Below are 239,821 nucleotides of genomic sequence, written 5' to 3'. Positions count from 1 at the left end.
GGATTTGATTATTTCTTTGGTAACAGAATCTCCTCCGTAACTACGGCGACCTTCCAGAAAGGCCTGCTGCTCAGAACTGTGTTTGCTGCTGCTGCTTGTGTTTGGTTTCCTTCACAGCCTTTATAGAGGAATCCTCTCCAGTTACTTTTCATCTTTGTTGCTTTCTACCTTTGTCTTTCTCACCGCGAGCCAGCTAGTAGTGTAAAAGGGTGCACTATGTTTAAGGACTAACATATATAGACTAATATATTTGAATCACCTAACATAGCTACTCGATCGCATGTTAATCACACTCGTAACACACGTTGATGGAACGGCACATGTACGCAGCTTCCCTTCTGCACGCTCAGTGTTTATTACACAACACAGGAATATTGTCATTATGGTCATTTTTCCGTTCCATTGTTAAATGCTGTACAATGTTGAGATTATGATGTAAGAAAACCTCCACTGAGGCATGGACGCACTTAGAATTGTGATGGAGTTGCCAAAGCAGATTGTTTTTTGGGGGGAGCCGGGGCAAATCCGTTCTGCAGTACGGCCTTCTGTCCCCTGCTGCATATCAGAACTCTGGAATCCACCAGCAAGTAATGATCCCAGCGTATCTATAACTGTCTTCATGTTCTTTGTGATATTTTACAGTTCTTTATACTCATTTTAAATAAATACAAACATTATATAGACCCTGACAATGCCTCTCTCATTTTGGTTCATTTAGAAGGTTCATGTTAAACTGCTGCCTTTTCAGTTTGTTCTTCGGCACCATGAGGAGCAGCTTACTCTGCTCAACTAACTGGATCGGGGATTGATGCGCCATCATATTTGATGTGACGGACAAAACTGATCAAAAAGCTCGAACTCTACTATAATATTGATCTTATTTCATATGCGAAATAAACTAGATTTAATTGATCCACTTCCTTGTCGGCTGAATCGACTGGTTAACGTCCATCAGTGTGTGTTTAGCTCTAGCTCCAAAGCATCTGTCAGAAATGGCATCTTCCCTGAGAGGAGACTTCACATTTATTGTTGTGCACTCGGGTAATGTTACGGGTCGTGCTGTTATTGGAGAATCCCAGCGCCGTCTCTTCAGACTTCGTAGACGAATCATTCCACACATTCCATGCATGGAGCTGGAAACGGGGCTCGACTGGTCTCTATCAAATGCAGATTCCATATCACTGAGGCTTGAAGTCCTGAACTGAACTTGCCAAGTTTAAACTCCCCAGTGCAACTTAAGAATACACTTTATATACGAGCATTATAGGAAATTGGAGAGCAAAGGGTTCCGCTGAAGAATTTCACAATATGCTTTTTATTGTTTGTTGAAATAGCAAAGATGAAAAAGTTTGAGAACAGACAGAATACCATGCAGATAGTACATGACCGATTCTTTAAGAAGAAGACATCTCCATCTTTGTATATTATTCATTTTATATTCACCTCCATTTCCACAACAAAATACCCTTGTCTTTTAACTAATTACGCGACATTGATGACAAGGATCCCGTCCGGTTTATGATCTGAGGCATCAGAAGATGAAGTTAAGTCCTCTGATCGTTACAGCTGAAGTGGATTAATCCAAAGAACTGCTTGTCTAAGCTACACATCACAGTACATTACCGTGCATACGAAAGCGCACGCAGATCAACACTGCTATGATGTCATCCATTTACGAATTACGTTGCTGCCTATACAATAAATTCTACAAGTGTTTCATTTAGTATTCACATATGAGCATGATTTGTTAACTGCAGTTCTTTGACGTCAATCTCCAACATTGCTAAATATGTGATATTAAAGTAACAAGTAGAGGGTGAAGAGAAGTTCAAATATACTCACCAGAAGTACAATATTAGTCGAAATGCCAGAAACGATATAGCGATGCATGACATTTAAAGATACAAAGCAGATGGAGACATATTGAAATAGTTACCACTTTAAAATAGATACACAATTTAATACTGTCAAATGATTGATGGCGTTTCACCGTGCAGAAAGTGAACCGACCTGTGGAATTATCTTATTATTTAAGAAACAACTTCAGATATATATGCAAACTATCAACACCACATTCAGCAGGTTATATCTCTAAAATGATAAGGCTATGTACAGAGTTTATTATCAATGTCAGTACTACTAAAATACCTCCTCATCGCTCTCCCTCTTTAGATTCAACTCATGCATGCTATGCCACATTCCTCAAACAAAAAAGACGAACTTTGCGCAACACTGGATTTTTTCTCATGAATCACTTTTGCACAGTTTAAACTGAAATCTGCTCGAACAGCAAAATATAAAGTTTTCGATGAGTCTAATTCATTTAAAACATGTTAGCAAGGAAGTTTGAACGTTGACAGTCATTTTTTAAGCAATTCCACATAACACAGCAGCCAATTTCAAATGTCAGCTCAGGACATGTATGCTTTAGGCCATAGAGTGAGAACATCAGTCGATGTTAATGGTAAAATCAATGAAAGCAAATCCTCAGGGTTTATGTGTGACTTTAGAAGCAGCCAGCTCTATCTAAGCTGTAGAAAGGATGTGGACTTCCTAAGAGACGCAACTTCCTGTTTGACAGGAAGACAACAGAAGACAACAGTTGTCTTTTGTCATTTGTCGGAACGCATAAAGAAATGTTGGCTAAACAGGCACAATGAAGCTTTTCTTTCATTTCCATATCTGGAAACAAACAGATTTTTAGTTTCAACAAGGAAATAATCTATATTGACATTTGTGATCTTAGTTTAAGATTAATGTCAAAAAAGTCAAATTTAAAACATGATTCAATATTTTTTTTTTAAATATTTTCTCTTGAGCCCCCCCACCCCTCCTTTTTTCCACTGTGGGATGGATTCAGCAAAAACTTGAAAAAGGTGTGAACCGTTGTCTTCAGGATCAGAGACAGTCTGCCAAACCCCAAACAGACACCAACCGACAGCAACGAGACAACATTTTCATTCATCCATCAGATTCTCAGGCATTTAAAGGAAAAGGTGTCTCATCATGATGAAATCATGAAGCAGTGAAAGGATCAATAAGGACTGATAACAGGCATAAACACATTTTTACTACGCTGTAAGGGAACAATTCAATGATGAGGTCACATCATTTCATTCCTTTTGTTTAAAATAATGTTGAGCACTTTCTAATGACACCACGACTTTTAAAATGAAAACTGTATTATGTGTCTGCTGTGTTTATAAAATCTCCCTTATTCCTTGACGCTTCTAAATCAAAAGCTCAGAATCATTTTACAGCTCCTTCGGTTCACCATAGTCATTATACATGACGGCGAGCATCTGCTCCTCACAGGCCTTGTGCACATCTGGACCCATGCCTGACCAGTTAAGGCCAAAGGCCTTGGTGTCGGTGTAGCGGCAGGAAAGGAACTTGAGGGACATCCTGCGGAGGCCGATCTTCGGCTCCTGAAGAAGACCCTTACACCACAGGGAGAGTTCATCCAGCTGGGAGAGGATGAGGCCGGCCTTTCTGTTGGAGCAAAAGGAAGATGTGCCATAGTGTGTTTATGTTCCCTTCAAGACCTTCATGTCATACATAAACCGTAAAAGCATCATTACTGCCTTTCGTTCTAACTTTGCAAGCCATCTGTAACACATTCTGATTGTAAAATAAAGTTTGGAAGCTGCAGCAAGAGACTGGCAAAGTTACGTGGAAGTCAACAATGGCAGACTGGATCATTCCACAGGTAAAGCGCTTCATTGCTAACAGGTGGGAGCACCATGACTGAAAGGGGCATCCTCAAAAGGTTCAGCCATTCACAAGCAAAGATGCCGCATGGAGAGAACCTCCACTCTGAGAGGACTCTGCAGGCAGACTGTTCGGTTATTAGCACAAGATCCAAAGCATATAGGTTGTACAAATCAGAACCGCTGGCTCCTGTTGGCCGAAAAGGGAAAAGCCCATTCAGATTTTCCACTGCAGAGTTCAAATCACAGCATTTGCGTGTGCGCGGCTGGAATAGGCATTCATAATGCTGAAAGTTACATGCAGATTTTGAGAAAATATATCCTGATTTCCAGACAACTTTCGAGGAATATTACCAACTAATTTCAGCAAGACAATTTCAAGCCACAAAATTATTCCACTTTCAAAACAGTTAGGGCCATATATATGTATAAAGTTGACAATACATTTGATCCTTCTGAAGATGAAATATCTTATCTTTGTACTTCCTAAATTACAGAGGTTATCAAATAATTGCATTGTGTTTTCATTTATATTTTAATCTTGCAACATTTTTGGGAATTAAGGGTATAGCTTCTATTAAAATAAATACTCCCTTCATTTGTTGTTTAGTCTATTTTAGAAAGTACTGAAACACAAAGTGTACGAAACCCGTTTGTCTTTTCAGAGGTGATATGTAAGTGGTTATGACACGGGCCTTCAGATACACTATGTACAGTCCGTGAATCACATTGTGGCTTTGCTGGACGGCATTGCTTTATGACAGAACATAACCCACCCATCAACCACTGCTTCCTGTCTGTGGGGGCTAAACGTACGCTGCACCGGTACCGGCACATTCCAGTACTGACCCAAAGCACACAGTAGCTGCTGAAGGTCTGGAAAGGAATGATGAAAGTAAAACAGTGGAAGCATTAGTGAATGAAGATGAGGATGGCCAGTAAGAGCTGGTCCTGTGGGGGGAATCAAGGTAATGGACTGCTGTAATATTAGGGAAACTATGAAATGCTTGACCTTGACCTTGTCCGTGGGCCAGCTGAGGAATCCTCTCCATTAGGAACACATAAATACCTCTCAGTGAGTGCAATAAATAACCATCAAGCCCAATAGAGCCTGTTTGACCCTTGTCGTGAAACTCTGTCAAGTATTTGTCTAAAGTAAATTAAAAAAAAGGGCAGCAGGGGAAGATTTTATTCATTCCACAAACACTTTCCCCTCAATCTTCAGCCAAACCAGCACTTCTGCAGCACAGTGTGCCCATTCTGCCAAACCGCAAGTCTGCTGGACGCACCAGAGCCACAGCACATTATACTGTTGAACTGATGACACACCAGCGCACCCCGGCTGCACGACCAGTTCAAGGAAATTCATCACCAGGTGAACAAAGAGCATTTGTCCCTTGCTGTTTCTACCCGTGCGTGGCTCGAATGCGTTCCCTTCTCACATTCAGACCAGTGTCAGCAGATGAATTACCATGCTGCCCAGCTACATGCTTAAATCAGTTTAGTAGAAAGATGCATTATATTTGCCTCCATCATGGAGCTTATGCTTTTGATGGGGTTCTTTGTTTAGCAGGATTATGGAAAAATCGCTGTACGGATCTTTTTGAGAGCGATCCAGATACCAGTCTTGATACAAAACAATCCGGATTTTCCCATTTACTTATAATGGAGTCTTTTTCAAAAAATCTTATCTTGTAAAAACTTAATCCCTAAATCAAAAACTTTTCAATCACATCATCTAATAATAATAATAATAAAATAATATTTATTGGAATGCATGTGTAAGTATACATGTAGATGATTTTTGTTGACTTTTCTGTCACATAAACCAAAACTTAACTGCCGGATGAGCAGTGGAAAATTACAATATGATATATTTAGATTATAACAGTTGCTGTGATAATTCCAATCCGACCGGTACGTTCTATTACAATTACACCTCTGATCAAAAGGAGTGTAAAAACAACAACCCCAGAACATTGTAGACAAAAAGTCCAAGCACAAACACAGCCGGGCCAGGAGGGAGGATTGTCTCGCATCCCGCCCAGAACATGGAGAATTTATAAGAGCCACTGCCTCAGATGTTGGGTCCTCTCCTTCCAACAGCAAGATCTTGTCATTAGGAGAATAAACGTCAAGCTTCAGAGAGACAAACCTTTCACGAGTTTATGGTTTGAGTTAAAATGTCATTCGGTGTTGCAAGAAAAGCCAACAAAAATGTCCTCCAGAGCATGCCAATACATTTCCTCAGCGAGACACGATATGTTTCTAGAAACGGTAGATGTAAAGATCTGCTGCCACAGGAGCGATAAGACCACATTTGCTCATTCGTTTGGTTCCCGGTGGCTCGTATGAGTTTACGCTGAGCAGAGGTTTCATTATCTGCAAAACTGGCTGCTGGAAATCTACTTCATTGTTTGTGACAGAGATTCTAGGAAACATAAAGCTGATTTAGGAACATGATCAAGGGGAGCCTTTAGAGAAGGACGCTCTGCAGAAGTCCTGTCTGGGTGGCATTTAATATCGATCATTACAGGCGGACAATTAAACGGAATCTAATCACCATCCAAACAACACTTTTTGTTTTTTTCACGATTATCCAGGCGACTAAAGGCTTTAAATCTGAATACATTTCTCCAAACGCATCATTAATAGTTCTTTTTCCGAAACAAGCACCTACTTCATCATTCAGACAGTTATAACTCCTACTCCATTGTTAATTATGCCACCCCAGGTAAAACCAGTCATGCCAGCCATGTAGCTGCCAACAACACTTTTGTTCATGCGGTTTTTGGGAATGCTAAGCTTTCAACGAATAATAAGCAGTAGAGAGAGGATGTGTAGTAAATGTCGAATTTGAGTGAAAGTGGATTCTTTACTGTCTGAAAAGATTTGGCTGTAAAATCTTTTGATTACGAGATCCAGACTATTTACTATTACGTATTAAGGATGAACAAGACCAAGAGGAATATTTCACAAAACAAATGGAAGAAAGAGGATTAAACCTTGATGAATTTGTTGGAATGTGGAATAAACATATTCCATGCTATAGCAGCCTGAGCATGCTGTGGTAACCGAGTTCATACAATTTAAAATATTACAGAACATAATCCTCTTCCATAATATTCATGCTCACCAAGACTCAATGAGAAAGCCCAGATTGGTTTTAAGATGTTCAGCTGAGTGGAAACGATGAACGCTGATCAGGAACAGAGTGTTTGATGCTGCAGGGAAGCGATCAGCAGGGAACCGGCAGGACCATTAACCGTTCTGCCCCTCTGACGATGGGAACAAGCAGCACAACGCTGCACTTCAGCTGTTTGTGTACTTCTTTCCTCACACCAAACGAGATACACAGGAAAATCTGATGTGCATGTGATGCCTTGATTAACACGAAGTGTTTATACTTCCTTCCCAGGATCACGCCTCACCTTAAAAGCACGCGTTTTCCACATTTCCATCTCTGAGGAGCTTTTGAATTTAATCACCCCTCCCTTTAACTAAATTGGGTGGTTGTTAATCTAAGTGTATTTTAATGGAACACTTCAGAAGCAACTCCCTCAATTACATCAACTCTTTCCAGCACTATTAAAAAGGGCATTTTGGGAGGAGAAACCCACAGGCAGAGAGAGAATTAGGATTAACCAGCTTTACCTGGCAAAGTGAAACCGTGCACCATAGATTGACATTTATATGTATATTTTATGTCGGTCAAGAGGCTCTGCTCAGCATGAAGCTCAAATCTGACAGCATGGATCCTTATCCGTAACTTGGAGGGGTTGAGGAGGGTATTTGGAGTAAGAGGCTTTTACCATGGAGACTTGGCTATGTGCTCAAAATAAGGTGATGAAGAACAAACTGCAGCTCGCTCTACGTGTTTTGTGTTATAAAGAAGAAGCCCCCCCCCCCCCCCCCCAATTTCAGGACAAATGAAATGCAATGAATTAGAAAGCAGCTTCACAGGGTGACATCGGAGAAGGTGTTTAGACTCAACGGCAGGAGAAGATACATGGACGTAGTGAGGGAGGACATGAGAGTGGCTGGTGTTGGGGAGGACGATGCAAAGGACAGGGTGAAGTGGAGAAGGTTGGGTTGCTGTGGCGACCCCTCACGGGACGAGCCGAAAGAAAAGGAAGAATCAAGCTAAAGTTGATGATCAATCGGCTGGGAGAACCACTTATTTCTATTCTGACGCTACTCAACCACATGTAGGGACAATAAAACAACAAATAGAACTAAATGTAAAATGTTTGACACTCTCATTTTATCTGTCAAATGCTGTAAACTGTCTCATTGAGAGACCTACATTCTATCTTTAGCCGTCAAAGAGCACTGTACCTGGGCCCGAGCTCATCCTCGCACCTCCAGGTGAACTCCCCAAAGCTCTCGTAGCGCTGGTTGTAGTGGTGGAGCACGCGGTGCAGCGTGGGCGCGCCCAGGTCCATCAGAGTGTTGTAGGCCGTCTGCTGCTCCTTCCCACTGGTGTAACCGTTGAACAGATTATAGATCTTATCGGATATTTCTGAAATGAGAAGCATAGTCAAAGAAAAATGTCACCGACAGCAAGTATGAAGCATGTGAGCCTTAATACGGAGTCAGATGAGAAGCTGTTATACACCTCATCCTACGTAACAAGAATATATATATCTGTGTTTCTGTATTAAATATGACATTTGTATGGTCATTAATACAAATGATCTTATTGATTGTATTATTCAACAACACGTTGGAGCTCCAGAGCTGCTGTTCATGCTTGATGCTCTGTGCTCTCTATTAGAGGGTGTGTGTTCCCGTTCTATTGCAGTTTAGATTACTATGACATTAACAGATTTCTCTATGGGGAAAATGGGAAGTCACTTTTGTCATGGCTTATCAGAAGAGTAACTTATCCACCTGAAAAAAAAAAAAATCGATTTCAGACCATTAATAGAATCCCAGAAATTAAAATCAACGGCTGAAGCCAGGAGCTTCACACTTCACCAGCTGAAGCAATGTCTCAATGGCTGGTTCAAACTGGTAGCAAGATCTGCAATAACCTCTGAGCTTCAAATCTCTCACTGGGGAAGATAAAAAGTTTCTTTCCTTGTGGGTCATGATGAATGATGAACATTTCTGCTTCATCAAACCCGATGTCAAACGTGTTTGGTATCAAACTCTGCATCCGAGCATTCGGTCTGTCTCTGTGAGACAACATGTGTCCTGAATGCTTCAGCAAAAGCACAATTCGGATGTCTGACTAGATTCTGTGTCTCTCTCTCCTCACCTTGTGCTTTGACGTCATCCACAGTCGGACATGGAGTTTTAATGGTAACCTCGCTTGGGCTGGAACGACGACCTGTGTTGTCTACTGCCCACAGCCGGAACCTAATCACACGCACACGCACGCACGCACGCACACACACCCACACACACAGCAGCATCAGCAGGAATATTTCATGCAGCTGTTAATCCAATTAGGACCCCTTGTTGCAAGACTGATAATGATTGCATCAACAATAATTTAACTGAATAAATACCGCCACCTAGTGAGAAAAGCACAAACTACATCCAACTTCAGTGTCAACAACTTTAATGCAGTATGAATATACAATTGTATTACAAATAATTGGACAGCACTGAACACACATGCAGAGTTCAGTGAAAGAGCAGAAGACATTAAACCCTTTGCATTTTCTTCAAAGACTGACTTGCGTGCAGCTGCAGACTGTTTTTTGTGTCAGTGCACGTTTGCCTGTAGAGTGCACCGATCTTCACAACAATGAAATGCATGGCGTGCCGTGCCCTGGAGGCAGAGATGACACCTCGGCTTGGAGAGATGAATGAGCTGCCAGACAGGATAGATGGGGAGGGGGGGGGCAGGTGTAGCTGCTCGTTCAGCTGACATCACAACCGTTTGAAGAGGCTCCGTCTCCTGGGCCTCATGAACCCTATTTTTTCTTCCCTATTGTTTTGATCATATTCTCTGTTCTGCTGTGACGCCTTCTTTCATCTCTCTCTCTCTCTCTCACTCTCTCTCTCTCTCTCTCTCCCATTGCTCTTCTTGGTTCTCCACTCCAGACTTTGTTTCTACATCTGTATTTCTTTTGTCACACCTTATTCATTTTTTTTCTCAACACAATGCACGTGGTTTTGATCCTGACATGCTATCTGCAAGGTAAAAGTCAGCATGTCATGGAAAACATCTGAGCATCTGGTGTCTGCGTCTCTCTCTCTCTCTCTCTCTACTTTCTGTATTATAGAAGTATCGGATCGGGACTCGGCATCAGTATCTGGACGATTTACTGGACCTGCAATGTTAACAAGCTCGACTGAGCTGATGGTTTTATTAACATAAATCTGTCTGAAATAGCAAGGCCAGTTTAGTTTACAAGCTCATGATTTTATAAAAGCAACTTACATGTATGTTGTATCAGGCTCCAGACAGCGAATGATCATGCTGACGGAGGAGGACAACAGGTCGGGGATGTCTCCTAACATCACACACGGAGATCTCGCCCCAGACAGGATGTCATCCACAAAGCTCAAAAGGGTCTCTGTGGCAAAGAGAGAGACATTTCATTGAGAGGGAACAATTCAACCAGAGTCAACCACGGCCAGGAACGCTTCTGTCACACATCAGGAGGCCACAGAGTGTCTGCTTAGGGTTGTAAATGTCTTTGTCCTTGAAACTATAGTCTTGATTTCTTGCCATTTTCTTTTATACATTCTCTAATAAGAATGACTTTGCATCCAAAATCCTCAATACAAAAAAAAAAGTATAGATATATTTATTTATGACGCCTTCTTGATCTTTTTAAAAACTGCTTTGAGGTACGGTAAATATCTCTGTGATAAACTACAGTGGCTGGCCTGATGCCAACATTTGAAAGGACAAATTAACAGCAATCTACGAAGCACCACAAACACACAACTTAACAAAATGTTAAAACAGAGGCGTGCGACCCACACATGCACTATGAGATCTTGAGGCCTGTCCAAGAAAGGGGCTCACAGCACGTTTGCTATCAAAATGAGAAGCATTCAGTTAACTCAGTAAACGTAGCAGATGCAGACGGATGCTGCAGGATGCTTTCTCTGCAGAGAAGGCCACAACCCAGAACCAAATACCGTAATAGAAAAGGATTCCAGTAATGAAACTCAAATGTGTAAATGTAATTCATTAGTAAGGCTGCAGGGGGCTGGAGTCTGTCCCATCTGACGTTGGATGTGAGGCACGGTTCACCTTGGATAAGTCACGAGGTCATCGCAGCGCAGCACAGAGAGACCAACAACCAACCACACTCACATCCATTTAGAGCACCATATTGTTGCTGCGTAGAGGAAGCCTGAGAACCTGAACCCACATTATACATGGCAGAACATGATAACTCAATCGTTTTATATATATATTTAGGAATTGTGTATCTGGACATAAAAACAACAATGTATGCACATTTTAATGCTTCTCCAGATCGCAATATAAACTGCAGAATGCAATTTTAGATTCAAATATTGGTGTTAGCTGTTAGTGGATGTCCGATCTTTTGTATACTCGCCTACCAAACACACGGCTGAGCCTCTGACTTTAGAGAAACCCCACTCTCCTCCATCCTGCTCCTCTCCCATCACCTCCGCCTCTTTCCTGCTCCCCGTGTTTTCCCAGCTGTCCCTGAGTATATCAGAGTGTGCCTTTCACTGCAAGGGGAAAATCCCTCTGCTTGGAATAGTCGTGTTTCTCTGTGTGTGTAAAGGCGTGTGAAGTGATGGGCTGCTCTGAGGTGGTCGGTTTTTTACCCTCCGCAACACAAGCAGTGCCTGTCTGTGTGTATTTCTATACTACGTGTGTGTGTGTGTGTGAAGTGTTGGTGGTCACCTGTCCGTTTCCTCTGCAGCCTCGTGTGTGCTTGCATGTCTGTGTGAACGCGTGTGCTGCGCGTGTGAGGTGGTCATCGATGTCTTCCCTGTTGACTCTGGCCTGCATCACCAGCTGGTAAACAGAACCCAAGTGCCATGGAGTCACAGGGAGAGAGCCTGAGGAGGTGTTGGCCTAGCGCAGAGGCTGACAGGCGAGCGAATGATAGGAGCAGCGCTGCAGATGTAAATGAAAAGTGACATTGGGATCCCTTGCACCATTTAGCATATTAATTGCTGTTTGGAATATCTGTGTAGCGTGTAAGTTGAGGCCTAAAAGGAAACAGTGTTCGAAACCTCACCTGGGATCACAGTTTGGAAATATGTTTCGGAATTCACTCAATTTCAGAGCAGGTTGGGTTCTAAATGGGATTTTGCCACCACACACACTTAAGGCCTGTCAAAGCATCTCAACATTAGCTACTCAGACTACTTTAGACATGTTAATGTGACTACTTCATTCATCAGGCTTACCAGAATGGTCTTAAACTGCAGGCCTGATCAAGGTTAAAACACACAGTGCTAATAAAACAGATTCTCCTTTCTACAAGCAAACAGGCACAGATATTTATTTTTGTGGTTGAAAACACAACTCTGATAAATTCAAATGAAAACAGTATGAGGTCGAGTTATTCAATGGTTTACCTCATTCAATTTATTACATATGCCAAGGAATATATTTAAACCCATCTTTCATTTCCTTGTTGATTTGTATGTAAGAGGGATTATGCAAAAACTACTTCAATACAAACCAGCCCTCCTTGTTAGGAGGGCTGGTTTTGGTCCAGAACAGATCCTAGCCTCTATTAAGGACATTAAAATGTGCTCGTTCAGAGGGTAAACTTGTTTAAGTCAGGGCAGCATGGTGGAACCGTGGTGAGCATCTCACAGGAAGACACTCTTGGCTTTGGACCCTGGCCTCAGCCTTTTAGTTTGGAGTTCTTTACTCATAGCTTTGTCTAACTGCTTCCTGTGATTTTGGAGTTTGTCTTTTTGTTATTTGCTGGAGTTGGTAGAAAATCTGTCAAGAAAATCTGTCATGTCTGATCTCCCGATGCTGAGTCAGCACTGCATTCTCACATCTCTGTCTTTTCTCTTGTAAAGTGGTGCAGAAGCAGGAGGAGCCTGATCACAAAAGACGCTCCAAGAAGCCCTTGCTTAAACAGAGCAGAGCATTGGTGCAAATGTGTTTTTCTGAAAGCAAGAAAAACAATTTTATGATGAGAGGAATGCTTTGTGTGGGTGGCCTGCTGGTGAGAAAAACACAATGTCGAGAATAAATAGCTTGGTCAGAGGAGATGCCGCACCGTGAACACTGTGTTCTGCCATGGTATTTATGGACATGGGTCAGCACCAAAGTGATAAAAAAAAAGAAAGATTTCATCTCATATCGATTAATGAAAAACAGCTGATAAGATGAACTTGTATACCCGTTTGGCTGCTTTGTATCTACGATTGACAAAAAGAGAACTGTTCAGTTGGAGCGTGACATCCAGCGCATGCAGCGAGTGAGAGAAGAGCATCCGCACGTCATCTTTTCAAGCAGCTTCCTGCATATCTTGGCTTATTGTTCAACAGAGACCGCTAGCGATCGTCGTTATTCAGATGTTGTAATATTTCATTTATTTATCTTCTTCTGAACCGAACCGAGTTGTTGTGCCGCCTGGGCCTAACCGTTACACACTGCAGCGTTGGATGCTGGCCTCGTCTGAAGAGCTTTTCAAAGTTCCCCACATTGCCTGCTTTACATTTGCTGAGCTGAAATGAGGCACAAAAATAAATTGATGTCATTTATGCAGAGCAGATTACAGATTGGATCAAACCTACAGCTGAATGACATTTTGAATCAAAAAAGGAAAACGAAATGTGTCATTGTCTCCTGTGCTATCTGCTTCTCCCACCCTGTTTTTCCATGTCCTGCAGAGTGGGCGTGGCCGCGGGAGCGTCGGCTGAACACCTGGAGAGACACCTGCCAGTCATTGGCCATTTAGAATTGTTTGCTTTGAAGACCCTGTGTGTTGACTCTGTGTTGCCAGATTATTGCCAACTCGTCTCTTTCTCTAATTCAAGTGCTTATGCCTTTTCTTCGACGACAACTTTGTTTTGGCAAAGTTTTTTATTCCCATTTTTCCAGTGCCTGCCTGCTGTGTATTTTGTAGTCTAACATTTTTGTGTGTGTTCATTGTGTGCAGGCAGGCTGGAACGGGTGGAGAAAAGTATCAGGTGTGCTCTGTGATAGGAGAGTGTCAGTGAGGATGAAGGGAAAGGTCTACAAGGCAGTGGTGAGGACAGCCATGATGGACGGCTTAGAGACAGTGGCTCTGAGGAAAAGACAGGAGGCGGAGCTAGAAGTGGAGGAGATGAAGATGCTGAGGTTCTCCTTGGGAGTGAGCAGGTTGGAGAGGATTAGAAATGAGACAATAAGAGGGACAGTGAAGGTTAGACGTTTTGGAGACAAGGTCAGAGAGACCAGACTTTGATGGTCTGGACATGTCCAGAGGAGAGACGGGGACTATATCGGTAGAAGGATGCTGAGGATGGAACTGCCAGGGAACAGGGCTAGAGGTCGACCCAGGAGAAGATACATGGACGTAGTGAGGGAGGACATGAGAGTGGCTGGTGTTGGGGAGGACGATGCAAAGGACAGGGTGAAGTGGAGGACGTTGGGTTGCTGTGGCGACCCCTCACGGGAAAAGAAAGTACAGTAGTCGTCGTACTATTTTTTTGTGTTTTCCCGGGACCTCCGCCAGTCCAAGAATTAGCAGTATAGTTTTTGTTTTGTGATTTCTGTTATTCTGTATTTGCCGTTGCGAATTTATGGGTCAGGTGTTTTGGCCGAACTTTTATTCGTGCCTCCGTCTCTGCATTCTGGGGTCCACCAGTTCGATCATTCAAGCCCCTGATATCCAAGCGGAACTCCTGGGAAGAGTCACATTCTGAACAGTTCAGAATGTGGGGGGGGGGGGGGGAACACACTGAAGTGTGTGTCCTCCCCCCGCCAGGCACGGAAGGTCAGAATCTGTGCAGCGAGACAGGATGACACACGACGGACACACAGTTTGCAGAGACCCAGTTCTCGAAGCGGAGAGCGACGACTCTGAGGAACTTGTCATTCAGCTGGAGTTGTTTACCCTCAACATTCTTCAAGTATGATTGGTTGGAAAATTCGGGATTGCCAGGAGAATGATATGAGTTATGGGGTGTTTCATCCTTTGAAGTTCTGCCTGCTGTCATCAGTTCAGCTACACAGACGCCTACCCTTAGTGTGCGTGTGTGTGAGTGTGTTTGTGTGTATTTTGAATATTCCAGCTCACCCATTGCTGTTTTTCTCTGCCTCTTAATGGAGACAGAAAGTTGCATATCTCAGTTAGATTTTGACTATTTATTCATCTGCAGAAACTCACATTGTGATTTATTACATTTTCTGATCAATGACTCTTAAAATAATACAAAATATGATGATTAAATTTGTTTCAATTTAAGTACAGTTTGTCTAAAATGCTAAATTGCTCATGTTTTTTTTTTAAAGTGGATCCCTTCATTCTTCAAGGTTGTTTGTGTGTCGGTGAGTGTTGGAAACATTAGCTGTCGAGATATGGAACTATTAGAACCACATAGTGCTTAACTTGTGCCACTGAAAATGAGAAACAAAACCCTGAACAAAATGCAACTTCCATAAATCATGATTCCTTATTTACTCCACAGGCCTTGATGTAAGCAGATTCATTTAGGAACAACGTTCCTTCTAATAAACTACAGCATCTCTCTCACAAGAAAAAGTGGTTCAGGAGATGGCTGGCCAGAGTGAAATTGATCATCTTCAAAGAGCGTCCTCCAACTCTTTCAATGTTTACACATCAGACTTTCTTTTGAACCGACTTCTCTGGCGTCAAACTGAAAATGATTCTCCTCAACTTCATGACAACATGAAATAAAACGAGCAAAAAAATTGTCAATTTCAGTCCTGTGTGTAGGGGCGACAGTGGCGCGGTGGTTGAGAGGGTCGTCCTACGACTGAGAGGTTGGCGGTTCGATCCCCGGCTCAGGCGCATGTGTACACTGTCGTTGTGTCCTTTGGCAAGATGCATTGCCTGGGTGCATGTGCACGCTGCGACCAGCGGCAGTTCAAACTGCTGTAAACCAAATTGCCCTCCAAGGGACAGATTAATAAGGTATTATTATTACTAACTGTTTATTACATGTGCAGATCCGTCTGATGCCAGCAGAGGGACTGGCAGATGAGTCGTTACCGTCCGGTTGAGGTGCTGGACAGTTTGAGAAGTCATGAACGTGCACGTCTGAACACTTAAAGTTAAACCCTCTTGACTCGCCTTCGGCAAACCTACTCATTTAGCTGTTTTTTATTTTTGTATTCTGAATATCTATACATCTATACACACACACAGACACACACACACACACACACACAGTAAAAACCACAAAAGCAACATCTGGACTTGGTTGTCTACCTATAGGAACGACACACCACTACCAGCCCACGCCGGCTGGCCGCAGAGGAGACAGCGCTTTCTGTTTACACGATACATCTCCCCAAAAGGAGAAAACCACGGCAATATAATTAATGCAACATTACATTTTTAGAGAGCAATACATTTGTAGAATTCAAAAGCAATGCATCTGACCAAATTGGTAACAGTTGCACTACGAGGGTTTCGTATGTCACCAGCACATTTAGAGGGTGCAACAGCCTGGACGAGGGAACAGCCAATAACGACGTCAGGGAGCGAGAAATCACCTTGAATGCAACGCGACAGCTTGAAACCGAACACAGGGATCAGTGGTTTAAAAGTGAAAGGTCAACATTTTGAATGTTGCTGCTTTCTTTCAGTTCTCCTGCGGATCCCTCTTTCCTTTCCTTCAAAACCTGTCTTGTGAAAGCTAATCTCTTTTGGCCACTTTTGAAGCGCTTTTTGAGGGCTGGTCTGGGCTGTCCATTGTTCGTCTCGCGCTACTAGCATGCCTCCGCTTCGCACTTCAAGTTGGTGTGGAGACACACCAACTTGTCTGATATCGCTGAAACAGTTTTTGCTTCTCTTGCATGTTAAAACAATTTTAACTATTGATCTGACCAGTTATATTTCTGGTCCAGATTCAGTGACAAAGACATCATAGTGCAGATTTCACTTCCAGAACCAACAGTGCCGCTGCTGCTGTGACAACTACTCACCAGTCCGCCGGCCCGTTTTGAAAGTCATGTCTTTTCCTCTTCACTAAAGTTAATTACTTTAACTCTAACTCATCAGCCACAATCAATTTGCTGTGAGTACACCTCTAATCGATGGATATGCTTCTGTTTGACTTGAAATTATGAATCCATGGAAATCATTGTGCAAACTACTTGGGAATTTCAAATAGTTAAGTAGCATAAAACTGTTTTAAAGAGGAGCTACTCCAACGGCAAAACACAGACATCTCAGATGGAATAAGAAACCGGACCTCTGGATGTAATACCACTATCGCATCTCAATGCGCTGTCATGTTTTCAATCTGCGCTTTAAGAGGAAAGTCAGGCTGTAAAATGTTGAAATGTGTTGATACAGTGAAGGAGGCTAATGTAAAAACTAACTGGGATATTCCAACTGCATTTTATTCCATAACCCTCCAGACATTTATACCAGCTGGAATGAGAGAAGTGTAGCCACACAATGGCACCATGTAGTGCAGTGCCCTTAAATTCTGCAAGCACAAAGTCCTGATATCATCTTAAAACTTTAACTTAGAACATATCTGCCGTACTGGTGAAAGACTGATGTTCTTTTTTTCCACCCACACAGTTTATGCACCACCTTTGCTATCCGCGCTTCCTCATAGGGATGAATGAGTATAAAGGGTTTCCCTCCCCAGATATAATGAAAATTACTCTTGAAACTATGGCTCGCATTCTGTATAACAGCAGTATTAAGATGATGCTCATTGCTGTGACTAATGCAGCTTACTCTCTCATTAAGCTACAATATACCTCGGTGCTCCCATGGAACTGCAACAGTCCTCATAATGGATTGGGTCATTATTCTGAAAATTAACTGCCCCTGTTGCAGCTCCTGCTGCTCCGGTGCCTGCTCACGGGACTTCCTTCTTTCAGAGAAAACATGAAGCTTAACAAATCATAACTCATGAGCAAATAATTGAGTATAATCTGCATTAAACTAAGAAAACAAAAAACTGTAAAAATATTTATTGAGGGTTCCAAAATAAGTGGAAAAAGGCTGTTAAGATGTTTCAATCAGTTGTGAATAGACATTTAAGAGACAAAAACAAGATTATTCATTCATGAATCAGTCCAACCAACACACGGAATACTGTAGAGAAACAACTGAGTACTTTATTATTATTATTACTATTATTACTATTATTATTAGTATTATTACTACTACTTTTTTCCACCATCTTGTGGAAGTCTTTAAAAAAGTGAAACTGATCTGAAAGACATTGAGCTAAGTGAGGATAAGATGCCACACAGTCTCTATAATAAAGGGATCAGGGCATCCAAAGTGGAATAAATACATATATTTGTTCTAGATTGATGACTGGCATTGTCATTTCATTTATCGGCTACATGTTTTTTTTATCAACCTGCTGATAAAATATAAGGGACATATTTGCACTGTTACTCTGAACAACCAGAGCAGGATCTTGCAAATACTGAGCAGCTATAGTGAAATGGGCGGGGCTGAGGGCATTGCTCAAGGGCACCTCGGTGGTGGTTGCCTGAAGGAGACCTGCAGTGTAATCAAATGCCTCCCATTTGGACCAGGATGTCTTCCAGCTGGTTCACTTGATAAAACAGATTCAGCTTATTTTAGCCAGATGGCGCTGACAAACTGGGGGATTCGTGGTTTGGGCCAGCATAAATAACGAACACTAGCCAGCAGCTGCCCATGCACACCAAGGCCAATCAACTTATCATTGATATGTAACCCGTCTATGCACACCATAAAACCATCAGTCCGTCTTGCTGGCATGGCGACGTGCCTCACGTTCCAACGGATTCATGGCGGAATTTCTTGCCGAACATGCAGTATGTACACCTGTTTAAATTTCCATGGTTTTCATGATTTTATTGATAAAATAATCATTTTCTAGCCTAAGAAAAATAAAACCGTAAAAAGATAGTAAAAAAGAAATTTCAAAAACACATATACAGTATCGCGCCGCCGTCAGAAGAGCTGCAACGCTCTCATCTGCTGTGCAGTAAACATCATCGCCTTCATCGTCATCATGACTGCACAGCAAATTCATCATCATCTTCTTGAGTACCCCGCTCTGCTCTCACATATTACTTGTACATAAGAGAATTAATTCTCAATTGACTAAATTGGTTAAATAAAGGTTAAATAAATAAACTAAAGCCAAAAAAAAAAACTCTTGACAAAGGCAGCTCAGGACTGACATACCTGTCTCCACTTTGGAGTGGTCAGTCCTCTCTGTCACCTTCTCCTGGCTGATGAGGTAATCAACAATCCTCACACCGATTGGAGGCTCAGTGTGGTTCCACTCCATGATGACCAATGAGCTGCTGGGCTCATAGGTGTAGGAAAGTTTCAACCTGGCAACAGAGGCAGAGATGCAAAATCAGGCCAGAGTGAAATATGTTGCCGCTAAACTGGTCTCATTTCTGCAATGTGGAGAAACCCGCTCACTAACAACAACATTTTGTACTTCTGTCATCAGGAAATGTCTGATTTGTTTCCAGCAGCTGTTTGCTGCATTGAGAGACACTTCTACAGATGTTTTAATGCTAACAAATCAATACACCAGCTTATTTCACCGATTAGCACACCAAACCTGTACAAACTAGAAAGACAATCAGCGATTGCAGACCCTCGCCTCCAATAGACTATTGGATCTTGTGAGACAGTAAACAGGGCTTCCGGATCAAAGGGGCCAAACCTGCACTAGCTTGTTGCTCCGGAACGGGAAAAGATACAACTACAACTGTAACATATATGAAACTAGAATGAACTACGAGTGTGCACACCAAATCTGAAGTCTCTAGCTCCAAAATTGAGGTCAGGATGGACTCCGTAAAAATGCCGATTTTAGAACGAATATTAGCTCTCAGATCCGGATTGTGATCCGGATCCGGCCGAAATTAGTCACGGTCATAGACCTTTAAGGAGTACTTATGTGTGATTTCTTTCAGATCCATACCGCCATGGATTTTGAAGAAATTAAGAAAAATGTCAAAAAGTGCCCTATCTCGCAATGTTAAAGAATCGTTTAAAAAATTCTAGAATCTGGATCCAGATCCGGATCAACACCATTCTCGGAGCGGACCGAGCCACGGACAGAACCTTGCTTGTGTAAAAATTTCAAGTCGATTGGGTTACTAGTTTTTGAGTTATGGACAGACAAACAGACAAACAAACAAACAAACAAACACAAACGGACCCAATTGCAATACCCTCGCCTCCCCTTCGACGAGGGTAATGACTTGTAATCGTGGACAGATGAAAAGACAACAAGACACATTGTGTGTGTCTCAGCCCAGCTTCAGGACGTCGAACGCTTTGAAGTTGTTCTGCATCTCTTTGTGGTTGTTTAGTCACAGAAAGGGTTAAATGATTGGTGTTGTTTGTTTGTGTGTGTGTCTGTCTGCTTCAGCCCAGCAGCTACATTTAGTACTTGGGTTGTAAAAAGCATTCACATGAAATCCAGGTTTCTTACTGGCATCTTGACAGGTGTGCAGCAGGACTTAGAGCTCTGCCAGCAAAATGATGGATCGCATTTACCAAAATCATTCTGGGTTACTAACATGGGTTGGGGAAGTGGGGCGCAGGTGGGAAGTCCGTCGGTGCCAAAAGCGCTGGAATCACACCGACACCAGTCATCAATAACGTCACCTTTCCCAGAACACCAAAGCATGCTCATCATCGTCTCCTGGAGAGCCTGGGAACAGACAGACAATGAAACACTCAAAAATGCCACCAAACCTGAATGAAATGCAAAAACAAATATCAAATCACACATAGGTGTATTCTACTTTATTTGATCTCCACAAAACATGAAACGAGACATAAAGCACATGTAAACAGTCTCACCCCCTAAAACAATATTTTATAGATGAGGTGGAGACAGACTGGGATACGAGGAGAGAGGGAATCAGGTGCAGGTTTTTATGGACATCAAGACTTTGAATACCCAGATGACATCTTCTGTCTGACTTGTAATATATCTTGTAAAGGTTTCACCCGGAAAGCTCTACAATCATAAAATGTAGATGAGCTCGTCCTTTAGAATCTGATGAAAACCTTTCCTGAAATCTCCCAGTGTTCAACGAATATCTTCATTCTGATCACATCTAAAATGATCAATTCAATGACATCTGATGAGTTCCTCCACACCAGCTGCTTCCTTTGTCATTTTGTCTGCCCCCTTTGATAATTTAATAATGGCGAGCATGTGTCTCATTTGCATGATAATATGTTCATTTTTATAGCTACCTTATTAGACAGGAAGCAATTCTCCAAGTGTAGCCTACTCTAAGAGCAGATGAGTCTGCATTTGCCTCATTGTTCCAAACTCACTCTGTGGAAGTTGAATATTTGATTGCACCTCACTTACAATCGTGTAAAAGACACTGCATTCATTGACTTGACTGGAACTTGACAAGATGACAGGTAAAGCCTACACATTCTGTGTAGAGAGCATTTCCTGATGAATATATAATATCTTGCCCTGCGATGAACTGGCGGCTTGTCCAGGGTGTCCCCTGCCTCTCGCCCATTGACTGCTGGGATTGGCTCCAGCTTGGCCCGCGACCCGATAACGGAATAAGCGGTTAGAAAATGGAATATAATATCTCAGCTGAATTGTTGCCTTCCGTGTTGGTATTCAACATAAAACACTTTTATTCTTTCATACAAGAAAAAACTAAAAAACAACGACAACTTCAAGCCAGTCCATTATGTAAACTAGAACATTCCTCAGAGAGCACAGACCTCCGCCAAGCAGCTCGTTCCCCTCCTAACTGGATCTACACCATCCACATGGTGATCTGGATCATCATCAAATAAATTGAATCAGAGTTAAGGTGTATTTTTAACTGATTTTTGAATCCATAAATGAATTTTAATGTTAAAATTTCATATTTTTTCCTGACCTCATTCTGGCTCCAATCCGGATAATATTTGGTGGTGAGGTAGAGTCCCCCACCCTACATGACTGTGTCAAATTCAATAAACATTGTTCAGTAATCATCCGAGATATTGAGGAACATATTTTGAAGCTCTATTGACTGCATTGTTAACGAAAATTATAAAGCGATCCATAATTCAGAATCTCTTCTAGATCATCGCCCAAATGTAATCATCTGTTCCTGGAAACATTCCTAATATGTCCTGAAAATGTCATCAAGATCTGCCTGTAACATTTGGAGTTATCTTACCTTCACCGCCTCGGCGAAGGTAAAAAACACACCAGCCTACAAATGATATGTGATCACTGTATTCTCCAAACAGCCTTTATCAATAAGAGTGGCCGTATCCATATGCCCGACCTTTGGAATGAAACTCGGACACCGCCGCAGCGTATCGACCGTTTCCTTCCTGCTGCAGAAGTTAAGTGGGAGCAGTATCGATGTACAATTCCAAGTGGGAGAATCGTCAGCTGGCAGCAGAGTGAAGCAAACGCAACAGACAAAGCTCGTGTAACCAGTTTTATAATGAGGCCACTGGGTCTTCAGCGCCGGCGGGTACAGTCACAAACGAATGGTTGGCTTGGCTGCCAGCTAATGGACTCCGGTTCAACGATCACACACCCGCACTAATTGTCTGTACTTTTTTTGTACTATTAGCGGCTGTCCTCTCATTTTAAAAAGGCTCGTATAAATTGGAGGAAGTGTTTATGCTCTGCATATCAGAGTAAAGCCACTTTGATTCCGGGATAGCAAGGCCAATAATAAAATCTCTCCCGGATCGTTCACATGGCAAAGAGGATGTCGCGTTCAGGAGAATGACAGCACAGGCAGACCATGATGGTGTTGCTAACAGCGATATGACTTACACTACACAAAGTACTTTAGATATTGGACACTCTACAAACCTGGTACGTCTCGTTGTTGGACACTAATTCATAGATGGGTGCTGCCTTGGTGATCTGCAGCAGGACGGGCTCGGACTGCTGCCGCCCTTGCGCCGCCCTTGGGCTCATGTGGCAGAGGTGACAGGAGCGAGGGCACTGCCCGTGGCTGGTGCAGTCCATACGGACGCCGGCTGCCATGCGCTTTGCACCCGTGTCCAGCAGACTGGCGACGTACGCAGGATAGGTCAGAGTCCTCTGCTCCTTGTCGCGCTCCTCTGACTCCTCCGAGGGGGAGTTCCCTGATAGGACAAACAGAATAACAGGATGAAGGCACATATAAATGCTAACAATGACCTTAAAGTTAGGTGGAGAGTTCTCAAGTATTCTTGAAAGGGTATACATCAAAATAAACATCCAGCAGTACTTATTCTTATTCACACAATCAGATGATGAAATAAAAAGAAATAACAAAACCCGATGGCGAAAACCCGGTCAAGTCCATTTATGGAGCATTTTAACTTTGCACCAGACGTTCTACTGTGGGAACTGAAAGTCTGCATAAAACAGGTGGCTAAAATTCCCCAGTGAAGAGAGAACCATAATGTACAACGCTCGCACTGTTTTGCCTCTTTAAACTGTTGGATTTTTCAGATGATGATAACGGGAGGCTGCTCGGCTGTGAAGAAACATAAGCGTTTAAAAAGCTTAAGCACCAGTTTGGGGATTGGCTTGTTGCATGAGCTGCGTTTGATTAAATAGAATTCAGCTTTATGCACCGCAGGACGACGGGAGAGCCGCGCACACAAACTCAGGGCCGGAATGTTCCACGGCCATTTTTCTCAATGATAAAAATATGACTAATCCCTGACTAATTATGACTAACCCTATTATTTATTTGCTACTCTTTTAAACTTTCGTCTCCTTTTAATGACGTAGAACCTTTCTTGCAGTTACAACTTAGGGAAAAAAGACCTGGAAAATAACAAGAAAGAACGATAGCAGCAGTCACGCCACGGAGGAGGAGGAGGAGCAGAAAGTCGCCACGGTTCGTTTCAGGCACATCGGTGTGTATTCTGTATATGCACGAAGCAAAAATACCATTAGAAAGAGTTTGAGAATGCAGTAATGGTATTCTGCTTCTTACTGGAGTGTTGATAATTAACACCATATTGATTATACCTCATCTCCCACACACCTCTAGATTCGTCTACACCTATTAGTCATTAAAGTTTACAGGTTTCACAAATTATCGAATGTCTTGACATGGAATCTTGCTGTAATTTGCTATAAAGTTCAGCTTAATTATGGGTGATAAAAAGAGAAAGAGTCAATATCAACAAATACACAGGAAGTGGTAACTTGATGTAGTGTGTATTGGTTAAACACAGCGATGTTTGTTTTGTAGGTATGCAGGTAGGGCTACAGTAAAGGCAGGATTAAACTTCATCCTGAGTCAGAGTTGAGTATTCAGGAACAAAAAGGAAGAGATACTCAAAATGGAGGATAGAATATTCCAAGAGACGCCCACGAGCCCATTCTAAAAATACTCTGCAGCTGCAGGCCAGGCTGCACCTGGGCCATTTAACGGCACTCGGGTGTTCTGAGTCACAGCCTCCTTCCCGTGATAACGCAGCAGCCTCCAGACCCAGTAATGGATTGTAAATAAAATAATGGCCACATTGCTATGCAAATGTGTGTCAGCCTGGGAAGCTATGTAGTGCTGGGGAGTGTTATTTTACCTTTATTTAACCAGACAAGTGAATTGAGATTTAATTCTCTTTTTCAATAACGACCTAGACCTACGACCATGCTAGCGTGCACCGCCAGGGCGATCGGGTCAGAGTTCACATCAACAGATGAGCCTGTACCAGTCAGAGGTCTGATGGTGGGCCTGGTCTCATCAGCCCGAGGACTGTGGACATCTTGACCCCTCAGCATCATTTTGCTTGCACACACTTAAACTGCAGAGGCGCTCAGCAGGCCACGACTCTGCCTGACCAATAAAAGGCGATTCACATGAGGATCAGGCTTTTGTCGTGTGTAAGAAGCTCTGCAGAACTGATCAATGTGCAAAAGATCTAGAACTATCCAGAACCCAGATGTGTGATTGTTTTTTTTTAGGTGTGCTTTTAATCACAGACTTCAGGATGCATCCATATGTTGCAGAGAGGCTTCGTGTACTTCTACTTCCAGCCAATCCAACTTTAATCCATCCTTATCAAACTGGTTCAGTCCCCACTAATCATCTCCTATCATTCCATCTTCCCTTTTTACCTCCTAACAGATGGAAATTACATGCGGCAGCTATATTAGCGAGGCCGGGTGCCTCTTACCGCAAAGAAGATTGGCAATCATTAGTTCACCTTAGTTGCGGTTTATATTACCGGGCCGGCAGCTGGGACCGCCAGGAGTCCAGACTCAGGACCGCCAGCAGCCCAGACTCAGGACCGCCAGCAGTCCAGACTCAGGACCGCCAGCAGTCCAGACTCAGGACCGCCAGCAGTCCAGACTCAGGAACGCCAGCAGTCCAGACTCAGGACCGCCAGCAGTCCAGACTCAGGACCATGTCCTTGGCGAATATTATTCGCCATACTAATAGCAGCATGCTATTTCATTTTGTTGCTAATTATGACTACACATTCTTACATCTATTAGCATACTCATTTGTTTACATGAAGGCGGAACAGGAATTGTTTGTGCATTAGTCCTGCAACAGAACACGTGCGCTGTAGGGATGTCTCCTGTACGTAGGGATGTCTCCTGTACGTCCTCCAGAGAACTATTGGTTTAGTCTCAGAGTCATCTATGAAATATTCAAGTTGCACAAAGTGAGCCACAAAGGAAAACACTTTCCGGATGCTTTTCTTCTCAGCCCTCCCTTCTCTACTTTTACAGCTCACATCTTTTCGTTCTGATTCTCTCTTCCCAGTAAAAAGGCACAATTGCTGCTTCACAGTGCAAATACGTTTGAGGAGGATGTGAGGGAGGAACGCTGTAATATAATCTGGAGCTCCTACCCAAAACAAGAAAACCAATCTCAGCTCCCATGTCCTGATATTGTTTCAGCAGTGTCTTTCTCGTTCGCTCTTCTCTCTCTCTCTCTCATCGCCGCCTTTTTTCCGCTCTCTTGTGATACATACAGTCACACTTCTCTAAGCGTGTAAACTGCTGTCGTATTGAACCAATGCACGCAATAGCAATCCTGCTTTGGGAAAGCCTAATGGTTCGCAGTTTTCTACTTTGAAGAGAACAAATTCTCATGGAACTCAGACACACACACACACACATGCAAAGCCTCGCTTGAGCTTTCTGTGTCTTGTTTTTCAGATGAGTTGGTTTTGAAAAAATTGTGAAAATGTGGACAAATTAAATTTTGTAGAAAGTAAGAAAATATCTTCTAAACTTTATCTGGATATGCAGCAACTTTTAATTGAGTTTTTCCGGGCTCATGCTCGTTGTTCTAAAACTAACAGGCAAACGCAATATAATTCAGTTTGTCATAATCTGAATATTATCCTCATCTGCATCAGAATGCATGGATTCCCCCCCCCCCCATGACTGTGACTTTTGCTGAGTGTATTGAATGAATATTTTATACAAGATATTATTTTTTTTGTATCAAGACAGGTATCCCGATCACTCTCAAAATTTAATGGGATCTAATTTAGACCAAAACCCATCTTCAGATTTTTTTTTCAATCAAGATCCATTCAGTAGTTCTTCAACAAACAAACAAACAGAGTTGAAAACATGACCTCCTTGGTGGAGGAAATCAAGAAACTGTGATGTGGCCAAGGCCAAATTGCAGAGAATTAAAGTTAACAAAGTAGTGGTGAGTAAAAATGAAGAGGCAGCAGCTCTGCATCCAGACTGGGTTCGGGCGACCAGCTGAGATCTAACAGACACTGATGAAGTGCTGACTCAGAAAAGATTGGAAACTCTCAGCAGGAACATTTATCCATATATGGGCCTTTCCATTGTTTTCTTCCATGTGAAGCGGAGTATTTGGGATTGTTTTCCCTGTGCTGTACGATCAAAGTAGACAACAGATCTTCACATAATGCCTTTCCATTCCCCCTTTCCCACCTCACTCCCCTCCTGTGTATTCAGAATGCCAGACCTTGATGGCTCTATAAATGCTTATGTGTGTAAGAGATATGATATATAACAGCGCTTTAGAGTGAAAGCATTCCTTTCCTGGGATCCAGTGTGTGCCATCACACCCTTTTGTGTGCAGACTCTTTAAATCACTGTTTTCTTTCCTCTGTGATCAAAGCACTTCGACTTTAACCTCTGACACCAGCTTCCTTTCTCAAAGACGCTTTCATATTGAATGCCTCTGAGCCTTTGCTTTTCAGACTTGGAAGGGAAAGGGGTACATCCTTTCCCTTCCAACACCATTTCGTGATTCCAGCCTTGGGTTGTTGAGAAGCTGCCTCTTTAAGCCACTAGATGCCGCTGGCGGATCGTTGACTGTGTTTGAACAAGGCGCCATCGGGGAGCCGTGCACGCTCCACTGTTCAGCAGACAGAAGCACGGAAAACCATCCTGAACCTGTTAAATGTGCCACGATGAACATGGGCCGGGGTGAACATTACATGGTTATGGAACACTATGATGAGCTCCTGCGGATTTGAGAATGTTGGAAATCGGAGCAGGCGGTAGCTTAGTAAATGGGAGAGCAATGAAATGGAAAACTGCATTAAATAGGTTGAATTATGAGGGATTGTGTCTGTTGTGTGTCGAGGAGAAAAATGATCAACAGAATTAGAAGCAGCAGAGAGGAAGCTGAATAAGAAAGACATAGACACACAATATTTCGGGTATGCTGTGTGTCTGTCTGTGATGCCTTCTGAACTAGAAAATGGAATACATTAGCGTGCTTGCAGTAATCTGTGTGACAGGCAAATCTTCTTAGGCGTGTGTGCGTGGGGAGCAACACCTTCCGAGGCAGCTTGCACCTGATATTTCACAGCAGCGGGATGATGCGCCGCCCACATCCAGCTAAATCAAGTTGTAGATAAAAAAGCATGCATCTCTTCCTAGGTTGCAACGACATGCCGGAATGGCTTCTGCGTGGAGGGTGTGATGTGATGGGGGCAGATGTCTTTGTGCACCTCTTCAAAAGAAGTTTGCCGTTTACACCTAAAAAGACACTTAAACCCTGCTGCACCAAAAACTACAACAAATGACAATTTACTGCTGCAGCCAATCATTAACCAGTAATCCATCCCCAATCTCACATGAAGGGATTAGTAAATAATTTAATTCAATAACTAATCCGATGACAGGGATAAGGCGCACCGTCCACCTGGACATTATCCAGACAATTAACACATTTGCAATAGGAAATACTTTCCCCAAGAAAATGCCATGATGATAAATTACTTTATCTCTAAAAAATAATCCAACAAGAAATGTAGAAAAAATGCTGACAAACTGAATTTGTTTCCTGATCATTTGCATGTTGTTGTTTTTGGTAGAGAATTAAACATTAATCAAACAAACATTAAGACAATATCACACAAAAAATGCTTTGATGTAAAGCTTGCATATTTAAAAAAAAGAAGATGATTTTAATTTCCAAAACGTACCCCTTACTCAGATCTCTGGACATGACGGAGGAGACGGTGTGATCTCACATCATAGCCAGGAAACTACAAAACCTCATTCTACTGAAGTTCCAATACACAGATAGATGAGTAATACTACCCTTTCCTCATACCCGTTACCTCTGCAGCCTCCCAGTGGAGCCAGTGAGGCCGTTGTACCTGCCTTCATACACTCCCCAACACACACTCTGAGCAGTACGTGGCTCAGGGCAGCAGACACTGGTCTCAGTACTGATGAGGTTGGCTGCCCACAGCCTGACTGGCCAGTTAGTGGGATCTCTTTAATGGACGTTAATGATGTCTATCAGTCTCTATGCTCTCTGTACATGCTCATCAGCTTCACTCACGCGGACTCACGTCAGCAGAAGCCTGCTGCCCTCAAAACCTCGCGTTTCCATTTGGACAGCATTGACAGGATAAGGCAAGAGCAAACAATAATATGTTCTTTAGTATACACTCAATCTTCTACCTCCAACATGCCTCCTGGTCAAAAACCCCAGTATTTGTTCTTTCGTCTCTCAGACGTGCGATGCTGGGTTGAGTGAGCGCTCCCGCTCCTACTCTTGGAGAACATGCGGAGTGACGTCCTGTAGCATATGTTTCTGAGCGGATGGTGGCCTTCAGTCTCTTTCTGATTAACAGGGGTGGAGTATTAGAAAGCTCTAATCAGCCAGGATCCAGGACAGAGACGCCTGAATAAGGTGTAATGAGGTTCGCTGCTGCTAATGCTTGATAGTTGGTTAATAACACGAGGCCTGACTGGAGGAAGCCTCCTTCGCATCAGTAAAGCAGAGCTGGTGGAGACCTTACAAGCACGAATGTACGTCATGCACTTAAAGTTCTATTTAGCTGTTGACCTTTTCTTTGTGCTTCCTTTAATTACACGGGACCTGAATGTCAGACTTCAGGTCAGGATGTTTAATCAGGGAATCCTTATTTCACATTCTATTTTAATTCATTCACATACACTGGGCACTTTATAAAGAAAGGACAAGACTGTGTGCTCACATCTTCATTTCATTATGGGCTTTTAATTAAAACATTTATGCTTCATGAAGAAGGTAAAATCAAAATCTTTACCTCCAGTTTATTAAAAATAATAATAATAATAATAATAATAATAATGCATTGGTTTTATATAGCACTTTTCAAGGCACCCAAAGACACTTTACATTGGGCATTATTCATTCACTCAGCTGCCCCGGGGCAGACTGACAGTCTGCGCCATCGGCCCTCCTGACCACCACCAACATTCACTCGCTCACTACATTCACACAGGCAATGTGGGTGAAGTGTCTTGCCCAAGGAAACAACAACGGTGGACACATGTGCCAGTGTTCAATAAAGAAATGCTTACGTATTTATTTATGGCTTAAGACTAGAAACACATCAGAAAAAAAAGATATACTTTTTTTATGCACTCAAGGGCAAATAAATTGCATTGCTAATTTTTTGGTAGACTTTCCAGAAACATGCCAGGACCATATTAAAGAAAGTACAGCTCAATTTGAATAATCTGAACAGCATCAAGCATCACAAACCCACGTTTGCTGCAAAACCTTTTTTGCATGCAATGATACCCCCCCCCACCTTTCATGTTACAGAACCACCTGCTTGTATTATATTCTGTTTGTCGACTGTTTCTGTGTGATGTCCTGCTTTTCTGTCTTGTTTACCTGCTCAGGGACTCAGATGTAAATTAGATATTTGCTAACTCTGGTGCAATCGTGTGTTGCACACTGTCCCTGTTAAATAAACAATAACATGAAATGAAGTAAGATGTGAAAGAAGAGTCTGCTGTCTACTACCCATCTTCATCTCTCCAGTGACACAGAGTCCAAGGCAGGAACAAATGATTCATGTGAAGGACAGTTCTTGGAGTTGGATTAGTGTGACGCCGCTCAGGAGAAGTTTGTGGTTCCATTCTTAATTTAAAAACATTCCATTCCCTTCCACCGTCAGCGTTATCACTTTGGACATGCTTGCCTCAGTGACTGTTACAGATATTAGTCTCCATCCGTTTTGTTAGTGTGCCTCTTGGAGTTTCCACTTGTGTGGGTCACACAAACACACCGGCAGCGGCACTTATAGGAAAAAAAAGAAAACCAATGAAGGGTGACGACCATAAAGGTCAAAAATGCCAAGGGGGGGGGGGATTTATTTTTTCCACACCGATAAAAATCAATTTGAGCATCTGAGGCTGTTGGTAATAAGATATAAGATGGTTGTAGGGAGACTTGTCTGCCAAAAATCTATAGCAGGGGCTATCCATTTTACCCTGCCACCTGGGAGTTACAGTGAGGAGTCGACGTCACATGCACACACAATCATGCATGCACACACACACACACACACAGACGGCTTTGGTTTCTCTGTGATTTGGCTGTGTTTGGCATTTTATTTCAATGCTTCCACCATGTTCTTATCATCTACATTTATGCTCTGCAGGTTGCCTGCAGGTGCATTTGGGGGGAGGGGGGGTACCTTATCTCCTCAACTGAGACCGGCAGCTGGCATTTTCTTCACTCAAAGATTACGGAGAGAGTGAGGGAGGGAAAGTTTCCATCGCACTTCTTTTATCGGACACGGTGCCGACCTTCACAGTCGGGTTTAACGCCGCTCCGGCCACGAGACTCTTGGTTCATGCAAACATAGAAAGGGAGGACAGAAGTTGCAGAAAGGTGCCTGAAGCTTCGCCGCCCATGGCAGCTCAACAAACATCTGCATATAACCTTTGACAGACAGAGCCAGCACAAATGTCAAACAAGTAGTGAGATCATGTTATAGCACAGAAACATCCGGTGGCGTCTATCAACAGAGCATCTCGTGGTTTTATATTCAAGCAATTGACTAAAGTTCCATCTTTAGATCTGACATGGTAACACTGATTATGAAAAGAATATCATTCAGAATCACAATCGTGGTTTTATTATTGAAATATTTGTGTAAATCAATACCAATCTCCTGGAAGATTGTAGATGCTTCTTAGGAATAAAGAAATAAAGGCTGTAGATATACATGGTGATTTAAGCTACATGCTAACATCAGTGTGCAAACATGCCTGGTCTCAAGCCTGTGGTGTCAGATAATGACCATCATGCTCTTTTTGCATCCGCTTTAGAACCTGGATGGGTCACACCATGCTTTTAAGCAGTTCTAAAGTCAGTCCCATCCTTTCAGCCATGTTCCCTACAGAGAATGAACAACAGGGCTGGGGGGAAATGGATGGGAATGTCATCATTGAGATGTACAGAAAGCCGCCCCACACCGACCAGTATCTCCTCTTTGATTCCCACCACCCACTGCAGCACAAGTTAGGGGTCATCAGAAAGGTTGTGGAAAGGATCCAAGAAAATTGATCAAGATCAAGGTAAATGTAAAATTGCTTCACAGTCAATTGAAATTAATTATACAAAACACTCCTGAAAGAATTTTCCAAAATTCTCACAATGGAAAAATATCTAACAAACAAACAAAAACAATTGAGATTATACAATTGAAAGTATAATCTCAGATGAAGATTCCCATCCAGCTCATGGTAGATGATTGTTTATTACAGTATCCCTAATGTACAATTACCAGAACTACAAGTGTGTAAATGATCCAACTGTTGATGTTAAACTAACACTGAGCTTACGAGCAGCAGAGGGCCAGATGCGCCACTCATTACTGATTGATTCAGACGACCGTTACGCCCCCCCTCAAAACTAAAGTGCTCACATGCAATTTTAAATAAATAATGGGAAACATGTTTGATCATCCAGCTAAAAGGGAAAGACGAAGACAGGAAAAGGGATGAAAGAAAGAAGGAAGGGAGAAAAGATTGTATAGCACTGAGGTGTTGCTGAAAAATTGATTGGAAGTTGGAGGACTGAGGTTTCTAGACCCCCCCCCCCCCCCCCCCCCACACACACACACACACTCAGACACAGAGTACTGTAGCTCTGTTCACGCTTTCTCTCCTTCAGTTTCCAGTGTCTCAGTGTTCAGCATATTCTCTTCATCTCCGTCCCACCCCGTCTCAGCCTCTCCCTGACACTTCCTAGAAACTATAAATAAGCCATAGAAGACATTTCAGCGTGGAAGCTTGCCTTAGGAACTGTCCCAGCAAATGGAATATAATAACTCCCCCCCTCCATTCCACTGCCTCTTTGCATGCTGCAGGTCCAATCAGTGAGCAGCAAATATCCCTAATTGGACAGAAAGGAGAGACTCCTTGCAATTAGAGTCTGATATCTGAGAGAGCCGCAATGCTTGTTAGGGAAGGGCATGTAGCTTCATTAGGACAGGACTGACTGCTAGCAGCAACATAAGGGTGATTTATATCTGCGATGCATGTCACCTTCGTCACACATTAACCCCAGATCCTCATCTTCGCTCTCATTCAATTACCTTTCCGACAGAAACAACATTTGTTTGGTGGCATTTTGTGCAATTAGTAAATGTTTCCACATGATGATGAATCTTTAAACGTGCATGGCGATGTGTCAAAAAAATAATAATAATTGTGAAATAAAAACAAAAATTCTTCGGATTTAGAAATAGAATAGAAAGCCGTTTATAGTGGATATACAACGAGATTAGGATTTCATCCTTTTGTTTATTTAATTTACTGATGATATATCAGATATCGCCATTCTGGGTGTATCAGGTTTTTAGATGAATTACTGTTCATTTGAGAACAACGTCACAGGAAGCCCATCAATATACTATACTTATTAAAATCATCGCCATGGTTTCAGTTCAAACCATGAAAGAAGTGAAAATCCGAAATTAACCTATGTTGGGCTCCAAAATAAGCCCCTCCCTATATCAGCATTAATTTTAAAAAGGTACGCTTTCCTTTTCGTAATCCTGTGTCAAACATCCTGATAAGTCTTGATGATATTTAGCGAACATTATTTTTTAAATTGGATTCAGATTTAGTTATATTTTACAGACATTTATATTCATTGATCAACATTTTGTGAAACAACTTGAGATTTAGATTAGTCCTAATCTAAAACAAAATTTAATCAGATACAAAGTAATGGTCAAGTCTAAACCAATGCTTTTTGACATTTTACTCTACATTAGATTAATCAGATCATCAATTGACGGAAAAATGTTGAACAATTATGTACCTCTGCAGAAAGCGTCTGATGACAACATCCATCCAGTTTGTCAGTGGGTTGAGTTTCCACCCGAGACCTGGAATCACACTTCCCTAAACAGCGATCTGAAGGAGGGAACCAGGCTGTAGATGGTTTCATGCGTCTTGATTTTAAATAGAATAGAAAGCCTTCATTGTCATTGCATAGTGGATATACAATGAGATTAAAACCTCTCGGTTCGCCCTGCTGAATCAGAGTTCACCGTTTTTTAGATCCTCGCTCTATATAGATCGAGCCGCAGGCTGGTGGGCTGCACAAGACGCCCGTATCCCACTTCACTGTTGTTACATCATTGCGTCAAAAGGAACAAAGACAGATTGGTAGATTTGTTGAATTAATTTCAGCCCTGCATCTCTGTATAGCTTCTCAAGGAGCAACAGTTGGATGAATCATATGGGAACTCAAAACTACCATATCTTTACTCAGGCTGGGAAATAGAACACAAGTCAAGGGTGACCATCAAATGATGACAATCACTGCCAAGCCTCCACTGCAGCTTCGTGGGTTCATGGAAACCAAATCAACATGGAAACAAAGGCAGTAATGAAAAGTGAACACACAATCCCCATCAATGGCCACCATTTGTTTAAAGCCTTTATAATGAAGTCTTTCAAAAACTTAGACACAAACAAAATTACAGAGTGCAGAAATCATCATCAGTTAGACATTGCTGCAATAATAGAGCTATAAAAAAAGTGTAAAAATGGAGGTGGTGGCATTTTATTTGGTATCTAGTTCTGTCAAACAGTAGTCAAGGGGCAACACACTGCTTTAACTTTCCCCCTCTGAAGTTTTAGTTGTGTAGTTCATGAAAGACAAAACGAACCTTAGGAAATAACAAAAGATCAGACATGGCTAAGAATAAAATGTAGATAAAGAGAAAAATGAGATGTTTCCTCTTTTTCTTGTGCTAATTCGCTGCAAAGTCTTGAAGTCAGCGGCGTCGATGGGGTTCATGCTCAATTAGGCTGCAAACCTTGCACCACTTTCCAAGAGATAGAACTTAACTTTTGATTCTCTGACAAGTTCTTCTACTTTCAGTAACAAATTACTGTATGCATTTTTGCAGATAAGGAAACTGTTAACTGTCAGAAATGGTGTGGAAGAAACGAGCGGCTTCTTCTTCTTCACACACTGCAGTGGAAAGCACACAATAGCTCACAGTACAAAGTAGTCGGCCACAGAATTACATATTAGAAGATAATCACTCTATGACAAATATTCCACCGTCGGTGAAATTCGAAGGCCTTCCCTGGGTTGAGCGAGACATTTCAAGCAGACTCCACTATCTACAATTACTTGCAATAAGGGCAGCAGCATAACAATCATCTGAATTTGTTCTTAAAAGGACAGTTGTACCCTTATAAATATATTCCTAGCTGAGACTGAAATAGATTTGTTTCACTCTGGGAAAGTTCTGCCTCGTTCTCATTTGGGATAGACTTTATCATACTTCTAATTTTCCCAAGACTCTGGGTTCCGACTGTCGCTGAATGTCCTGTGGACCTCAGCAGTTTGCTGAGCAGCAGGCACAGGCGCTGCGACAAGAAGCACACAGTCTCTAAAGCTCAGATCAAGTCAACACTGCGGCAGCACATCGCTCACAAAGGCGCAGACAGCGGTACACTGTTCCAATACGGCCGCCTGTTTGCTCGCTCATACAAATAGATTGTGACAGTGTACAGATATTTGATATGCAGAGAGCAGAGGCCACAAACACAATCCCATCTGTGCACAACATCCATGTGTGGCTGTGTAACAGTCAGTGACGCTGACAGGGAAAGGCTTCCCTGTAATACAGGAGTGATTTTGTAATGTCACTTTTCTGGAGTTTCGTCTATGAAATATATTTTCTTTTCATCATGCGTTTGTTCAGCAGGTTGTTGCCAGGGCCCCGTTGCTTAGCGATGCTGAATTTGAGAGCATTAACTAGAAGAAATATTAACCACGCGAAATGTGATTGTTTCTTGGTAGCTAAGTAATAATGGATATACATTTCAAATACGTACTTGCGATACTCTATGTAGGGAGAAGAAACAAAATCACCTGATTACAACATTCAACAGGTAAATAGATTGTGAACACGGATGGGGAATCTGTGAAATTGTGGAGGCTGTTCTATTTTAACCCTAATTCTTTGTTTGTGTTTGAGTATAACCATTAAAGTAAAGTATTATAACCTGGGAACTTTTAGAACTCTGTTTGATCATGAATTGTGCAGCTCTCAATGCCAACATCAATTCTTGCAGTTAAGTCTCATGGATTTTCTTTTCTTCATTTCTTGGGCTGAAATTACTGTGATGGTTTTGTAATATTGATGTCGGTTTTGTGCACTACTTTTCTACACCACCCACTGATGTCTAAAGATAATTAATAATCAAGTCATTTTCTGTAATTACTGTGATATTGGTTGTCCTTCGGCGTTGGGAAGAGGACAGTCACTTTTGACTTAGAAACAGTCTTTAGCTGTCGAAGTCAGACAAATTGATTATGCTCTTCTAAAGCTGCAGTCGTTCAAGTAGCAAAATGATTATGGCTCCCCAGAGACTGACGCAATGCATGAAAAATACCAAAGAGAAAAGTTTACACCAAAAGACATTAATGTTCCTCACTTCATTTGTCTCGGACTGCTGATGCCTGAAATGAGCTTGGCATAATTCAATTCAATTCAGTTTTATTTATATAGCGCCAGATCACAACATAAAGTCATCTCAAGGCACTTTACATGGTTAGCAGGGAAAGACCTTCGGGGAAAGACAGAACCCAACTTGACCCACAAGAGCAAGCACTTTGGAAACGGAGGCAAGGAAAAACTTCCCTTTAACAGGCAGAAACCTTGGACAGAACCTAGGCTCATGGTGGACGGCCATCTGTCTGACCGATTGGGTTGAGAGAGAGAGAGAGATAGAGAGAGAGAGAATGGCAGGTCGGAGGAGAGACAAAAACAAGGAGATGGATAGGGAAGCGATAGCAAGACAGAGCAGGAGCAGACAAAAACAAGATGTATAAGACTAGAAATGCTAATGCTGGCGATGTGGACATCAGCGGTGAGGGCCACAGCTCCAAGTTCTGCAGCACCACGGACAGAAAGATTTGCTGTGCATTTTTACTGAATGACTGTTGCAGAGTTTGTCCCTCTTCACCATGTCATTACTTGATGGCACTGAAATGAGACTCTACAAGCAATTATGCCAACTGAAACTTTAAAGGTTTGAATAACCAAAGGGAGTGAAGACAATGAAGACAACCTGTTGCAATACAAGGGCTTCAAAGTATAGTGTTTAAAGGGAGCCTTGGACATTAACCCAATACTCTGTGCAACTTGGACAGTCTGTCAACGCTAGAATATTACACAGCACAGATCTGTTGTCCTTCTCCATGGTCTCTCATTTTAACTGGTCCCACAGCTGACCAGTGGACTGTGGACATCAATGGAAAGCTGTGGTTGTAAAAAGAACTGATTTATCGATTTAAAGGTTTTTCAGTTTCAGTCAGTGTAAAGCCTTCCTCCCTAATGGTTGATGAATTTAAACCATTTCTAAAGCAGCTACAGCAATTTGGATATATACTGATGTGTATTGTAGAAAAAACTAAACACTTCAGCGGTGCAAATAACTTACTTGAAAAAGTGATCGCCTTGATGGATTTCAATAAGGGAATCGGATGAAATGAAGTAAATGTTGGCTCGTTTCTTGCTTTAGGGCCCAATTTTTGGCAAAAATCACTTAAAAACGCCAACATTCCTGTTGAAGGTGGCTGAAATCTAAAGTCCACTGTCCTCGCATTTCATCACGTGTCATCATCTTTTCATTTTCCATACTCCTCTGCACGAGCTGTCCAACCTTGATCAAATTCAATATGCTTCCCCGTCTACAACATATCTGTTTTCCAGGCATCAACTTTTATATCGTGCACATTTTCCGTGCTGTCGTTATCAGCTGCAAACCACTTTTGGTCGGGACAAGAGCAAGAGGCTCCGGGGTTATCTTCAGGCTGCACACACACACACACACACGTTAGCAGCCAGGCCAGGAGTGAGTGACTGTTATCTCAGACATATCTCCAGACAGCGCTTATCCAAATGCGTGCACTCGGCTTTACACAGCCCCCCCCCCCCCCCAAGCCTTTTAGATGCACTTCTCTGAGCAGAAGGATGGGGAAGAGGGAGGCAAAAGAGGGAGTGTCAGTTTAGATTCATTTCCAAAGAAAAATGCATGAAACGAAGGCAGAGGCCAAGGAATTGTAAAGAAGAGAGGTGAGAGGGAGCAAGGAAGGACGAGTCAAACTATTTAGATGATGGAGAGATAGAGCGCTCGAGGACAGATGAAAGGAAATACACTGATGTGGGAGATGGAGGGGCAGATAAAGAGCAAGCCGAGAGGACCAGAGAGGCGATGCCATGACTGCATTAAAACGTTCTGTGTCAGGAAATTGGCAAGTGACCCCGATGTTGTCCGTCTCAGAGTTATTCATTCAGTCAGTAGGAAGAAGAAAAGTCATGGGCTTACGTAAAGCACAATTTTAATTACAATCCTACAATCATTTATTTGTTTGACTCTTGTGGATGCTTCATGCAAGTATGTTTGAGATGGATTTGATAAAATGGCAAAATGTGGTGCAGCTTTACACTTAAAAGATCAAATGGAGAACGTGATGAGCATAGGGGATTGACAGGAAAAAATGACATTTCCAGAGAGCCACTGGCACAGACTCCAGAAGTGAACCATCAACATCTACTCTATAAATAAAATATTGGGGTTAAAGTTTGACTTTTGGTGGTCGGTGTAGTAGCAAGAGCTGGAACTAGCACTTAAGAACCTGATTTTACATACAAATATGCCCATTGTCTTTCCATCCTCTCCAGCACAATGCCACTATCATGGCAGACTGACACTAAGGTGGCTGAGTGGGATCGTCTTTACATTAATGTCAACATTTATATTTAAACTATAAGACTACTTTGCTTACTATAAATGACAGCTGCACGAACAGCTGCCACTTTTAATATGCTCGTCCTTGAAACTGCCAAGTAAGCTGATGAGATCAAACGCAGCAGGTAACTAAAGGGCCTGGCTTGGACACACAAATGCATTGTTCCTGGGTGGGGGGCACTCATGAGTTCCTGAGGTTTGTTCTGTTCAAATAAATTGACAATTTCTTTAAACCAGCAGATTGACTGAATCAATCTTGTCGAGGTGTGATATGGGAGAGGACAAAAAAGGAGATTGTGCTGCTGTTGTGTTGCTATGGCGATGTTAAAAAGCTCACCATGCTGGGTGATATTGTAGCATACAGTGTAAATTACTCCCACAAGAGGACGCTTCACAGAATGCTCATATGCTTGATATTAAACGTGCTGCTATGTTTTTGTTTTTGAACCGGTAAGGCGTTAGATCTGATTTATTTGTTATTTTTCCTTTTAGCAATTATGAATGTGTACATTCTAGATAATAGTATTTACAGTCCTTCCAAGTCCATCAACCTGTGGTTGGATTTGACCTTTTGTTGTTGACATTTGTGAAGGCCCCGCCCTCGAATGCAGAAATGGGTTAGGGAGTCATGATAACATTGCTGTATATATAATGTGCTCCTACGTTTAGTTCTGATTGGCTTGCAGTCCTATCATAATCACATTTTTTAAAAAAAGTAAATTGTTTGGAACGTTCAAGTTTGTACAAAAGTACTTGTTTCTCTTAAATTTAAGAATAAGAAAAGAAAACAATGTATATTACTCATATTGTGAATATCGTATTAGAAAGGACAGCAGGGAGATTTTGAGGGGAAATCGAAAGACAAAGAGAAAAGGCCATGAGTGGGAATGAAGCCCACGACCACTGCGGTGAAATGGATGTCTTTGCACGTGCGCCTGCACCACCGGGCTCTTCCTGTGGTGCCTTCCACCTTTCTCACATTTCCTTCAGCTTCTCTTTGTCAGCTCACCGTCATGGCGAGCCCTCTCTGTTCTCTTTTCTTCCTCTGTTACACTAGCTCCATAATCACCGTCTTTCTCTCGCTCTCTGATGCCGACATCTCAAAGAAAGAGATCTATAATTCATCTAGAGCACGTGGTCAGAAACTTTCCACTTTGTCAAGATGGAACAGATGGATGCTGGGATCGCAACGCCGACACACACCCACACACACCCACACACACCCACACACACATGCTGGCGATTCAGTGCATGGACCAAAATTGCATTTTAAGTCTAGCCACACAGACGCACACATTTTCAACAGCAGTAATGATGCAGCCGTCACTCTGGCTGCTTATGGAGGCAGAGGAACTGCGCTGTTCAGCACTCGGCACGGCCCTGCTGGAGAAGGATGCTGCAGAACGTTGGGAGAATGTGCCAGAGAGGAAGAAATAAGCGACAGAGGGCAGAACAATAGACAAAGCATTCAAATGTGTGTGTGTGTGTGTGTGCACAATTCTGAATTCATACATGTACATTTGTACACCTGTAGTTGATGCTATGCATGCATATATATGACTGCTGACTGACACTTAATAACTTAGTGTTGTGAAAGAAAGCATTTCATATTGTCATATCATGTCAGCACATCTTCCATCGTCTCTCACCCCCCCCCCCCCCCGCCCCCGCCCCCACACACACACACACACACAGACCAGAAGGCAGTGCACATGCTTTGAATACTGAAATCTACTTTTAGTTTTCATCTTCTTCTTCCACCGATCATCCATCCATCCTGTCTATCCTGTCACCATCACTCAACAAAACTCCACTCACTGATTTACTCCATAGTCCCTGTGGGACTGAGCATGTGTGCGTGTGTGTGTGTGTGTGTCTATGAGCATATTTGAGAATGTGAAATGGATTTCTTTGAGCTTGTTTGGATGAGTGAGAAAAAAAAGTCTGTCTTCTGAGAGGAAATACATTTTGTGTGTGTTTGCATATGTGGAGCCAATATTAATTTGTATGTATGTACATTTTCTGTCTGCATCATAATATCGGCAGATTTTTTGATTAAGTTTGTGTGTGTGTATGTGCATGTGTGTGTATGTTTTTCCAAAGACTTCAGAAGACAGCATGCAGACATGACCTCATTTCCCCTCCATCATGCAGGCGGAGCAGATTTTGTTTTGACATATTGGTATACAATAGGTACTGGTAATAAGTTTACTTTTATTGCACCAACTTTACAAAGTGTTTCACAACAAACCAGGAAGACAAATATAAAACATATGCTAAAGGCCCATTATGAGAGAAAACAATGACATGAATGACTTGAATAATGCAATTTATATTAAGCGATTTGTGTCAATAGTGCCGACCGGTGCTAGTTTGCATCCGTGGCTCTGCAAATGGCATACTGTGTGACAAATCTGTGTTGTGTTTGGTGTTGAGCGGAGTTTAATCGTTTGAATAATCACTTTAAAAAGGGAGCGAAAGAAGAGTCGCTATCGGAGAGGAGGCTGAACCAGAGCATCAGAGCCCACATGGCACTATTCCGGGAAGTAGTTGTCTGTGTCTCAATTGTTGACTGTTGAGTAAATTTAAATAAAATCTTTTAAAAGCCAAAAAAACTGGTTTAGTTGGTTAAGCAAAAATGATGGAAGACATTTTGGAAGTTTATTTAAATCTCTGTTGTTTTTTCCTTTGCGTTTTTACAGGAAGATGAGGATGCGTTTCTTTCTCAGGATGTTTGTGAAAGTTCTGAATAATACATAAAATAAACAAGTATTAAGCACTGATGACGTGTGACTGCTATTTTGTCTCCCTTAGTTCAGTTCCAGCAAAGGTCACTGCCATCTAAGCAAACAACACTTGTGTTCACTAAACGGTCAGCTATTCACTGTGTGCAGTCATGCACATTAGAATTTTCTTAAGGATTCAATAGGCTGTTAAAAGTTATCAGTAACACAACCCTGTTATTAACTTAGTTCACCATTAACCACGTACTTCATACATTTGATTCCAGACCTTCTGAAGTGTGAAAATAGATTGTTTAGAAAGTATCCAATATCCCCCAATAATCTACAAAATAAGGAATAATTTTGGGGGACAGGGTTCTTTGGAAAGGCTTCGGGGAAGGCTTCAGTTCTGGGTTTCTGCAGCCGTGGTAAAGACAGCCCCCATCTTTAGTCATGAGACAGAACAGTAGAGGGCAGTTGACACCATCAAAACAGGACCAACAGTTTTCCTAAAGGTGGGGTTGCTTTAGTATGTCTATGCTGTCCGGTTCATACAAAGACTATCATCTCTCCTCCAACATTCTGCCCTGTTAGCCCTTAAAACGGCATTCAGGTCATACATGCACAAGTAGCTTAGTTATGAGACATCCGGTCTTAAAACAAATTAATGGAAGTGATATATAACTTTGAGCTCAATGACACAATTTTTTCCTATTTTACCTCTTTAATAATAAAGCTTTACCCCTCAGTCAGAATCAAAGCCGCATTTTAATTTTAATGCTTTCCAACTGATCATAAGTCTTGGATAAAATACTTTTAAAGAAAAGTGTGGAGCCCCTTTGGGGGTGGGGTTGAAGAGAAATCATATCAAAGCTATATGTTTTACTTGACTGAGTGTGCAAAATGCACTAAAGAGCAGCCCTGGAGGAGTAACCCCAAAGGTGCAGCAGCAGGCCGAGCAGCAGGATCAGGGAAACTGGCTCACGTTCCGCTGCATCAGCACCGCCGCCGGATGCTTGCTTTACAAACCAACCACAAGAAAGGACACACAACCGCAGAATGCCACCCACAAGCTTGACTGGCAACTCGGTCCTTCAGAATTAGCATTTGTCATTACTTCAGACTCTGGGGTGGGATTTAAAAAGTCATTTCCTCTTTAAAAGTCACACATTTTGCGACTGGTGGGTCACCCTCATCGTCAAGACGTCATTTGCACTATTTACAATGTGTAAATAGGTTGGTTCAAAAACAACTAAAACATGTAATTCCTTGAAATGTTTGTAGATATGTATAATATGCTGAATCAGTATGAACGCATCCGTCTGCACAGTCCACTTAAATAATCCCTGAGTGATCAATCTATCATGACGACATACTGCAGTAGATGGACTGTGGAGATGCTGAATGGTGAAGGCGAGAAAACCTTCAGTCATGTTTTTAATATATTTTTATGTAACCGCTGAAGCCATAGTTGCTCTGGTGAGCGTGCATCCACAGGTGCGTTTGTAATTACAAATGAATGCATATCTTTGAGCGAAGGGCAACTGATTGATATACTTTTCTTCAGTTTGGGTAGAAATGTGGAAATATTCACCTCCGGACAAAGTCAGAGAGAAAAGCTTCACAGCTTTTTGCTTCTTTTATGACGCTGCCTGGAGATGTTACATCTGTTGCGGGGTATATATCAGGGACGCAAGGATGAAGTTCTTTGCTACATTCTGCTCTCAAGGTGGGATGAAACACTAAAGCTTCAAAGACTGCTGGAGCAGAGAGGGAGGAGGCTGAGAGAATGGGGGGGTGGGTAGGAGGGTGAACATTTCACCGTTAGTGTGAAACAGAAGTGGTGCATATAGCTGAGAAAAAGGGGGAGGAGTGGAAAATGTAAAAAGGGAATCGCAGGCCAGTTTTATAATGGAACAAAATTGAGCAGGAAGTCACAAGTTAAGAGGGAAAGGGAGGAAGAGGAGGAGGAAAGTAAATACATGGTTTGCATAGAGGGAGTGAAAATGTCTCCTAAAAGCAGGCTAGTGTGTGAATGTGGCAGACTAAGTTACCCCAGGGCTTTCTCTAATCTCATGCCTCCCCAGAGAGGCAATTAACAAAGAAATGATGGTGAAACAATTCACCCAAAGGCTCTGGGTGTCTCTCACGCCATTTAAGCGTGCTAAGTACTTTTTCCCATTACAGTGAAGAGAAGATGAAGACAGAAATGGACAAAAGAGATAAGGATCATTGTGATGGTGATCAGGAACGTGCAGCTTGTGTAAATGTACAAAGTAAAGTAGAATATGAACATACTGTCAGCTATCACGGTGCTGGAATCAGTTTGATATATATATATATAGATCAAATGGGCTGCAACCCAGCAGCACTGGGTTCTGGTGCCTCCTGCCGAGCCCAGGTAGCCACTTCTGAAAATGGGAGCCAGAGTGTAACTGTGTGAGGCAGCTCTATCTGCGGTGTCTGGCTACACACAGCCATGCCTTCGCCTTCTAACAACTGGCAAACTGCTAGTAATGATCAAGCTGGCAGTGATCAATACGAACAAGTGATTATTAGCCTCAGCAAAACATCCGCGAATGGCATCAGACAGCCTCAAATATACATTGCAGTACTCTCCAGCTAAAAATACAACCAAGAGAGTGTTTCGTATGCCAGCCTCTGTGTTACCTCACATCACGCAACCGCATCACCGAATCCAGTCAAGATAGCACCAAATCACCTGCAGCACTTACGGTTAGGGCTGCGAGGCAGCAGGAGACTTGAATTCTCATGTCAGAAACATTTTCTATGATGTAATCCTGAATTCTAAAATCACTTGTTTCACCATGTGACTTGGTCGGGCCACGCCTATAAGCCACCAGAATCCTGTGACGTCAAACACATTTGGATTGAAAACGTAACAAATAAATGAGTTGATTGCTTGATTTGAAATAACTAAAACACCTCAAGTAGCAGAAGTAAGGAAATCAGTGAATCCTGCCTGCAGCAGAATGCAGAGCCGATACAGATGCACCTTCACGGTGGGCCTGTGCCTGTTTAATGAGGCTGCCCTCCTCTGCATCGCCTCCCTATCGACCCTGATGCTTCCTGTGGCATTGACTACTATCAGGCACAATGATTTCTGGAAGCTTGCTTTTACCACACATTGAAACAGGATACAGTGAGAGAGCAGTCTTGCTATTAGAATTAAATATACCTCACAAATACCTCACATCTGCTGGCCCAGATTAGAACTCCCCAGTAAAACCTGAAGCAGCCGCTGGGAAGCCGTCGGCCCTGCTCCTATAAAACAAACATTTACGTTGAGCGATGCTCTATAAATAAAACAGAGCTCCTCAGACTCCCGCTGCCGCCTGAACCCTTCTCACCGTGCTGAAAGGAACAAACTAAATGAGCCAATTTATATTAAAGATACCTGCCCTACGAGACGGCCACGTATTCTCGGGTGGCGTCATCTGTTCTGAGCGTACTCGTGTCAGCTTTAGAAGTTTGTGACTGACTTACTTTTTAATCATGATTCTTCCTTAGCCAGCCGTAGCTCACACTAGTCAGAAGGAGTGGCCTTTCATCAGCACGCCATGCGAGGACAAGCAGTTTTTCTCAATCCATTTTTCTTCTTCTCTTTTTGATGAATACAAAACAAGACAAGTGAACAGCATATTATATTCTTATGGTGTGGCTGACACATTGTTCACGCAACACAATCCCACTTTGTCATGGCATTTATGATAAAATCTCAGGTTTTTGTTTGTGTGAGCGCTGAGCGTGTGTGGGAGTGTGAAATGGTGAATACATTTGTGCAGACACCATCACTGACACAAGTATAAATATGAGAAAGCGTTTAAGCTTGTTTAACACACCATGTGTTGAAAGAAAGTTATGATTTGCTCCACAGTTTCCGGCAAGCCTCTACCTTTATAAATAGCAATATACATTAAGGTGTCGGTAACATAGATCTAATTTTTATAACCAAAAGAAAACAGTAGAACCAACCAGTCTGCAAATGTTTGAACAAAATGAACATAAAATCTACATGAAAGGATGATTTATTGCAGGACTATGGAGCCGTTGAATTTTCCCCCCGTGGACAAACTGACTGTAGAGAAAAAAGATGAAGCTTCATCTTCTGCTAAATGAAGCCAGTGCTGACTGACTCTATGAATAGGAGCTTCTTTGTCAGCAAAAAGTTTCCTAATTACCTGCGAGTCTCAGTCATGAGTTCCAAGTCGTCTTCGGTAAAGCATGAGCCAAATAAGTGGTCAAGCAGGGAGTCAGTGACTTGACAATGTTCTGTTTATTGTGGGGAACCTTCTCTGGTGTTGACCACAAATCATAAGAGATGTACTTTTACTGTTGCGCCACTGTCTTGAAAGTAAAAGAAAAACCCTGCCTGGTCTTTACAAACCACTCGTGTGTGTTTAGGATGAATTAAAAGGCCATAAACCATCATTGCTGCTGATGGAATTCTGGTGAAGGGGAAGAAACCCAGGTCATGCACGCTGCAAGAGATCATAGCCATGACCTTCAGATAAGGTCAGCAAAGAGCCAGAAAAGATTCTTGTGACTGAGCCACGTCCCAAAATACTCATCATATATTCTGCAATTTCATATTTGTACAGTGTTTGTATATGAGCATGCTATTTTGCACTAAATATTTTGGACCACCACAGTAAGATTGTTTACTTCTAATTCCATTTCTTCCGTTGCTACAAAAACAAAAGAAGAAAAATACAAACAAATCCAATATATCAAATTGAATGGCAACAGACTGAAGCATGTCCTCATCTGTTTCCATTTCTAAGTAAGGATGCTGACGTTTGCTCAGTTGCTCAGAGGTCTTGAAGTGAATCTCAATTTGAATGATAAAAAAGGGTTATGTGATTTCAATTATATTTAACCCTAAAATTTAAATAGTCCTGAAGTCCCTCAAGGGCTCGAAATCTCACAACACATGTTCCACACTAAATGTGCAACAATTTCCAAACGTTAATTAACAACTCAGCTTGAGATTAAACTGTTACATCACCCGTCTCTAAAAATGACTTGATGTGATTGAGGCAGACCATGTTTCTCTCTATCCTCCATGTCCATCCATCCTCATTCTAAAAACCGTTCTCGCTTCAGCGCTTATCCTGAAACCAGTCAGTACAAAGACAGACTCTTCAATCCGAGGCAATCGATACCTTCACTTACCGGCCGAGCCACACCGCTGATTACGGCGTCCTTCAATTCACAGTGTTTCTGTTGAAAGTGCAAGAAGAGTGGAACGAGGGAAGGGGTGAAGGACAAGGAGAGTGAGGACAAGTGAGATGGTTTCCTTCTTGGCTCTGTGGTCATAATAAAGCGCTCAGACTCTGGGGGTAAATGTTTATTTTTGTATTTTTATTTAACCTTTATTTAACCAGGTAAGTCAATTGAGAATTAATTCTCTTTTTCGATAAAGACCTGGTGGTGGGAGGAAGCTGGAGAACCCGGAGAGAACCCACGCAGGCACGGGGAGAACATGCAAACTCCTAAAAAGAAAAGCCACAAGTTGGATTTCAACCTGTAACCTTCTTGCTGTGAGGCAACGGTGCTAACCACTGTGCCACCGTGGTCGCAAGGACATAAGTGATTTGCTTGGGGGAATTGTTTTTATTATAATTTCAATAATAATGTTCCAATGATATGAAAAATATCCAAGAAAGAATTGCTCCAGATTCTGCTCCTCGGAAAAGGAAGACACTTTGTGATGTGTTGGTGCTGCAATGTGTGGAAGCACGTCGGTAAGTCGCCTGCTGGCTGGTAATTGCAGGCACTGATGTAAACAGTACAATCCGACATAAGATGCTTGTGTCACCAACAGCTTGTGTTAAAGCCAGATAGAAAGCCAGCGTTTGTACTGTCTCAAGGAACCAGAGTTCTTGCAGATGCTCTAAGTCACATGTAGCCCATAAGCCAGCATTGAAAGAGGAACACACTCCAAACGCTGCTGTGGATCGCTGAACACGTTTACTCTGATTTCACATTAAAGGGGGAAAGGTGGGAAAGTTAAAAGACAAAAAACACACACTTTCTTTTTGACAGTTCTGGGTAACAAAGGAGGATGCCAGACCTTCAACGGAGCAAAACACAAAGCGATTCATCCTGCATGCCTCTGTGAAAACAACGAAAACCATGAATAGGAAGAAACGAGCGCGTTTCAGATCTGCCTCACTTTTACACAGTCCTGTGTGATGCTCGACACAAAAGGCAATAGACTAATGCAACAAAAGACAAACCTCAGCAGCCAAGAGCTTTATGTTACCCAATGCAAGCGAGACACCCGTCTGACTGCCTGTAAACCAACGACTGCTGCTTGTAGCTGGAAACATTCTGACGTCTTGTGCTTTTCCTACTTCCCTTTCCTTTTTGGGAACCATGATCCCTTTGTTTAATTCCGTTGTAAAAGCTCCTCTATTATAGTTGTATTTAGAGATAAATGGCAATGCAGGGGCAGACTCCGTCCATCCGTCCGTCCATCCTGAGCTGATCCTCCAGTCATCTTAATGAGTTCCATTGGAGCTCATTTGTGGCCATGATTGGATTCTCACTAATGGATCATGTGTTCTCAGCAGGTTTAGAGTCTTCTCTTGGCCACCACTCACAATGTTTATTTTGCCTGCATCTGTTTCCTCAGGATTACTATCTATATAAAGTACATTTTCATTTCATATCACTCCATATAAAATGTCATGTTTTTTTATGCGAGTAAGCTAGTGAACTAAAAATCACCGACAATCATTGAAAGGTGAAGAATGAATTATTTTTTCTTCTGGCAACAGACGTCTCGGTGCCATTATATTCCTCTTATAAACCTGGAAGCCAACGATTATTCAGTTGTAATGTTTAGTATCCCTAAACATTACATCTTTATTGGGACATTCTGAATTATGTGACTTACATTCAGTGTAAATGCAGATGAATGATGATCTGAATAAACTGTGAATGGTAATAAAATGAACAGTTTCTCAACATTTTGCTTCAAAGGATACTTTTGATTTTTAATAGACTGACGTTATTGTTAAAGTAAAACATTAATGCTCTTCCTGTTTGTCCATTATTGACGTGACCCCCAACCTGCAGGGTTTCCCCAGTGATTTGTGAATAACACAGTCAGAAATATCTTCGCTCACGTTTGCATAAACGTCATTGTCATTTTTTTCATTTGGTTGGTTCCCTAACACTTTACGATAAGGGTACATTACATAAAATTAACTATTAGAGAAGTAGCAGATAACTACTGAGTAATTATTTACAAAGGTATTCATTTCTACATTTATAAAGATTGTATTAACATTGGTTCATATAGTACTAGTAATAGCCATGCAATAAAACACATAAAGTATCAACAAATGTTCCTTGGCCCAGTTTTTAAGGGTTTGCATTTTTAGCTGCATGTGTCCAGATGAAACTTTAAAACAAGAACTGCCTTGGAGGACAGTCCACAAAGACAAAGTCACACATGCAGCTGTGGCATCTGCCAAATGGCCCATATGCTTCTTATCTTCAAACAAACAAATCAACACCAGTACAAACGAGACAAACTTGCTTCCCTCAAAACTTCTAGAAAAAAAAAAAACATTGAATAAATGTCAGCACACTGAGGAAGTCCACATGAATGCAGCTCTGGGACCTCACTGCTCAAGTCTGGGGCCCATTGTGATTCAAACATCAAAGAGAAATAAAAGAAACCGAGAATGACAAGTGCGCACACGTGCACTCACACACTTTCCGACTGAGATGTCGAATCCCATCATACCCAACTATTAATATTTAGCAGACAATACCCCCAAAATGAAAAGGCATTATAGTCTTGCTTGCTCTGCAGCCTGTTTAAAACCGTCACTGACTGTAAGGTGAAAATGAAGTGAAAGAACAGGTAGGATGCCTATAACTGCAGAACTTCTGTTCAAGCCTGGAGACAGTGACGAGCTGTCTTTAGGTGGACAAGAGCAGCGCAGAGAGAAAAACACTGGGACATGTGGGGAGGCCACTTCTTCTCCTTTATGATTTCATGTCCTGCCGTTGAGCAGATCTACATATCGAGCAAGTAAATCGACTTTAGCAGGCCAGGCCTGCAGCGATTGGCTGATTGTTCTGCAAGTTGAGATGTCGGATAACGTGCGTGTTTGTGGTAGATGTGCATAAATATATAATGGGCAGTCTGGCTCAGTGCAACCATCCACTCTGCAACAGAAACAGGACAGCAGCAGTGAAGTAGAGCTGGACATTTAAAAACGTTCTTTTCGAACCTTGAAAAACACAACCATGGTCACCAGTGTTTGTGTAAAATACATTTAAAAATCAATTTAGTTGCATTTTTACATAAAATTTCACCACGTTTTCTATTGGAAAAACAAAACATACCTCATGATAATCATGAATGTAAAAGGTTCTTGAAACCATTTTGAGTAATGCAACTTTGTATTGTACTCTACTGCCTTATACAGAGAGGCAGTTCTGTTAAGTCCCATGTATAAATGGGTGAACAAAATAACATTAGAGTTACACCGTCCACATGGTGATCTGGATCAGCACCAAAAGGTTCTAGATTTTTCTTGTTACCCTCGCCGAAGGGGAGGCGAGTGTAATGCAATTGGGTCCGTTTGTCTGTCCGTCTGTTTGTTTGTTTGTCTGTCCGCGCGCATAACTCAAAAACTAGTAACCCAATCGACTTGAAATTTTTACACAAACAAGGTTCTGTCTGTGGCTCGGTCCTCCCCGAGAATGGCATTGATCCAGATCTGTATCCAGATTCTAGAACTTTTTAAAGGATTCTTTAACATTGCGAGATAGGGCACTTTTTGACATTTTTCTTAATTTCTTCAAAACGCATGGCGTTATGGATCTGAAAAAAAATCACACATAAGTACTCCTTAAAGGTATATGACCATGACTAATTTCGGCCGGATCCGGATCACAATCCGGATCTGAGAGCTAATATTCGTTCTAAAATCAGCATTTTTCAGGAGTCCATCCTGACCTCAATTTTGGAGCTAGAGACTTCAAATTTGGTGTGCACACGCATAGTTCATTCTAGTTTCATATATGTTACAGTTGTAGTTGTATCTTGTCCCGTTCCGGAGAAGCAAGCTAGCGCAGGTTTGGCCCCTCTGATCCGGAAGCCCTGTTTACTGTCTCACAAGATCGAATAGTCTTTTGGAGGCGAGGGTCTGCAATCTCTGATTGTCTTTTTCTAGTTCTTGGTATCTTTATACCGCTTTTTCTCTCTATCACTTCCCTATCCATCTCCTTGTTTATGACTCTCCTCCAACCTGTCATTCTCTCTCTCTCTCTCTCTCAACCAGCCGGTCAGACAGATGGCCGTCCACTATGAGCCTTAGGTTCTGTCCGTGGTTTCTGCCTGTTAAAGGGAAGTTTTTCCTTGCCTCTGTTGCCAATGTGCTTGCTCTTGTGGGTCAAGTTGGGTTCTGTCTTTCCCTGCAGGTCTTTCCCTGCTAACCAACCAAAGTGCCTTGAGATAACTTTCTGTTGTGGTCTGACGCTATATAAATGAAATTGAATTGAATTGAATTCAATTTCCATAGAATAAATACATAAATCAATAAGCTTCATGTATCTCACTTCAAAAAATCTCCATGCTTCCCTCGTTGTGATATTGATACTGCATTCATGTACACTACGATCAATATTTAATACCTACAGAGACATTGTACAGCTGCAGAGGAAAACCATGCAGTGTCATTGCAGGGTTTGAGATTGTCCAAATCGATTTTTCTTCAGAGCAGTTTCTCATTTATTTATTTCAATGAGACTAGACACATATATTGTGTTATATCGGCTCATGTTGGTTTGTACACAACAGGAGATTGTTGACTGCACGCAGCCTTCCTTCTGAGCGAGGTTCATATCGATGGCATCACCGGTGTGACAGTCCTGACGTTACGGCTGCGGCCTGCTGGTAGCGAGCAGATTCAGCCATGCCGTCTCTGCTTATCTGTACCCGTGTGATGAAGAAAGGGTTATTGTGTTTTTCTGTTTCTATCAACACAATACAGACACATCAAAATGTGACAATGTTTGCAACTTTCATATTTAAATAGTATTTCATGTATACAGTGTATACTGTGTAGTCTTGCAAAAGTATTCAGACCCCTTAAAATGTTCCACATTTTGTCTCGTTACAATCACAAACTGAAAGACCAACACGAAGTAGAACATCATTGTGACGTGGAAGGAACTTGATGTGTGGTGTTACAGGAAGTCTTCGACTCACGACCACAGCTGGATCGGTCGTAGGCCGACTTGGTCGGATGTCGGCCCGTATTAAATTTCCGTAAGTATATTATGCTGCGTCATGATTCTGTAAATGAGTAGAAACAGACAACTTCCTCTCGGTAGACATCGTGGGTGAGACGCGCCTGTACGGTATGTCTTAAGAACACCGAATAAACAGACAAAAAAACAACAAACCAGTGCGATCGCAGAGTCGATCTGTCACAAGTCTCATAGACCATCTGTATAGATTCAGCTCCTGAGCGAAGACTTTGTTAAACCGCATTGTGCTGCAATTACAGATGTCTTTGGGTTATGCCTCTACCTGCTTTGCCAGTATAAGTTTTTTTCTCCTTTACAAAATAGCTCCAGTTCAGGTAGACTAGATGCAGAACATCTGTGAACAGCAATTTTGAAGTCTTGCCAAGCATTCCCTGCTGGATTTCGGTCTGGACTTTGAGTAGGTCATTCTAACACATGAATAGGCTTTGATCTAAAGCATTCCATTGTAGCTCTGTCTGTATGTTTAGGGATATTGTCCTGTTGGAGGGTGAACATCCATCCGAGTCTCATGACCTTTGCTGCCTCATCCATCTTCCTATCAACTCTGCACAGCTTCGCTGCCCCCGCTAAAGAGAAGCCAACCCACAGCAAGATGCCACCACCGTGTTTCAGAATGGCGATGCTGTCTTGGAGTTGATTGATTAATTTCTGCCACAAATCATTATGCATTTTGAATGCAAACCAAAGGGTTCCATTTTGTTCTCGTCTGACCAGAGAACCATCACATACATTTGCTGTGTCCCCTACATGGCTCGTGGCAAGCTGCAAACTGGACTTTTTTTTACTTTCTTTCAACAATGGCTTCCTTCTCGCCACTCTTTCATAAAAGCCAGCTTTGTGGCATTTGCAACTAATAGTTGCCCTGTGGACAGAGTCTCCAACCTGAACTGTGGATCTGTGCAGCTCCTCCACATTTACCAGGGGCTTGTTGGCTGATTAATGCTCTTCTAGCCCGTCCTGTCAGTTCAGGTAGACAACCATCTCTTGGTTGGTTCGCATTTGTGCCATAGGCTTTCCATCTTCAGACGAAGGATTGAAACGTGTCTTGTCAGATTTTATTTCCTAACCCTGCTTTAAACTTCTCCATAACTTCATCCTTTAGCTGTCTGGTGTGTTTCTTAGTCTTCATGATGCTGTCCTTTACAGAACAGTTGTATTTACACTGAGCCTGACATACACACAAGGGGACTCTATTTACTAACTAGGTGACTTAGTCTGAATGCAGTTGGTCGAACTAGATTTATCAACGAGTTGTAATGAGACAAAATGTGGAAGATGTCCAGGGGTGTGCATACTTTTATAAGGCAATGTACATGCATAAGATGATGCTGACCATTGTCCCTGCAGATGGAATGGAACCTGATGACCACTGTCTTTTCACAGATTAAAGTCACTGCTAGAGGACGACCTAGGAGAAGACATCTTCTGAGGGAGGACATGAGAGTGGCTGGTGTTGGGGAGAACGATGAAAAGGACAGGGTGAAGTGAAGAATGTTGGTTGGCTGTGACGACCCCTCACGGAACAAGCCGGAAGTTTAGTAGCAGTAGTAAAAACAATGCAATAAAAAGTGTTAAAATCTTTATGTGTAAAATCAAACTTAAGTAATAGCAGTAGTATATAATATATCCTCCTGAGACCCAGCCAGTTAGCATGTCCTCTGTAGTGGATATTTGTCCATTACAGATGGCATGCTAACCCAAATGCAACAAAGACAATCTAGTTGTAATTTTATCTCATCAACTTCCCTGTTTTTAGTAGAAATGTAATTTGTATTTTAAAACTGATGCCAGCGTTTCAAACAGGAGCAGTTTGGCATCGCCACGTACCTCCACTGAAAGGGAAAAGCAAATCACAAATGTCTTGGGCAGCAGAAAGTCCAGGATCCACAGAAGAAGCCCTTGAAATAAATGTCTGGGGAATTTGCTTTGCATGAGAATTTCATTTTGCATGAGAGTTTATAGCCCTTAAATTGGACTCTGTACTTCCAAAAGGGGGGCATCTCCCCAGAAACATTTTATCTCCTTAACAAGTGTGTTCATGGTTTAGAACCAAAACCACCACTCTGCTTTAATCAACATTTACAACAACATTGTATGATATGCTGCTGTTTAATATAAAAGGGTTGCTCATGGTGAAATTACAGAGTGTGAAAGCCGTATTTCTGCAGTTACCCTCAGCTTAATGGAGCTTCACAGAGAGATTTGGTCCATTATTTTGCTGTTAGGCAACAACTTCCCTGGTTCAATCGCCCCACTCCTGTTTCCAGCTGGAGCAGGCAGCTGTTGTAACAAAGATGTACGGGATACCAACCATAAACCCTCCACCACAATGCCCTGGATATTCTCCTGTTGGTGCCAATCAGACAACATCTTTCATCATGATTGCTTCTTTATTTGAGGAAACAGGTTGTTCATGTCACTCTGAAGCATTCTGAATCGCTGCCCGCTCTGATTCTTTTGTCTTCCCCACTGTAGCTTCATTTACTCAAAAAGTAATTTGAATTGTTTTTAAAAGCTTTTAAAAGTTCAGAACTATAAATAACAGTACTGGTTTTAATATCTCCAACGTTACTTATATTATCACATGACTTTGTAAACTCAAATTTAGGTAAAGATATTCCATCATTCCTAAATATCATGTCATCAAAATCATCTGTCACATCCATTAATCATGATGTGCTAATCAGGCCTGTTTTTGTTTGCTTGAGACTGATCCTCTCTAACAAATTATTCCCCTCCCCAATGCTTTGCATGTTTGTTAGTTTTGATCGTTCAAATGTGAAAATATGCCAGCATCTTCCTAATTATTATGAAGCATATCTATACGCAACACTTAATTCATTAGTGTCTTTTGATTTCAAACGTCGTCTCGCGTCACTTTCCGTGTCTCTGAGGTGCGAACAGAGAAGAAGTGATGGAAATGTGTCTTCAGTGAAAAACATCTGCCAACCCACCAAAACAACAAATAGATTCCCATAATCACTGTGGCTGCAAACAAGCTATGAATCTCCAGTGTAACTACCTAACTAACTAACTAAGTTAGAACTGCAGGCCAGACAGTTAGAAGCAGACCTCCATCTGCCCGCTGAAAGGCCTCAATCTGGATTGTTCATCCAAACTCCTGCATGTTCTAGTCACATAATATTACTGCACAGAAAAGCATCTGCATGAACTTAACATACGATTCTAACTTTGGCCACTAGGGGTTTTATCCTGGAGGCAACAGAAGTGTTCATCAAGGGTTCCTCTTATTATTCAGAAACAGCGGTTTCTTTATTCAGGTGCAGGTAAGATTCTGGAATATGTTTCAGTCATGTTTCAGCCAGTGTGCTTGTACGGCCTCTGGCTGTATCTATAACCTCTAGAATTGGCACAAGCAGCGCCGCATTCCGCTAGAACCCCATGCTGGATTTTATACTTCGATGTGATTCTTTTTACAGTAATAGTTGTAGAAAACGAGACGATTCATACCTAACAGATGAGGCGGACGACAACAACAACAACGGTTCGGAGTTCAAGTTCAAGGAGCAGCATGCATTAATTAAATACATTGTGCTAGTGTGGCCCTGCGATACACTGACAAAGCATTCGGGGTGCACCCCGACTCTCACCCGCAGCAAGCTGGGATAGGCTCCAGCAACTCCAGTGAGCCGCAAAGCAGAAGAGCGGAAGGAAAAGATGGATGGATGGGATTTTAACCATGCTTCCAATTCTGCTTTATTTGATCATTTATTGACAATCACAGCTACTACAAGTACTATAACTAATACATTTATTTAACAGCACATACAGCTCTAATTCCAGTGTTGCAGGCTTGGATTGCTAGGAGTTTTTAGACACTGCTTATTATAATATACATTAAAAGTGTCATTCTTGGTCACAGCAGAACGTTTAGAGGATAGTTTACCTCTGAGGATAACTGTAACTGTAACTAACAGCTGCTCTTATCACTTGGAGGCGTTCCGGAGGTCTCGGAATGAAAACTGGATTGTAACGGTTCACTTCAGAGCCTGCCCATCTGAGACGCAACACAAAGAACCGAGTCATAATTAGAGGAGATTGATGGCATCTTTGAGGTAATCAAGTAGAAATGACTGATGAAATTCCCTACGGTGGGAAGGGAAGGAGGAAAAGCAGACAGGAAGCGTTCTTGGGGTTCAGAATTTATGACGATTATTTGGCGCTGATGAGAAAGAAGAGAGCAGAGAGAAAGGGCAAACGATAGAGAGCAGCATCAGACCTGTAGGTTCCTTCCTCACTCACTATTTGCCCCATGTTAAAGCTCTTTATGCAACACCGGCGCAGTGCCACCCGAGGCAACGCTGCGACTTTATTATGCTATAATAGTTAGCCATGACAATACGCATCCAATTAACAGGCTTTTTATGCGATTTAGTCAGCATATCCATTAATCTAATGTCATTGGACTCATTACTGGATGACTTCATGTGTGAGATGACACGACTGCAGAAAGGAAAGAAAAAGACAAGGGGGACGGGAGGACGAGATGATGAAAGCTCATTTAATTAGAGAGGAGATTCTGTATGATGAGGGAACTAATGTTTCCTCTAAATGATAACGACTTGTAAGGACAAAACCATCCGGAATGATAATGCAGGAAAAACATGGTAATGGAAAAGATGCTTAAAATTGTCACTTCTTTTGAAGATGAACTATTATGACGCTTAAATTCAAAGTTGGACATACTTGTACATTTGAGCCTTCTGGTAGCTTTTAGGACTGAGAAGGAAGAGGACCACAAAGTAGAACAAATAAGATCCTAGTGATAAAGTCACCAGGGATCAGCGATCCCTCACAGATTGTGCATCATATTATTAAATTAGCCAGCATTTCCTAGACAAATTAAACAAAAAGCTATTCTATAATCAAACAGGAGCCGTAACATGACAACGTTTGGATTTAGGTACACCAGCAGTACTGATGTTGGTCGCTTTGTCCACCACTTCATTCCAGACGAGGAACATCTCACTCAGTATTGAATAGATTGAAACTTTCATTAACAATGGAAACAAAGTGATCCATGACTTCCTGCAAATTTCATCAAGATGCATCTGTAACAGAGAAACAAACAAACAAACACACAATCCAACGCCGGCGAATAGATAACCCCCGCCTCGGCGGAGGTAATTATTGCACCATGCTAACGCGCTAGAGTTGGTTTATAGCTCAGAGCGCTGCAATGACAACCTCATTTTGCTTTTCTGTTTCATAAAATATACAGGACCTTTGTTTGATCCTCCACACTGACCTCTCTAGCGATCCTTCAAGGCTCTGTCACTGAGGTGAAACGATATAATCAGCCTCACATACTGGGTTGTGTTCGATGAACATACACAGATACTGAGGGGGGACTCACAAATAAACATGAACCTTTGGCATGACGATACACAAGACTAAAACAAGGAGAAGCACAGTGCAAGGTGCAAATGTGCAGTCCTGTACATGGGCAGCATGCTCTTCCACTGCCAAACAAAGCCGAGAGGCTGACATGAGCTTCTAGCAGATGGGAACGCCGACTCCTGGACATTTGGCACTTAAACTAATAGAGATGCAGAAGGTCAGAGGGGTGTGTAAGGACAAAGACGGACAAGGAGTTACATGATCATCACTGGCTTCAAGGTTTAGAGGGACGCAGATCTCCCAGTCACACAATGTGGAGTGTCTTCCACTCCTCTTTTGGTGTGATTGACTTTTGATAATTTCACTCTGATTATTTTCTGTCACACGCTGGTGATCAAGATTCAAAGTCATTTGACTTAGACATGACCAGGAAGCCAGCACAGTGCCACTCAAGATTCCCCCAATGAAAGGGAAGGAATCGCATGTAAAATTATGTATGTTGCCTTTTACTGTTATAAATTCATACACTTCACATACATACTAAAATTACATCAATGCCCACTACCGTTATAAAGTGTTTTTTCCCTTTCTCTTTCATGTTATCACGAGGTAGTCATGACAACTCTGCAGCCTTGACCATTGCCATTACACACACTGAAATGTACACATTTAGCACGACAGAAAAACTGTACATCATACAGTCAAATTAATTTTAGCAGCTTCATCTGATAATTAAGTCTGAATTACCATGAAAAAAAGACAAGAGGATAGCTAAATTAGGTTTTTTTAAAAATACATGTTAAATTAGAATTGCAGCAGTTTGGTGATCCTGGAAAACCAAAAATCTGTCAGAGTTTGTAGACTTTAACTTTTTTCTTTGTCTCTTTTCTATTTATGGAGCTGAGAGGTGGGTTCCTCTGGATGCACAAGGGCACACACATACAGTTTGTGGGGTTCAGTGCCTTGCTAAAGAGCACCTCAGCAGTGCTCAGGAGGTGAACTGACAGCTCCAGACTTGGACTTGAGCTGGACTTGAACCCTCCAGCACCCAAGCCATGAACCACCCGTGTTTCGTCAGCCACCTCCTAGCCATTAATCAGTCGCCATCCTACATATTCTCTGCTCAGCCCTCACTGGCCTGCCAGGTTGCTAGCATTCATTCTGCTTTTCAACATACCTGTTCCCTTCCTGAATGCCTTGTACTGAGTCTGCCTGATCCTGGGACTCTCCCTGTTGCCTGCTCCTCCTCAGGTTTGTTTGGACTGATTACCTGGTTTTCTGAACTCTGCTTTGAATTTAAATAAAAAAATAAAAATAAATGTATTATTATTATTATTAATTCAAACTTCGATTTTGCATCTGTCTACTGTCCCGTCGTGCTTTTGGGTTCCAACTGCCAGTTTTATCAGAAGCGTGATGCGGGCACAAAGACAAACCAATTTCATTCAATGCCCCCCCCCCCAAAAAAAAGCAAACAAAACAAAATGTATTTCACTGTCAAGCAGAAAACACAAATACCACTGGCCACTGGTATGATAAATGAGACACTCTGAACTCTGGAAGCAGGAATTACACATTGTGACCACAATATAATGAGTCAAATATGTAAGAGATATAAAGGACATCAGTGTTGGTAATAATGGATTGATCCAGGGTGCAGCCTGTGGATGGGTTCAACAAGCTCCGCCCTCAGCGCCAGCATTCTCTCTGCATCACTCACTCTCCTGCCATCCTCTGTCTCTCTCCACCGCTCATCCTTTCCTCTCTCTAATCGTCCGGATGTCTGTCCCGCTGTTTCTGTCCTGCTGTTTCTGTCTCTTTTCTCCTTTTTTCACAGCCTTTGGGTGTGCCAGCCACCGGAATACTTTTTCTGATAAATATGAATCCCCCCCCCCCCTGCAGCCCACAGTATCTGTTGGAATTCTAATCAATTTCCCTGAAATTTCCACTGGCCTACTTCTGGTTTCAGAGTCACTGCTCCCTCCACTAATTTATTTTACTTGCCTCCACTTATAGTTTTCTGTTTTCCTCTCCTTGATTCTCACTTTCTCTCCCTTCCTTTCACCATCTTTTCTTTCCTTTAAGTTTCTCTCATTTCCTGCATTCTCCTGCAATACAGTGGAACGTCGGTTCTAGAACAAAATTTGTTCCTGAATACTGTTCAAAAACCAAAACTATATTTTCCATAATAAATAATGTAAACGCGATGACTCCGTTCCTACACACCAGATAAATGCCCATTTACATGCCTACAGTTATATTAATATGAGACTACGTGTATCTAAACAGAAAACATATGACAGTGTAAATACTGTAGTATGAAAACCAAAAGCATAATACAAGTTCACAATTCTGCATCATTTATATCCCGTTCTGGCTGCGGTGTTGGGAGGAAGGGGGAGGGACAGAAGGGAGGGGGAGGGTTATTCCTTTGAAAGGGAGTCCTCCTCCATAAAATGACCGGGTAACTTTCCTCCTGGCTTTTATTACTTTTCTTTCTCTTTAGCTCAGTTTTCTATAGTAAAGTCTAAATCGTTGATTTCTCCATCCCGTCCTGCAGCGAGATCCCAGGCACGGACGCCGTTTTCTCATTTGACTATTCTTTCCTTCTTTAGTCTAACAGTTGTTCTCACTGCTTTCCTCTTTTCCTTTTCAGTAGTATTACTGCTGCCTTTTTTTGGATCTAGGATGCAGAGCTCAAAAGAATAAATCCAAAATAACTCACACATGAAGCAAAACATTAGCACCGCCTCTCTCCTACTCAGGTAGACTCCGCCTTTGTTGCATACAGTATGTATCAGGGTAAAAGATACACCTGGGATATGCAAATGTGGACTGAAGAAATTGGGAGAGAGGCAGTATACAGACAAATGGGGTTGGGGTGGGGGGCAGGGTGCTGAGGAATTAAGGCTGGAAAACGAATCAATGGCAGCTGCTTGTGTTTAGGAAGAAAGCTCTGCAGGAGCTTCATAATACATTCTGACTATGCTCAACATAAAGTCAATGCAGTAAAGCATATGCAAATGTATTCAGATTGTGAAGACAATTAGAGGCAAGGATGGATAAAATGACGGGAAAAGGGAATTTGGGGAACTTCAAGAAAGGAATGGGATTCCTGAAGGAATTTGATGCTCTGACCTGTGAAAGGATTAATATCGCAAAAAGGCACAGCTAGTTGGCCAATAATAAAGGCCACCAGCTATTTTAAGGTTACTCTGGGATGATTAAAACATTAAATTCAAACTTCACGAAGTTCATTTATGTCTGAGTTTCTGGATGCAGTCAGATTTGGTCTGTTTGGCAGTGTAGAACATTGGACAAGATGCAGCTCTTCCTTGTTGTTTATTCTAAACTGCAATGTGACAGGCTTGAAATTTATATACGCACCTAGAACGGCACTCAGTAGTGTGCACACCTCCGCCACGCCCGAACAATCCTAATCATGCTTGTTTAGTTATCCTGGCCTACATTTGGTGAAAATTGCTGCAGTGGTTTCCAGTAATTGGGAAAATGTCAAATGCAAGAATGTGAAAAAAAAAATATCCAGCACATCAAATTCCCTGAGCACTTTCTTACATCCTACTATCATTTTTTTGTCAAAATATACTGTGTGAATCTTATTTTTAAATAAACCAATCTACAGATAGCAAACATACTCTAATAATAATGTACATAAGTAGTGACAATAGTAATACTCCTAACAATCCTAATAATGCCATTACTGTGACAGAATCAAAAACCAACATTGGTTTATAAAAACTAAACTACCTGTAAGTAAAAATGGATTGCATATGAGTCAACAAGGTTCCTTTCATAGTTGAATGCGTTTGCAAATTTGGAACTGGGAACGCTTGTGTGCGCGCCGGTGTCATTTTGGTTGACCTTTCCTGGTAAGGGACGAAAATGATTTTTTCCTAAGAGCTGAAATTATCTGGTGCTCGTTGGATGGCATGCAGATCCAGTGTTTTACAACATTGACTGCGCTGTGAAAAACCTCAGTCAGTGGCTCATGCAGATCATTCTTTAGTATTTCCTCCTCTCTCATTAAACATTTAAACATCTGCCATCTGGAAGGCTTAGATAATATCAGACGTCTCCGGTCAACCAGAGTTAGACACAGACGCTTCATGTGCTTTTAAAGAATGGACATGAGGTGAGCATCTTTACTCACCTAGATATGAAAATAAAAAGTGCTCAAGCATGTCTGCAAATAAGAGTTATATGTATGAAGCATGGCAAAAATGGCAAGCTTTGGTTATTTACTTTATAAAACTTTGCTCATTTGCGTTATCTATGTAGCTGTGTTGACTGCTCGTAGTTTTTATCTAGTCAAAAGTATTCTTGCTTATGTGCCGTTCTTAGTTATTTTGGTTTTCTTCTTATCGATATGACAAAACCAAGGTCTCATTTAAACATGGAACAAGATTTAAATCTGATATATTAGCCTGCTTTGTTGTTTTAAATGTGTTTCTTAGCATGTATAATAATATGGATCAGAATCGTACCGACCTTGCCTTACAAGCCCATTGTTTTACTCAGTCTTATTTCATGTATTGTATGGAGATACATCAAATATTAATCCCTGAATATTTACATGCCTGACGATGGAGCTTCATTACTCAACACTGAACGCCCTCTGGCTTCCTCCTCATATTGCATATTGTGTTGCCTCCAGCGTTTTCATAGGTCGTCACACAGCGGATCTGCACTCTGTTTATTCATGCAAATTGTATTACAGTGCACATAGTTTTAATATCACACAGTGGCAGGCAAGAACAGAGGAAGAGACAAAGGTTAACATGAGCGCCTGGGATAGAATCCTAAAATATGAACATTGCCTTGTGCTCTTTAACAAAAAAGGAATTAAGCATCTCGTCTCTGCTCACCTACAAATTCGCAGCTGAATTTTCACAGTTGCTGTTCAGGCAATGTTATTCTGATTTGTACTCTTCTGCATCTCATTTTCATTTCTCTCATCAGGATAACATGATGGTAGTGTGGCTGGCAGCTTGAAGCTCTGCTCATTGAAATTCCCATCTATCCTCTTCCAGCATTTATCCAATGTGCGGTCCTGTAGCTGTGATTCAGAGGCTGGCACGATGGGGCGAGAAGGCAATTAATCATACTAGTTAATAGGCAGGATGGGGTGAACGAGCACAAGGCATGTGTCTCCATGTTACTCTGACAGACTATTTGACAATTCAAATGTTTGATGTACTTGGAGGAAGTTTGAATCTGTGAAACCGGGTGCTTACTTTATTATCCACAGAATAGTCAGTCCTGAATGGGGATAGTTTTGAGCTAGTTTTACCAAAGTTTCTTGAAGATCATGTGCTTCCTCTTAAAAGAAGAAGCGTCGAAGACAGTTCAGAAGTCGACCCTTTTCATGACAAATTGTAAATATTTTAGATTATTTATACTTTAATTTAACAAAAGCACATCTCCAGTCTTTGGCGTCTTGACCCTGACCGCTGATTGACGTCATGCAGCGTAAAGGTTTAGACCTTTTGACATAATTTATCGACTCAGTAGTTATATTAACCATCAAAGGATGACTTGTGGGTTGGAAAGGTTGACAAAGAGGCCAGTCTACCTCCATGGCATTGCCAAGCTGCCCTTGAGCAAGGCACCGACCTTCCCTAACTGCTCTAGCACCTTCACCCTATGCCGTCCTACGTAATGTATATGTACGGTATGTGTGTGGGGATCGTTTAGAGGGGCCCATAGTAGGGTGTAAAGAAAATACATAGCGTGTATGAAACGTGCAATAACGAGTTGTTTCTTACTGTCATTATAAAATGAACCGTACAATGTTAGCGTGAAGGCTTAGGGCGACGTGTTAAATGGCCATCAACACTCACATCCGTGGACGTGTTTGAGTGGCTGAAAGACAGTCAAGGGCAAAGCAGGTCCCAAACCCAACGACATGATTGTCCCAACGTGGCAATGTCAGTACAGTCCTTTCATGATCACATTCCCAGTCTCATGGGAATGGGATTCATGTCAAAGTTTGGTGATCTGTTAGTGACAGTCTGTTGTCCCAGTGACTGGTGTGACAGTCAACTGGCATTCAAGGCTGGCATTTCAAGTCCTTCTGCTGCTTATAAGCACTCGGACTCTAGCTTGCACACCATCTGCTATCATGACAGGAAGTTGCATCTCGTGAAGCAAAATATTTGATGTAATCAGAAAGAGCAGTGAAATATAAAATGCTGTGCAAATCAAATGAAGAATTTCCTGGTATTACGAGACTTCTCGCACTGTACTGTGGTAGACAAAGGCAATAATGAACTGCACATACAGATTTACAAAGATTCACCCAAACTGACAGGGATGAAGGGTGAGGCGGACGACACAGGGTTCCACATGAGAAGGAATACAAAACAATCGTATGTTATTGCAGTTGATGACCAAATGACGTAAAATACACACAGTAATACAGAGTGGGGATGACTGAGGTTCTAAAAGAGTCGGGGTGTCTGATAACCCCGACATTTCACCGTTATCCAGCAGCAACTGTCGACACTGGCACATTAAAAACAGAGTTCAGTTTGGCAAAAAGAAGTAAAGACAGACAATAACAGGATGGAAGCTGTAGTCCACGGTGCACGTCACCATGCTGGCAGCTAACGTGAGTCAACATAGACGTGTGCTCAGCTCAGGTTGCCTCCATGAGCCCCCGAGTCCAGTGAGATCCACAGGCCCTTTTCTTGAATAGAGTTGATCTTCACAGTGTAGCTGAACCTGGGCATCAACTACTCATCACAATTCAGCTGGTGGCAAGGATGAGGATGAAATATGTATGCCGCAGTTGTTATTGTTGCACAGAAACCCTCAGAACTATCAAGTAGCCAGAAGTCTGTCAAACAAACCAGAGGAGTCATATAGACCTGCGCCTCTGGAGTATTCCACATACTCCTGAGAATTCGTTTTAATAACCAACAAGTTGTTTCATCAGTCAAAACTTATTAAAATCTAACTGTTTATTATAATAATAGAGTGTGTGTGAAAGTTCATGGACAAAAAGTGCACTAAATGCATGTTACAGACGCAAACATTAGCAGTGCACTGTAAAGTCAGGATGCACACACACATCTGGAATATGTTAAACAAATATGAGATTAGAAAGCAGAAAAAAAGACTAAAATAAATATAGAAGAGAAAAAAACTTTATTCCACGTCCATTTGTGTTAATGCAGCATATATGCCATTTTGGTGGTTCATTACATAACACCAAATTATTCTATTTTCTTCATAAAAAAAATAGTTTAACATCTGGATTTTGTAATTACCGGTGCAATATGTAGCACGCGGCAAGTTATTCCAAAATGCGGTGTTATTACATGATGTGAACATGTATTACATTTGGTGCTATTACATAACGTGGCGCTACAAGGAGCAAAATATCCAGAACGTGTCTTCATACCTTGGATAAAGGGAGCATGAGAACTCCTTAGCCACCAAACTGTGTCAAGTAGACACCTAAATGATTGTGCTTTTGTTCTTCATTGTTTAAGAAGTGCTGCTTGATGCTACATGAAATATGAGAACCGAGGCAATGCTGCTGTGTTCTACATCACACCTCGTTTCCTTGCAGAATGCCAACTCACCTTTTGCAAACGCAACGCAGCGTTGTGTAACTATTGCTTGTGTGAAAGGCTTTCGCTTCATTAAGAGAATGAGTTTGGATTTTAAAACGTTTCTTGGAAATACAAAAAAAAATCAAGCCTGTGATGAATGTGCATTTTGAAACAAGGACAGCGAAAACAAGCTGACGAGAGGAATTTCATTTTTGTGTGTGTCGGTTCTCCGTTCATGGCAGTAATACCACAGAGCTATTTGTCAGCGATGACAGCTGCTGTTTACACTGAAAGTTGATGTTGCACAAACAAAACAAAGGAATAAATTGTACCGCAGCGTGATTCAGAGCCAACTCTCCTGTCTTCTTCTCGGGAACTTTGCCACGCTCCCTCCAATTATCTTCCCAAGCTTCATCGGGGAAACAAGACTGCATTGTAGACGAGTTTGGTTCAGACCAAATTCTGATATGTGTTTAAACAGCTGCAAGCCCGAGCTTGTCTTTAGATTGGTAGTGATGGCAGCAAAGGCCGACAGCAACAAAACACAAGTTCAAACCCAATCAAAACCCACCCCACACTGACTCCCCTATACACACACACACACCCAGGCTGCCGTCTCTGTGAATAGTCTGTCCAAGGCCAGATCGCTGGTTGGGATTCAGCTTGTATCTAAAAGAGATTGAAAAGCTGCTGACACCTTGACTCGATTCTCATAAGTCATGGGGCCAGAAAAGCAGACGAGCGAAACCGAACAGAGAAACCAAAGACTTGTTTTTCTTACCGGACATAATGAAAGCATTGTGGGGTTTTTTGGACTAGAGGTTCTGCGCAACAATTCAACAAGCTGAAAAGGACTACACATAATGCGTGTAGATCTGTATATCATGTACATGCTTTTGTTCTTCTCCATTGAACTATGTGACTAAACAGCCTCAAGATGTGGCTGCATTTCCATCAAGCATCAATTACCACAATGTTGACTTAATTTAAATTTTAAAGTCATGATTCAGAAACTACATTTTTAGATAAAGTTAAAACTGATACAGATATGCATGCCGCAAGAGGAAATTGCCTTATTTCACAAATTAAATGTGTCAGTTTAGAATCCCCCCCCAGAACCAGCTTGTGCTCGAGACAGGAGGGTGCTGCATGAAAATAAAAAGCCCTTGCTCGTCAAATGGCCTCTTCATCAGACCAATGTGTGGCCCCCCGTCTCCCTCCTCTTCTTCAGACATAATTTAACAAAACAGTAGAATGGAGTGACTGCCAATCTCATTACATTCTGCAGCGGTAATTAGACATGAAAATAAACAGACTGAAACAGCAACCGGGAGGAGGCAGCAAGGTCGCAGCTTATACAGGATTTAATATTCACAACTCCACTGGAAAGGGATTTGCTTGAGGGCCCCCCAGGTACAGCGCTCTCATTCAAGCCGTTGGGGCTCAGTCTGCCTCTCAGTGAGGGTGATGTTGTGGTTCTGGCCGGTAGGGGGCGATTTAGTAGCGCCACTCCACTGGTATTTAACGAGTGTACTTTGTTGTGTGTGTGTGTGTGTGTGTGTGTGTGCGACGGTAACGGTCGCGTGGAATATCTGAAGTTCCTGCATTCGGTTCAAAATGAATCCGGCTACAGTTGATTTCCTGCAAAATCCAAATACTAAGCAGAATTCAGCTGGGGATGGCGAACGCATCTAAATTAAGAGGAAATAATTAAAGATAATTAAAGATGAGCCAGAACAACACTGAGCCAGAGATGACTGCCATGGTGTGTGTGTGTGTGTGTGCAAATGACACAGCGCAGGTATTTCATTCTTTTTAAGGGCTCCATGTGGTGAGGATTAGCAATATTGTTTTATACTACGTTTTTGTAAGACCCAGGTAAAACCACATATCCTGATGTCACAAGAGCGATACTCCATGAAACAGCGTTCAGGTACGAGTTTGTGACCTGTTTGCTCTAATGACAAAGCAGAATGGGTGGGGGTCGTATGAGGCTAAAATCTAACGGCTGTAAAGAAAAACAGATTTTATTATCACTGGATCCCACTGACGAGCTTTGGGCTTTTTCTCCCTGCGAGCTTAAGTGTGTTAAGGATGAGCTAACAGAATTCTGCATACGCTCTATAGAGAAAACACGGCCTCAGCACAGGCCCTGGAGCGTGCTGAGTTATGCTAATCAAGACGTTCGGCTTCCATATGCTGAACCAGCGACCCTCCGCAGAGTACTGATAAGTGAGAGGAATGATTTTGTGCTTGGTTGAATGCAGATTTATCCGCTTCTTATCATTTTACCTTCAACTTCGGGATAATGCAGTGCACAGAGTGGTCTCAGTTACATTCTGATTTTCTCAAAGAATCTTATAATCTCGTAACTCATTGTTTTAAAAATTAGGCAAAAAAATGCCATCCACAGAACGTTAACTAAACTAAATGATATGTCTAACATGCTAAAGTTACTACTGCAATTTAAAAACGGTCTCAATGTTGGGTCAGTGCAGAAATACTGACTGATATGCAGTAAGATACATGTACACTCTTGTTGACCACATAAATGAGTGGAGCTGACCCACTGTATATTAGGATAATTGTGGAAAATAAAAACAGTCAATCATGTATTACAAGCCAAAGATCAGAGAAGATGAGGTGTCACTGTGATTTTACAAGATGCAAAGACAGAATGATTGTAGAAGTTCTTCATCTGCAGCTGCAGATCTATTATTAGTACGTGATGAGAAACTGTCTTTCCTTCATCCATCACAGGGATGATGGTGGAAATGCCAAGGGAGACTCATGTCGACGATACAAAGAAGCCATGTGCTCTTCACATTTGTAGAATGTTTGTGTTAATCATGGACAGTTTCCTCGTCAATTCCATCTGGTGCAGAAGCACACACCTGCCTTTGCCTCAGCTCATCTTTGGCAGCTTGAGATGGGATAAAACAGTGTGTGTGTGTGCGTCTGTGTGTGGAATCTCATGCCCCTCATCCGTTCATCCACCTAAACACAATCACAAACTGTTCCGTTTTTGCCAATGCATAAAAATCTGCCCGTGTTATAGCTGAAACAGGAAAATGTTGTGGTGGTCAAGTTTAGATTTATTCTCATGTAGAAGAAAATAGAGAAACGAGAGCAAAGAGGGCGGAGGATGGAAACGCCTAAAGAAATCTCTCTCTCTCTCTCGCTCTCACTCACACACACACCATCATAGCCGACTATCTCATGTTTCCACGTGTCTCATCCATTATATTACATTCTATAACTTCAGCAATTTCCCATCCAAGACCTTCTCAGTCTTCAGCAAAAACACGTGAACGGTAATCAAAACCTTTAAAGAGCCACAGGAGTCTCGTTACAAACACAGGATCACAAAGTTAGAGTATCTGTCCTTTGTCCAGTGAACAGATAAAATTAAAAGGTCTCCTTTTGTTCATCTGCTGACTCAGCTAAAACCAGAAAAACAAAAAACAAAACAAAAAATGACCAGCACCAAATGTAGGATATACATTTTAGATTAATTGTTATTTCATAATCAAGAAGAATCATACCAACAAAGAATGTACACAAACATTACAGCGATCAAAAAATACTCACGTAATACAAACATGAGATGGAAAATACAAAGACTACCAAACTATCAGCACAGTGCAAAGTTTTCAATCAGGCAAAAACATATTCTATGTAAAATAAATAAAAATATATACATGTTTTTCCACTAAATGCAAATCTAAAATGTACAAATCAAACTGTTATAGTTGTCGTGAAATGTTTCACTTTCTGCGGTTACAAACTTCATGCCCAAAACAATCAAATTCTCCTATCCTTGAAATGAAGTGGAAAGTGTTGTTAAACTCTGATAAGCTTCCATCTGGTGAAATTTATGCTCATAATATAATTTAAAAACATTCCCAATCCTCTGTCTGCTGCCTTTAATGTGTGTAACTTAACATTCTGCATTTTGAAAGAAAGAGAGCATCACTGAAAACGCTGAATTCACGTTGTTACAAAGTAATTTACTCGTGAATTTCTATTTTAACGAATGGAAAGCAAATGCACTAAAGGCATCACTGTTTGTCATGCAAGCATGAATTCTACACGCATAAAAGGCACTTTATCCTTAGCTTGAAGCCAAACGTAAGGCCGACTGGTGTCAAGCGATGTTAAGCAGGTATCGGCACGCCTGCTGTTTAACGAGCCATTTATGACTCATTCGGCTTGTGGAAACAACTTTAAAATCAATCCATAGTCACCATTTTTTGTGTCGTCAACCACAACAAACTGATCTAGAAAGGAATTGTATAGCTTCTGAGTGGGTGAGCTGCCATTTGAGTTTGATAATCGAAGTAGCAGGACCACAGAGATACACAAAAACAGAAAAGAAAAGTGGAGCTGGAGACAACCCCGCAAACCGAGGCACACATTGTGACTCATCCGTACATTCTGGATTTATTTAATGCAACACTGCAAACAAAGGCACAGATGCACACAGTACATTCTAATCCAGAGAACAGGAATTAATTAAGTTCATTAAAATGAACAAAATCGTTCTATTTGGCTCCTCCTGTAGCTGCACGCCTTCATTCATTGATTTCCAATCTACGGCAACACTGACATCGTTTCATATATAAATAAAGTTTGAATTTCTGCCCTCTTGGTACAGTCCTTCGTTATACCGCGGATTCACTGCATCACGGATTTTCTTGCCCAACATATGGGCTCTGCACAGATGCTCATGGTGAAGAGGGAGCTGAGCCGAAAGGCAAAGCTCTCCATTTACCGGTCGACCTTCGTTCCTACCCTCACCTGCGGTCGTGAGCCTCGGGTAGTGACCGAAAGAACAAGATCACGGGTACAGGCGGCTGAAATGAGCTTCATCCGTAGAGTGGCTGGGCTCTCCCATAGAGATAAGGGGGAGAAGCTCAGTCATCCGGGAGGAGCTCAGAGTAGAGCCGCTCCTCCTCCGCGTTGAGAGGAACCAGATGAGGTGGCTTGGGCATCTAGGGCATGTCCCACCGGTAGGAGACCACGGGGAAGACCAAGGACACGCTGGACAGACTATGTCTCTCGGCTGGCCTGGGAACGCCTCGGGATCCCCCTGGAAGAGCTAGAGGAAGTGGCCGGGGAGAGGGAAGTCTGGGCTTCCCTGCTTGGGCTGCTGCCCCCGCGACCCGGGCCTGGATAAGTGTCATTGTTCAAGTTTCATTGCAGTATCTTCTTGAGGAACCCGCTCATATTATTCTGTTAAAGTTACTATCATTATTATTATTGTATGGAGAGAGATAATAGTGTACTCCATATAGAAATCCTCGACAGTATAAACTCATTTAGGATTTAGCGTACAGGTACCACTGACAATGTTTAAGAGGACAATAAATATAAAGTACTGTTACTGCATTAGAATACAACAGTGTTTGTAGGCATGTGGGAAATAGTAATGCAGTCGCAGGTGGGTTGATATCAGTGTAGGGGGGGTTCATAAAGGTAAAAATAAGAACTAAACTAAAAGTTCAGCAAAGCTCGCATGGTCAATAAGAGGACTCGACTCATCCAGGACGGGACTACACCTTGAAGATCAAGCCTGAAGTTCCAAATGACCAAAGAACAAAGAGACATTGAAGGCAACGCTGGCAGAGCAGAAGATTAATGCAGCCATGCTAACCTCAGCCGACTATGAAAAGTTGGGAAAGTTAAAATCACTGCTGGAAACATGACAACGATGAGACGACTAAAATGAATATGAATGGCACTTAGTCACAAGCACGCCGTGGGACTTTTTACTGGGATAAATTTGAGCATTTAATTAAGATATCTTCAAAATTAATCCACGATATTTGTCAGAATAAAAAAAAACCCCATATCATCAGATCAACAAATTGAGCATAAAAAAACTCCGGAAGGACAATTTGCTTCAGCAGAGCAAACATGAATCAGGAATGTCTCAAGGAGCAAGACAAAGTGCTGCAGGTGCAGCCCTTCCTCTGAAACTCCCAAAGCCATGGCTGTGCACAGCCTGAAGGAATATCCGGGAGCATACACCAAGATGGAAACTTTCCAAAGTATTTATATTACACCTGAAAAAAACTTCTGTTCTCGCCATTGGTCATGCAGGACCAAGTGATGCTGCAGCAGCAAAATCCATAGGCGGACGGAACTGAGCAGGGTTGGGTTTTATAATGGGTGTACTGCATATTTATTTTGCCGGTATCAGAGTCTAATTCCCTCTGCTGCGTATTACATAGCTTTCTGCTGCTAATCCTTCTGTCTAGAAAGGAGAAACTGGTTATTAGTTGCGGGTCTTTGCTTTAAAAATGTAATCATCAGAATTACGCTGGATATAATCTTATTACTATGTTTCACTTGGACAGACAGAAAATCCCAAGCACAAGTGTGCAACATCTAAAAGCTCAGTAACAGGTGCTTTATTAAAAGTAGAAATGGACGCAGCTGATTCCACGGTTGCTGTAGCTGCTGCTCTTAGACATCTGAGAAGACACAGAGCTGTCCCGACTGACTTTAAAGTTATTTCTCTAGCTGCCCTTGATATCTCGCTCTCTTTCACCCCAACACTTTCTCGTTTTCTGTCTCTCTATGGAAAAGATATTTCTGTCACTCGTCCTCATTAAATCAGCCACACTGCAGGTTTGGAAAATACCTTCAGAGTGCGCGCGCGCACACACACACACACACACACACACACACACACACACACAGGAAACCGTGAACATTACCCAGCACAGCAGACAGGGTCTAATGCCTGGCTAATGAAAGGCTGGGTCCGTCATACCCTTGAAGTTCACAAACCCACTGCTCCTTAAAATAAATAACACTTCATTGCTAACGTTGGCGTTCCTCATCAAGATCCTCCAAAAACATTAACCTGATGATGTGAAAAACAGCAAAAGGTCATTATGTTTGTCTGAAGAAGCAAACCTCGTCAAACGGCATTCACGTTGAAGTGACCTTTTTAGCTGTGGCCACAAGAAATGAAACAAAAGCAAACAAACAACTTTTATTTCCTGATCTGGTAATGCAAACCAGAGTTTTCTGTAAGCTGTTAGTGAAAGAGACAGGGAACGAGGAAGGAGAGATGAAGTTTGGGAAAAGTCGTCATGGATACCATAGTTTGGGCCAGCATGAACAGGATAAATGGCCCATGTGCTCATTAGGGCCCACTGTGGGACGGTGCCTTTGGAGGTGGGAGTTTAATTCACAGGTGACGGCAGATTTTAATATTAAACAGAATATTAACAGATTTCCCAACTACTGCGGATTTACCAATGTGTGATCAAAAATCGATTTATTTTGGTTGAGTGTTGTTCACTAGTCGTTATTCGATGATCCCCGTCCTGCTGTTCAGCCCGATCCTCCACTAGTTCTGTCTCTGCCTCCTTCCCAACAGGTGAATCTGATCAACAATCGGCACCTATAAAGACTCCTAGTTCTGGCCTGCCGTTGTGGAGACCTTGGTGGTGGGCGATCAGCGGGACCATCTGTTCCAGTTTTCATCCTGCTGTTTAGGTTCTAGTGGACTCCTCTCCTGTCAGGGTGGAGAGGGGGGGGCCCTGTTCCCCGGGTCCTGTACTGGACAGTGGTGACTCCTTTGCTTTTGTTCATTTTGGCTGGCCCTCCAGCACTTAGTTAGTCTGGGAGGGGCTTTTCTTAAGGCTGTTTAGGTTTTGAGTCTGTTGCATTTGATGATTTAGCTGCCACAATAAAGACTGTGTTAAGCGCGTCAGGGTAACGCAGTGACTTAAATACGGATTTAATGCCAACACTATTTTAGGACAATATCCACAGAGCATTACAGGGCCATTGTGAAACATTCATAATGCTTCATGACTGCTCTCATAAAAACACAGAGCGATTTAAGATTATACATGTCGTTTACAATGAATTAAAAGTTCAAGGGTTTTCTGAATGCTCTCGACAGGTTACAAACTCGAGCTTGACAGATGGAGCGTGTTTTACATTATGACTTATCGCACTCCAACGCAGGAGTCTTCAGTTCAACAAATTCTTACCATGCTAAGCTACAGCTGTTACAGTGTGTGTGTGTGTCATGGAAAATACAGCCTGGATAGAAGTCCCCCCCCACCGGTATTTCGTCCATGGTCCACTAATTTGTGACCCCGAGGTGTTCTAGAATAGATTCATGGGTTATCAATATACTGTGCCAATTAGAGCAGATCTAAATACATGCTAATGCATGCTTCATCATAGTATCCAATTATTGGTGGAAAGTATAATACAATGTTTTTTATGTGTAATAAAGACAACATATGGCCTCATAAGGGATTATTCTTCACGTGCACATCAGTGAAAACATTGAGCACAATATAATAGCCCCATGAGGTGTGCAGCAGCAGATACAGAGCAGATCCAATATAAATTAAAAAGTGTTCTTTGATCCAATTATTCTGTATTCAGTGGCCGAACAGCATATGAATAAAAGCCTGCTAAAGGTTCTGGCAGGCCCCTAGGGGCCTTCAATCGATGGCCAGGCGGGACCGGCTTCAACTCAGAGTGCAGCGAGCGTGAGGTTTCTGAAGTTACTTGTTTAGCCTTCTTGTGTAAAACACGTCAAACATATCGCAAAGTCGCATTTGGGACTTGCCAGTAACTTTCCTTGCACGGTCAGTAATATTGGAGAGCCAGTTGTACTGGTCCTTGTTTCCATTCAAGATGTGTAAAGGCGAGCAAATGCATCATTAAAGTTTCATTCTAATCCACATAAAGTGTAAGAATTAATTATGAATTAAAACAATTGCATTTATAATTCATTCATAGATCACACATTCCATGCCGTGATCAGAAAGCATCATGTATCTTTACAAATGTAGCCGTAAATGATTATTAATGCATTACAATTCCATATGAATTGACCGTTAACACACTTTATATCATGTCTTTATAAGTCCTGTATGTCTATTGGAAGTTTCATATCACCATTTCTGATAGTGAATGACTAGTTAGAATGATAGTTAAAAAAAGATAAAAGGTTCAGTCCTTGTAGAAAAAACCCCCGAAATGTGCAAATAAAATGTCTCTTTTAGCAAGAGAAATCTGAAGAATATAGAGACGGATAAAATAAATGCTGAAAGTAGGACGTGAAATGTCGGAGCAGCCTGGCTGCCTCTTTGCTCCTCCGTCTACTCCTCCCGCCAAGGGGAATAGAATGTTTAGATTTTAGCTGAGGGACGACCTTGACTGGCTGGAAGTGGAATTAAATTCCTGTGGAGGAGAGTGGCTCGGCTGAAACGGATCCTGCAGGACAAGAGTGAATGCTGAATAACACGAGGACGACTGCGGAACATAATGAATCCCAACTGCTCTTCACCGACTCGTGCATATTAAATAAGAGGTGAAAGCTTTGCATCAGGAGCTTTGTCTCACTTGATGATTAGTTCAAGGAGTCCATGAAATGAAGAAAGTCCGTGCTTTGGTACAAAACGTGGAACTGAATACACATGAATGAAAAGCTGCTGGCAAAATACTTCATAAGACCTGGGATTACATTTGAGAACAAAATGGAATACATCACTACAATCCAAATTTTTCAACAATTATCATCATATTTTAACATTGATTGAATATATTTTTTACTTGACACCTCTCACTAGTCTACCACCACTAAGGCTTGCTACAAGTCTTGCAGTCTTCTAACAGCATTGCTTTTGCTTTAGAAGAACTGCTGAGAGAAAGTTTTGCTTTAGCACGTAGATCAAAGGGTAGCATTGGCCAACAAGTGATTAACTCTGGAAGGAAGGACACCTACATACATAACCTCTCTCCCGCAGTGCCTGGACTCTCAAACACCTTTGTACGAGCAGACCTGCCTCTCAATAACAATGATCTCTAGCAGACACTCATCTTTAAACCAGAGATCGTTACAAGCAATCTCAGGACTGGGCATGATCTCGTGGTCAACCATGCAGGGGCAATGCCTGCCATGAGAGGCCAGCCTTCTGACAAGCAGGCAGATTCCTGTCAGAGGCTGCCAGGCTGAAAAGGGAGGTACCAAACCGGTCTGCAAAAGGACAAGCTGGAGGGGTGAAAGTGGAAGAGACCACACCTGTGGAGTCCTTGGGGGTGTTGGGATGCAGTCAATGAAATGCAAGGAAAAGCCCATTTGAAGATCCCTACTTCCCCTCAAAGTAGAAAGAACACACCAATTCTTGAAAGGAATTGTAATATCTATTCCTGCCAGCTGGAAAGTGTCCATTGGCTTATCTAGACATTGACTGGTGGTTACTTGCTATTTGGGGTACATGGCATTGCTCTTGGTGTGCATTTTCTGACAATACTGTGGAAATGGGATGTCTAGGAGTCCCAGGCTTACGTTTGCCAGCTGATACACACTCTCATGCCCAATATCAAGTTTAATGTCAGGGCAGCAGGAATTTCTTTTTTTTAATCTGCAAAGTCTACTTAAACTAGAGAAGTAGCCCCATTTTGCTCAACTTAAAGAGTTGAAATGATTCTTCTGCAGAATCACGCACATTCCATTTACTCCATTCATTCATTTGTAAACAAAAACTCATCAGATTCACACACAGAAGCAGAGACTTGTGAATACGAATGTGCATTTGCAGAGAATATTTTATCACAGGGGCAGCTACCTGCTTCATGTCTGCATATAATCGTCTGAGCAGAGAGAAAGAAAGACAGGAGATTTATCACTCTGCCAAGACATCTCCACCCACACCATCTCAGAACCTCTGTATCACAGCTGCTCCATTGTTCACCGCCTCTCCACCTTTTCACTGTTCCTCCTCCACTATGTCAAAGGAATCCTTTAATCCTGATAGTCTGTATTTATCTCCTCTTCTGATCCTATCTTAGTTTCTCACCATACTTTCCATTTTTGGGATACCGCGCTCTCTCTCCATGCTCTTTCATCTTTGTCAATCATTTGTCTAATGACTTCAAACTTATCGTCACCTCTGCTTCACTGCTATTGTGATTGACCTAATCTGCCACCTCTACAGTAGATTTGGCATGAGAGAAAAGAAAAAGTGTTCAGGAAAGAATAATTGTAATAAAATTGTAGAAACATTTTTTAGAATGCAGAACTGATGGAAGATGTAGGATGATTGCAGCAAAGTCAGCTCTGCACTCATTCTCTTATAGTCTTCTATTTCCATTACATACCATCTGCTTCCTCCTACATTCAAGTTTGGTCAGTTTAATGCAGGGGTCGGGAACCTTTTTGACTAAAAGAGCCATGAAAGCAAAATATTTGGAAATTTATTTCAGTGAGAGCCATATAATATATTTTAAACGTGAATTCAACTAAATGTCAGTATATGCGGTAAGCAGGTAATAAAACTAGTATAATAAGCCTCTGAATGTTACGGACTAACGTGCGCGGACCCCAGAAAGCAGAGAACAGAGACGGTGCGATGGTTGAATTTATCATTTACACCTGGAGCTGCACACAGGACGAGGGGCGGCTGGAGCCCAACGTAATATATATAACAATAATACACAGCCGAGAGAAAAACCAAAAAGCAAGTGTTGCCTTCTTGAAGCAAACGCAGGGCCCCATCTTTTTCACACGTTTATTCCAAAAGAAGGTCCCAGGTAAAAACACATTAAAATAGCCAGTAATCTGGAATTAAGGTGGAGCCAAACAAAGTCCACTCTTGCCACCGTGCACACAGATGGACACACCCACCCCTAATGGCGGTTAAAGTGGGCCGTCAGCCCAATCTGTGCGCGAGCCATAGGTTCCCGACCCCTGGTTTAATGCAAAAACTAAACATTTGTTTATATAATTTTGATTATCTTTCACAGAAATCACATTTAATCTTTTAAACACATCACGTTAATATGGAGTATGTACAACAGTGAAATGGCATGCATCCACCATATATTCCGTGTGTATTTATTGTAGCAGTTTTGCATGCATTTAATTGGTTGCAGTACTTTACTTAATAATGTAATATACTACTGACCACCGTGTAACAAAAACATGAGCATCACGCAAGGGTTTAACATGAAGCAGCAACAAATCAAGGATGAAGGAACAATTTCACTGCACAGGATTTACTGATTTAACAAAGCATAAGACGTCTCTCTGGCTAGGCCAGGCAGCTTTAATCTGAGGTGTGTGTCTGTTGGTCGCCGGGGACTAAAGAGGTCAGAGCAAATCATTTCTCACATGTCCTTTGTGCGCTTTCTCCCAGCTCTGATTCTTCCTCTCTCCCATGGAGACAGACCTCTTCTGCTGCTTCTGTGTTAAAATGGCAGGCCCTAATAGAATAAACAAGGCACCTATTTTGACCTGGCTGTTGGCCGGGTGATTGCACTCACACATACAAGCGTGCATAGCTGTGCTGGAGGTTGGAAAAGGACTGCACCTGAGTTAGTGGGGGACGGGTGCTGAGGAAGAGGAAGGAAGTTATAGTAATCTAGAGTTTGAGAAGATAAAAAAAAGGCAGAAAAAGAAATAAACTGATGAAGAGAACTTAGACGTCATGCCTGTTTTCATGCTTGTGTGCAAGATTCCAGTCTGAAAGTGGGATTTTAAATCTCCTCTGACATCTAACGTCCTAACAAGCTCTGTAAATGTCTCCTTTAGTTGTGTTTGAAGAATATAGAATGTTTCAGTGCTGCTTGAGTGTTTGGACAGACATCAAAAGCATTTTATTAATATGAAGCTTCACATATTTTCCATGTGAGGGTTCACTGTGTGAAAACTAAACACAGCCAATAACAACCATGCCCACTCTGAAGTTTATGCATTTTCAGATGCCGTTCGGACTATTTCTATTTTAGGACCGCTTTAAATGAGTTTGATGATGTCAAAGGAATAACAAATGAAATAAAACAGTAAAGCAAATTAATTGAGACCTGGTGACAGTGAACGTCTTAATTGGCATATTCATCTAAACCATTTAATAGCATCTGATGCACCGTATGAAAACTTCCTTCCCTGCTGTGTTTCTCCAGGGAGACATTCATGCTTTTGTTCAGTGAGGTCTTCTGGAAATTACATTTTATAAGAGGACTCAAATAAGTTTATAAGAAAAAAGTAGCCGCTGAATGGGTTATGTTGAGGGACATTGGTTTGACCGCCGACTACATTTAAGTGCCAACTGCATTTGAATTTAGGGATGCACAAATAAAGCCTATTAGCAGTGAATATGTTCTGATGGATTCTATATCACCTTAACATAGTTCAGAGAGCACAAAGCTCCACCAAGGCAACGCAGCTTCCCCATTATTTCCTTACACCTGCAAGAAATAATCCCAAGATTGACTGACTGACCTGCATCAGCACAGTTTCAGCTACCGTTCTATCTTGCATGCAATTCTTTAATATTGTTATTTCACAATTATCTCTGACCCCTATAAATTCTGGATCCACATATCCAGAATAGTTTTTGGGTTCATGAATTTCATGAAGCAATTTTCTTTGCTAATTGTGCTTCTACACACAAACCAAGGATTTTCCTTGGTCCACACCTCCGTGCTCTGAAACATTTCACAACTAATACTGAAAGTTGTAACACTGCAGCATTCATCACTTGTTTCGGTTCTGCTTTCACACGGATTTCCAAAGTGCACCGAACCTTCTGAGCAGCATCACGTGGTTGAAAGGGACGCTCGTCAATTAGACAATGCAGGAGGGGAAGTCCCTCCCTCTCCCATGCTTGTTACCCTCGCCGAAGAGGAGGCGAGGGTATTGCAATTGGGTGCTTTTGTTTGTCTGTCTGTCTGTCCGAGCGCATGAGTCAAAAACTAGTAACCCAATCAACTTGTAAATTTTACACAAGCAAGGTTCTGTCCGTGGCTCGGTCCTCCCAGAGAATGGCGTTGATCCGGATCTGGATCCAGATTCTAGAATTATTTTTACATCTGGAATCGTGCCTGTGCTGTAAACTGCCACTTTAAGAGGGAGGGACACGAATGGCATGATGGGAAAAAGAGTCCAGAAGGAGTCTTGTAGTACGTTCCGGAGCAGCAAGCTAGAGCAGGTTTGGCCCCTCTGATCCGGAAGCCCTGTTTACTGTCTCACAAGATCCAATAGTCTATTGGAGGCGAGGGTCTGCAATCTCTGATTGTCGTTTTCTAGTTTTGGTTTGGAGTGCGCGCTGTACTTCCTCTACCCTAGATGCACTGCGTATAGCGTTACTACGTACATATGTCCCGTGTTTGGTCCGGTGAGCTTCCACACTGCATATGAACCGAACCATGTTTCCCTTCCAAGCGAACCGAGACCCACATTTTCAAGCGGACCAGAGTTTGTTTGATCACCACCAGAGTTCGGATGAGCTTTCACACTTACCCACTTGCTTTTTGTTCGGCTGTGAATTGTAGTTCTTTTGTTAGTGAGGCCAGCCTGTCTGTCTGTCGTGATTTTGGAAAAACTTAATCTTTGGTGAAAGAATATTTTTGCCCATGATTATAATTAAAGAACTGTTGACTGTCTCTTTTCGCCTTGTCTATGCATCTGAGGATCCAGACAACCGCTAGCCTTTGATACCTACATTATATTTAAAAACACGCAGCTATATATGCTGGTACTGAAGGAAATGACAAATATTACAGCCTAATAGTTTCAGCCAGAGGCTGCTTCACTGCGGCACCATGGCCCAGCTTCTTAGTGTTTTGCAAAGAAAACATAATATAGGTCTTTGATAATTCAAACTGATCCTACAATACTGTAGTACACAATTTCAGGGCTTAATTCTCGTGTAGTACGAGTAGAAAAATAACATTTCAGAATTGGTAGTAAGTCGTTGAAGGGAAATTTTTTTCAAATTAGCACAAGTCCCTGTGTTTACAATTCACACAACACAACATGAATGGCTCCATGTCAGAAAATGAATGACCCCGATGCCCCTAAAGGGGCCCCTAAAATGATGCCCCTATCTAGTGCTCATAATACAATTTCCAATAATCCACTGTGTTTAAATTTAAACCACCAATCAGAGCTAGGACAAGTATCTTGTAGTTTTTCATTTTCCTCTTTATGTCTGAGCTATTTTATTACCAGAATTATGACATGGTAACAAAAGCTACTTCCAAAATCCTTTAAAGGTATTAAACTTTCTAATCAAACACCTTTCCTTGATGCAATTGTCCTGATGTTTCTCTTCCACATGGACACAGCAGCAGCAGCTGCATCTGGTCTGAGGTCATGTGTCCGACAATAGAAAACTTGCATCACATCCTCATACAGAGAAGAAAGCGCTATTAATCATCCAGACAAGGCATCATGGTCAAACACACACAGATTCGCACACTGACTAGCCACAGCTAATGAGCTTCAGCAGCTTCTCCACAAATATAAGCGATAACCCGGTCACAGTCTGGCATTGTCCACGTTACTGTGTGTTGCTGCAAAGATCCTGGGTCACTAAACATCTGGTGTCTTGAGTCACTTTATAAACCATTGTTTGGCTCCACCGACTTTTATAATTCACAGTTGATGCACAAAACTATTGTTTCCTGATTGATCCTGTGTCAGAGTGCTTGTTTCAGGCATGCACACAAGTATCTGGAGTAATAGGATTCCTGTTCTTCATGTTCTTCATCTTCCTCTTCTTCTATATATCGGCCACATCCATGTAAAAACATTCAGAGTGCTGACAGCACTTTTGCTGCAGTTAAGAGACAGCAAATGATCAGCTTGGCTTCTCACTGAATTCGGAGGGAGCTGCTGCAGCAGGGCTCATCTTGTATTTGGAGCAAAGGGCGAGGACATGGATCATCAAACTCTCCTGTGAGCTCATTACTCCCTCCGAAAGGCCAGGATGTTTCTCAGAAGCCAGGATTAGATTAAGAAAAATGACAGTAATTTCAGGTTTTTGCCAATATAATCTATTTTTATTGCTAGAAGTGGATGGTCCTCGGCTAGTTTGAACCACTTACCCACTTTACTTCACAGGTCAATGTAAGGTAATCAGCCATGCAGAATATTACAAGTAACAAAACTGCACCATTGTATTTTATAAAGCCAACAATTCAAATGGCGAATTCTGAGTACAATCATACTTCTTGTGTATTTCTGATAAAACTGGGGCAATACTTTATCTCATATTTTCATGCATTCCAATACATTTTTCTGGATTTAACAAAATTAGTTAGAGTAAATGGAAAAAAGAAGCAAAACAAGCCTGAGAGCATTTATAAAAATTTTAATTAATGAATATAGTTATGTATAAACAAATGCTTCGCCTGCTCTTCATTAAATTTCTTGAATTGTGTTGCTCATTTTTGTTACCTGACCTTAAAGACTTAAGTATACATCTTACACTTATGAACAAAAATTAAGTACATTAAATCAATAAAGTGGACTTGATTTGCCGCTGCGTTATCTGATCAAGGACACAACTAGAAGACCTTCATCATGAAAGCACTCATTCATCACTTGGACTACATGTTATGATGTTTTTGGGGGTATTAAAAACAGTCATTAAAATATTCACTAAAATATTATAAAAACATATATTTAGTACAACTAGTTATCAGGCTAAATTAAGATTTTAATCTTAGAAAATATCCAACTCCAAATTATTCCAATTTGTATTTTTAAGGACTGTACTCTAAAGACCATATAAAATATTAAAACAAGCTACAAACAGTATCCATAAGAAGAGAGAAAAAAAACTACAGGTTGATACAAAGGGCCCAAAGACTCCTGGGAATAGGGAACAAGAACAACAACAAGCCATCCCATATGAGGCCTTCTCTCAGCTCGACAGCTGAAGTATAATCAAGAGCCATGCTAATTCTAGAAATGTCACATCCAGTCCAGACCAACACTCATTATTACAGCCTGTTATTATTCTGTCAGGGTGACAGAGTGTGACTGCGAGCTCACGATGAACGCATCAGGAACTGCATATATCACACACACACTCGTGCACGCAGGCAGGCAGGCAGGCAGGCAGGCAGGCAGGCACGCACGCAGGCACGCACGCACGCAGGCACGCCCTCTGACGCTCGGGACAATAATTAGTTAATTTATTATGTCCGATTCTTTGGAGCGCTTCCTACCTTTACTAATGTCCTGGTACTCCAACCACAGCTGTCTCTGGACCTGTTTATTGGGGTACCAGATGTTGCAGGACTCCTGGAAGCCGTACATCGCCTCCTGCACGTAGTGGTTCCCAAACTCCCTGAGGATGGACACGAAGTCGCTCCGCTGCGTGGCCCCGTCCAGAGAATGAATGGCTGAGCTAAAGGCTGGAAAGATTGAGAAAAACGGAATGAAATACATCAGTGAGAAACAGAAAACCGAGCGGGTTTCAGGGCTGGAGGGGAATAAAAGTAACGTTCTGTTTTCTCAAACTTTTCTACAGGTAGTCATCTGACTGCCTGGCCTGCAGGTAAATAAAGCTGCAGACTATCCCAGGCTGAGCATGGAGCAGTTAAATGACAGATCGCAGCATGCAGTCCAATGCAGAGCTTAAAATGTCTGCTCTCTGGATGTACCAACGCGTTTTAAACTCGGCAGCAGCTCGAACAGCAGCACTGAGCTTTTACCAAGGACAATGGGGATGCATTGTGTAGCACCAGGTTTCAATCTGCAGGACTTCACGGTGAGGTCAGCAACAACAAACGTGCAGATTGAGCTGAGACTTGTCAGCTCTCTGACAGACGATGCCTTCACTCATGTTTACGTTTGTTTGGAGGATAACACAAATCGCTTACGATAAATTTCCACGCACATTTCCGGGAGATGTGTTGCACGGACCAGACAGAGAACCATTCAGTGTTGTTGCAGTTCCAGAATGAAACACTGGATTCCATATATAACTTTAGAGTTATTTTATATTTAAGTGCATATGTGGAACAATTTGGACGTGCTACTTCCTAACCTGTGTTTGCAGTGTTACGGATAAAGTCACGAAGTAACACAAGAAGAATAGGGCAGGAGACAAAACGTGAAAGTCAGTATTTCTTTTATAGGTTCGTACGGACCACCCACAAAGTTTGGCATCAAAAACAAAACTCAAACTGAAATGCCGCTTATCTCAGTTTCTTTGCCCAGCCGAAACCTGAACGTCCGTGGGGCGTCTCCTGCGCCGATCACACAGAAGCGATTTCCAGCTTCTTGTTCTGGTCTCCTCATGAAGGGTGGTTTGGTCAGAGACCCTTGCTTCAAAGTTCTGTAGAACGGCAGGTCAATGTTTCACTCGCTTCCGGGTCTCCACAGTCTCCACCGGCCACTCCTGTCATCTGCCGTCCACTTCCGTCCTCTGCCGTTCTTTTGTCGTCCTTCTGACGTTCCTTTGCCATTCTCTGCCCTTCTTTTGTCGCCCTTCTGACGTTCCTTTGCCATTCTCTGCCCTTCTTCTGTCGTCCTTCTGACGTTCCTTTGCCATTCTCTGCCATTCTGACCGTTGCCTCACTCTCCTTTATCTCCTTTCGGTGATTACCAGCAGGTGTGTCTGCTCCCACACCTGAATCTCGTCTGGGACCACGCCCAGTGCTGTCCATGCAGGGATCCACCGGGTGGGGCAAAGAGTCCACATTATTCAGCAGCACATCCTGCACATGTACAATTCAAACAGTGATCCAAATCAGTCCACACGTCACAGCAGGATGTGGTCTTTTCAGCAGCTCTATAATGTAGTGTTGTTGTCCTGCTGGGGCTCTCCCGAGCACCACGCCAGTGTGCCCTGTTGTTGGTTAGAAAAGTGCTTTATTTTCTGTTCACTAATCAAGTTGAGGCGGCTAAACGGCTGCAGTTAATGGGATTTCTGGAGGCTTCAAACCTTTTCAGAGCAAAGGTGTCTTGTTCGAGTGTTAAACTGAATCCAGATTTGTCTCACTTCAACAGCTGCAGGTCTTCAAATTGGCGGTGGGCTGAGTAGAACTTTCTAATGGGTCTTAACTAGCTTTAGTGGACACCTGAACTAGCTACTCGTAAGTCATGAAGCATTTTAACCAAAGGGCACTGATAAAACGCACAAGGTAAAATAATCACAGAAAAAAAATATGCCCTCGAATTCATAGTAGACGAGTGAAACCATCTTAATTTTAAAACAACTTGAGAATGCTTTTCCACAGTGTTCCGGTTGAACCGTGTCATACGACCTGATGAGGGATCTAAATAACAGGCCGTGTAGAAGCGAACATTTAAGACACATCTGACATTAACTCAATGCACCTCCTTATTTCTCATCATTATTCTTTAAAACTCTATCATCATACTTTAACTTTCATTTCTTTATTCATTGACTTCATTTGACAAACTGATATTTTTTAATTGTGAGAATTTATAATGTTTTATCCCTTGAGTTTTTATTTAAATTTTATTTTCTATTTGACTTTGGCCTTGCTGTTGTTTTGCCCTTGGCTCATTACTGTTTGAAATGATAGACCGTGTCTTGAACCATGATTGCACCTCCCAAGGATGCAACAACTGGAAAAGCTTTAGTATTTCAATCTATATCAGGTATTGTATTTAGGAAAGTATTTTTCTTACTTCTATTTTCATAAAACTAATTGGTGAGTTTTTACCAAATAAAATGAAAGACAATATTTGGGTCACATAAATGCTAATTTGAAAATCCTCCTCTGCTATGCTCCGTGGGTTAAAGACGGGCCTCTTCATTTAGTTAATAATGAGTTGCAATAAAAATGTCAGGGTTATGGATTCCTTTCGTAATTCATTTTTTACAGTCAGTCCTCCTGAGAGACCAGGATGGCCCCGAGATGAGCGGTGGGATGGAAGGCAAACCAGTGTGTGCAACTGTCCAAAACAAAGATCTGGCCTAACCTCCCACACATTTAAGTGGATTCCCTGAATGGGCTGCAGAACCAGAAAATAAAGTGCATGTGAAAACGTGTTTGATATGATACGCTGACCGCAATATAACAAAATGGCAGCGTGCTCAGCGGGAAAAAGTGCAACGGCGATTTATCTTCATCATTTCCAGGAGAAGCAGAATTAATATCTCAGCACTCACGCTTCACTCACTCCTACTCCTCGTCTGGAATTAAATTAGGAGGCCACTGGAGTGAGAGACAGAGAGTGGAGTGAGCGTAAGCAATGGATGCTTTGCTGTCACATGTAGAATGCAGCAGCTTCAGCCCTCTGCTGGCTGTTTAAATCTGATGAGTTGAACACGAGTGTAGAAAATAAGTGCCTTTGGAGTGAAGGGGAAATACAAACTTCATTTTCAGCAGACTGTGATGAGCCTTTCCAACCACAGACGCAGCATCGGAGATGCAGTAGGTGTGACACGGATGCATTTACAGTACTGTGGCTGCACTTTCAAAACTACTCATGATGTAGAACAGGACAAAAATCCAAATCACCAATCACATTCTTCTTGTCAATATGAATGAATGCAACATTTTAACGGCTCACTTTACCCAGCAAGCCAACTGGGTAAAAAGGACATGGGGAATACCTGACAAAATGCTCCTGTGTCATCCGACCTCGTCTCAGAGGAATAACAGAGGCAGAGTTTCTAATCAGAAAGTGGGACATGAGTAATGTTGCTTTGCACAATCGTTTTTTCTGACTTCATAGCTTCTAATTTGTCTGCATTTGCGTTACATTAACAGAAAACACGCAGACACGGGGAGAACGCACGGACGCCACACAGAAAGGAATCAAACCTGGAAACCCACTGTGCCACCGTGCCTCAGAAAGAACACTCATTTGTGGTTTAATTAAAAAGCCCATGCATGACCCCATTAATTGGGTTGTAATTATAAGCAGTAGAGACGCTGTGTGCTGCCGCTGGGCTTCTCTCCTGCTTGGTTGTGCAGCTTTTTACTTTGGTGCCCTTTTCAGGTGACATTTCACTCATCTGTGATCAAGGGGATCTTGACCCTCCCCGTTTATTGCGCCTTTCAGGACCCTCTAAGCATTGCAGCTAAACAGCAACAACACAATTCCATAACTGTGTCAAGTGTTTAATGTGATGTAATGGACCCAACTTCAAACCCTCTGCAACACGTGAGGGTTTTACATTCTCAAGAGCGTTTTCTTTAGCATGAAACAGCCTGTCTGATAAAAACAGATTTAATAATATGGTGTTTTCTAAACCCATATTTTCTACACACTTTTACACACTTTAGCCCACATTTATCACACAGAATCTCAAAAAAGGAAACAAATGAAATAAAATAAATAAAGTTTGGCATTGAATAATGAGTGGTACAGTGTCTTTCAACAAGATAATTGACAGATTAATCAAATTATGACAGACTCACTAGCTCTTAAACTGATGGTTGATCAGAAATGAAAATGAGGTTCCCAAGCTGTTATGATGAGCGGCTAACCTTGACATGACATATTATTTACAATGTGGTAAATAATTGATAGATGTCAGTCCTGTTTTCCACATGGAGAACGTGAGTTTTCTCCACAGGGACCTGGAATTGTTCTTCCCCAGCTCAAATGCATAATCAGCAATAGCTACTGATATATGTAGCCGGAAGCGACGAGTGTCTTACCTTGGGACAGGACCCACTGATTGAGTTTAACGTGGTACAGCACAGACCGGAGACTCCAGTGCTGAACCAGAGGATAGCCAGACACCTCGCTGTAGTTCACCATACCTGCCGTAAAACAACAACAACAACAACAGGCATGTTAAAGCGTGCCTCAGTGAATTTCAGCATCACTGCCTACAAATGGACAAATTGGGAATATCAATGCCATATTTACTCCATGAGAGAGGACTTCAGAACTACATCAAAGGCTGGCCCGACGTCTCATTTGTGTTTATTCCACCTGAAGAATCAAGTGGAATATTCGCTAAATATTAATATTATATTAGATGGCAGGAAAGAGGAGCAAGCAGTTTATGGTGATCAAAGGGATGTCTGATCTGCAGGCTTTTAACACACACACACACACACACACACAAACACACACACACACACACACACACACGTGAAATGGCAGATTTAATGTGATTACGTTTAAAATGACATGATCATTCCATTAAACTATATGTACTTCAATATCTGTGTCGTACCGCAGAGACTTTAATCCTTCCTCTCTCACTGTCAAACTTCATATCAATTGTCTTTCACGTTACACAAAGTTCCTGCATGACATTGAACATCTAATTCAGATGATGATGAAAAATACAGTCTTTGTTCTGATATTTCACATTATTATGTAATAGTACAAAGCCTCTCAATTTACAGTGGGACAATATTCAGTCACTGTTGCAAACAGAATGTTCCTCTGAGTATTCTGATTCTGATTGGTTTGTAAGCGTCCGACAAAAAGAAAATATTTTGGAGTAAATGCTGACGATGATCTTAATGTGACATTCTAGACTCATTCAAAGACAGTTTTGGCCACACTGAGAAGTCAGTCATTGATCATCTGATTACTTATTCATGTGCATCAACACACCACAATGTCTATAACCCTGGAATGGATTGTTCTGTCTCACACACAATCTTAAAGACTGATAGATTGAATATTGAACAATATAATCCTGAGGGTAACAATGCATTCTTACAGTCCAGACAATGTTAGCCAGTGCTTGTTGTTTTCTACTCTAAATGTGAGCTCTGTGCTAAACCTGCTGCTGGATCGTAAAATCCTAGGCTAATCGATACCTGATCAAACCGTCTGTCTCTCCAAGCTCTTTATATTTAATGCCATCTGGTAGCAGGCTTCTCATTGTCAGCCAGCACTGACTCCAGCATCCGTTAATTATGATGACTTTGTCAACTGGGTTATAAATGGGGACTCCTGCCAAGCGGAGACAGTTCGTAAACCTGGCGCAGCTTAATGAAGAGTCATTTCCTGTATCGGCGTCACACGGGTTTTACCGCTGCCCCATCCCTTCAGGCGAGCAGCAGTAATTGGCCCGCAGTCTCTTCATTCCAATGGGAGCAGTGAGCATAGATTTAAACCAATCATTATTCAACAGTCACACATCTTCCACATTCAGACAACAACATTGTTTTTTTTTTGACAACTCAGGAGATTATTTTATTTCAAACTTATTTCTGCTAGACAGCCGATCTTAGGGACGTGGCAAGCTTGTCATCAGCGTACTGAAAGTCCTCCAGCAGGCCACGGTGACTGGGAGCGGCTGCAGGTCCCAGTGCAGCCTCATTGGTGCGGCGGGAGTTTGTTACTCACCTGTAAGGAACCTCAGGGTTCAGCTCACGCCTGCATTTACTGTCGGAACAACGAGACTCTTAGGTCATCCAACCTTCTGGCTACACGGCTCTGACACAGTAGCACCATGTCTTTGGGCCTGAACAACCCCTTCCCATCAGACGAAGACTTTTAAAAAACGTATTTTCAATAGGATCGACATATCAGTCCTCGTTTTGCTCATGGGCGGTGCGGCTGAATTTATATTTAGTTATGGGGGTTTCACACTAGCAGAAAATGTCTTTCATAAATAACATTTTCTTTTAACTTCATCCACTGGTTGTGTTGCTTGCTAAACTTTGGTCACAATGACAATTTAGCTGATATACAGCAGCATCAAAATGTTTACCACATTAGCAAGCACACAGCTGAGGCTAGGACTTCTGGGAATGTCATTAGTTTGGCAGGTCATTAACCAAAATCTCATCAATGTGATGAATAGCCAAAAACAAAACAAACCCCCAAATAAATAAAAATAAATAAATAATGGAATCACTTAGATCATCCTAATTTCTCAGAAGGGGGATTGCGAGTTTATATACAGATTTGATTTCATCCATCCAACAATCCAATTATAATCTAATTATCTAATAAGCATGTAGCAGATGAATGCATATTTTCTGATTGATTCTCAGAAGCATGAATGTCAAAGACTTTAAATGACTAACGTTTAGTTATTTTAGTCTGGACTGAACCAAAGCACTGACTGAACGTGTCAGATGCCCATTAAAGCAGTTTTGTCTTTCAGATTCTGATTATTAGGCTGCTATAATTTACAGAGAATACGTTTTAATCTAAAACAAATGGCAAATTAAGCTTTATTTATTTTACTTAAGATGACAGAAAATAAAAGTAATTTGAATCTGTAAATGGATATTAAGGGATTTAATATTAGATTCATTATTTTGTTTTGTTTTAAATATGATTTCACTGAAATTATTACAGAGCTCAGTCTAATTTTCAACACATTGTCTAAACTACTCAAAACACTTAATGTGAAAGAATAGCCTTCCACAAGCATTTGGTTTTTTCATGCTTTCCAAATGTCCATTTCAAGTCCGGTTTATCACTTGCATTGATTTTGCATAATGAACCAGTTCTGCGTCCTGCTCAAATAAATAATGCCCATTTCCTCTGCTTGAAGACACCACATATTTATGCAACCCATGGTCTAATCAGATGCCATTCAGGCATCGTTTTCCACTGAAAAATGGCCTGTTGTCTCCTCCAAGGGAATACTCAGTGGCAGATAAAACACAGCACATGGATCTGCATTGGGACGCACGGGATAACATTTATTATGCTCTACACGGGAGCAAATCTAGCTGAGAGGGCTACGCTGAATATAAATCACATATTCTTAGTGGATATGATATGGTGGTTGTAAACCTATTGCAAAATATCTATGTATTAATGTAATATGTAGGGATATTAAAATTAATCAACTATAACGGCTTAAACTAATAAACCGGGCCAGTGAATCACTCAGCCTAGGTTTCAACTGGTGACAGGTTACTCCCTCAGTATTGCATGAGAACGCAGGAGTGAACTTTAGCATCACTTTTATCGGACCATTAGCAGAGCATAAATCCCCTCATCTCCCGTAGCAACTGACAAGTTTTGTCATGCTGCTGCGATGACATTATAGCCATGCATCACGATGCCCATCCTCACCGTGTAAACAAGATCGCTCAGAGGCTTCTGGACGATGCTCGGCACTGAGACGTTTCCTGCACCCAAAGGCAGGGAAGAAGAGAACAGAACAGCGACAGAGGAAGGGAAAAGATAAGAACTGTGCTTGCATGTGTGTCCGAATCAGCAACACAAAGAGAAAGGCAGCCAAATTGGATGCGCATGACACAGAGAGCAGCAAACGCTAACAGGGGAGGAAACAGAAGCATCGCCAACTCCACCTCCTGTGCAGCCTGCAGCTGTCAGTGCGTTGTGCACAAGTGTGCCAGTGAACAACAGAGAATTTAAAAGGAACAAAGATCTAAATGGAACAAAAGCAATGAAATCAGTTTTGCACATCCTGTGTTTAAAATAGAGCTCTGACAGGTTACTTGAAAAGCTTATAGAAGGCATCACTGGAATGAATTTTCTTTTGGGCAACACATTCTCGCAATTAGTGTGGAGCTCAACTCCCCTTCCTCATTGTCTTACAGAGAGCACCTTCAATAGAGCAGCGGAGATCTGGAGAGGAATGATGTCAAAACACGCCGTTAATGATGCGTCTCATTATTCTGATGAGTTAAGATTCTCGATCACTTTTTGGATTGGTCATTCAGTAATTGTAAATAGCCCAGAGTTGAGACTCTTATATGCTGTGACTTCTGCACTGGATTCTGATTTTGACCTCATGAAGGTCGTTGAGAGAAGGCCGAGAGTTTCCTGAGCTGTCATCAAAGTATATATATATATATATATATATGCAGTAAATCCATGGCTGGATCATCTATTTAAAGCATAAATATATGAATACACAAATAGACATGACACATGAGGAGTGCTGGGTGGTGAGCAAGGCCAATAACAGTTCCTTAACAACTTAACAACAGCGCTGGTAAATGGCAGGGGCCCGATGCAAACTAGGACCTTGATAAATAAGCCTCTAAATGCGATGTTCGTCCATCGTCCTCACCTTCAGCTACATCCATTTATCCCCTCTTATGGGAAACGGCTCCCCGGAACAACAGATATATTCCCCGTCACAGATCCCCAGCCCCCGCCTCCACCTCCCTTAGTGAAAATGAATAACAAGCCCAAAACATATACAGTAGCGCAGCGTATTCTTCTTTTGGCTGAAAGACCTCGTCTCCCTTTTAGCCCTGGGGTGCTCTGCTCTCATTGTCTGACAGAATGATTAATCTGACTGAACTTCACTTTGCAAACATCCCAAGTTCACCGGCTCTCTCCGTGCAGTCGGTGCCAGAGCCCTTCAGAGAGGCCGCTTTGTCAGGGCCGCACTGTGTAATTCATCTGATTTCTATTGTGAAAATACAAAGAACAAAAATATCTCTAATAATACAACCTTGCAGATTTAAATGCCAAGAAAATAAAAGAGCAATCCTTTCAGGAAAGTAGCTGCTGATGAGCACAAAATACTGTCTTGGCCTTAAAGGAGACATATTGTGAAAAACTCACTTTTCCCATGTTTCTACACTATTATGGTGATTTTGGGTCATTAGCAACACAAAAACAGCAAAGTACAAGTGTCTGGGAACTGCGTTAACCGGTGTAAAAAGAGTATAAGATGGGATTTTTTAATGACCAGCTCTAAAACATTGTCAACGTAAGTCCAAATGTTTTTGTTTAAAGAACAATGTTATGCCTTATTTTGAACATAAGCCTTAAAACATTAAATGCTATGCTTTATCTTAGTAGCACTGTTCTGTGCTGCATGTTATAAATAATTTAATCTCTCTCCATGTCACCAGCGCCATTGCGGTTGTTTCCTTTGTTGCGTTTATTCATTTTTTTCGGCAAACACATTATTTTGGAAGGCTGGTCTGCATTGATCAGTCTCAAAAGCTTTACTGTTAAGAAACTCCACCAACACACCGACTCCGATTCAGTTTGTCTTTTCATGGTTGGTGTATAAAGATACCAAGAACAATCCAGAACCTTTTGATGATGTGGACGGTGTAAATCCAGTTAGGAGGGGAATGAGCTGCTTGGGGGAGGTCTATGCTCTCTGAGTGCTTTTCTAGTTTCCACTGTTTTGACTGCATGCTAAAAATGTTTCAGTATCTATGGAAGTCACCACTCCATTTCTCAAAGGTCTGTTTTGTTTGACCCCCCCCCCCCCCCCCACACACACACACACACACACACAGGTAATGGGTAATGAGCAAAAAACATTTGTTGGTTGGACTGCAGTTCTGCCCCTCTCAACTGTGACAAAAGAGTTTTGCACAAAGTAAATGCCATAACTTGTGTTGGATGATATTTTTCTATATTTATTATTTAATATTATTTACTTGAATACGTGTTAGAGTTATTTTGCTTATTTTCATATTGTTTAATGTAACTGTTAGGTGTAGAACAGTCCCATCTGGTGGGCAGCGATGTTTGCCCCCCCCTAAAGGTATTGTGATGTCACTGGGTCAAGAGGTGGAGCTACGAAGGTGATAAATAAACAGTTCCGGAAAGCGGAACAGAGTTGGTTTTGAGGAGCGCGCCGGACCACCCGGTCTTGGCTGCGCCAGAGAGAAAGCATCCGTGCCTCTGCCTGCTTCATTTCGATGCGTTTAAAATTTAATATCACAATGTTAGAGACTTTATCCCTAACATTTATTGGTCCTTCGAGCCGCGAATCCAATATCACGTGAATCCACGGTCCGGAACGTGCGGCAGGAGTGCGGACGCACGCGGTTTCTGCGCAGGCATGGCGATGGTGAGTCGACAACGCAGCGGGTCCTCGGAGAAGGCCCCGTTCACGTTTCGGTCCGACGGAGGATCCGTGTGACGGAGGAACAGCGGGAAATACGCATCGATGGACGAAGGTAAGTAGGATTAAGATGTTTATGTGTGTGAATGAGTGAGAATGGAGGTCGCGCGCGCGGCGCGTGCTTGTCGATTGCATGTACGGGTTTCGTCTTAAACGTTATCTGAGGAAGGAAGTACTAAAACGGGACTCATGTTATTTATGTTTGCCCTGAAATCCCTGTGAGATTTCTAAAACTGGTTTGGAGTAGCAGACCGAATGTAAAATAGGACTCATTTTGTTTGTGATTGCCTTAGAATCCTTGTGATTCTTAAAACTGGTCTGAGGAGCAGACTGTAAAATAGGACTCATTTTGTTTGTGATTGCGTTAGAATCCTTGTGATTCTTAAAACTGGTCTGAGGAGCAGACTGTAAAATAGGACTCATTTTATTTGTGATTGCCTTGGAATCCTAGTGATTCTTAAAACTGGTCTGAAGAGCAGACTGTAAAATAGGACTCATTTTATTTGTGATTGCCTTGAAATCCCAGATTTCTAAAACTGATCCGGAGAGCGGATTGAATATATGGCCATTGAGTGTAACGACAAGTAACGTGTGTATGTATGTATGTATGTATGGATGCTTGAATGCTTTTAAGCAGAGGAGCACATGGGGAACTGTAACATAAAATAGCATGCTATAAAAAACTAAAATAAAAATTGTGAGCAACAGGATAACTTGGGTTGCAGAATGTCTCAGTGAGTTCTGCAGGCCTCGACTGGACATTCGTGCAAGAGGGGGATAACTTCCCAGTTGAAGATAAACATCTAGGAAGGTAGATTGTTTGTACATAGATTATTTCTAGCAGAGAAGAAGGAAAAGGTGATGTTTTGGTAATTAAAGTACGAGAGGATGTTTAATGATGGAGGAGATTTAAGAAGGATTGAGAAGGTCGCTTGGATGGAGTGGAGAAGAACACCAGGAGGAAGAAGCAGGAACCGGTGAGTATATGGAAAGTATTGAGAATGTGTGGAGGAACAGCTAAGTTGAGGAAAAGAAACCAGAATGTGGTGTGTGTTGGAAATGTAACGTAAGAAATATGATGTGTAAAGATTGTTCTGAGCGTTTCAGAAGGGACAAAGGAGCAGCATGGAGAAAGAGACCACATGGCACCTCCAAGATGGAGGCCAGGACAAACACAAAATGGAGACTTTAAGCAGAAAAAGTCTTTGTGAATTCCAAATTAGCATGACAGAACCATCCATGCCTGTGCTGTGAGAGAGTAGCTAACTCTTGCGGCACAGCCATTTGATATGCAAATTTTTCTGGAGACACCTTTTGTTTGAGAGAGACCGGCTGGTTGCAGACCCATGTCCATGGTTTGTGGAATGCATAGCCACAAAAGGTCTTCTGAAACAAGGGCTGAATCCATGAAGACATGTAGCAGGAGTTCAGAGTTTGTTGATAGATTAAAAACTAAAGTAATCTCAGGATCTAAATAAAATCTAAAATAATTGGTGATGATTCAACGGCGGACAGGTAATTGCACAAACACACGCACACATCTAAAGGGACTTTTGACTACGGTACAAGACAGATAAGGAGGTTAGAGACTGACTTCAGACTGAAGGAAGATGAGACGACTAGAGACAGACTTGAATCAATTCAGATGTGAATTGGGAACTTGACATTTGTGAATATAACATGTAAATTTAATGCTTTTTCTACCATAGCAGGAGGGTCCCGGACTGGACTGGGAGCAGATAAACTCTGCCAACATATGGGTTCTCAATAGTGAAACGTGAAATGAAGGAAGGAAGAGGTTCAAAGATTTTATCGTGTGTCAATAAAGAAATGTGTTTTGTTCTGAGTTGCGAATGCAGATAGCAGCTCCAGGAACACCAGGAGAGACTGCTAAGCTGTGATGCAGAAACGACAGCCAACGGAAGCGCTGTACGGTCGAAGGAACATCTCAGACAAGTAACAGCAGAGGAGAAGCCTGACGGACTGGAGGCGATGAACCTTCCAGCCAACACATGGCACCCTCAACAGGAGCATCTCAGACAAGCATAGGGTGAGAGGCACATGGAAACACTTTTGAACTGATTTCATCCCAAATTGAGTGATGTATATAATATGTTGTGAATGTGATGGAAGAGTAGGAATTATTTTGAGACATTGTATTAACCAAGTTAGACTAATGCTAATAGAGTAGACTAGATTTACTAATGGAAGTAAGTTTGAACCATGGACTACGTTCATAGTTCAAACAGGAGGGATTGCACAGCAGTAACTAAATCAATAATTACTCTGGAAGAATAAAAATAATACTAAAAAAAAATTGTTTGCTGTATATATGTGTAGAATCACTAAATCCTGTTCCAGTAGCCATAATAACTAGTTATAACGGTAATGATTTTGTGAATCAGGTGGTAAGATGTGAAACAACACGCAGATCAGATGTCACTGCATATCAGAGCGCTAGGCTAGTGTAGGGAAGGCTAAAATGAGGTTTGGCCAATGCACGGAAGAAACTAAAAGCCATGGATGCAGTACATCGATTTGGTGAAGAGGAAGCGTTGAGTGAATAGATGAAGCACACTCTTTCTGAACGATGTCCAGAGAGCAAATGATCTGCCGAAGTTTTTCTTTGTCCCGACAGGAGGGCGAATCTACAGAGCGTGTTTGGTGTCGGCGTCTTCATGGAAACCATCAGGAAGCAGCAGACGGTCCGGACCGAGGAACGGAGGACCACTCAGGGTCATGCTGACGACACCAACGAGACGTGAACATCCAGAGTTCCTCCTGAATCCATCCGTTGCACTGCAGGAGGAAACGTCTCTTGCCAAACTGATCCAGAGATGCAGACAGGAAGTCTGATCAGAAAGAGGTGGTGAGAGATTGAATCACACTCATTTTAAGATCCGTGAGGAAGAGACCCTCACAGTGTAACGCAGGACAAGAACACTGACAGTGAAGCTGAATCACTCTTCAAGAAGATTTGCTGATGGACAAGGAACGAGAACAACGAGACTGACTTAACACCGAGAACAGTTTGCATATTCCAAAGTGTAATCTGTTTGAATGTTTGTCTAGAGAGGTGTGACTAGAAGAACGTCATAAAGTAATTTATGCAGATTAGGAGAGTTTCATAGGAATAGTTAACCAACACCTGGTATCGTTATACTGTATTAATTGCAGCTGTCAGTAATTTATGATTAAGTGGAGAAGCGTACGATGCAATTAGAATCCTAAAATAGATCAAATAACACTAATGAGCAGGATGTAGATTTAAATTCATAAACTAAATTTAACTAAACAATTGCTATTTGTTGATATTCCAATAGGCATAAAATTAGTAGAAAGATAGGTTAACAATTATACTAAAATAGAAATAATAAGTCTACAACAACGTAAAAGTGTATAAGCATATGACTTTTGATAACGTTAGAGTAAGTAAAAGTAGCTAAATGATAGTGACAAGTTGAGTTAATAAGACAGTAAAAGATTGTTATGATTATCCATCCATAATATAGATAGACATTGTAATAATTTAATCTAGAGTTCAGAATGTTCCAGATGTGTTAAAACTTTGGAGCAATAAAGATAAAATAATCATGTCACTGTTTTCAAATTTCAGTGTAGAGAAGATAATGCTGGTAAAATATTAAAGTAATTCAAACTAGGAGAAACATCGGTAATGCTCTAACGTAGGATTTGTGAATAAAGGGTTTGACAGTAACATTTAGATTGTGGAAATGAATGCTGTTTGTTTTTGTACTGATTGGATTTTATGTTTTTTCATGTTTGTTTTCCTTGTTGACGAGGAATGAGATGTTTGACATTGTATTAGGAGGATTGTTAAAATGCCTGAATTGGGGGTCGTTAAGATAATCGCAGGTGCAGCTGGATTGTGGAAGGAATTTTCCCGTTTGAAAGATGTATGCTATATGAAGATGGAATCTGCAAACTACGGGTTTTTCGCCTTCCTCCCTGATTCAGGTCAGATCTTGAATGTAAGAACTCAGATCATGAATGTAATAACTCAGGTATTGATTTTGATTGTACTGATTTTGTTCTGTGATTGTTTTCTGATAGTTTAGTTCAAGCATGTTTAGTTAACACTGAATGTTTTGTAGAAACCAGAAGAATGTTAGTTTTACAATGAAAATACAGGAGGGAATGTTAGAGTTATTTTGCTTATTTTCATATTGTTTAATGTAACTGTTAGGTGTAGAACAGTCCCATCTGGTGGGCAGCGATGTTTGCCCCCCCCTAAAGGTATTGTGATGTCACTGGGTCAAGAGGTGGAGCTACGAAGGTGATAAATAAACAGTTCCGGAAAGCGGAACAGAGTTGGTTTTGAGGAGCGCGCCGGACCACCCGGTCTTGGCTGCGCCAGAGAGAAAGCATCCGTGCCTCTGCCTGCTTCATTTCGATGCGTTTAAAATTTAATATCACAATGTTAGAGACTTTATCCCTAACAATACGTTTGATTATTGATCGATGGAGTAGTGTGGTTTTCTTAACCTGATCAATTGAAAGGATTTATGTTATAATAACAGCAATAATATATCCATATATTTTTACAACTATACAATTGAATATGTAATGTTTGCAACTTAAGTCATGAACTGATCAAACTGACAAATTCAGCAACATGGCAATAATAATAGCAACACGCTGCAGTCATGAAATCAATAATCTGCTGGTGGTGACTATTGAAAGTTATTTTAACTTTTATGTTTTTTCCAGCATGTGCTGAAATGTTGATCCTGGCTACATATGGCGCTCAGGATCAGCACTGGGCAGCTCCATTGGTAGTTGGCTACATATGTAGCTGTCTAGTGCTGATCCTGAAAGAGCCGTCTTTTCCGCGGCATTGACTCGAGGAATGTTCTTTATCTTGCCCACTTCGGTTGGTTTTTTTGGTTTGCGCATGTCCATGACAAGACAAGGTGGTGGTTTTTTGGTTTTGCTTTGATTTTGTGTCGATTATCTTTGTTCATCCGTGATGATTGCATTTCAATGGAACTTTGCCACATTATTAGATGTGTTAATTTATTCCCATCACAAACTTTGGTTCATACCGGTACTTATGATTTTTCTCATTTACAGTATGGCTTTATCTCTAGCAATTTTTAAGTTACAACCTTTTCAAAATGGAATATTTTATTGCAATTACTGTGGCGGCTAAAGAGTTAAATAAAAAAACAAATAGTTATTTAACAGCATGTTAAGGAGTAGTTACATTTATTTTACATTAAATGACATTACATTTAGTTACATTTTTTACTGTGTTACGGTTTACATTTGGCCTTTGGAGGGCAAACATAATGCTAATGTGGCCGTTGGAGAAAATGAGTTTGACACCGCTGCTATGGATAATTTAAAATAAAACATAATTCAATAGAACTCCATAAAAGACGGCCCAGTTGAACTGAGACAACATTTAACAGGAATTTATAAAGGTAACACTCCAGCTTAGAATGACAACTTTTCTTACTCACAATACCGTGAGTAAGAAATTTTTGATAATAAAAGATAAAAAAGAAAAAAAGTAAGAAATATAAACTGTGATGCTGTCGTTGTCTATGGAGGTCACAACTACACTAATGACGCTGATTAAATGCATAAAGGCAGATGTGTAATGAGGCTAAGTGTGACTCATGGTGATATTAAATGTACAAAGAAGTCCATGTTATACAAAGGACCTATGGATGATTTATTTCTGCAGTGACTTGTCGACATGTGTTATTTTTCAAACTGTTATAGGTGGGAGAGTCTTGGGCTTGGAGTGCAAATCAATGAATCCTAAATCAAAGTAAAACTGGATCAATATTCCAGCTCTATGAGAGACAGTGTGAAACAGCCCTTTGGGATGTAAACTCTCCAGTCCTAATATGATTCCTTCAACGAAGAGCACAGTTCAATTCCCAAGTTTTGGCTGTGTGATTCGTCTTTGCTCGTCTGTCTGCTCTTTCCCTGCAGGAATAGAGAAATGAAAAAGACGAGTTGAGCTGCAGGAAGGTGAGACCTTTTCTCTCATTCTCTTCATGCAGCCGCATTGTCTAATTTTCCAGCACCTTGTCACACAGAATTACTTTGTTGTGTGATTATAGTCAGGATAAAGACTTTCAATGGAAACAAGACCGCAAGGGCTTTTTTGAAATGCTCCTTTTAGACAGGATGTTTGACTGTACTTGTACTCTAACATTCTAATACATATATTCATCATCTTCATCATCCCAATGTGCCGGTCGTCTCCACAAAATCTCATGAAACTCTGATGTGTTCAATTTAGGAGCTGATCAGGAATAAACGCATGCTCCATTCTGCCATGGGCTCTTTCCACCAGGTTCCTTTCTGAGGACCTGGTTTTAAGGTGATGCAAGTTATAATAGTGGCCACAATTTCCCTGACCCATGTGGTATTTTTACCATGAATGCCCTCTGTATGTTAGGAAATAGTATCCATAGTGGGCAATATGAAGCAGAGGTATGTTGAAAGGCAGCACACGGATGCAATATATTTTACTGAAATGTTTATGACATTTTGATTCTCAGTGCCGAGCAGAAAGTGGAAAACATTTTATGTGTAAAAATATTTTTTGCTTCTGTGTGTTTTGAAAGCTTCTGTCTGTCCATATTAAATCCAGGTGGGTGTTTTCACACACATGACCTTTTATCGATCAATACTTGAGGATGTTCACACTATAACTGATTCATTTTGTTCACTTTATTGCTGCATTAAATGTGACTCAAGGTCTTGTCAGCCAGAAGTATTAAATTAAACATGTCTCTTATAAATTAGATGGCATAGTTATTTATGTTGATGAAAACGAATGAAAAATGTTCATCAATGATCATTTTCCAGTGATGAAGACAATGCTGGTATCCTCAACACTAACTGCGATTATTGAGATGACAAAAAAAGATTCAATTTGAATATAGTTTAAAATAAACTTGACCGAAATCTCTCTTTATTTTCATCACTAAAAATGTGTGTGTTTGGTTTTTTTCCCCTGTGTGTGTCTGGAAGGAAGGATCTCGGCCTCCAGCCTGCTTCATCTGGGAGTCGACGAGTGACAGCATCCAAAAGAAACCGAGGGATATAGTATATAGCAGTTTCTGTGATCAGGGATTCAGGTGCAAATTACATGGCGTCATGTCACAGGAAAATTACTTACAAAGCTGACAGACTTGAAGGCTTAGAATCCCAAACTAAAGGTCCCAGTTCTAATGCTGGTTTTCTGAACAAACAAATAAATGAAATAAAATGCTGAGGAAATACGCTATAAATTGAGTTACCTTGTTAAAATGTGAGACTGTCCCACTGGGCTGGACTTAAAGCTGAGATCACAGCAGTGGTGTAGCACGTTAGCACACCCAACAGAGCCCTGCAACTTTGCCTGGAAGCGGTTTGTTAGTTTAGTCGCTTCTCTAAGCAAGTTTCATACGAATACGCTCAGGTAGGAAAGTAATCTTATGGCTCATAGAGCCCCATTAACTAGACCAGCCTGTGCTCCATTACGCTCTCTGATAAGTCTTGGAATGAATGATTTAGTGTGAAAGGAGGGAGTGAGTGAGCGTAATAGAACAGGCCAATTCTGTAATAACAGGACCATTCATCTAACAACGAACAAGAGAATAAACAAGAACAGACATAAGGACATAAGCTCTTCAGTGGCCATCTCCTTCCAGACCGGTAGATACGACTCACACAATGTGCTTCCACTAATCCCAGCGTGCTCTTCTTATCGACATGCTCATTGTCAAAATGTCTTTGGTGCTCTCAGAAGCATCACTGAAACCATGTCCATGGATGACATGAGTGTCGTTGTGAAGTTAAAAAGATTTATCTCTGCTCTGTGAACTTTCTTATTGCACGATGCAATAAGGTCAATGTGCCTTTTCATGGCAAATTTTCTCTGGACATCTTTTCTGAAGTTGCCGCTCAAGTAGCATATGCAGTATGCAACATGATCAGATCATCTGTAATTAGCATTTTGATGGAGGCTTGCCCTTGTTAAACCCAAGACATTTAGAGAGTGTTAAAGAGTATTGTGTTTTGCACACATCACCATTGTGTTGACTTGGCACAATGGTGGTTTAAGATACAGCTAATTGCTGTAAGGAACCCAACTCACACACCATGGACAGGCCCAAACATACTGCAATTAGGCCAGCAGATGTGGCTTGTGACAACTCAAGGTGATACTCTTCATTTCCACAGTGATGAAGGAAGGCTGAGGGGACCTTCATCACCAGCGGTTCAAGATTAGATGCCAAAAAGGTTGCAAAAGAGACAGATAGCTCTGTGATTGCTTGCTCACAAGGCCATATGCTCAGGCTTTAATTATGAGAGACTTTGGGTTGAACTATGTGTCACTGCCATTCTGCCTCCTTGGATGTATTGCTGCACAAATCTTCTTTTTCTACAAATCAATCCAGCCATTAAAAGTATTAAACAGACAGCTGACACACTTGTTCACGCTCATTTACAGCTTCTCTTTGCCTTATTAAAAGGTGAAAATGACATGACAGGAAATGGAAAAGGCTGTTCTGATCCCAGACGACTTCAACTTACCGGTAGTGAGAAACCTTACGAGCGTTCAGAGACACGAGCAAACCTGAGAGCAAAATTTTGCTCTCAGGTTTGCTTGTGAAATTATCGTGAAGCATGAAATTATCAAAACAAATGTTGACATACGAGTGATTTGAGTTACGAGCTCGGTCCTGGAATGAATTATACTCGTATGTCAATGTGTTACTGTACTTGCATGTAGCTTGAAGGGGGATAATGTTCTTGAGCAGAGCTGAGATTATTTGTTAAAATGCTGAAAGTTTCCCCATTCAGTTTTAAACATCATTATGTTTGCTTTTATTTTGAAGGACAGCGGTCACACAGTAATCATTGTCACTAATATTAATAAAGAAAAACACATGATTTAACCTTAAGGAGTTAAAAAATAAATGTAAAGTCAACACAATTTATCTAATTAATCTTCATGCTTCGGGGTTTCTTGTGTGTGCGTGTGTGTGTTTATGACAGAATGTGTGTGTTGTTAGGAGTCAAACAAGGTGTAAGCGATGAGCTCTATGTGCCCTTCACCGACCTCTAAATGAAAAACAACTACAACTCTGTAGCCTTTGATGGAGAGGCTGGCTGCACAGCGGATTACAGGAGTCATTATTATTTATCCACCCAGCATTGTCCTGCTGCAGAACTTGAATGGCCTCCGCAGAGAAATCATTTCTCACATCTTAAAAACGAGGTCTGAGGAGGGACATTCTGAGTCTCATTACGCCCAAGCTGCAAGTCGCCACAAGGCAAGCTGCTCTATTACAGTCGGCTCAAGCTCCCTCCCTCTGGCAACATGCTGTGCCCCCCAGCTGTATTAATTATCCCATCCAATGTTGTCAGCTAATTAACTGACGTTTAACACAGGAAATGGCTGCAGCTATTCAATGTAATTAACCAGCATCAGGGAATAAATTAAAACCCTTCCTAAATGTGATTACCACTGAGGGCCTGCATTCAAAATTGAATTTTAGTTGTGCTTCACATCGTATATATGAGTTAAGGTTGAAAACAGAAATTGCTAAGTAGCTCATGCATTTACTCTGCAAGCCAATTCATTTCCAATTCCTGCAAATGAAAAAGCCTCGTGGCAGGAGATAAGAGTTCAACCTTATTGACAGAAAATATAGAAAATGCTATTAATTCTCAAAGGGCATCGCATCCATATAGAATGGAAATGTAATACAAAACAGGAGCGTAAAAAAAAAAAAAAAAGAAATATTTTGTCAGGCTAATTAATACATTTTGAATTAGGATAGATATTTCTGAAGGTCAGATTATGTGAAGAACTCATCCAGAGAGAAAGAGCTTTTACCGCCTCTTTAGAAACAAAGTCTGCTCTGCGTCTTCCTCAAGCACAAAAACATCTAGTGTTCTACTGAGGCAAATGGACTGCAGAGATTCCCAACATAGTAGCTTCAAACAATTTAGCTTGAGGAATGGTTGGCTGCAGATGTGATTCTAATTAGCACAAAAGAGGAACATTTAAAAACTTATATTGTGTCAAAGTCACCAAAACTTTCAAGCATTTTTTTCAGACATCACTGAGGATTCTTTACAGATAGCGGTGGAAATGTCGTGGATCTAAAGACTGACAAAACCCATCTCAACACAAGACTGTCCAGAGGATGTCATGTATCCTGGTTCTAACATTATTATTCTTTTTTTATATTTCTGTTGAGGCACTCCAAGTACTTGTATAAGGACAAATAAAGGATAGTAAGTCTTGAAAATGTCAGCAGAGACAGGACATTTTCATTTTTCAGAACAGGAAAGCACTAAAGACAAGAGCCCCATGAAGACCAACAAAGCACACAACTGATCCAGTATATAGATCAAAGTGATAAAAAGTGTTGTTTGCAACTTCCCGGTGGAATAGTGAGGCAAACATGCTGCATATCAACAGGTAATATAAAGGACCGAGGGGACGTTGTCCTCCACACCCTTGTGTGAGCTGTTATGTTGCACTGCACCCAGGTGTGGCTGGGGGTGAAGGGACAGACGTCAATCCTGCATTGTATGTTGCTGATAGATGGTGTCTTAATCCTCCTCCTCTGTTCAGGGATGGTTTCTACAGTTTGACTAAAATAGCTTCTTTAACTCTCCTCCCAATCTGTCTTCCCTGGCTAAAACCTGGACATTACTGTCCTAAGTGTCGCACTAAGATAGACGCTGGTCCACCCGCAAGACAAAACAGAGCAAGGTAGCGTATGCTGTCCAGGGCAGTGAAGAATGCAGTGACTTGGACATTGGGGAGAGCAAACAACCACTCCACAAGCGTATGAACAACACCGGAGAGACAACTCCCCAGGACAAGACCCAGCAGCCACCTGCACCTGAAACACACAGGACACTCCTTTGAGGACAGGAATGTCCAGATGTTAGCCAGGGAAGACAGATGGCTTGAGAGCATAATTAAAGAGTCATGAAGGATTAAGACACCATCTATCAGCAACATACAATGCAGTATTAACCTCTGTCCCCAAATTCCACAACCCCCAGCTACACCTGAATGCATATCTGCATAACATTTTGCATGCGGAGGAGGGGGGGGGGGGCAACACTCTCTCTGGCTCTTCTTGTTCAATCCACGTCTTGACTACAGTCGTTTGTAGAATTTGTGTTGAAACCTATTATGGGAAGATAAGACCCCCTGCAGGCATGACCTTCCATCACTGCCACCAATTATATCAAGGCCTTATAAAATATAGATTATGTGCCACCTCAGCGCTGACATATTTGATGGCATGTAGCATGGGGAGTGTGTGGAGGAGTGCTGGGCAGACCCAAGGGGAGGCCAAGTGGAATATGGCAAGACAAGTGGAATACAGTAACGCAAAGGCTGACCTTGACGAAGACGCCATTGGCTCAGGCTAATAGAAAAATAATAAATAAAATCAGGGCAATTTCAAGATGTGGTGTGATCAATTCAAATCTAATCAAGGCTCTTAATATTAAAATGCACCAATTGTAATGATACTCATTGCACAAAACTGCACTCCAGACCAATAACCCTGTATTATTAAGGGGCAGGACCTACGTTTGGAACAATTGGCATTTAACTGTGTGTCAACCTTGCTGCGCAAATGTGAAGCCAAATGCGAATATATAGTTTGCAGATCATCCAATTGTGATTTTACACATTTCAATCAAATATTCAAGCCAATGAAACCAACAATATTTTTGAATGTCAGGACTCCATGGCATTCATCTACGATTATCCAACCTTGGAATCGTTATCATTAATAACTGAACAGAACCAACCACGTGCCTCTGAAATGCATGAATATATTGTGTGTGCATCGGATGTAGTGTCATTACATTGTTACAACTGGAGGACAAGCACAGGTCGAGTCCATCCTGCTGGCGCTTTGACCTTTACCCTGCGCTGGCTCTGCTCATCCCCTGCCTGGGCATTGCAGTGAAAGATTGCTGGAGTTCATTCACTTGGAAGGACCTCTATTCGGGTTTCACTCGTTGCTTTCATTTGCTTCCCTGCAAACTTTCATTGTCTTCTTTCCATCTCACTTCCTCTCTTCTTGCTCTTTCTCTGCTTCAGTTTTCTTTGACTGTGTCTCTTTTTTGCCCCATTATCTCTCGAGCTCCATCTTAAGGGAAATCTGCTTAGCAGCCTTGAGAATGCTTGCTTTCCAATTAAAACAAGATACATTTGCCTTTCAAAAGCCTCCCGTTCTTCACTCTTTCTCCCTTTAGAATAATTGATGGAGGTCTCTGGCCTCATGATGAATGGCTTCCGAGCCCAGAGATGAATAGAAGGATGAATGAGTTTACTCCTGTGAGGGCCAGAGAGGGATGGAACAAGGAGTGCTGAGACCGTGACAAATATACTGACCATAGCAGTTCACCCTGACCAAATCAGCATGGGATGAAACGGTGGCATGTGCACATTGTGGCGCAAATCAAGTTCCTCTTGTTGACCATCATGTCTGTCTACCCCATGAACAATTACCTGAGCTGCACAATTAACTGCACGCACAGCAATAATTCAGACAGTTTCCAGGACACAAGTAAAAGTGGCGGCGGTCCAGGTAGTCGGGGACGAACAGAGAATTGTTGGATGCACTCAGTGGACATGTGCAGTAAATTGATAAGATGCCCCAGGTGACTTAATGTGGATCGTGCCACCACTTTCCTGGCCAAGGTTTCAAAACTGAAACAGGTTTTTCCTCTGCTGCACTAATTGTCATACATCTGAGACTTAATATGTAAGAACTGAATAAACTAGAAAAGCACTCAGAGAGCACAGACCTCCGCCATGCAGCTCATTCCCATTGGTTTTACACCGGCCACATGGTGGTCCGGATCGTCATCGAAAGGTTTTAGATTGTTCTTGGTATCTTTATACACCAACCATGAAAAGTGAAAGCGAATCAGAGTTTATGTGTATTTTTAACTGATTTAAATGTAATATTTTTTCCTGACCTCATTCTGGATCAGATCCAGAAGACATATCGGACTATCAGTCATACCGGTATTTATGACTGTGATTTTTGGTCAGTGAATTGAATGCATATTTTACACGATATTATTTTTTTTAAAAGCCTCCATTATAAGTAAATGGAAAAATCTGGATATATATACCAGTATATATATATATATATTTAAAATCCAGACGGGTATCCGGATCGCTCTCAGAATTTAATGGAATCTAATTTCGACCAAGATTTTCAGATTTTTTTTTCATCAAGATCCATCCAGCAGTTTTTCCGTAATCCTTGGCAAGAATCAGACAAACAAAAATAAAAATTCCGTCAAAAACAGAAACTCCTTGTTGGAGGTAATTGAATCCAAAAGAATATAAATAGCTGCTCCATCTCTCAAATGAATTATCATATCTCAAAGGAATGTGTTTTACTTCTCAAACCGTGTCTACGGAATTATGTTTATATTGAATATATTATATATTTCTGCTCCTTTTATGGTTTTTACTTTTTTCAAGATGAAGGAAACATGGAAGTTACAAGTTGTTTTCTTGAAGAAATTACAAATAACACCTTTATGCAATTACAAAATAATCCAGTCTGGGATTGCAACCTTGATTTGCAGGATTATGTGCAGCTCACTCTATTTTTCACTACAAGGACACAGCTTCTTCTTTTTTTTACTCTGAAAATGTCCCGGCTGGCTGCGTCCCCTTGCTTCCAGACTTTTTGCAAAAATAATCACTTGCTGGCTCTTGCTTCACTGAAGCATCGGCCACCCTGGAACTTCGCTCTCCTGGGTGTCATTGCCTCAAACGTTGGATCTGGATCGCTGCTCCCATGCGGCTCCATTTTGGATCATTGCTCTTTCGTGTTTCACATCTATATATTTTTTTGTCATATTATATATATATATATATATTTGAAAATGTGCTTTTCAAAGTCATCCTGATATTTCATTCTGCACATATAATATATATTAACATCAACACTGCATGTCTGGGAGAGTGACCGTCCCTGACGCTGTCCCCGAGGGCCCTGTCTCCAAGCCGTGGACACCAAGGGCAACACTGTACCGTTTACAAAGCTCACAAAGGCATTTTAATTTTTGGGCTACATACCGTAAATAACATTCTCTTTCAATAAGTTCTACTCTATTATTGCATCCAGTACATCTCAGTCTTCCTCAATTCGTCAGCAAACTACTGATTGCTTTTGAGGGCGCTGTCACCTAAAAGACCAGAATAAGCTAGGATGGAATAATAAATTATTCTAAATGTATTTTCATTAGATTTTTGCTACCACTGTGAACATCTTGAACAGTAAGTGCTGAAGTGCTCACGCATCTCCAGTTAGTTTCCCATGTCCTTTTTCTTTAGACCACCATATTACACCTTCCCTGCAGTTTCTAGCCTCAGGCGTCAGCTCACCTTCAGCATTGGAACCCTGCACCACTGCTACCCAGATTACACTGCGTGCTACTATGGTGCCCAGCTGGTTGCTTTGAAATGATGTCCCAAGTCACGGTGTTACTCTTCAATAGTAGCTGCTGCAAAGGCTCAACCCAAAGCAGTAGCGGTGCTGTGTTGCTCTCTGGTATGGGTCGGGTGCTCTTTAGGCCCAGGGGCGATGTTGGGATAAATGGTTCAAGCTATGCACTCAGAACGGGCGACAGGAGCTCAGGGACATAACATCAGCACATCCATTTAGATTAGATGGCTTTAATACCCTCTAAAGTGTCCAATATGCAGAAGTTGGAACCACTACTGATCATCCGACATTGGATCGGCTAACAGGTTGGACGTATCTTTGGTTGATTTGGTTTTGAAATGTTTCCCTGCCTGGCCTCGTATCGCTGCTATTACATCAGTGCAAGTGATGAACCCATCCTGCAATCTGCTGCTTCCGACGCTGTGAGGCAAGTTGGATGCAGCCACGCTGGTGCCCAGGATAAGCTCGGCCGGCAGGCAAAACACATTTCTTGGAAATATCCTTCACTTCTGTTGCAAACATGAAGAAAAGGGCATTACTTATGCAAGCTGAGCAGAGGGGGGGGGGGGGGGGGGGGGGGGGTTACCACCCTCCACTACATATATGAATGTATGCGCCTCATCAGACTCCTGCATGTTCTACAAATTAAAAGCCACCCAGAAAAACAGCACATTCAGCTTCTGACTAAATGGAGTGGTTCTTTAAGAAGTTAAAACACTTTTGTAGCAACTCGAACACGAATACCTGCCAGTTCCCAGCATGGATTTTAACATGTGGAGCATGAAACTGTAAAACAAAGCCAAGCAAAGTGAGGCGAAGCTCAGCGGATAACGAGGCACCCGGACGGACGGAAACAATCGCTGGCCTTCTGCTTGATTCCCTTGATATTTGTTGAAAGCCGAGAGTTTTCCTTCTGCTTTCCTTTTGCAGTGACGGCAGCTGTTTCACGTAGGATGGCTACATGCTGTTCAAATTACTTCATTAATACTCAAGCCGGGCAGCACGGTGGCGCAGTGGTAAGCGCTGTTGCTTCACAGCAAGCTTCAATGTCTCAAAGAATGTCTTATTAAAGTTGATAAAGAACATAATTGGGCTGGGTTTTGATTTGCCTTTGATAACTTTACAGTCTATAGTTAATTATATACTGTACAGTTAATTTATAGGACAAACAATGCAAATGAAGTAGTAATTCAATGATTACCTTTAAACACAACGTCTTATCCCCTTGGATCAATTTCAATATAATAAATATTAACATAGTTACAATAATTTATCCCAGGGCCTCTCTGCATGATGGTTTGCTGGACAGTGGTTCTGACCCAAAACACTGTAGACTGAATGTTGGCAACTCACCCAGCATTCCATATTTTATTTATTATTTTACAATAGATTTTTTGTTTTGGACTAATACAGTTTTTGACATGCCAGAGATGAAGTACTCCTGCACAGCTGTGATTTCACAGAGTGAATGATGAAATACAGTTGCACACCTGTGAGGTATTCTGGGTCGGGTATGGGGTCCGACAGCTCCTCGTGGCACTGGACCTCCGTTGGCACCGATGCCACAACCATGCCATCTGGAAGCTGCTGCTCGATGCCTCGGGCAAAGTTCTTCTGCCTAGTGGTGAGAGAGACAAGAACATGAGCTGTAAAGACAGAGGCGCTCAGTCATCACACCTCGGGCAGGATGGAAAACGAGGAGCCAAGGGGCGAGTCGGGAGGCAGACAAGAGACAAGAAGGTACAATGATATTATTTGATGACAAGAAAACGGCAACAAAAGTTGTAGAATTTTTAATAACTTTGCTTTGGACCATTTCACGGTTTAAATGGTTGATTTATAACAGATGCTATAAATCAAAGTGCCATAATCCATTATCAGTAGAGACAATATGCATGATAGAGCACTGTATCATTAATATCGCCTTGATATTAAGCTGACCTTGATGGAAAACCTTTAATAAAGTTGGTTTTACATCCATGATCAACTGTGAGGAAGGAATTCTGCTTTGCTGTGGAGCACTGAGACTCAAAAAGAGGGAATTTACTGAATCATGAGTCCATGTATAAATCTGAAACAGAGTTAAAACACCAGCTTATCTCTTTGTGTACGATAGTTAACTTGTTCTGTGGCTCATGTCTGCATCATCTACGGTCTAGAAAATCAAAAGCAAATCTGAAGCTACTGAAGAACGTTCTATGTACAGTTGTAGAGAAACATATTCCTGTTCGAAAAGAAATAAAAAACAAAGCTTCACCATCCAGTATCTGCTCACACTGATAGTGATTTAGCGGTCTGTAGCATTTTGTTTTATGATGTCACAAAATGATTTGTGGAAAAATATTGATCCTTTCAGATAGAAAATCATTTAACCATGCATGCAAGTCACAAATAAACATGAACCAGGCTCTAGAAGTTCTAAGCAGAGCAGAGCACATTTTTAATGTATTTGCTGATTGTTTGAATTTCGTGCATTATTACTGTTTTTTTATTATTATTGATAATTGATAATATTGATTTCTTTCCGATTTTTGTACATACTCTTGAAGTGACATCTCTTCTTAAGCTTCAGCCTGTGTCCTTATGGGAATTTCTGGCTGCAGCAGAATTGCCCTTGTCAGTCACGGTAAAATGAGTCAGAAGAAAAGGAATGAAGGCGGGAGGAGCCGAGCCGCGAAGCGACGGATTGGTGCATTAATAAGTGTGATAAGTATGCTGCTTACACAAATTGAAAAGTGATATTTCCTGGCACGCCATTGAAGAAAAATCAAGTTCTATTAACAATTATGCATGACTTTACAGCGCATTGAAAATTCAAAGACACCAACATAATTCTGCATCATGCTGATTGCTGTGCTGCAACGCGATTCGTCCTCAGTCAAAGAGCCGATGTCCTCATCTGTCTGCTGCTGTGAGTGACTCCTGGCTGAACTCACTCGGTTTTTTTTCCTACTCCATTTTTCTTTGTCTCAATGCCAGTAGGGTTCTCAACAAGGTTCCACGACAGCATGACGACCATAAATCTGCACGTTAATGCAACCAGGTGTCTTGGGACTAAAACTGATGAGAATTTATTGTTTGGTACTTGTAAAGATCCATCGCCGTGGCCTGCTTTCTCTGGAACCTCATCCGTTTTAGTGTGCTGCACATTAGAAAGCTGGAACCTAATGCCTTATGATTGGTGTTACTGGAAGCTTGGTCTTTCTCTTCAAACACACTTGGAGGAGAAACGGCAAGAAAAAAATATTCTGATTACATATTTGGCACTGACAATATCGTGAAATTGATCATGAGTGATATGTTAGACATATTTTCACTTTTTAAAAACTAATAGACGTGGAGCAAAAGCATGTATTTTTCTTCTTTTTTGATCTTCAACTCTAACAGAGAAAATACAAATTCAAATTTGTATTGCCAGGCAGGCAGACAGACAGATGGAACCCATTCCTACATCTGTCTCCTTAATTGTGTCGCTATTGATCCATGAAAGGAGACATACTAACATACTATTTTAAATACTGTTTTATTCTTTTGAAGGCATGGCACTAAAATGCAGAAAAAGATCTGATTAAAAATTTTCAGTAAATATGAAACCTACCCCCCCCCCCCCCCCCCCCCTCCCCCCACGCACACACACACACACACGTCTCCTTCTACCTATACTGTGGGAGCATTTGAAGCCATCAACAATATCGGACATCGGGTAGGAAATGAGACAAAATATTTTTAGTTGAATTCGTATTTTGCTGATATACTGAAAAATGCCAAATTACTACGAGAGAGAGAAACCCTGCATGAAATAAAAGTGACAGGTCCCTGTATTTAAGTGGCAGTTTAGCCACCGATTTGGTGTTCTCTCTCACTGGCTTTCTATTCCTCCATAAATGTCTGAATAATTGTGTTGCATTACACATCTTCTGCAAGACAGTATTTCTTCCAGTAGCTCCGACGAAGCAGTACCTTATTATATTATTGGAACATCACCCAATACAAGGCCACTTGTAATCTGCAGTAAAACATCTATTCTCCTCACAATGTTCATGAGAAACGGCAGCTTTCAATGATAATCAATCCATGAGGTCAGGACTGAGGGTGGGAGCGGGGAGGACTTTGAAGAATGTTGTTTGGTTAATCATTATGACAAATTAATTAAATGTTTGATGGGGGGGGGGGGGGGGTTAACCGACTCCACTAGCTGCACTTCCTATTTTAATTAAATAAGTGAATGAACAGGTTTCCAAAAAAATGATTTTGGTGGTGGTAAGGATGGTGGGGGTGAGGTGTCATCTAAAACCGTGGTCTTCATCGATCGCAAGGAGCCGCACAGATGAGAAAAAAAGGGCACTAAAATATTCATTAAAACCTGCTCTGAGTCTGTCATGTGAGAGATGAATAGAAGGAGGAGAGGAAAGACAGTGTTGAGAGTAATGAGAGGAGGTTAGCTTTTTAACATCTCATTACTGTGGTGCCCTGGCTCCCACAGACGCAGGAAGACCCTGACACTGAGCTCTCTGATATGAAACCAGATCATTTCCTGCCCGGCGCTCCCAACACTCACAGTGATGGGACCTCCTTCCTGTGGGGAGGATGCTCATATTTCATGTTGCTATGCAACTAAAATCATTTAGCCTTCAAGGTGGTCAAAGAAATAAAGAAATGAGCTTTGCATAATAATAAAAAAATGAGATCAGGAAGTCTGTCTGCAGTGTAAGACTGAAAGTTTCTGCAAGAGCAGGGTGAGTGCCTGAAAAACATGAAAGCATTTCAGGGCTGCTGAGTTTATCTAGCTTAACAGATGAACCATGAGGAAGTCATGCTGCATGGAGAAAATCACACCAGCTGCGTGTGTGTGTGTCTGTGTCCAGTAAACAGGGAGTCAGCACACCAGCTTCGGTCATGTGTATGTATGTGTAAAAGTGAGCGAGCGTTCCTTCATGTGCACCATGTTTCTACCTGTGTAGGTGCATCCTGCAGCTGCGTACCTGATAGTACCACTCGTGGCTTCCCTGCTTGTTGCTGGTCCAAACGAATAAATAAAAAAGTTGAGATAAATAAAACGACTAGAAATCAAAACTTGAACTTGATTTGAGTTTTGTATTTTTTGTATTATCAGTTATTCTGCAGAATAATACAGGAAGTGGAGAGCTTTCTCTGCAGTTTTTGCATGTTCTTCCTGCAAAGCTATAATATACTGTAGGTTAATGTAAATGTGAAAGCGAGCGTGTGAGACTGTTTGTCTGTATGATTATGAACTGCTGACATTTCCAGGATGTGCACTACAGACTAGTCAAAGCATTTTAAGGCTTGCTTCCTGTCTATCAAAGCATTGAATGTGTGAAAACACAAACCAATAAGTCAATAACTGTTAAATGCTAAAGAAATGGCCTGGTCTTCTGCACCTGTGGCTCTCTCCATAGAACCGTATCTGTAGAGCGGATCATTGCATTCTGACGTACCTTTCATGAAACTGTGTGATTCTTAGATACTAATTTCCCGGTAACAGTTGAACCCTTATCTAGTGTTGCATTGTGAATGCACGAGAACACAGTGTCTCTGAAGACTTTCATTATTCCTTTGATTAATGAGTCATTTTATGTCTCGTTTTCATTTTTTAGGAATTTTGTTATTTACAAATAGTAAAGAAATAAATTACAGTGCGTAAATTGGTGGATAAAATGCTAAATTAACACATAGTAAAATGCTGTGAAACAGACCCGAGTACTCCCCATGACCTTTATCTGTTAGCCAAATGGATTTAAAATATACAATATTGCAGCATATTGCAAAACCTATTCTAATGTTTTGTTTTTTTGGGGTTACAGGGAATTTGTCGGCACAGTTTTGCAATACAAGCTTTAATCTGTCTCAGCATCCATTTGCTCCTGGCCAATGATTCGCTGACTCCAAACCACCTTCCATCTTCACTTTCAACACTCTCGCCCCATAACCTTTGTTCATTTCACATTCAAATTCTCATCTGGTCTAACTCGGTTATATTTTTGCACATTGGCTCTTGGTCAGGTTGAGCTCTCAACCATCTCTTATCATTAATCCTCTCATTAACTCACCGGCTCCTTCCCTTGTCCACATCCTCGACTGCATGAGAAGCATTTGGTGCTCTTCAATCACAAGCATTTGTAAATGAGACAAAATAATTGATATGATATGATATGAACTTTACAGATTTTCCTACCCCTCCCTCTCCATGACTGCATTGGTGGATTCCTAAGACGATGAGGTGCCTCCAGGCAACAAAATCCACACACACACACACACACACACACCACAATTCAAATTCCAGAGCCACTGAAGATGCTGCTGACCTCCTTGCTTCCTGAGTTACGTGGAAAGAAATGCTGCATGCAGACATTGATAATTAATTATCTTCATAGTGCTATTATCCACACCAAACCCTGCAGAGAACATGAAAGGAACTTTGAATTCGTGTCTAAAGGCTTCTCTAAAGACGAGCTTACTTTCTGCATTCATTATTCTAAGTACGTGCTTCCTTAGGTATATAAGAAATGAGAGACACACCCCTCACAGTCACAGCAAGTGGCAATCCTTCTTAATTTGCTTTTCTACAGTTGGCCACGCTAAATTGTCCGTAGGTGTGAATGTGAGCATCAATGTCTGTTTGTTTAAATGTGGACTGGCGACTCATCCAGGGCATACGCCTCCTCTCGCCTGTAGCGATCGATCGTCTCGTCTTCAAGAAGATGAATGAACGAAGGATTGATTTTCTACATGACACTGAAAATCTTTGAAAAAGTTTATAACAAAAATGACCTGATTTATCGTGATATTAACACAGATTGCAGGTCAAGTGGATATTCAGTAGCATCTGCACCTCCTCCCCGACACATGCGGTGACAGAAACAGTTCAATGATGGCTATCACCAGAAGCCGAGCGCCAGCAAGCCGCTTCTCTAGTGAAATACAAATGGCACAACAATATCCCACGAGTTACACTCCACAAAATGCCTGTGCATACCGGAATGTTGCTTTGAGGATCTGACCCGAGGTGCTCTCTTTGCTGTGATTGTTGTATCCGTAGAAAAGGTCTCCGAAGACAGTCTGGTTAGCGGGGATGTCCGCTGCCTCTGCGCAGTCTATTCCCTCAGTGCAGGCCTCAGACAGCGGCAGACACGACCTCCCATCTGGGCCACGCTTGTAGTCCTCAATACACCTAAACGACAGTGGTTTCTGGTCATTACACACATTTGCATATTTTCATCCTTCATCCTTCCTGTGATAATTACCTCCACAAAGGAGGTTCTGCTTCTGCTGGCCTTTACCAAGACTGTGGAATCAGTAGTGGACAAACAGATTCGTTCTATCTTCAAAAGCTCTTGATCGAGATCCAGAAGAATCCACCATTACTGAAAGTGTGCTTTTAGTGAATAACCTCTAAACTAATAACGAGATCAATATGAATCAAATTGCTAAATGTTTGTTTTCATGGTTTAGGCATCTATAAAATAAAGATAAAGTACACGTAGGACAATAATTCTCGGTGCCTGGCAGAGGTCTGTGCTCTCCGAGTGCGTTTCTAGTTGGAATATGTTTCGCTTAATTATTATTGATGCTGTTGTTTATTTCTGTGCTTGCGTTTTTGTCTCCTTAAACTGAATTAGTTGATATAGTTGAGCTAAATAACAAAGTCAGGTTTGACTACTTTGACACTAGAAAGCAACAATTAAAAATAGACAGCCATATTTCAGGAAGCTGCTATCTCTTGGTGAATTTAACATGGTTAAGGGGGATAACAGCAGAAAAAAAACAATCAATATCACCTACATTTAAGTCCTGCGCTGACTTTATGAATGCAATGTGAGTACCTCAATCCTGAATTTTAACTTGGTACCTTGCATTTATTTTTTTTGTAGCCATTTAACTTTATTTGAATGTAGTGAAATTGGGCTGAACATTTTGTTGTATAAGTTGAAAGGGAACCTTTCAGGAACCCAACAACTGTCAACTGCATTGTCACATCTTTGTAAAAGCTGCAAGCAGATGCAAATTCCAGACTGAAGTTTGAAACAAAGAACATGCAAATGTAATTAAAGTCAAAATCTCTACATTGATTAGAGTCCTGATATTGATCATTGATTACCAATACTTATGTGATTAATGTTGATCATTTTGGTGAACATGCCATAGATGAGTTCAAAGTGCAGACAGACAGATTTTAAAGCAGACCGTCAGCAGCCACTGTTTTAAACCTTGCGTGCTATATATAGAGGTGTTGTTTACTGACTTTACCAGATTCAAAATATGCACCATTCAAATGTCACAGTTCAACAGTGCAGAAACGTTCAAATCTATTCTACCCAACTGGAACAAAAAACATCTCAAAAAAGAAGTAAAAGCACAAACACTGAGAGTCCTCTCAACACTCTGACATCTTATGTTATAATATACTCTATAAGATAAATCAAAGGCAGGTGGCATAGAGAGAGAAAAACGTGGATAAAAACAGAGAGAGATAATCTGTCGGGGATTTGCAGTGAGAGAAGCTCTCTCCTGGATGCCAAATGTCTCGGCGCTAATGCCTCTCCAGTGGGAGCGGATTAGTCAGAGCTGCACTGTAGAAAGTGACAACAAAATGCTGTGGCTGGGAGTGAGAAGAAACGCAGCGCTTTGTGGAAAGATGAGGGAAACAATATTGTGTGCAATTAGGAAGATGTTTCTTACAGGATCTGCAGATGCGTTCACGGTGACAACAACCGTTTCTGCATTACTTCACATTTCTTGTAAATCTTAAACAAACTTGCACTTCTGTAATCATTTGTTTTTCTTTCTTGCTGAATGTGTAGTTCGTATCAGAAGATATGAACAACCTTTGCTTTCAGGCCACATTAGATCATCTAGGGAGCACAATGGTAGAGATGATAACAGCTAAACAGGTTTAATTCAGATTCAGATTCAGATTCAGACAACTTTATTTATCCCAAGGGGCAATTCAGCGCAGCTGGAGCTCCCTTGAATATTGCTCCATCCGTCCGGCTGGCTGTTTCAGGACATTTGTTGGGATTTGGAGAAACATTGATAAACATATATGTAAAGAATACTCCACAATGAAATAAAAACAAGTCTGATTTATTTTTGCAGCGCATGCATTAGCCATTTTATTGTCCTACTCTCATGTTTAGTTATGGGGTAGTTTGCCAGAGTAAAGTGGCTTGCAGCTTGTTCCGTTGTCAAGATCTAATGATCTAGGGACTGATTTGTCTTACCTTGCACAAAACATCACCAGTGCTCATTTGTCAAGATGTCACAAGAGTGAGGAGAAAATAAGGAGGGTGAGACATAAAATAATTACAGCACACCAAACAAGATATAAGTGAATGTGTTTTTTTTTCTCACCCACAGAACATCTGGATATTGTAGAGAGTCGGATCGTCCTCCAGGGGAGCCAGCTGTTGCAGACACAGCTGCTCACATCCTCCATTGAAACCATCTGAGCAGTCGATGCCGATGTGGTGGTCATAGCACCCGGTCCCGTCCTTCATAGGACTCAAGCCTGGAGGACACTGTCAGAGGGACGTGTGTTAAATACAGCCTTTAGTTCATATTAATGTTGTTGTTTTTTTGTATACAGACTGATATCCACTCTCAAAATTTAATGGAATCTAAATTAGACCAAGACCCATCTTCAAATTTGTTTTCATCAAGATCCATCCATCAGTTTCTCCATAATCCTGCTAACAAACAGACACTGTCTAAGACAGAACCTCCTTGGTGGAGGTAACAAATCCGTTGACCTGCTCCGATGTGGGATCGACTCAGCTATGAGACGACGCTTGTTACAAATCTACGTCTCTAATGTTAAATTTACAGCAGGCGGAAACGCAAGGGTACCCCCATTTTTAGATAAATGTCGATAACATCTGCAATCCATATCCAATTTGGGTGATATTCAGTGGGAGGATAGAGATCCCCACCCTACATTACTGTGCCAAATTCCATAAACACTGGTCAATAATCAACAGAGATATTGAGGAATATTTTTTTAAGTTCCATTGACTGCAATGTTAACGGAAGTTTAAAAGTGATTCAGAATCCAGGATCACTTCTGGATCATCAACACAATGTAATAATCTGTTCCTGGTATCATTCCCAACATTTCCTAAAAAATTGCATCAATATCTGTTTGTAACTTTATGAGTTATTTTGCTGACAGACAGTAATAACACCTCCTTTCATTTATTATTATTACCTCCACAAAAGGTAAAAATAAAATCAATCACCAGATGATATACTACACAAACATCCAGATCTAGTGATCCAGAACGATTAATTATTGAAGGGATACATAAATTAACTTTGATGAAGTGATAAATAAAACAAATTACACACAAACTATAATGACTCAGACAGTTATCAAATTGTACATTACATTACATTTACGCCCGTTCTCTCTATCATCCTATCTCCCTCTCTGTCTTTTTACCTCTCTCTCAGGCCACCCACTACGCGTCTTAGGTTCTGTTCCAGGTTTCTGCCTGCTAAAGGAAGATTTGCCTTGACACCGTCTCCAAAGTGCTTGCTCCTGTGGATCAAGCTGGATTATATCTATTCATGCAGTTCTTTCCCCGCTACAGCTGTAAAGTGCCTTGAGATAACCTGTTATGATCTTCTTCTTTTTCTTTCGGCATTTCACCCTGTCCTTTACATCGTCCTCCCCAACACCAGCCACTCTCATGTCCTCCCTCACTACGTCCATGTATCTTCTCCTGAGTCGACCTCTAGCCCTGTTCCTTGGCAGTTCCATCCTCAGCATCCTTCTACCAATATAGTCACTGATTTTTTAAAGATACGATGCTATATGAATCAAAATGAATTGAAAACCTACCGTTAAATCTTATCTTGACAATAAGAACAGAAAATCTGAACTGCATTGGTTGAGCTTTTAGGTTGGTTATTGCTGTTTAATGGAGAGACAGCTGTATTTCATTCCAAAATGACTTGATCATGAATACAAATTTTCAGAGCAATTAAATGTCAACAGCACAATGGCCCCTAGGACATTGTCTAAGATTTACCTTTTGAAATGCTTGTGTAAAATTCCAGGGTATTCCATCCAGTGGTTGGGGCATTACTATCATGATCTGTGTCTTAACTCATTAAACATTCAGGCTGGAAACTTCTGTACCGTATCATCAATAACATTTACAAATGTAGCTTCAGAATTGTATCTTGTATATATTAGAAAGAAGAGTATTTGCACAGCCCTATCATTTGATTATTTATTATGGCACAGGGAATTGCAAGAACAGTGATGAAATAACAACCATCTAAATGAAATCACTTCAGAGGGATTCTTTATCTCTTACACAGGAGGGACAGGAAACCCTGCAGGTTTCAGTTTCCATATAAACCAGAGAGTACTGTCTTCACATTTGGTGAGGGAAGTACGATCTGATTTAATGAATGAATCTACCACCGACGGGGAACCTGACTTTACAGTCCTACAGTCTTGTTCAGTGTTTGCTGAGAACTTCTGCAGGGATATATCAAGTCAAATCCACATTACGCTTTTGGTCAGCTTTTACTTCAAAGGAAATTTTGATGGATTGCATTTTAACAAGCTGCAGCTACCTCCAGACAGGAACTAGGCAGCTGGCTTCCACTAAGCACAGAGGGACCAGCTACTGCTTACTTTATTATTTAGATCTACTGTATTCATGAAAGCGACCAGGTGGCTCATTTGGCAAAAGCCCACATGCTCGCTCCAGATTTCTTGTGAAGGATTTTTTCCTTTTTTGTTGAGGTCTGTTGTATGCTATTAAGGCTGTGTCATATAAAAGTTTTGTTCTTTATGTTTTACCTAATTTGCTAATAGAAACACTGGTGAACTGATAAAGATGTGCTCATGTGACACACCCTTCTCTGGGCTGGCTACAGACCCCACCTTTACTGTTCTGACACCAAAGAGTTTGCAACTGATAAGGCATTTCCGATCCATTCATGAATTAGTCTCAGCCCTTTGTTAAATAAATAATATAGAGTCTCTTTGTTTCACTGCATCTTGATTAGTTTCCAGAGGTAGAGATTTTAGATCTGAACAGGACTAAACCAAAAGATAGCTTAACAATCAATGTGTTTTCCTTTCTGCATTTGTGAATTTTTTATCATCCATTGGCTGTTTAAGCCTCAAAGTACTCAGATTGTTTCTCTGTACTGCTGTTGTTAAACTTCAAGTCGTGACTTGACTTGGTCTCTAACCATGCTGCCAGGGTTGAAAAGTTCTTTCAAAAGTGAAAAGTGCTGAGGGGTAACTTTTGAATACTTGATTACATTGCATTTTTCCCGCTTCCTAATAATCATGTTACATAAACAGAAACTGATCAAAACATCAGGTTCAAGGAAACTTTGAGGTAAAATTGAGAAGATGGGAACTGGAGCACTGGTGCTTTTTTGAATGTTTCTAGTTCAGTGCAGAATAATAATAGGGTTGATAAAGCCAAGTGTAATGTACAGAAGCATTGCCATTAAATGATGCTGCAATTAACTGCTCAGGTCATAAAAGACAAGAGAACCAAATAAAACACATCAGTATTGGAGTTGTGAAAAAACAACACCCTATAAACAGTATGAACCAAGTGAAAATCAGTATAATACATAAACAGTGTGCACCAAGGGAAAAAAATAATAATATATAAACAGTATGCACCAAGTTTTTTCAGATCATAAAACAATTAAATTAATTTTAGTCCGTAAAATGTGAACTATAAAGGAAACGTGTTGAACGGGACAATATGAGAGACCATTTTCTACCTGATCGATCGGATAAGTAATGAATTATTGAACTAAACTAACGACTGTGTATCTCAGCATAATTAATACACAGCAGAACAATTCAAATGAATTGCTTATCTCAATACAATGAAATACATCTCTCTCTCCCTCGCAGCTCATCTAGAAGTACTCTTGTTTATCTAAACCCGCTACATATTTGTCATGGCACCGCTGCAGAATGGGGACACGGCTTGAAATACTGATCCATCGTCATATTCCCTTGATAAACCCATATTGATTTTGTCACTCTGTGAGGGGCCGTTGAGGCAAATGATTTATCACCTGTGACGGAAATAGCACACGAAACATTGAATTGCCAAACAAATATGTAGAATGAAGTCTTTAAATCAATTGAAGCCTGTGCTGTCAATAGATGTGTGGATATGATGTAGGCTTAGAGAAGTGTGTATTGATGGGCCGCTGCAATGCAGCTTACAGACACAGATAGCTCTTGTTACTGATCACCATGATATGCTCTCAATAAGATGATGAATTTAGGCCATTTTCAAGCTGTCCACATGATAATAATCATTACAGAGACGCACCTGTCAGAGTCTTTGAGGAGTGTTACCACTGGGGACTCCAACAAATGTGGTCTATAAAGCTGCATAAATCATTGATAATCCTTACAAATAAGACAACCGCAAAATCTCACCAATCTTGTCGAATTTAAAACTGCTTGGATTGAGTTTGGGTCATGAATGGTAGAACTTGGATTCTGGCATAATGAGGAATTAATGCACACAAAAAATAAAAAAAACTGAAGGGCTTAGTGGGAGTGTGTGCAATGGTTCCCCCTTGGTCCAATCAATATCAAATAATGGCATAAATATGTTTATTCACTTAATTGTAAGTATATATCTGCAGTTTGGGCTGTGGCCTAAAGAGGAAAACACAATATCCATGCGTTATCTATGAGACAACCATCTCATCTCCAGCGACTCTTCCGCTATGCGGGTCACGGGAGTTGCTGGAGCCAATCTCAGCTGGCTATAGGGGAGCTGCGGGGTACACAGAAACAAACAACCACTCACACACACACTCCTCAAATAAATGAAAAAATAAATACTCCTTACAATATAAAGTTGTTTCCCGATGAATTGATTTGTGTGTCCTTTAACCCTTGCTAGAATCTGAAGTGTTACAACCATACCCATACAAAATTATAATATGCATGCATATCCACAGCTGTAAAAGAGCATGCTTCATCTCTAAAAGGTGCAGAGGTCACTAGACGATAAATACCCCCGGACGCTAACACAAGGTCTGAGAAGTCCATGCAATAGCCATTTGACTCCGTTTAATAAATTCACAGCGAGAGAGGAGGCCAGCGGTGTACAGCCTGCTCTGGAAAACCCTTGAACCACCATGCCTTTTAATCCTCGTTTTAATGGAGATAAATCCCTGCAGTGCTTTTGAGGCTTAAAGGAGTAAGTACTGTGCTTTCGCCAAACAGCAACAAATCCCTGCAAGAGCAGTTGGATAAAGTTATACACTTTTCAAAATTTGTCCAGGACAAAACAATGCGGACTTCAAAATTCATTCATTGTCCCAACCGCTTAATCCGTTATCGGGTCGCGGGCCAAGCTGGAGCCAATCCCAGCAGTCAATGGGCGAGAGGCAGGGGACACCCTGGACAAGCCGCCAGTTCATCGCAGGGCAACACAGAGACATACAACCAGCCACACACACTTCAAAATTAAAATTCAAAATATATTACATTACATGCCTTGAAAGATTAAAAAAATATATATATATAGTGTTTAGCAAATCATAATGACAAATCAAAAACATTAAATGCATATGACTATGTAGACATATTTCCTTTTACTGCTTGGCATTTGTACGGACTATATAATGAACACATGTAATGAAAAGGTCACATCAGAATGAGCTTTATGTGTTGGAGTGCAGAGTCGACCTGAATATGTTGTGCTGTCTGTGCCTGTGAAAGCGACGTTGCTTTATTTCATTTAGAAACTGGTCTCACAACAGAAGTGACATTATCGGCTATTAATCCAAACGCCTAAAGTGACTTAAGCTTAAGTTGAGCTGACAAGGACCTCTAGTGGCTGTACAAATCATGAATGGTGTCGACCAGAGGCAAAGGCCAGGAAGCATGGAGTTGGTTTACGTATATTCAAAGGTCAAAGTTCAACACCTCTTCCCGCTTTCCATCAAGAAATCATTGTGTGTATTGGACATGCTGGAGAGACTATGTCTCTCTGCTGGTCTGGGAATGCCTCGGGATCCCCCTGTAAGCGCTAGGGGCGGTGTCTGGGGACAGGGAAGTCTGGAAATCCCAGCTAGAGTACACACTGCAGAAATGAGAATAAAGTAAACTTTGACTTTGATAATAGTGGATGCACTGGATGCATGCAGACCGATACGCCTCCATGGTGGTCGTCTAGTTGCAAGCAAAACGATTGTACCACATGTACTGCGATTCCGTTGGAATGCAATGGCTTTTCTAGCTCTTCCAAAGGGATCATAATAGTAACTACCATATGGGGCTAATATGACGTCACTATCAATATCAATATGACAATCCATCGACACATAGAATCAACCTATTAAAGCATAAAATAGGCAATAAGATGGATAATGTGAAAATGCTGGAATTGCTAATATATCTTGAACATTTATGCTTTGGAAATCTACCTACTGATTGGATGAATATTGTTTTCCAAAAGCTGAAAGAGTAACTTTTTAAAATATTATTTTATTCATTTATACGTTGAGGCCAAGTGTGACATCAAGGTGTGATTTATTTGTGAATATTAAAAAGCATAATGACCAATACAAATAATACTCAATAAATTAATGATACATAGCTGGGATGATACATTTTTCACAAACTTCTCTTTTTTTTCTCACTGTCCAGGTACAAAATCATAGAATCAGTAATTTATTCTGACAAGGTCCACTGAAGGATTCACAATTCACAGTCTCAAGCATTATTTGAATATTTTGGACCTTTCATGTTCTCTAATGGACATAGTTTTCTTGTGCGATTTTTCCACAGTCCACTGATGAAATACGCAGTGTGTTAAAGGTCAACGTATCCCAGAGTGCTCAGCTTTTCGTTCTGGCATCCTGCAGACGTTTTGGTAGGAGAGTTCAGGGCAGAAGCTCAACTGTTCAGTAACCTCTCTCACCTCTGTCACAGCGAAAGGGATGCTGCTAGAGGTCAAACGGACACACAGCAACAGAACATTATTTAAGAGGAAGTCAATACTTTCTGACCCGAGTGCTCCACACTCACTGATTGCTGTGGTTCATAGCATTTTTTAGAGATGTTTTTATCAAACATTTTAATGATATAACAATCTGTCAAAAAAAAGCAAAAAAAAGTCCGGAACGCATTTCAAAATGCTAATGTTTCTGAGCACATAAAATATGTAAGATTTTGGATTTCAGAGAAATGTTCCCTCTTGGCAACTTAGTCATAAAAACTTTATTTTTCAACTTAAGAATAACACAGCTAGTGGGCTGGTAAAACTACCGTGCATGCTTTTATTTTAATGACAAGCATTATTTATACTGGTTGGCAAATGCCTGCTGCAGTCTCAGTTCAGTTTTCTTCTCATGAAGTGTTTATGCTGGTTTATGAGGAGTCAGATCGGGATATAATCATCTGAAGTCAAAGACGAGCAAGTACGTCACTGCAAATGGTAATATTTGGTTGAAAATTGTAATTAAGAGGATTTGCATGTTTTAAATGGCTGACAGCAATGCACGACAATTTCCACAAATGTAATTCCACCTACTGGTTGTTTAACCCTGAAAAAAAAAATGATTTCTGTCTCAGAGCACAAAGTTTCAATCTTCCCAAATTGAGTACAGATGACATAATGTTTGTTTAAGTAAACATTGTCATGTGCAAAAATAATATTAAAGTAAGCACATCTGAGTTTATTGTAGTACAATAAAGGGCAGATGTAGAAAAGCATAATTACATCATGGGGTTTTAACCATTTCATTTGTAATCAATTCCATAGTGACTAAAAATAACATTATGCTAGCTCCAACTAGAGAAAACTATGGTAACATAAATAATATCATTACAGTCCACATTAATACACCTAAAAATAATGTTATGTCCTGGCAGTAGTGGATGAGACTGACTATTAAGCCCAATCAAGTGCTGCTACTGCAATTTGTAAGAAAACACTAAAACCACCAATCAGAACCAAAATGCTGATGCTAATGCTTGTGTCTGTGTGTAACTTCATCTCCCCGACACATGCTCTCCACTCAGTCATGCAGAGCAGCACCCCCTGCAGGGATTCGGATTGGAGGCAGGGGTCGAGTTCAGCAAGCAGGATGGGGAGGGAACTGGAAGCTCGAGGTTAATCTTTTAAATGTTCAAGCCGAGGTTGCTCTTTTCTCAGTCTGACCAACATCTGATATTAAAATGTTTTTTTTACGAAGACCATCACTGGAGATAGTCCAAGAATAACAGCATGACTGCTGCTCATATCTAGAAAGCATCTGGTGCTCCTGTCGTTTGAATCTGTGTCACTCTCAGCATGAAAACCCCTTTTCTAGTCAAAACGTTGCAACGCCTTCCTTGAACTAAGTGTGAGCCGAGTGCACCGAAACAGACGGTCAAACAGAAGCAGATGACATCAGAGGGAAACGGTGCGTGAGACTTTGGGAAGGGATATTCTTCTGCAATCTCCAGTTAGTATTACTCCCTTTGCAATAATTATGCATCCATGTGTTGCAAGAATAATTGGAAAAGTTGGTTCTGGAGTGGCAACGTGGTGTTGCAATGGGTCATGCTGTGGCCTCATATGACGAAGGTCCCGAGTTCAAATCAACGGAGGGCATGGAACCTTTCGATGCGGTTCCCCTCTGGGTTCTCAGGCTTTTGCTCATTTCTAACAACATGCAGTAAAGGCGGAGGAGCGACTCTAAGCGGATTAGATATAATAAGGGACAATAAATCAATAATAAACGGACATTTCCTATGCATTTTGTAGTGTAGACTCAACAGCAATACTTTATAGTGTTGGTTATACTGCATGTCTCAACCCAGATAATTTTACACACGCCCTGCAGCAGCTTCCTCGTAGCATCTCATGCATCAAGCCCAAACTATTTTATGAATACTAACACAGACGACAATTAATTGTCAACTTCCAAGAGACAAACTAAACATTTATACAAGTAGGAAGCCCTATAGGCAATGATCTTCAGGATACACTCTTATCAAACCTCTGAGTCCAGCAATGACAATCTAATGTGTGTCCATTCTTCTAGAGATATATCCATGCCAGGTATCGACTCCACTCAACACTGCTTAGTGTCCCAAAATGTGATCGCAGTCAAGATTGGCTTTTGCTGCCTCAGGTGAACTTCACTCGTCCAGCGCAGCGAGAACTGCTGTAGCCTGCAGCGTGCAGTCAAGAAGCCCCGGCTGGTCATGGATGAATTATATTAGTGGATTATTGGGTTGTTTGGGTTGACGGTCGTGCGCCGTTTTCTCTCGGACTGCGGTTTGAACTGGCATCGCTAAATGTGTGCAGCAGTAAAAAGTCCACCCCTTTCATTGCGCTCTGCGCAGGTTTCATTTGCAGCTGTAAGACGCTCACTGTCCCAGATGGAAGCCACATGTTTAAGATGTTTCATCAACTTGCAATTCTAAAACGCCTTAACTGACAAACATAGGCCATTGGGATAAATGTTTAAAGAAATAAAACAAAATTCATGGATATCATGTTTTGAGCCCTTCAAAAGTTAAATTTATTTCCCTTTAAACTGTTGTTTAAAGGAATTTCAAATGAAAGTGTTTGTTGTCCTTCCTTTTATCCTCTCTACTGTTGCTACTGAAGAATAAATAACTAGTGATGTAAAATATGATATTTGTAAGAAATGCCTGTGCAGCAGGATCCTACTGTGTTGAGCTGCCTGTTGGATGCCATAAACGCAGCAGCAGCTGCACGTCTGCTGGGACAGAATGCAGCAGCAAGCTTTCTTACATATACTTGGGGTAGGGATTAAATCGCTTACCATCCATTACAGCATCAACTTTATATCATTGATCGCTTTAAATCCCTACAGGTCTGCCTACATTGAACATTTTCTTACATTTCATGATGATCACACAGATGAGAGTCAAATGGAGCTGAAACCGCCATCATCGGAAACAAAGGAAGAGGATCTAGAATGTATTGTATTTCCTACAAAACTGTGTACTTAACTTCACCTTCATGTCAAATAATTTAGGTCATGTTAAAAAGTCAAGTGTTCTAATGTGTGATGCCGTCCCCAGCTTCCAGTTTACGATTCAATCATTTCCTGTTGATGCCTATCCTGTGTAGGACCATGGAGAGCTGGAGCCTATCCTGGAGAGGGGTGCACCCTGGACAAGTCGCCAGTTTATCACAGGACCACATAGAAAGACAAACCACCAATCACAGTCACATTCACACCTGTAGTAAATCTCGAGCCACTCTAGAACCTGGAGGGAACCCACACAGACACACAGGGAGAACATGCAAATGCCCAGGTGTTCAGGGGGATTTGAACCCAGGACCATCTTCCTGTGAGGCAACAGCTTTACATTGTGTTATTTACCTGATACACTTGCAGCCATTTCATTTTACCCCAGTGTGAGTCTCTGTTTTGATGCCATCTCAAGTCAGGCAGGTTTATCTCCTCACCCACACAGATTCAACTGCTTCAATCAACCATTTCCAGTGTGTGCCAAATTTATGCAGTATATCAATCCCCTCACAAACTCTATGAGCTGTTTGGATGGCACTAAACTGTTCCCATTATTCCATCCTACTGGCAATCTGTTCTGTCAACAACATCCTTGTTTTTCACCATTTTGTAGTCTGGATAAGTGACAAGATGCAACTAATTAATCTCGTACCCCTCCTGTGCTTATTACACCCCCACTTCCAGAGGCGCCGTGTGCCACCTCTCCCCAGGAGAGCAATATATCCGCAAGGAAGAGCAGGATGGCCAGTGCAGGCTGCTGCCATCAGTCAACTCTTGCATAAGGAAAAGGATATTAAATGCAGATGCTTAAAGCTACTGGCATGAGGCATCTGACAAGGTGTTAAATGATTAGGGTGGAATCAGAGCGCTGGGGCCCCGCCAGTTTACCGCCCTGATTAGGCGAGAGGCTCATTTATAAGCTTGACAGTCACAGGATAATTACTAAAACACACAGTAATATATGCAATGGCAGCTGGGAGCAGCGTAGCGCAGTGATGGACAGGGCCGAGTGGGATGTGTGGGTGAAGATCAATGACTTTGCTAACTTGCAATGATGCTAAGAGGTGACTGGTAGATAAACAGTATAATCATGACATACCTCTTTCAAACGGCTCGCCAGTCCATTCAGGTAAGCTATTCTAAAGCGTAGGGAACCTAAAGCAATAAAATAAGATACATACACAAGACTGAAATCTCAGGTCCATATAATCATCTACTTGACTGATAATTGTGTTCATTGAGCACCGGCCTCCAGAAATAAACGCAAACTGCAAATGCATGCTGTCCATTTCATCCATTTTACTGAAGCAGCCACTAAATACATTCAGCAAATGAGGAGCTCAGAAGAATGGGATAAGATCGGCAGGCTTCAAGAAGCCACAGAGAAGTAACTCCAAAGGAGAGTGTCACCAAACTCAACAAGTTCAAAAATCCCATCTATTGCTCAGTGGATTGCAGAGTAAAGACTGTGAGTCGATGTATAACATCAAACAGGAAATCAGGGACAAGAACAGAAACGTCTGATAAAAACAGAGAGAGAGAGAGCAGTTCAGTGGAGGAATACGAGCAGAAGACGAACGTGAAGCAGCACAAGGCTTTGATTGATGTCTCAATAGAATACTGAGGCAAACGGAACTAAACTGCTGCCTTATCACAACACGGTTGTCTGTAGTTCGTACGAGACAGAGAAAGACACTGATCCCAGAACAGCCATTCAATCACAAATGTTGAAATTCACTGAAGGGAGAAGTTACTTCAGTTGTCCCTAAAAAGCACAATTCTTGTTTCCTAACTGGTGCCAGCAATTTTCAAATTAATATACGGCGTTAAATGTTCTAAAGAATGATAACAATAATAACAAATTATAATTCAGTGTTTAAAATGTCCAAAATATGAAAGGGCACCTCTAAAATACAAAGGAGGCCTGTGCATGCCTTGTAGAGGCAGCGTTTTCAAACAGCCGGTTCTGTGCGGAACAACCAGGTGCGTTATGATCAACCACACTAAAGTGTGTACCTTTACACACCATCGTGCATCACAGCCAGGATGCATGCGGTGACAACACCTACAGAAGCTGCCTGTTTGGTGAAGATTCACAAAGTAATGGAAAGGAGAGACATAAGGGCTTAACTAATAAAAGCTAGTAGACCTTATTTTTAGGAAAATATCTCTATTTGACATGCTCAGGGAATGGGAATATACCAGGAGCATAAATCATGAACATAACACAAAAGGCGCATCTCACAACACCTCAAAGCGTTGGCGAGGAATCTTTGCACTGGTTCTTCTGGGATCAAAGTGAGACTCATTTCACGGAGAAGGAATCATATTTTTCTTTTGGCAAGGATTTGCAACATGTACAATTTTCCCTCTAGATGTAGGTGAAAACAAGTTGCTCTTTAAATAACTCAGCAATTATGTGCAAAGGAAGAATTTTAATGACACTTTTCTTCCCACCTGTGGGAGAAGCAGGGTGAATGGTTGACTAATTTAAACACAACTCAAACACAAACTCAAATGCCTATTAGACTTCAAAGGCCCTGCTCCAAATTCCACTGACATATCTTACATTGCAGAGCCAATGCTGCTGCTTCATCTCTGTGGCATCGGCAAAATTCACATGGTCCGATTCCCGATTCAGTACTAAAAAGTAACATTGATTGGGAATGTCCTCTACAGTGAACTATAGGCGGTTTGCCATCATGATAATGTGACGAGTTAATATTTATCTTTGTGGCAACAGTAGGCCATTCATGAATTTATTCATCCAACCATCTGCTTATCCGAATCCAGATCACAGGTTGCGTTGGCGTCTATCCCAGCTGACAATGGGCCAGAGGTGGGGTACACTCTGGATAAGTCGCCAAATCATCGCAGGGCCACGCAGAAACACAGACACCCACTCACACACGGACAATTTGATGTGACCAATTCACCGAATTCACTTGGTTTCTCCCAGAGAGCCGGCGAGAACTCAGACACGGGAAGAACATGCAAACTCCACACAGAAAGGAATCAAACTGAGGATCTTCTTGCTGTAATGCAACAGCGCTACCCACTGCCCCAGTACATATGTCAGGAAATTAGATAATTAAATGAATCAATCTTCCTTATCATTAAATTGGTATCATTTACATGTCGAAAGGAAGTAATGTGTTTTTCTTGGGATTTCTTTCGGGGGTAAACTGCAAAATCCATCTTTCAAAAAGTTCAAAAGTGTAATTGCATCAGCTAATTACTAACGGCTGCTCTGCGTGAAGCTTCTTCTGTGTCGTCGCTGTTCCTGATTGTCTGGAAGGAAAAGTGAGAAAATCTAAATCGACTATCTGCCTCATTTGATCCAGAGTAAAATGAAAGATCTCATAAATTATTGGTGGGGAGATCGATCCATTGTTTTCAAAAACAATGTTAATGAGTTGAGTAATCACACGGAGAGAAGCATGGAAGTGAATTCATCAGGTCAACTTGAGCTGCAGTGGTACGTCATTATCCAGCTGTAGGAGAGCTGAGGAGGGTTAAGATGTTTGTGTACACACTGGCTGCGATATGTGGTCGGAGCTCAGATGTCTTAAACCCATGTACAGCATTTATAATATATATACATATATATGATTTAAATCATGATTTGAATGCACATTTAACCGAGTGGTGTCAGATTAAGATGCACATTTTTTCCAATACTGTAGATAGATTGTGATACTGATTGAATTTCTAACTGGATCTACTGGAACGATAGTTTTCACCCCATTTAGTAAAAATAAATGATAACATTTTGTCCCCAAGCATTCTCACCCAGGCCACTATTTAGTATTGTTGGATCTTGATTAACGCCTGGACTCAGTGAAGACTCAGTTCATCATCAACTTTAGTTTTTCCATTCTCCAGCCTCTCTCTCTTTTTCGTGCTATGCAAAAGCGAGAACCATAACCTTGAACCCTAAATTGGTATTTTCTTTCTACTTGTCACAGACAATGATTGAAGTATTCTCTGCTCCAGCTCGTGCACTCTCATCGTCTCTTCACTATCACTGGCCATTGTTGTATGGGCTCACACTAACACACTCAAGTGCAATGACAACTGCAACTAGAAGTTTCCAAGTACTCTCATTTGTGCATGGTATCAAATGTGACATAGGAGATTTTCCGTACATGAAAAACAACCGGGTTCATTAGTTTTTTTTCCCACCTGTCTGTGAGTGAGAGTTTCACTGAGAACTGATTTTCAGTCAGAAGGTGCTTCAGAGGATTCATATAAACTTGTGTATCTCATGTTTTCACATTTGTTAGGTTTGCCTATTTTTGAACATAAAACAAATCATGCATTATTCATATTTCCTAGTTTAATTAATGAATCAATTGATTTAAATTAATTTTCCCTGACTTCATGCTGTCAGTGGCTTGTCGAATATTGTTTTGATTAATTTCACTCGGCAGAAACCTTCTGTTCTAATTTGGAATTTGTGGTACAAGTCATTTGCTTAAAGAGCCATTCAATACTTTTGGTCGTTTTCTTAAGTAGTCTTTTCAGAATTGCCTTCTTGACTGCTTTAGTTTATTTCCGCACTGATACAGCCGTAAACATTGCGGATCTACATCCTGTTTTTGTTCGGGGTTTTTGTTTAGCTATGCATCCACTGCTACCCTGCCTGGTTTGCTCTAATCTATAAATGAAACATGTTCCCATTAAAAGCTGTTTCCCTCTCCTTGAAGTGCATTGAAAGAGATAAGATTAAGAGCAGAGCATCGCATAAATAGCATTTCCTCAGCCCACCTAAACGATTCTGCTCAAATGCAACGAAGTAAAGAAATTGCACTGGGACTGAGGGATGGGGAGGGGGTGCACCTGTCATCTCATCAATAGAAGGGGGGCGTCTTTCAGAGAAGCACCAGAAGACTGTCTGTTATAGAACTAATAAGAACAATACTCCTGAACAGACGGAGGTGAACATAAGCCTGGGTGCTACATTTCCTGGTTGCTAGGCACCACCTGGAGTCAATGAAAGTGTTCCGACATGAATGCAAACCGATGCCCCAACATTTTTTTCTGATACCATGTGCTCCTGACTTTATTTGATAGCAGAAGATTTAAACATCAATGGCCACAGCAGGATGTCGAAACAGCAGAAGAATTTGTGGGCATCAAATCCAAACCCCCTCATAAAATCATGCGTACAGACTAAGAGTAGTTTGATGTAGTACTTTAGATCAGTGGTCCAAAAAGGTTGGAGACCTCTGCCTTAGATGTACTGTATGTAGTGAAATATCAGTGAACGGTCATGTCCGGTTAGTGCAGCTGATAAATGGTGGCTTCCAGCCAGAGATCATAAAAGGAAAATGACTGACCACACATCCGGTGGAGTCCAGCTTCCGGTCAGATATGCAACGGAAGTTGCGACTGCAGCCTCCATTGTCTTTGGTGCAGTCTCTGACAGGCCCAAAGGAGTCCAGGAGAACCTCCAAGGAGTCGAATGATGAACTGATCATCAGCTCCTCCCTGTTAAAGAAATAAAAATCAGCGACAAAAGGTTTGTTTTTGTGAATGTGTTTCTTTAATGATGAGTACTGCACCACTGCAGTAAGCCTGAGCTAATGCTAAGTTGGCCTTTCAATAGATTCTCGCACCATATACTGACTGCCACAGAATGCAAAGGCATCAGAATAAACTCAGACCAAAACATGTCAAATTGTCTTCCTAACAATTCTGACTTTTTAATGTTATTCATTAAATATTCAGCTTAAACTATTCATCAATGCCAATAAAGTTTTTTTCCTTGAGTTACAAGAAATATCAGCCTCCAACAAGCTAATTATTCAGAATGAGATTCAGCTTTCAATGACTTATGCATTGCTGTCAGTAATATGTAATTTGCTGTCACTAAAATTGATTGCAATATTTTCACATTTCTTTAGATCATGTTTTAACATTGTGTGTGTGTGGAAACATCACAGAGACGCTTCATAATTTTGCGTTGCAGGAATTTTGCTCTCTATTTCACATAAGGGAGATATATCCACTTTCACGGTTTACAAATATCTGAATGTTTAATTCCTTCTGTGTCATCGTGAGAATAGCTCGGATCAGATCTCTGAGATATAAAACACCATGAAACCGCTGCTCCGACCTTGCTCCGAGCATTCGCTTTGGTTCTGTGATTTCTTTTGTTTCCTGTAAATTTCAGGAATAATAAGGTCAATAAGCAGGTCACCCAAAAGGGGGGGATGACAATTTACGTTTATGCACATGAAGAGCATAGCAGAGTTTCTCCTCGTGTAACAACACTGCCATGAACCTTACCTTTATTAAAAAAATAAATAAAAATGATTGTTTAACACTCATATTTTATGGCTCCCCAAACTCTCCAACTATAAAGATGGTTTTATCATACAAAGCAAATTTATATGATAATTACCCATTCATTTAAAAAAGGCCCACTGAGCAGGGCCCATGCAGAGGATCAAACACAAAGCGCTATAAAAGCAAAATTATTTTGGAACCGCAGTCCACACAAATACTCACAATACTACCTATGATTATATTTGCCCAAAAAGTAATTAGATAAAACATATATGAGCGACTCTGTGACGTGCCTACAACATTTATTACGTCCCACAATGTACTGGAGAGTCATTAGCATACTGGCCCATTTGCTGTTAGAGCCCGACCACAATATCTTATTCTAAGGGTGGTTAAGTTTGGCCTCGATAATATTTTACTGGCTGCATTTGAAGGTAATCCACTCCTAACCACCATGATGCTGCCCAATCAGCAGGAGGATGAGCAGAGCTCCATCTTCCAGGGAGCAAGAAAGGGTGATCAGTGATTATAGAGCATTGGGGAAGACAGCCCAAAAGCAGTGCAAATCAGCAGCTACAGGAATGTCTCAGCAATGTTCCCCTGTAGCCCCCCGGGAGAGACGGAGTGCGCTTTCATAAGAGCATAGATCAGAAAGAAATTAGTTGTTTACACAGCGTCTTGAAAGAAGCTGCCAAATAAAAATAAAATGTCAAAAAAGAAAGGTGGATCGGAATGTGTCAACACAGCGAGGCAGACTGAATAGTGCACGTGCAGAGAGAAAACATTTAAAGCAACTACGTTATGTAACACAGAAAACATCCGGCCTGGCGCCAGCAGACACCGAACTAATCTTAAATGGGATTAAAAATGCAGCATCTCCAAATGCAGTATTTAATTATTATTTTATTTGACTGAATATTGATATGAAACTAAATTTACAGACACTGAAACAGGTTAGAATTAAATAAACATGTTCAATGGTATATCATGAAACCTTACATGTAAATTAATTACATGTAAATTAATTAATTACATGTAAATTAATTAATTTGCTTTGTCCAATAACTATTTTATTTTATATTGTAGCAGGACTTGAGACGACGGCTGAAACATCCCTTACTCTTCCTCAGAGCTAAGAAAAGAAGCTGCATCTCAAAGTGCTGGTCAGAGAAGCTTCGGCTCTGAAGTTGGTTCACACGTCAGATGGAATCTCCGTCTCTCATTTCCAACCAATAGCTTTGTCAAATCACGGATGCATCTGAGGGAGGGTGATTCATAGCTCTCAACGAGACGAAGATGAGATGACGAGCCACACACACACATATTCCATATTCAGCACGGCAGCACAGAACCATTAATCTGTCTTCATAGCAGGCAGCATTTCAGCCATTTATGGTTTTGAACATTCCTTGTGTTTATTAGTATTTGATTGTTTTTGGTTGATAAATCTTGTTTTAAATGCACTTTCCCAAGCAGACATGCCACATCTATTACTTAGCAGATGAAGACTCTTCATTATGAATACATGTGGAGCTGAAGCAACAAAGTACTCATACTTGAAAAACCAGTGATCGAGCTTCATGCATTGGCATCAGCTGAGTTGTGGGGCGTCTGCAGGTGGGTTTGTCACTTTGATGCAACCTGAAGACAACAATTAGATGCACTGCCACCCACTTTGCACATCTGTCGTTGGTTCCCTCACAAAATGCCAACCAAGGATGGATTGATTTAATTTATAATAGCTTCATAGCGCTTCTTCCACCTTGATGAATGTTTCATTTATTAGAGGCCACTAATTTAATTTAAGCCTTTAATTTAAGCCTGGCATCTCAGTTCTATTTTCAGGTGTCACTGAGCTCTTACCTGCTGATGTCGACCAATTGACAGCTTCATTGAGAAAATGCCTGCTTAATATGAATGAATGACACTGTTATTGGAGGTGAAAATAGAAATCGTACTGCCATGCGTCTAAATTAATGATGGCATAAACATGAAGAAATAAATCAGCTGCACAAACCAGTGGACGTCTCCTTAATTGTTTTTTAGTCCTCACAACACTGGACTCGTATTATTCTTTTTATTTCTAATGCCATTTTTTTCAATAAGTTTCTATATATCTATATCCATAGTCTACAATATTCTACCTCAGGGGAATCAAGGTATCGTCAAGAGTCCTGAGACGGCTCTTTGCATCTGAAGACTGAAAGAGCCACTAAAGAACTTTCGTCCTTTTCAACTCAGCAATAAAGAAGTATTGCGACAGTAACATTGAAAATACATACAGTATTTTATAATATATGATACGGTCGTCAAACTATTTTGCAAAATGCATTACTGTGGAAGAGATTTGTGATTTCTGAACCATTTCAGAAACAAAAAGCTCATCATGGTTTAAAACCTTTCATTGTTATTTATATAAAACATTTTTTTTTGTAATATTATTAATTTTGTCTTCAATCTTGGCATTTTATTATCTTCTTAATAATGGGTATTAGGAATGTGGCATAAGACCCAAGACCCAACTGAATAATAAAATAAATAAATAACAGTATATGCAATTAATAATAGTAAGACAATAAGTGTCTAGAGCGACAAAGTCCTGGAAATTATTCAGTGCAGCATTTAAAAGAATTAATTAGAAAGAGAAACGTTGGTTACCATTACCATGTCTCAAAAACATTCAGACTTTTAAAATAACGCTGGTAGACAGAATGTTGTGCCACGTCTTACCGGACATCCACTGCGTCTTCCATAACGGTCATGTCTGTCTTGCACTTGGCTGAGGGGTTGATGGCGAGCTCAGCAGGCGGGATGACGAAGCTTTTACTCAGTGGCAACCACATTCCTTCTCCTAAGGTATACGTGAATCTGCAGCGGAGAAGAAAGGGGACCAAGGATGCGAAGTGCAGATAAGAAAACGCAGAAAGACCAAAAACAGAAATCAGGACTAAGGTGCGCAAGGCTTCAGCTGCTACATGAGCTCGACAAAAGCAAAATGTTCAATGGCCAAAACGATCATCATTCAATAGAGAAAACACTAACTGCTCCTTTTAATGTCCCCTCTGCGTCGCCTACTGTCCGCCTGCATCTGTTTCTTGCTGCTTCTCAGCAGATACACCCCAAGGCTCCGTCCTCCTTGACAGGCTGTGATGCTTTATCTCCTGAGTTTATCTTCAGTGATGTTCTGTTGATTTATCTGTTGATCCCATTCTGATCTTTGTTTCATCATTGAAGTATTCTAATTGTACACATTGCACTATCTTGGTGTTCTCCTTGTGTGCCTGTTATTAGTCAGATATGTTGGCTTCCTGTCAGGTCCATCACCCGGACCCATCTGCCTGCACCTTATGGATTTCTTTGATTAACTCCCTGAACTACATCTTCAGGGATTCTGACTTGTGCTTGAACCTGGGTCCTAAAAGTTAGAACAGGTTCAGATGGCAGATGCATTGGAATTTAAATATAATATTACTGGAGGAAATGATCAAGAACACAGTCTGCGACTGGTGATGCCAGCCCCCAAATTGGTGTGTGATGCCAGAGGAAGCTGAATCTTTGAGCTGCACCGTATTTCAGCATCAAATATATGACCCCTCATTTGGATCTTGGATAAAGCTGTGTAATTTTCAAGATCCCAAAGATAAACTGGAATAAAAAGACTAAATAGGAAGGAATAGAGAGACCAATAAGCATTTTTGTTAGCAAGGAGCATGCACACAATGCTTGGTGCAATACTGACTTAACAGCTGTTAAAGCAGGAAAACTCGCTTTCTTCATTGATGCTTCACATTATGGGCTACGTTGCTTTATTTGATGAGATCAGTCATTAACAACAATTAAATATTAACATAAAGAGAAGCTCATTTAACTTAATTAACTAAAATTAATAACAAAAACAACAAAAAGAATGGACTGTTCACATTTTTACCAGCATGGTTAATAATGACTAAAAACAAGATTTTCAGAAATCTAAATTACATCAAATCGTTTATGCTTAGCACAAGACATCATATCATATCGGACGTACCGCTAACATTTAAGAACTGTTACGGCAGTCGCTTTATCCCTTCTGTTGTCTAGTTTACCCGAAACCTTTGCAAGCATACATTTGTTCCTCATTATTTTAAATGTAGACTCCATTTAGGGAATGAAACGGCTGCACTCTAATTCAAATGAGTAACAGTGATTGAGATGATGAGAATAATAACACAGAATATCCATTTAAGGTTTCTGCACACGGAGTTTGGCATGTAATCTCATGTCCCAGTTGATCGAGATGTGGATCATGCAGCAGGGGGGGGGGGTGGCTTCAAGTTCCTAGGGAACAACAATCTGAGTCTATTTTTTATGTTCTGTGGATCATTATGTGCAAGTCACCTTTGCTGCTGAATGCTGAAATTAAAAAAACTGTGACCCAATGAGAAGCCACTGAACTACCAGTGTGATTCATCTTCTTAAAACTGTCCAACAGGAAAACATTGGTTTTGCCAAAGGTTGCCACATGCGCAGACAAAAACAAACAGATCTTTATGCATGTAAAGTGCTGCAGTGTCCGTAAAGTTAACACTTCATCAAGGCCTCATTGTGCTCTAATGCACATGCCAAATCAAAATGTCTGTTTTGCAAAGATGGATGTCTTCGCTGCAGGAGTGATCCAGAATAATACGATTCCTTCAGTTAGATGTTATTTATTCTACCTTTCAGCAAATATATCTCTTTTGCATAACTCTTCTTCAGCAGAAGGACATTGTGTGCTAATGGACACAATGCATACCAAATGAGAAAACCCGACAAAGAAGGGCCAGTAAGAGTTTCCCCCTGAGATGCAACAGGGCTATAAATCTGCAAACAGCAGATGTCCGGAATATGGGCTTTAAAACAAATCTTTATTTGTGAGTCAATGACTATAATCAATCTCTAAACACTCTGCAGATGACATGTAATACTTGTGACCCAAAGTGAAGAAGGGCTTTCTGATTAGCATCAAATGCAATAATAGTGCTGAAACATTATGCATGAGGACTTGTAGTAGGAATGAGGGGAAGTTGTTGATGAAATGGTTAACAACCAGTTTAATTTGAACTTTAAAAAAATGCTAGGTAATTCAGAATAGGGAAAGGTCGGCAGATGGGGTTAGCTGTGGGGGATGCAACCGTCGTTTAAAGAAAGCATTTACTCCCCATCCACCCCCCAAATTTATGCCTTTGTTTCAAAGTGAATTGGTCTGTTAATGAAAGTGCGACAGTTGTTCCACTTCTTGTGAAACAGGGTGTTTTACATAGCCGTTGTGAGGTCGAAATTCTATGCAAATATGATGTATTATTTATTGGGAAAGTCTTCTCTCGTGAGTCATTTCTCGGTCTCTTATGGGACCTTTTGCAGCAGCAGTGCTTGAATTCCCTGTGATGCGGTATGACGCACATGGTGACCACAGGACAAATTAGCAGCCATTTAACGAGCACCGCTTTATAACAGACAACTGGGGACCAGTGTTGCTGCATGATTTATTGGGTTCACCCTAACCTAAGAGCAGGAGAAAGTGGAAAAGGTAAAGAGTTCCTGTGAGAAAACAGTTGCTTACTGGAAAACATGTTTGCAGTCTCCACATGCACCCTCAGGAGGCGAAGCCAATGCAGCGTTTGGATGCTGACTTTCAGCATGTGCCTCCTCTGAGGATTCTGAAAGCATCCTTTACATTTTAGCCTCCATATCACACTGATGGCCTCTTTTGCTTATGGTTTTTAATGCTAGTATCCACTCAGGTAAACTGAACACGTGGCTCTCCAATAGCTTGCTGATCTTCAAGGGAGTTTTTCAGCATCCTGAGACAACAGGGTTTTAAAGCCACAGACTGCAACACTCATATTAAGAGGACTGGATTTCTGGGAGCAGTCTGAGGACAAATATATTTTACACTGCAAGCCTGCACAGGTGAACAGAGAAATTTAACTTGCAGAAAGTCAGCAATATTATGATTCTGATGATGTGTTGTTGTCTTACTCCATCTGTATAAACGCAGTACTGACTGCTGTAGTGTCAATGGGGGAGTCAGAGTTGTATTAAAGACCGTTTGTTCTTCTTCAAGTCTGTAAATGAAAGGCGTTTCTAATCATTATGAGGGGTGTTGATGATGCATGGTGCAGCATCACAGGAAATGTGGTTGGAGAAGTTTTGTGAAGTTCCACTTACCTGAAAATGCGATCAGAGGGCTGCTCTCCCATCACAAGATCAAACCCACGCTGGAAGATGGTGTAAGGCCAGGGCCTGGCATGAAAAAGAGAATCCGTCAGGAAAAAGGAAAAGGCACAAGGCACAATGAAACAAAATCAAAGCAAGTGATGGGTCAACATTTTCCAGTGTGCCCATCTACAAATCACAGCCCATGTTTCAATGTCTAATTTCAAGGCATCACCCTCTCAGAGGCCCCCCCAAATTACTGGCTGCACTGAGATGTGTGCTGGGTGCAAACATGCCGATTGAAACATGGATCCTTCGGCAGGTGACATGTAATGTGACTTTGGCTCGTATCTATTTACCAGGGGAGCGGATGAGGGAAGCTGACAGGATGAGAAACGGAGAGAGAGGAAGATAATTATGGGGAGAGCAGACAGTGACAAGTGGTGAAAAAGAGCAAGGAAAACATTGAGGAGAGGATACGGGTGGATTGAAGCAGAGAGAGAGAGAGAATGATGGCATTTAATGGAGAGTGGCAGCTTCGGGAGTTGACAGATTGCAAAGTGAGAGCGTAGGGAGGGGAAGTGTCGGGAGCAAACTTTCTACACCGCTGTAAGCAAAAAAAAAGGAGGTTCCAAACAAAAGGCTGTGGTCATTAAATATTTACCCTGGGATGCCCACTCTGTCACACAGGAAACCACCGGGGGGTATAAGACGCAGAGGTTCACAGTTGGGTGGACGTGTAGGAGAAAATTCTGTTGTCTCAATATCAGTAAAAATATCGACCCCCAAAAAATGAACATTCACTGGGGATTCCAATTACGTCTGGAAACGACTTCCTGTTGCAGGTTCAAAGACAGCATTGTCTCATGCTGAACGATATCAGGCTATCACTATTGTATTATACATGAAGTGATCTTGCATTGGTAGATCTTGCTAAAGCACTGACAACTTGATTAACTTCTTTCAGCCTGAACATTATTTAATGATACATTTTAGGCCTTCACAGCTCTTATCTGCAGGACTATGGAGACAAGGTGAACATTGCTGACACGAGATGTCATGTCATGGGGAGCAAAACAGCTGGCATCCTACAAAGAGAAGGTGTTGCTCTGAAGGAGTGCCGTCAATGCGTCCCTGATGATGTCACAGTGAAGCAGCATCACTCTCTTGTTTAATAATAATAATGGCAAATAGGATATGAAAAGTGTGCATTACATAGCGGAGGTTCCGGCGAGCTCCAACTCTACAGGAGAGCATTGTTGAATATCTGGAATACCACTTTAACTACTCACGCAGAGTGAAGCCCCGGCGTGCTGCACGGTCAGCCAGGCAGACGCTTGGTGTGGAAGCTTGATAATTACTTTCAAAGGCTTAACACCATTAAGTCCGTTCATATTCTCTCAAATTAAATTGCACAGCCCATTTATAAACAAAAACAAGTGTTGATTGCTACTCTAATAGATCATTAATATTTGCTTTAAAATGTTAAACAAAAATAAATAGGAGGAGACATGATTGAAGCAATCTGTAAAGATGTGGGTTTTAAATTGGGATTTGACATTTCCAATAGGCAGATGGGATGTGACAGTAAATTGTTTAATTACGTGGCAGCAAGATGAAACGTTGGGTTTGTTGACATAAAAGCAATGATTTAAAGACACTTTAAACACATTAATTTTGTAATAACTCCAATCTAATTTGGAACTATTTGTAAAATAAGTAAGTAGACTAACCCTCACGTAATTTGCAATGCAATCATCATTGTTTTTTGGTGTATCTTTTTTAAAAACGGCAGGTTTGATGCAAGACTCCATTGTTGGATTATGTTCCAGCATTTCATCTGCTTGGTAATGAGCAACTATTATCCACGATGAGTGCTACAATGACTTACCCTTGATTGGGTCCCCACTCGCTGCGGATGCACAGGTGCTTGTGCACTGGGTCCTTCATGTATCCATCAAGGCAAAGGCATTCTCCTGGAAACAAAAAGCCAGTGATCCAATCATGCGTTCATTAGAGTCAAGCCCCTTTGTATTCCCTTTACTCCTCTCCTTCCAGTTTAGTCAGTGCCATCCCGATGATCACCCTCTTCATGCAGTTAGAGAGCTCTTAAATACCCTTTTCTAATGAGTTGTCAGTTTTTTCAGCTTTCCTGAGCCATTGTTTTGCCTAAATTTGTTTTACAAGAGTTTTACAAGACAAGCACTTTTCCTCTGCTCTAAAAATGGCAGCTAATGGCCAATGGCAACCAGTGAAAGTGAGAATGCGCCCTGCTGTGCATGATGTCAGAGGATGGGTTTCTGGCATATTTAATAAGTGGCTCACTACCACACCATTATGTCAGCAGACTGAGATTGCAGCTCCATTATTTTATTGTATGTGTTTGGGGGATTGAAAACTGATGATCCACAGAAAGACCCCATGCAAATGCAGAAAGGAATCAAACCCAGAGCCTTCTTGTTTTGAGGCAACAGTGCTACCCAGTGCGCCACTATGCTGTCCATCAGTTAACGTGTAGTTATTTGTTTTTTCTGTCTAGATGTAATTGACTTGGTCTCTGTTCGTGTAGTTCGCAGTTATCTTGCTGCTCCGATTGCCCAGGTTCACAAATTCTACTCAACACTCAGGCCAAAGGCAACATATCGGGGTAATGATTGTCACTGTGCAACTGTATTAGAGGTGGATGTTTTATCTGTATAACCTTGAGGTTAAAGACCTTAAGAAACCTAAAATAAAACACCCAATGCCTCACATATTACGCGGTATCATTTGAGTGCTGGGTGGATGTGAATTCCGTGAATGGGCTGCTTTGATATACTGATGAAAAAGAACGAGTGAAGCGTCAGCTTTGTTTTTCGTTGTCATTGCCCCGGTGAAACACTGACCTTGACTTTGTTCAGTGTGATCGCTGTGGTTTCACCTTTGGTTAAGAGGATTACTCAGGAGTTGCATGTACGACATGCTCTATTCATGCTCAACAGACGGCAAGTGAAGGGGGCACGCTTTGTGGCACCGATGTTAATGGTAAAGGTCAACTGCTGGACCACGGCCTGCAGTAAGGCTTTCACTGAGTTCATCCTTGTTACGTTTAAACCTACTAAGGAAGTTGGACTTTTGCTTTTTTTTTCTAAATCCATTTTGCTAATTGTAGAATTACTTCCTTTAAAAGTCCAACCTCTTTCCGTTTACTGGCCGGCTTGCAGCCGAGAGCAAGCTTCATTTATAATATCTAAGACATTTTAATTGTTACCAAATAAAAACTCTGCACTAATATATTGGTAACGACACACGTCAGCCAACAAATAGGAAAACTGACTACATTACAAAAGTCAATCTTTAAATAATTTAGTATATATGCTTTAGTTTGTTCACAAGGGGCCATTTTAATGATTTCCCATTATTCCCAAGTCCTAAAGGCAACATTCGCTGAAATATTGCTCTTCAGTTTTTAAAGTCAGTAAATAACTGTGTGTATATATATGTATATATACATATAAATATATATATATATATTTACGAAGGTGAAAGGAGCTCAACTCAGGTTGCTTTGCAAAACCTTTAGATAAGAATGCAATAAGAACTTTCAGATCTGAGAATGGGTTTATGTATGCTTACAGCCTAAACGGAAATTGCCTTAAACCTGAACAGACTCTCAACAGGAAACTGGACCTGCTACTACTCATTCCACGATAAAAGCACTTAGTAGTACGTAAAAAGAGTACCACTGTGTCTCACTTTGGGCTATTGATACTCTCAGTCTTTGTCTCTCTCTTCGTCCTACATAGCTACTACTGCTGCAAGAATCAGCCAGGATACGTCAGAAAGTTTCTTCACATTACATATGATCAGCCATTCTGACTGGGCAATTATTTATGCAAATGATATACTCTATTATTAACAGACTGCTTTTGCAACACTTTTTTTTGCAGCACTTGACATTTAAATACTGTAATTCTACTTTAATTGCTCTTTTATCACACTGTAAGCTTAAATATTTTTTACACTAGCAGGGTATTGCCTTTCCTAATTACCTGAGATACAGGCATTGAGCCAATTTCTCAGTTTCACACTTAATTTTCAGTAGGTGAGCTATAAGCTATTCATAAGATAGTTATCATCCTTTAACAGACGTAAAACTCAACTGCATTTAGGACAACCAGACGAAGCTAATTTTATTTAAAGGCTGCTCCTTACATAGCCAGGAACTGATGGGCATAAACAGTTGGAATGAACTATGCTTTTTTTCATGGTTTATTGTCACTTCTTCACAAAAACTATTGAGCTCATGAGGCAGACATCCTCACAGCGATTGACTACACAGTTAGATTAACCAGACAATAACGAAGTGGGAACACGTCTCCAGAGCAACAACATCCGTTTGGTGCGTCATAAAGGTCCCTCCAGATTATGGTTGGCCGTGGCGTGAAAAGATCGCGTTGACTTTAGCAGTCAAAGGGTGAGGTTGAGGCTTCAGTCGGTTCTGTCCAACATCTTTTTTTTTACATCTCTCAGAGCAGCACAGATATTATCGCACTCCATTTCAGTTTTCAACAGTACCTCCTCCAGCAGAAATAAGGATTGGATTTACGCTATCTATAGCACCCCAGCAATCGCCTTGCAGCCCCCACACACTATGCTCACGCTGACAAACACAGCCAGAGATAAACACAGAAATGCAATGGTTTTGCTATGAATGCATCACATGAAAAAAAAGCATTAAGGCCATTATGTCCCTTGGTATGGTTCATATATCATCTAAAAAAGGTGGGATGATGTATTTTCAGTTGTGTAGATTTTATTGTTTGTTTGTTTGCTTGCTTCCTTTGCAAAGAAAGATAGCAGGGTGACATACTAGCATGGCTTTTTGATTTAATTAGCTCAATTTGCATTTCTCACAGAATAGTTAAGCTGCTGAGTAATGGATGCAGGGCAAGGCCGAAGCGTTCTCTAAATGCATTCCAATTTTGAATGACACAATGGCAGAAACTTTCTAAACAATCTAAACTCGGCCATTGTCTGGTCTCAATCACAGATATTTTAGTTAGGCTCCAACAGCAAATCAAAATCAACACCTGAATTTAAGTGGCAAGGACAATTATGAAATTAGATTTTGTGAGATTACGACATGGTGACTTGTCTTGAAAATCTAGGGGAATTTGTTTGCATAGCTTTCATATTTCAGGCCGAATCATTCTGTCACAACAAGATGTGCCACATCATTCTGTTTTAAAGTCTTCCACTATCTCCACAGTAAAGATGGGAAAGGTCAGAAGTTGCTTCCTTCCAAATTCTGTTTAATTGGCACATGGTTCTGCAAAGTTTTACGTTGAATGTGGTACATGGTTTAAATAAAACATTAGGTAAAATAGCTGCACATAATCCTAATTTGAAGTGTGTCTTTATTCTGCAAAAGTGTCTGGGTTCTCACCCAAACCCAACCCTCACTCCACCATGTTCTGGATGTGCTGTGGCATGTGCAGAGCCTTGCTTGGTACTCTGAATAGGACTCCACTGCAGTAATTCAAGTGGGAGGTTATGGATTTTTGGATGTGAGTCAGAGTTGGAAAGTGATGGGCCTAGTGTGGAAATGTTTTTGAGGTGGGAGAAGGCAGATTTGGTGATGGATTTAATGTGAAATTGAAAAGAGAGGATGTAGTCCAGAATAATGCCCATCTTGTAGACCTCACAGGATGGGCACATTGATTTGCTGCCCATGTCCAGAGGCAGATATCCAACCGCCATACTCAATGCCCCACAGGTCACAGCCAGGAGCTCTGTTTTGTTGCTGCTGAGGTTAAATAGTTTGAATAATAGCCAGATTTTGAGTATTGAGTAGTGCAGGCCGAGAGCTGCATGTCATTGGCATAAAAGTGGAAAATGGGATCATGTTTGCAGATGACCTGAAGATAAGTGGACTAAATACAGAACCTTGATGCACAAATGTATTAACTATGGCTGGAGGGTATCATCAGTTGCCTCGTGGAGAGGCATGATTGAAACCAGAAGAAAGTAGTTCCAGTGGTAGTGAGATAAACGGTTGAGGAGGATGGTATGAAAGATGGTATCTAAACGCGCCCCCCACTTGGTTGTGCTTCAACAAAGTGGTTGGAAGTGGTTGGAAGTTGTGAATCCCTCCAGGACCACCTAAATTGATGCCACTTTAATCAACCAATTTTAAAAACTTACTAAATCGCTACAATTTAAGGTGCAGTAGTCGTAGCAGGCAGCCGGATAGGTGCCAGTTCACCTTTTGGGGTGCCCTTGAGCAAGACCCGGATCCCAAAAGCTTATCCCAGGGCACGGCCATGTGACTGCCCATCACGCCACCATCTGTCCCCATATGTGCATGTCTATAGAACCTTTGTGCATGCGTGTGCACTACTGACCTATAACAGAATATAGTGTGAAAAACAGTGTCCCCCCCTATGATGATTAATATAGTATCATAAAATAAAAAAAAACCCGATACTGAGTATTGTATGTATTTCCCAACAGGCAATGAGGATATATGGCAAAACCACCATATTTACTTGAGTCAAAAACTATGCAATAAGTGAATTTGAATGTTAAATTACTTGACAGCACCATACTTCTTCGTTAACACCATCCCTATCTTGATAATTTTCCTTATCTGAGTCGCTGATTGTCTGAAGTTCAATTAAAACCTGCAGCATTATGGTATATAATGGATTTTCTTAATATAACCGATTTCTTCAGGTAATGACATGAAACTCATCAATACAGACAGAAAAAAATTCATTCATAACCTTATAATATGGTTTCCATAGTAACAGGCAAGACTTGTTTAGCGTCTCAGCTCACCGGTCTCTGGTTCACACTGATGCTCACAGGGATCCAGGAGGCGTCGTCCACACAGCTCGCTGACCCAGGGGCCGCTGGCATTCTGCTGGTAGTACAACAAGATCTGGGCAGGGTTCAGCCAGTCCGAGGCCTCTAACTGACTCCCCTGCAGCAAAATGAACCTTGATCCTGAGGAGAACAGAAGAAGGTTTAGAAAATGAGAAATTGAAAAACAGTTGAACCTGAATGACAATGAAAAATGAGGTCAAGTGGAAGGCAGATGGACAAAAAATTAATTAAAGCACATACAAACATTTTTGTGAAAGTAGATTTCATCACTTCAAATGTGGACAAAGAGAAAATAATTTTGGAGCTTGTAACTAAAATACTCTTCTTCATTAGTCAAGCACAAGATGCAGTGATCTTCCAAAGAGATGAAGATGTGAGCCGAACAATTAATGTTTGAAAAAGCAAATGGCAACTAAGTATTTAAAAGATGACAACATATTATCCCAGAAACACTATATTAAAATGTCAACCATCCAGACCAAAAAAACAACAACTTATATTTTATTAATAATTACAAGTTATTAAAATGAAGTTGTGAAGCACGGTGGCGCAGTAGATAGCGCGGTTGCCTTGCAGAGTTTGCACATTTTTCCTGTGTCTGTTTGGGTTCTGTCCGGGTTCCTCCCACCTCCAGAAACATGTGACTTAGGTGAGTGACAAAATCCAAAATTGCCCGTCGGTGTGAGTGTGAGTATGAGTGGGCGTCTGTCTTTGTGAGCTGGCGTCTCATCCGGGGTGTGCCCCACCTTTTGCCTGTCGTCAGCTGGGATAGGCTCCTGCATACAATCATGAAAATCTTGCCAGGATGCACTGTAACGGTTCTGGTTCTGGTTCTGGCTTACATTCTACCACTGAGGTAAGTGAGGCAAAATATGAGGATGATGAGACATTTATTTCATGTACTGGTTGGTTTTATGTGCAATCAATATTAATTTTATTGATAGAATCTTCTCATATTGAACACAGTTGCTTACTGCATATTCTGAACTCCAAAATATGGAGTTTGGTCTCTGGCAGGTTGAGGATCAGAGGAAACCTGGCATACGAGGTTCCTTCAAAGTCTCAGATCTCCTATGAGCTCATTAGAAATCAGCATTAACACACATTGACCACAGCCCTCTGCATCTGCAAACACTGGAGGCACTCGGTATGTGCTAAACCGAGCATATTTAATGCCGTCTTGGCAGGCTATATGTGCCCTAGTTAGATACCATCATCTTTGATGAGCCCGTTCAAACTCGAGCACTGCAATGGACACACACATCTTGTTTGCATCACCATGTTGTGTCATAAATGTAAAAGATTTAAAATTTGGAATCCAATCAGCAATTTTTCTGGTTTTATGGCATATATGATCTGTTTAAAGACTGCTTCTTTGTGTCATGAAATGTATTCTAAGATCAACATGGACATTTGCTAAATAAATGTACTGACCATCATACTAACTAAATGTCTTGTAGGAGGGCAGTAAATGGAAGACATTGTGATAATATAACCCCAAATGAGCAACGGAAACGGTAACACCGTGCTTGGTAATGGTCTGTGAGGCCACTTCAAACATTGAGGCAAGATTTTTTCTCACTCTTTATAATTACTTTCCTTGACATACAAGGCAGGGATAAAGGTGTGACTACATTTCTGTGCTTCTCACTTCACTGGATGCAGACTCCGGCACAGCTGTTGGCATTAATAGCTTCTTTCCCAAGTGGTCGAATCCAGATTTCCATCTGATTCACCGTGACATCAAATCAAGTCTGATGAGATTGTGGAGACATTTATGGAAACATTCTAAATCGATCCCAGTTTTGTAATTCAACACACAAAAATCCACCATCTTTCATCTCTTCTTTCAAAGTTGTCTCCCTGGATGCCTCCCTGGAATTTTATTACCTCCCTGGCAGGCCAACATATGCACCACCGGAAAACTGCAGCTTTTGAATCAAATCAGACCTCCAGATGATAGATGAGTGAACCCAGTCACAGTTTATAATATGTCCAGACTCCTGCGACAGCTGAAAAATGCCAATGAGCTAGCAGACGTCGGCGCTTGGCCCCCATGGTGACTTTTTCTTCTTCTTCTGCAAACGCTAGATTGAAATTCATTAGCAATGCAGGTCAACAAATCAGAAAGTACAAGGGGAAAAGTGATGGAGTGCTCACTACAGGTGGTCACTGCGACCTGGCTTCAATGTACTTTGAGGGCACATTTACTGCGAGGGTGGTCGACCTGGCATTTACCGTTTTCTTTGAAAGAGTAAAGCAAATCAGTGGCTTAGCTGCAGGACATAAATGCTTGGTTTGAAAGCTGTAGCTAGCTGAACTCCCTAAAGAGTGGGAGGAAATGCCAGCTCAGCTGCATCAGAAATGTACGCATCCAGAGAGTTGTGTGTGAAAAGGCTGCATTCACAATCCGTGTGCGGCGTAAAGCCTTACCATCAGCAATGAGGTGTTCCGGCACGTGGAGGATTACCCGGACTGAGAGGCTGCAGGAGAGGTGAGAGGCGCAAACCAGGCCGATCACACAGCTGATCACACTGATCAGAGTTAGGGTGGTCTTATTGATGGGGCTCCGAGGGGAACCTGCTGCAGAAAGGAAACACAGGGAGGGGGTGGGGAATGGGGGGTTAACGAAGATATGTGAAGAATCACTTGCTACTGATTCCCCCCAAAACCCTTTTATACCATGAATATACATGCACACAGACACAAACTGCCTAGACATTTTACACGCAAGCCAAGCAAGGGCTTAAGAGCCATGAAAAGGACCTTCGGAACACAAACCTCAGGCTTTTGGGACGGTTTGACTACACACAACTCAGTGGCTCAGAAATAGGTTTTTACCTTTGAAGGGTATTAAGGCTGGGATGAAGTCAAAAAAAAGGTGAGAAAAATGGGCCTAAATGAAATGGTTCCCTCTTTCGTCTCCCCTCTGCCAGAGCGAGAACTCTTCCCTTATCTCTTTCACTACAGAGTCTCACACAGAAAGTGTTAAACGTGACCTCATACCCACAGGGCCATGGGTACATGGACACACACACAAACACACGAACACGCACAAAGACCACAGTGACCTTGAGTGAAGCGACTCACACTTTGTTCTAAGCGCTTATTTTTTCACGGGCAGAATAACTCGCAATTGCATTGTCACTTTTAAATTACTCTGGCAGAACTTTCTCATTCAAACATTGCCTGAGGTGATGCTTTAAACAAAAACGCAAAGTAGAACGCTGACCTCTTCTATTGTGTCTAAAACTAGTTTACTTAATGAAGTAGTCCAGCTGGAAAGTGGATGCAGGGCATAATTCTAGCTTTTTGACATCCTTTTTCTTAAATAATCTTGACATTTTTGTACATTAAAAAATAAATATAAAAATAATTATCATTGAACATGAAAGGATACTTTTGTCACACCTCATGAATCATCCCTTCCCTCACATCACAACATCCTAGCTGGCGCAGCGCAGCAGCCACTTTATTCTATTTTTAAGCTTTGCTCTAATTAAAGGTGTGGGCCACACTGGGGGGCTTTGCTGTGTTTGTGACACCTGTGCACATGACGGCAGAATAATAATTGGCTTGGAGGCGTTGTAAAGGCTTGTAACACCTTCTGACAGCAGCCATTATTTTGGGACCATTGTCTTTTCTTTTTTTTTTTGCTTGCATTTTCACTTGTCTCTTCCACAAACCATAACTGTACATTGAAGCTGCAGGGACGAGACATGCGGACAGATACAGCATGCTGCACCACTTCACTTTGACAGCATTTGCATTTGAGCTTCCTTAGAAATAATATTTGTATGTAATGTTATTTCAAAATACAATTGTTTTTCATGTCACACGATGCAAACGGAAAAAAAAAGCTGTGCTCTTAAGAACCTCAGATCTCATTGTCTTGTTTGATTTCAGTCAACAAGATTGTATGCAGATGCACAGAGATCAGTGTTACATGCTCACCACCACTATGATACCATTCTACACACACTTGCTTTATGAATATAAACACAATACTATATATATATATATATTGCACAGTGCTTTAGGAGTTAGAATCACGAGCACACACAACACTGGAGCATCCATCTCCTGTATGCACTGTAAAGGTTACTCGTCATGCGTCGTGGTGATGGGAGTACCACCGAATGGCGGGATAAACTGTCTATAGGCGTATAAGTCCTCCTTACCCCCTGAGCCCCACGCGCTGTTGGCGTTACCATTTCTCATACCTCGACTCCGGCGGCGACTGCGGTTTGGATCGGTGTAAAAGGCCAGCTGAGGCTCGCTGTCTGCCTCCGTCCCAGAGTCCCCATCTGGGTTCAAGAAAGTTGAACCCGCTGTTGGATTCACACATAAACAAATAATAATAATAAAAAAACATCTACAATGAGAGGAAATAAAAAAGAAGTCCCAAACTAATATTTGGGATTTCGTAGTCAAGTTGGCAAAACAAAGATGGCAGAAGGAGCCAGAACAGAATATGCAGTCGCTGCGGTACGAGACAGATGAGAGCCTCATTTTGTTTTATTCAAATAGATTTGAAATGAAGGCTAATCGACATCAAAGCCAAGCAGAGCAAGCTTGATACAATTTTCCCCCCTGGAGCTTTAACATTATGGACAACTCCTGTTTTAGCAATTTAATTTACTCATCTAACAAGAGCACAATAAGATACAAGGTCCTTGTAGGTCCTTGAACAAAATCAGAAAACCACAAAGCAGCTGCGGCTTAACTACACACACACACACACAAACACACACAAGCTTTCTTTCAAGATGGACCTTTTTCAGTGGATTGTCAAACACGATGGAAGGAACTCAAGTCAAATATGCAAGTTTAAAACCTTAATTTTAATATTGGAAGAGACAATTAACAAGGGTGAGCTATGAACATACTGCATGTTGGAGGTCCCGATTCATCTAATCTTCAGATCCCAACTCATTTGCAGGTATATTCATGCAAACTGGGGGAGGTGTCTGTATCTGGGTGGGCCATGTTCAAGGCAAACAGAGAGGGAAGCTGCCAACTTGAAGGATTACTCTTAAAATGCTGCGCCAGGGATCTCGTGAAAAACACGACATGCACTGAGAGAGCAGATGGGCTGAAGTCTCAAAGCAAAAACCAGGTTAGACATAGTGAGGGACCTTCGGTTGACCTGAAAAAGGCTTTGGCTGTCCATCTGACAACTCACAAAGGAAAGCCTTTCATGACCTGCACTTTGTGGAGCAGGAAAGCACGACTCCTCGCTCAGTGTTGAAAACTGCCCTTTCAGGAGCCCCTGAACCAGAGGCCTGTGCACTCTGCAGAGATGGCAGATTGGCACGTATTGGCATGCATTTGCAGAGCCTCAGTCACTGGGGAAGTCAAGACAGATACTCCTCAGCCGGTAATGTGCCTGATATGGAAGATATTTGGGTTATCGGGGTATGGCATGGCTTCAACCTGGAATGCACCTGGGAAGTGCATTCCAGGGTTCTGGAAGAGAGGTTTAAACCGTCCCGACTGTGGACGACTGGAAAGGAAGTGGTAGGGCCCTATTACAACAGTTTCCTTACATCAAATCAAGCATTACTGTCATGGCGCAGGTGGTTAATCTATGATCATCTATGATTCAGAGGTTGGCGGTTCGATTCCCAGCTCCGGCACATGTGTACACTGTCGTTGTGTCCTTACGACAGCAGTGTAGGCGAAAAGACACTTCACCCACATTGCCTGTGTGAATGTAGTGAGCGAGTGAATGTTGGTGGTGGTCAGGAGGGCCGATGGCGCAAATTTGCAGCCTCGCTTCTGTCAGTCTGCCCCGGGGCAGCTGTGGCTAGTAGCTTACCACCACCAAGTATGGAGTGAATGCACAATGTAAAGCGTCTTTCGGTGTCCAGAAAAGCGCTATATAAAACCAAAGTATTATTATTAGCAGCACGTACAACAGCACTGTAGGCAAAATGAGAGGTTGTTTCTCTAGGGTTCGAGAAGACATAGTGTCTATCATGCTTTTGTCTAATCAACAGACCAGAAAATAAATGAATTAAATGTGTGGTAGTGCCGTGCCTGGATTTGCATCATGTACATGAGGAGGTTTATTAAATTTATACAGTTTCCCTGCCCCTTCTTCATCATAGTTTCGATTGTTTTCTCTCTTTCCTCATGGTCCCAGTTTACTTGTATTTAGTTTTAAACATTTTGTATGGCTCTCACGGAATTACATTTAAAAATATGTGCTGTTCATGGCTCACAGCCAAAAAGGTTCCCGACCCCTGCTCAAGAAGAAGGTTCCTGCCTTGCTGTCGCTCCAGCCAGCCACTCATCACTCACTATCCTTTATATACTTTTTTAAAAGCTGCTTTTCTCCAAGTACACTTGGTTTGACCTTTCTGTCGTTTCTGAGTTTTGCAATATGGGTCCAGGTTATTTGATGCAAACAGATTTGATACGATGCTTCAAGGTATTAAGATCACATAAGCTCACGAGGAAGCAGACGGATGCTGTAACGAGTTGCTTTCGGAATTCTTTACATCAAGGAAAAGCAAAAGAATATCTGGAGTCAAATGGTGGCTATTATTTGTCTCCACAGCTATAATACTTACTGCTGTTCCACAGCCCCGTCAGCTGCGGATTACATGTCTGATATTATCAAGCAAGCAGATTAGAACATTTTATCCTAAATATCACACCAGAAAAATGAACGTAATCTCATCATTTATCATCTTGGACATTGTTTAAGTGTGACAAAAGTTCCATGAAATCTTAATTAAAGGGATAATTTATTTTGGTAGGACACTCGACACAGCGTTGTGTTGAAAACAGACGGCAGGAGTCCAAGTCTGATGCAATAGAAAATGAGCACACTGGCAGTGGGGAGCCTGAAGAATTATTTTGTGTTAACGGGAGAATGTATGAAGTTCACAATCCCTGTGAAATGGAAAACACATACAAAAACACACAACACAATTTAGACTGATCATTTGCAGGACAACATGACTCTTGTATGTGGGTTCATGGCATTTGAATTCAGTTGAAAGAAACGGCACAGAATTTAGACAGTTTTAATTGATACGGAGATTCCAATCATACAATTGAAATTTCACTTTGGTGAAAAAGTGAATAGCACTCTTTTGCTTCAGAGTAAAAAATATAAAAATTAGGCAGTCAGTGTATCTGACTGGTCTCTCATTTAAGGGACTGATGCAGAGAGCAGGTACGGAATGGTTTGATTAACAAAAAGCTGAGGCAATAAAAGTCTGTGTTTTAAATGAGGCTTGTGTTGGAGTTAAGGCCACAGAACGGAGTATTATTGGATTGCATATCTCAAAGCGAGAGGGAAGCAAAGATTTACGGCCTCGACGGGATACATGTCGAACAGCAGACATGAAACAACTCCTGGCAGCGATGTCAGTGTGACAAACTAATGAAAGGACTTTGTCAGCTTTGTCAGCTTTCATATTGTTGCTTTTAGTACAATATGAATGCACGGCTTAAATGGCATTGGCAGCCATGACTATCTGACAGCGCAGGCGTTGGCATTGCTTCACTTAACAAGTGGGGAGGATATTTTGATGATGCCATTCTCTCAGCATTTGTCACAACCGATTAAATAATAAAGCAACGCTAACTACAATATCCCCCATGCCCGCCCCCCCCCCCCCCCCCCCCCGAAATGTTTAATGGATGGAACCGCATCCTAACGTATTCAATGCATTACCGAATGTCAGTAGTGAAAGGAAAACACATATTCATACAGTGAAGGGGAACTAAGCCATTGACCCATTCTCAATAACAATCCAGTTCATATAAAAGTGACAGATGAGATCTATTAATACGTTGCTCTTTCTCAGGATAACATACCGTTCTAAAGTAATACTACTGTAGTACTCGTAAATATTACTAGAACTAACAGTAGCAATGCTTGTACAACAGCCAACAATGGCTTGAACATCATATAATGCATATATTGAAACACATTAGAAATAGTTAAATATCATAACTATATATATAATTAAGTATAAGCGTGATTAAATGAAATTACATTTTTAAGACAATCTGTAAAATGGGAACATAATCTGCAATTTACTGAAATATCATATATAGTATACTATCTTAAGTATTTTTTTTTTTCGCATTAAACGGTGACATTATTTTTCCAGATTTTTAATTACCAATAACCAAATTTGTCATCCTTACAGCACTTTAAATTTTGAATTGTGGCTTCAAGAACAAAACACGTTTCCTGTTATATTATAGGCTGTTCATTATTTATGAGAGGAGGGGGAGGTGTAAAATGGGGGGAACCTGCAAATATAAATAAATCATAAATCTGTCTGCAAACCACATTCTCATAGTATTTCATTGTGGCACACAAGAGAGGGACACATGCCTGTATGCAAAATACAAAAGCTTATACTTTAAATATGTTTCCTTTTCAAACACATGATTATAATCAGCACAACGTGGTGACGGGACTCACCACACTGGATAGTCATGTGGCTACATGCATGGACACAATCCGGTCACATTTAACAAATCTGATTTGTTCATCTCAAGAGTTAAAGTGCTCTAAATCACATTGGATATGTGTCTTCCCAGAAAACCTCCTGTATCTCGACAGCTGAGAGCACAGTGCTCAAGGTTTGGGTCAAATCTGTTGGTTCGTGAGACTGACAACGTTCCAACAGAGCATATTTCTGCCCGTCAGAGTAGCGGCTCATTTATGCAGCACAGCCAGGCTAAACATGGAGCGTGAGAGGCAGGAAGAATATTGTTGGCTCTCGAAATTACATTATGGCCAGTGCTCTGCAACTCCAAAGTGAGAGCGAGGGTAATGGTCTTTACTGAGAAGGAGGAAGGAGAATCTTTATCAATCCAGGAGAGTCAGTAGTAGCTCCTCACGACTTGAACGCCAAGCCGCTACTGATGCAACCATTAAAATAGATGCATCACAACGCGAAAGGAAACAAATGCCGGTGTGAATTTTAACAAAGGGTTTTCAAACGTATTACTTTCCAAAATATTGTTAACAGAGAATTTTCAAAACCAACAATTGCCAATAACCACCACGACAAACCGGGTCCATTTGAACAAAGTCCTGCTGGTTGACAGAAATTACATCAGATTTGCTGTTAATTAAGCATTGTTGGTAAAAAAAAATCATTTCATCAAAAATAAAAATGTAACCAAGACAAACTAATGAACCGAGTTGCACAGTCGACCTCTGCAGTCTCTGAGTTCAGTTTTCATAAATAAAACGACAACCTGGAACTTCAGCTTTGATACTGAGATTAAAACAAGGCATCCATTATATTATTAGCAGATATTTAATTTGACATTTCAACTTGACAACTATAGGAAATGAACCTCAGTAAGTAGTTTTCTGACCACAAGAAAATAGCAAAGCTATCAAGTCTTTTACTGGCATGAGAAAAAGATTTGAAAGGTCGGTTTGAGCTGGTCTGGAAAAAACTACTAAAATTGAGGTTATGATTCTACAATACAATGTGTAACGGGGCTTTTTCCGATTCTGGACCAAAACAACTATGGCTAAATGCTGCAATTATTATTTTCAATGTGATTATTTCAATTATTATCAAAAAATAGTGCAAGATATTGACATCTTGATTAATGAGAACAGCGTCTTCCTCAATAAGTTAGCCACATGCATTCGCCCCAAACATTTGCTAGGAAGACATGTACAAAACTTAGTTACCACTCAATACTTCCTTTCAGATTAACAGTAGAGTACAGTAATACCGCGATATACGAGCGCTTTTATACGAGCTCGGTCCTGGAATGAATTCTACTCGTATGTGAAGGTAATACTGGAGGCTACTGACAGAGACGACACACATATGTAGCCAGTTTGAGTGTCAGCTATTCACAATATATTCATTCCAATTCAAAGTTGCCTCCGCAGTAAGCAGGCGGATCTTCCTCACTAGCTGGCTCATCTGCCACCTCTCTTTCAGACATGAAAGAGAACCAAGGAAAAAATCAAATTTACTCACCTAGAAAATTTGGTTCGAATCATTTTATATTTTATGCTAATAAGCGAATGGTTTGGAGGCAGACGCCTCTCTCTTCCTGGCAGTGACGGACTACGATCACTGGTGCAATGAATAACATTAGTTCCACCTGTGCATTCCCTGTCAGGATCACATTGTTTGCTGTAGAAAAGTCTTATGTTGGGCTGATTTGCAAGATAGTGTGACTTACTCTTCCTGAGGATAATATTAATGCTCAGCTTATTGAGCAGTATCTATAAATCAATTTAAAATCTGCTAAATAATATAGTCTCAACTGTCTGTATATCCATGAAAGCATAACATGCAACCAGTATCCATTTAAAGGGCAAACAAAAACAAAGGTGGTTTAATTACAGGGGATTAACACAATCCATGTCAGAGGTGGGTGATTCATTTTTACCAATCTGAGCTGTGTTGAAGGGCCAAACCATCAAGGAGTTGAACTTCTGCCCAACACTAATTTTCTCTTGTAAATAGCACTGAATAATGTCGTTTAGCAGTGCAACTAATCAAAACAATAATGATTTTGTTACATTAAAGATAGGAAGCTGTATAGCAGGTCAATAATATAATAAATAAATAGTATTAAAAAACTATTTATCTTTACTTTACTTTCAACATGTTAAACAAAATGTATACAACGAGCGCTAAGTGCTTTTGATGTATTACTTATGAGAGTCTGTTTTGGGCTTGAACAAGCGGGCTGAAATCTGGTTGAATGTCTGAAGGGAAGGTAGAACAGCTGAGAGACGATCAGCGATGGAGGAACTGTGTTTGGATGGACATCACTGACATCTGTATGCATGTAGATGCAAAGAGGGCAAGCGTGTTCTGACTCTGAGCATGTGTTGAAAGATCAGTTTCATGGAGGAGTAAACATGAAGCAATGACCTAATAGACGTTTGTCAGACTGTAGGTCAATGAGGTGCATTCTGCACTATAAATATGAATTGGGGGGGGGGGGGCAGCTTTTGTGCATTTCAAAACCGTATGTAATTTCATCTTAAAAATGAGACCCCATCTCCCACAAATCCAGTCTGAATGGGGTTCAATGATTCCATTCCCCATTTCTCATCTCCAAGGCGAACAACAAGTTGTAGAAGAGACACCCACATTAGCCCTCAACAAATGCTTGCAAACTCTATCAGCACCACCTCATGCATAATCTGTTGCTGTCCTCAAATGCAGCCAACAAATGTACAGTAAACTTAAATATTATGAGAATAAATACAACAGTGGAACGACGTCTGGGAAAAGCTTTTCTGATTGTTTTACTGTCATTTGAATGTTGCAGTAAATCTAGTTTTTATTCTCACAAATAAATTACACTGCCATCCTTTGGTGCCAAAATCCTTCAATGCATATTGATTTGGTAAGGCTAGTCTCTATTTCAACCAATTAAAATCGCTATCATCCTAGCATGGTGAAATACGCAGCAAACACACGTCACACTGGCCTGTTGTTGTCTCTACAGCAACTCTGAGCCTCTCCGTTTTCATATTTATAGCAGTCGTGCATGAAAAGTCCACCTCACATAGAGGTTGTTCTTCTCAAAGCTCGATCAGAAAAGCTTTGTTTTAGACTCAGTTCAGTCATTTCTTCCGGCTCCTGTCAGGTCCTGTCCTTTCCAGCTGCAGATGAGCTGCATGGGTTATTAACCCAGTCAAGGCAATCACTGGAAAGTGAAGGGAAACTTCTGCTTAAGAGTTTGCAGATATTTACCAGTTGTCTCCCACAGCGCAGAAAAAGGAGCTAAAACTCACGCGGGTAGCCACCGGACCTCCCATTTCCTGATGCAGTGATGCAAACATGCAACATTTTACAGGTCTGGTCCTCACAAAGTTTATCATGTGCACATCATCTTCCAGTACAGGAGCTAGGCGAATGCTTTCTTTTTCAGACGACATTCGATGCTGCTCTTTCCCTTTGCTGTTCCAGAGCATGCCAGCTGCTCCATCCCAAGTTTCCTCTGATGATGTCTCGATTTACAAAGCGCACATTTATGGCCAATGGTATCCAAGGATTCATTGATTTGCAATGCAAATTTTCCACTCACTGGCAACCTTTCCAAAACTATCTTTTCAATACTAGCAGACATGTCTTCAATGCATCCGAACACTGTATTATTTTAGAGAGGGTCTTGGGTTATTTCTTTAGCGGTGTGAGCACCGACCATCTCTTCAGATCATTTTGCAGCCTAGAAGTATTAATGTCTCTGCTGTTGTCTGTGGCCAGTTCCATTTAGTGATGTTCAGCAACTTGGCAGCTCGCTTTGAGCTTTCCTTACTTGTTTTGGCGGTTTTCCTCGTTAGCGCTTCCTGTCTGTTCACGAAGTTGAACAAAATAGTCTGTGTTCTTGGTTTGAAATGATGGGAGTTTTGTCTCGACTTTAAGTTTACTTGGAACCATGGCACTGTGACAATTTCCCCCTGCACTCCAGGCATTGTGGAATCGGCTCAGTTTGTTCCCCAGTATGAGTGAATCCAAAGGCGAGATAACTTTCATTGCATTGTCTTGAGCTCACCTTTTCTTCTGACCACTGCTAGGGCCTTCACCTGGGTCAGGGGTTTCTCCAAGATTCAGTTCAGATCCCACTCCCTTAGACTACCAATCAGGTGGATGATCTTCCACGGCCGACCTGATCGCTTCTCACGGTGCACTTATGTGCCACGGCATTGTGGTTGAGAAACACTGCCTTCGAGACAGACCACAGTGCAGCAAGGCCAGTAATATCAATGATGATATATCAGGATATGCATTCAAATAAACCATATTCCTTTCATACTGAATCAAAGATCAGCATACATCACTCATTTATTGTATGTATTTTTATCCCTACAGAAGTACAATTGTACGTTAACAATAAATGAATCAACTGATTTCCACATCATTAACTTCCTTATGTTCTATGTCCACAGCTAATTAGGAGGAATTATGAACCTGCTCACCAATAATAATCACCTACTCATGGGAGGCTGCCCACCGAGGACCACTCCCTTCACTCTGTCTGACAAGGGCTTTAAATGTGGTTTCTTTAGGTGCTTTTGTACAAACTCCAATAAATGTGCTGCCCTTACAGAGCAAAGAGAAACACTTTGGCATCCTCAGCAAAAAAAGGAAGAGTCATTACCTTACCTGCCTCCCCCCCGTAGACGTCGTCCACTGAGGACAACAATAGGTCTGCCTGTGCATATTTTATGACAAAGATGAAAATAGCGGAGTAGAAACACCAACAACAGCGATTGAAAACTGCATGAAGCAGATCTAATTGCCTGCTTAGAAAGCCTCGTTCCGATGCAGCTGACTTTGGAGAATACATCCTTGTACATGGAAGCATAACAATTTCAAATGTGTGTGTGTGTGTGTGTGTGTGTCTGTATATCACATATCAAGCTAATACTCCCTTTAATCTGTATAGAGGGATTGCTTTTCAATGTTTTTTCTGTCCTCTTCGTGCCAAAATAAAGACAATTTCACTGAAGATTAAAAAGAGGCAACCACTCCTATTTTGTCAGGGATGGATTGAACACTTTCGGCCAGATGTTTTTATTACTTTTACTTTTTGCATTCCTTCTGAACTACAAAACATTGGTCACAACACTAATTTAGCATATACATTTTCTGTTTTTCTAGCCGTCTCTTGGAGAAAAGAGCACCTTGACACCAGGAGATGCCTGAAAACAGGTATGCATGTTATGAATATATCTGGCTGCCAACACGAGCTTGTTGCAGGACATTGCCAATTGTTTTGGCACTAACTCGATTGTGTCACAATACATGTTTACTGCCACGGTGATCTCATTAAAATTAATGATCCCTTTTTCCTTTTTGACAAAGCACTGATTTCTGTCGGAATACAACACTGGACCTTTTGACCCACTTTGGTTTAAAGCCTCAAACATCAATCTGTTCTCGACAGTTCCATGTTACAGCATTTCTGGGCAAATGCGTTTAAAATCTTCCGAGGCAGCCATTTAAGATATTCATAAAAGAGTTTGCTGGAGTGTTGTTTTCCATCAACTTGCTAATTTGGTTTATTTTTTGCATCTGTGGGAAACAGCTGAGGCTGTAGGGTTGCACTAACATTGATGAAGGGGCAGCTACCTACCACGGGTGTTGCTGGAGAGACGCTTGCGCTGGTTCGTGGACGTGTTGTGTGGGAGCAGGGTGTTCTGCTGATGGTTGCTGTCAATGGGGCTCGTTGCGATGATGTTGTCCTTGTATTTTTTCATTAGAGCCAGCTTGGTGTTGTCGCTCACTGTCAGAGAGTGGGATGTAATTACAAACGTCAGGAACACATTGAAATCCTTCTCTCTGAGATGAGACTGAAAACAAATTTGAAGAAAAAAAAAAGTTAATATTGACTAGATGTAGGAAGTTTGAAAGCCACAATGTAGCAAGCATGAAATACATTATTGCTATGAAACCGCTTTCAGCAGGGTGTTTACTGGGGGAGAAGTCAAACTGCCAAAATTAAAGAGTGAGCAAATCTACCGTGAAATTAAATGCATTTAGAGAATATAAACTGTCTCAGAGAATAAAATTATCTATTTTGTTAGATATTTAGAGAAGTGGTTCATGCGACACGACAACGTTATTGTACAACATCATGTTTGTATGATCTCCCCAAAAAGAGTAATTCACCTAAAAAATGTAGAGACCACCAAACAGTTTTTATCCTTTATGCGTCACCTCTCTGGTCCAGAGTCCAGACGCAACAAATGAAAACAACAAATGTTTTCAACTATTTTCTATACCCAGATGACGCATCCTTATATGTTCAGAAAGTTTTACCAGCAGCATTTACATCTGCCACATGCCCTATACATTTTTTTGATTACTAGTAGGTGCTGCATAGTTTGGAAAATGTCTTAACGCTCAGCAAGGATAATCCATTTTTAGTGATATTGGGATAGAGAGTATACTGAGTATACTGATCATAAAATTAACTGAAACTGGTTATGCAGAGAAGTTGAAATTAAACAAAATGTGCACAACCCTGAGTTTGACGCTCGAGTGAGTACCGGTTCACATACCTGTCAACGAAAATGGTTTTTCTGTATTTTGGTACGGACAAATCTGATTTTTGAGCAGTTAAAAATCAGTTAAAAACAACTCTGACTCACTGGTGGTTGGTGTATAAAGATACCAAGAACAATCTAGAACCTTTTGGTGATGGTCCAGATCACCATGTGGACGGTGTAAATCCAGCTGGGAGGGGAATGAGCTGCGCTCTCTCTAGTGCTTTTCTAGTTTGGTTTGGATTGGCTTGATAATGCAAAAACACATTCAATCTTTCACTTGTTTCGGTATTCAGCAGTGTTCTATTATTCTATCACAAAAGGTTAGGGTGGCTATAGTCCTGAATATTACTGTATTTTCTATTGTTATTTGTAGTTCAGATTTCTCGTGCTCTACTGAGTGAACTCTCCTTTTACTCCCACTTTTTATTGCTGAGTATTCCATGCATGCTCTGCCACCTGCTCTATTGCTCCAGCACACCGCATTAACGGCCTAAATGCATAATAAACCGGATCACTCCGGCTCCATCACCTGTGGGGCAGCGCTGTTTAGATTTCATGCTAACACAGCTTGTAAGTGACATCACCAAAAAATGATGTCTTGATGAATTCAGGTTGAGGAATCCAAACCATAGCCTTGGAGCTTATTGAAATTCAGAGGACTGCATCACAAACCTTTTGGACTGGAGTGTTGCTCCACTTCAACATCCAGTGATTAAGAAAAAAAACAAAAACTAGAATAATTACTGGCAGACAAAAGAGTTTGGTTACTTCAAGTGGAATACATGCTTTGAAAGAATATGTCTATTGGGAGAGTTCAATCTGCTGTACTCCTTTAGTCACACAATTTAAGCTTAGATACTAATTATGTAGCTCATTTGTATTTGAGCTGTGTCTCCTTTAAGTGTTTTACATTGAAAAAGCGATTGAAGCCTTGATGTTTTTCAAACTCAAACTATAGTCCCCTATCATTCGCTCTCCATTTCTGAAGATTACTTCCCACCTATATGAGAAAATAATGGATTTTTCAGCAGTTAATTAAAAAATCCAATTATTTTTCCTCTGGTTTCATGTTGACTATTTCAATCATTATAATTGTGTCAATGTAATTATACCGTTCCCTGCTTGGAAAACAATCTTTCTGTACATACACAGTATATATATATCGTTTCCAGTAGCAGCAATTATAAACTTTTTGACAAACTGACTAATTGCTTTGCTTTATTAAAAACCGTATGGCTGTAAAAGAGGAAGATATAATGTTCGAAAAACTGAAGTGTGAAAGCATCAGAGATAATTTATTTAGTCATTTAAAAGTTTCATCACTAAAAAGGATCTGGAGAGCTCAATGAAAATGCAGAGCCAGCTAAAAAATATATCTCTCTTTCAAATTGCGTATAACAATTAGATCCATTGTTAACATACAACACACCTCAGTTCTGCTTTACTGCTCAAAACTATAAAAGGAGCAATTAAATCACACTTCCCAGATCTCAACAAATCAAATATTCCAGTTGAAAATCGATTAATTCCATAGTGTAAATCATTGAGAACACAATCATGTAAAAACAATCGTTCTAACCCTAACCCAGTTTTATCTCATTGATGACTGTAAAATCAAAGTGGAAAACTCAGATCACAGACTGATCCAACGTGTGTGAATTTCCTCTCGATCACACTGTCTCAGTAGTTTCATCAGTTCCTGTCTGCATTCCCTACGACATCTGGGCAGGCTCCTGATGAGACGACATATGGTCTCAGTCAGCTCCTGGCCAGTCTGTGGTGTGTTATGCCGTCAGTGGGTGCTATGATGCATGATGTCCCAGAGGTGCTCAACTGGATTCAACTTGGGGGGCTATAGGCCATATCATCAATGTCTTCATCATTCAGGAACTACTGACACACTCCAGACACATAAGGCTGGTCATTGTCCTGACGCAGTGGGAACCCAAGACCCACTGCACCAGCATATTGTCTGACAATGGCTCTGAAGATCTCCTCCTGGTACCCAACAGCAGTCAGGGTACCTCTGGCTAGCCAGTGCTTCTCCTGTTCTTCTGTTCACAAAGAAGCAAGTAGCGGTCCTGCTCATGGGTTGTTGCCCTACTACGCCCCATCTCCATCTCTCCTGGTGTACTGGCCTGTCTCCGGGTATATCCTCCATGCTCTTTACACTGTGCTGGGAGACACAGAAAACCTTCTAGCATCTGTAAGTATGGATGTTCCATCTTGGAGTAGCTGCTCCAGCTGAGCAACTTCTGTGTGCCAAAATATCTGTGTCTATCAGAAAGGACACAGAGGGAAATGTCTCTGACCACCGCCCGCCTTGCTACTTGTCTCTTCTTTTCATCTGCTGTCCGTGCAGTTTGCCCAACAGCATAACTGGACAGCGCCATATCACAGGAGTTTGATTGACTTTGCGTTACACTCTGACCATTATGTGTTCCCTTTATTCTACCTTAAATTGTAATAAATCACTGACATTCTGCATCTTATTGACTTGAGTACATAAAATCCTGACTTCAAAACAGTTATGGAATTCTGGGTGCCTGTTATGATGGGACTGTGATGAGGAAGCATGTGAGGAAGTTCACGACTAAGATATAGGACAAATAAAACTCAAGTGAGGGCACACAGGTTAAATTCATTAAACATATTCTCTCAGGATCTCATCTCATTACATGTTCGCTCACGCGGCTTTGTTCATCTCTATAACACATCCCAGATCACACCGAATTCAACATTAACATTTTTCTGGAGGGAGGGACAGAAGGGAGGGGGAAGGTTTATTCCTTCGAAAGGGAGTCCTCCTCCATAAAATGACTGGGTAGCTGTTCTCCTGGGTTTTGTTCCATCTCTCTCTCTTTAGCTCAGTTTTCTTAAAAGTCTAAATCATTGATTTCTCCATCCCGTACTGCAGCGAGATCCCAGACACGGATGCCGTTTTCATATTTTACAATTATTTCCTTCTTTAATTCCTCTTTTCTTTTCCAGTAGTATTTCTGCTGCCTTACTTTGGATCCATGACTAAGAGCTAAAGAGAACAAAGCGAAAGAACACATACACCAAGTGAAACATCTGCACAGTCTTTCTCCTATGGTCGACTCAACTTGAACCAACTGCGATTGACTCCGCCTTCGTTCTCGTGTCTGCGGTTCACCTCGGCTCCACTCGTGTGTTCAAACTCCGAAAAACTGTTCAACTTCCGAAGCATTTTAAACTCCATTTTTTTTCTCGAAAACTGAGTCGTTGGAGAACCGAGGTTCTATTGTACTTTATTATATTATATATCTAGCTCTTACTCTGGAAAGTAGATTTTTTTTTTGTGTGTGTGTGTGTGTATTTTGTGTATCAACTAACCAGGAGTGAGATCTATATTATTCTTGTCATTACAGCCCTGGAGTGAGTCAAGGGTACGGGTGACCTGGCTGGCAAACTCCTCCCCGCCGTTCATGCACTCCCGCTGCAGGTGGTGACGCAGATCAGTAATGTCGTACTCATATCTGTTGAGGATATAGAAATCAATTAGTCATGCATTGCCTTAATTATCTGAATTGAATATAATCTGCATTCCTAAGATTTAACAGAGCCAACAAAACATTTAGGACCTGAAAGCGTGACAGGATAATTGTTGTGGTACGTAATTTAAAGCCCCCAAACTCATTGCAAATTAATAAACCTGCATAATGCTTCTTTCTATTTACTTGTTGAAGAATGTGGATCGGGTAATGCAATTATTCACCTCAGTAGCAGAATGTGTTTACAATAAAGTGTTTTACGTGTACTTTCTAATTGTTTCTTATAATATTCACTCAGCTTGTACCCATCCAGAATCGGTGTCTCCCGTATACTGAGGGTACCGCTGGAGTTTGGCCCCTGACCCCGGGAGTTCCTCAAGCTTTCCCGGGCTTGGCCTCCCATCAGCACTGAAGGGATGTAGTGGATCTCATTAGCCGCCTCGGCACTAGCACTCTTTTGGGGCTGAGGGATGCGGCGTCTTTTACACCAGCGCCTGCGTGTGTAGAGGATCAGGACCAGGCACAGGATGGACAGCAGAAGGGCAATCATTCCACCCTGAGGGGAAGAGGGTGGCATTTGGAGCAGAGACAGGAAGAAAGGGCAGAGAGAGAGAAACTGTCAAAGTGAAGAAACGATTCAGAAATTCTGCCAAGCAAGAGAGAGATAAAACAGAGAGCTGTGAAGCCAGTGGTGAGATATTAAAAAGGTTGCAGGCTCAGTTTAATGAACAACACCTACATTAATCTTAAATGTCAGTAACCCTCATGTTACTGTCAAATTAAGAGCACTGCACAGGAAAGCTCAGAACATGGCTGTTGGCTCATTGGAAGTAAAGTTTATGTGATTAACATTATGCAGATTCAAACATATGTATACTGAGGTTATTGAATTATAATGGCTACATCTCTAAAATAATTGTTCTCATAGTTTTGAAAAGGATGACAACTTGGGAAATACATGCATAAAAGTGTAGTACATGTATTTGTATTGTTGCTGAAAGCAGCATAGTTTAGTGCACAAACTAAATAAAATACTGATTTCTTTTATGGTCTTATTTGACCTGAACTAAAACATCATCTGGTCTGAGCATGGCTCGAAATGTATGTGTAAATGTAATGAGTTGTGAGTCCGTTTTTGGAGTCGATAGATGCAGTAGCAGCCACCCCGGCACCAGTTGGCATCGAGGATGGGGCACGGGCACAAGATGAAAGATGAAGAGCACTGAGCCTGCCCTGAGGACAGGTTGGAAGGCGGGACAGAACGAGAATCAGTCAGAAGCCAGAGAGAAAGAGAGACGGTGACAGAGAAGGAGTCACAGAGGGAGCAATGAAGACAAGAATCTTGTAAGGAAGCAGGATATGGATGAAAGTCAAGGCAAGTCTAAAGCACACAGCCTGTGGAAACATGACAGACAGACAGCAATTCTCATTTTGGATATCAGAGCTTATCTCTTCCACGAATACAGGACATCAGAGAAGATTTATGGGCACTTTTATTTTACTCAATTCTTTTATCTAATTTTATGACTTGCTTTTTCATGTTACTGAAATAGATAATTTAATGGAAGTGATATGAAAGTGACATTTGCTTAACAAGATAACGTTAAGACATAATTAGAATTGGAACCCAAATTGTAACGTGTGCAGCACATGCAATTTACTAAATCTTTGTGCCTAATCTGACGCGCCTCTGCTAAGGATGAAAGCCGGAAAATGTCAAGAAGAGTTAAGAAAATGTCAGTATGACAGCACAAAGAAAGAAAGGCAGCAGCCATTGGAGATGCACTTAAAAAATGTTAATCCCTGTTGTTGTACACTAGAATGGTCATTTAGCCGTTAAGGCTCAAAAGACTTAAAGTAATAATAACAAAGCAAATAAAAAAGTAGGTAGGCTCTCTTTCCAGGCAGTTGTTGAAGTAGATGTTTCTGACTTTACGGACAGCTAATCCTCTTCTCTATTCACAAGAAAAATGTTAATTAATAAATACATTTAACAGTGTCAGTATAGTCAAAAATATGTCCATAAAAAATCTCATTTCAAACATATTACATGAATAGAAAGGAGCGCCTCATCTTTTAATTTGAACAGAAAAAGGTCTAGTTGCATAAAATGCTTTCTTAATCTGCACACTCAAGGACAAATAAAACCAGGCTATCAGTAAATCTACATGCACAGAGGACAAAAAGGAGATTTGAGTAATGAGTTTGTGATTTCCAAGAAATACTCTACTAGAACTTGAAGTAAACTTGTCTCTGCAGTAAACGCAGTGTGCTACCTATACTAAATAAAATGGTTGACTTGATTTGGAGGAATATAGATTATTATCTATTATCTTGTAAAATCTGATTGTAGTACTATTGTTCATATTTTTCTGGGTAAACTGCAATAATGTCAAATGTGAAGTACATGGAATGGTTCTCAATCCAAAGTAACTCAGTGACAAATGCAATTCAAACCCATCAAAGTGCATTAGCATCCACCCATAGAGGGATAAAACAGGCAGTATTGGGGGGGGGGGGGGGTTGCCAGGCTGGAATGCCAGGCTTTACTTGTAATCAAATTGAGGACTAAGTAGTATATGTCCTGTTCCAATAAAGCCGAAGCACATATCAAAGCATGCCAGTGCTGCAGCCCCGTAATCCATTTACTAACAGATGAGGATGATGCTCTAATGGCACCGGTGCTCTTTAGGACTTACACTCCTGTCATGTAAGTCCTGAAAGGAAGCAAGAAGACATGGCCTTTCTCACGCTGACAGAATAGGCATGGCATTATGGCTGCGCTATCAATCACTTCACAGTCTCTGGATGTGAAGCAATGAGAGGTAGGGCGGCTAAAAGCGCTCGACTGTCTGACAGCTACAAGATAGCTAAAGGAAATGTCTGGCTCGATGTGATAAGTCACATCACAGCCAAAGGCATTCTGATTGCATTTGATATCAAGTTACAAAATGAATGATGAAAACTGAAGATTGAGCACACTGCAACCTCTCATGCATTTATTACACAAGGCTAAAAGGAGGGTTAACGTTGCCAAAGTATAATATTTAAACACCTAAAATGAAACTTGTGCTGTACAAATTTATTAAGCTCGACGATCCAGTGTCGATTTTGACATTGAACAAATGTAAAAGTCGCAACCCCATTTCACACGTCACACAAGAGTTCGGTTCAACAAATGAATATTAATGACAACAATAATTTGAACCATCAGATTCAATTTGATGGATTTCTTGAAAGCTAATATAGCATGAAGCGATTATATGATTGGGTCTGCATGGCGTGAAGGCGTGACTGTGAAAAGACATTTGTCATATCAGAATGTATTTTCTTGAAGTTAAATATAGTCACGGTTGTACATTAGATAATGCGTATAGAGCATGGAATATTTTAGGAACTCTGTCACCAGTTCTTCAGTTTAGAAGGCTTCATATTATGTGAAGATTATACTGCAGCATATGTCGGATCATCTGACTAATGGCGTTGCTGGAAAAAACATAAACTACTGCACGCAAGTTAAGATAGATGTATTTGAGATGTAGGGCCTCTTAAAGGGTGCTGCTGCCGATCTGTCTGAGGAAAATTAAATCGATGAAATAACCTTTCTCAATGTTGTTTTCTTAGAGCCTGCATTCCTAACAACCTTGGTAAAGCAATTTGAACAGCACAATAGTGTAATCATAATGCTGCATTCATGTGCTTTCACACAGCTTTGATGAACACAGTCAATTGTCAGATCAACAACATCAAGTTATTCATATTCATTTTATTCTGCATAAAAATCAGTTAGAAAGGAAACAATGCAGTCATACAATCTCAAGTATAAACGCTGAATGAAAAGACATCACTTGGGAATAGATCACCATTTGTGGGCATGAAGCTGAACCTCAGTTCCAAACTTCTTATTATATATATATATTAAAGTCCCACCCATGGTGAGAAACACCTTGGAGCATTTATTTTGCAGGATTCTCATTTTCCTTGAATGACTATCTTGTCTTTTATTTGCATTATAAATTACATTATTGTAACACATTCCTTTTGAACATTTTATAGAACAGATCAAATGGCCGCTGCCCTGCGGAACTCGTCCCCTTTCTGAAGTTGGTTGGGAAATTAGTTCTCCAGCCCAGAAAAAAATATTCTGGTGCTACACTGAATACCTGTGCAGGATATTCTCGGCTCCCGCATTAGTGACATTTGTAAGGTGAGATGACAGCAACTTGTGGATATAAAAAGGCAACACGTGACCCAGCCCCCCGCCTGCTGAGCCTGCTGAGGTCTGGCAGGACCACAGAAGAATCGGCGGCCATACGGTCAGATTATAGAGAAGCTTCTGTCCTCAAGCCGAGACATTCCTCAAATCCTCATCTACGTTCAAGTTTATTTTTGAGACACAATTATTTATTATTTTTTTTATTAACCTGATATAGCTTTTGTCTTTTGTATGACGCATGAGGAACAAAACTCAATGTTTATTATACAATTTTGTGTCGTAATTGCTGGATACATGAATTCATGATCTTGGAACTGTAAGCACGCTGTCATCTCAGGCTCGGTCTGAATAGGCCCAGTAGGCATCTGACTGGTGTATCATACATTTATGTTTCATTTGTATTAATTAATCAGAACAGCATGCCAACATGTTTGGGGAAAAAAATAAAATAAAAAAAATGCAGCTGTACCAGACTAAAGCAGATGCTGCAGCTGGAAACACGTCGAGTCCACATCGGATTTAAGTTCAAATTGTCCAGCTGGACTTTTATATAGTCATCAGCTTTGATTACTCAAAGGTAAGGAGCACATTTCTCATGTATCACATCCAAACTTCCTCTGGCAAATACTAAACTGTCTCTCAGATTATGTCACATCCAGGGATTTTTAGATTCTGCACACAGCAAAAGTAAAATAAATGGAATTCTCAATGATCTAAAATATTTTGTCAATATCTGTTTTTACATAGTTCAGTTCAGCCAGCCATGTAACAGTTTTTTACAATAGTCTTGTTAGACACTTGTATGGACATTCATTTTTTACACTGTAATGGTATTTATGCTCCTCACTGTGCCCCTTTGACATACTGGGATTGAGTATAACAGGTGGAATGAAAAAAAAACCTAATAGACAGAAAATTATCGTTGATTCATGACACTTCAGAGCAGATTGAGAGCAGACTGTCGTCATCATGATGTATCAGGATTTGTTATGCAATGATTTACTAGTGTAAATCTAGGGCTCACTGCAATGTCAGTCTTGTCATGCTTGAAACTGCTTTTTGGTCTTTGTGCCATTCTCACATAAAAATGCATCTTGTTGTTTCTCACTAAATGTTACACTTGGGGATCGAGCCATGCAGATCAAATAAAAAAACAATGTCAAAATATCCAAAGGTAAGTTATTTGGCAACCCATTTTTTTTCCTTTTTCATATTTATCTTTTAGTTGTCTGACAGACAAAATCTACGAAACTATCAAACACTCTTCCCTCACTAAATCCCAGAACTTTCCTGTAAAATGGAAGCTTACTTATGTCATTGTTTTACACTTGTGACTGCAACGAGTTGGTGCAATGTCACCAATATCACCCTCGTCTTGATTTGTTTTTTAGGCGGTCTTTCATGCAAGCTGCACATATCAAAAATATGAGTTTTATTTTAGAGCGACTTTATAAAACAGTGCATGGATGAAGAAAATCATAACAGCAGACATAGAAATAGAATCCAAAAGAAGGAAATTGAGCTACTGTGAGGGGAAAATACTCAATTAAAAAAACACATTCTTTATTTTTGACAGCCCTTTTGCTTACAAATTCCAATTATACAACATTTACTCCAACAATGTTCGGTGACTGCTGTCTCATGTTGAACTGCATGTTATCTTAATGTAAATCATGCTAGACCTTTGCGAAATTTTGTTTCCTGTTAATGCATATGCATTGTTACAAATTCATAGTCTGAAACTCAAATGATGGACAGGATCAAGAATCCTTCAATCCCAAGGGTTCATCTTCCCAGATCCAAACACATTTGCATGGAGATGTAACAATTCCTCGTGTTGTTTTCATTTTACAAATATATATAATTCTACAGATAGCAAGAAATGAGTATCTTCCCTGCTTCTCTATAAAACCTTGAACCTCTATTTTATTATTAGTGTTGGAGATGACTATTCATTACTTGGTTTCAAAAGAAACAGAACATCTTGTCCTGAGAAACACAATGTCATGCAAATCCAGGAGATAATCACACTCGCACTCAATTATTTGGACTCACTTGAAAAGAACCTTTCATCACACTTATTTGGTTCAGTTCTACCTTTTGTTATACCCTATTTATTTATTTTTATTCAATTTTGCATTCTTCATTATCCCTTCATATGACCTGGAATTGCTATGAACTGAATCTAAAATGCTAACACAATATAAAGTATAAGCAAAGAAAGGCTTACTTCCACAGCAAAATTTGTATTATATCTCCAATTATAAAATCAGAATCCTTAGCACCATTGAGAAGTTATAGGCATCAAAGTCTGGTAAGTATGATCCATGGGTTGTCCATTTATGTCCCAGTTCTCCTAATTAAAATTTATTGGAAGTATCAGTAGGGAAGTGTCACGATACCGTCAGTGGTGTGAGACGCAACGGAGCGAAATATTATCATGATACTGACAGAACCAAAGCTGCCTCTGCATTGTGTTTTTCTCTCAGACAGGCTTGTCTGTATAGGAAATGAAATTAAGGCTGAATGCCTGTTGTTTTTTCCTTTCCAGTATGAAGCCAATGTGGTGTCTTCTGCATTTGGAAAGGGACAATAAACCAAGCAAGCAGCGTGCAACATTTCTAACTTATCAAAGCATGCTGTCTGCTATACAAGACAATGCTGCTAAAATCCCAACAGAAAGCGGAAATTATTTGATGCTGATGCTCTATGAAATCCAACTGACTTTTCCTGTGAGCTCAGTGAGACACAGCTAGAGGCATAACTCAGACACGAGGGAGAAAAATGATATTAATATAAATTTTGCACAGTACGTCAGATATGTCATGTTTGATACTTTGGCCCTGCAACCTCCAAGTGTTCTTGTATTTCTGAAAACGTTAGAACAACTTTTATTTTTCAGATGAAAATATTTTCCCCAATTTGAGCTCCATTATCACAGACTGTACATGCTCCACAGGTAGGAGCACATGAGTTAGAGGAGAAGGATAAGTTATGGAGTGACTTGGATGAAGTGGTTCAGAGCTGAAAGAGTCATGATTGGAGCAGACCTCAACAGGCATGTTGGTGAAGGAAAAGAAGAAGAAGAAGAGTGGAGGGATGAGCACACAGGGGGACTACATCTAGTGTAGACAGAGCAGTTTAAAGGAGGTTGGTGACTGTAAGGTCTTGGTAGGAGAGAGTGTAGCCAGCCAACATAGGCTAGTGGTGTGTAAGATGACTCTATTGGTGAAGAAGATGAAGAGGACTAAGGCAGAGCAGAAGATAAAGTGGTGGAGGCTAAAGAACGAAGAGTGTTGTGTGGCTTTCAGGGAAGAGGTGAGGCAGGCTTTGGGTGTGCAAGAGAGGCTTCCTGAAGACTGGAATACAACAGCTAGTGTGATCAGAGGGACATGTAGGAGAGTGACATGAGGACATGAGAGTGGCTGGGGTTGAGCAGGACAATGCAAAGGACAGGGTGTAGTGAAGAACATTGATTTGCTGTGGCGACCCCTCACGGGACAGGCTGAAAGTACAGTAGTAGTAGTAGTAGTAGTATACATGAAGATAAATAAAAGAGTGCAGCAAGACCAACGATGTGCTTTAGTTCGCTAGTCAGCTGAAATACCTATGAAACGAAGGATGCAGGAGTAGCCAATCTAAAAGTACTCTGCACACACTTCACTTAATTCACAGGTTAATGCTTCATTAATTGGTAAATTGGAAGCTGCAAAAGAAACAAAGCAAAACAATGTTATGTTATATATATTAGGGAGAAAATGTATTTGCAAAATGTCATTTTCTGCAAAAAATGTTTCGTTTTGGTTGAAATCTAACCCGCAAGGCACTGCTGTCTGCATCAGAGATTCAGCTCCTCAACATACAGGCAGGCATATGGACTTTGTGCTCCTCCTCACAGCCCATGGGGAAACTATGGATTGGTTCGTCTCGCTCGGCAGGCTTTACAAAAACATGCGTAGCTGTGATGTTGAGAGAGGAGATCTAGAGGGTGGGATTCAGCTGAGGATACTGTTTTACAAGTGGCCAGGGCCACATTGATTTAAGGTTTATACGATCAATGCTATCAACACAGGGTTTAGGAGGGTCACCACATGAATTCCAATGTCCCATGAGCTAAGCTGCGTCAAACTGCCCATCTCGTCCAATATTGGCGGTTACATGAATGCAAATCTATGTTAAACAGTTTTTAAAGGTCACTGATATATATTACAGTTAGAATGTGTGACTCTACCTGGGGTCAGATTGAAAATGCTACCACATAGCTACCAACAGTTATTGGCAGAGTACCGATGGTACTCTGATGGTTGGAACTGTTTTCACATTACAATCAAGGAAGCTCGCTGTCATTTTGTAGTTTAGATCCACTTTTGGCATGACTCTCAAAATAAAGTTTTAAAATAGCACTTTATGAAAAAGTATTCACATGCAAGAAAAAAAACAGTAACTCTCAAATCTGTCTTTGAAAATCCTACCGTATCATTATATCGTATGATGTCTTGACTTTGCTCGATTTCGTTTACTCTATAACTGCATATTTGGATGGATCCATTAAGGAGATGTGGCAAAACTGAAGCAAATGAAAAACATGGGCATTAAAAACAGAATTGTGTGATGTAAAAGTAAACAAGTGATGAAGAAAGTCAACAATCAGGCCACACTTAATATATGATGCAGTGTCAGATATGGGATGCCTCGTGTCTACTTGGCCGTGAAGTTGGGATTCACTGTGTTACTATCCACATTTCAAGCTAAGGTCGGGGACGTGTCTAAACTGCAATGCCTCTTCTGGTTTTAGTGTAGAAATAAACAAGGTTGGTCATCTATGAATGATCAAGTACGACCAGTGGAGGACAATATCATTGCCTAACAAGGTGACCACAATATCCTCCACTGGTCATCTGAGGTAATATCCAAAATCAGAACAGCACACTTTAAAAACACCCCCCAAAAATGGTTCAAATTCCTACTTTTGGTAGAGCATTTGGAAGTCAAGAAAGAAAAACAATAAAAATAGGAGGAGACAAAATGCTTTCTTGGCCCCAAGGCCACATTGATGCACTTCATTGAACTTGATTAGCTTCAGACCCATAATAACTCTGGCATGTTTTCTCTTCCATTGGGTTTAAACAGTCTCCTGGAGGGCATGGTGGCAGATTAGTCTTTCTGCTTTCCGGCTGCTCCACTCTAGCCAAAGGCAGTGTCAAACACAATCCTTGAGATCGTCGATGGAAATAGGAGATTTCAGTTTAACTCTAAAGAGCAATGTGAATTTTGGCATACATTAATTTGAATATTCTAGTAAATACAATAGAATTTAGATAATAAAGTATCATGTTATGCCATGTCAGATTTAATCAAACCCTCTTACTGAAATCAAGAAGAGCAAAAAAGAGTCAGTGTGACTTGCTTAAGCAAGTTGACCTTGACCTGGATGTCTGAGAACATACAGAGAAATGTTGGCCAAACTGAATCAGAAGTTGGCCTTGCAATAAAATATTTTGGTAATCTCTCCAAGCCTTTCTGAGGCATGTCTTCAGCCAATTTACAGATAGAATAAAGAGATCAAACCAAAATTATGAAGTCCAATTCAAAGAGGATACCTGCAGAATAGAATGGCAGCTGTGACATCATCACTTTTACTAAACTAGAATCGTTGTCAATTTTAACTCCTCTCTGCTGCCTGTTACATTTCCATTAAAGCAAAAGGGTTATTTACACTATTTTAATACTGCAAAAAAAAAACTAAGGGCATCCACATCTGGCTGTTTTCATTGGTGTGGAGAGGATACTGAGTGAGCAGTTTTAAAAACCATGAAAAACACAGCTTTTCTGTCAACAGGCTGTAAAATTAGACTGCAAAAATATAAAAATAAAATTGCATTTTGCCCTGCATGTAGAAACCACTTGGCATGCCATATATTTTGATCTAAATTAAGAATTTCACAATGTTATCCTTTTCCACAGATCTACCAGAAATCTATCTGTGTGGAATTCAGATGTCCTCTGGTCTCTCCACACTCACAGAACAGAAAGGCACTCCACGGTACGTGTACTTGAGCTAAAAAGCCCATAATTCAACCTTCACAGGACCCTTTTGGCATCCACGAGGAATAGAACCAGTAACATGGGCTTTGGATATAGAGGTCAAGGCCTCCAGTCGGGTGGCAAGCTGAAGCCTTGGTCGCACAGCGACATCACCTATTCCATCTGTTGTCACATTGCTCATCCTTCTCTACCAGCACCTTCATGACAAGACACCCTTGTGGCAGCACTATTGCCCCAGCTCTTTCAGGATGACAAATTAGCAGAGCAGGGAGCACAAAGACACCGACCTGAGGTTGAAATGCAGATAAAGTGATGAGCAAAACATTTGAGATTAGAGGAAAATTAAAAGCGTAACAGGCAAAACCATTGCACTCGCTCTTTCATTGTCTCATAAGAATGCTGTAATCACTCGAGGCTGAGCTCATAGAACATCTGCTTCATGGTTACTAACATGTAAAACAAGCTTCAAGGTCAGCAATTTGTTTCACGATCTCAAGCTCTATGGCATTCAGAGGTCATCTGTAGCTCTCTTCCTACCTTCAGAAGTAGAAAAGAGAAAAAGCATTCTACAGCTGACTAATCATTTGTGTATGCAGCCATAATATGCTTTCAATATCTGAAAATACATATCATCCATCAAAGTATGATTGTAATGTCTTTGGGTGGGGAAAGGGCACTGGGAGGAGGTGTGGTATATCTAAGATCTAATAAATATACATTTCCTCAGGCAAGAGGAGGTAGCTGGGAGATCTAAAGATTCATTTCCTAGTCTGCCAACATAGCAGATAAGCTTTGATGCAGTGCAGGCATGCAGAAATCTACATTCAACTGAAGTGTGGCCTTTAATAAAGATATGCTGCGAAGAGATGCATATTTTTCATTTTGTTCGTGTTTAATCACAGGGATACCTGCCTCTTTGATACGTCCGAACTAACTGGCTAGTTAGTTGTAACTGTTACAGTAGTAACAAACCATTTTAAACATGTTATTGTCCATAGCCTGTAGTGCTTGTGCAGAGTTGTTACACTGCTATGATAAGACATGTCCGGTGTGCAGAGCTTACTGAGCATCCATCATCTGGACTCTGCTTGTAATACTAGCACGCTGAGAATCTTTTCTGTGGCTTGTTTTCAGGAGGAATTATGATTGAAATGAAATGTGCTGCTTTCGACCAGGCACAGTCGTCTTTGTTGGTGCCGTTGTCGTTCTGTCAGTGACATTACTTATGCAATGCATCAACATTACTTGCTGGTATATCCACGTTGCAGCTTATGCACAGTTTCCAATTTATCTTATTTTTATGAATATTGAGCCTGTTGCAAATGGCATCTGAAGGCAATTTGAATCTGAAACTAAATCTGAAGGCAATCAGAAGGCTTCAGACAGGTAAATTCTAAACATGCATAAAATCAGACAGACATAATTATATCATACTATAATTAGACTAAACGTTCTTTTGAATCAAGCAAAATAAATTATATTGTGATAAAACTCTTTCCATTTTAGCTGCCTCAGTTTTACCATGACAGAGATGTGCAGGATGCGGAGCTCCTCTTTAGCAGAATCTTTGGCTGGATCTTCAGTTGGTTCTTGAACGTTCAGGCCGCCATCCTGGTGGTGAATATGGAAGAGCAGTGTGCCGTTCTCCAGCCACTGCTGCCTCCAGCGCACCAGAGGGATATCCTCTGAATTCCCAGAGATCTCTACAAGACACAAAAAATTAATTTATTATGACAGACAATTTATAGCAACAACCACAACCTCGACTTTGGAAAGCTTTGCTCATGATACTTTGAGGTTACCTTCAGTAATGAAGATTAAACTTTCCATTGTGAAGGCATACAGCCGAGTTGATGGCCAACCAGGATAGCATTTTAGCCACTTTAGCTTTAGATCATATATCTGCTGTGGTGTTTGGTTTATCACCCTTCACCCTTCAGCAATGCCTGGTATTAAGATGTGCTTTTTTTTAACTGCTAATTAACAAATTAGCATGCTAGAAGTGGACGGCAGTGGCTCGGTGGGTTGAGACTTGGGTTGGGAACTGGAGGGTCATCAGTTAAAGTCCCAGCCCAAACCAAATAGCGTGGGCTGGTGGGTGGAGAGGGGCCAGTTTTCCTCCAGGGCATTGCCGAATAGAATTTTGTTATTGTGTCTAGTATTTCATTAATGAGAAAAGCATTCGGAGGGTGCAAACCTCCACCAAGCAGCTCACTCCCCTCCTAACTGGATCTCGACTGTCCACATGGTGATCTGGATCAGCACCAAAAGGTTCTAGATTGTTTTTGGTATCTTTATACACCAACCATGAAAAGTAAAAGTGAATCAGAGTTGATGTGTATTTTATTACTGATTTTTTAATCCATAAATGGTTTTTAAATGTTAAAATGTAATATTTGTTCCTGACCTCATTCTGGATCAGATCCAGAAGACATTTTGCATGATAGTTCGTATCAGACCGCTTTTTGATTGTGATTTTTGTATCCAAAAGGGTATCCGGATTGCTAACGGATGGACAGACAGACAGACAGACAGACACCGGTGAATACATTTATCAAAATCTGTCTGTACATTTTTGAGAAAAATGCAGGCAGAACCAGAACCTCCTTGGTGGAGGTAATAAAGGTTTATTTTTTGTTAATGCTTTCTTTCTTAAATGTCAGGCTTCATATTTTGTGATTAAAAGATTAAGTGTGACATTGTGTGCCCTCTGTCAGTGCATAGTATTTAAGTCAAAGCCTTTCTATTTGTGTGAGCTTCCTGTTATGTAAATCAAAAACAATAGACTGGTAGGTTGCATGTCATTGGAAGCGACTACCTTCTATGACTATTGCCTAAGCCCAAAACCCCTTAAGGTGTATTTAAACTTAGGAAGAATACAATAAAATAAAAAATAGCCTGCGAAGTTCATGATGATTAAACAGTGATTCTTACTGAAGCATTGGAGCCAGGGAAACACCGTTTTATACCTCAGCTCCTTAGACAATATAGTTCACTCCTCGCTGTTTGAAGTATTAGTTATGTGGTCCAAGTCCCAGAGTGCTTAAATGGGAAACATTATAAATGCATGATAGAGCTTAATGGATGGTTTTGTGTTATGCAAGTGTGAAGAATAGCAAAGATGCATCAGGCTCATAAATCATGCAAAGTTAAGAGTTGCTGACTTGAAGACAAATTGAGAAGGACAATAGAGAAAGAGCAAGCAAGTCAGAGTGAATCCCAAATCACACACTGCAAACAAGCCGCTTTAGCAGGCTTACTTCTTTGTATTTTCTTTTTTTTTCTCAACAAATGTTGTGGATTCACAAAATGTGTAGGATTATCCCCTAAGAAATCTTTACAGTATTTGGAGGTCAAACGTTGTACGTAGACTACCGGATATGCTGAAGATGGTGAAAAAGGATAATAATAATAATAATAATTTATCAAAACAATTTTACACTTTATAAAAAAATATGTTTTTCAAATTTGTAACAATTCTAAATGTATATGTTATAACAATTAATTTCAATAAAACAGATTTTACACCTAATTTAACCTAGATATAACCTTTTTTTAACCTTCACATCAAGTCTAATTAAGATTTGCTGATATTACTCACGGTGCAGTGTCTACTACTATAGAGACTTATGTCAAATACAGAGATTTTTTTTACTCCCTGATTTATGATACAAGGTTTTTCAAAGCTATTAAATTCCTCCCCGAGTGAGGTTTTATTCTTAAACAGAGACGGAGACAATCCAATGAACCAATTTAAATAATAATACATAATAAAAAACTTCATTATAAAAATTGCACAACATTTTCTCTGTGTCACAATGTTAAAGTATGACTCAGTGTTCGTGTTTCCGCCAGCATATTGGCCCCGGGGTGTGATGATTCTCACTTCGGGTGCAAGGAACTCCGGGATCATTCCCAATTCCGTCAACAGCCATGACAAAAACTGGAGCTGCTGACAAATAATAACACCTATATTCAAGGAACAACTCGGCAGCAGGGTGGCGACGGTGGCATAAAGCAAGAGAGCAACTTCAGCCTGGCGTCCAACTTTAAATAGTCACGGAGCACCAGACCAAGTTTCTCCAAACGAGGCAGCTGCACCGACAGGTGTAATGTCTAATGTCGGCAGAGAAAAAAGTCCATATTTGTTGTGTGATCTCATTACATACCAGACTCAAAGATTACTTGACAGCAAATCATCCGTCTCTTGCCAGGAAATTGTGTTTCCTTGAAAAAATCAACACAGCTAACAAGAACAAATGATGAAGTGTGCAAAATTTAGAGGAAGACCCAGCACTGGTGACTTGGTAATGTAGGGCAAAAATCAGAGAAGGTCACATATTAAACAAAAAATGAATATATCTTTGGACTGATCAGGTTCTCCAATGACAGGAAGTCATATTATTCCTATCATACGTAGTTGACCATCAGATGATTGCAGTCTTTATATTGTAAAATATAGACTGCATCATCATCAAAAGGTTCTAGATTGTTCTTGGTATCTTGGTACACCAACCATGAAAAGTAAAAGTGAATCAGAGTTGATGTGTATATTTTACTGATTTTTGAATCTATAAATGGGATTTTCAATGTTAAAATTAAATGTTTTACTGACTCCATTCTGGATCAAATCCAGATGAAATTTGGTGTTAAGATGGAGATCCCCACCCCACATGACTGTGTCACAATCCATAAACATAATAATAATCAACCGATATATTGAGGAACACATTTTGAAGCTCTATTGAGCTCCATCAATATGTTAACGAAAATGTCAAAACGATCCAGAATCTAGGATCTCTTCTGGATCGCCACCAAAATGTAATCATCTGTTCCTGGTAACATTCCCAACATTTCCGGAAAATGTCTTGCAGATCCGTCCAGAACTTTTGAGTTATCTTGCTAAAACATGGACAGACAGACACAATTACATAACCTCCGCCTCGCCTGGGCGGCGTTAAAAAGGCATGCGTCACAAAGAGCTTAAAAGCAGAAGCTGAGCAAATACAGCAGTGTCCAGAACAGGACAGCAGAGCTGCACTGAAGGTGCACAAGTCATTAGTGAATTGTCCATAATTGATCAAAGTTCATGTAATTTACTGGTTAGTGCAGCAGTGATTGTGGTGAGAAATCACAGTCTGTAAATAATAATGAAGTCGAAATCCGATCAAAAGGAAAAAAAGGCCAGAACTGAGTCACTCAAGCAGCAACTTAAAGCTTGCGAGATGAGAATTAGAACAGAAACAAACAGGACTGGAAAGCCAGGGGAAGGCATGAACGATCAAAGACATCTGCTGTCACGCCACAAAACCTCATTTTGTGCAGAAATGTTAAGATAATAGATGATTAATTAACAGTATTCTGCTGTATTAACAGTATATAAGACAGGGACATTCTGCAAACTCAGATGAATGACATATGTACATACAAGGGATGCCAGAACTACAGTAATTACAAGAATGTAGCGAGGGATCCATTTACCATTTTAGTATCAGCATTACGGTAACTTAATTATCACTGATCACGTGCTATACATTTATGGTAATTTACTTGAAAACCATAAAGGAGTGTTTATTTATTTGTATTAATGTATTTTAATTCTGAAAGACAGTGAGAAACTGTAAAAAAGTACTGTGCAGGTGAAAATGTACAGTGCACGGTTTTACAGTGCATGCTCCAGTGATTACTGCCTTAGATGTACTTGGTAGCAAGATTTTACCACTGATCGCATACTTTTACTCAGTACGCAAAACACGTGGACCATATATCGGTTTACTGTATACCACTTTTGCACTTGCATCATGTGTCTCTTCTGATTTAGTAGTAGGCTTCGTTAGTATTTTATTTGTTCTGATTCATCCGTTCGTACTCCATGACCTAACATAAGAACATAAATTATTTAAGATAAAAGGTCTGCTTCTTTTACTTTGAGATTTAACTAATTAATGTAGCACGCTGAGATCATCATCTGACGTATGATTTTCACATTACAGCAAAATGAACACTAATAAAGTAAAGTTACTATCAGTCACACATTACCCATGCAGAGAGTGATATGTTGGATTTCAATAATGGTCTGAGGTTGAGTTTTATTGCAGTTCGTAATGATGCTGCTTGTGCAGTTGGCATGCAGAATGCGTCTTTCAAAGATCTAAATCTATTTAAGATCAAATGCATTTGTGATGGCTTCTTGTAATTTGTCATCACACACATCTTATCTGAGCGTGTAGATTCAAAATGTGATGTAATCTAATCAAAAGCTGTGCTTTATCTATTTCTGGACCTTGCGCTCACAAATTTGGCTTTAATTACTTTTTAGTGTATGAGAATAAATGATATCTTGAAAAGAACATGCAGAGATACTGAGATAATACTCAATTCCTACAACGTATTTAGTGCATTTCTATAGACATTGCTTTAGTGTTTCTCCTCAGATTATTCTGTTGCGTTGAGTAGAAACACACTAGGTTGTCTCTACATATTAACAAATGATTGCAATAAATCTTGATGCATTTTTACCCACAATATGAAATTTAAACTTGCTTGTGATCATTGGAATCACCAATGGCCATTATTATGACTGAAAAACTATTTTTTTAAATACATTCTAGCATGCTTATAGAACATATTGGGCTGATTTAAAATTATTTCTATTTTGTTTTTGTTAAAAGCCTGTGCGAGCAAATGCAGCCTTACAGAGTGAAGCAGCTAAACTAATGAGTCACATGCAAATGGCAAATTATGCATGAATTATCTATCTAATCGCTTACCTGGCTTAAACTCTTCATGGTAACAGCAGCATTAATATTTTGTGTACGGATTATTCACATGAAAAAAACCTGAAGGTCTTGCAATCTCTTGACTTGCTGCTATGTGATACTTTCTACTTTGTTAGATACTCTATCACACTGATTACTGGCAAAGGAGACACTTCCACTCTGGATAATAACCACAACCCTTGTATGGATATTAACCTGTTTACAAAGCAACATACTTTAATAACTTACCGGGTAATGCTTTTACTGGGCTAAGGTGTCTCTTTCTTTATCTTTCAGTGTGTGCGTGTGTGCGCACCCACGCTCGCACACACGCATTCATGCATGTGTGTGAGTGTAATTGTCAGAGTGTAAGGAGGTTCGACCACCAGACAATAACTGATGCTCCTCCTGCCCATACAGAGATTTAAAAGTCTTGGCTGTGGGACAGAGAAAACAGAAAGTAAGCACCTACAAGCATTAAAAATGATCCGAGTAATCTGATTACACCACATTAGAGCTCTTCTGAATGCAGGTTCACTGAAGCACTTTATTTAAGAGTTTTCTTTAGAAATCAACTGACCGCGCATTCATCTATCTTAAGCATTCTATAAGTCTGATCTTTAATCCATACATAAATAAATGGGCAGTAGCGCCACAGAGAATTCCACTGCACACGTCTCCAGTCGCCAATCTACCGTCAAACCTCGTTGGATGGTCACGGATTACCAAGGATTATGTGTTGCTTTTGTATTTAAATCTGTTTTTCTCCATGTCACAAGGACATCCATCTTATCCAAGCAAAAATCATATTAGCAGAAAAGCATCATTGGAGACAAAATAATTTTAAAGGAATGTTTGTGCCACTCGTCATCATAGAACATGGCATAACTCGACAAATTGCTTTAAAACAGTCTGCTTGGTACATTTTTGTGGACAAGAGGCACATTTTTTGGAAGTTTCAGCAATATAACTCAAATGTTAACACCCACCAGGAACATTTTGTCCTGTTCCAGGGAAGAGTCAGCGGCGGGAAAAAAATCATTACATTTATAGGAGTGGAATTCTGTATAAGACCTGAAATAGATTCATGCATGTCCTCTGGAGGTTTTTGGATTGCAACGTACTGTTAGCAGTGACACCAAGGTCCTTTGTTGTTTGTCTATAACTGATCAGTAATTGTGATATCTATCCATGCATAAAGTTTGGATTATGTTTGTTCACCGGATATATCTGAGTTTTCTGCTTGCATCCCAAAAAATAGAGGTGACAAGAATAGACGGCAAACTCATGGCATCACTGCTGGTCTAGCTGCAACTCAATAATGTTTCTACCGCACTTTTTAAATCAGTTTTGCTGACAACGTAAAGCCTGTTCCTGGGGTTTTATATATAGTTGTATGAAATTTGAATTTTACATACCTGACTGGTTTTAGTTTGAGCAAAGTTAACAAAACTTTATTTGTTGGCAGTGAAAGTGCTCCTATTAAAGAGTGGATATCATAATGGGGGAAAGTAGGTTGCTACAAAAGTAATAAACAAACTGGAAAAAAAGCATTTAAGAGCTGCACACCTTCAGGTTCAGGTGACGCTTGTGTGATTTTTTACAGACATCTGTCCAGAGGTTTTTGAGGATTTGTGGACAGATTGGACCCTGTTATGAATGACCCCCTCGGCTGGAGCATAAAACGCAAACGTCTTTGTGGAGTTGATGTAACCATTCCACTTTAGTGGGTCACTGCTACGGACAGGGTGACTGCATTCATGGCAGTTCTTCTGTTGTTGATTGCGTATCAAAAGAAGCGGTTCAGTATTGTGTCCTTACCCGCCTGTCAACCGCATGGTGAACTGGCCTCAGCTGCATGAACTCATTGTATATGAGAGTGTATTTAAGTGATGGAAGTGATGGAAGGGTCTGCCATTCTGATGACAGTTTTCAGTGTTTGTATTGCCCCCAGCTTTGTTAAATATTTCCCAATTTAAAAACCACCTTCTTCTGAATTTGCAACACTTTCATCATCTTGAAAGAAAAATGTACTTAAAAAAAATTATATAATAAAAATAACAAGGAAAATGTTAAATATTTTATTACTTTAAGCAATCATTTGTGTGTATGCATAAAGAAAGGCAATAGAAGTATATTTTGTGTTCTCCTAAACACATACTCAATGCAAAGTTGAATATGCAAAGTTAATAAGTTTTTATTACTTCTGAAAAAAGAACCTTGAATGTTCACTTTTAAATTGGCTCCTATTTTAAAAAATTAAGCATAATCCCATTTCAAAAATGAGTATTTGTTTCTCTGGATATTCCAGAGTTTTTAATCAGGGTATATTCTTTATTATGATTTCAAAAATAATATTAACATTAAATGTCCATCCACTGTCTTGTAGATTGAGACAATCTTTACTATGGGTCACGGATGCTACTGGAGTCTATCCAGCTGGCTATGGGCAAGCCACACAGAGACAAACAATCACAATATTAAATATATAAGAATATAAATTGATAATATGCAAATGTTTCTCCAGTATAAAATTCAGTAAATCCCATAAAGTTAAACGTAAAAACGTTGTTTCTTTCTCCCTCCCAGATGTTGTAATGCCACAAATCATGTGTTCTCTCTCTCTCGCTCCAAACTCTGTTCCATGGGGATGACGATAACAATCGTCACATTGCATGGTCATCAGAGGGCATGGCGATAAGCAGAAATCACTTTGGAGCTGTTGATTCTGAATTCCCTAACCCAGCAGCAACAAAGGACTGTTTAAGTGAACACGACATTGTGGCTTTGAGAGTGGCTGAGCGAGGAGCGAGGAGGGCAGCCGGAGAACTGATTTCCAGATCATTATTCCAAGTGAGCACGAGGAGGATGTCCTTCAAGCCTGTCCTCTAACTATGTCAAAGTGTGGCTGATTACTGAGGGGGCTGTGAAGTATCCACTTCGCACAGTAAACGCAGTGCCTCGGTCTCGACAGAAGAAAACCGTCATATAATAAAATGTTCAATATCTACAATGCATATGTGATGATCTCTATTGTGAGCTGGTCAATGTACATCAATATTATGTATATGTATGATAGGTTATTTGAAATATCACTGTTGACTTCCTATTGAAGAGATCATGACAATGATGCCTTGAAACACTTCAGAATCCAGAGGCCACAATATAGTACATATTCTTACATCAGCACATCTCAGCCTTTATTTTTTGACATTATTCAAAACAGGGTATGAGTTTGGAAAAGAAAAGGAGAGTAGCAAGAACAACCGTTGAACTAAAGAAGAATATGAAAATGGCATCCGTGTCTGGTGCCGTACGGGATGGAGAAATCAACAATATAAGTCAAACCTGAGTGGCAGATCAGTATGGTCTGATTAAACAGTTTATTGGAGCCTGCAATCGACAGATATGGGAATTTGTGACTTCAATGTTCCTCCAACCATTATCATTTGATGCTTGAAAGACGTGTTTTCACGTTGCACATGGAAACACTTTCATTGTCAATCACGTTGCTGCAGACCTTTATAAAGATGATTCTCCCCAGAACTTTCATGCTACTGATATGAATACATCTGCCTCTCCATCACCACCGAGTTGTCACAAATTCCACCATTATCAACACCTGTGCTTGGAATCCAATGGCGGATTCAATCAGTCTTACTTTTGACTTAAATGTGAAGGAAATGTGAAATAAATATGTTCACCTCATTTTTGCATCAAAAACCCAACATTTTATCAAAGAAAGCTTGATTGTTTAAACCTGGCTGATATAAAAGTGTTGCTTCTGTTCCTCATTTTAAATCAGTAGCTTCCTGTTGAGGGATAAGTGCTGCATTAGACCTTATTATGGCACTCTCTCTTCAGCTCTAGACCCACTTTCAGATCAATAACTCCATTGATAAATGCAATAAATGGAATGAGTTTTAGGGCTTAATGTACAGATAGTGACAGACATATTCAGTAAGTAAGGAGACTGGCACACTTTAAGGAGTATTGGCAAGACACAACGTTCTGATCTAAACAGTGGTTTCTGACACTTTTGCCCAGAGAGGACGGAGGAACCGATCATGTGGCTGGGGAGCTTGTACTGGGATTTAACAGAAGGGTAGGTTCCCACTCTCAATTTACAAAGTCATTGCTTATGGCGGCAGCAAGAGCAGAGGGGATGACACCAAAGCAGGGTAGAGGGGGCATTAAAATTATTTCTGCTGTAATGGGATATCAATGAAGAATGGAGGAAAAACTGCATGGGATGAAGAGGAATGGATAAATCAAATAGGTATGTAATTGATTAAATGTCTAATCCAAACTCAAACGGGGTACAATCCCTCCACTGCTGCTCCATTCACCCACCCACTCACCTCATAGCTGTGAGCTGCTCAAGTGTTTTTAAGCTGCTGCAGCCAAAATGTGTCAAGAATTCAAGAAACCAAAAATGTTTCTATCACCACAACCACCTAAAGCTTGTGCAGCAATTTACTCGGCTGGAAGAAATGATTCCTGGGGCGATTATGATCCTGCGACTCAAACATAAGCACATTTGTGAGTGGCCAAAGAAGCCCAAAGCAAGAATGAGTAAAAAAAAGAAAATGAAAAAATACTCATCAATTCAACTCAGATATGGTTTAACTGCTGCATCCTTTTTATTGCTATTTGGGTATCACTGGGAAAAAGTGTCCGAAATGGAGACGTTGAAAACAAAAAGGTTTCAACAGAAACAAGCTGCTGTAGAATTCATGGACAAACAGGTAAGAAAGTGACAAAGTTCTCTGGAAATATTCCCAGATTTACTGTAACATGTTTGTTCTTCACAATTTTATGCATGCATACAAATTACCATACAATCAATCAATGTCAGTCCTTTTCTTAATGAGCTACCTAACACAGCACAAAAGGTAATTAATGAACATTTGAATAGCTCTTGGATGATTTTTGTATGGGACATGTAGTCTGGACAACGTGCTGATTGGTCTACTTCAAGGTGAGCTGAGATCACAGGATGTTCTATCGGGAGCCTCTTTGAAATACTTGAAGTGACCACTTGGCTGTGATTACAAATTCCACTCGTGAAGATCCACACCCAGCAGTTTCTGTGAATGTGATCACACAGACAAATCTAATGACAAAAAGGAAGGCAGTGCGGATGGAAGGCATTGCTGCCAAGATTAGATGTTTTAAAAAGGTATTTGGTGGGTTGCTAAGCGGTTCAATGAAAGGTGTAATGCACATGTGTCAAACTCAAGCCCCCCCCCCCCCCAAGTCATTTTTTGTGGCCCGCGAGAGCTGTGTGCAGACATTTGTTTTTGTAAAATGCTGCATCTGTCACACATGTTCTTAACAGCCCACATTTGTTGGTTGTTCTGCAGTTCTGCCCCTCTCAACTGTGACAAAATAGTTTTGAACAAAGTAAATGCCATAACTTATTATTTAATATTATATACTTAAATAAATGTGATTATTGATCGATGGAGTAGTAGTGTGGTTTTCAATTGAAATGATTTATGTTATAATAACAGCAATAATCTATCCATATATCCATATATAACTATACAATTGAATATGCAATGTTTGTAACTTAAGTAGTGAACTGATCAAACTGAAAAAATCAGCAACATGGCAATAACAGTAGCAACCTGCTGCAGTCAGGAAATTAGTAATCTGCTGGTGGTGACTATTGAAAGTTATTTGAACTTTTATATTTTTTCCAGCATGTGCTGAAAAGTTGATTCCGGCTACATATGGTGCTCAGGATCAGCACTGGGCAGCTCCATAGGTAGCCGGCTATATATGGAGCTGTCCAGTGCTGATCCTGAAAGTGACGTCTTTTCCGCGGCATTGACTCGGGGAATGTTCTTTATCTTGCCCACTTTGGTTGGTTTGTTTGGTTTGCGCATGTCCATGACAAGACACGGTGGTAGCTTTTTGGTTTTGCTTTGATTTTGTATCGATTATCTTTGTTTCTCTGTGATGATTGCATTTGAATGGAACTTTTCCACATTATTAATTGTGTTAATTTATTCCCATCACAAACTTTGGTTCACACTTGTGATTTTTCTCATTTACAGTATGGCTTTATCTCTAACAATTTTTAAGTTACAACCTTTTAAAAAAGTGATATCAAAACTGAATATTTTATTGTAATTACTGTGGTGGCTAAATAGTTAAATAAAAAAACAAATAGTTATTTAACAGCATGTTAAGGAGTAGTTACATTTATTTTATATTAAATGACATTACATTTAGTTACATTTTTACTGTACTAATTCTATTTGCTTGTTTTACTGTAACCAAGGCAACCTTTAAAGTCACCAAGACAAAAGAAAACACACTCTCATGCACAGTATTCAACGTTCACAACAACAATTGTTTTACTTTATGGATTCAAAAATGAGACTTCCAATAACAAAAAAACATCTTCAGTGGTGATTGGAAAACATGTCCCTTCAGCTATGAACAAAGAATCACTGTATCAACCTGTAGCACAATTTCACATCTTGCTCCCTGTAGAATGAGATTAACAAAGCAGTCATTCAAACAGAACTGCAGCGATCCCATAACACAGTCCTCTCAGTGTTGGCTTAATTCAACATGCACATCAGCCCTCGCTGACGGCATGCACGGTGTAATGAACCAAGCAAACACAAAAGGCATTTGCCATCCTGAGACGAATAGCAATTACGATTCCCGCTACGTCTCATTGGTTAAACCATTTGTTCTTCTGCAGAGCAATTGGTATGGAGAGCATTTTAATCTCCCTGTGAAAGAGTTGAAGAAATATGTTTTGATGGTAGTCAAGATCTTAATCCCTGTTTCACTAAAATCCCTCTTCAATGTGATTCCATATCTCCATCATGCATGCGTCTTGAGTAACAAATGTAGGATTGCTGGAAGCTTGTTTGAAAATGCAATCCTTTCTCTAGTCGACAGAGACACCTTCAGATCTCACATACAACAATTAAATTAAGCTACAGCAAAGAGTATTTGGCTTTGTATCCCTGCACTTCAAATCATTTGACTCGTTAAAAGGTATAATCCATTTTCCAATGGCTTACCCTAACAATTTAGCGCTCCATTTTCCATCAGGCTGAGCTACAACTGCCCGATAGTCCCAAATGGGAAGAAAATTGTAATGGCGGAGAGAAAAAAGTTAAAGTGACTCCAACCCCTCCCCCCAACTTGAAGTCACCTTGAATGCTTGAGCATAATGTTCCATAGGGACTGCTTGCCATGCTCAAATGCAATTTAGCACACTTGCCAAGTAACACAAGTTCCTCAGCAACCCCTCAATAACCAGTTGTTTCTCAGAATGTTGTGCCGTGTAGTATTTAGTCTGAAGTTCAGGCCTCAGCACAAAAAAAAGAATAGCTGTATGTATGTGTAGCTGTGTGTGTGATGTATGTTTGCATACATGCATGTATCCATCAATCATCCATCCATCCAAAGGTGTAGTGAGATGGTCTCCACCTAGAGGCTTAGAAACAGGCATTAGCATTATACTTGCACCAGCTCGAGCTTGATGACAAACGTAGACTCAAGTTACAGTGGCAGACTTTGGATCAGACAACACTCCTTGCTCGCTCACTAGGCCCTACACAAACTTTGCTGTAAGCAGACTAGTCCCAAATGTTTGTGAAACTTAAGTGGACATGTACTTCAGTGCTTTTAAGCACATTGCACTCACTTTTAAGTGGCCCTCAAGTTTTTGGTCAATCGTGCGACAGTATAAATTATGCGGCAAACCACAGGATGCCTCGGCTCTCCTTTGAGGACAGTCAAAATTATAATGTTACAAATGCAGCCATTTGTGGTTGCTGTGAAATGATGCCACTTTCCAGGATTTACTTTGAGGGAATAAATGTGGTGTTCCAAAACCTGCTCTTCATGAAATGTTTTTGCTGCAAATGTTTAAGAAATGTTTGTCTGAGTGCACGTTGGTGTAAATGAATGAACAAAAAGTTAAATAATTATCTGTAGCAGCTGTTAAAGAGCCCCGTTGGTGCCAGTGTCGCAAGCTGTTTCCCCTGATAGCATGGCCGACTTGTGCCCCTTCAGCACACAGTACAGCACAGACAGACAAGGCACAAATCTCACAAGTCTCAAATCCATACTCTTCAGACAAGTCTTTCAGTCATTAGGACTACACCATGGATTAAATCCTCAAAACAGTTTTCATTCATTCATTCATATTCTGATCCGCCATTACCGGGTCGCTGGTCATGATGGAGCCTATCCCAGTGGTGGGGTACACACACAGCCAGACAATCATTTGCATGTTCTCCCCGTGGCTGCGTGGGTTCTCTCCGGGTTCTCTGGCTTCCTCCCACCAGCAAAAACAGGCAAGATTAGGCAAATATGACTAAACTGCCCATAGACAGTTTGAACTCTTAGTATTAGAGATTGAATTACTAAAAATAATAGCCAATAATTTTAACTGGTATGATTCTTTTTTTAATTAAATGTAAGGCAATGCAATATAAAATACATAATAGTCAATACATGGAAGATGAACATCTGACCCATGACGAGTTAACAAAAGACTCTACCCACCGGAATAACAACTGATGAATTGAACATATTCTCCACTCTGTGTTTCACTTCAGTAAAATAAAAAATACAAGAAAAACATAGCAATTTGTGGAATCCAAGGCTGTGGTGTCAGTTGAGCCCCTCGCTGTGGTTAGGCACAGTCATTCTCTGGAAGGCTGGCTTCAGACAAGACCTCAATCTGGTATGGATCACAAAAAAATGTAAGCCGAATGTGGAGCGGAACGCATCCAACACAAGGCCTTGCATTTTAATGCCAACAAAACAGCACTGCAAGCAGGAGCTTGCACTTTTTCTGTTTGACTCATTCTGGGAAAGTTTACTTTGCCAAAGTGAGAATCCTGTTACACATCCTTTAATGTCTTCTAACAGAACAACTCGGTAAAGTGGGAGTTCAGACAGTTAGCACAGCACTGTTAGAATGTTACCTAAGATGCTTGGAAAACATCCACCCACCATCCATATTGTCGATGAGAGCCGTTATTTCCGCTTTGCGGGTCACGGGTTTGGTGGAGCCGATCCCAGTCGGACATCAAATGCAAAAAAAACCCATTACATTGTGAAGTTGATTTTCTCAAACCTTAAGAGAACTTTCACGGAACTTCAGGATCATTTTACAGTTTGCCTCCACTGAATGTCTCTCAAACTCTTGGAATCTGTCCTTCAGGGGTTTTAGCGTGTAGTGAAATGCTCTCCCCCCAGCCTCGCTGAAAATCCAAATACAGCTTTTTCAAATGCAACAGACATGTTTGTCTAAATTAGCTCCGACCCTGAAAGGTGGGAATGACACTGTATCAGAATTATGTGGTCCAACCAGATGCAACGAGCTTACACTACTGTTGGTGCTGTTAAAGCTGCTTCCAGTAAACTACCGTTGTGCTGGGGGCTTATCTTAGACACACAGGAAGCACATCAATGAATTTATCACCAGCCAGCCACTTGGTGGGATGTAGCTGCAACCCTGTTGTGCTGCTCGGCCCATGAGCCGGTTCTGGTTCATTGATCAAACCACCAGCAGAACCTAATCTAGGGACGGTGAGCCTTTCAAACTCAGGCTCTGGACAGCGGAAGGGTGAAAAAAGGAAGTTTGGCCTGGTAACACAAAAGGCAGCTGGTAGAAAAAATAAATTAAAGAAGTTCAATAACTTTTCAGGCACCTCCACACCCTGCATGTCAACTAGCTTCCAGGGTTTTGATTGAAGCTCTGCACAGGCCCACAGTAGGGTTTTTCTATTCATTCGTTCTTCTTTGTTGGGGAATCTGTTACAGTGCCACAAGAATACATAAAAGTTTCAGTAGGAAGGTTCTATAGAGATTCAGAAAAAAGAGAATGTCTATTTTGGACATGACTCTAATACAAATAAAGATGATTCTCGGTCTATTTGCTGGCTCTGAAGCTTTGAAAGCTGCAACAAAGATGAGGTGTCAGAGTGAAAATGAAGAAGCACCGTCCCATCCAGGCAATTTCTATAGCATGCATTGTGATTTTACGTGCAGAGTTACAAAAGGGCAGGGTTACCTTAATACCCAGAAAACTGCCCTCACACGGTTGTTGTCACAGACATTGCACAGCCACTGCAGACAGTATGGATAAATCAGACAGGCTCTATATGCGAAACATTCAGGTTCTGTATACGTGATGTGGTGTGAAATGTGGGACTCCATGTCTGCATGTCCACTATCAAACAATCGGAGGGGTTTAGGTTTTATGCCGGGTATGTATAGTGGCATGCATGCACTCCAGTCATATTCAATCATAAAAGAAAACCCCCATTATCTCTCCCATTAACCGATTCCTTCAACATTGGACCCATCATGCCCAATTCTTTTCCATCCGTTCTGGAGCAGAAATTGAAGCCAAGTCTAACAGACCGCAATGACTCCTTGCCCTTGCAATCGCTGTCAATCAAGAAAATCGAAGGTGATTTTCAATAACCATGCTGTTCGCTTAATATCGTTAAATGGAAATTAGCTAGTTTGACAAGAATAAACCTTAATTGATGTTGATATTTGGTTATGATTTGTTGTTTTATCAATGACATTGAAATTGAAATGTGGTTATTCTATTTCTGAATCCTTTTTACTTCATAAAAGAGTGTGGTACTCGGATGTCTGGCTGTATGAATAAAAACATTCTGATCAAAACATTTCAGGTCTGTGTACTTATACACATAAACCTTACATAAACCTTAAAAGTCAAGTTATTGTTAATGTTTTCCAACATTTTAGAAAGTCAAAGAAAGAAAGAAAAAATAAACTCATGAGCATGGATCTACACTGAAACCTCCTATGACAGGTGGCATAATAAAGTCCAAATAATCTTAAAAAATGACACCAAGGCTAAACCTTCTAGGTTTGTGAAAAATAAATAAATATATATTTAAATATATATAGGCCTGATTAGATTCAATATTGATTCAATATTTTGTGCAATAAAATGTGGCTATTGTTAAAACTAATCAGTAATCTGCACCATGGCTCAGTTTCCATATGAACCAACCATAAAAGATTCAAATTAGGCCAGCTAGAGCTTCTTGTAGAAGACTAAATGAATATCCTGTTAAGTCATCTCAGATGATGCGGTTTGGACAGTAAGCATTTCTGATTCTTGTCCATGCCATTATTCAGGCAGGCCCATTGTTATCTGTGAATGGTCACTACTGCTGAGTGTAGGACCATCATAATGATTGTGTGTGAATGGGTGAATCCTGTCCCATACATTGCTGTTGGTGATCGATCATATGACTATTAGAGCATGAAAAAAGGAATTTTCCGGGATGCACTGTATACAGTATGTTTGGCTAATATTGAGCAAGAAAAGATTTGCATGCCATGTTCAGTGTGACATTCCAATCTAAGATGTTTACAAAGGTTGTTCCATTATGCAAATGCATACCTTTACTATTTAATAGGTAGACAGATTTACTTGTAGTCAATGATTACCTTATTCCATCCACAAAACAAGGAGCGGTGGAATTATGCAAACACGACATCTGTTCTGCACAAATACATATCTATAAAAAAATATATTGCTATAGGTGTGATGTTAAATCCATCCTTGGGCGTCAGCAATGGATTGATGCGAGAGAAACAAATGAGGTGATACCTTTCATGATATAGGTAGAGCAGTGGAAGTCATTCTCCGTTGCACCAACATCTATACAGAGGCTGTGGTCAGTCTAATAAAATTTACCACAGTAATAAAATGCATTAAACTTAGAATAAATGTATTGTGGAGTCATATAAATGCCAAGATTATCGAAATACAATACAGTTGTTTGATAAAAAATTAAGAGCAGTCAAGTACCATAAAATAAAGAAATCAAACGTCTTAATTCCATCTCTTCCAGTGGGACCATCACTCTTGCTACTGGCAGGAAACTTTCAAAATGATCATGCATCAGTACAGGAGGGTGCAATACATCATACTGAAATATATTGTGACACTTTGATTTTTATGATCATTTTTGTAAGCCTTTAAAAAAAATTAATGGTTTCAAATAGGGGTGACTTGTTGTCTTTACACTGGAAATGTGCAGTATTTTTATTTTCCGTTTTGCATTGTTTATCACTTTGGATTTTATCTTTGAGGGATTTTTTTTTTTTCCACTGCCCTTGCCTTCCAACCAGCAGGACAGATTGTCCTGCCAACCAGGCATTTCAAGGTCTGCGCAGCTCTCCTGGAGACCCGAGTGTGTTGTTCTTGCCTTTTTCCGAGCAGGTCTGAAAGGTTTCACTTTGTTAGAGGAGATGATGCATTCACTCCTCCATCTATCGAGGTTTACACACCACCATCTACACAGCCATTATCGCACTGCCAAAATCTCCTCCAGAGCATATCAGTCATATGTTTCAAGGATCATTGTATAAGAAAGGTCCATGTGGCCGGAGAGTCCATGTTGTTTGTCAAAAGTCTGTAGCAGAATAAAGAACTCCAACATGTGATGTTAGACTGATGGATTTCATCATATATTTTAAATTTTTTAACTCTATAATTGCAGCATACAGCCTCAACCAGGTTCACTACTACGCTGGTTGGCCCAAGGTCATGTCAATATGGATTTTTCTACAAGTTTGCATGGACCTAAAATCTGACAACAACTGCATTTCTTCGGTGAATTGTGTGTTTATAATCAACTAAACATCAACTGTAGCATCAAAACTATTAAAGCCGAGAAATGATCAACGATTATCAAATTATATAAATTAGTTTTAAAATCAGTCTAAGAGGAATGTGGTTTTTTTATTTTTATTCTGCTCGTATTTGATCTTCAGTTGTTCTCATTTATGAGTTTCAAACATCAATCCATTATAGATTTTAAGGCAGGGCAGTGGATATAACTAACACCATTCAGTCAAACAAACACTAAAAAATAAAATAAAATTTGTTATTAATGTTACAGCTTTCTCTGTTTTCCATCCATATAGAATCAAAGCATTAAACACATGAATAAAGGCCTCATCTAGGGTCGCCTAGGGAATGTAATTATTTACATATTTTCATCTTCATCACTTTTGTGATCAACTGCATTTACCCAGCTATCTATTTGCCAGGCAGACCCTGTGTTACACATGCTTGACATTAATATTCCTCTGAACCAAATGTCATGCTCACCTGTGACAGGCCTGACCCCCACTGAGGGGGGCCAATATGAATGTTAATCACTATGGGAGCAGACAATGCACACCAGCTTTGTGTTATAGGCACAGGTGAGTAGATATCTCCAGGTTAATATCTTAACTAAATTATCAAAATTCTGAATATTTTATTTATTTATTCGGAAGGGTTTTTCATACTATATTTTCCATATGGCCACATTTTTCATTTAGACCCAAGGGTTCAGTAGATAACATTTTAATGCAATTATTTAGCAATTGTAAAAAATGTGGCTTTAATGCGTAGCACGGTCAGCTTCTCCCTTGAGCTGGTCCCAAGCCCGGATAAAAGCAGAGGTTTGAGTCAGGACCGGCATCTGGCGTAAAAATTTGACACAGATTTGAACCTGCAAATAAGAAAACTCATACCGGATTTGTCGAGGCCCAGTTAAATGGCATGCAGCAATGTTAACCCACTGAACGCTGCTGGTAATTACTGTGGGTCAAAGACAGAGATGAAGAAGAGGAGGAAGACAGGTGCAGCAACAGCGAGAGAAGAGGGAATGGAAGAGTTTAGGACTGAGAGCAGGGACTTTGAATGTTGGGATGATGATGGGAAAAGCTAGAGAGGACCGGGTGAAGTGAAGGACCCCTAACTACTTCGGGAGTTCTACAGCTTCAGATGGTGACATAATTTGAAACTAGAGGCGGTGTACTCCTGTAAAAAATACACACCAGAATATTTAAATAATGTAATATTTAATAAAGATGAAGGAAGGGAGAAGATAATACCTTTACTGCACTCGGACGTCAGTGGGCCAATAATGTATTCACTTTCTTGCTGACGGACTGACGGATGAAGCTTGAAACCATTGTTCTCTATATGTGGCAATACAGCCGGCAGTCAGTTCACTGAAACCAGTGGAGAACAGGTAACGTTTGGGGTAACAAAATCCACCAATCATCAATCTAATATATCGCTGAGCAAGTAGAGTAATACCCTACTATGTCCAAACTCCTTCCTTCAATAAAATCATCAAAATATTTTTGTATATTAACAAAAGTATATCTGGAATGGTTTCAACTCTCCTCCAATGATTTTTGTCTGGATCACAACCAAAACAAGAAGAAACAGAACTCCTCTCATGCACTTTATATTCTGACACAAGCAGCAAGTATCAAAATCTCTGCCCAAAGCCACGTTGGAACTTTCAGCCTCTATAGGATGCTGACCTGGTTCAAAGATGCTGTTGTAGTGAACAAGCAGCTGAGGGAATAGATCTATGCAACCTTCCCCCTGTAAGATGACAGTAAATCCTCCTAGCTTCTAGCCATGTTGCCCTGGCAACACACCAACCCTCTGCTGCAGGAGAGTCAACAAAGAAGAACGAGCAATGAAAGAGAAACTCTGAATCTGCAACAGCAGCGCTGTCGTAAGAGGTGTAAATCCTGCCAAACTAAAATATAATAATAATAATAATAATAAACTTTATTTATATAGCACTTTTTTAGAAATAAAATTCGCAAAGTGCTATTACAGATAATAACAAATCATACAAACAAAAAATACATATTAAACAAACATTAATCAATGTAAAATGGGTGTTTAAAAGAAACAGTGGCGCCAGGGCACAAGTGATGAGACTAGGTACCCAGCAATAATCATAAAATAATAAAACAATGTTAAATAAATATAAAAATAAATAAATTTAAAAATTAAAATTAAAATAAATGAAAAGTAATTAAAACAGAGGACTCAATCAATTAAAAGCCAGTCTATATAAATACGTTTTTAGAAGTGTTTTAATTAGAGCTCAGACACCTGTCCAACTCAGTTTGAAGACATGATCAGTCCTACATTTCATTTTAATTAAATATAGTACTGACCATTTAATTAGCTTCAATGCTGATTGGCTGTTTTACCCATGCCATGGCTCTGTGTGTAACCAATCAGATGGTGCTGTGGGTGGGACAATGCTGGAGACAGAGAGGCGCGGCTGCATCAGAGCCAAAATAAGCTATAGTTTTAGGTCTGATTCAGTGCTGTCAAAAGCTATGAGCTAAAAGTTTGTACTTTTTCAGAATGTTGCAGAGAGCAACTCGGGGTGAGAGGGGGTGGGATTGACCCCAAGGTTGGGTAGGTTTCAATTTTGAACTCTCTGTGTATTTACTGCTCTCTATGAAAACAAAACAGAGCAATCTGTAGACATCTACAAGAAACTACACAACAAATGCATCAGAGATGACACATCCCCCTGTGTGCTCTGCCTGAGTGCTTGAAGATAGCTCACTTCATGATACATCTGCAAATGATAGTTACAGCAGTGGAATTATTATAATAAACAACACAGAAGAGCAAATGCAGCAACAGGAATCATAATGTCAACAGGATAGTTTGGGCAATTTGTAAATATAACAGTGACAAAGAATCAATTTAGTCAGGGTAAAACTAAGAATGAGATAAATGTGAACCACCTGTATTTGTGTATTCTACAACTTATACACTTAAATTAAAAATTAACAAAATAAATAAGTAATCGATACAAATAAGGGACTGATAATTGAAATTAATATTGCAGATTAAAAAACATTATGAGCATTAAAAAGGTAAACCGAAAGGTTATAACTTGTAACTGAAGAATCACATACAGAGCATCCTGATGCAAAAATGGTGAAACAGTTAAAATTAAACATTTGTATCTTGCATGACTAATTAAAAGATTTAACATAATATTTCATGTTAGTGAACTAAACAGGACCCATCACCTTGTCTCCTGTGCAAGAGAATCCCAGACAGGATTTCCATGAAAGAGCACCAAGGGGGCGTTTCTATTCATCTATAATATTTATTATATTAATTTATTTATCCAAGTCAGCTTGCTTTTTTCCGAACATGGGGCATGCCAATTGCCGATCAATCGGACATTGAATAGAGATTCATAACATCTTTCTCAGTGTGAAACAGTCTCACATCAACTACATGACTGATTCTCCTGTTGTCACAGGCCAGAACATAATTTACTTTTCTGTTTGTGAGCTGAAGAAAAAAGACAAAATAATAGCGCTGAGGCTGATGAAATGTCAAAACCAATTATGCTTCTGACAAAGTCTCTGAAATTAAAAATCGTTCATGCCGTCCAGCAGAGTCACTTTATTTTATACGCTTTTCTTCACTCATGGATGGTAGTTATATGATGTCTAAGAATAGCCTGGATGTGTAAAAAGAAAAGACCCTCCCATCAATCTAAGGGTGATCTCTTCCGTCTGGGTTCCTCTTGAGTTGTAATTTAAAATCTAAATATACATGGTGGTACGACTTCAAAATAATATCCCAGTGACTTATAACAATAATATAATTTATAACTTGGGTTTAATAGCAAAATAATACTAGATAAAATAATGTCTTGAAATGAAAATGTAAATGATTATTTATGTGTTTTTACACTGCCCAAACGTACCCCAACAGCCAGGCGTTCTTCCTGGGTAGAGCCTCTCAGTGTTCTCTTTAGGACTGCTGTATGCTCACGCCACTGTGTGCAGCTCCAGCTTCACCATGGGGGACGGGCATGACATTAATCAACCATGAGATTAACCCTCTAACCAGCATTTGAAATTGACACTTTATCAGATTCAAACAAACTAATTTGTTCTTCTCAAAGTTAAACTGTGTCTTGAATGCAGTAAATACATATCAGTCACAGCATTTCTTTAATACGCTGGTCGGAATGTAGATGATAGTAAAAAAAAACGAGCGGATCTGGCTCGCTACCTGATAGCATGTTTTTATCCTGCAATCATTTCCTACCATTGCTTTTATGCAGTTTGCAATAATTCATTTCCACTTGCATTCTTCCTTCCAGTCATAGCATTGTTCACTGACCTCACCATTTCACTGAAGGAAGCTGCTCATCCCACTGATCGCGAAGAATGTCACGATTTCAGACATTTACAGTTCAAAACAGATGTGCATGCCTAGAAGCTTCTTGAAATCATTTGAATGCAGGCAGGCTGCTGGCATTCCTCGTTGCTCATTAGGGAGGAATGACAGTCAACCTCGATCAGCTGCTTTATAGAAAGAAGAATGCTTGAATTAAACAAAATTCCACCTCAAGTTTTGTCCTGTGGCCTTGAAGAATGTATCGTGCACCATGATATCTCTTGGTGGGTGTTAATGTGCAAACTGACATTAAGCCAATGATATAGCAACACACAGACACGGAACTGTGCTGCGAGACGATGAATGCATTGCATTTTACAGATACCACCAGCCTTGCATTCACATCAGTAGACGTCATTTGACATCTCTGGTCTAAACACGGCATAGGATTTAAAGAATTGTAAGAGTTTGAGGAGTCAGTCGTCAATAAACTCCATAAATAAATACAATTAGAAGATAAATCCCTTTGAGAAAGAATGACACACTCATTTTATCGGGTTGTAAGACATGGCGATCATCTTAATGTCATACATGGATTTAATCCCTAACCCTATTACACACGTCTCTATTGTCAGTAAAGCTCCATAGAAATGCAATAACCAAGGCAAAGTTCACTTTGCCAGTGCTACATAAAGCAAGTATAGATAATCTAAAAGTGCAGTCATTATAGAGCCATACATTCACATATAATGACTTTGGCAGAGCCTAGTCAACAGTGGCAGAGTGTCTTTAAACAGCGTATTTGTCTTTTCCTTTTTTTTTTTTGAGTCATCGTTGAGACATAGATTGTTTATAGAAAGAAAGATGATGTGTCACTGTGGCAGTCAGCCAGGCTATAACTGCTGTCATAAAGGAATGAAAAGACATTGTGTTTGCTTATTTTCACCATCACACTCCATCCCATTCATTCTGTTGCTGGCTCAGTATTTGCAGAAATACTATCCTGGAAGAAAAGCCCATAGTAATGATCACCGCGCTCAAGCGTTGCCTTCTCCTTATGGGAGAGTGTTTGTGTTATTGTGGCAGCCAAAGCAAACTAAGACCACATCCATCTTAATTATTGTCACATTGCACTTCAAAAATGGTCATTTGTGTAAGGGCTGGCCAGAGTTCAGTTCTTATTCTGAAGAGAACAATATCAGCAGACATTGACAGCAACGTATAATAGGTCACATGACTGAAGTCATAGCAGACGATGCTGGGTGGCGCCAGAACAACAGGAAGAGGTGCGAATGTGGCACAGATACTTTTTAAAACAATAATGTAGGTACCAAGCTTTATTAGAAAAAGTTAATCTGAGGAAATAATTGTATCTAAATAGGTGGATCAAAAGATGAATATGTATTTGAAACTATTTATATCCTGTTTGACGTGGTTATTCCCCAAGAAAGATATGATGGAATAACACATCCAGTGCCTGCTAAACATTTTTAAAGCTTTAATCAAATGTCTATTTCAGAATGCCTGTTGTTACTCGGCTTTTTGTTTTGCAGCTATCTTCTAATTTTACTCCAGCCCTGTTGGATTTCCTTCTTCTACTTAATGGCTTTCTGATTGTGTGTCGAGTTCTTCTGTTAGCTTTATTAAAATTTCATATCTCCAGTAATTAAGCAAAGCGGCACTTCTTTTCTTGAGGGTTGCTCGGGCTGTTGAATTGTAGATCCATTAATTGGACGTGATGGTCTTGTAAATACAGCAGGCTGCGGTTTAATTGCAATGCTGGCATAGTGTCTGGAAAAGAATGCTGTCATATTAATATAGCTCGGCGGGGATTTGGAATAGCGTTTATGTTTTTTGATAATTTGATCCATAAAAATAATTATAGGAGCTGACAATGTGTGGCGGGCTGTTACTTCAAAAGAGTTTGCGGATACTTCAAACGTGAAGCCACATATCTCCAGTAAAGACTTTCAGTCAGCTGTCAGCTTGCCTCTGAAACCTTGAAATGTTTCCTCCGTCCTTAAAAACAAGCATTCCTGACCAGTGAGGGAGAGTTAGCCACGGTTATTATGCATGCAGCCATGGAAAAAAAGTGTAAAGAATATAAATGTGGGAGCTGCTCCACCACAACCCCCCCCAAAAAAGAGACAATTTCTCAGCTTCATCTGTGAGGACAGGTCGTCTGTCTTTCTATTCTGGAACAAGAACACGAAGAACATCTGTTAGTACATGTGGCAAATCAGGAAAGACGGCATGTGGAAATATAACAGAAACAATAACAACATGGATGGTGAATGGAGGACAAAAATGATATGCAGATTAGAACCGGGCCTGCACATCTTAAAAGTGAAACACATTCATTTGTAAGTAGATGAAAAATCCTGAACGCAATCACTTGTGCATGCCTGCTGTTCTGTCCTTGCCCTTTGCGTGTGTGTCTTCTCTAAACCTCGCCTGTCGAACATCAGATAATGTGTCCTACTGAATAAAATACATCTTTCTCTCCCGTCTGATGTGACATTCATGAGAAGAACTGACGCATGTGAATCTACAAATCAAGGTAGCGATTAGAATCAGGAGGTAAGACACGCAGGGGCTCTCAAACTAATCTCCGAGGAAACAGCGATGCCTTGTGTGCCGGTTGATTCAATAAGCAGTGCTTCCTCTGGCCCTTTTTATTAATTCTGCGGACAGAACATGTTACGAGGTCTTGTTAGATAAATTGTAATGGCCAGCACCTTCTCCTGTGTTGGCAGACCCACAGCATAATGGCCATATGCTTTGAGACCAGCAGATGCTCACTTAACCTTCAACCAACGAGGACCGGATCTGGTGCAACGTCCGTCACAAGCACATACCCCATGTACAGGGATGTGTCTCACACCCACCACAGGGCTTTACGTATTTTATACGTAGAGCACACAAGAAATGCAAACTGAACAAATGTTTCCACATTAATAATTTGCATCTGTTAATGCCATTCATTCTGAAGCAGTATTATTGTTACCTAAAGCAGTCCCTCCATTATCTGAAGCAATGAAACACAATCATAAGGAGAGAGTGCATTTGTCTCTGCAATCAAGTCCATAAAAAGTTGAACCTGCTGTTATCTGAGCCGTCATCGACAGTAATGCTGTTACCTTCTGCTCTCACTGGAGCAGCTGGAAGAGGCATGAACATCTCTTCAAAGGAAATAGTTATATCAGAATCAAAATACTTCATTGATCCCAGTGGGAAATGCGGCACATGCGCACTAACAGGCTGCTGTGCGTCTTTAGGATAGGCTAAGTTTCAGTTACAAACACATTTAGTACACATTAAACAAACACAGACTGGAATGCTGCTGGGATTTTCCCCACGATGATAAGGATGCTGTCCAGCCCTGGTCAGAGGGGTGGGGGTGGTGGGGTGGGGGGACTACAGGGTTCAGGACAGAGTTGGTGGGGACAGATGACCAATATCAGTTTAGTTCATGCATATAAAGATTATGCGTGTAAGATAGGAGCCACAGAACACTGCGACCTGGCCTTGGGATAAGATGTTATGGTTACAGAGACAGATAATGGGCCAGCTGCGTGTGGCTCTCTCTCTTGGATGGGGAGGGTCTGGTGAGTAAAAATAATCTAATTTTTCAGCCGAAACAGGGGACTTTATTTTGAGCCACCACCCGGTCCACAAAAGTCACGAAAATCAATTTTAGATCAGTGGACAACTTATCAAATTCTTTGAAAGCCGCCGTCTTGGAGACTTTCCGGTACACCAGGGCAACTCCCCTCCCAATTAGGAGATGCCCCATCCCCATTAAGCCAAATCGCCAAATATCCTCAATGTCTTCCACAGACAGGACCACGAGACAGACGACCCTCCATTTGTCCCAGGCATCCCTTATGTAGCCAGCCGCGAATGTCCCATCTGGGCCGCTAGGCTCCCCCGGGTTGCCGCTCCTCGATAAAAAAATAATGTCAATCGCACCGAGAGACCAACTAATCAATCCCATGATTTTCGTTATTTAGACAAAAGATAGCGGAGCGGGAGCAGAGAGACACATGTCTGTCCCCTCCAAAGACCGGAAGAAGGGGGTTTAGTATAGGTTTTACCCCCATTTTTGTTCTTTAGCAAATATTATTTGTAATCCTCAGATATTATGGTTTGTGTCTCATGTAATGTGAGGATTCATTAGTATACAACATCCTCTAACCCTTTGGTGAACTTAGAGTCAAGTATAGTCTTTGGGAAATACTGCATACTGTTGAAAACCTTTAGAGTCACTAAAATATGTTTTTTTGTTTTCCATCCAAACTTCAACAGGCACAAACACTGACCAAAAACACTGACTCACTGCTTGCTGTGATTGTAATGCCAGTTTACATGTGAGTAACACTGACTTTGTCCTTTATTTGAGGTCACAATACATTTTTTGGGGAATTTATCTGAATAATAAATACAATCAAAAAGTATTGAAAGTAAAATGGGTGCGATTTTTCATACAGCAAAGAGAGAAAGTGATCTGTCGAACTCAATCGTCTCATCTACAGCCTTGAGGGTCACGGGTGTTGCTGAGGCCTATCGCAGGTGACTCCAGGCGAGAGGCGGGGCACTCCCTGGGCGTGTCACCAGCATATTGCAGGCCATGTACATTCTCAACTCTGTTAAAAGTGAATTACGCTTTTTGCAACTTTAATGTAAACAAACAAACAAACAAAACAGGACATCTCAGATCCAATCCAAAATAAGTACGGTAGGTTAAATCAAATCATTATATCTTGTGATTTTTGAACACATACTGGATAAGACTGAGGTAAACAATAACAGACAAGTGACTTTTTCAGAATGCTGTTGTGGCCAGAGGCGGTGAGGAAGAAAGTCCAAAGACTGAAGGACTGGGCTAGCATCTATAGCTGCACATTCTCCACTGCGGAGAGAAAGATGCCTCCTCCCGGCCAGCCAGCAAAAGCCGGGGAAAAACATATCCCAAGAAATAAAAGACTATTAGCAGGGCAGGCCACTTGGCTAATAATGAAAGCAAAATATGCCCATGTCTGCCATAACGATCTGAAGTCTGCCAAGCCAGTGAGACGAATCAACAAAACTCCCCGAACGGCATACAAATGAAATGTATGCAAGGCAGTCACTACAAATACAGCACGACAAGTGTGTGTGTTGGGGTGGGGGGGTTGTTATTATACAGGACTGGATGTTAGCAGAATGTTTCAGTCAAATGACCAAAGTGCCAAATCCTCAGATGTACAAATTGGCAGCTATCGGCAGCTTAATGCTTTGGTTTGGCTCTCCTGCTCATGGACACAGCAAATGAAAAATGTTTCACCATTTGGAGTTTAATAATACGTGTATCTGAAAGCCAATGACATTACCACAGAGCCCACAAAGCCAAGCTTCATCAGCATCCGCTCCTGGGCCCGGGCTGAATTACAATGTCCGCCACTTATTCAATAGACCGACTGGCTTGTGTCTCACTTCATTTATTTGTCTTTCAATCCTCTCCTAATGCAAATCCTTCTTTCCCTCACTGGCTTCATCTTTCTTCGTGCATTTCATTTTTTCTTGTCCTCAGAATTGTCGTTCACCTTCCCTTTCACCTTCTCCCCTTCCACTGGCGTCAGCCGTCTTTTTGCTGCCTTGCTCAGTTGTCTCTTGCTTCCATCACCTGTCACCTTCAGGGGGTTTAATCATCAGCTTAATGTCACACCTTGTTTAAGGAATGCCTCAAAACACAAACACACACACACGACCTCCCTGCTCGCTGGTGATCTTTGACTTCCAGCTATTTCATAACTGACAACTTGCACTGTTCCATTTGCACTGCGTGATTACGCTAGTTTTACTGCTGCTAATATACATCTGCGTATCCACTCCCGATGCTGCTGTTTTTGTGATGTGTCTGTACTTGTATGTTTTTTGTATTTTTTCATTACTGTTACATGTAGCACGACTTCACCGAGAAACATTCCTAGTCAGTGAACACTCATTGACAATGGCAATAAACTACTGATTTTGATTTATCTTTTCTCCTGGAAGTACCAAGCAAATCAAAAGGCAACTTGACAAGACAGAGCTCTTTTACTTCTACCCCGCTGTGCTCTGATTGTTTGTGCGAGTTGCTATAACCATATGATTGCTATAGTACTTGAGAAATATGAATGTGAAGATGCAGGCTTAGGCTGCTGCTGTCACCTGTGTGACAGTGAATGGCAGGAAGATGTAGAAGCAGTGCTTAACGTGTACTTAAAAAACCAAACAGAGGCAGGCAGCTCGTAGGTTGAATAGAACAGTGGCAGACAGATAGAGGGAAGAGGGACAGTATTGCTACCCTAAATAATAAAAACAATATGTCTAACTGATGGCTTCTAATTGTTGAAGAAGTTTATTAAACCCAGATTTTGAAAGGACAAATCATCTAAATTGTATTTTTAAATGGTAAATGTTCAAACCAACACAGACACCTTTGTAGCATTATCTCTAGAAAGGTGGGAGATCAGCAGACCAATGGTAGCTCATATATACCCGATATACATCACAGTTTGTTTAATACACAAAACTACTCCAGTTAAAGTCAAGGCAGAGGCAAATGTTTAGCAAAACCTTGTTAAACATTTTGTCCCTCTTTAACCCCACACCTAGGTGCTATTTTCCATTTAACCTTGGCTCTATTTTTACCACCTGTATGGTTCATAGGTGATCAGCTGCCCAAGGGAGCAATCGCTGACAAATTGAAAATTGATAGCCATATAAATATTTCACGAACATGGCATGTCTGACATCCACAGCCTTCTGTCCCAGCCCTACCAGACGGCCTCAGGCTGGTCTTGACATTGTAAAAAATGCATTCCCCATTAATCCACTTGGTTTCCAGATGCTACATCCACCTTGACACGCTCGACCAAGTGACTTAATGACACATCTCACTGGAGCAGTGCCTTCGCCTGACTCACTGCACATTCCTTTTGTTTGTGCTTTTTCTTGCCATATCCGAAGTAGATAGATGTGGAAAAAGGTTTTTTGCGAATGAATCACAGTGACCGGAAGCCATGAGGTCCTGATTCAATTTAAAAATATTGTATTTACACCATGTCTGAAAAAGCTGCATGAACTTGAAAACAGGTATGTCTCACTGGAACAACTTCAGCAGTGTATAATAAATACTCCCTTGTATTTGTTGGTCTCTCTTTTGTCCAGCATTCAATGCCATGTACCTATTTCATAAAAGGACCAGAGGCTGCAGTTAAGAATTTAACTGAGAAAGGACACAGACATAGTCTTCTTAAATCAATCCTTTTTTGACATTTGCAAACAAGTCCCCATCATGGGGGACAATCGGAGGACCTGCCTGAACCCTGTTTCCATTCATGAAACAGAGGTGGACATAGGGGACAATTATAAATACCTGGCTGTCCGCATTGATAATAAACAGGAGACTAAGACCTTACAACGGCTGTCAAACCATGCTGCGGCTGTTTCATCACTCGGTGGTGCCGTCTTCTCTGCTGTGGTGTGTTGGGGGCAGCAGGCTGAAGACACAAATAGACTGAATAAACTCATCAGGAGGGCAGGTTCTATTGTAGGCATGGAATTGGAGTCCTTTGTGGTGGTGTCAGCGAGGAGGATGCCGAGGAAACTGATGAGCATCAGAGACAACATCGCTCACCCCTCCTCACGCCATGCTGGAGGGTTATAAGAGCACCAGCAGCCATAGGCTGAGGTTACCAAGAATAACAACAGAATGCCACCGGAGGTGTTTCTACCTGTGGCCATCAGATTGTATAACCCCTCCCCTTTCTGCAGGGAGGACAGCTAACTTCACTACCCATTAATATTACCATGTGTAATACCATTTTCTACATCAGGAGCTTTATTGTGGTCACTATCAGATGCAATAATTGTTCTGTTACATCTTGACATCATCTGGACTTTTCTGGACTTTATTTACTTTTACTCCTTGAACTTTTATATTTATATATTCACCTATTGTTTGTTCTTTCGTCATTTCATATTGTTGTAATCTTTATTCTCTTCAGTGCTTATATTTGTACTTTGAATATTTGTATTTTTTTATTTTTCCTTCCGGATTAATACATTTCTATTTTATTTGATCTGATCTTATCATCATCGTGTTTTAGGAGAATCTGACACTCAGTTTTTACGTTGGAGCTAGTGGACAAACAAACTTTCCATCACCATGGAGAGAGAAAATCAATAAATGCAAGACCATTTAAAACTCAGAAAATACCAGGAACTTGAGCACACTCTATTATTTGGCTGATAAACTACATCATTTTAGCAACAGCAACTTTTTAATCGTATTATCTGGGTGCAGACAGGAGGCACCATTCTTACCGGGACATTTCTCACGCATGGCTGATATTGTGGTCATTTAGCAACGCTGTACGTGTATAATAATGGGATGCCCATCATAATCTATGTCATTTAGTTAACAATTAGGCAGCAGCCCCAATCAAAGCTAGCATGAGGGATGATAATGTACCAGGCCTCGGGGACGAAAGCTAAAACGAGATTTTGGCAGTGGAATACTTCAGAAAATAAAGCCTGCTACAAGAGTTAAACATAAAACATTTGCATGTTTGATATAAATCACACTTAAACTGGAATATTCACATGATATACTGACAGTAAATCTGCAGTTCCCGCAGTGAGCGAGGAGTGTTTCACCAACAGTCTGCTTACTAGCTTTAAGCTACAATTACAACCGAACTTATAAAACTGGCCCACTAAAAACCTGTAAAAGATTAATCACACACCCCAGTTCATATTCTACTTCATTCAAACCACATGCCAAGAACAATGTCAAAAACAGTGCGTTGAGAGGCAAAATAGAGAATGATATGTGGCCTATTTTGAGTTGTGATTGATAGATCTTAAAGTAACACTATTTCTCGTGGTTCAGACTGGAAGACTGACATAACAAGGCCAGGAGATGCCAAAGGGAGACTGAGACGTGCCAGTAGGTACACAGTAGGGAAGTAAACAACACACACAAAAATAATAATTCAAATGTATCACACAACTCTGTAAGTCAGGAAAATACAACCAACTGATGCAAATTCTAACAAAGTATAACTAGGCACTGGGTAAGTTTGGCAAATCGGATTTATTCCATAAAAGTGTAAAACACAAAGTCTTGTTTGCATTCCCATCAATGATGTCAGTCTCTTTTAAAATGGCCATACCAGCCAATGAGACAGACAGCTGATTGGATTGGAAAATAACATGCGCACAAATCAGTGTCCCAAGACGTTACCAATGTCATTGAGCCGCAATTAAATTCAAACTGCCAAATAATTCCTGAAAAAGGTTCATGGAGAAGTGTGACTCTTTATTAGGCATATGCAACATGATGATGCCCATCATTTCATTATACTGTATGGCCCATTATGTATGTGAGGTCAACCATTTCACTAAATCCAAGACAACAGTTTTGATTCAATGTTTTGATTTTACTTTTGATGTCACTGTTCCCTAAAGTCTTCCTGGTTGCTGAATGACATTCAGTTTGTTACTTTTGTTCTTTTCAATATGCCCATCCCTTAAAGAAAAGAGAAAAATGACCACATGCAGATTACCTGCTGATGTTAAATAAATCTGAAGCATAACTTTGATGACAAAGAAATTCAACAGACGCAGCAAGCTGGTGTGGGCAGCTCTAAAGTAGTGTTAGGATAACATTCACATCATTGGCCATTACCAGCAACACGGTGGTGCAGTTGGTTGCGCTGCTGCCTCACAGCAAGGAGGTCACTGGTTCAATTCCACCTGGGGCTTTCCCCTGCAGAGGTTGAATGCTCTCTGCGCGGGCTCTCTGGCTTCCTCCCACCACCAAAATCTGGTGAATTGGTCACGCTATATTGTCCTTAGGTGTGGGTGTGTTTGTGATTGGTTGTCTGTCTTCCGTGTGGCCCTTGCAATGTGCTGGCATCACACATGGGGTATGTCCCGCCTCTTGTTCATAGTCAGCTGGGATAGGCTCCAGCCACACCCACCACCCGTCCTTCTGATAAATGGCCCAAGAAGAACAAATGAATGGCCATTACCATGACGACCTGACTTGTTAGCTATTACACATATTTATTGCCGACTTATTGTGCCTTGCACTGCGCTATGATATTATGTTGCTCGTTTAATTTTTATGTTGATAGCGCATTTGGAATATCATTAACATCTTTTACCACCTATGAAGAAAATAAAATCATAAAACTTTAAATTTACCTTTATTTATTTTAGTAGCGTATTGGCTGGGACAAACGCCAGACAAAACGTCAAACAGATTAACGGACGTATGGAGACCTCTGCAGACACGAGGCGTGGATTCAACCCAGGATTGGCTTGCTGAGCAGAAACCGTGCCATCGGCGACATCACACTGCTGCTGCAGTTGATACATAGATATGCATGGATTCTGTTACACACTGTGTAATCAGAAATTCACACCGATTCTGGATAGAGAAAGACAAAAAAAAATATGTGTAAACACTTTTTATTTGACAAGAATATATCTTGGAATTTAATAAAAAAAAGAAAAAGGCCTTTCCAAGTGCTCAATTAATATGTTTTTCATTTGGAGAAAATAATGGCTTAAAGTATACTGGGAAATGGGATTGTGGTTATACTGTACATCCCAAAGCGGCGTGTCATTTTCTGCTCTTATTTATGTAATACATTTTGTCCACAGATGCGAATCTCCAATGCAATGGAATCAGTACATCAAGATTAAGCCAGTGCATGTTCACATACTGTATAGGATTCTGTTTACTGATCTAATATTCTCGGTTCACTATAAATGCTTTCCTGATATCAAAGTTCAGTTTAATCAAACACATTTAAAGAATCCAAACTAGCTTCCATGGAACCTAAAATGTCCCGGCTCCCTAAAAATGACTGGTTGGATGTCGTGTTGCCTTTGAACCAACACCCTTCTCGTGCGTAACACCTCCCAGAGGTTGACGAACTGACAGATCAAGGCCAGCCGCTGATGACGGTGGCAAATTAAGATATATTGCTTTACCAGGGTGATGAAATCAGGGCATCAGAGGGGGAAACCGAGAAACTAGTTGGTCGCTTCCATCAGACAAACCCCCACCACCACCACCAACAGAAGCTAATCGAGCAAACTCTTGGGAATATTTTCTATATTATGCAGGTGAATGTATTTCCCAGTGCTCGTGTGTGCATTTCTCAATATTCATTTTCATTTGCTTTAAAACCTCTCGAGAGTTTGCTGTTCATGGGGCAACATAAATTACAACACCTTAGTGTAAAAAAAAAAGACAAAAATATTTCCAGCGACTGTCTCGTTGTTTGTCCAGCTGCCGTCCCACCAACGCTGGCCTCTGTGAGCCAGCATACAGATGAGATCCTGTGTTCCTTGATTTCCCTTGCCTGACAGACTACAACACAGCAGTGCCATTTTTAAAATCCTTATCTGCTGAATGGGAGACGGGAAAAATAGATATTGCTAGTGTTGCCATTTTCCTACCCAGTTCCCATGTTGTATGAACGTAACATTTACATGCTCCTATGGAAGTGCTGGTCTTAAAATGAGGTATGACTGGCAAGTGCACTGGCATCTGAAGTAATCCTAACAAAAGCATGGTTCGGACTCAATGGAGCAGCGTGTTTCTACAGTCTTAACTTCAAAAATCAAGCAAGACGAAAAGCAAAAACGCTGTTATTCCTCAGGTTTTTCTTTACCCAGTAGCACCTGAGGCAAGACTGGTTCACGCCAAGGCAAAAGCACGCATACGTCAGCTGGATAACATTCTGTTTAAAAGAAATCAAATGCTGCTGCACACGCACAACACATAACGCAGCCAGCTGTCCACCTGCAGCTCAAGGACCATCACCACAGAAGAAGACAATGTCATCATCAACAGAGGTGTCGGACCCTACAAACTCTACCCTACAAACCCATCAAAGCATTCTTAGAATCAGGGCAGTTTCACAACAACTTACGATCCCAACAATCTACACTATGGAAGGAAGGTGAATCCTCTTCAAACTAAAGAAGAAGCCCAGCTGCTCTCCATTTCATCTCTTAAAACGACCATGTCCTTGAATAACTGCAAAGTACACAAATAGATCTCTATACCTCAAAAATCCCCTTTGAAGACGGCCGCTGAGACCGAAGGAGGCAACAGTGGGAGCCGTGAGGCAGAGACATCACTGATGAGGTGCAGTTACAGTATTTTTACATGTTAGATCATGAACAAATAAATTGTGGTGTCACAAGTTTAATTCAGTAAATGTCAGAACTGGATGCAGCTCATTGGTGTGTTTTACTTTCAGATAGCAGCTTTATTCACATCAAATGACTCCTTCCTTCCTTCCTGTGACTGCAATAGAAAAAACTTTAAGACATCCAAGTACAAAATCATGTTACCATGGAAACTATTCACTTGCAGCATTATACCTTACACTATCTTTTTCTGTCACTCTCGATCTGTAAATTATTGCGCCCCCCCTCTCGAATCTTGACTGTTGTTGGATAGAACAAACACCCAAAGAGTCGGAACACTGACGGACTCTGAAAAGCTCACCCTGAAAATTCCAAAGCGTGGTGTATAATACTTAACCGGTTTCTCTTTTGAATGTAGTGTGGATGAGCATCGGAATATCTATGATTCACAAGTAAAGTAGGCCATGTAATTGTAATGACCAGACCAGACTACCTAAATAAGACGTGTTTGTCAGCATGGCACACCTTTTATTTGTGTACAGCATTTTTATTACTGGTTATGTTGAGATTTATATCAGACCGCTTTTTATATATCTACAGATATTGCTTCAAAAAAAGGCCCCCAGTTTGTTAAGCCATAGCTCTCCTCCAAGCAGTGAGCGCTGACCAGCCCTGACTCCACAGCTGCTCATATAGGTACTCTAAGATTATGCAACTCACATCTGCCAAGGAAAAACACTCCAGTCAGCATGGAAATCCAATTAATGAAGAAGGCATGTGCTGACTGGACCAAGCAGGCTCTCTGGCACCTTGCATGCACAGTCATTAGACAGCTCTGGAATATATTCATTATGATGGGAGTAAATGGTGGATACCCATGGTCTCATCCCATGTTGAAAGTTTTTGAAACATAGCTGGCATGATTTGCAGAGTTGTGGATCTTTTCCCACTGATGACTGACACTGATCCAGTCATTATCTTCTCTCACAGCAGCACAGCAGCATAATATCTGCACTGTGTTAAAAAAATGGACACAAATTAGCTTTGATAGGATTGGAACTGAAAGCTGGTAATTTAGAAGAAAGGTTCTGAATCATTTTTTTTAAATGACACCTGTGGCCAAGACATAAAACAGAGCACTGATAATACAACAACATAATAAATGGAAGTAAACTCCTTCAGCTAACAACTTATCAGTCAAATATATTCAGCCAAAAAAACAGAAATGATTATTTGGTTATATTAACAATATATGCACACTGGCCTCAGGTGGTAGCATTATTCATTCCTTAGTTTTTAATTATTTTAATTCTAGTATTTGTCATTTTTCTTTCAGAAACATCCATATATTGATGGTTAGCACTTTATGTATAATTATCAAGAATCAAGAAATGTTTATTGTCACTCCAACACTCGCATGAAAGAAAAGAATAATTGCACCCAGTTCGAGGCGTATAACAAGGTCATTAAAACAGAAAGACATTCATTCAATGCAAAAAAATTCTTAAATAATCATTATTTATCTTGGTGAGCCTAAGTATCAAGATTACTAAAAGTATTAATATTGTATTGTCTTTCAATATCAAACGAATAAAAATAACATGAAAAAAATAATTAGAATCATCATCATCCTCAAAATAAAAAAAAAAAACATTTTATATTGTGATTTTTCACTACATTTAAAATATACCGGTATATATATATATATATACACACACACCGGTATATTTTAAATGTATATAATGTATTTAAATGTATATATATATATATATATGGGTTGTTTTTTTCTGAAGAAAAGCATCACCACTGCTTCCTGCTTACCCACTTACAGTTTTTTTGTAGCTGGAAAATGTGAAAAACCGTGTAATGTGAAGTCGCATCAGTGGAGTTGAACCCAATTTACACTGATGACAAAATAAAAGCTTTACTGGCATGGATCTGAACTGTACCAGCCAAACTGTTATTCAGATAGCAGATCTGAATGGGAGGCAGTGAATGGCTGACTTCTTTCCAGGCTTCTGTCCCAGATGTGAGAATCACTGCCAGAGCAAATACACCTCGAACATCTCCCAGAGAGCAACGCTGTTGCCTCACCTCGCATGGCACCGCACCAATAGGGTAAATTTCTAATGACGTAGCCATGCTTTTCTGGCACTAACAAGAAGCAAAAGCCATGAAGCCAGATTTTACTGTCCATCATAGAATCCTTCAAAATCAAATCGCATCTTAGATGTTTCACTGGGAGGCAAATTGGTTAGAAAAATGTTAGACGCTATGAGGAATTTAAATTGCACCAAACGCCCACACACCAACACAGCCAAGCATTTCAACCTACTACTCTGCAGAATCTCAACATGCCTCATAAAAAGATCATTTTTCTCCTCCTGAAATAAACACATAACTACAATTATTAGCCTGTAAATAAAACACTGAAATCTACTCTTTAAAAAAGTATTCTGATCGCTGCAACTCTAAAATTCTAATAACTGCAGGAAGTTGGTCACTGTGCAATTTAATATCTATCATACTGAAGTCTTATCCGTTGTGTGTATTTGTATTGTTTGGACCTGCAGTGCACTGCGCAGAGCCTCTTTTATTTCATTGCATCACTGTGTGTAATGACAATAAAGTACTATTATATTCTATTCTAAGTTGGCTGCAGATAAAAGACATGACATGACTCACCGTTGCTGCTGTGATAAGCTGCAGCGCTCTATATTACTGATTGAAGTAGCCACAGTCGTCAGCAATAAGGTTTAATCTTCATGATTTGGTAATGTGAAGTGAGGTTCAGTCATTTTCCAATCAAACACTCCCTACTGGATGGATACAAGGATAAATACTCGCTCTGTAATAGTGCAACATCATAAGAGCCTAAATGGGAGTGTGGAAGCATTACAACCCATCAGAACAACTATTACACAATGTGTTTCTATTTCTCCAAACAACCAACCTGTGTGCTTCTAAAGTTTAACTTCAATATAGGTACTGAATAAAAAGGTACAACTTTTTAAAAAAATGGTCATTTAAAATTGTTATTGTTTGTTGTTATAGCCTTATGAGTTTTCCACAAGTCGTTCTGATATGTTTCACGATAAAGAGAAGGAAGGTTCGGCAATGCAACACGGCTTTTCAATTTAAATGGCTTTAATTTAAAATATTTTATTAAGAGTATATTGTAGTAACTGTAAGAGGGAAAACAGAAGGATCAATTCAATGGTCCATACTAAAGTGCTGTAGGGGGTACGATAATGAGAGAACCAGCACAAGTACCAAGAGAGCTATCTTCTTGTTGAATAGTACAATATGCACAACAACCAAATGTTTGTTATATATATATAGTACTTTGTACAGATGTTCTGATACTTTTTACTACAAATGTTGCATACTAAATGAAATGAAAGAAAAATAAATAAATGAGCTGCCTCAAAAATAATTAAAATCTTTGTGTGTGTATGATTTTGGGTGAGGTTGAGTATGTGCATAAATAAAAACTAATGAAGTATTACAGCTGCAAAAAAAACTCTTAAGAACAAAGGCCTGAAGTGGTTCCATCAGTACTCTGAAAAGTACAGGGTTCAGAAAAAAAAAAAAATAGTAGAGGATAAACATATTATAATTATTCATAACAAGGCAAAGCTGACAACAAAAAAATGGGATTTAGTAGTAAAACTGAATAAACTATTTTCAAAGTGCCTTCTGTTTATTATTGATAGAGCTGCAATAATTAATGCAACTTGACTTTCCTGAGAAGGTGCATCCATAAATAATAAAGTGGCATTTTCTAATGCTAAATGTTTTGTTTAATTCAAAGTGTAATTTATTTTTCTATTGCTTTATTGTTAAGTCATTTATTACTCTTATGCATCCCAGTTGTGTGCACGATCATCCGTATATCCCAATTGCCCTTAGGAAAGTCAAGATGGCTCGATTTGATCCGGACAGAGTTTCCGCATCCTGTCACATACACACATCCCTCTGGCCAAGAGGTTTCACACAATCCAAGTGGACGCACACACGCACCCACACCCACACAGTTGGATTGGGTTGCAGTGGGGGAGATGCAGGTACATATATATATATATATATATATATATATATATAAATAGTCTTCCACGTGTAACACTGCTGCTGACAACAAGAATAGCTGAATTAGCAAAACATCAGTCCTTTACTAAAATACTTACCGGTATTTCTGCATCGAGTTAGGAGAACACACAACCAAAAAAAAAATGTTGCAAAGGCCTCTCAGGAAAATTGTAGTATTGAATGGGTCAGGTGGAGTATCTGGGAAGGCTGATTAAAGAAGGGATGCGATTTGCTCCTCCCTCCTCATTGGATGTGGTGTCAAAGTCTGTCAGACTAATGACTGTCAAATAAATAAAGAAATTGTTGGACATAATTTGGAGTGGATTAATGGATATTTGGCTAATGTCCAGCCTCTGAGAAACATGATTAAAGAAAGGAGAACTCAAGATTACTACTGTCTCCATCTAGTTCCTGTGTTCACTCTGATGCCAGAGGAGTAACCCAGCTTCTGTATCACCAGTGGTATTTGAAATGCCAGTCAACCAATGCATGTGATTTGAAGAATACATATTTGAACTACATCTTCCATTTTTGTCTTGTTTTGACAAAAATAATACTCAGTGTCAGTCCAAGAAATCTGTTTGCAACTGTACAGAATCTGATATCACATCTGATGTGCTTAGACCTTCGGTTATTTCCTTCTTCCCCAAAATTAATGTTCTATTATATGGTCTGCTGCTTGTAAAACTGGCAGAGAAAGGCTTCAGGTTGACCAAAACAAGGCTGCTCATTTAGTGTTAAATTGTTCTTATTTGACTAGTATCGAGCAAATGCATTGCATTTTATCTTGGCCTATGCGCCACAATAGACTGGAGTATAAGTTATTAATACTCTTAAAGAATATTATTATTGGCATTTTCCATCTTTGTGAATAAATGCCAGTTTGGCCATAGTTCTGCATGCTTCTCGCTCTACTTAAGTTGATTCAGTTATTCAAGAAAAACTATATTTTTACAATAATGGTTTTATTCAGGATCTAGATCAGTACATGTGGCAAGTAAGGTACACAAATTAATCCAAATAGTTTCAGCTAAAAATCTGAAACATCGTCTTTTGTTATCTCATTGTTCATCCCAGACAACCGGATCTTGAATATTACTTACATCCAGATCAGACGTAGTCTGATAGGCCTCACGGGAATGTGATTGTGCATTTTTATTTTGAGGTCTCCTACATGTGTGGATGGCAATTTTAGTGGTATTTGTGTTGAATTACATGACAATCAGTCTATTAATTTCAGCCATGCAGTTAAAGCAGCATTTGTAGGTGAGAAATATAAAGACAGCACAACAGAGAGAAACTACAATATCCATTTAAAATGAATGGAAATGCAATGATATAAAGAAAAATACCTCCCAAAGTGACCACATAGAAAAGGAAAGATGTAGATATATCAGCCAACACCTGCTGGACATGCTTTTTTAACATGCGTTCTATTGATTGATGACTTGGGCAACATAACACTTATCAAAGCACTACCAGTCACAGGGAGAAAATCCTCAGAAGACATAAAGCTGGCAAATCTGGGTGCCATGAATGTTACACTGCAAACTGCAATGAGCCTCACAGCATGTTTCAGTGGCCCCAGCAGCAAAAAGGGCTCCCAGGAACTTGGAACGAAGCGCTGCGGATGGGATTCAGCACCATGGACAGCAACCAGCAAAGTGAAGGCTGAAGTGACCCAAAGGAAATGTTTCTCCACAAATATTCACACATCAAAAATATCAAAATGCTTCAACCACGGGTCACTCCCGTTGCAGTAAACAATTCAAATGGAAATGATGGGCCAGATATACTCATGGAGACAGATAAAAAATAAAAAAAAACAGTTTCAAACACTCATAAATGCACAACTGTTGTGTTCTTCGCATGCTACCGAAAAAAACAAATAAAACTGGGGCTCCTGTAATGTTTTTATTGAGAAATGACAATTTTTCTAGCATTGGGGTGCTACGCGGCCTATTGCTGTAATTGAAAGTGCTCAGTGTTGCTTTGGTCCCACAGTTATCAGTAACAGAAGCTACATGGCAGCTAATAGCGTTTGCCTTCCACGGTCTGTAGCCGGGCCTGCGCTAACGCGCTAACGCGCTTACGCGCAGAGGCGCAGAGGCGCAGGTGTCGTCGCTGATTAGCGGCAGACAAACCGCGGAGACAGTCGCGACTCACCCAAGACGAAGAAGGGGAGCTCGGTGTTCTCCAGGTCGTCCACCACCACGACGTCCCCGGGGAAGTCGTTCCGGACGGAGAACAGCAGCTTGGGCTCGGAGGCCGACGGGCTGTGCATGATGCTCAGGTCGTTATCCCGCAGAAACGGCAGCGCCGACACGGTGACGCTCTTCATCTTGCATTCCGCGTCCTCGATCTGGTCCTCGTCGCCGTTCAGACATCGGACACTGCGCGACAGGACGGCCAGAAGGAGCAGCGTGAGCAGCGGTCTCGTCCCCATGTCGCTGTCTCTCCCCTCCCAGCTGTTTCAGACCGTCCTCGGCGTCTCAGCGCAGCGGATGAGCGCGCAGCGGCGTGAATGGAGCGGTTCTGGGAGGGCTGATAAACCGGCGGGCTCTCACTGTGCGGGAATCAAACGCCTCCTGTTCGGAGCGTGGATCAACTCGCTGAACATTGCGTGTGTGGCTGCATGCGCGTTAATGCTGTTGAGCCCTTTCCTGTAATTGATCGATAGTGTCCAAACGTTTCTGTGCATCGATTAGATAACCAACCATGTGTATTCATCATGTTGATTTACCTGTACAAGCATCATAACAACTTTCAAATCACAAGAGCCACCAGTGAGCATCTCAGTTTTCCTGAGCTGTGAGAGTGGGTGCATGCAGAGCAGCCCACTCAATGATGCGTGGACAGGCAATAAACTGCTAAAAATAAATAAATAAAGGAATGCTTGCAACACGTCAGAGCTACATGAACAATTTATTCAAGTTCAAAATAATTCTCTAAACAAAAAAAGAAAACAAAATCATCAAACCATTGATGCCGGGATTCCAAATCACACGGAATAGGAAGAAAAACTAAAATCACATAGTGGCGCGGTGGTAAGAGGTTGTCCTATGAGCGAGAGGTTGGAGGTTCGATTCCCGGCTCAGGCACATGTGTGCACTTTTGCACGCGGCGACCGGCAGAATCAAAAGTATTTAGTATTAGTTTGTGTGGCCATTTGCAAAAATATCTGTGTATGCTTCTGAGTCAGCAGATAATAACATGGATCTGGTCAGTCAGATCCATTAATCAGCTTCTAAACTGCTTCTGCTGCGACTGGAGCTGCTTAATGCACCAATGCATAATATGTCATAGGTGCTCAATATAATATAGACTGTAAGGACGTGACGTCCAGTCAATCGGATAAAGGCTGTCATCGTCCAGGAACCGCAACCAATATATATTGCCCTGTGTTTGGTTACAGGAGCAAACTTCGTTTGATGGCTGTTTTCAAAGTTTCACAGTTCCAGAGTCCTTTACCAGACAAAATAAGATGGATAATGTAGAATATAATGTAGATAGATAGTAGATAATGTAGTAGATAATACCAGGCAGATCTTCCAAAATGTATCACAGTGAACACAAAATTACATTTACTGTAGTTTCACACTTCAATATGAAGGTGCTCAGAAGCTCGGAGCCCCGTATAATGCACATCTGTTGTCATGAGGAATTATTGACTGAGCAGATCAATATCTCATCACAAATCACTGTATGGAACATATAAGTGCATCCACATATTCTATATATTCTTATTTTCTTTACTGAAAATTTGGACTGGAAATTACGATTTAGCTCGGAAATGCTTAGGAATCTTAGGAAGCAGCGCTGCAAGAGCCAGCTCTGTAGAGTTAGTGTCACGGCTAATTATAAACATGAACTCAATGAATGTTTTACGACCAATAGAAACAGCATTTCATCCAACAGGACAGTCAATGGACTGATTAAAAATAAAATGATTTATTTTAGTTCATTTAAATTCAACTATTGTATATAAGATACTCCTTCATCAAACTGATTAAGTTACTGCGTATTAAGCACTCTCCCGCCCCGTCTCACACACACACACATTGCGTATTCTGCTGGGGTTAAGCATTGGCATAGCTACATTACAAATCAATCACTGTTCAAATAGATTTTTGTCCCATAATGCCCTCACTCACTGAGATAAAAACAATGTAAAGGAGACATCATACATGTTAGAATGATTTGTGGCCCCTATAAGAAAATTAATTAAGTCATTTTAAATCCATTAATAATTTCACCGTATTGCCAATAAGGAGAACACTGAAATAAAAAAATAAACTTTGAGTTATTAAAACACCACAAAGTCATGTATGAAAGGGATTGTTGCATTGGATGATCATTGTCTTTGGGTGATAGCTGTGAATAGCATCTTTCCCAGTCATTCCATTTTATATACCAAAATATTGGCATGTGATGGTGATGTTTTCAGTACTGATACTGCAGATTCTGTGTAACAAACATAGCAGAGCTTGCATGTGGACTTACATGGTTTATTTTTATACGACGTGAATTCTACAAGAACAAATAAAAAGAGCCAAAATCCACTGAAATTGCACTGAGATTATCTGCAGGGGGCTTTCAGACTCCAAATCCCATGACTGTTTTGTTGACCAGACAATTGTCATTTGGATTTAGATGCAAAGCCATAAGAAAATAAGATTGGGCTTTCTATGTCACCACTGGCCATCCATTTAATATTTAAGCAGCTCTGTGCTTTTTTTTTTATCTCCCATCGCTCTCTTTTTTCCCACTTTCTCATCAGAAACTGATTCAAAGTTCACTTTGTGAGACTGAAGCCAAAAGCAGGGCAGGAAAATTAATTGGGTTTGGCCCTCCCAGAGTGACATATTAAAAAGTTTAAAGTGATTGAACTTGAAGTGGAATAAACAGTGGCCAGAGTATCATATATTTATTATTGATGGTTGAGTGATTGTTGCTGAAGACACTGTCAATGGGAAGTTTGCCAGTGTTTTAAAATATATATATAAATCAGCATCTTAAAGTTTTTGCTACTGGATTATGTTTGGAGTCCGTTTTACTTAAATACTTTTTGATACATTTGTTCAAGCCTCAGGTGAATGTTGATCATTTAGAAGACTGTACCCATGGAATCCCTTTTCTCTGTAGACATCTAGTATAAATATACAATACTATACTACCGCTATGTTGAAAATTACATTTTCCAACAAACAAATGATCAAATTACCTTATATAGAAATTAAAATTAAAACTAAACTATGAAAAACACAACACTGTTTTACTGACTGACATGCTTTACCATCAACACACATTCAAACACTATTGTTTTCAAATATACAATCAAACATGCATCATCCTGCTGCCATTAGCAACAAATATCTATCAATCTATAAATAAAATAGTTCCAAAAGAATTCCCTGTTGACAGATCTTTGGTTAACATTTGGTCTACATAGCAATGCCCATGTTCTTTTTTCATTTTTTTTTTTTTTTTTTTTTTATCAAATACCATTTTGTAATTTGTTTTATAGAAGTGCTTTCATAGAAATCAACCCTTATTTGCATTCAGTCCTCACTCCAAGGCAGGATTTGAACCCACAAACTTGGTGTTCCTTACATTACATCACTTTGTGCATGTGGAGCTTTTGATGCCTTGGACTGCCTTCTCATTTTGAATAACCTTCCAAAAAAAAGACTAGGCCACTTTTAATGTATTCTATAAGATAACAAAAAAAATCAGAATAAGAAATTGTATTGAAGTACTTATTATTATAAAATGAATTATATTTACCTTCACATTACAAATACAATATGACATAAATTATTGTATATGCAATTATGCTATAATTACAGTTACTTTATATTATATATATATACTATATATAAAATCTAAATATATATATAAAATTCAAGAAAATAAAACAATTCTGCCAAATAATAAAGTCATATTTGTAAACAAAACAAATATTTGTCAATATTGGCATTACTCTGAAGTATGGGTTGGCTTTACTTTTGTGCAGTTTTTTAAATAAAGAAAAGAAATAGAAAATTCAGTTGTTTTCCTGAAAATGTGTATTCATAATGTGGTTTGCTAATCTGTGGTGCGAGCAAAAGTAGTGTGTAGAAGCTCTGCTGAGTTAACATGGATGATGAATTATCGTCATTTATCTCACACTGAACTTTGAATGCTGAAGAGGAGAACGAGTGTGGTTAATTTAAGGTTTGAAATAAGTCTTTGTCTCATTGTCTCATTACACTACACACCAGACTAAAATATTTGAAGCCTTTATGTCCTGCCTCAAACCCCCTCACACTCACACACACACTCACACACACACACTCTCACACACACACACACACGCAATGCAGTGCACATATATTTCTGCAGACAGATGGTTTTGAAAGACCTTGTAATTGTATGTAAAACAAAACTCACTGAATGCAATTTGCACTTTTTGCTGAGTCATCATGTATCAGAATGCTTTTCTGGTTGTGTAATCTGACAAGTTTTAAATGAGAAAATGGATAATCTACACTCAGGTTGTTGCTGTAGTTTGTAAAGACAACTGCTGTTGGACTTTGTGTCACAAAATCAGACAGAAAGACAGAGAAAAAGGCGGTAAAACATTTTTTCTTTTTAATCTTTCCTCGGAACTTGGCGGTCAGGAAGATGCAGAAGGATGCTGGCCTTACCCTTGTAGCCCTAATTCATTTAGTCAGATTGTCCTCAACCACAGGGTCCAGGTTAAAGCCCGGGTTTGACTCAGCAAACATCTTGCTGCAGCATCCTTGAATTCTACCTGAACTATGCTAAACCTTCTACATCTTAAAGTGTCGCGTCTTGTCTCACCAGACTAGCACTCGTTCAGTCTTGAGACTGCATTTAAAAAGAAAACTTAATCAAGGGGACTTTGTTCTCCAAAAATGTTTTGAACTATTTTCCATTGTAGGGTTTCACAATTTAACAGTGGGTTTCATTTGACCTCTGTTACGTTTCTGGAGAGTCAAGAAGGAAGGAAAGAAATCGGCAAAGGCTATTAAACACATGATCAATTAAACATCTAAACTCTAAACTCATGTCATGTTAAACATTTCTGTTTCGCTCATGCCAGATTGTTTTTATTGGCAATTTTTGTTGTCAGCTTTCATATAATACTGGAGATGAATCTCATTATCCCATCTTTTATATGCTCCATGCGCCACACTTTCTTAAATTAGGAGATTCTAGTGTTTCTTAGTTCAGAGAGAAAAAAAATCTCCTCTACGCATTATGCAGCGATAAACTAGTGAGGGGCTTGACTCGAGTCTGGATTAGACAGGATTCTCACTTTTATGATTAATAGTAGAGGGAATGTCTTAGAGACAGAATGGCAGGAAAGATGAGAGCGACTATGTGCGTGTGTGGTTGTGCAGAGAGAGCAGAAGGGTGAATGTGGGTGTGTGTCGTTAGCCAGCCTGCACATGTGGAAGTTATATGCGAGAGAGGCAGAGATGAAATTCTGATTCACATGAGTTCGGGTCATTCCCGATAATCAAAAGCGGTAAATGAAAGTGGAAGGGGAGGATACGAGTAGAAGAAAAACAGCCAGTTAAAATTGAGAAAGAGAGAGGGGGGGAGAATGTGAGGGAGGGATGGAAGAGAGCATCTACATCAGGCGCTGAGACGAGCAGGTGCAGGGATGGTGGGAAGGACAGAACGAGGCCCTGATCAAGAGAAAGATCTCATTGTTTAATCTTGAGACTCTTCTCATTGCCAGAAAGCAAAGCTTTGGCTCGCTGTAGGGCTTGTTCTGCGATCAGGAGCGAGCAGTTTCTCTCTGCTTGCTCGCCCCTCAGCCTCTGTGTGGGCCCCAACGCTGATTACAGCCTCGGGAGAAAAAATACAAAATAAAATAAAATCTTTGTCATCATGCTGTTGGAGCTCCAACAACTGCTGCAGATCATCAAGCCCAATTCCAGCTACAAGCTCTTCAAATGCACAGCACATGATAAAAACCTAAAAATCTGACACCCCAAAGCAGATAATGCCCCAGCGCTGGGCCAGACAGTGTGGGGTATTAAAATGTATGAATGCATGCAGATGTGTTTAATGATGTTTGTGTGTGTCTGTACCATGGGTTTCTTCCACTGCAGAGTCTTTGCCCAGACACATTTATTATGCCAATTATGCGCACATCTAATAATAATAATAGTAATAATAGTAATAATAATAATAAACTGATATAATAAAACGTGTAAACGATATGCAGTTCACTTTGTGCTCATGCACAATGGTGTCTGGAGATGCTCAAATGAAAAATCATTCAACCCTCAGCATGATTAGCTGTGACCTTCATCTTCCAAAGAGTAAAACATGGCTTACCATATCATTGTTTCTGAAAATTATTTCTAAAGCTTGTGTTGTCTTTTACAAACATGGATGCAAACATTAGAATCTCCTATGAAGGAAAGCTAAGTCAGTCTTGAAAAGGTCAGGTTCCATGTGAATATTTGTGGAGAAACATTTCCTTTGGGTCACTTCAGCCTTCACTTTGCTGGTTGCTGTCCATGGTGCTGAATCCCATCTGCAGCGCTTCATTCCAAGTTCCGGGGAGCCATTTTTGCTGCTGGGGCCAACATGTTTTTAAGTTTCACCCCACACAGACAGCTTACAACTCAGGTGCGATGAGACAAATTAATTTATGTAATTCCCTGCAGGCAGCTGGGTGTCATACAACACGAACAGGGCACTAATTATGCATAAAAATAAACCTTAATTTAACTTTATCAGGTGAATGGATAATAATTAACACATTAGCAAGTGCCTCTTTGCTTCAGGTAGGGGTGAGGGGAAGCTTCTTCTGCAGTCCAGATCACTGTTAATCAAAATTAAATGGATTCCTAATTTCCTACTAAAGACCCAAAAGATAATACATTCAAGCCATGCAGCACCACCCTGGCAGACAAAACAAACTCAGCCACATGTCAGCTAATAGAAATGTGAAATAACAACTGGTGCTTGGCTTCCAAAGGAGGGTGCATGTTTCATAAAGGAGCTGCCACTCTGATTGGAGCGTTCTGACTTCGGAGCACAAAGGCTCATGGGATTGTTAATGTTCAGGTATAAAGTGATGTCATGTTTTAAGTGTGGAATGTGTGTTTCCAGCTTTGTGTAAGTTTCTAGCTCATTAAGAAGCTTTTTTGAATACAATTATACAAAATACAGTGTTGTGAAATTTGCCTTCTGCCTTTGAAGCAGTGGAAATGTATGGAGCAAGTTGGCAGAAGTATCTTGGACACACTGGCATGTAGAAAGGGGGAGCTGAGGCTCGAATCCATCAACCTTCTGAAAATGCTCTTACCATATAAACACACACTTCTCCAGCCAATCAATACCTGCAGAGTCATCATTTTCCATGTTTACCACAGATACATCAAACAAACAAAAACAGATACAGTGTAAAACTGCTTACAGTGGAAAACCTTGGAGTGTCTAGAAGTTTTTTTTTTTTTTTTTTCCCTGCTGTTAAATATGATACTGTGTTAGCATGTTGAAGCGGCTGTACTAATCTTTCTGTATCACTGGTTGGATGAGTCATGCTAACAGGCCGTCATGTATGTTCCCTTTTAGATTAATATGTTTCTGCCTTTTTTGTTTTGAATGCCTTCTCTTGCCTCCAGTGCACTATTGGCATCATAATGCAGATTTGATTATTTATTCTTATATACAATACAAACCATAATCACAAACTTTCTTTTTAGCAGACAAAGTCTTAAAATGGACTGAACGCTTTCTGCAATCATATTCCTGACATCTTCAGAGTAAACCAAATGTGTGTGCATTTTTTTTGCACACAAAACAATGCAGGAAAATATTGATAATTCAGTTCAAAGCACGTTATTACCAGGAATAGAAATATGTGCAGCTCATTTAGAGCCTACAGATACCCACTATGTAGCTGGTGTTCCTCTCACCTGAAATAAAATGGATCGCGAGGCTTCAACTACGGTACTCATTCAATACACAACAAGGAGAATTCACTTGAGCTGGGTGGACTGATGAAGACAAATTAAAAGTTCTAATCAAAGCAAATTCACTAACAAATAGAATGGCACTCCGCATGCACGTCTGTTTGTCTTACGCAAATCAGATGAAAACGGTAATACTGAAGAAAGCAGGAAAATCTTGCACGCACACACACACACGCACACACATCGACCGAGTAATAAGATATTTTTCATTACTCACACAACGCTGTGAGAAATACCAGAAGGTTGGCAAGCAAAGCTGTTCAAAAGATTGATGAAGATGACATGAGCTTATGGCCGCAATGGAAAAAAGCAACACATAGTGAATACTGAAGAGGGACTGTCAGAGGCTTCACGATGCAAGAAGCAGGTTAGGATGAAACAGGAGAGAACTCCAGCTTCAATCTGCAGCTCCTCACAACTTTGAATTCTCTGGGTCAAACTAGACAAATGCAAGAAGAAACCCACAGCATCCCTCAGGAGTCCTGATGGCTGCATCAATGGACACGTTGATGCACAATGTTAATACGACTAAGACCAGACATGTCAGGCGAACATTCATCATTAAGACCAAATCAACAAACACTATTGTCAACAAAAATAACAGTCAAAATACTACACTGAAATGTAGTTAAAACACAAAGCTTCAGCAAAAAGCCTCTTTATTTTTATGTATGGTCATATTTTTTTATGGTCTGCACAGGCGTTTCATTTCCTGCAGCATATCGGCTAAATCGAGGTCCCACTCTGTTAGGAAGACAAAGCAGGAGCACCGCTGACAGAACCAAAAAGGTCATTTCAAAGCACTAATCAAACCATTTAGCAGCTGGTTCCCTCTGAAGTCGTCCCCCCCCCCCCCCCCCCCCCGGGGGCAACACCTCCTTCAGGTTCATCAGGTAAAGCCAGTGGTCCCAGGCCAAAGAGTCCTCAATGTGAGCTCATTGTTAATATGGAGCTCTGCAAAGCTCCATAGTAACATACAAATCAGAGCTTCTTCAATGGATGCACTGGATGCTTTCATCAAATTAGTTCTTTCCCAACAGACCCTCTGAGTGAGCGTGCATTTAAGATTATCAAGCCTGATTTTAACCTGAAGATAATGATAATTAGGCCAAAAAACATTTTATTCTTATTTCATTTATTTGATAACAGATTTATCTTAATGGCCTTGATTGAGGTCAATAATTACCTGATGTCTTAAGACAAGCCCAACCAGTTTCATTGACTCAACAAAACTGACTTAAGTAGCCTAACCCTAACCCCATACCAGTCCTTGAGACAGTTAACATTTGACTGAAAAGCAGAATATTGTTGACTAGAAATGATTAAAAAAAATAATAATAATTGAAATTCAGATTGAATATAAGAAATTGGCATGAAAAACTCGCAGACAAAATGAAGACTACTCTGGAGGGAGAAATGGCTGAGGAGAAAGGCATTTGAGCTTTTTTTCTTTGACTCTTTGCGCCGCAACTTTGACCACAATAAGGCAAAATTAAGAGAAATCCTAAGGATTATAATAACATAGGATTAAAAAAGATACTCTCCAATGGACATTGACTGATAGACGAGTCCTCATGCTGCTGTCTCCCACATATGCAAACACACTCGCTGTCTCTTCAAGTTTGGAGCCCTGACTGTAATGTGTTCAGTGTTCAGTGTTCAGCTTTGAACGCTTTGTTTACATCCATTTTTCGTTCATGATTCCCATCGCTCCACTTATTAAGGAGCGATTGGATGTTAAGAGAGAAATGCTTTAATCAGGATGAAAGAAAAAATACATGAAAAGGAGTCCTTGTCGGACACAGGATGCTCTCTAAGCAGCACTAATTTAATTTTCAACCCTAAAACCACTGACTAGTAATCCCGCTTTTTGTAAGTAGCATTAGTCAGAGGTGAGCTTTGATCTGATGGGCCAATTAAATGTGTTTTGCATTCTTCACACGGAAAAATACAGTGCATGGATGCAGCTCGTACCCCCGCCAAGTATATCCACCCAGTACGTCTTAAGGATTGAATAACCTTCCCTTCTTATTGGAATCACTCCTTCCACTTTGCTGCTCTGGCATGCTAATAAGCAGAAATCATAAAGAATGATGATGTGAGCAATATGGTTGATCATTTTCTAAAGAAATACTGGTGATGGATAATTTGTTATGGCTGTTAATAATTAATCAGCACATGTATAATGATTCTTCCATTCCTGGAAACACATAATAATAATAATAATAATAATAATGATGAACATCAATCACACAATTAAATATTACACACACATGATATATTACTTACATATTATTTATTCCCTTCTATATACACAGAACGAACAAATAAACCATGAGTGGAAAAAAAGAACTTTAATGACTTGCTGAAAAGAAAACTACAGTAAGCCTGCAGGGACAAACAGTGCAGCACATCTACTTAGAATTCTAAGCACAATTTCAAGTTGTTTTACTTGTGGCACGACTGAAAAATGTTTTTGGAAATAGAATAATACTTTATTTTATCTCACAATGGGGATATTATGTTTACACGCACATGCAAATATATTTTCACACATCTAAGCCTGAGTACACGTAAAGGAAGTTTACAAAAGCAATGGCGAGAACGGTGGCGCGATGAGCAGTCATGTGACGGTGCACGGGGAGCAGTGTTTAATGGCCCCCGATCCCTACCCAGGAGGTGAACGTGCACCTCTCCAGCTGCCAGTCCACGCTCTATTCCTGCACCTGCCGCCCTCCGGCACCCAAGCTGAGTCCCCTATAGACCAAGGATAAACCACGACTCCTTCAGAAGGTGGGGTTCAGTGTGAAGACTTGTAACTGTCTGTGAGAGCCAGAGACCTTAACAGAGGTGTTAGCCAACAACATTAGATAATGTAGCTAATTGACTGCTGATAAATACATATAATCAGCGCCAGAGGCAAGAAAACACATTTTCACATGTTAACGCAAACACATTCTTGAGGATGATAACTAGGGCAGGAGATGACATATGAGATGTGTATATATTTCATCCCTGATGACTTGACAGACCAACATCCATTAATCTAGTGGAAAAGTACAGAACTATCTTGTGAAGCCATTACGTAGCACATTAGCTTGACTACAGGTCAGTTGGTGTCTTTGCTCCAGACTTCTGAGACTGTCTTTGTATAATTTTGAGCATCTTCTCAATGCAGCTGTAAAAGCCACTATTATGACAAATAAAGTGCAAAATCATCGGCCCTGCTTACCAACCTTCTCACTAAAGGTATGAGAGCAGGCAATGTGCAGAGCTGGTCCGGATACTGAAGCTGCCGTGTGATTGCATTTGCACCCAATTACATTAAATTTAAAATGCACACATGAAAATTTGCATATAGTGGAGCAATTAGAAAGCAAAATGTTGTCTTTCTTCTCCACTTCTTATTCAGCTGTTTTTAGTTTTGTCTCCTAGTTAATCTTCTCCAGTCTGCTCAGCAAATTTGGAGCCAAATTTAATTTGACTGTGTATAATGTTGTCTTTCGCTGTGTCCTCCTCAATTTCGCTCTTTTTCATCCCTCTCACTCTAAATTATGGCTGTCTCAATGTCATGGCAGCATGCAAAGACAATTAAGGTGTATAAATATGTAAATATGGTCACGGCAACTCAGCGGGAGGAGCAGCATAATGACATTTTCTGCCCTTGTTTGGCTAATCCCCAAGACATTTCCAAATTAGAAACCTTAATGGCAACCAATAATGCACAGATGGTCAAGCTCTGGGGGCGCTCTGGGGGCGCTCTGGCCCTTTTGATGCTGCCCAGGCTCTTGGCGGCATCGCTCTTCATGCCAACGGTGAAAGCATACACAAGCAAAAGAACACACGGTTAAACACATGCAAACAGGCAGGCCAGCTAATGCTTGTAAGGACACAAGCATGCATGAAGTAGAACACATGCACACACAGAGAGAGAGATCACCTCGCCAGATGCCATCCGTGCCCATGAGAGTGATCATGGCCCTAACGATAAGGTCAGCTCTTGGTAGACCCTTTCCCCCCATATACTGTATATATGTGTGTGTGTGTGTGTGGGGGGGGTATTGTTTGGTCTATCAGGTAATGTGTCCGGTGAGGCTTTGTGGCAGATGTCGACCATTCTTCTTCCGAAGCTGACGTATGGAAAGGCTCCCCACGGTCAGATCTCTGGAGAAGGGGTGTAAGCGTGCCTGCAAAGAAAGCATGTGTTCCGTTCATGTGTGTGTGTGTGAGATACGATGAAAGTTAGAGCAAGAGTAAGAGTGAGAGTTAGAGAACAGAAAGCCAGAACTTTTGGCTGTTTTCCAAAGTTAATTAGTTCAACCTCTCTATTTGTGCTTCCTTCCTTTATGAGAAAATGTTTCTTTGGGGAGAAGAGAAGGGAAAAGAGAGGGATAAACGGAAAACGGTGACATTTGTCAAGCAGTTATAGAAGTAAAAAAGATTGCTAATCAGTTATGTAACATAATAGTATATGATGTCTGAAGAAATCCATCCATTTTCTTGACGGCTTTATCCGTAATCGGGTCACGGGTTGTGCTGGAGCCAATCCCAGCTGTTTACGGGCAAGAGGTGGAGGCGGGATGCAAAAATCAGGCAGAAAACAGAATCAGAATACAATGTTCGAAGGAAGGAAGGAGTCACAATAATCTGGCAGAGAGGTGTGGCAGGGTCAGAGAATACTAAGAGTCAGGACTGATGATGGATGAGTTGCAGGTGAGCGTAGGATGAAGGTGAAGGGGATGAACTGATTGCAGGGGAACGATCTGAAAGACAGGAGAAGTTAGTGCATGGAAAAGTACAAGTACTGCCAAGTTGTGACAGAAACAGTATTCCCCGATGGCAGAGGCCTTTTATCTATCAGATAAGCCACAAGACAAAAATCGTTCACGAATGATTTGAGGAATACAACAAGTTTGAAGTGCCGACATGGCCTCCAGATTCCCAAGGTCTCTATCCAATCGAGCGCCAGTGGAATTTGCTGGACACACAATCCCTGTAAGCCTATCCTTGCAACAATGCTAATGAGTGGGTGGCGTCCTCGCCTTGCCCCACCTGCAGGATATCAGGGAGTCATGATGCTGTGGTTGACCAGTGTATATCTTATCCATATATCATTCTTGTTTTGCTGTTTGTTGACAGCAGCGACGTCAACATAAGCAAGAACTATAAACCAAAACAATAAAATAATAATAATAAACACAACAACAACAATAAGAATACATAGGTGGACGTATTCTGTGGGCCGTTCATTGCTGTGCTCCGAGGGAAGAGAATAACTGGAGAACATCAGGTGTGCCATCATTTTCTATTTCTGGTATAATTAGTGAATAAATGGCCTCAGCGTTTCAGCAGAGAATTCAGTGGAGCAGAATCACACTTGTTCTGAGTTGATGCTCAGAACAGAGCCCAGAGGGGTGGCTGTGAAAGAAAGGCGTTTTAGCACATTCAGTGCTGCACACAGGTGATTATGCGCACGCATACACTGCCCTAGGGGAAATATCTGTATCTCATTATCAATAGCTCATTTAGGACTTTATGTGATAACTGATACAGCGGAAATGGGCTGCTTGTTCTCTCTTGTGCCAGTGTCTCCTGCTCTGACTGCATTTGCCGCCATGATGCTTCAGACACTCCCTGGCAGATTAGAATGTGATGCAAAACCCTGTAGTCTCTAATCTTAATTCATGGAACCCGACCCTGCAGTTACTCCTCTAAATCAAAATCCATTCAGTAATAGTGGACAGCTCAACCGATCAGAGTATGCAGTGTAATGTAATGGAGCCCTAACGTTAGGGCCACCAATGCGAATGAATGGAAAACTAGCCTGTAATAAATATTGTGAGACAATTTCTCTGACTCAGACAAAACGGTTCAGACTTAAAGGTTTGAAAGCAACTCGAGGTGAAGGAGGTTCCATCAAACATAAACAATGCTTCTGCAGAAAATAAGCCATTCAGTGGTTAGCGCTGTTGCCTCACTGCAAGACTGCGCTGGGTGTGATTCCACCTGGAGCTTCTCTGTGCGTAGTTTGTATGGACTCCACACAGGTTTTTCTTGGCTTCCTCCCATCGCCGAAAAACATGCAATTTAAGTGAAATGGTCACAAGGAAAATTAGGAGTGTGTGATTGGTGGTCTGTCTTCTGGGGCCTTATCCGGGGTAATCCTCACCTCTCCACCTTAATCAGCTGGGATAGGCTCCAGCATCACCAGCGACCCGTACCTCGGATAAGCAGCTGAAGGCGAGACGGTTACGATCGTCATGCAGAGACGTGACAATCATAAGGACTTTGTGATGCTGATGAACAAAGCCGTGCACGTCGTTGCATGAAAGCATTGGTATGAGGATGTTTGGTTTTCTCTACCTTCACTATTCTACCCAGAAATAATCATTTGGGCTATAAATCCAACCCTTCACTGATGCCACCCTTTGAACTGAAGACTTTCTCGAAGCATCGACTGTTCCATTGCAGCCATTGATTATGATTAGAGGTTGTCATGGCATTGTGTGTATAATTATTGTAAAGCTCATTTCCAGAATTTCAAAAGAACATTTTATTTTTTAAATCATATTTTCATTGACCATTTATCAGCGGGAAAATTTGGTTTGACTGAATTTCTTGACAGCTTGATGCCGACCAGTCTTTGGAGACGTTTCCCATTATCCTACTAAAAACGAAACGCATTCCTGACTGTGAATCCGACTTTGATCTGTATTTAATTCATAGTGTGGCATTTCACTTTGCTGCAGGAAGGGCATCTGTCTTCCTAATCAGCGATAACAGCCATCAGATATTGCTGTCTGTGCATGTTTCAGCACGTGAAGAAAAGACACATGGACAGCCTTCGGTTGTGGTTACTGTTTAATGCATGAAAAAATGTCCCTGGTGTCCAGTATTTAACGTCACAGCTCACAGCACAAAGACAGACCGCTCCAGCTGAGCTACCAAGGGGGCGTTGCAGTCTCTAAGCCCTGTAACAAAATAAACGCACCCCGTCTTCAGTGAGCTCCTGTCATCCGCTTGTGTTTTTGCTATCACATCCTTCTGTTAAAGACATCGCTGCTTTAATCCATCATTTGTTTCACTGTGGGAAGCGGGGAGGGGGCGGTGTATGGCAAGAACGGGAGAGCAATCCCACACGTTATGTCCTAATAAGTACATAAAGTACATACTTGGCTTTTGCAGCGACACCAAAATGCATCGGTTTCCCACTGACGATGCTCCCGCTGCCAATAAAATTCTGGCTCTGCTGCATGTACATAAACTGAGGTAAGGGTTGCACTCTAAATATAGATTTGACTGTACTAACAGAATGCTTATAATGCTTGTATGGATCAGACAAACATAAACATGTATGTGTTTGTTTGTCCATGTTAATGTACAAACTGCCACAACAAGAAGAAGAATCAGTTTCTTGTACAGCCATGAATTACCTCCTTTGCTCGTCTCATGCTATTCATGCTTGAGCAACTACCCGATATCGCCCTGTCATAAATTGATCATTTTGTTTTGATGCTGTTCATTTTGTGCATGTTGCACTGAAACGAGCAGCAGCTCAACGTTTGACATTACATCATTCTGATGTAATGTTAACTGAGACAGGAAGAAGCATTGATAACATAACAATACCTTTGTAACAGTATACTGGTTATTGTTACAATACTGCAATATAACAAACTGTAACCCAATATTGTGAATGTTTCTGGCTAATCCAGAGTTTTACTAAGAAATAATCTGAGCACCTTTATTTTTGTAAATTCTTCCATTTAAAATCTTTTCACGGTTTTTCTCAAAGATTATCTGGATCTCAACCAAAATCTAATGAGTTATTTCTCAGCTCATGTTTAGAATGTTTCATAATTGGTTACAGTTAAGGCTGTCAGGACCCAGACTCAAAATGCGGAGACTCAGGCAGCAATTAGAGAGGATAGTCTTTACTTAAAAAGGTTCGAGCAAAACCGGAGTCACAGGACTGGCTGGCGTCCAAAAATTACAAGAAAATAATCACAGCGAGAATCGACGAAAACAGTGGAGCAAAAGGCACAGAACAGGGGAACACAAGCAAAGGGCTCACGGATGGTGTCATCTGGCAAGGGCGTGATGGTGGAGAGCAGATTCATGCAGCAGGGTCAATGAGGATCTGGCGTGACCGGCACATACAGCCCATCCCGCCTGTGCTTGTAAACAAAGTTTGCTTGCATTCAGTTTCACACAATGCCCCAAGTTTTCTGGAACCATCTGGTTGTAAATATTAATATGAATCTGCTGTGAAAATACTCTGCAAAATGGTTTTGGAATTTGAGTTGCCGTTTTTATTTCCATATTGCAGAAGGAAGGGAGACAGCGTGTGGGATATAATCCCCAGACCCCTGAAAATCGATATGTTGCTTGAAGCAGCTGCAGTCAGCTCGGTGCTGCTTTGATTTGAGGATTGTTGGAGATTCAAGGCAGACCTTAAAAGAAAACAGGCAGTTCAAAGGTCTTCCCCAGGTGCCTTTCTAAACGAAAATCCTGCCTGGCTTGCGGTGACAATCTGACTCCTGAGTGATGAATGCTTCATGTGGCACTGAATTAACAGAGTTCATATTGAAACACTCCCTGGAGCGTCGCCATCAATCAAAGCCTCTCCCAAGAGCTGGCAAGCCATTTTTATCTGCTTCTCCTGCTAACATGTTCTTCTGCCACAGCAATATCGCCCCCCCCCCCCCCCCCTCAACATTTGCTCCCATTACAGAGGCCTCTTTTCTTGCTTCTTGCTTCTTCTCGACAGCCTGGGCAGTACATCCGACATCCTTCCTTCCACAACTTACTTACTCATCACAGACACCGAGGAAGCTGGAGACAGACAACGTTCAGTCATGGGGGGGGGGGGGGGGGGGCAGTCAGTAGACATGCAGTTATTCAGTCAAAGCAGTGGACACATTTGGACACTGTGAGTGGATAAAAAAGTAAGGGAAGCATTTGCACTCGAATTATCCCGCCTGCCCCTTTGAGCTTTGAACACATGAACTGCTTCCCTTACCAACACTCTCACTGTCTCTCAGCCTCCTTCATCCTCCTTCCTTGGCACCCTCTCCCTCCTCTTTCATCCCACTTCTCACATCCATCTCTCCTTTCTCTCCTCTCTCTTAGTCATCTCGGTTTATCTTCCTCTGCCCACTCTCCCGGTCCTCTCATCTTCCCTTCCGCCCTCTATCTCTCTCTCTCTCTCTCTCTGTGTCTCTCTCTCGCCTCAGTGCGTATTATGGCAGCCTTACCTCCGTCCCTCTCCTCCTTCTCCGGGGTTAGTCAGCCAATCGCTGAAGAGAAGGGTGTGGTCTTTCAACAGGAGCCTGTTGAGGAGGAGAGAGGGAGAGGGAGAGAGAAGAGAGGAGAACGTCAGTGAAAAGAGACGCTTCCCTGAGCGACTTGGAGAAACAACGGCAGGCTTGACACTGAGTGATGGCAGCAGCGCAGAGAGACTCCCCAGACCGGGAATAAAAAAGGTGGAATAATATATGTACACACAGAAAGAGGGGGCGGGAGCCCGGATTGAGGATACCTGCGCGTCCGCGCCGCAGGTGCGCCACTGCCCCTTTGAGAGGAGTTTTTGTTAGTCCGGGGAGGGAAGGTGTGAGAACACGATACCTTCTCGGATCCTATCGTCCGGTTTCATCTGTTCTTGCCACCCTGAAGCCAAACTTTCTCCGTTTTTCTGAAGCCACTTTTGACTCTTTATTCTGGGCGTTAGAAACAAATCGTTCACGTAGACTCTTCCAAAACGCGGATTACACTCAAAGGCACCTCTCCTCGCGCAAAACAATCCGCGTGAACGTCAAGTTTACACTGAAAGAGAGACTTCCTTTCCTTTGAGGAGGACAATGCCTGGATTACTGCAGCCACCGCTCAGCCTGCACCGGGGAAGAGGCGAAGAGTGACACACGCAAAGGGCAAAGAAGAGGAGAAGCCGGCGGGGAGTCGGTGGCGCCGGGCCGCCGTCCAGTGCTTCGTTAGCGGCAAAGGCGCGCAGCTTCTCCCACCACGGTTTACTGGATACGCGGACACGCGTCACGAAGCACACGGGGAGGACCTGCGTTCACACCCTGGGTGAGTTTGCCTATGGAAGAGCCTCGGCGCTGTGAGTGTGCGTGCCAGGCGCGGTTTTTACGCGCGGCGGTCTCGCGTGTTTATGTGCGCGGCGTCGTAATGCCGGATCTCACGGTCACTGCCTGAGCCATCAGCAAAGGGTGAAACTGAATTCCTAGAACCGGACTGAGGCTGCTGAACAGCGGCGAGGAAACTAATCCCCCCCACTGGTGTCGGTATTTGAGCAACAAAAATTAACGTCAGAGGTCACACGTGGGCCCCTAGACGTGAGTCCCCCCCCCTCCTCTTTTTTTTTTTCACTCTCTCATATTAATGTTGTGTCGTTTAGTTTTCTTTACGCAAATACATCCGAGACATTCCGATACAAGTTTCTCGGCTGGAGGTTGAGCCTGATCAATTTGTGTGTGGTGTGCGCGTAATGACGCATTTGCATACTATTACTTTTCAACATGTTGCGTTTGCTCCGACATGCGTGATTATGCGCGCACCAATCCGTTCCTGTCGCATCTCACACACCTGTGAAATACGGAGGAATCCGACTTTCCCTTCAACCTCCGATCGGTTTCTTCTAATCAAAGTGGTGATTTGCGTGCGTGTGTGCGCGCGCGCGTTTGTACACGCTCCTTCTGTCTTTCCCGACCATTTAAACCTCCCTGCTCCCCTGCCACTTCCCTCCCTCTGCCTGCGTGTGGGATATCGTTGCTCCATCAGTCACCCTGAATGCCTGCTGCGCTCCGCGCAATTTCTCACAAATTCCCTGAACCATGTAAGCACAACATTTACCTGTCAGCTACTTTGTCGAGACTACTATATGTGGCCGCAGGAAATGCTCTGAGAGGAGAAGCTGCTGCCTCAGATTTCTACATTACACCCACTGCCAGAGTCCGGGGGGTGGGAAAAACGCCACAGAGCAAACTGTGCTGTGAGTAGAACGAGTCTCTAATGACGTGTTTAAATGGCTCTGTGTTTACATCCATGCCGACGTCACGACTGAATGGCAGATACAGGGAACAATGAGCGCTGGGGTCAGATATAAATGATGGGATCAGGAATGTGTGTTATAGGATGTGTTCGGGTTGCAGATGTGCTGAAATCAGAATCCAGCGCTGAGTATCGCCATCAACTGACTAAAACATGCACATGTTCATAATGACGACATTTATTCATCCAATGAAGAAAGCGATCATTGCAATTATGTCAATAATTTTCTATTAAGTGATAAATATACCAGTTTGTGATTAATCCTGATCAATTTCAGGCCTAAAATTTAGTTCAGTCCACTCTTAACCCTAATCATAATCCTAATCCTAACCCCATTACAAGTATAGGGATACTGTAAATTGGTAATCTAGTTGGCCAGACATATTTTAATGGCGTTCTCACTCACTCCCAAGGTAAACTCTAAAATACAGGGAATGCTTCCTAATCCTCATCAGTGTTTGTAGATGTTATAAATGTGGAGTACTCTGTAAATGTGGAGTACCGCTGCACTGCTGAAATCGGGATCGTGATATTGAGAGGGTACTTCCGTGATTTAGCGTTGCACTTCTTTCAGGCTGAAAAAAAGAATGAATATACTGTCAATGCAGAGTCAAGATCTCTTGTCTTTCCTTGTATGTGCTTTAAAATAAATAAATACAAACCTGCATTTCTCCAATCGTCTCCCGACCCTTTCTGTCTATTCTAAAACAAGCCTTCCGATAAAAGTGGACATGTGGAAGGTGCGTCGATACTGGCCAGTGAGCCAAACTAATATTATTACCTCCGCCATGGACGTTGTGTTTTTGATGCCGTTTGTCTGTCTGTTTGTTTGTTTGTTTGTTCCCAGGATTAGGGATGGATTTTGATGAAAATAAAAAATCACAAGATGGGTCTTGGACTAATTTCAATCCCATTAAATTCTGACAGCGAGCCGGATACCCATCTGGATACAAAAAAAAAATCTGGATTTTCCCATTTACTTTTAATGGATAAACCATGTCTTGTAAAATATTCATTTAATTCACTCACCAAAAATCACTCATGAAGGTGTCCGATATGAACTATCATGAAAAATGTCTTCTAGATCTGATCCAGAATGAGGTCAGGAACAAATATTACATTTGAACATTAAAACCCGTTTATGAATTCAAGAATGAGTTAAAAATACACATCAACTCTGATTCACTTTTACTTTTCATGGTTGGTGTATAAAGATACCAAGAACAATCTAGAACCTTTTGGTGCTGATCCAGATAAAAATGTAATGTATCATTACCTCCACCACTGAGGTTAATAATAAATCCCTAACTAATGATGTCAATGTAAATTCAATTGCCAAAGGAATGTCTTATGGTCATTGAATCGAAACATTTAAATTAAATAAAAACAATGCTATCTCTTTGGCGTAAATCCAATGACGAGGGGAACGAGCTGCTTAGCGGAGGTTTGTGCTCCTTGAGCGCTTTTCTAGTATTTCATATTGTCATCAGCTGTATGGAATCCATTTCATGGCTGTTTTGAGTCATTTTTATGTTTTAACACAAGTTTAGGAGAATGTAGGGAGAATGTTGTAATTTTGTACTGGAGACATCTCTGGATTATAAAGTACATTTTATACGCTGATGGTGTGCAACAGCAAAGTTCCACTGAAAGCACATTAAAATCTCAGCGCCGTCCTTCACTAAAAGAAAAAGACCCAACACCCATGAAACCTCTCAACTGGCTTGTATTTTTTCCATTTGCTTTACCACACAGTCTAGTTTATATTGTCATTCAAGGTTGTATATTATCAGGATGCAGTGTGTCTGACTTTTGCTCCGTTTCAAACCTGAAAGGAGGAAATCCGAGCAGCAGATGCTGTCCGCCTCGCTGTGAGTACCTGCGCGAATGTGCATCAGCTAAATAGATGTATAGAAATGTAAATGCATGTACTCAGCATGTAGGCTCTTCAGAGGTAGACTGGTGAAAGAGGTACGGCGGTGCCCTTCAAACTGAAGGACGTGCATGAGCACTTATTGGGAACTCAGCCCTTTCAATCACTGATACACAGCGAAGGCCTTTCAGGGTGCGCTCACCTGTCAGCATTGTGAGCTGTTCTATGGGTGGACACGGTTGGATAAGTGGATTATCAGAGACACTGAAACAGATCTTTAAGAAACACAACATCCCTACACATTAAGCCTTGAGACAGCCAGACAGTGCAGTGAGGACCGGCCAGCCTTGTGCACCGGGGAGACAAAACAACCTCTCCACATGTGGATGACACGACACAGGAGAGAGACCAAATGGCTCAGAGCAGGCCTTGGCAGTCCATCTGCACCTGAAGGAGAAGTGGAATCCGCTTGAAGATGGCAACGCAGACCTCATGGCCAAGGACGACGGCTGGTTGGAGAGATGCTTAAATAAGCCATCTATGGAAAACTGGACTGGCCATCCTTTAACACAAGAGGAGGCCACGCACAATGTAGTTTTGGGTTCTGTGGGGAGCATCATCAGAGCAAACAGGTGACTCCCACCTCCCGGGGGTGAGAGCCTCCAGCTTGTAGAGGAAACCTATTTGACTGGGTTTCATTGATTCTCAATATAACTTAACCACCTTGACCACTCCCACTCTGTTATGCATCTGGAACTGTCCGCCAGCTGTCCAGGACTGAAGAAGCCTCTGTGCAACCAGTATTCATAAATACAGTGATGACTTTTGCTGCTTGTGTATCTTGTGTACCCCCCCCCCCCCCCCATCCAAGTCTCTTCACAATTTATCAGTTGTCTTGTCCAAAATGGCAAAAAAAAAAACCTCAAGTATTAAATGAGAAAATATGGTGGTAAATCAGTCGTAGAATAAAGAATTAGTCTAGACCTGCTCCTCTTACAAAGTGTCTTGATGTAATTTATCAATCAACCAATCGTTTCTAAAATAAGTGCTGATTGCACGATGGCGGCGCGCTATCATTGTGACGTAATGAGACGTGGATGGCTAAAGTGATGGGGGGGCACACGTCTGACACATTGACTGCAGGCTGATTCTTCTTTTTGCTGCGTCGTGACTTATCCTGCTGCAGGTTCTGACACACGCTGACTGAGCTCATGCTGACTAAGACAGAACAGAAGCCTGTTACATGCACGATAGTGTTTAATCTAAATCTAACTAGCCCCCCAATATAATGACCCTGTTCTTCCCCCCAAAGAATCCAATGTGGCTTAACATTCTGTAAAGGCACCATATTTAACAAATAAAAGAGGGTAAATTAAAGTTAGACGGTTGCCTGGTGGCTAATTCCATATATTTCAGTTAATGCATCACATATCATTTTCTTGTCGAGCAATCCGGCTCATCTGCAGCCCTCGCTGCAGCTTTCTTTTCATGGTGACTTTGATGGTTCACCGACAGGCAGTCACAGGTATGTCCATGTCTGTCGGGGTTCTGTTTCACTCCTCACACTCAGAGTCGCCAGCTTCTGCTTCAAAAGGCACATGATTAACATTTCTCATTATGCCATCCAGATTTATGTCGCCTAATTGGTTGAATTATGACAGGCGGCGGCTGATCTCAGCCAACTCCATCAGATCCAATTTGCACGAAGCGTCTCTCCTTTGAATACACGGGTCAGGCAACAATAACGCGATTCTCAGACGGCCACAGCTGGCGGCTGAGGAAAAACGGCAGTTTGCAGACTGTCAATTGTTGCTTTTTTGTAGCTAATTTAAATTTGTGTCACAACACTGGTATTGCGCATTGATCTTGCCTCTGAAGACACCCATACTGGATGTAATTTTCTTCCAGGTCACCTGGTCATGCAGTTCTGGCATTGTGTAATTGGTTTATTTCATTCAGATATCTGTGTATCTGATGTTGTACAGGCTGCAATAAAACCTGATGCAACTCATATTTATTGGAATCATTTTGAGTGTGGTGCCTGCGACTCTTACATCTCTCTGCTGCAGTGCCAAATCTCATTGAATGTCGCTGTGCATTTGTTTTACTTACAAAATACTGGAGCTGACTTGGACACAAAATAAAAGCCTTCAGCTAAAAACAGCATTGAGTCGAGAGAAAAAACATAAACAAAACAAACAAACAACCAAACCAAAAAAGCACTATTTTCAAGGGCCTATTTCATAATGCGTTAGCAAAAAAACTAAAAATACAGAGTGCTATTTTGAGGGGATTTAGCTTAGACATAATAATAATTAAAGGATTGAAGGTGGTGTGAAAACCAGCCACTGAAGAAAACTAGCTCATATTTGAATTTTCATTCCTTCCAAGATGAGGACATGGCAGCAAACTAAACGGAGAAAAATCACAGATACAAGGTTGGAAAGCTTGAAACGTCAGCTGGCTAAATTGTCCACTGTTAAATCAATATTTACATTTAGTCGTTTAAGAGACCCTTTAATGCAAATCCACTTCTGGGTGAGAGACACAATCAAGCTCCGATGCAACTGAACCAATAGTTGGATTAGCCGCATTTATTCATGATTACTCTCAACTACATTCTAAAATTGTTTCTGTGCAGTACTTGTTTTTGTGAGGTACTAACAATCGTAAATAGTACTCCTTAATGTGGGCTGTTTTACTGTATTCTCTGGATTGCGGTTCTTGCTTGATGATGCTTTTATTTTAGAAAAGGCACAAGTGAGGTGTCAAAAACCTGACTTGGCTCCATTATTAAATTATAGGGGTGCATTTGGGCCACTCCATTTTTTCAGTCACCAAATGCCTCACTGCCGTTAAGTGGGCCGTGGTTTAAAAATACCCACAGCCAGTAGAACTGTCTTTACCCGCTGAACTTTAGTTTGCAGATCACATGGACATGTGTTCTGATGTGAGCTCTTTGGAAGACCTGCCTGGAGGTGTTTAACGTCCATTTACTTATATAAATTATGGAAGACAGTTAGACATCTGATCTGATTGGTAGAGGACGGAACTGACAGGGAACAGGGCTAGAGGTCGACCCAGGAGAAGACACATGGATGTAGTGAGGGAGGACATGAGAGTGGCTGGTGTTGGGGAGGACGATGCAAAGGACAGGGTGAAGTGGAGAAAGTTGGGTTGAGATCCCCCCAATACTCTGGGTTTTCCTTATCTTCCTTGTTTTTGTCCCAACAGCAGCTCAGGGAAAG

General features: G+C 40.9%; 1 protein-coding gene across 1 annotated transcript; it reads right to left on the bottom strand.

Annotated features, from left to right (window-relative positions):
* Positions 1-3,254: 3,254 nt before the first annotated feature.
* Positions 3,255-216,072, bottom strand: astn1 (astrotactin 1). The gene is made up of 24 exons (XM_068748822.1): positions 215,793-216,072; positions 175,080-175,261; positions 163,603-163,853; positions 163,140-163,282; positions 158,867-159,016; positions 148,933-149,082; positions 147,185-147,334; positions 144,704-144,871; positions 139,773-139,857; positions 137,894-137,968; positions 134,435-134,572; positions 130,753-130,903; positions 115,742-115,908; positions 113,367-113,561; positions 107,863-107,990; positions 85,756-85,860; positions 81,334-81,522; positions 22,665-22,942; positions 20,377-20,510; positions 19,016-19,167; positions 10,108-10,243; positions 8,974-9,074; positions 8,049-8,232; positions 3,255-3,492 (listed from the first exon to the last, which is right to left on the bottom strand). The coding sequence occupies exons 1-24, from the start codon at positions 216,070-216,072 to the stop codon at positions 3,255-3,257; spliced, it is 3,930 nt and encodes a 1,309-aa protein (XP_068604923.1).
* Between the last annotated feature and the right edge of the window lie 23,749 nt (positions 216,073-239,821).

The sequence above is a fragment of the Brachionichthys hirsutus genome, chromosome 15 (genome assembly GCF_040956055.1).
Source record: "Brachionichthys hirsutus isolate HB-005 chromosome 15, CSIRO-AGI_Bhir_v1, whole genome shotgun sequence".
NCBI lineage: Eukaryota > Metazoa > Chordata > Actinopteri > Lophiiformes > Brachionichthyidae > Brachionichthys > Brachionichthys hirsutus.
This window is presented reverse-complemented; position numbering and strand designations above follow the sequence as displayed.

Bases quoted from the DNA above. Each gene is read 5' to 3' on its own strand.
- astn1 (XM_068748822.1), bottom strand. From the start codon at position 216,072: ATGGGGACGAGACCGCTGCTCACGCTGCTCCTTCTGGCCGTCCTGTCG. The intron at 159,017-163,139 runs GTTAGTTGATAC...ACTCTCTGACAG, and splicing joins TAATATAGATCTCACTCCTG to TGAGCGACAACACCAAGCTG. The intron at 9,075-10,107 runs GTAAGTTGCTTT...GCGTGTGATTAG, and splicing joins GAGCCTGATACAACATACAT to GTTCCGGCTGTGGGCAGTAG.